At 39.4% G+C, this 288,358-nt stretch overlaps 2 protein-coding genes, 1 long non-coding RNA gene and 1 pseudogene across 15 annotated transcripts; 2 read left to right on the forward strand and 2 right to left on the reverse strand.

Moving 5' to 3' along the window:
* Positions 1-11,977: 11,977 nt before the first annotated feature.
* On the reverse strand, positions 11,978-103,570 carry Als2 (alsin Rho guanine nucleotide exchange factor ALS2). 11 transcript variants are annotated; one of them, XM_074071423.1, is made up of 35 exons: positions 103,470-103,570; positions 88,567-88,640; positions 88,226-88,305; positions 86,068-86,222; positions 82,561-83,495; positions 77,253-77,610; positions 75,931-76,099; positions 74,721-74,817; positions 72,389-72,466; positions 69,239-69,421; positions 64,600-64,771; positions 61,666-61,846; positions 59,471-59,536; positions 44,560-44,722; positions 41,460-41,591; positions 40,833-40,961; positions 39,932-40,002; positions 38,636-38,702; positions 38,096-38,298; positions 37,927-37,992; positions 36,873-36,971; positions 36,396-36,560; positions 34,757-34,868; positions 34,471-34,548; positions 28,684-28,817; positions 26,340-26,504; positions 22,270-22,387; positions 20,793-20,950; positions 18,714-18,836; positions 17,780-17,956; positions 16,517-16,562; positions 16,097-16,158; positions 15,406-15,555; positions 15,087-15,183; positions 11,978-13,309 (listed from the first exon to the last, which is right to left on the reverse strand). In XM_074071423.1, exons 3-35 carry the CDS (start codon positions 88,243-88,245, stop codon positions 13,271-13,273), a joined length of 4,968 nt encoding a protein of 1,655 aa, XP_073927524.1. In that variant the 5' UTR covers positions 88,246-88,305; positions 88,567-88,640; positions 103,470-103,570; the 3' UTR covers positions 11,978-13,270. The 11 variants fall into 11 exon arrangements, 6 of the variants coding, with proteins under 6 accessions (XP_073927524.1, XP_073927523.1, XP_073927525.1 ...); XM_074071422.1 differs by having other exon boundaries at positions 26,340-26,507; XM_074071424.1 differs by lacking the exon at positions 69,239-69,421 and having other exon boundaries at positions 26,340-26,507.
* Positions 103,571-129,592: 26,022 nt separating this feature from the next.
* On the forward strand, positions 129,593-232,707 carry Cdk15 (cyclin dependent kinase 15). Of its 2 annotated transcripts, XM_020159725.2 has the most exons (14): positions 129,593-129,858; positions 130,522-130,671; positions 130,862-130,956; positions 138,063-138,142; positions 147,355-147,449; positions 148,723-148,785; positions 163,363-163,486; positions 165,157-165,277; positions 188,251-188,344; positions 194,466-194,529; positions 210,198-210,246; positions 215,070-215,209; positions 226,832-226,982; positions 229,316-229,449. In XM_020159725.2, exons 1-13 carry the CDS (start codon positions 129,736-129,738, stop codon positions 226,939-226,941), a joined length of 1,308 nt encoding a protein of 435 aa, XP_020015314.2. In that variant the 5' UTR covers positions 129,593-129,735; the 3' UTR covers positions 226,942-226,982; positions 229,316-229,449. The 2 variants fall into 2 exon arrangements, with proteins under 2 accessions (XP_020015314.2, XP_073927528.1); XM_074071427.1 differs by lacking the exons at positions 129,593-129,858; positions 226,832-226,982 and having other exon boundaries at positions 130,538-130,671; positions 229,316-232,707.
* On the reverse strand, positions 132,788-132,882 carry LOC141422763 (U2 spliceosomal RNA; annotated as a pseudogene).
* A 39,246-nt stretch (positions 232,708-271,953) lies between the features above and the next one.
* Positions 271,954-280,146, forward strand: LOC141422389 (uncharacterized). 2 transcript variants are annotated; one of them, XR_012446931.1, is made up of 3 exons: positions 271,954-272,064; positions 274,198-274,424; positions 278,343-280,146. It is a non-coding gene; the product is annotated as an uncharacterized lncRNA (long non-coding RNA). The 2 variants fall into 2 exon arrangements; XR_012446932.1 differs by having other exon boundaries at positions 274,198-274,347.
* Positions 280,147-288,358: the final 8,212 nt, after the last annotated feature.

A 288,358-nucleotide genomic window follows, 5' to 3' on the forward strand; every position in this document is an offset into this window, starting at 1 on the left:
CATCTCCAGGATTGGAGGCTGAGGGACTAACACCAAAATTATTAAGACTGAAACTTTATTGCATTTGAACTTGGAGATTTTTTTAAATCATTTTTTTTTCATTTATTTATCTTTTTTCAATCCTCTCCTGTCTCATGCCTGTTCACCTTACTGTCAATTAGTGCACTATCTCTCCCTGTTTATATCTTTGAACTTTTGTTTGTTCTTTGTTTTGTTTTTTCCTACTTGTTTGTTTTTCCCTATTTCTTTAACTTCTTTGCTTTCCATCTCCTCTCACCCTTCGATTTTAAATATTACCATTGTTATTATTACAAGCTAGAAAATACTTAACTGCACACAGTACAGGGACAGTAACAACACGAAGGGCAATGACGGGAAGACAGAAAAAACATGGAAACCAGTTTCCCCACAGCAAAAAATAAGTATAGCAACCAGAGGGGAATGAAGAAAACAGATACTCAGATCCAGACTCCAACAAAATGAAGTTAAACTATACCAAAGAACCCAATGAAGCCCACAAGAATAATCTAAAAGAAGAAATTCTACAGGTAATCAATGAGAATTTTATAGAGATGATACTGGATATGGTCTACCAATCCAGGAGACACTCAAGAAATTCCAAGACAACAAAAATAGAGAATTTGAAAAAGCACAAGAAGAAATAAAAGAAACCATAGAAGCATAAACACCAAAGCAAAACAAAGAACATGATTAATAAAGAGATAAACAAACTCAGGGCAAAAATAGACAACATTAAAGAGGAAGGGACTCAGGATATGGAAAACCTCAGAAAAAAGAATGAAACAGAATTGTAAAACAAAATGGAAGGCCAATCAAGCAGAATAGAACAAACAGAAGACAGAATCTCAGAACTTGAAGATGAAATGGTAATTTAAGGAAAAACCAAAGAACTATTAGTTAAACAACTCAAGACCTGTGAAAAGAAAATGCAAGAACTCACTGACTCCATCAAAAGACCAAACCTGAGAATCATGGGCATTGAAGAAGGAGAAGAGGTGCAAGCAAAGGGAATGCGCAGTATATTCAACAAAATAATGACAGAAAATTTCCCAAATCTAGAGAAATCCATTCCCATACAGATGCAAGAAGCCTCCAGAACACCAAACAGACCAGATCAAAACAGATCTACCCCACAGAATATTATTATTAAAACAACAAATACAGAGACCAGAGAAAGAATACTGAATGCTGTAAGAGAGAAAAAACAAATAACATACAAAGGCAAACCCATCAAAATCACAGCGACATCTCAACAGAAACATTAAAAGCAAGAAGAGCTTGGGGAAAGATCTTCTGGCACTGAATGAAAATAACTTCAACCCCAGGATACTCTACCCAGCAAAACTATCATTCAAAATAGATGGAGCAATAAAAGTCTTCCATGATAAGCAGAAACTAAAACAATACGTGACCACAAAGCCACCACTACAAAAGATTCTTCAAGGGATTCTGCACATAGAAAGTGAAACCCAACATAACTATGAAAAGACAGGCAGCACCAAACTACAGGAAAAGAAAAAGCAAGAAAGTAGAGAGTAACCTCATCTTAGGTACACACAATCAAACGTTCAAACAACTAAGACAACTAAATGACAGGAATCACCACATACCTGTCAGTACTAACACTTAATATTAATGGACTTAATTCCCCCAAAAAGGCACCGTTTGACGAATAGGATTAAAAAGGAAGATCCAACAATTTGTTGCTTACAGGAGACCCATCTCACTGACAGAAATAAGCACAGGCTTAGGATGAAAGGCTGGAAGAAGATGTACCAAGCCAATGGCCCCTGAAAATAGGCAGAAGTAGCAATACTTATCTCTGACAAAGTAGACTTCAAACCTACATTGATCAAACGAGATAAAGAAGGACATTCCATACTAATAAAAGGGGAAACAGACCAAAAGGAAATAACAATTATTAACCTATATGCACCCAATGTCAACGCACCCAATTTCATCAAACATACCCTGAAGGACCTAAAAGCATATATCAACTCCAACACAGTGGTTGTGGGAGACTTTAACACCCCATTATCATCAATAGATAGGTCATCCAAACAAAAAATCAATAAAGAAATCCAAGATCTAAAATATACCATAGATCAAATGGACCTAGTTGATGTCTACAGAACATTTCATCCAACCTCTACACAATATACATTCTTCTCAGCAGCCCATGGAACCTTCTCCAAAATAGATCATATCCTAGGGCACAAAGCAAGTCTCAGCAAATATAAGAAAATAGAAATTATACCGTGCATACTATCTGATCACAATGCAGTAAAAGTAGAACTCAACAACAAAAGTAAAGACAAAAAACATGCAAACAACTGGAAACTGAATAACTCATTACTCAATGAACAATGGGTCATTGATGAAATAAAAGAGGAAATTAAAAAGTTCCTGGAAGTCAATGAAAATGAAAACACAACCTACAGGAACCTATGGGACACACAAAGGCAATCCTGAGAAGAAAGTTTATAGCCATGACTGCATGTATGAAAAAGACTGAAAGATCCCAAATCAATGACCTAATGATACATCTCAAACTCCTAGAAAAACAAGAACAAGAAAATCCCAAAACAAATAGAAGGAGAGAAATAATAAAAATAAAAGCTGAAATCAATGAAATAGAAACCAAAAAAACCATACAAAGAATCAATAAAGCAAAAAGTTGGTTCTTTGAAAAAATAAACAAGATCGACAGACCCCTGGCAAACCTGACTAAAATGAGGAGAGAAAAAACCCAAATTAGTAGAATCAGGAATGCAAAAGGGGAGATAACAACAAACACCATGGAAGTCCAGGAAATCATCAGAGACTACCTTGAGAACCTATATTCAAATAACTTCAAAAATCTTAAAGAAATAGACAGATCTCTAGATACATATGATCATCCAAATCTGAACCAAGAGAATATTAATGAACTAAATAGATCTATAACACAAAATGAAATTGAAGCAGCAATCAAGAGTCTCCCCAAAAAGAAAAGTCAAGGACCTGATGGATTCTCTGCTGAATTCTTTCAGACCTTTAAAGAAGAACTGATACCAACCCTCCTTAAACTGTTCCACAAAATAGAAAGGGAAGGAAAACTGCCTAACATATTTTATGAAGCCAGTATTACACTTATCCCAGCCAGGCAAAGTCACCTCTGAAAGGAGAACCATAGACCAATCTCCTTAATGAACACTGATGTAAAAATCCTCAATAAAATAATGGCAAACCAAATTCAACAACACATCAAAAAGATTATTCACCACGACCAAGTAGGCTTCATCCCAGGGATGCAGGGGTGGTTCAACATACGAAAATCAGTAAACGTAATAAACCACATTAACAGAAGAAAATACAAAAATCACATGATCATCTCAATAGATGCAGAAAAAGCTTTTGATAAGATCCAACACCATTTCATGATAAAAGCTCTAAGAAAACTAGGAACAGAAGGAAAGTACCTCAACATTATAAAAGCTATATATGACAAACCTACAGCCAGCATTATACTTAATGGAGAAAAACTGAAACCATTCCCACTAAAATCAGGAATTAGACAAGGATGCCCACTATCTCCACTCCTATTCAACATAGTACTGGAATTCCTAGCCAGAGCAATTAGGCAAGAAGAAGGAATAACAGGGATACAAATAGGTAAAGAAACTGTCAAAATAGCCCTATTTGCAGATGACATGATTCTATACCTTAAAGATCCAAAAAACTCTACTCAAAAGCTCCTAGACATCATCAATAGCTATAGTAAGGTAGCAGGATATAAAATCAACATAGAAAAATCATTAGCATTTCTATACAGTAATAATGAACAAACTGAGAAAGAATATAGGAAAACAATTCCATTCACAAAAGCCTCAAAAAAAATCAAATACCTAGGTGTAAACCTAACAAAGGATGTGAAAGACCTCTACAAGGAAAACTATACACTTCTGAAGAAAGAGATTGAGGAAGACTATAGAAAGTGGAGAGATCTCCCATGCTCATGGATTGGTAGAATCAACATAGTAAAAATGTCTATACTCCCCAAAGTAATCTACATGTTTAATGCAATTCCCATCAAAATTCCAATGACATTCATTAAGGAGATTGAAAAATCTACCGTTATATTTACATGGAAACACAAGAGGCCACAAAGCCAAGGCAATACTCAGTCAAAAGAACAATGCTGGAGGTATCACGATACCTGACTTCAAACTATATTACAAAGGAATAACAATAAAAACAGCATGGTACTGGCACAAAAACAGACATGAAGACCAGTGGAACAGAATAGAGGACCCAGATATGAAGCCACAGAACTATAACCAACTTGTCTTTGACAAAGGAGCTAAAAATATACGATGGAGAAAAGACAACCTCTTCAACAAAAACTGCTGGGAAAACTGGTTAGCAGTCTGCAAAAAAACTGAAACTAGATCCATGTATATCACCCTATACCAATATTAACTCAAAATGGATCAAGGATCATAATATCAGACCACAAACTCTAAAGTTGGTACAGGAAAGAGTAGGAAATACTCTGGAGTTAGTAGGTATAGGCAAGAACTTTCTCAATGGAACCCCAGCAGCACAGCAACTAAGAGATAGCATAGATAAGTGGGACTTCATAAAACTAAAAAGCTTCTGCTCAACAAAAGAAATGGTCTCCAAACTGAAGAGAACACACACAGAGTAGGAGAAAATATTTGCCAGCTACACATCAGACAAAGGACTGATAACCAGAATATATAGGGAACTTAAAAAACTAAATTCTCCCAAAACTAATGAACCAATAAAGAAATGGGCAAGTGAACTAAACAGAACTTTCTCAAAAGAAGAAATTCAAATGGCCAAAAAACACATGAAAAAATGCTCACCATCTCTAGCAATAAAGGAAATGAAAATTAAAACCACACTAAGATTCCACCTCACCCATTAGAATAGCCATCATTAGCAACACCACTAACAACAGGTGCTGGCGAGGATGAGGGGAAAAAGGAACCCTCTTACACTGTTGGTGGGAATGTGAACTAGTACAACCACTCTGGAAAGAAATCTGCAGGCTACTTAAAAAGCTGAACATTGATCTACCATATGATCCAGCAACACCACTCTTGGGGATATACCCAAAAGACTGTGACACAGGTTACTCCAGAGGCACCTGCACACCACAAAACCTGCAGCACTATTCACAATAGCCAAGTTATGGAAACAGCCAAGATGCCCCACTACTGACGAATGGATTAAGAAAATGTGGTATTAATACACAATGGAATTTTACGCAGCCATGAAGCAGAACGAAATGTTATCATTTGCTGGTAAATGGATGGAATTGGAGAACATCATTCTGAGTGAGGTTAGCCTGGCCCAAAAGACCAAAAATCGTATGTTCTCCCTTAAATGCGGACATTAGATCAAGGGCAAACACAACAAGGGGTTGGACTTTGATACATGATAAAGTGAGAGCACACAAGGGAGGGATGAGAATAGGTAAGACACCTAAAAAACTAGATAGCATTTGTTGTCCTCAACATAGAGAGACTAAAGCAGATACTTTAAAGCACCTGAGGCCAATAGGAGAAGTGGACCAGTAACTAGAGAAAAGGTTAGATCAAGATGAGTTAACTTAGAAGGTAACACACATGTACAGGAAATCAATGCATGTCAACTCCCTGAATAGCTACCCTTATCTCAACCAGCAAAAACCCTTGGTCCTTCCTATTATTGCTTATACTCTCTCTTCAACAAAATTAGAGATAAGGGCAATATAGTTTGCTGGGTAGCAAGGGGATGGGGAGGAGAGGATGGGGTCGGGGCAGGGGGATGGGTTTAGGGAGGGGGTGTGGGAAGGGGGGAGAAATGACCCAAACATTGTATACACATATAAATAAAAAAAACTAAAACTTAAAAAAAAAGAGAAAAAACTATTTCATAAAACACTTCCCCATCCCCCTTTTTTCTTTTGAACAAGTGACAGATAATTTTATATTTATCTACCTTCCACTTATTGTCTGTTTGATTTTGCCTACCTTCCACAGCTCAGATGAGCTTTCTCTAGCCTGACTGCACCCAGGTGCCAGGTTCCCTACACTGTACCTAGTATTTCTTCACAGAAAACTGAACTGATCACAATCGGCACATTCACCATTAGATCTAACTGAACGCATGTGCTATGGATTACTGCTGAGACATAGTTTCAGAACTTAAGAGACAACACAATAATAATAATGTTTTTATTCTACATAGCCTTCTTGGCTCAACCCCACAACCTGTCTATAAAACAGACAGTGGTTCTTAGCTCTATCAGATTCACTATTTAATATCTGATTTGAAAGGCTTATTTTTAGTGTTTATTTTCTATATAACTTTATGTAGGCTTCGTTTCAAGAAATAGAAACCCAAAACAATAATGGCTTAACAAAGTTTATATCTTCTTCTTGTGAAAGCTCAGAGGTAGAGACAGGATTGGTAGAGCATCCTAGCTCCATGAAGGAAGTAGTCTCCTTCCAGCTCACTGCTCTACCACCCTGTGGTACAGTTATTATCTCCCTGCTCCAAGATGGTGACTGGAGTTCCAGCTATCACTATCACTTCTGCCTTTCAGTCATCAAGATAGGGGAAGGGATTAATTCAAAACCAAGGGAAAAGGGAACATGTCCACTGCTCTTCAAGAATGTTTCCCAGAAGTTACTCTAAGCAATTAAGAATCACCTCATGCCCTATAAACCTTTCAAAAGTCTAACTGAACTTTCACATCCATAAATATCTGAACCTAGGACTCAACTTTTCTTTATAAAAGTGAAGTATTTTTGCATCACTTTAATACACGTTTGATTAAATGCTACCATCATAACTGAGGAATGCATTTACTTTGTTTTACAAGAAACTTTACCAAGTTGCCCACCAATTCAGAAAATCATGTCATTAATGGTAACACTGCTTATGTGGTATTGAGGAAATCACTATAACACACACTGTCAAACTGTTTCTGTGCCTGCATTCAAAGATGCTACATACCTTTTGGGTTTTTATATGTTCAAACATGTGTTAGTTCATTATATCTTTTAGTGTAGTGATATCCTATCTTTACATATTGAAACATACAATGTCTTATGGTCAACCATGTTTAACTTGTCTTTATTATTATTGCAAGGGCATTATATGGATTTTGTTTAAAGTGAGTAGGTGTCTTAGTTTGAGTTCCCCCAGAATCAGACACAGACCAAGGATCTCGGCAGGTAACTTATTTGGAAAGTGACCCCAGGAAATACCAGTAGGGGAATAGGGGAGTGAGGTGGGAAAGAGGAATGAGCCATTAAAAGGTGTATTATCAAACAACTAAGCACTATGGGCAGCTGGAGCTTAATCCCACAGGGAGATGACAGACAAGGGAGTGGAGGTATTTAGACACCCTTGTTGCCAGCCACTGGTTGAGGGCTGTTCCCAAACAGCATTACCTCTGGCCTGTCCAGCCTGCTCCATACATATTTTCAGAGAGCAAGTGCAGGTACTGGCAGTTAGCAATTGATGCAGAGTGCACCAAAATGAAAAGGATCAATGACAACATTTGTTATAGGATAAAAAAGAATCAATTAGGATTTTTCTTTAAAATTGGTAAAGACTGGAGTATTGAATCTGATTGGGTTGAGAACCAGAATCTGGAATCTAGACGGATTGTGTCATAAAGGAGATTGAGCAGAAAAAAGATTATTATGTTGTCTATAAACTCTAAGGCAGGGTGAAGAGCAACACAGAAAGCTGTTGTGGAATATTAGACAACTTTCCCATACATGTTCTTTTCCAGTCATACTGAAGAACCCATTGAGCTTCAGCCCCATTGAGACAGGTTAAACCAGGCCCTTTCCTGTTCTGCTTTTTTAGCTTTATTGAGTCATTTAGCCCAACAGTTGTGTATATGACTTTGCTTCTCCCTGGAGGGGAGCACTTCCAGGGTAGAAAAGTGAACAGGAAAATGGAGTAAGTGCCAGATACAGAAGTCAGAGCAGACAGATGGGGTGACACCAGACAACCTCTTAATCTGACACACTAGTGCATCTTCCAAGTCACATGTCCTTGGTGAGGCAGTGCAGATTAAACTATTGTTTGCACATGGTAAGGTGGACCATAGTTCTTCTATACTCAATGCCCAAATGATAATGAGCTGCATGAGTCCTACCCACCCTGCTGGCAGGGCCACTAGAGACTGCAGATTCCTGAGATGAAGTTATGGTGAGGAAGCTTCACAGATAAATTGTATTTTGTAACTAAGTAGTGGTTTCTCTATGTGAATTTTGGTTATTAAAATAGTGTCTAGTAAGGCTACAGCCAACTTCCCAATACCTGAATAACGAATTCATATATTCTAAAAGGCTCATTTTGACTAAAGGTATTTTACCCATACAAGAGTAAATGGCAATTTTCTTCTCTGTAACTGGAATGAATTCTTAAAAAACTGTTCTTGTGTAGTCATCTTCAGATTTCTGTGACAAATTTAGTGTACACTGAATTTTGTCATCCCCACTCCCCCATTCATCAAGTGAAGCCCTACTCAATGTGATTTGGAGACAGGGCCTTTGGGAGATAATTAGGTTCTGATAGCAGACTTTTTAATGACGGTAGAAACGCTCTTACAAGAGAGCTTGTTCTTTCTTCCTTCTATATGAGTTCACAGTGGCAGCCATCTACAAGCAAGGAAGTGAGCCCTCACTGGAACCTGACCATGCTGGCATTCTGATCTTAAAACAAACCTCCAGACTGTGAAAGATATTTCTGCTGTTTAAGCCACCCAGTCTATGGTATTTTGTTATAGCAACCCAAGCTTAAGAAAAATTCATGTAAATTCTAGAAATGGCCTTCTCTCATCTCAATTCTCCTATCCATTAACTTGCTGGTTGTCCATCTCCCATGTGTGTAAGGTCTGTAGAGGGGTTGGGGAGCATTGTCCATGCTGTAGCCTCATCTCCAGCAGTGCTTGGGCCACAGCAAGCACTTGGTATTTTCAGTTGTTGTTGGGAAATGATTAGAAAAATGAGGAAGACAAGATATAGAGGTGGAAGGCTGATCCTTTCCCCTGAAGAGCTAGAGAGCAACTGGGACCTCAATCTGAAGTGGGAGGCAGCCGAATTCCACAGGCCTGCGTCCTCCCTCTTCTCCCTGGTCTGGATATACTGACCTTAACCTCTTTCCCTGCCAGACTTTAAAATCAGGAGCTGATGGGGATCTTAGAGATAATTAAACACAGCACTTACATTTTCCAGATAAGAAATCCCACATTCAGAGGCACTCAGTAGTGTTAATGAGAAGGAAAATCACAAGTTTGCTCGTTTATCCCAAAAGGTACCAGTACCTGACCAAAAAAACCCATGATGTCTCTTTACCTTTTGTCTCATGACTTCTTCACCAACATTGCCAGCTAAGACTTGTTTCTGCTGTCTTGAGGATGTATATTTGTGTTTGAGACTGCAAGTAAGTAAATATCCACCCATATGCAGTTTGGGGCTGATTAAGTAATGCAGGAAGGATGGCCAGTTCTTGTCAATGACTTAGAAGCTGATTAGTATTACTGACTCCTAAGGCATTGGTCCTAAACGTTACTTTAATGTTAGTCACTATTTCCACTAGCTTTTAAAAATGTACTGCTTCAAGAAACTAAAGCAGATACCTTAAAGCAACTGAGGCCAACAGAAGAAGGGAACCAGGAACTAGAGAAAAGTTTAGATCAAGAAGAATTAACCTAGAAGGTAACACATATGCACAGGAAATCAATGTGTGTCAACTCCCTGTATAGCTATCCTTATCTCAACTATCAAAAACTCTTGGTCCTTCCTATTATTGCTTATACTCTCTCTTCAACAAAATTTAGAGATAAGGGCAAAATAGTTTCTGCTTGGTATCGAGGGGGTGGGGGGGGAGAGGAAGGGGGTGGGGGGTAAGAGAGGGGGTGTAGGAAGGAGGGAGAAATGATCCAAACATTGTATGCACATATGAATAAAAAATAAATAAATAAAATAAAAATGTACTGCTTCAATCTCCTACTCTTATGATGCTTGTTTTTCAATGCTTTTAAATAGAAAAACCCTTGAAACAGCACTTGAAAACTTAATGAGAAATGGTCTGTACAAAAATGGCTGCTTTCCTCTGAATTAAACGCTGGTAATTAGGACTAAGATAGTTTTACTCAAACTACTCCATGACAACTCATTATTCTATACTTAAGAAATGTCTTCTCAAAGAGGAACTGCTTTCAAAATTAATACAATCCTCTATATAATTTGAGTTGCTAAGAAACTCAACCATTTTAATTAGTTACCTAGAATTCTATCGTTAGTTATTAAAAACAGAAGCTCTAGACAGTTTTAGGAGGTATCTTCTGGTAACTGAAAATTTTTTGGCAGTCTCTTACCTGTAAGACTGTAGACATGCAATGTTGCTCTTGTCCAGACAAACACTTGAGTAGGAAATACTAACGGGCTATTAGCTGCCAAAGTCACCTTACTGCTCTAGATAAAATCTCTGCACATCCTCTTTGATTTAATCCATGATCTAACCTAGCCCAACTACTAATTACTTATAAGCCTCCTCTGTCACAAATCTTAAGTATTCCTTTGCACTAAAACATCTAGTTTAAATCATTTTCAACCTTCATCTTACATTGTATTCTCTCACACAGTGCCAGCACACTTAGCACTAAAAAACATCAATGATTTTGTTATTTCAGGATAACAGACCTCTTCACGACAGAAGATAGCATTTTTACTTTATTGAAAAGGAAAGCTTACCTGGAGTTCACCAACCTCTGAGCCTTTATTTTTCTCATGCTCTGATGAGAAAACAATGGGGCTCTTCTGCCAAGAATAATTAGGGCCATCCAAAACAACTCATTCTGGTCCATCCCATCAAGATTCTGTTCTGAACTTAATAACCCATTCTCAACCTCAGATTGGAGGTACAGGAGAGAGACCATCAATATCTATGGGAGGATTGGCTCCAGATCTCACAGAAAGAACAGAGAAAGGGTACTACTGACGGCAAGGTAAAGAGATTGACATCTGCCTCCCAGGGCTGCCATGAGCACTCACCTGTGTGTGAAAGATGTTCACAAACTGCTGTGTGAGTGCTAGGTGTTTCTCCTTACAGACAACAGCCTGAAGACTGAGGGTTTCCCCTCAAGAGAACTGAAAATTTAACATCTTAATATGCTATCTGATTAGTATAAATATATTATGAAGAAACTAAAGTTTAATTCAAGATTCCAACAAAAGGTTGAATTGTGACATATTTTTCTTAGGAATGAGATGGCCTTCCATCATTTGAGAATTTCTCTGTGGGTAGATGTGTCTCAAGAGGACAAAGTTTGTCCATTTCCATATATTCTCTTTTTCTCTCTCTTGGGGAGCAAGATGTTCAATAAATTTGTCTTTACTAGTCAAATATGGTTTGTGTTTGTTCAGAAAGTCAAATGATCCCTAACAGAAATGTAGTGTTTAACATAGCTCTTTGAGTTGGTTCCTTTCCTACAAGGGGCAGCCATATTCCAGTTAGAAGGCACCAGCAAGATGAGGCCTCCTTGACAAAACATTACAACTGGGAGATGATTAACTAATGCCTCGTGTTTCTAACCAGAATTTAAATACTCTTTCCTTCTCTGAACCTGTCTAAGAAAGAAAAGCAAAACTCAAAAAACTAGTAACTATCAAAATATGCCTTTTATTGAAAGAAGTAATAGATTTAAGACTCCTGCCTTTGGGTTATTAGAATTAGAAAGTGAACTTGGTTCTTTGCCAGCAAAGATGCTGAAATGATGGGTATTGATTAAGAGAGAGATCTCTAAAACTTCAGAGGACCTTCTGAGGCCAAAAAGGCATAGATCACAATGTGGGCAAAAGAAATACTGAGGCTGGGTTTCCATCAAGTTTTTTTTTAGGGTGCTCTCTGTTATTTCCTCTGTAATCATAAAACAACCTTATAAAGATGAATGTCTTTTATTATGAAAATTGCTGTTGCATTACAGCCAACATTCTGAAACAGTATTTTTAACAAACACTTATCTTGATTATAAAGTAGAGCAGAAACCATGATCCTTTTCCAAAAGTAATTAATATCTGCTGAGTCACTTCACATAAATCAGGACTGTATGTTCACCGTGGTGTGTGAGAGATGAGATGAGGAAGAGCACCTATGTTATCCAAAACAGCTACTAGTGTTACTGGTACAGTGTACACCAACAATCTACAACAGGACATTTTTTAAAAAGCAAACCACTAAAATATTGAGGTGCCACAATACTTTTGAGACAGATGGGAAAAGCCAAAGCTTGTTTCCTTTTTCTTCCATCTGTGAGTTTGATGCAAGGTCTAGGGAAGAACCACAACACGAGGCTGGGGATCACTGCAGTTTTTTCCTTCTTTATTTCTCAATCTTCAGCTCCACACAACAGCCTCCTTGCCGAAGCTCATCAGGCTCTCAGTTGCAGGGATTGAAATACAGTATTTGCACATGAACGAGTAAGGTTCCATAACAGTTCAGAGTCAGTGTTTGAATTCCAGTGTATTAACTCTCTATCCCAGTGAAGAAACCAAAAACAAAATTCCTATGTTCTTTTTAATCAGGTGGCAAATGACTCCTATGTGGAAGCATTCCATGTTTGGGGTTAGGATGTAGAAGTCACTACATAGAACCTCTCCCATCATGAATACCCTGGTGGAAAAGCTTAGAAAAAGTTAAAACTGCAGCTTAAAAATTCCTCTTTCCCCTCCCCCAGCAAAGAAGCATGCTGCACATGACTGGAAGGGGTCTAGGAAGGCATAGTGTGGCTACTAAAGTTTCCAGTACATCTGCTTCTTATCAAGGGATCTGGGGTAACTGCAGATGGATTTAGGCAAACCAGAAACTCAAAAATATTCAACTTCTTTAATGTAAGAAGCTGTACTAGGAATTTTTCTTACAACTTCATTAGCTGATTCACCCTTTACTATAGGACAAATAGCCTTTTTCCAAATGGTAAATGTATGAAATTTTTGGAACTTAACATAGGCCAAGGATTGGGCTGATGTGACTTCTACTTCCATTTTCATCCTCCTTTTAAACTACACAGATTTTTTTCTTCTGGGCTGAGGGCTCTAATTATTAGTAAGGCTCAGAAATAACAACCAAAGTAACACAAAGTCCTTTCCAATTTCAATACCATTCTTTTTCTCCACAACAAAGACTCCAGATGGTGCTCTAATCCTCAGTAGTTTTCAAACTGTTATGCAGCCTAGTTAAGCTTCTCACGCTGGATCTGGTAGTAACATGCCTGAAAAAAAGTTCAAAACAATTCCAAATTTATTTTTAAAGAAATTATGTAAACAGAGCAATGCACTAAAGAAAAAAATCCCTTATTAAAATTGAGGGCCCAACAAATTCAGTTGCATACACTTTTCCCTGTCTCTTTTAAGTCTCTCATTCAATGGCTATTTTTGGTATAGCTGCAATTAACATGCATAAGATTTTACATATTTTCCTTCTAATTCTAAGACAAACAAAAATATGTTCTACACCACAGTGTACACTGGTGACTGCACATACACAGCAAGCTGATCATTTCCTAGGGTATATCTGTACACTAGGACAGGTGTAATCAGAATCACCTGAGACATTTAATAAACACAGAAACTGGGTATCACTGCATACTCAGCCAGTCAGAATTTCCATTTTTAAAGAAGTACCCTCAGTGATTCTGAAAGTGCCTAGGCTTGGGAATTATTCATATTACAAGGAATGCCATGTCCAGGAAATGATGATTTTTACTCTTTAAATCCTTAGGATGAATTCCTAGGAGGATTACTGACCAAACCCCACTATTTTTTTTGCTGTTGTTGATAACTATGTTAATAATTTATAGCAACCATTATTATAATAGCAGAGGGTGATTGCTATTTATCCCATTAACAGTTATGTGGAATAATGATTTCACTCTAGCATGGGGTATAATTTTAAAACAAAATTTACTGTTTAAGAGTGAGTATGAGCATTTTTCTACACATAAATTTACTAATTCAATTTTTTCCTTGCTGCTCTGTTTAAAGATACTCTTCATATAATATAAATAATTTGTGGCCAATATTTTCCCTAGTTTCCTCTCTTTTTCAGTTTAATAGCAATGTTATTGTTGTTTACTTTAAAAAGTTAACTCAAGCCAGAAACTGGAGATTAAGTTCTAGTTTTTTTCTCATTTTAATTTACCTGTCTTTTCCTTTTCTCTACAAATCCCAAAGAATCCTTAAGTTGCTATTCCACATTTTTGGCAAAAATGATAAAACTATCCAACACTTTACCATTTATTAAATAGCTCATCTTTTCCAATTTTGATTTGCATTCTTCATTTTTAATGTTTTCATTTTCATGTGAAGTTTTCATTATAGTACTGTCTATTCCTATGACACTAATAAAGTATTTGATCTTAATTATTATAATTTTATAATATTTTACTAACTGGCTCAGTGGGTCTACTCTCCCTCTTCGTCTCAGGAGGGCCTTTGCCATTTTCTAGCTGTTGTTCTTCCGATAAACTTTAGAGTGATTCTACCAAATTGCAAGGAAAAAAATCAAGGTGGGAAATGAAAATTCCTTCTAACAATCCCTAGAGGGCATCCAAATCAGAGTACCTTACTGTAACCGACTGGTTATAGAAAATACAAGGTGAAGAAAACAGACTGAATTCAAATTCATTATTTGCACACTGCCTTCTGTGTCTTACCTTAGTTCTATTAAGCAGTTCTACGGTTGGATACTTTTTAGGGCATTGAGAATCCTCTGTTTCTTTTATAAATATAAATGTAAGTATTTGCAACAATTTGAATGATCAATTTACAGAGAACATTGGAAAGTGATTAATTTGCTTTAGTATTCTCAAGAATAACTGACTTAACCTACTTTAACACAGTATCATATTTTTAAATATCAACAATCTGTGCTGTAAAGTTATTTAATGTTTGCATTAAGCTTTTCTATAAAGGAGAAAGCCTTTAGTGAAAGATTTATAATATGGCAAATGAAGGACAGCCTTTAAGATAAAAAATACCTACACTCACCTTCAAGGTAGTGAACATTATACCTTGTTCCCCATGCTGAAGGTAAGGATCCATCAGATCCTCAATGAGGTGTACCTCAGAGCCTAAATTCCTAATCCTGCCCCAAAGAGAAAAAGACAACTGTTATTTCAATTTACAGGTCCATCCTCCTTTGAATACCAATTGATGGAAAGAGAAAGAACAGCTCAATAAAAAGGTGATACCATACTGGAATGAGTTAAGACAAATGAAGAGCATGTTCCTGTCATTAGTTCAGACAAGGAACACAGCAGACTTGCTAAAATAATGACTTGCTAATAAAGTAAAGAAAACTGGATACCTGGCCCGTAGCACCACATATAAGAAAACAGGAAACAAGTCATCCATGGACCACAAGAAGTCTTCCTGGAGGGATGCCAGGACACTTTGAGAAATCTCTTCAAAAGTCTGCTGGATGACCTTAAGTTTGTCTGATGGGGTAAAGGTTGTGCTGTGAGAAAAAAAAATTATAAGAAGACAGCATGTGATTTTCTTAATAAAGCCACGTCTTATTAATTTTTTGATAATATCCCCTCCTGAATCTCACATGCCTGAAGACACATCAGGAGTACTGAGTCACTGAAAGGGTTGACCCCCTATGGCGCTTTGAGAAAAGAAGCCTCCAACTGTCAATGGTTCACATGCAATAATTTACTAATCACCTATAATTTCCTTCTACCCATGTGGAATCTTATTCTCCTAATACATGCTCTTTTCTGAATGACAAGTTCAGTTAATTTTCATTTGGATAAAGATGTACCTATATAGAAAAATTTCTGGATAGGCTGTCTACCACTTTTGTAAATGTAAGCATTTCAGAGTAAAAGATAACCCAAATGTCTCAAAAGAGACTTTCTGATCTCCAGGTTGAGTCTGACAACATCTGGAAGTGGAGAGGCACTTAGAGCTTAAGTAAAATAAGATCTTATTAATATCCTAATGGACTAACCACTACTTTGATTTTTGTCTTTTTTTCAGCAAATGAGGTTTACCTGATCTGCTGTAGACATTCCACTGCTGAGGCAAAACAAGCATCTTTTGTGGTTGGCAAAACCTACAAAAAGAAAATTAATGACAGTCAAAGAGGAAAGCTATCTTTTGCAACAATAAAAATAAATGATCCTAGGACTGGGGTGTGTTCAAGTGGTAAAGCATCTGCCTTGTAGGCACAGGCCCTGAGTTTAAACTCAGTATTGCCAATAAATAAATGAATGAATGGATGAACGAATGAATGAATAAGTAAATAAATAATCCTGATGGTAGAAGTGTGGTTCATTGGTAGATAACTGATGCTAATACAAGCCTGAGTATTGTCCTACCAAAGTAAAATGGAATTTTTTCTTTTGCTATTTTAAATACTTCACACCAAAATTAAAGGGCACATTTGTTGAGAAAACTAAAATCTACTGTACCTTTTTACTTTCTCCAAGGATTGACAAGGTCACTGGCCAAAACTTCCTATAATAAAACCCATAAATTATTAGCGTAAGTTGTTACTATGTAGATAAATCCCATAAAAAGAGATGACAGCAATATTGGCTTTCCTGTTTCCATTAAAAATAACTGTTTTACAGATAAATTTTAATAAACATTCCAAAAGTGATTTAAGAGTTTCTATCATCCCTAAGGAATTCGTTATTCTGTATTCCAGTAACTCTACACATTATAAATACTGATAGATTGGGCCAAATCTTTCCTTCTTTTGGTTTTATCTTACTTTTTACTACTCAGTTATTCTACTGACAAAATTTACTTTTCAATTTTGGCTTATTCACTGTTTTTGAGAGCACAAATACATAATTATTGGGTGAGTAAGAGATCAGCTTTATCACTGCACTCTTTTTTTTATTATTGTTTTATTATTCATATGTGCATACAAGGCTTGGGTCATTTCTCCCCCCTGCCCCCACCCCCTCCCTTACCACCCACTTCGCCCCCTCTCTCTCCCCCCCACCCCCTCAATACCGGGCAGAAACTGTTTTGCCCTTATCTCTAATTTTATCACTGCACTCTTTAGAAAAAAAGCATAATCATTAGTATTCACCTGGAACAAGAAGTAATGCCTCATGACAAAAAGAACACTTCTAAAATCAAAATTAAAAATTACAGATGGAGGAAAAAAAAGGAAAGAAGTGTGCCAAAGATTGAATATAACTATTTCTAAGGAATGTGAATATAAAATATTTATTTTGCTTTAAATAACTATAAATTATCAGTCAAAATAAGCCATATTTAAGTTATAAATATGACAACACAAGAATAGCTACTCAGGGGGCAGAGATCAGGAGGATTGTAGCTCAAAGCCAGCCCAGGCAAACAGTTTGCAAGACCATATCTCAAAAATTCCCAACACAAAACAAGGCTGGCAGAATGGCTCAAGTGGTAGAGCACCTGTCTGGCAAGCATGAAGCCCTGAGCTCAAGTCCTAGTACCACAAAAAAAAAAAAAAACAAAAAAAAAACGCGAGAGAAATAAGAAGTTTTCATATTCATCTCCCACTATTCTCAGAAATGATTATTTAATATCACTGTTTTGCTAAATAAAGTGGATATGCAAATAAGTAAATAAACTGTAAGTCACATACATAACTAGATATCAAAAGTACCAAATTCGTGACAACACTGGTGGATCTTAAATTAAAACCTTTTGGGTGTGTTTATACCTACTGCACTTACCTCTGTACTCCAAGAAAGCCCAAGAGAGCAACATCTGCCTGCTTATTTAGTCGCAAAACACATTCCCAGTAAATGTCTTCCTCGCGATCATTATCCAATGCATAAAGCATGAATAGTGGTGGGTAGAGCCGAGGTAGTAACACAGGAAGCAGTAATCCAGAACTCGTTACTACGTAACTATAAAATATTGGAGTGGGAGGACAGGAGCATTCCTATTAAAACTGAATACAGAATCAAAGACATAGCATCCTTTTCTAAAAGTCAAAAGTGCAGACGGGACACTTTAAAGAAGTTATAATGCTACTCTATTATTATCTGTGATAGAGGGGTTTGTACTCAGGGTCTTATCCTTGCTATGCAGGCACTCTACCATTTGTGCTGTGACCCTAACCTTTTTAGTTATTTTTCAGATAGAGTCTTGGGTTTTTGCCCAGGGTCAGTCTCAGACTTCGATCCTTCTACTTCTGCCTCTTGTAATATGGTATGCACTGCCATACCAGCTTGTTTGTTGAGATGGGGTCTTACTAACTTTTTTGCTTGGACTGGCCTGGAACTGTGATCTTCTCAAGTAGTTGGGATTATAGGTATGCTATGGCCTTAGAGTTTTGTCGTGGACCAATTGCAAATTCTACTCAATAACTGAAAAACTAACTAAAAATCTACTTTGCTCCCATTTTAAGGCTGCTTTCTCTGGTATTATTCAAGGTCAAGATACTACTTTGTGAACAATCTTTGTGCCCTGATTATTTGTGCCTGCTCTTTCCTGGGGTATAGCTAATACAACTGGGGACTTTAGAGGAACCCAGAGATCACCTAATCCAACCATACATTGTAGAGGAAATAGATCTAGAGAAGGCAACTTATCCTGGACTCTTCAGATAAGATCATCTAGTCCTCAACCCATTTGTACACCATCTTAGCCAACTCCATTTACCCTGGCTCTGGTGATTCCGATCTGGAATCCGACTTCCCAGTGCAAAATGACTTCCTTTCCATTGGCAGAGGAGCAGAGAGAGGGATTGTGCTGCCCTCTTCAGGAAGTTCAGGAAATAAGAACCTAAGAGATAATTAAAAAAAAAAAAATGTAACTACAGAATTATACTTCCAGAGTGGCTAGTAAATATTTTAGTCCCCCAAGTTTGACTTGATATTTCCTAAAATTAAGAGTGCAGTTACTGAGTATTTCTAAAAGGACTTCAAGTACGGGTTTTGTTTTATCTAGTTACTAAGGAATGAAGAATTCTGACCTACCCAAGATATTATTTCTTACAGGCAAATCTTTTGTGAGGCCAATTAGTATTAACTACAGAGACCATTAGTATCAAATATAAGCAAATACTAGTGAAAACTATGCAAATGTAAAATAAAAGTGGCTACATAAATTATAAAAATCTCAATGTAAATTTTAAAAATGTTTTTAAAGATGATTTGCTAAAATTTAAGTTTTTGAATGATCAAAGGATTCAAGTATTGAGGGTGCTTTTTTTCCCCCTCTAAGCTTGAGTTTTACCCTGTATTTTATCTCTTACTTCTGATATACTGGAGGCTCTACATACGTAAACTTATTGCCTTTTGGGTTTTTTTTTGTTTTTTTTTTTGCAGTACTGGAGTTTGAACTCAGGGCCTCACACTTGCTAGATAGGTACTCTATCACTTGAGCAACTCCACCAGCCCTTTCTTGTGTTGGGTATTTTTGAGATAGGGTCTCGCTTTTGTTGCTTAGGCTGGCCATGAATCCTGATCTTCCTCATCTCTCCCTCTCAAGTAGCTAGGATTATAGGCATGAATCACTGGTGCCCAGCTGTCCTCTTTATTTTCACAGACCTAAATCTTGACCTTTCAAAGGAAGCTTGTACTCTTGTCTATTTTTGTAGATTTATACCTTGACCCTCCCTCTGTCCTAATTTTATAGTTGGGAAAACTAAAAAAAGGTTCTAGGACAAATTTATAAACTTTTTCAAAATTATTCAATGTAGTTTTTACTTGTTGGTTTAAACCAAAAAAAAGGTTTTTGCATATAACAAGCTTAAACTTGCTTGCCACCTGCAACTGTCTACCCCAAGATGCTTAATGGTTCATTTAGTTACCTTCATCAAAGTCTCTGCTCAATTACTACCTTAGAAGTCAAGCTTCCTTGACCTTCTGTAAGATAGCAGCACCTTACCTCTAACCCCACCCTCATTCCCTCCTATTTTTCTCTAAAGTGCTAATCATACTGATATACTATATATTTGTTTCTTTTTACCTCCACTAGAATGTAAACTCCATGAGAACACAGATTTTTGCTGTTGTTCACTGATGGTGACTGACAGATAAAAACACTCAATAGCTACTTGTGAATAAATGAATGAATATAATGCTATTGTGAAGGCACAGGACATAAATACTCAGGGACAAAGCTTTACATTGAACTTTATTCTGCAGTTAAGTTTTAAAGACACAATTTTGCCTAAATATTAAATTTAAATAAGACGACAAGGCGAGGCACCGGTGGCTCATGCCTATAATCCTAGCTATGCAGAAGGCAGAGATCAGAAGGATCATGGTTCAAGGTCAGCCCAGGAAATTAGTTGTGGAGACCCTATCTCGAAAACACCCAACACAAAAACGGGATGGAGGAGTGGCTCAAGGGGTAAGAATGCCTGCCTAGCAAGTGCCTGAGTTCAAACCCTAGTACTGACAAAAAAAAAAAAAAAAAAGTACATTCCACACCAAATTAGAATTGAAAAACCAAACATACATTTTATCTTTCTGTTACACTTTATGAGTAGGAATACATATAAGAAAGTAGCAATGGCTAAGGTTCATCTTTTTTCATTTATAGCATAAACATAAATTAAGCAAATATTTTCATTATTTAATCAATTTAAGGACCTGTGGCATGAAACCACTTTCTTGATGAATAATTTCTGTGATAAGGGCATACATGATTCTTTGCAAAAGAATCTAGCTGTTCTATCTGTTGATGTAAACTACTGCAAAGCTTTCTGATTTCAGTGAAAAGACTGCTTGCCTCACTAGCTGGAAAAGTCGTGTAAGATAGGACTTCATCTCCTTTACAGCCTCTTGCAGTAAGCGCCGATTGGCTCCTACGCCCACATACGTCATTCTGTACACTGCAACCAGTGCCTCCACAAGTCTGCCCAGGGGGTGCAGAGGAGTGTCACAGGCCTGACCAGGAAGAGAATCAAGGAAGTCAGTCAATAGGCAATTAGAAATAACAGCAGAAACCATCAATCAATGAATAATCAGCTTCACGAACAACAAACACTTTTCAAAATGATAGGAGTTAATTTTTAGACCAGGAAAATTCAAATGCCTTAACTTTTATGATTATTGAATCTACCCAAATTATACAAAGATAGAGTTCCTAATTTTTTTTTAATTGACAAGAGAGTAATTGCACATATTTATGGGGAACAGTATGATGTTTTGGTCTACTTATATATTGTGTATTGATCAACACAGGATACTTATCCATCACATCAAATATTTATCTTTCTTTAGATGAGACCATTCAAATCCTTTCTTCTAGTTTTTCTGAATTATTTAATACAATATTGTTAACCATATTACCCTCTGTGTAACAGAACACCATCACTTATTTTTCCACAACAGAAAACTATTCAGTTATTTAAAAAAAGGAGAAAATCTTGTCATTTGCAGCAACATGAATGGACCTGGAGATCACAAGATTAAGAGAAATAAGTCAGGCACAGAAAGACAAATACTACATAATTTCACTCATGTGAAACCTAAAAGAATTAAGCTCATAGAAGTAGAAAGCAAAATAGTGATTACAGGAATTCCGAATCTTCTTAATCAATGACTTTTTTTTAACATCTTCAGAAAATAGCTTTGGAAGTCCTGATATGGAATGCCACTGAGAGAAATATTCTAATGTATCTTAAACCTCACAAAAATTAGCCAAGCATGGTGGCACATCAACACACAGGAGGATGAGGTCAATCAGGGGTACACAATGATACCTTGCCTAAAACTAAGCAACATCAACAACAAAAAGCTTCACAGAAAGTATATAAAATGATGCCTTAGAGAAACCCAAATATGATTTTGCTCTGAAAAACATCATGCTTCAATTCCCTTGATTTCTCATACTCCTTTCTGTACCCCTGTACAAATGCATGTTGTACTTTAAATTCTAGCTGATCTTACAGAGTTAAAAAGAAATAAAGGAGATATTTCAGGGGCTAGGGAAACGTGCTTTATTCATACAATTTCTGTCTTGCTAACTTTAAAAAGCCACTTTAAACTCTGACCTTACACCTCAAGAACCCCCTTGAGCAAATTTTAAACTTAAAAGTCTTATCCTAATAATGGGACAATCTTCATGTAGAAATGTGATCTTAGTCATCAGAGAATTTGTAGAATAAATACTAAGAGAGAAAAACCAGGATGAGATTAACATTTGAATGATCTATAGTAGTAACATCAATTCATGAAACCAATGCAATTTGACTCTAGTTTACCTTTATTAAATACTTCTTGATGTCATCATATTTCTCCACAGAGAAGGCACCAACATGCTGTGGAATGAATTCCAAACTCTCTAGTGTCTGAGTCTGTGAACGGCTTAGTATTTCTGGACTATAAAGAGAAAGGAAAGCCCACTATGTATTTCACATCAAGAAAGGAAGAAAATGGGCTGTAGGTGTGACTCAGGTAGAAAAGTACCTGCAAAACTGTAAATGTGCACACGAAACAGTCACCGACTAAGGATGAAGTACAGCATCCAGCACAGGACTAAATGAGCTCATACATGGTAGATGACCTGTTATTAGGTACTCAGTTTACATAACTTTCATTCAAAACAACATTTAATACTACTTCATGCCAACTACAACAAATTAATGAAAATTGTGCTCCAATCTAAATCATGGTATTGAGAAATTCCCAACATTAGCTTGAAGAGAAAACTGGTGGTAGACCTATTAATGATAAGAGGAAAATGGAACAAAAAGGGGAAAGAGTGAAAGAAAAAGGAAAATAAGTCAAAGGAAGAAATGAAAACGGGCTCAAGTAGCAAGGAGTTACTGAGGGTACTGCAACAAGTGGCAGGGGAAGCACATGCTGGGTAAAGGGAAGTTCTGAATGAAGAGGCTAAGACAAATCTACACACTAGTAATCAAAAGAAATTTTTGACAATGGCATTCTATTATTAGGTTATAATCAATTAGAAAACTGGAAATAATGCACAGTCATTATTATTATATCACTCAAGATTAAAAAAATAAGATCTTTGTGATAGCAGCATGGTTTTATGCAAAAGTCCATTTATTCTCAATTCTTGGAAACATCCAGCCACAGTTAACTAGCGTTAACTTCAAGGCTAAAGTGTCAAGGTCTACCTGACAGCCTTTATCTGTGAAGGATGACCTTATGTTTCATACACAAAGGCCAGATCATGTTTTTTGTTTGTTTTGGTTTTTTTTGCTTTTTGATACAGGGTCTTGATACATAGCCCAGGCTGTCCTCAAACTCTCCATCCTTCTGACTCAGCATCTCAAGTGCTGAGATTGCCATGCCCAGCTAGTTTTGGTCAATTCTAGGATTTTCCATTGGTAGCAACCAGGAACTTCATGAATGAAACACTTTTTGTTAGAGTTTAGTGTGAGACATTTAAACTTCCTGAAATACATTTTGGTCTCTGGAATCTAATTTTTATATAATTATACTGCACTTAGTAACAAAATTATTTAAAAACTGATAAATTAGCCAAAGAATTAGGTAACTTTTAGGAAACAAGAACATTTATATTCTGAAATAAATGGTAAATTTTAATTTTTGAGTACTAGAAAGCAACTAATACATGCAAATGAAAACTGGCATAAAACTAATTTTGTTTTGTTTTGTTTGTCACCCAGGGCCTTTGCCCATGTTTTATTTATTTTTTCTAGTTTATTTTATTATCATATTATTATATTATATAAAACTAATTTTTAAAATCAACTGTATGTAGTTGTACACATAGATCAAAATAAGCTCTTTCATATTTTAATAACAAAGGAGAAGGCTCAAATGACTGCCCAGAATTATACTCAGGATAGTTAATAAAGAAGTTTTGCTGTACAGATTAGTAAATGCTGGGCAATGCTTGTGGGACTTACTGGTCAAGTTAAAAAATCTGAAGAAAGGAAGAAAGGAAGATGGAGAAAAAAAAACGGAGAAAAGGAGAAAAAGTAAGAAAATAAGAAAAAAAAGAGAAAGAAATCTGTAATTTTTCTTTAAGCATTTCAAAAACACTAAACAACTTCTTTCTGGTCTCTAAGGCTTCTAAGGAGACAATACAAGTATTTATTTAAATTGCTGTCTCTTCAGCTACTTTCAAGATCTTTTTCTTTGAATCTGAATATGATGCCTCTACAGGAGCATCTGAGATTTTTCCAGCACAGGGTTTACTCAGCTTATTGAAGGTACAGGTTCATGTCTTTTACCAAACTTGAGAAGTTTCCAATAATTATTTCTTCAAAAAAATTGCCTACCCCCACATTCTTTCTCCTCTTCTAGAATTCTAAGGACACAAATTAAGAACCATAGATCCTCAAGAATCTGTTCACTTTCTTCCCCATGTTTTTACTCGGGTCTGACTGGATAATTCCTACTCATCTATTTTCAAGTTCACTGGCTCTTCCACTGCCATCTCTGCTTTACTACTGAGTCCATCTGGTGAGTTAATTTATTTTGTATTTTTCAACTCTAAACCTTTGATTTGGTACTTTTTGATGTCGCTTTCTTTGTTGATAATTTCATTTTAATATTTGTTTCAAGGATGTCTGAGAATGCTCACTTGAGCATTTTTATAATAGCTGCTTTAAAGTTCTTGTCAGGTAATGCCAGCATCTATGCCAGCTAATCACTGATGCCTGTTGATTGTCTTTCCCCAAATGAGTTGATATTTTTTATGGTTGCTCTGGGTCTTGTTTATATCCTGTGGAGAATATTGACAGGCATAAAAGATAAAGATAGCAGGCCTGAAATATTATCTTTAGAAGGACCTGCTTTTAAGGCTAGCTCTTGGTGGTAGCCTGGGAACTAAGCTTGCTAAAAGTTCCCTACACTGTTATGAAAACTTCCCTAACTGATAAGAGTTCATGCTACCCTCAGACTGTACTAACATTGTGTGATTTATGATAAATATCTTCTTTCCCTGTGGAATTGTGGAATTCTGGAAGTTGCCAGGCAAATGGCACCCATGTTCCCAGACTCCAGTAAGAAGAGCTTTAGGCACTGAGTCTCCAATGTGCTGAGCCAAAATGCTGTGCATAAGTAGCTGCATTTTACTGCTAGGAGGTTCAGGTACTCTCTGTGACCCTCATAGAAGGGAGAGAACATGGGAAGCTTACTTATGGTGTCTCTGGAGAGACTTTTTTGTTTCCTTACAATCTGACTATGTATCATTAATATGTTGTTATAATCTTACTTGTGAGTAAAACTACATTTTGAGTCTTTGAGACCTTCTAGCAAATCATTGGATGTCTAGGTGATCTTGGGAATCCCTAAACAGCTGATCTTTTTGTTTCAGTCTTCTGTGGGCTTTGGTTCCTCCAACATCATTTCATTACTCAAAGTCTTTGCAGTCCTCTTTGGATCTGCACTGTTAATGTAGCACTTAATGGTCAGTCTAGGACCTAAGTACAGGTCTACCTATTAACTCAGTTCTCAAAGTCTTCAGCATACTAATTAGGATCAAATTCATGTTATGTGCAGGTCTCCAGTGAGCATAGGGGTTCATAAACTTTATGGGATTGTTTCCAAGCTCTTCTCTCCATTTCTTGCCTGGTATTTTCAGGTTCTCAGAACTTCCTTTTTTGTTCCTATAGCCAGAAACTGCCCACTTTTGTGAATGTGCTATATCTAGGGCCCAATGGTGGGAGGACAGAGAGCAAGGCCACCAAATCAATGGGGTTTGACCTTGCCTTGTGGACCTAAGGATCCAACAACAGGAGAAAAACTTCTACTCCTTTGGAGTATGGTTCCTATAAGTTTCCTGTTCATAGCTGGTCTAGATGCTGTCATTATCATTCCTGCTCCAGAAGTACCTGGAGGCTAGAGCATGATAGACTGGAGAAAAAGAAGAAAGCTAGGTGAATAACCTCCAGTCAGAGTTTTAGGGGGTCCTTGTCTCTCTTCTTGAGCTGGAACCAGAGGTTTTTTTCTAGATCTCTGGCTGTCTATACCATAGTGCTTACTCTCAAGTTGCCCTGAGTTCACACTGAGGAACACTGAAGCAAAATAATCCGGTAAACTCACCACTGACTTTGTGGGTCTTTGAATTCAGATGTTCTTCCTCAATCACTTGTTGAAATCTACTTTACAGAGTTCTCAAATAGTTGCTCATGTATTCTGTCCAGGTTTAATAGTTGAGTTCAAGAGAAGATAAAGGAGCTGTGCTTTAATCTATCTTACTCAGAAGGAAAAGTACATCATTAACTTTTAAATTATATTCTGTAATTAAATGTAGTGAACCTTGACTACTTACTTGCTCTAAGTTTCATTTCCCTTACATGCTCTGTCATGCACTGGATAGGCATTCACTCACCTGTCTCTGTGCTGGCGCCGATTGGTAGTCAAGGCCACAGCAATATTGTCCCAGGCTTTCCAAACTTCCCCTTGGCCTGGGCTCTCACAGCCCAGCTGGTGCCAACATTCATCAAACACTGCTCTCCACTTCTCATCTGGTGCCACTGCCAGGTTTCCGAGCTTCCTGCTAATAAAGCCACAACAACTTTTCATTAATCACTACTTTTATGCAAAATCATTCCAAAGAATATAAACTTTCTTATGTACAACTGGGAATACTTCCATGACCAAACTGTCTAAATTAGTGGTAATTCAATTTTTAAAACACTGAATGACAATTTGGAAGGGATAGTTTTTAACTAGTGTTTATTAGATACTTGAGAATATAGATTATTAAGCATGAAGCTGATCAGAGTTAATTTCTCTGCTTCCTACATTTCCTCAGAAATGATTCCTGTTAAAACAAGGACTTTCTGTACTTTGCACATTTCATGATAAGAACAGTAAAATGAATTACATACTAGAAACTAAAAAATACTCATAAGAAAAAAATATGGTACAGAAAATCAAGCTCCAATTGGAACAAAGAATCTGAGATGACAGCAAAACATAAAAACAAAGATAAAATTGCAATCAATAAAGAAGAGATGGCCAGTGCGGTGGCTCAATCCTGTAATCCTTGCTACTTGGGAGGCTGAGAGCAGGATTGAGGTTTGACACCAACTATGGCAAAATATTGAGAAGATCCCATTTCAATAATGGCTAGAAGCAGTAGTTCATGCCTGTCATCCTAGCTACACAGGGAAGCATAAATAGAAGGTTTGTGTTCCAAGCCAGTCCATGCATAAAGTGAGACTCTATCTCAAAAATAACTACAAAAAAGGGCTCACAGAGGGGCTCAAATGGTAGAGCACCTGCCAGCAGCTGTTGAGGCCCTGAATTCAATCCCCAGTACTGCCAAAAAAAAAAGAAAAAGAAAAAACATAGCCCTCATCAACATGGTGGCACCCAAATGGGGCAAATTTGTTCACCTTGCATTTTGGACAGGACAGCAGTCTAGGCTATAGGCAGTGAGTGGGGCTGGGGATCCACAGAGGGGAATGGGAAGAAAGACACAGTGTTGATGGCAGGGCCTGTTGACCAGGCATGCGGCACTTTCTTGGTGTCCAATCAGTGGTCTCAGTCCTCAGGACCCTTTCCTCACCTCACCCCTGGGCCCATAGTAACTCGGTGGACTGGAGGGCCAGGGCTTTGGGCATGGAATGGGGGAGATGGGAATCCAAACTGCAAGTGTAAGGCCAGACTATCAAGTTTCATTTCTTGTGCTTTTCTTCTGAGGTATTAATTTGAAAAGGAAAATAATTGCATCTTAGGGCTTCATGTCACTTAACCACTGTGCTAGACACTTTACATTTCTCTTCTCCGAATGTCCCTCTGCACAATCAATGTGAAATTCCTAGGTTCGGGGAAATAATGTATGAGTGGATATGTGTTCATAGGGCATTAAGCTCCACCATTTTAATGGCAGAGATTTTCTTTCCTAGGGAACCTCCTCCCAGCTCTCTAGTTTGGGGACAATGTGCTAAAAATGCTACAAATAAGATTAATTTGACCAATTTAATTCATTTCACTGTCATAATCTAGTAAAAGATATCAAGGGATGTAAGAAGCAGAGATTTTAGTAATTGATGGTCCCAAGACCTGTGTCAACTCTTAGAATCCAAGATTGGCTTTTCCACCTCCACAGTGAATTAGGTTTGATGATTAGTTTTCTTTCTTTTTTTTCATTAGTGTTGTAAAAAAAGAAAGAGAGAGAGGAGAGAGAGAAAGTAGAGGGAGAGGGAGAGGTAAGGAAGGGGAGAGAAAAGGAAAATAGCCAAAAAGTTAGATTTTGCCTTTTTTTCCCTCATATATACAAATTGCACTATCCTACTTGGAGTGTGTGTGTGTCCTTCACTTTTTAAGTTCAAGTTGTATAAATACACTTTCAGGACTGGGAGTGTGGCTCAAGCGGTAGAGGAGCGTTTGCATACAAATTTGAAATCCCCAGTACTGAAATAAAAAAAAAAAAGAAAGAAAGAAAGAAAAAAGAATGTTCTTTTAGTAACAGCAGGATTTCTCTCACACCTTTAACTTTTAAATATCTGTGCACTAAGGCTTATAACTTAAGCCCAGACGATAGATTTGGCTATCTATACCAGTATCAGCTAACAATTCAGGGAAGTTATACATTATTTTTTTTAAAAAAAGAAGATGATAACTTTAGTACTTGATTTTGCCTTTAAAATATTAACCTGTTTTGATGAAAGCAAAACAACTCCAAACATTCAATAATTGATCCAGAATTAATACCAGTTACTCACAAAACTTTGGGTCTGTCTTTATCACTTTCATACAGACTAGGTTTGAAGTAGGTTCCAGTGATTTTTATTCCAGATCCCCATTCTCCACTAAAATAACCTTCTATATAATCTCCATTTGGCATAGTTAGTGTTCCCTGGGTAAAGTTAGAGAAGGAAATGTGGAGTTAGAGGAAGTATTTTCAATTTTAAAAATTAAGAGGGAAAAAAGCACTAAATGGTTAATTTAACATTTTTCCTTTCCAATTTGCTCTTTACCAGTCCCAAATCCTTGATTAAAAGAAAAAGTCTGTACATGAATGTCCAGAAAGAATGTACAAAAATAATCCATACATAAAGGGGAAAAATGTCACAGAAACCATAAAATATTTTTAGTTGTATGAAACAAACACAGAACATATTAGAATTTGTTGTATGGTGCTAACCCAGTGCTTAATAGAAAATTAAGAGCTATTAACTTATCTTTGAAAATAAGTAAGATATCAATCAAATCAATAATATGAATCCCACTTGATAAAACTAGAACCCTGCCAGGTGCCACTGGCACATACCTGTAATCCTAGCTACTTAGGAGACAGAGATCAGAAAAATCACAGTTCGAAGGCAGACTGGTCAAAGAGTTCACGAGACCTTATCTTGAAAGAACCCTTCACAAAAAAGGGCTGGTGGAGTGGCTCAAGGTATAAGCCCTGAGTTCAAACCCCAGTGCTGCAAACAAACAAACAAAAAAACTAGAACCCAGGGAATAAACTAAACCCAAAGCAAGACGGAAGGAAATAGTAAAGATTGGAGAAGAAATCAGTGAAGCAGAAAACAAAAACTAGAGAAAAAATTAATGAAGTCAAAAGTTGCTTCTTTAAAAAGATATGCAAAATAACAAACATTTTATTAGACCGAACAAGAGAAGACATAATGCCGGGCAACGGTGGCTCATGTCTGTAATCCTAGTTACGTGGGAGTCAGAGATCAGGAGGACTGCAGTTGGAAGCCATTCAGGACAAACAGTTCATGGGACCCTATCTCAAAAACACTCAACACAAAAGCGGGCCATCAAAGTGGCTCAGTGGTAGAGTGCCTGCCTAGCAAGTGTGAAGCCTCGAGTTCAAACCGCAGTACTGCTGGAAAAAAATGACATAAATTTAAAGTCAAGGATGAGACACAGGATGTTATTATCATCCTCATGGAAATTAAAAAGGCTAGAACGGGCTATTGTTTCAATGTGTGTCCCCTACAAAATTCATGTTGAAACTGAAATCGCAATGAGATAGAAGTAAGAGGTGGGGCCTTTTGGAGAAATGATTAGGTCATGAAAGCTTTGCCCTCAGTAGATTAGTGCCTTATGAAAGGGCTAGAAAGAACTAGATTACAACCTTTTGTCCTTCTGCTTTCCATCATGTGACTGTTGCCCATTCCACCCTCTAAGTATGCATCAAGAAGACCCACACTGGGCACCAGATGCCAGTGCCTTGGACTTGGTCTTGGACTTCACAGCCTCCAAAACTATGAGGAAATAAATTTTCCAATTACAGTGGCACAAATGGACTAAAACAGAAAGTAATGAGAGCTTTATGATAACAAATTAGATAACTTAGATAAAAAAGAAAAATCCTAGGAAGATGAAGATTCCTAAAACTTAAGAAGAAACAAAAACTGAATAGCCCTACAATAAAAAAATTAAACAGAATTAAAAGCTCAGATGTTTCTCTGGTGAATTCTCCCAAACATTCAAAAAAGAAATAATACCAAAATTTCACAAACTCAGAAAACAGAAGAGGAGTGAAATTTCGTAACTTGTTCTATGAGACCATTATTATCCTGATACGAAAGACAGACAGGCTGGAGGCATGGCTCAAGTGGTAGAACACTAGACTAGCAAGCAAAAGGCCTTCAGTTCAAACCCCAAACCACCCAAATATAAAAATAAAAACAGACAAGAGTTGGAGGTATAGCTCAGTGGTATAGGATGTGCTTTTAGCACACATGAGGCCCTGGGTTTGATCCCCAGCACTCAAAAACAAAACAAAAGATATTACAAGAGAAAACTACAGACCATTATCTCTTATAATTATAGACACAAAAATCCTCAACAAATAAAAGCATTAAATCTAACCACAAGCCAGAAAGAGTGGTGCACACTTGGTAGTCCCAGCACTCAAAAGGCTGAGGCAGAGGATCACCTGAGTCTGGGAGTTCCTGTCTTGTTTGCAGATTTATTATATGTATTTTTGATTAAGCACAGTCAAAAACCAAAAAATCAAAAGATATTTCAACAACAAAAATTTTTAATTCCTGTGAGCACATAGCTTCTAAAGTGAAGAAGTTGCAGGTCAGTCCCATGTTATCAGCAGTTGTGCTGTTTTCTTGCCCTCAATTTTGTAAAAATATGTTTTCCAAAAAGCAAGGTAAAAGTGAATGTGCTTAATTTAAGTAGTAAAGTCAAATTCTTTGATTTGTTGAAAAGTGGTGTGTCTTCACCAGAATGGGAGTATTCTGCTAAAATGAATCAAACGCCTGCAGTACAGTACTGAATTCTATGTACCCTAAGCATTGCGGTTTTTCCTCAATGGAGCTATATACTTGTGGATATCAAGGGTGTACTTTACAACACTGCTGAAAGAAATTAAAGATCTACATTAAACTGTGAGATGTCCTGTATTTATGGATTGTAAGATTCAATATTATTAAGATGTCAATTCTCCCAAAATTGATCTATACATCCAATGGAATAATTATCAAAATCTCAGGAGGATTCATTGCAGAGTTTGATAAGCCAACCCCAAAATTTATATAGAAGCCATATGTGGTTGTGTACACCTGTAATCCTAGGTACTTGGCAGGAGGAGGCAGGAGGAGTTCAAGTTGGAGGTCAGCACCAGCAAAGTGAGTAAGAACTTATCTCAAAAACAAAATACAGTGGTAGAGCACCTGCTTCTCAAGTATGACACCTTGAGTTCAAGCCCTAGTACCACCCAAATAAATAAACAAAATAAGAGGAAAGGAAAGGAAAAACAAAATACAACAAAAGGCTGGGGGCATGGCTTAAGAGGTAGAGAGCATGCCTAGCACACGTGAGGCCTTGGGTTCAACTACCAGTACTAAAATTAAAAAAAAATAAAGTACACAGAAAGTAAAAGGATCCAGAATAGTTAAAAAACAATTTTGAAAAAGAACAAGATTAAAAGACTTATACTTCCTGATTTCACAACTTATCAAAAAACTTTTTTATTTTATTTTATTTTTTGGTTTTGAGACAAGGTCTCGCTATGTAGCGCAGGCTGGCCTTGCACTCACAATCCTCCTGTCTCAGCCTCCCAAGTACTTAGATTACATGCGTGCACCACCACACCAAGGTAAGACAATTTGGTATTAAAGAGAGACACGGTACGCAAAGGAACATAATTGAGGGTCCAGAAAGAAAGACATTTCATGGCTAGTTAATTGCAACAAAGGAGTCATGAAGATTCAATGGGAAAAGATGATGGGACAAGTAAACATCCATATGCAAAAGTTACCTTATAGTAAACCAATGACCTACTATAAAACTTCTATTTATTTTTGCAGTGCTGGGGATTGAACCCAGGGCCTTTCATATGCAAGGCAAGCATTCTACTACCAAAGTAGTACATCTCCAGCCCACTATAAAACTGTTGAAAGAAAGCTCACAGACAGGTATGGTAGTGACCACTTATAATCCCAGTACTCAGAAAAGACTGAGGCAACAGAAAGGTCAGTTCAAGGCCAGCCTGGACTACACAGTGAATTCCAGACCAGCATAGGAATATGTAGTGGGACCCTGTCTCAAAAAACCCAAACTTAGGACTGGCGGAGTGACTCAGATGGTAGAGTGCCTGCCCAACAAGTACAAAGCCCAAGTTTGAACCACAGTACTGCCAAAAAAAAAAAAAAAAAGTCACAAGCTGCAGAAAATATGTGAAAATCATATCTAATAAAGGAATTATATCCAGAATGTATAAAGAACTCTTACAATTCAAAAACAAGACAACAACCAACCAAATTTTAGAAATGCGCAAAAGGTTTGAATAGACATTTCTCAAAGAAGATATATAAATCAGTAATAAGCACATGAAAAATGCTCTACACCATTAGTCATTAGGCAAATGCAAATAAAACCAGGAGACATCACTTCACACCCACTGAGATGGCTGTAAGAAAAATAGAAAATAGGCAATATTAAAGTAACTTTTAAAGGTGAGTTAAGAACCTAAATTACTCTTTTTGTATATCCAAAATATGTGGAGAAATTAAGTCATCACACATTGCTGGTAAGAATGCAAAATGGTATAGCCACTTTGGAGACCACTTTGGCAGTTTCTTTTCTTTTTTTTAAATAAACAATTATTAGCATATATTAGTTGTACAGGAGGTTTCATTGTGACATTTCCATATGTACTTACACTGTGCCTTGGTTAGGTTCATCCCCATCATTCTCCCTCATCCCCCTCTCCCCTACTTAAAATGATTTTGACAGGTTTCAATGTTCAATGTATATAAAGTACACGGACCATATTCACCCTCCTTTACCATCTCCATTCACCCTAACAGGACCTGTTTTACATTTCTGTCCTTCATTGTTTTAAGTGTGTATGCACTGTTCAAAGGGCCCTTGTTATGGTATTTCACTTGTGAATATACTGTACTTTAATCAGTCTAACCTCTCTATGACTCTTCCTATCCTCTCTCCCTACCCCCTATTATTCAACTGCTTTCATTAAATTTTAGCAGTTTCTTAATATGTTGAACATCATTTGCCATATACCCAGCGATTGTACTGCTAGTTATCTGCTCAAAAAAAATGAAAACACATGTCTACACAAGAAGTTGTAGTCAAACATTTACAGCAGCATTATTCCATTAGTCTAGAGTTAGAAATAACCCAGTGTCAGGCCAGTAGTGGTGGGAGACGCTGTAATCCCAGCTACTTGAGTTGTGGATACAGGAAGATGGGAAGTTTAAGGCCAGCCCAGGCAAAAATTAGAGAAACCTCATCTCAAAAACAAGCTGGGTATAGTGGTACAAGCCTGTGGTCCCAGCTATCAAGGAGGTGGAGGAAGGAGGACTATGGTCTGAGGCTGACCCAGCCAAAGCTAGTGACAGACTCTATCTGAAAAACAAACTAAAAAAGCAAAAGGACTAGGAGCATGGCTTGAGTGGTAGAGTACTTGCTGAGGCCGAGTTCAATCCTCAGTACTGAAAAAAAAAAGAAAAAAAGAAAGAGAAAGAAATAACCCACCATTCATTACATTCATTAACTACTGAAGGGATAAATAAAATGTGGTTTGGAATTACTACTCAGGAATAAAAAGGGGAATGAAGAACTATATATGCCACAATATGGGAAAGCTTCAAAAATACCATGGTAGTATAAAAAAGTCACACAGAAGAAGCCCTATGTGTGAGCACATTTATAAAAGGTCCAGAAAAGACAAATCTATTGCAAAATAAAGCCCTTTAGTGTTGCCTAAAATAGGAGTAACTGGGAAGGAAATGTTTTCAAGTGATAGGTCATATTCTAAAACAGGATTGTGGTCATAAAATTCACTGAAATGTGGCTGAGGTTGTGGTTCAAGTGGTAGAGCACCTGCCTAGCAAGCATGAGGCTCTGAGTTCAAACCCCAGTACTGCCAAAAACAGAAGACAAAGAAACAAAATTACTGACATGAACCCTCAGAAGCAGTGACTTTTATGGTGTATAAATTCATATTTTTTAAAGTTAAGAACAATTAGCAAAAGAATGTAGTAGAAAAAGAAAGAAGAAAGTTAGCTTCCAACCTTTCCACTAAGAGTCCAGTCATCAGAAAACTCTCCTTCATAGATAGTATCATCTTCAGAAAGTAAAACTCCATTTCCCTGTGTGAAGAAACAAAACAAAAATCACAAAATGAAATATTCAAAATAACTCAGTACATACAGTCATATACTCAGAGAACTCCCAAAAAAAAAAAAAGACAAGGAAAATAGTACTAAGGTAGAATGTTAATAAAAAGATGATTTAAAAACTTAGGAACATCGGGGTTTCAAAAGGTCAATAATAACTACAGGCAAATATTCTACTCACAGTCATTTTATTAAGGTGGAAGTTGCCTTCATAATATAATCCAAACTGGGTAACTACCACACCATTCCCTTGACATACATCATCTTGCCACATTCCCATGTATTTTTCTCCCCTGAAAAAGAAATAAGAAGAAAAGAAAAATGAAAAGAGAAGCCAATGACAAGAAGGACATAGTGGGGGAAATGGTTATTGCATGGAGATTCCAGTGTCACCCCTAGGCTGGTGTCTGATCCACTTTTGTGGTTAAGTGGTTAACACTGTTTTCTCACAAACAGGATCATATGACAGCAGAAGATATCTTACTGAGAAATGTACTCACAGGAATTTAATACTGTGATCTACCTGACACAGATTTGCATATACTTTATATTCTTTCTCAATAACTTTAAAATACATAATTTGCTGGGCACCCTTGGCTCACGCCTGCAATCCTAACTACTTGGAAGGCTGAGATCGGAAGGACCACAGCCTGAGGCCAGCTTGGGTGAACAGTTTACAAGACCCCATCTACAAAATATCCATAGCAAAATGGATGGGAGGTGTGGCTCAGACAGCAGAGTGCCTACTTTGAGAGTGTGAAGCTTTGAGTTCAAACCCCAGTCCTGCAAACAAAAATAAGTAATAATAATAAAGTATGTAATTTTTAAAAAGAATGCCAAGAAAACAAAATGTAAAGGCATAATCGAACTTTCGAACAAATTTTTCTTACCCAAAAGTTTGATTAGTTTAAAAAAACAAGCAAAAAAACAGAAAGAAACGTGGTTTGTCATAAAAGGTTCAATTTTCATACACTCAAACATTAAGAAATCTTACTAGTCTCCATTAAAAAGATAAAATAAATATAAACTGCTTATTAATCATATTTAATTTATTAATGACAGTAATTTTTAAATCCCACAGACAGAAGCTGTGATATTAAATAACATGGAGGGAGAGAATATATATGAAGTACAAAGCAAATTAGGCCAAATCGAATATAGTGGAAAAGAACTATTCTTCTCCCCAAGGCTTAGTTAACTGAATTTGACTAGGATTGATTTCTGGAATGCAGACATGAATACAAGTCCCTAACCTGACAGGAAGACCTAAATATAAAGGCATTTAGATAACCATTCTATACAAATCCTCAAAGGGAATATCCACTGGTAACCCCCTAGCTTTGTATTCCTATTTTCTACTGACTGCATGAAAGTATTTTTTTTAGTTTAGGTTTCTTCAAGACAGTGAAGAAGCTTTAGGGAAAACAGTACAAATGTAAATTCTGAATGATCCTGATTTTGTAAAGAAGTAATCTATTGGAGCTGAGGATATAGTACAGTTGTGGACAGTTTCCTGAGCATTGCCAAGGATCTGGGTTCAAGTCACAACACCACAAAAAAAGAAGTAATCTATTGTTTGACTCACAAGAACATGATACCTGAAAACTCTGGTGCCTTATGAAAAGTTTTCTTAATGACACACATCTATAATCCCAGCACTAGGGAAGCTAAAATGGGATTGAGAAGTTCAAGGCCAGACTTAGCTATATAGCAAGATGGTATCTCAAAAAAAAAAAAAGCTCAACCTTCATAAAATTATCAAGTATAAGAAGTTTATCTTCTTCACACTGTACTTTGAGATTAGAAGCAGAATACCATACCTAGTGATATCATCAAAGACACCATATCCTGCTTTCTTATCCATTACCCACTGGCCAATAAACATGCTGGGAGAAGAAGAAGTCAATTTTCCACTTCGGAGGAGACCATGACCATGACGCATGTTATCTTGAAAACAGCCTTCAAACACTTCACCAGAGGCATAACTGTGGTTGGAAAGGATGAAGATCATATACACATTACAAAGTCTAGAAAATCCAAAACTATATAAGCTTATACAATATGTATAAGCTATATAGCTTATACAATATGTACAATTTAGATAAGAACCAAATTTAATAGCAATATTTTCATCTTGTGATAGATGAGGGTTGCTCTTTAAAGGAAGACTTTACAGAGTTTCAGTGATGAAAAGAACATAAAAAATTTACTCCTTATAAATTCTGGCTACACAAACCTTAATTTACATGGTTCTTTGGAAAGCAATACCAGTCCAGTGGCCTTTGCGATGTTATTACCTGTAGACTCCTTGGCCACACATTTTTCCTTCTTTCCAGTGGCCAGCATAATGGTCTTCTTTGTTTAGAGCTTTGTTTGGAATTCTGTATTCTCCATACCTGCCAATGACAATAAAAAACCATCAGAAGATGCACTTATGACATAGTCACCTTCTATATGTATCTATCAGTAAACATTTTAACAAAGAGGACAGAGAATAGGAGGAAAGGAGTGAACAGCTTCTTGGTAAGCTGTACCTATTACCTAAGTGTTTGGCAAGTCTCAGAGAAGTTGGACATCAAGCCTATTACACTGAGAGATTGGATATTTTATTCTATGGCCAATGAAAAGCAGATTTATGTCCTATCTCTATCACTAATTAGTGATACCACTTTAGGTAAGTCCAGGAATACAACTTCATTATCTGTATAACAACAAGCATAAAGTAGATTATCTAAAGTCTCTTTTCATTCCAAAAATCTATTTTGAGAGATTAAAGACATCACAAAATTTTACACTATAACACTTGCACATATTCACTGTCATAAATTTATCATGTAAATATATATACAGTGTTAGAAAATATGACAAACTTACACAAAAAATGTTATTTTAGTATCATTAGGATAATATATTACTTGGAAGATTTCTCCTTTAACAAACATGTCAGAGAAACTAAAGATGATATAAAACTACTAAAAGGAAAATTTCTCTATCTCCTTTGTGTAAAAGGAGCCCTGCAGTCTCAACAGTCTATCAATATTATCCAATGTCCTCAGTCTTCATAGCTGAGAAATTGGTAGAAAGATAATCAGTTCCACTTTAATAGATGTAACTGCGGTCATATGGTCACACAGCCATGAAGGTAAATGACTCAGTCTAAGTAAATCCATGGCTAGACCCTTGATTCCTAGCTTTCTTCATACTCACACATATGTGCTATGAGTTCTGTAAATTGTAAGTATGTCTAAAAAGCAAAAGAAAAATCTACTGCTTGTTTGTAAAGCAGCTCTGAACATAAAATAATTTGTGACCAAACTTGAATTCATCCTTGCATTTTAAACAATTTCTTACCCATCTTCCAAGCCATTCCTGAACATGCCAGAATACATCTTTCCATCAGGCCATTTCAAAACCCCTCTGGAAGGTATAAGCAAAAGAATTAATGCATGTTGCAGATAACCAATACTTTTTCTATAACGTGATTATCATCCTCCTCGGGATAAATCTTAAGAATTTTCACCTGCCATGAGGCTTCCCTGAAAGCCAGCGTCCATTGTAAGTGGCATCTTTCAGGCGTGGATCCTTGTAGAAAGTATATTTAGCACTGCGTGAAATGGGTGGTTCCTGCCTCTGAATACTGTTGCCACTTCCATAAGGTGGAAAATCAGATGTTCCCCTCAAAGCCTGATCCACAGCTTGGCTTATAGCCCGTAACCACTTAGTCTAGGAGCAAAAAGTAAATGCTAATAAGCTTAAGACAACAACTTACCAAGCACTACTTTAAATCCTGCTAGCTTTGCTTGATGTGAATAATTTTTCTATCTCCTAATGCTTTTCTCATTAAATGAGGAATACTAATTAATCAGCTCTTAGAATTTATTGCTATATGTTTAAAATTAAGTCATATTTTTAAAAAACCTACAATTTTGGTTTGATGAAGATTTATCTCAATTATGGATCATTAGTGAAGCAAGAACATTTTTTTTATTTCTTCTTTATTACCATAAGAAGCAGAAAGAGCCAGGCTAAAGACTGAAACAAAATAGCATAATGGACTAACCTTTTCCTGAGGTGTTGATGAAATGAGAGTGAACTGCTCTTCAGGTGTAGTTATCTTTAAGCCATTCCTAAAATGTTCACAAGGATAAATACCAGTAGGTATGACAACCTATTATTATAGTATCAATCCTCAAATATGAAAAGGTGCCTACTATTCACAATAGCCAAGTTATGGAAACAGCCAAGATGCCCCAGCACTGACGAATGGATTAAGAAAATGTGGTATCTATACACAATGGAATTTTATGCCACCATGAAGAAGAACGAAATGTTATCATTCGCTGGTAAATGGATGGAATTGGAGAACATCATTCTGAGTGAGGTTAGCCTGGCCCAAAAGACCAAAAATCGTATGTTCTCCCTCATATGTGGACATTAGATCAAGGGCAAACACAACAAGGGGATTGGACTATGAGCACATGATAAAAGCGAGAGCACACAAGGGAGGGGTGAGGATAGGTAAGACACCTAAAAAACTAGCTAGCATTTGTTGCCCTTAATGCAGAGAAACTAAAGTAGATACCTTAAAGCAACTGAGGCCAATAGGAAAAGGGGAACAGGAACTAGAGAAAAGGTTAGATCAAAAAGAATTAACCTAGAAGGTAACACCCACGCACAGGAAATCAATGTGAGTCAATGCCCTGTATAGCTATCCTTATCTCAACCAGCAAAACCCCTTGTTCCTTCCTATTATTGCTTATACTCTCTCTACAACAAAATTAGAGATAAGGGCAAAATAGTTTCTGCTGGGTATTGAGGGGGGGAGCGGGAGGGGGTGGAGTGGGAGGTAAGGGAGGGGGTGGGGGCAGGGGGGAGAAATGAACCAAGCCTTGTATGCACATATGAATAATAAAAGAAAAATGGAAAAAAAATTCAAAACAATATACTTCATACTTTAAGAAGATAAAAAAAAAAAGAAAAGGTGCCTATTTATTTTAGCAGGAGCAGAAGTAAATTATATGCAAATATTCATGCCTAGATTTGGGTCCCACCTTGGGGAAAAGATACAGTTACTCTGATCTGTATTTACAATGGCTATGTAAGCAATGGAGATGCCCTTCTACCATCTATCGTGATTTTTTATGATCTTTACAACAGGACATTTTGTCATCAATGGCCATTTTACTATCTAATGTCTTGGGAGGGGACCTCATTATGCAGAATGGTGAGGCAGCTTCCCAAACCCTCCCTGAGCCTTTTTTTCACATTTAAGGAAACAATCTGAGTAATAGAGAAGGAGATCTAGAGGAGGTGCGGTAGAAAGAGGAGGTGGGGCAGGAAGAGGAGGCAGACTTACACATTACCGGCTTCTTCAGAAAGTGGCTCTGCCCATAGTGTGGCCAAAGGAAATATGTGATGCGTGGAGAACTGAAATAGAGAACATGGAGGCACATTTGTGAAAGCTCATGTTGACCTGGGGTCTTATCCTCTTCACATTATTAGCCACGTGAACCTTGCAGTGTTCTGCTGCACAACCCCCTTGAGATGGTTAAGTTCAGGTGGGTGCCATCATCTCTGCCACATAGTCCCCCAAAAATAGCTAATTCCAGGGGACCTCACCACTTCTGCTGCAAGGATCCCTACACATGACTGGCATTTATACTCAAGCTGGAAAACAGAAAAGCTCTCTGTTGGGGGTGTAGCTTAGTGGCAGAGCATGTGTTTAGTGTGTACAAGGCCCTGGGTTTGATCCCTGGTACCCCTCCAAAAAAAAAAATAATCTGTGAAATTCACCCCATGCCACACATGCAAAGGTGCAAATAATCTCTTTTATTCAACAGATGCAGAGAAATCAAAATAGTCTTTAACACAAATTGACAGCATACAGTCACATATCACATGATACAATTTTGGTCAATGATGGACTGCCTATATGATGGCAGTCCCATAAAATTACAATAAAGTTGAAAAATTCCTCTAAATAGTGATGTCACAGTACAGCACATTATTCATGTGTTTGCAGTGTTACTGGTGTAAACACACCTACTTACATTTTTTAGATAAACAAATACCATTGTGTTGCAACTGCCTACAATACTCAGTACGGTAACCTGGGTGCCTAGGAGCACAGGGTATATTACATGGCCTACCATCCAGGTTTGTAAGTATACTATGTGTTGATGTCCATACAATGAAATCACCTAACACCACATTTTTAGAATATATCCTTTCTTTTCATGTTAGGAATATAGACCTACCTGGGCATGAACCAGGACATCGTTAAAGAGAATGAACCAATTCACAGAAAACCTGCCAGCATGCTGCAGAGAAAGGGCTCTGTTACTACTCTCACACAGCAGCCGACGCTCTGGCTTCCTCAAGGAATCCTAGAATTAAAAACAAATATTACAATGAACAATCAAAATTATTTTAACATGTAAAAGAAAACTAAACATACATATCACATTTAGGAGAATGTGTTGACCATATCTTAGTGTGGTGTTAAACCTAAATTTAGAAGAGATCCAACACTTCAGAAAATTGGAGCCCAAAGGAGATTAAAAAGACAGGAACAAACTACAGAAGGCAAGACTTGAGAGAGGATTCCTAGAAATAAGAAAGATGTTGATATTTAGATCCTTGGTTGGGAGACTGGTGGAGTGGCTGCACCTGCCTAGCAAGTGAGAGGTCCTGAGTTCAAACGCCAAAAAAAAAAATCCTTGCTAGAACTCTGGTTGCCACAGTTCTTAGACATTTTCAGACAGGGTCATTAAAACATTGTTATAAACAAGTGAGGAACAGAAAAAGTGACAGCAATTATTATGGAAATGCTTGCTGTTTTCTGGGGTACCAAAGAACAGTTGGAACAGTTTGGCATGGTTTACCGTCATTTTTCCAGGGAAGGTCTTCCAGAAGCCCAGTGTGTACTCTGCTTCCTTCCTTTTCCTGCCGAGATGGAGAGCAAGAGACTCATAACAAGAACCAGAATCCTGCAGTTTCTGGTATTCTGGAGATGTCTAGAGGCCAATAATTACGGAGGAGAAAAAAAAAAGTAAAACAGCTGCAAAATCTGCAGTCTCAGTGTGATTTTAGATATATGATTCAATTTAGGGAGAAAATTTAGCCTCAAGGAGGAGAAAGGAACAAACAATGACAGTTATCAGGAGGAGAGCAAGAAAGAACTCAAGGCAGGGCAGGGGGGAGTCTCAAATATTTTATTCTCAGAGTCTTTTATTTTGTAAATGTAGGGTATACCTATTGATATTACCATTTAAAATATTTGTTAATTTCTAATAAGATTTTAAACAACAAAAACTGTATTACTCAAAACAAAAAGAAGTTTCAGATCTGGGGATGGTGATTCAAGCCTGTAATCCTATCACTAGGGAGGCTAAAGCAGGAGGATCACAAACTCCAAGCCACCCTTAGCTACACAGTGAGACACCTCAAAAAACAAATCTCAAAAAGAATTTTAGTGAGAAAAGTGGCATTGGCTTATATTTTTTTCAAATCTCTTTATTATCTGCCTTAAAAAACAAGAGCTGGATTTTCCTATCTATTTCTACTTTTAATCTGTTATGATACATTGTTTGGTGGAAACAAAGGAAGAAAATGCGGCTTTATAAAAAACAGATAGTTGGAAAAGGAGGTATTTTAACAGTCACTTCAAATAATTGTGGACATTCACCTTTAATACATGGTAATACTTGTGAAGTGGTAGTTTTCTAAGGAGTTGCTGCAATTTTGAATCAGAAACCCCAGCCATGAACTTTTGTATTATGTTATATTAAAATCCACTGGTCAAGGGCTGGAGGAGTGTGGCTCCAGTGGTAGAGCACTTGCCTAGCAAGTGTGAGGCTCTGAGATCAATCTCTAGTACAGCCAAAAATCAAACAAAAAAACAAAAACAAGAGTAAAATCCACTTGTCTATTTCGCACTAAGATCTTTAACCATGCATGATTTTGTAACATTGTAAACTGTGCATTTAGAAAATATTAACTGAGCTACACAGATCTTCCAGATGTTTACACATTTTTATATACCAAAAACCATTGATATTCTACCTCATTAGAAAAAATCCTAACTACTGGGAAACTGTTAGAATCAAAGTGGCAGATACATGTCTACATCATTCTAATTTTTGCTTTTAAAATTTCAGATTTTAGGGGCCAGGCACAGTAGCTCATGTCTGTAATCCCAGCTACTCCAGACACAGAGATTGGGAGGATCACTGTTTAAGGCCAGTCTGGGCAAAAAGTGAGACCCCTTCTCAACCAACAAGCTGGGAGTGTGGGTGACTGTGATCCCAGATGCATGAGAAGCATAGGTATAAGGGTCTCAATCTAGGCCACCCCAAACAAAAATATGAGAGGGCTTATCCAAAAAATGACTAATGCAAAAAGGGCTGGGGGTGTGACTCAAGTTATACAGCACTTGCCTAGCAAGTGCAAGGCCCTGAGTTCAAACCCTAGTACTACCAAAAAAAAAAAAAAAGCATCAATTCTCTTATCTGTTAAAGGGGAATAGTAGTAATAACCAATTCCACAGGGCTGATATGGAGATTAAATGAATACAGAGTTATGTTTAGAACAGTAACTGGAACATGAAATGTATTAAATAAATGTTAAGTATTATTAGTATTTCATATGGAGAAGTTTAAAAAATACACACACACACATATACAAATACAGACAAATACATGATCCCTTAAACTCACTAAATTTCAACTTACAGTGATGGGTAATAGTACATAAGCGTGTGGTTAGAAAAAAACTTCCACAGACGATGTTGTAACAAGGATGTGGAGGACCACTGATAAACCATAAGAGAACAATGAAGAAATAAAGTGCCAGCAAAGCACAGAGAAAAGAGTAACACATTCTTAAGCAATGGGAAGAGGGAGGAGAAGAATATTGTCTGAGCAGCATAGCTTGACTGGATCAAGGCATTGAAGGTTTCCAAAAAGAAGACAGGGTTAGGGGGTATTTCAGGAAGGTATAAAGCACATGAGAGCTACGTTCAGAGAATGTGAACTAACATGCGGGACATGGGAGAAGATAAAACAAGAAATAAAAAAAAATTAGAAATGAGGAAGCATATTATGTAGGGTTTTGAATGTCAAACTAAACAGACTTGATTTTTATAAAGAATTAGGCTCTTCAGACTGTAAAAAATATAGTATCAGACTTCCTGCACTTTTTTTTTTTTGAGACATGGCCTTATACGTAGCTGACTACTTCAGCCTCTCACGTGCTGAGAGTATAGCCAGGTGCCACCAGGCTGAACTCTCTCTGAAAAATTCTAAGTCAAGTTGGCAGTGAAGATTTTTTATAGAGGCCCTATCAAGGTGAAATCTGTATTTCACTGGACTATCAGCTCAAACATGCACAGCTAAAACTAGATCAGTTTCAGTTAAAATTCAAACCAAACTAAAGACCTACAAGATCACAGGAGAGTTAAGTGGAGAAAGCCCACGTGAGTTCCTGGGTCACTCTACCAAGTGAAATCTGCCTATATCAGGAGATAAGTTGTTATGATTTCTGTGCAGCCCTCCAGAGGAGAAACAAAATGAAATCACACAATTCCAGGCCAGGTGGTAATTCCACTGCCTCACAGGTGTATACTGCTATGCAGAAACGAGGGTTTTAAAGAACTTTATGTACCTCATGCTCAGCATGTATTCTATAAGCTTTGACAACCACAAAATGAATACACTCATATTAAGGTCTCAACTTTAGACAGTTTCATAAAATGAATGCAATCAATCTGGATCAGGTCCTGAATGAAAACTGAAGCCATAGCAAGAAAACTAGATTTACCTAGTCATACTTTCCTCTTTCATTTCCCTGAAGGGAGAGAAATTTAATTAGACACATGTAAATATTAAGTTGGTAGAGTTCTAGATCTTATGGTGTCTTACTCCAAAAAAACTACTAAGATCCTTGTCTTCCCAAGTATCCCAATGGGAATATAGGGGAACTTACCACTTCAAAGCAAGTAGCCAGCTTTAGCAAAACTTTTGCATAATTATGAAGTCGCCTGATTGGCAAGAAAAACAGAGTATTCAGTATTTCCATCAACTGAGTGTTTTCATCATTCACTTCTGATAAATCTTGCAACAGCTCTTGATTTTTATTTAGAAAATCACTGGAGGTAAAGGAAAAAAGTTTCAGTCAATCATTTTGGTATTAATAATATGAGTGATATTGCACAGAAAATTTCACTAGACATTACCTTTATTCAGAATGAGTATTTTTAGGTATTATGAAAACAGTAGAGGATAAATACAATGAAAATATCTAGATGTAGCTAAAAGAATTTCCCTCTCTAAAAAAGGACTTTTTTTTAGTATAAAATGCAATAAATGGTGGTAAAAGTAACTGTAATAGAAATGGTTAATCATAGGCTTGTGCCTTATGTTCTAGGAAATGAATCACGCATCCCACAGTTTCAAAAATAGAGTAAATGATACCACTACCTGTTATTTTCTAAGTCAAAGTCACAGGGATAAATGGGAAGTCTAATTACTTCAATTAGTTGTGTTAAACAACAACCTGAAGGAAAAGCAAAGCTCTTTGCTCCAAGAATTAGCAAGGAAATAAATTCTAAACTTTTCCTTTTCCTTTTAATTGTTGATTACCTAGTAAGTTTATTACAAGAAAAGTAATAAGAAAAAAAAAAACCTGCAGGAACCAGTACTACAATTAACAGGAAACAGTAAAGCAAATTATATGTGAAGATTTCATGCCTGAGATCTCCAAAAGTATTCTTAACTAAAGACAAAATTTAGTTTTCATATTCATTTTTTATAAAATTATTAAATTTTTATTGCAAACTTCAATGCTGATCAGTATGAAATCACTAAGACTATCACTAAACCAAACCACATAAAAGATCTGTAAAGAATAATCATGCCACTCAATTAGCAACAATTCTGTTCCAGGCACTAACCTGGTGCTTTACAAATACTATACTATGACTCTTAGATATAAGGCCTCAAATAAAACACAATGTCACATAAGACTGTAAGACAAAAATGAGTTATCATATATCCTTTAGGAAAACTATGGGGTAAATATACATGTATCACAGAAATATTATCTTGGGTTAAAAATATGTCATAATTTCCAGGAACCCAAAGTTCAGTGGTATGAATCTGCTTATTTTATAATATAATTATGAGTTCTTAGAAAGAGTATTCTGGGGAACATGCCCAGATTTTTATTTATATCTAGCTTGTGTTGATGTTCCCTTCCATTCTACACTGCTGAGATCAGCTGGGACACTCATTTAACCCTACACAATGTTCTGTTTTGACCTACTTCTGAAAGGTGGAGGTAGGACATAGTGAGCACACACTCCCTTGGACCAGGTTTCTCTCAGACGCCCAGGACCCTGTCTGTACTACAGCAGAAACTTTCCAACTTGTAAGCCCCATTACTTTCCAGGACTTCCTCATGCCCTTGCTATAGATTTTTCCAACAAAAGCCCTATTATGCTCTGAAGGAAACCTGAACTAGAGACTCTGCTCAGCTTATTTTCTCTTAGGAGTTTTTGAATCCACTAGTAGTAAAACTGCTCTTTCATTACATGGCTAGGTTTGTATTTTTACACAAATTTTTAAAATAAATATATTAAAGGCAGAAACAAACCAAGTGTCCCTCAGCAGACAAATCAATAAACAAAATGTGGTACATACATACATACAATGAAATATTATTCAGCCATAAAATGGAATGAAACTTTTATATATGCTGCAACATGAATGGACCTTTTAAATATTATACTTAAAGCCAGACACAGAAGAACAAAATGTACTTATGTAAGGTATGCAGAATAGGTTAATTTGCAGACAGGAGGTAGAATAGAGGTTATCAGAATTTGGGGGCAAGATGACTGAGGACTTATTATTTAATGGGCAGAGATTTTGTTGGAGATGGTGACAAAATTTTTAGGTACATGGGCTAAGGGGTGTCTCAAGTGGTACAGCACTTGCCTGCCAAGAGCAAGGTCCTGAATTCAAACCCCCGTACTGGCCAAAAAAAAAATACTTTTAGTATAGACAGTGGTAATGGTTATATAGTGTGAATGAATGTATTCTATGCCATTGATTGTACACTTAGGAATGGCAAAAATGATAAATATTCTATTTTATCAGAATTAAGAAAAGAAAGAATTGGGAGTATAGTTCAATGGTAGAATGCTTGCCTAGCACATGTGAGGCCCTAGGTTCAATCCCTAGCACCACACACACACAAATAATAAAGTCAAACAAGCAAAGCTTACCAGGCATGGGGATGCATGCCTGTAATTCCAGCACTCAGAAGACTGAGGCAAGAAAATCACAAATTCAAGGTGGATCTGGGATACATGGTGAGTTCAAGGCTAGCCTGGGCTACATAGGGAGACCCTGTCTCAAAAAAAAAAAAAGAACTGTAGAATGATTAAATCACCAAGCTAATTTGATGTGATAAAAGCTTAAGCATTATCATCAAAAAATCTACTAATTGTCACATGAGTTCACTAATCATTCTAACAGTTTCCCAAATTCTTTTCTTTTAAAATATTTTAAATAGCCAGGTGCCAGTGGCTCACACCAATAATCTTAGCTAGTTGGGAGGCTGAGATCAGGAGGATTGTGGTTCAAGGACAGCCCAGGCAAATAGTTCATGAGGCCCCAATCTCCAAGATAACCATAGCAAAATAGACTGGAGGTGTGGCAGGCATAAAGCCTTGCATTCACCCCCTGAGTCCCACCAAAAACAGAAACAAAAAAATTAAAATAATTTTGAATACTGACTTTATAAATAGAAACTGAAAAAAGGATGTTATTACTGCCTCTAATTATGTCAAATTTGGGTGGTCATGAACCACCACTTGGGAATGCTGCCCATGTCCAGACTTGACACCTGCTTTCATAGCTCAGAGTCACCCAGTGTCCATTAATTGCTTTCCACAAGCTCTGGACCTGCACTTGGTGCTGTGAAAGAGATGTTCACTTATGTCACCTCATTTAGCTGCTCTAACAAGCAATCAGGTCAATTCTTGAGTACTGTGAACTTCACTCTGAAATACTAGTGGAGGATCAACAACTAAATAAGGCAGGAGAGTCAGCAGATTGTCATGGCCCTTCAAGAAGCACAGCGACCCCTCACTTAAATTACCACAAATTCCCCCATATTTTTGCATCTCTTGCAATTAAATTAAACTGTTAAGCATTACTATTTCCAAAAACTAACTATTTAATGTTCTTTCTACTTCATTTAATTATTGGTTTGGCTACAACCATTTTCTCTGGCCATGATTCCTCATTTTAACATGAAAGTTTGTTGACTCACTATAATAAAAACTTTATAAATAAATGTAAAAACCATAATTCCAACAAACGTAAACTTGTCAGAGCCAGAAGTTCTTAGATTGGGAAAACAAAAAAAATAGTAAGTTTCTCTATTTGCTGCTTATAAGGAATATACAAGAATTCCAAGATGGTGGCTAGAGGGAGGAAGCAGAAAGCATGCTTCCTAAAGTAAAATCTTGGACAGACGCTGGAGATACACCTTACAGGAAAAACCACCCAGAAGAGGCAAAACTTTGACTACTCCACACCCCCAGCCTGCGCAGAGCATCTCCACTTCACGTTAAATGGAGAATCCAGGAGGGCTCCCACGCCTCTGCCAGACACCAGCACCCAAACAGCTTGGGGAGACGCAGACCACAAAATGAGCTAAGTGGTATGTGGTACTCCCACAGACAACCCCGGGCCAGATCAGCACAGCCCCCTGGACAGACTGACCACAACCCAGGGAGAAAAGAAAAACTGAATAATAAGCAATAACAACAAAAAAGACACGTAGCAAAGAGGGCGGGGTGCCCTGAGCATTGAAGGAAGGGGAGGGGAATCCCTCACAAGCTGGCTGGAGAAGGAAGGAGCGGCGGCACTGCCCAGCAACCAGGAGTGGGTAACCTTGTAAAAGTGGTGGTGGGAGGAAAACTCCACAGGAGAGGGGAGAAAGCCCACTTCCCACGTGAACTGTAAATAAACACACAGGCCTGAGAAAGCAGGTGCAATGTCACCTCCCCCAGTGTGCTTGGAAAGGGGAAAGCTTGAGGCAGTGGCTCATGCACAGGAGAACTCTGAGTAAACAAAGCCTGAAGAGCTAGGCGAGTGTTAAGCTCACTCCTAAGATCTGCATAAATAGAGCCTTCAGCAACAGCAGGCTGACAGCAGTAGGCAGGTGAGCCACAGCCGCAGATACCCATTCAAAGAACTGTCTCCAAGACTATTTTTTTCTCTCTCCCTACCTTTGATGAGACAACAACCGACCTACACCTGCATGCTGAAAAACTTACTGAAACTGTATTGCACTTGAACTTGGGACACTATGTGGGGTTTTTTTTGTTTTGTGCTGTTTTGTTTTGTTTTGATTTCTTTAGTTTTTGTTCCCCTTTGATGAGAAAATGATAGAACTACTTCTGAGACACTATCTCCAGGACTGGAGGCTGAGGGACTAACACCAAAATTATTAAGACTGAAACTTTATTGCATTTGAACTTGAAGATTTATATATATATATATATATATATATATATATATATATATACTTTTTATTTATTTATTTTTCATTATTTTTTATTTTCAATCTTCTGTCTCTCTAATGCCTGTTCAGCTTACTTTTGATTAGTACACTGTCTCTCCGTTTATATCTTTGAAACTTTTTTGTTGTTTGTTTTGTTTTTTTTCTACTTGATTATCTGTTTTTCCCTTTTTCTTTAACTTCTTTGCTTTCCATCTCCTCTCACCCTTCCATTCTAAATATCACCATTGTTATTATTACAAGCTAGAAAATACTTAATGCCACACAGTACAGAGACAATAACAACACCAAGGGCAATGACAGGAAGACAGAAAAAACAGGGAAACCAGTTTCCCACAGCAAAAAATTAGTACAGGAACCAGAGGGGAATAAAGAAAACAGATACTCAGATCCAGACTCCAACAAAATGAAGATAAACTATGCCAAAGAACCCAATGAAGCCCACAAGAACAATCTAAAAGAAGAAATACTACAGGTACTCAATGACAATTTTATAGAGATGATACTGGATATGGTCAACCAAAATGTACAGGAGACACTCAAGAAATTCCAAAACAACAAAAACAGAGAATTTGAAAAAGCACAAGAAATAAAAGAAACCATAGAAGCACTGTATAAACACCAAAGTGAAACAAAGAATACGATTAATAAAGAAATAAATAAACTCAGGACAAAAATAGACAACATTAAAGAGGAAACGACTCAGGATATGGAAAACCTCAGAAAAAAGAACAAAACAGAATTGCAAAACAAAATGGAAGGCCAATCCAGCAGAATAGAACAAACAGAAGACAGAATGTCAGAACTCAAAGATAATTAATAATAATTAATAAAGGTAATTAAAGGAAAAACCGAAGAACTATTAGTTAAACAACTCAAGACCTGTGAAAAGAAAATGCAAGAACTCACTGACTCCATCAAAAGATCAAACTTGAGAATCATGGGCATTGAAGAAGGAGAAGAGGTGCAAGCAACGGGAATGTGTAATATATTCAACAAAATAATAACAGAAAATTTCCCAAATCTAGAGAAAGATATTCCCATACAGATGAAAGAGGCCTCCAGAACACCAAACAGACCAGATCAAAATAGAACTACCACATGGCATATCATCATTAAAACAAGTTCAGAAACTGGGGAAAGAATATTGAAGGCTGTAAGAGAGAAAAAACAAGTAACATACAAAGGTAAACCCATCAAAATCACAGCAGACATCTCAACAGAAACATTAAAAGCAAGAAGAGCGTGGGGTGAGATCTTCCAGGCACTGAATGAAAATAACTTCAACCCCAGGATACTCTACCCAGCAAAACTATCATTCAAAATAGATGGAGCAATAAAAGTCTTCCATGATAAGCAGAAACTAAAACAATATGTGACCACAAAGCCACCACTACAAAAGATTCCTCAAGGGATTCTGCACACAGAAAGTGAAATCCAACATAACCACAAAATGACAGGCAGCACCAAACTACAGGAAAAGAAAAAGCAAGAAAGTAGAGAGTAACCTCAACTTAGGTACACATAATCAAACCTTCAAACAACTAAGACAACTAAATGACAGGAATCACCACATACCTATCAGTACTAACACTTAATGTTAACAGACTTAATTTACCCATCAAAAGGCACCGCTTGAAGAAATGGATTAAAAAAGAAGATCCAACAATTTGTTGCTTACAGGAGACCCATCTCACCGACAGAAATAAGCATACGCTTAGGATGAAAGGCTGGAAGAAGATTTACCAAGCCAATGGCCCCCAAAAACAGGCAGGAGTAGCAATACTTATCTCTGACAAAGTAGACTTCAACCTACATTGATCAAATGAGATAAAGAAGGACATTCAATACTAAAAAGGGGGAAAAGACCAAAAGGAAATAACAATTATCAACCTATATGCACCCAATGTCAATGTACCCAATTTCATCAAACATACCCTGAAGGACCTAAAAGCATATATTAACTCCAACACAGTGGTTGTGGGAGGCTTTAACACCCTATTATCATCAATAGATAGGCCATCAAAACAAAAAATCAATAAAGAAATCCTAGACCTAAAATATACCATTAGATCAAATGGACCTAGTTGATGTCTACAGAACATTTCATCCAACTTCTACACAGTATACATTCTTCTCAGCAGCCCACGGAACCTTCTCCAAAATAGATCATATCCTAGGGCACAAAGCAAGCCTCAGCAAATATAAGAAAATAGAAATTATACCACGCATTCTATCTGATCACAATGCAATAAACTAGAACTCAACAACAAAAGTAAAGACAAAAAACATGCAAACAACTGGAAACTGAATAACTCATTACTTAATGAACAATGGGTCATTGATGAAATAAAAGAGGAAATTAAAAAGTTCCTGGAAGTCCATGAAAATGAAAACACAACCTACTGGAACCTATGGGACACAGCAAAGGCAATACTGAGAAGAAAGTTTATAGCCATGAGTGCTATAAACACTTAAAAAGACTGAAAGAACCCAAATCAATGACCTAATGACACATCTCAAACTCCTAGAAAAACAAGAACAAGAAAATCCCAAAACAAATAGAAGGAGAGAAATAATAAAAATAAGAGCTGAAATCAACGAAATAGAAACCAAAAAAACCATACAAAGAATCAATGAAACAAAAAATTGGTTCTTTAAAAAAATAAACATGATCGACAGACCCCTGTGGCAAACCTGACTAAAATGAGGAAAGAAAAAACCCAAATAAGTGGAATCAGGAATGCAAAAGGGGAGATAACAACAAACACCATGGAAGTCCAGGAAATCACCAGAGACTACCTTGAGAACCTATATTCAAATAAATTCAAAAATCTTAAAGAAATGGACAGATTTCTAGATACATATGATCATCCAAAACTGAACCAAGAGGATATTAATCACCTGAATAGATCTAAACACAAAATGAAATTGAAGCAGCAATCAAGAGTCTCCCCAAAAAGAAAAGTCCAGGATCTGATGGATTCCCTGCTGAATTCTATCAGACCTTTAAAGAAGAACTGACACCAACCCTCCTTAAACTGTTCCATGAAATAGAAAGGGAAGGAAAACTGCCTAACACGTTTTATGTAGCCAGTATTACACTTATCCCCAATCCAGGAAAAGACACCTCCAAAAAGGAGAACTATAGGCCAATCTCCTTAATGAACATTGATGCAAAAATCCTCAATAAAATAATGGCAAACCTTAAAGACCCAAAAAACTCTACTCAAAAGCTCCTAGACACCATCAATAGCTATAAAAGGTAGCAGGATATAAAATCCACATAGAAAAAAATCATTAGCATTTCTATATACTAATAATGAACAAACTGAGAAAGAATATAGGAAAACAATGCCATTTACAATAGCCTCAAAAAAAATCAAATACCTAGGTGTAAACCTAACAAAGGATGTGAACGACCTCTACAAGGAAAACTATAAACTTCTGAAGAAAGAGATTGAGGAAGACTATAGAAAGTGGAGAGATCTCCCATGCTCATGGATTGGTAGAATCAACATAGTAAAAATGTCTATACTCCCAAAAGTAATCTACATGTTTAATGCAATTCCCACCAAAATTCCAATGACATTCATTAAAGAGATTGAATAATGTACCATTATATTTATATGGAAACACAAGAGGCCACGAACAGCCAAGGCAATACTCAGTCAAAAGAACAATGCTGGAGGTATCACGATACCCAACTTCAAACTATATTACAAAGCAATAACAATAAAAACAGCATGGTACTGGCACAAAAACAGACATGAAGACCAGTGGAACAGAACAGAGGACCTAGATATGAAGCCACACAACGATAACCAACTTGTTTTGACAAAGGCGCTAAAAATACACGATGGAGAAAAGACATCCTCTTCAACAAAAGCTGCTGGGAAAACTGGTTAGCAGTCTGCAAAAAAACTGAAACTAGATCCATGTATATCACCCTATACCAATATTAACTCAAAATGGATCAAAGATCATAATATCAGACCCCAAACTCTAAAGTTCATACAGGAAAGTTTAGGAAATACTCTGGTATTAGTAGGTATAGCCAAGAACTTTCTCAATGGAACCCCAGCAGCACAGCAACTAAGAGATAGCGTAGATAAATGGGACTTCATAAAACTAAAAAGTTCTGCTCAACAAAGAAATGGTCTCTAAACTGAAGAGAACACCCACAGAGTCGGAGAAAATATTTGCCAGCTACACATTAGACCAAGGACTGATAACCAGAAAATATAGGAAACTTAAAAAACTAAATTCTCCCAAAATTAATGAACCAATAAAGAAATGGGCAAGTGAACTAAACAGAACTTTCTCAAAAGAAGAAATTCAAATGGTCAAAAAACACATGAAAAAATACTCACTATCTCTAGCAATAAAGGAAATGCAAATTAAAACCACACTAAGATTCCATCTCACCCCCATTAGAATAGCCATCATTAGCAACACCACTAACAACAGGTGTTGGCGAGGATGCGGGGGAAAAAGGAACCCTCTTACACTGCTGGTGGGAATGTAAACTAGTACAACCACTCTGGAAAAAATTTGGAGGCTACTTAAAAAGCTAAACATAGATAAAAGCTCTAAGAAAACTAGGAATAGAAGGAAAGTTCCTCAACATTATAAAAGCTATAAATGACAAACCTACAGCCAGCATTATACTTAACGGAGAAAAATTAAAACCATTCCCTCTAAAATCAGGAACCAGACAAGGATGCCCACTATCTCCACTCCTATTCAACATAGTACTGGAATTCCTAGCCAGAGCAATTAGGCAAGAAGAAGGAACAAAAGGAATACAAATAGGTAAAGAAACTGTCAAAATATCCCTATTTGCAGATGACATGATCCTATACCTTAAAGATCCAAAAAACTCTACTCAAAAGCTCCTAGACATCATCAATAGCTATAGCAAGGTAGCAGGATATAAAATCAACATAGAAAAATCACTAGCATTTCTATACACTAACAATGAGCAAACGGAAAAAGAATGTATGAAACAATTCCATTTACAATAGCCTCAAACAAAATCAAATACCTAGGTGTAAACCTAACAAAAGATGTGAAAGACCTCTACAAGGAAAACTATAAACGTCTGAAGAAAGAGACTGAGGAAGACTATAGAAAGTGGAGAGATCTCCCATGCTCATGGATTGGTAGAATCAACATAGTAAAAATGTCGATACTCCCCAAAGTAATCTACATGTTTAATGCAATTCCCATCAAAATTCCAATGACATTCATTAAAGAGATTGAAAAATCTACTGTGAAATTTATATGGAAACACAAGAGGCCACGAATAGCCAAGGCAATACTCAGTCAAAAGAACAATGCAGGAGGTATCACAATACCTGATTTCAAACTATATTACAAAGCAATAACAATAAAAACAGCATGGTACTGGCACAAAAACAGACATGAAGACCAGTGGAACAGAATAGAGGATCCAGATATGAAGCCACACAACTATAACCAACTTGTCTTTGACAAAGGCGCTAAAAATATACGATGGAGAAATAGCAGCCTCTTCAACAAAAACTGCTGGGAAAACTGGTTAGCAGTCTGCAAAAAACTGAAACTAGATCCATGTATATCACCCTATACCAAGATTAACTCAAAATGGATCAAGGATCTGAATATCAGACCCCAAACTCTTAAGTTGATACAAGAAAGAGTAGGAAATACTCTGGAGTTAGTAGGTATAGGTAAGAACTTTCTCAATGAAACCCCAGCAGCACAGCAACTAAGAGATAGCATAGATAAATGGGACCTCATAAAACTAAAAAGCTTCTGTTCATCAAAAGAAATAGTCTCTAAACTGAAGAGAACCCCCACAGAGTGGGAGAAAATATTTGCCAATTATACATCAGACAAAGGACTGATAACCAGAATATACAGGGAACTTAAAAAACTAAATTCTCCCAAAACTAATGAACCAATAAAGAAATGGGCATGTGAACTAAACAGAACTTTCTCAAAAGAAGAAATTCAAATGGCCAGAAAACACATGAAAAAATGCTCACCATCTCTAGCAATAAAGGAAATGCAAATTAAAACCACACTAAGATTCCACCTCACCCCTGTTAGAATAGCCATCAATCATCAGCAACACCACCAACAACAGGTGTTGGCGAGGATGCGGGGAAAAAGGAACCCTCTTACACTGCTGGTGGGAATGTAAACTAGTACAACCACTCTGGAAAAAAATTTGGAGGCTACTTAAAAAGCTGGACATCGATCTACCATTTGATCCAGCAATACTACTCTTGGGGATATACCCAAAAGACTGTTACTCCAGAGGCACCTGCACATCCATGTTTATTGCGGCACTATTCACAATAGCCAAGTTATGGAAACAGCCAAGATGCCCCAGCACTGACGAATGGATTAAGAAAATGTGGTATCTATACACAATGGAATTTTATGCAGCCATGAAGAATGAAATGTTATCATTCGCTGGTAAATGGATGGAATTGGAGAACATCATTCTGAGTGAGGTTAGCCTGGCTCAAAAGACCAAAAATCGTATGTTCTCCCTCATATGTGGACATTAGATCAAGGGCAAACACAACAAGGGGATTGGACTATGAGCACATGATAAAAGCGAGAGCACACAAGGGAGGGGTGAGGATAGGTAAGACACCTAAAAAACTAGCTAGCATTTGTTGCCCTTAATGCAGAGAAACTAAAGCAGATACCTTAAAGCAACTGAGGCCAATAGGAAAAGGGGAACAGGTACTAGAGAAAAGGTTAGATCAAAAAGAATTAACCTAGAAGGTAACACCCAAGCACAGGAAATCAATGTGAGTCAATGCACTGTATAGCTATCCTTATCTCAACCAGCAAAACCCCTTGTTCCTTCCTATTATTGCTTATACTCTCTCTACAACAAAATTAGAGATAAGGGCAAAATAGTTTCTGCTGGGTATTGGGGGGGGAGCGGGAGGGGGTGGAGCGGGTGGTAAGGGAGGGGGTGGGGGCAGGGGGGAGAAATGAACCAAGCCTTGTATGCACATATGAATAATAAAAGAAAAAAAAAAAGCTAAACATTGATCTACCATATGATCCAGGAATACCACTCTTGAGGATATACCCAAAAGAATGTGACATAGGTTACTCCAGAGGCACCTGCACACCCATGTTTTTTGCGGCACTATTCACAATAGCCAAGTTATGGAAACAGCCAAGATGCCCCACTACTGACGAATGGATTAAGACAATGTGGTTATTTATACACAATGGAATTTTATGCAGCCATAAGGAAGAACAAAATGTTATCATTTGCTGGCAAATGGATGGAATTGGAGAACATCATTCTTACTGAGGTTAGCCTGACCCAAAAGACTAAAAATCATATGTTCTCCCTCATATGCGGACACTAGATCAAGGGCAAACACAATAAGGGGATTGGACTTTGAGCATATGATAAAAGCGAGAGCACACAAGGGAGGTATGAGGATAGGTAAGACACCTAAAAAACCAGATAGCATTTGTTGCCCTCAATGCAGAGAAACTGAAGAAGATACTTTAAAGCAACTGAGGCCAATAGGAGAAGAGGACCAGGAACTAGAGAAAAGGTTAGTTCAAGAAGAATTAACCTAGAAGGTAACACACATGCACAGAAAATCAATGTGAGTCAACTCCCTATATAGCTATCCTTATCTCAACTAGCAAAAACCATTGGTCCTTCCTATTATTGCTTATACTCTATCTACAACAAAATTAGAGATAAGGGCAAAATAGTTTCTGCCAGGTATCGAGGGGGTGGGAGGGAGAGGGAGGATGCGGGGTAGGGTAAGGGAGGTGGGGGGGGGAGAAATGACCCAAACACTGTATGCACATATGAATAAAAAATAAATAAAATTTTTTTAAAAAGAAATATACAAAAACATTAGAAAACAATGGAGAAAGGCTGGAAGTGAAAGAATGAAAAAGTGTCATTAATTCTAGACAAAAGAGCAAGATCAAGGATTTTGAAGTTACTGTTTATAGTTAAAGGTAACATGCTTGAACTTGCCATTAAAAATGTGAAAGCCTGGTTGGGATGTGGCTCAAGTGGTAGAGAGGCTGCCTAGTAAACAGGAGGCACTGAGTTCAACCCCCCAGTAGCACAAAAAAAAAAAAAATCCAAAAAATTGTGAAGGCCATCAAGCTGGGCATGGTGGTACATGCCTATAATTCTAGCACTCAGGAGGCTAAACCAGAAGAATTTCGAGTTTATGTTCAGCCTGAATTACATAGCAAGTTCCAAGCTAGCCTGTAAACAGCAAAACTATCTCGGAAACAAACAAACAAACAAACAAACAAAAAAGACTGACCAATGATGGGGGGGATAAATTTTAAAAGTGCATATTGCAAGCACTTTTGTAAATGTCACAATGAACAATAATATAATAATAATAATAATAGAGGAAAAAAAAGACTGATCAAGATTTAAAACAAACAAAAAAAGAAACAAAAGTTAAAGATAATGTTGGTAGAGTGACTTAAGTGGTATAGTGCTTGTCTAGCAAGTATAAGGTCCAGAACCACAAAAAGAATGATTAAAAAGATAAAAGGTCCAAATAAATAATGTTAGCAATGAAAACTAGGGAGAACAATTAAACAGTTAGCTACTAGAAAGATGAAAACATCTAAAGATAATGCAAGAAAATTATGTCAATAAATTTGAAAACAGTTGGGTATGGAGAATAAGGATCATGAGTTCCAGGCCAGTCTGGGCTACACAGTGATACCCTGTATAAAAAAAAAAAAAAAACTGAAAACAAAAACAAACGACTAAAGAGCCATAAGAAATAAAGACCTGAGCAGACCTATTCATTAAAGAAATGAAATTCATAGTTTAAAAACTTCTTATAGGAAATGTCTCCATGAAGGCCATATATTTTTTACAGATAAAGTCTACCAAATCTTCAAAATGTGGACAGTCTCTTTCTCATACAAACTATTGCAGAAAACAGAAAAGAGAGAAAGCTCCTCAACTCACTTTATAATTGCTAGTATAATTCTTCTATCAAAATTGGCTAAGTTCAGACTATAAGGAAAAGCTCATCTTCACATAGCTGAAAAGTCTTAAAATATTATCAAGTTGAATTCACAAATGTATTTAAAAACTAATACGTAATAACCACCGAATTTACCTTGGAAATTCAAAGATATTCAACATTATAAAAATCCACTTGAAGAGGACTTCAACTTTTAGTAGTGTTTTAACTGTGTATACGAGTTATATGAAAAACCCAAGGTAATCATCTTTAATGGTGAAAAATTAAAATATTTCCTTTAAAACTGGAAACAAGATAACAGTGTTAATAGTCTTTCTATTAGAATAAAAGACGGGAATGGCTCAAGTGGTAGAGCACCTGTCTGTAAGCATGAGGCTCTGAGTTCAAACCTTAGTACTGCCAAAGGAAAAAAAAAAAAAAGCATTAACATCTGATAAGATAAATCTTGATTATGAATACATATGTGAAAATGTGAAATATTTTCTATTAAAATATCAATTTTTTTTTTTGGTGGAACTGGGGTTTGAACTCAGGGCTTCATATTTGCAAAGCAGGCACTCTACTTCAGTACACAACTTCAGTACATTTTTATCCTCTGGTTACTTTTGGAGATGGGGGTCTCATGAACTATTTGCTTGGGCTGGTCTCAAACCATGATCCTCTCAATCTCAGCCTTCCAACTAGCTAGGATTATAGGCATGAGTCATGGGTACCTGGCTAAAATACAGGTTTTTTTTTTTTTTTTTTTTTTAAACTTGCCTTTACTGCCAAACCAACACTTACTGAGAAACTATACAGTTCAGGGTTTCTATATTATTTATACAAAAGCTAAATGCAAATGCTTTATATCTGTGCAACACATACTTTGGTGTAACCACTATAGACATTATTCATTCCTCAACAACAGAGGAGAGAACAAATTTTTTTAAGATGGAAAAAAGTTAGGCTTACTGGGGTAAAGAAAGTTATCCAAAGTTTCAGTGATAATAAATGGCATTATTAAAGAAGAACCAAGATCTTGCACCTTTTATTTCAGTGTTTTTTCAATATCCTACTACTTCTAATAACAATCATGGACAAAAAGTACCTGTCCTTTATAAGAGTTAATGAAAATCTACATTTTAATTCACTGGGTAAAATGACCAAGTTGAGGGTTGGGGATGTAGCTCAGTGATACAGTGCTTGCATGGTGTACATAGGGGAAGTCAAAGCTTCCCCTAGACAACTCAAAACACACATGATCTTTGACTGTGAGAAGGATAACTGGAAAGTATGTACTTGCTTACATGGCAGGCTTAGCAAGAAGCTGGAATCCTCCCATAACCAGGAAGTTTGTAATTGATGTACAATATCTAAGTGAAAAAGAAAACACATGTACATTAGTGGTGAAATATAAATTAGTTCTTCAGAGTTTCCAAACAAGTACCTAGAAGGGACACTTCTTAAAATCTCAACAATGAGTTTCAGAACTTTTGTGATGTCAACATTCATGAACTCTAAAGGATGAGAAAAAAACCAGGTTGTAAGACAATAATAATGGGGAGAGAAAGTCAAATGCTAGTTTAGCAAAAATTTTAATAAAAGGATATTTTCAAAGTACCTAAAGCTGTGCAGAAGATGCTAGAATTTATTCAAAAGATAGTTCTTGGTAATTTAATTAACAAACTAGAGAAAATAGAATTAAAATTGTTGGATTTTTAATAAAAATTGTTTTCTACTCTGTTTCACGCTTCCTAATCAAATGTTCAGAAAATGAACAACAGTGAAAGCGATAAGACATGTTAAAAAAGTTTTGAGTGATCAAATATTAGAAAATGTTGATTAAATATTGACATATTGCTAGGGAACAAATGCAGATAAACTCCTGTAAGTCGGGTACATTTCTTTCATGCTATAGGGCTAGCAATCAAAAGACTTTAAGAAGGGAAATTCTTACTAAAAATAGCCCAAGGAATTATCTAGTCTTTTAAAAAAGTGGTTATACTGGTAATTTTAGGTGACATTATTTTACATCAATTAAAATAATTTTTAAAATTCACAGATACAAATCTAGTTTTATTTACACCATCCATATGCATAAAATATGTTTAAGTAGCTCGAAGTACCACAAAGCAACATTTTTAAGCACAGGACCTAAAATATCAGAGAAGAAAAAGAAGTGAAATATAGGTATTATGAGATAAATGGAAGTCAAAAAAGGAAAATCGTATTAGTAAAAGCTGAACCCTTTATACAAACAAAATCTGATTTTTAAAAAGTAAATTAGGGGGATGGAGGCATGGCTCAAGCAATAGAGTGCCTGCCTATGAAGTGCAAAGTCCTGACTTCAAACCTAAGTACCACCAAAGAAAACAAAACAAAACAAAAACTAAATTAGTATCAAGTTATATTATTATTTTTCACATTAGAAAGATAAGAATTAAAAGATTCAAATTAAGGTATGTTTTCTCAAACAACAGTTTCAATCTATTCAACTTGTTTGGAATTTAAATTACTTATATGCACAAAGTCTGAAAGGAAAAACACTAAATTGATTAATAGGAATTACTTCTATTGGTGGGAGTACAGAGCAGTTTTAAACATCCTTTGATTTTCTTTATTTGTACAGTTTTCAATAACATACATTGCTTATGTTATAAACAACCTAAGTAGAATAAAGAACATGAGTTTCCTTAGGGTGGTAGCCTGAACTTGGAGCCCCATGTAGTGCCTGGCTCTGAGGGACACTCAGTGAGTACCTGTTGGATGGATGAGGTATGAATAAAGAAAGAATAAAACCAACACAATTTCAGATCAACAGTACAACCTATTAAAATAACATTTTAACTATGCCTTGAAACATAATATCAAAATATAAATCAAGAAAAAGTGAGAAATATTTTAAGCTAAATTTTCAAATATACTTGGGATGTTTTACTTAGAAAAACATAAAAAAAACCTTGGATAACTAGTCTAGGTTTCATTAAGAAAATGCAGACATCAGAACAGCTCCATATTTACAGTTGGTCTTAAAATAAATTAACTTATTTCATCAAATTTTAGTAAAATTCACTTAAGAAAATAAACAGATTTACTAAAGCACATTTGTTTTCTTTCGGTTTGGATTTTTTGTCTTTTTGTGTGTGTGTGTGTGTTTTTGAGGTAGGATCTCCCTATGTAGCCCAGACTGCCCTCACACTCACAATTCCCCTGCCTTAGCCTCCCAATTGCTGGGACTACAGGGCTGTGCCACCACTTCCAACTTATTAGTACATTTTATGCAAATTAAGTACACTATAATCACTCTGCTAGAATATAGAGGGGAAATATGATAATTTTTTTCCCTTAAATAATACTAAATTTTAGTTTAAGATTAAAATATTGCTTTTCAATTTCTATTACCTTATCACTCTCCCTAATCTAGTCTCTTCTGATTAAGGAGCTGTTCTCCTTGGCAGAATAACACTGTGAGATTGAACATGACACAGGACTGGATACTTGCTCTGTATAACTATCGAAGAAAAGACTTGCATGCTTCAGAATGACCAAACTCCTGGCTTCTTTTATTCCTTGAAGGAAGCTGCTCAGTGAGGCTCCATGCTGACCAATTAGGTAACACAGCTTGCTGAATCGGCTTGCCACCTCCTGTAATAAATGGACTGTAGTCACAGTACCCAAATTTTCTGTAAGAAAAAAACCACAATGATGAAATATAAAGACTAAATACTTTCTTATAGTCAAGATTATGAATTCCTCTTTTTCTTTTTTTTTTGGCAGTACTGGGGTTTGAACTCCGGGCCTCATTCTTGCTAGGCATGCACTCTACCACTTAAAGCCACTCCACCAGCCCTGTGTTTTGTGTTGTGTATTTTTGAGATAGGGTCTTGAGATCTATTTGCCCGAGCTGCTTCAAGCCATGATCCTCTTGATCTCTGCCTCCCAGGCAGCTAGGATTACAGGTGTGAGCCACCAGCACTCGGCTATCAAATCCTCTTGCCTAAGAATACTTAACCTGTTGCCATGTATTCTCACTCAAAATAATTATAGAAACTGTTACAAAGAACAACTTCAGAGCTCATGGAGTCTGGTCACCTGAGAAATATGCTAAAAACACATTCACAGGACCTGTATGCTTCTGACTCAGTAGATCCAATATTAAGATCCCAGAATGAACCATTTAAAAAAAACTCCCCAGTGATTTTTGAAGATCACCCAAATTTGTGACCCACTGAGCTAATACTCCTTAAATTTTAAAATTAAGTAATCTAAGCCAAGTGCAGAGGCTCACACATGTAATCCTAGCTAGGCAGAGATTGGGAGGATTGTGATTTGAGGTCAGCCGAGGCAAAAAGTTAGAGACCCCATCTTAATCAATAAAAAGCTAGGTGTGGGCCCAGTTGCACAGGAAGTGTTAGGAGGATTGAAGTCTAGGCTGGCCTAAGCATAAACACAAGATCCTATCACAAAATAACCAAAAGAGCAAAAAGAGCTAGGGATATAACTCAAGTGGTAGAGCACCTGCCTAGCAAGCAAGAGGCCCTGAGTTCAAATCCCCCCCACCCTGTACTGACCCCAAAAAAGAAATTAAGTAATCTGGGCTGATGAAGAGGCTCAAGCAGTAAGAGTGCCTGCCTACCATAGCAAGCATGAGGCCCTGAGTTCAAACCCCAGTGTTGGGAAAAGAAAAAAAAAAGTTCAAAATAGAAAATTTTAATTTCATATAATTAGTGGGAGTCAGGAATTAAACTCACTCTTAAGTTAACATTTTTAACTTTCTGTACTGACTTTTGCTCTGCTTGTCCTTGGACAAACCCACCTCTTCAGTGCAGAGAGAGCAATCCAAAAATCAGATGCCTAGATCCCCCTGAAAGTTATAGAACTATCAGCAGATTATCTGCCTTTCCCAATCCAAAGTTCCTCATCTCCAGAACTTCCTTCTAAGGAACAAAGCAATGAGTAGACCAGGTAAGACCAAACAGAAATCGGGAAGCCTATCAGGGGAAGGCCAGCTCCTCTTTCCTCCAGAGCAATTCCAGGAAGCTTCCATTTTGGGTGGCTTCCTTTTCTTTGTCTAAGTCCTAGTGGTGGGCCCACCCTAAGGAGGAGAATTTACAGAATAAGGACTATACATCACTTTAAAAAGCAAAAGCAAAATATACTAAAAATAAGCAATGTAGACAGTCCCCAACTTACACAGACATTGTGTTCACAAGGACTGTAAATTACTTGTTTGAAAAGTAGATGTTTTTCCATTACAACAAATGGGCTCATCCTCATAAGCTAATGATGCCTTACATAATGTGGAAAACTGATGTACTAGAGCATTAATTTAGATTCTGGCTCCTAAAAGGGGCTGGGGGCTGGGTGCCAGTGACTCATGTCAGTAATCCTACCTTCCTGGGAGGCTGAGATTGGAAGGACTGAGGTTTGAGCTAGCCTGGGCAAACAATTTGTAAGACTCCATCTCCAAAAAATAACCAGAGCAAAATGGACAGGAAGTGTGGCTCAAGCAGCAAAGTGCCTGCTTTACAAGTGTGGAGCCCTGAATTCTAACTCCAGTCCCATGGAAAAAAAAATATGAATAAAAATAAAAGGGGACCAGGGAGTGAGACAGAAAGAAAAAGAAAACTCCTCTATTTTCTGAGTTCAGGGCCAAACCTAGAAAAATTTTTGAAAATAAGGGGAGAGTTATCTTCAACAATCTCCCCAATTTCTACTTGTCATTCTTTTCTAATGTCCTAGAGACTCCGGGTACCTATATCTGCACAGTGGTATCTCCTAAGTACTTTGGTAACCCATTCCTCTGTAGCACTGCTTTACTTCCCATCCCTCTTTGAAGCTAAGTCAAGAAAAGTACAGATTTCGTCAACTTGTGCCAATGTGGAATAAAACCCTTAAGAGATGACTTGCAAATCCAAATGATTCTCCACTTGGTATAATTCTAAGAGATGTGACAAAGAAAATGAACATTCAGAGGGTATAATGGGAAGATATCTAAGGACTAGTGGGGTAGAAGTGTTGTTTGGAAGTCTAGTTTCTAGGACCAACTTCCTCAAAGTTGTTTCTGCTTCTCTGTCATTAATATTCTAAAAGTTCTAGCTTCTATTTGCACAAATAGAAGCAGCTCTGGGACAGCAGAATAGGGGAGGGACTGCTGGGCTAATCACAAACTGCAAACAGTTTGCTGAGTTGTTGATTTCTATGTATAAAGAGAGAGAGAAAATGGAAAGAAAGGAATAAGCCATAACACAAATGGCTTTCCTAAAGCCAGATGCAGTGACACATACTTGTATTCCCATCTGGAGAGGCTGAGCTAAGAGGATCAGTCTGGGAAATATTAAAAAAAAAAAACTGCTTTATTTATGACACAGGAAGAACAGATAAAACAAGAGACCTGATGGTTTGAGAGTGGGGGGTTGGGGAGGTATCAACTTACCTAAACTGAGAAGAGGCCTGAGTATCTGAGATTTGATATTACTTAGTTTTGAATAGAACCGTCTTTCTGTTGTAGCCAACTCATGGAGACTGGCAATATACCCCATAATGTTTTTGTCCACCAAAGCTAAATAGCTATCTTTTCCTGCTGTTATTCTGCTTATATATCCAAGCTGAAAAAGAGGAAAACAAAAAGATTAAAGACAAAACAATTACGAGCAGCAACTTGGCATGGTACAGCTGGCTCATATCACCTGACAAGAGTCAATGGTCAAATATTCAGGTATTTTATAAGCAGGTTATTAAACCACTGGAAGCCTGAAATTGGCCATAGTGAAAATTTATAAATACTATAGATCAAGGCCTTTTTTCTTTATTTGTTTTATAGCTGGTTTACCACTTACAATGGTAATTTACAGTGGTTTACAACATGTTACATAGGTGTAGCTACAAATTCCTATCTCCAAGATACATTTTATTTCACTTTACTAATGATTAGAACCACAAACACCCTAGATATGTAAAAGTCCAAACCATAAGAGTTACATATCTCAGGACTGTCTTTTGCATGAAATAAGATTAATAAGAATAGAAAGGAGCCCTACGCTGTTTTATAAAAGTATCAAAGGTCTAGGAGTTACCTTGCCTCTTAAAAGTACCATACAGAGATTTTCTTTAAGAAAACATAAGGGAAATGCTTCAGGATACTGGTCTGAGCAAAGGTTTTTTCGGCTGTGATCCCCAAAAGCCATAAGCAATGACAGGAAAAACAGATGGGATTGTATCAAACTAAAGAGCTTCTGCATAGGAAAAGAAACAAACTAAAGAGCTTCTGCATAGGAAGAGAAACAAACAATAAAGCAAAGAGACAACTTATAGAATGTGGGGAAATATCTGCATACTATTTAGACAACATTTGATTAATACCAAGAGTATATAAGGAACTAAAAAACAAAATCCAGTAACAATGCCAACAACAAAAAATAATCCAATTAGAAGGGGACCAGGAACTAGAGAAAAGGTCAGTTTGAGAAGAATCAACTTAGAATGTAACACATATGTACATGAAAGCAATGAAAGTATATTGTTTATGCTCTCTCTTCAACAAAATTAGAGATAAGGGCAAAATAGTTTCTGCCTCCAAGCAAGGGGGTGGGGGGAGAGAGGGAGGGGGCAGGGGGAAACGGAAGGGGCAGGGAATGGGGGGAGAAATTACCCAAACATTGTATGCACATATGAATAAATGAAAAACAAAAAAGAAATGAAAAATAAATTCAAATAAAATAAATAAAAAAATAATCCAATCAAAAAAGTGGAAATCAAGCTAGATGCCAGTGGCTCACACCTATGATCCTAGCTATTTGGGAGGCTGAGATCAGGAGGATCAAAGTTTCAGGCCAGCAAAGGTGTGTGGGGGTGTGTGTAGAAACAATGATACTTCTTGAGACCCCACCTCAACCAATTGCTAGGTGCAGTGGCTCGTGCCTGTCATCCCAACCTAAGTGGGAGGTTGAGATAGGGAGAATCATGGTTCCAGGCCAGTTCAGGCAAAGCAGTTTGTGAGACACCATCCCAACTGAAAAAATGTTGGGTGTGGTGGTGCACACCTGTCATATGAAAAAATGCTCTCAACATCACTATTTATACAAATAAAAACCACAATAAGGGCTGGAGGAGTGGCTCAAGTGGTAGAGAAGTTAACGAATGCAAAGCCTAACAAATGCAAGGCCTTGAGTTCAAACCTCAGTACCACCAAAAAAAGGAAATATCTCATTTCAGAATGGATATTATCCAAATAACAACAACAACAAAAAATGCTGGTGAGGATATAAAGAAAAGGGAAACTCAGATACTGTTAGTGAGACTGTAAATTAGAGCCATTACAGAAAACAGTGTAAAAAATTCCTCAAAAAACATACAATTATCTTATGATCCAGCAATTTCACTCTAAATATATTTCCCAAGTAAAGGAAATCAGTATGTCAAAGAAAAATCTGAACTTACATGTTTTTATGGTGTTATTCACCATAGACAAGATATGAAATTAACCTAGTGTCCAATGACAGATGAATGGATAAAGGAAATATGGTTCATACACATAATGTCTTTTTTTGTTTGTTGGTACTGAGGTTCAAACTCAGGGTTTCATGCTTGCTAGGCAGGCACTCTACCACTTAAGCAACACCTCCAGCTGGTTATTTTAGAGACAGCACACTTTGTTTTCCCAGGCCAGCCTGGACCAGATCCTCTTATTTTTACACCTTTCACCATCACTGGGATGACAGGCGAACTCCACTATGCCCAACATTTTTTCTGTTGAGATGGGTCTTGCTAACTTTTTAGCCTAGGCTGACCTGGAACCATGATCATCCCAAGTAGCAAGGATTATAAGTGTGAGCCACCAATACCCAGTTCACAATGGAATACTATTTAACCATTAAGAAGAATGAAATACTATCATTTGCAGTAATATGGGTGGAACTGGAAGACATTATATTAAATAATAAGCACAGAAAGATATATTTTAAAAAGCATGCTGTCACTTATATGTGGAAACTAAGAAAGATTAGCTCATAAAACCAGAAAATTAGACTAGTGGTTACTAGGTCCTGGGAAGAGTGTGAAGAACGGAAGGAAGGAAAGAGGTGGTTAATAGAAAGAATAACTTCTAATGTTCTGTATATATGGCAGGATAACTATGTTTGACAAGAATTAATTGAAGATCTCAAAATAGCTAGAAGAAAAGGATTTTTAATGTTCTTAACACAAAGAATGATGTCTGATGTGATAATTCACCAGCTACCCTATCTTATCATTACACACTGTATATATATAATGAAATGTCATACTGTACTCCATAAATATGTACAATTAGTCTGCACTAATCAAATAAAATACTTATCAGAAAAAAGAATTTCCATGGCTGGGCCTGCACTTCCAGGCTGAAGGATGGCTTGAATTCAAGGCCAGCCTGGAATACTGAGCAAATTCCAGTCCAGCCTGAGTTGTATAGGGAGACCCTGTCTCCAAAAAAAAAAAAGGAAAGAAAGAAAGAAAGAAAAGAGGGCTGGCAGAGTGGCTCAAGTGGTAGAGCGCCTGCCTAGCAAGCATGAAGCCTTAAGTTCAAGCCCCAGTACTGCCCAAAAAAAGAGAGAGAAAAGAAAAGAAGGGAGGATTTTCTCTAAATGGTACTTTTTTCTAATTTGCCCATGATACCATGAACAAAAACACTCAATGTCTTTATTCACATATTCTTATTAAGCCAGCAGGCAAGGTATAGTAGACTCAATAGACTACTAACATTCCAAGATAACAAGTGATATATGCCAGAACCTCACCCTTTTCATCAGCCTATTTTATCCTTTATCTAAACTGTAGAATTATTCACAGGGAATGTGGAGCCAGGGACAACAACCACAAAGAACCAGTCAGCATGCCTAAAACAACAAGATATATACAGGTCAAGAGCCAAATCTTGGCCACTGTTGCTTTTAACAATAAAGGCCTTATTCTAATACATTCATAACTTACTAGCCAGAAAAACAAAGACAAAAAACCAAAACAAAACAGCCCCTAAGATATATTTTTTTCAATAAGAATAAGAAGAAATCCAGAATGTACTATCACAGTGGGTTAAATTCTCACATCTCCTTTAGGATGTTGAGTTATTTAAATGTGAGGGATAAGAAACAGAAACAAACCCATGGTTTAAGTTTATTAAAAATAAACAGAAAGTAGAAAAGGAGACCAAAATTCAGATCTTCAAAAGAAAAGAAAGGAAATAAACAGTAGGAAATAAAATGAGAAACTAGAGAACAAGGGAAGCGATAAAAAAAAAAAAACCCAGAGCCTTGGTGGTGTGTTGGGTTTTCATGGTCTGCCATGAGCTGATCTCAGATCACTGTAATTTTTACTCCCACTTTAGAAATCTATCTACCCTGCTTCTATTCTGAGAGATCCATGAAACAGTCAGGAAACTTCACTGTGAAAAGTGCTTTTCAATATTCCTACATGAGAAAAAGAATAAATAAATAAATAAATAAATAAAATATTTCTGCATGAGGGTATTTAACTGAACAAATATTTACAAAGTATATACTATGCTGTGCTTGGTGATACGTGCCTGTAACTCAGTACTTTGGAGGCAAAAGAATTGAGAGTTCGAGGCCAGCCTTAACTACATAGCAAGCCTGGGCTAGCCTGGGCTACGATGAAAGACACTGTCTCAAATAAACAAAAAAGATATATGCTATAAATGAGAGAACAGGCTAGGTAGTTAGCTGAAATCAGGCTGGTGTAGTTAGAACCCAGGGCCCCCAGGAAACTTTCATTATAATCTGAGCTGTAAATTAAATGGTAATGGGCACTATGAAGAGAATAGGCAAGAAAAGGAGATGAGAACTGGAGTGTGGCTCAAGCTTTAGAGAACCTGCTGAATTCAAACCGTGAGTTCAAACCTCAAACCCCAGTCTCATGAGAAAAAAAAAAAGGAGATAAGGAGTGAAGGAATGGGAATGGGTTTGCAATTTTAAGTAAAGAGTCAGAGTACTTAACAGTCAGGCATTCATACAAGTAACAACAAAATCAAAGACTTCTCATGTGTTACAGATTGTGGGCCTTAGGATCCAATTCCTGTTCACCTTACTACAGGAGAGAAGTACTGGAGTCTTAGAACCACTGGGATTCTCCGGAAGACTGTCACCTTCTGCTGGGTCCTGTCGGCCGCTGTAATACAACCCAGGCTGGAAGTCTTCTGTATCCACTAAAAACAGGGAATAATCCTGGCCCGCAGCTATATTCCAGATTCCATTTTCACTGCTTACCTGTAACGACAGAAAAGATACTGTCTGTCAAAGATGAAGGCAATCAGGGAGAACTTCAGATCCACAGGAACTGAAATGCTGTGTTACTTAAGTAGGCGTGGTGGTCAGTCATATCTCAAGAGAGGAAACACACCCAGTAATGTACCCAGTGTAAGAGTAAAAAGAAATCCCATGTTCAACTTTTTAATTTGGAACTGGATTATTTTTATAAAAATGGAGTTTAAAAAGGAAAAACCATACATCTAAATTTTTATGTTATTTTTGGAACTCCCCACAAACAGCCTATATTACAATCAAGAAGCCCAGAAATGTCTACAGCTCTACTCTTAAAATGACAACTAGGATGTACCTTTGTCCATCCACATTTCAGCTGTGTGCACAAAAATGAAGGAAAAACCAAAAAGAACTAATAAGGCTAAATTTCATTCTCGCCAACTAAACCCTTGGGTGCTAAAATTGAGTTTCCCACTTGTAACTCACTACCTCTCTGATGTGACTTCACTGTGCCAACTCCCAGGATGTTGAAACAGGCAGGACCCCTGAGAAGCCCATCTACGTGGACCTAGACCAGTGGTTCTCAAAGAGTGGTCTTTGCAGCAGCAGCAGCAGCCATCACCTGGAAACATGTTAGAAATGCAAACTCTCAGGCCCCAGAGTTACCAAAGGGTAGGATCTAGCGCTCTGTTTTAACAAGCCCTCCAGGTGATTCTGATATATGCAAAATCTTGAGAACCACTGCTTTAAACCAATGATTTTCAAACCTTAGGGATCCACATAGTGATTCAGGAGATATCACAGAAAGGCAGGTACCAGGGCTCCAGATACCTTCCAATTCTTCAACTACAGCAGGTCCACATTAATCTGTTCATACATAAGATTCCTCACAAGATTTCATTTGAAGAAAGTGTACTGCTGCAAAACTACTACCCCAACCTCCAGACCTAGCTTCAGCCTTGACTCCTATGCTGATAAGCAAAAAGCCCTCATCAAGTTAGCTCCTTGGTGTCTAGATAAGCTCCAAATAATAGGTGATTGTGTGTGCACACATCTCCACTACTTTACAGCTATCTTCTGGCATGATGATCTCTTCTCAAATTGAAGCCATCCAAATAACTGACTTCTGAATGAATTAAAATTTTCAAAGGAAAAGAGTGACTTCTTTGTCCCTTCCCTCTTTCCCTTCCCCTCTCTCTCCCTCCCCATCCCCTTTTCTCCTTCCCTTTCCCCCTCTGTTTTTTGAGCTAGAGTCTCCCTATCTCACTATGTAGCTCAGGATGGACTCAAATACACAATCCTCCTGCCTCTTCTTTCCAAGTGCTAGGATTAAAGGCATGTACCACCACTCCCAGCAAGAGTCATCTTCCAAATCTCTTATCAAAGCTAATTCAAATCTGTTTTCTGACTTTTAATTTTCACAGGTTAATTAGAATGACTTCAAAAAGTACTTATACCAGAGCTAGAGATATAAATCTGTGGTTAGAGCATTTACATAGCATACACAAGGCCCTAGTTTCAATCCACAGCACCACACACACACACACACACACACACACACACACACGACAAAATAATTTGTGACCTTCCCCAAATTAAAAAACAAAATCTTGATGCTATAAGTTTTTGTATGGACAATTAAAGAGTTATGAAACTAACCTTATAATAAATTATATTCTCTCTTCTCTAAAGCTTTAAATAAATGCTTGATTTCCAGGTCTCCAATGCTATACTACAAATCTTTCTTTAGTATGAGTAAGTGTACTTTTTACTTTATTTAAACAAATAAATAATAAATAAAATTTAAATAAATAAAAATTTTTTAATTCCCTTAAAAATGGAATAATGATTTGCTTTGTGATAAAGTAACAGAAGCTGGATGGCATACTATTGAAATGCTTCATGCTGAAACTAATATTGAAGCCAGAATTACCTCATGGTTGGTTAAGTTTTTTCTTCCCAGTAAAATTAAGTTCACTGAAATGAAAGGCAGCAGGTAACAGTCTTAGATAGTGGTGAATATATGGTGCACATATGATATATCAATGACTGGAATACTGCTGACTACACTTGAATTGTGTTCCTAAAATTGAAGTAACCAATCTTTTTCGGTCTCTATTATTCTCATAGAGGGGTCTGTTTTGGGATGAGGGAGGCATCAGAATCAAACTGTGTAAGCACAAGCTCCATATCCCATTTTGTTATGCTCCACGTACACACTACCCTGCCCTTAAAACTCTTCGAAAAGGAACCAATGTAATTTACTATTGTTTCCTCAGGGTGCAAATAAAAACGGTTAAAAAACACTGCTCCAGAATTACATAAACAGATTAGAAATTACCAGTCTCTCAACAGTATTACATAAACTAAAACCAATTCAGACAACAGTAAAAAAGCCACCCATACTTTCAGCTTCACTATAGACAATGAAAAGGCTCACAGGAAGGTTTACTGTTGTGCATAAAATATGTAAACGACACCATAAAATAATAGTTTATAACAGTCAAGTTTAATTTAGAAGTCAGACTAGACATTGTTTGATGGTATACAGTTCAAAAATATCACATTCCTAAAAACATTTGTTTTACAAGAAATACTTTATTTTTTTGCTTAAAAAAAGACAAGGGTACTATAAATATTCAGTCAATAGTTAAGGCTAAGAAATAAAAACTAACACATTTTTACAAAGTATATTTAGCTTGAAAAGAAATAGCTTCATATTTAAAAAAAAAAATTTAAGGGGCTGGAAGTGTGGCTCAAGTGGTACAGCACCTACCTAGCAAGTGTGAGGCTCTGAGTTTAAACCCCAGTACCTCCAAAAAATAAAATTAAAAAAAATTTTTTAAGAACATCAAAATAAATTTATGTTACAAACATACATACAATTACCCTAATATTTTTAAGTAAGATGTGAACTATAAAGTGTTATAGCTTAGAATTTAAAAATAAACTGCTACTAAATTACAAAAGTACCTTTGCAAGTCGAGGAACTGTTGTTGGAAAATCAGAATGACCAAGTTGACCAAAGGTATTGCTACCCCATGAGTAAACCTAACAGAAAACCACAGGAAAGTAGGTTAAGAGATATGAATTTGATCTTGGCATGTCAACTCTAAAACTGTATAATAACATATATACCACTAGTTACACATAGATTATTCATGTTAGACTTTCACTCTTTAACAGGTTATTAAGCCAGGTATGGTGATGCATGCCTATAACCCCAGCAATTGGGAGGCTCAGACAAGGACTGAGAGTTGGAAGCCAGCCTGGGCTACACAGTGAGATCCCATCTGAAAAAAAAAAAAACTACTGGAGGCATGGCTCAAGTGTTAGAGTACCTGCCTAGCAAGTGGGAGGCCCTGACTTCAAACCCCAGTACTGCAAAAAGAAAAAGTCTCATAAAACCAAATAGCAGATATTAAAATTTTTCTTTTCTTATTTTTTGAGATAAGGTCTCACTACATAGCCCACATTGGTCTGGAACTCACAATCCTCTTGCCTCTACTTCCCAAGTACTGCGATTATAGGCATGTGACTGTAATCATTATTAAGCAAGACTGACAACATAGGACAGACAGAGCACACAGAGCCAGAAGACACAGAATCCAGAGGTTAACAATAACTAACGTTTTTCAGGTGTTAACTGGCTGCCAAGCACTGTTTGTCCCACCTTGTGTGTACTGTTTAATTCCTTCAATAATACCTTTTAAAAAAAAAATAAGGACACTGGTCCATAGGTTAATTAATTTACCTCAGTTCACAAATTTAGAAGTGGTGGAGCCACAATTTAATCCCAAGACTTATCCTATACTGCCTCTAAAAGAAAGTGATGAAAAAATAAAGCTGAGTACTAAAAAGAAAAGGTAATCATGATTCTTTGCACAGTAGGCAAGCACTCTACCACTACACTTCACCTTCAGTCCCTATAATACATTTTATAAGGATAAATCTGATTCTTCCTATTCTTTGCCAGAATTCACCTGGTTTACCTATGTTCATTTTCCCAGGAGAATTTTGGGATCACTTTATCAAGTTGTAAACATTATAATATTCTGTAATACTAATACTTGTCATCCAAAAGTAAAATCTTCTTTTATTCCTGTATTCTTTCTTTCTTTTCTTTTGATGGCACTGGGGTTTAAACTCAGGGCCTCAATTTGCTAAGCAGGTGCTCTACTGTTCGAACCACTCTATCAGCCAATTCCTGATTTCTTTTATGACCTTTTAAAAGAGTTCTAGAATTTATGTCATATAGGCTCTATGAACTTCCTATTAGGTTATTCCTATTAAAATGTTTGTTATAATTGTCAACAGCTCTTTTTCCTCAAGTATAGTTTCTGTATGTATATTAAAAAGCCAGCAATTTTTGTACATTTTGTAGATGACTATTTCCTAACTCCAAATGACTCCTAAGTCATTTGAATGAATCATATTACCAACAATAAATTCTCTTTTTTTCCCTAAAATTAATATTTATGTTAGATTTTCTTGGCTAGCCTGACGTGTGAAGCTTAAAATGAAATGAAATATTTAAAGGACTTAGAAAATCTTATTGGCTAATTTCAAAGCTAAAGGAAGAGACTGGCATGGTGGTACATACCTGTGATCCCAGCATTAGGAAGGAGGATCAAGAGTTTGAGGTCAGCTTGGGCTACACAGGGAGATACTATCTCACATAAATAAAAGCTAAAAGAACTAGTGAAAAATCATTGTGTGAATGTATTTATGAATAACTTAGAGGCTGGCAGAGTGGCTCAACTGGTAGAGTATCTGCCTAGCAAGCATGAGACTCTAAGTTCAAACCTCATACCACCAAAAAAAAAAGTAACTTAAAACAGTTTCTTGTTGTGTGCTGGTGGCTCACACCTGTAATCCAAGCTACTCAGAAGGTAGAGGTCAGGAGGATCTTGTTTCAAGGCCAGCCCATGCAAAAATACCCAACACAAAAAAAGAGCTGCTGAAGTGGCTCAAGTGGTAGAGTGCCTGCCTACCAAGCGCAAGGTCCTGAGTTCAAACCCAATACAGGGAAAAAAAACCCATAAAAATTAATTAATACCCTTAAAACTCTGGATTCTGTTTTTAGATGAGAGGAAATATAGAAAGCTTCTTAGGCAGATTAGTGTTATATCCAAGCTCTACTATCAGACATGTGACTTCAGACAATTTACATGTTTTTCCTAGCCCACTTTCTTCATCTGTAAAATGGAAATAGCACTATATAAAGCACTTAAAAGCTCAAATGACACAGCAGAGACTTAGCAAATGCTGGTGCAGTTTCAGCATTTTAAACTTTGCCTCTTACCTGTGATTTTGCAGTAAGTGCAAGAGAATGGTAACTGCCTGCCTCCAGATGGATTACTTCTTTGCCATCGAGACACTTGACACATAATGGTTGGAGCCTTAAAGAAAGACAAGCCCATACACAAAATATTCTCAGCACGAATCATGGACTTTCTCAAATTATAGTCACTGCTTTCAAGTTAAAAACAAAACATTAAAATAAAATAATGGATGAATGTTCAAACTACTCCTAAATATTATAAATAATTTTTGGAAGATTTTTAATTCAATGTTTGTCTATCAATCACTAATTAACCCCCATAATTCAGAATTTGCTGAGGATCATAAAACTAAAAATTATTCATTATAGCAAAAGTATATTGATGACACAATAAAATGTAACAATAGAGGAGAGTAAGGTAAATTTTTTTAAGTTGTCTTCACTCTGCTAAGAACAGATTTACATTAATCCCTTCTTTACATAACTGCTCCATTTAAATAAGTTTACTTCAAGTTTCACAAATATCTAATTTGTAATAGTAAACAAAATGAATTTTTTCTCCAATGTACATAGACAGAGTTTAATGTTTTGGTTACAGTTATTTTGGGGCTGGAGATGTGGATCAAGTGGTAGAGTGCCTGCCTTACAAGTGCAAAGTTCTGAGTTCAAACTCAAACTCCAGTAACCGACACCTTCCCCACCCAAAAAAAAAGGTTATAGTTACATTATTTTGACAGTGGCACAGACACATATTGGGGTTAAAAAAAAAGAAGGAAGGAAGGGAGGGAGGGAAGAAAAAATCCCTATTGACTCTTTTTTTCTTTCTCTTTTTGGTTTTGTGACACCAAGTCTTGCTATGTACCCCTGGCTGACCTCAAACTCACTGTCCTCTGCCTCTGCCTTAAGTGAGATTATATATGCTGCCATGCCTGGCATAAATTAAAATTTTAACCATTCAAACATTTCAATGAATACCATCATATCCCCAACAGTATTTGTTTTTCAAGATGAAAATACACCAAACAAAACATGGAAAAGCACAGCCTAGACACTTAAGTCCTTTACTGATAGGAACAAATTGAAGAATGAAATGTTAGCTTTTTATCGAAGTTAAAGGTGCATAATAATCTGGAGCCAGATTTTTTCTACAGGGAAATGGACATGTAGAGAGCTGCACAGGAAAGATTATTTGTTTCCACCAATTCCTGGCAGTAATCCTGGGTGCACTTACCTAGGCAGCACATCGCCATGTCCCAGCTGCCCCTCCTTCCCTTTGCCCCAGGTCCACACCTCTGTTCTTAGAGATGGCAGGAGCGCATCTGCTTCTCCACTGTATGTGGGGGTCAGAACCACTGTTCTCGTTTTCACCCGTGCAGCCTTTCTTAAAAGCCTTGGGGAAACTGAAAACAAACCAGGGATGGAGAGACAAGAGTAGAGAGTGGAGGAGAAGATACAATTTTATATCTGAAGATTTTTAAAGAAATTCACTAACATGGTATTTCTGAAGCACATTCTATAGGTTCTCTGAAAAAGAGGGGATATAACAGTCAAATGAGCTTAGTAAATATAATCGTCAAAATATACCACATCTTTTTCTTCCACTCTCTCCCCTGCAGAGACTCATACACATTGCCATATAGAAAATGCTGACAAGTCCTGCAATAAAAGGCCCTGTTTAAATTTAACTCAGCTGCACTGCCAAGCACTTAGCCACAGAATCCTTCTCTGTATAACATCTAGTGATATCCTGCAGAACTTATATTCTAAAGAATATACTGAACAAAGTACTACACTAAGGCTGACAAATATTTTTCCCACTTCAAAGCAAAGTTAAAAACTGAGCCTTTCCCTCAAGTGGTAGAGTACCTGCTTAGCAAACATGAGGCCCTGAGTTCAAATCCCAGTACCACCAAAATAAATAAATAAATAAATAAATAAATAAATTGAAGCCTTTCCAAGCCAAGGTCTAAGTTCAAATATATAATGAATAGTTGTAATAAAGGATTCATTTTAAGATACAAAACTTTAAATTTCTATGATGGAAAAAAAGCTTATGCAAGGGAAGTATTTAAAAGCTTTTGTATTTTGTCTGCACATTTGGAATTATTACAGAGAAGTTAAATAATCTTTTGAAAGAATGCTGCCATATTTTATAATGTTCATTTATATACAACTGTGTAAATCTTGTGTACCAATTTAGTGGCAGGATAAATTTTAAAGAAAGATGTTGCATAGTTATTTTAAAGCAAAGAAATAAGTGGCTTTCTTCTAAAACCACCTTTATAATAAACCACCATTGAATAAATTTTGACATTTGCATATGTCAACTTCAATAATTAGGAATACTAATTCCTTATTAATTAATACTAATTTATTAAATAATACTATTAACTAATTAATACTAATAAAAATAATTTAAAATTTATATAAATGAATTAACATTGGTTTGCTGATTCTATGAGTATTAATATTAAACTCCTAATTTATTATAATATAGTATGTGATATTGAGAGCATCTAAGGTTCATCAGAAGTCAACTCACCAAAGCCTTACCTTGTGACAACAATCCAGGGAGGGAAAGTCTTCGACTGCCTCCCTCTGATTCTTCCTCTCTGATATCCACAAGACTTGAACTTTTCTTTCCTTGCATCGACTCCTGTTTAACCTGTTCTTCTCTGCTATCTTTCAGACCTTCTGGGCCTCCAGAACTACTGCCTGCCTGAACTCCAGTTTCACAAGGGGGCATACTATAAAAGTTCATAACTTTTTTAAGAGATAAGGCCCCAGCTTCATATGTAGCAGCCACTCTCACACCAACAGCAGATGCACAGGAGACCACCAAGCTGTTGAGAGCTGATGTGCTTGTGGTTGGTGGGCTGTGAAGATTAGGAGCTGCTTCTTCTACAAGAGGCTAAAACAGACACACATAAAAGTATGTGAAGACATAATCCCTTATAATATAAGTAGTCAATAAAAAGAAAGTTTAACATTCACCACTATTTGCACATAAGAATTTAATACAGAGCAGGCATGGTGGTGGCACACTCCTATAACCCAGCATTCAGAAGGCTGAGGAAGGAGTATCACAAGTTCCAGCCAGCCTGGAATGAGACCCTGTCTCAAAAAAGAAATCTGAAACAGAAGTCTTCTTCTCTAACCTAATGGCATCCCCTCTTGTTCAGAGTTAACAGATTATATGGAAATGGTACTCAAAATACGGTTCCTTACCAAAAGTACTTCCTCTTGTTTGGGGGGTCATGCTTTTCAATGATATTTAACCATAAGCTGTAGATGTGGCTCAGTGATAAGAATGTTTATCTAGCATGCATGAGGCCCTGGGTTCATCCCCAAGGCCCTGGGTTCATCCCCAACACAGAAAAATTAAAAAACAAACAAACAAACAACAAAAAAAATCACTTGTATCTGATTTTAGAAAATTAAGCAAAAGAAAAGGGGCTGGGGGGGGGAGGGGAAATGAAAAACACTTGTTTCAAAACAAGGTGCACTGAAACAGTCTGAGTAAAAGGATGGAAGAATCCAAGCTTGATTACTGATCACTTTTAGGAAAACTTTTGCAGATTGCTACTAATAAATAGCAGGAAAAAAAAAAAACAGATTTTAAGAAGAAAAGGCATTTCCTAAAATGTTTAATAAATACAAATTTTGATATAAGACATATAGGCAAAAAAAATAAGTTATATTTCTGACCTATCATTTCCCAAATTATATTCTCAAGTTCAAGTCTTTTTGCTGTTTCATCAATGAATTGTTTTCCAAGAACCACAAGCTAGACAAACTGAAGGATTACCTTTGCTCTGGTAACCATAGAGGGTAAATGTGACAGGTTAATAATTAAACATCTGAAACTAATGTTTTTAGTGTATTCAACAGGTATATAAGAAAGTTAAACTAAAGTTTTCTATTATCTAGTGAAAAACAGGTTGAAATTTAAGCTATGAAACACTACTATTTAGTAAAAGGGAAAGTCACTAAATATACCCAACACACACAAAAATGCTTTTGGCATATAACAATAGTTACAATGAAAACTTTGCTTCTTATTCTACCCAAAGATACCAAGGATATACACACATTCCTTAATTTGTCCTGAGTTAAAAAACAAACCAATTTTTTTTTAACATTGGCTCTGACTTTCTTAAAGGAAATAATTTCTGGTCCTTAGAATAGAGTCTGACCCATAGTAGGTATACAATATATTTTGTTGAATTAAATATTAAATTCAGAAGAGCTATTTCTGTGCCAATGAATAGTCTTAAAGATAAATACAAAGGTTCTCTGGTGATTCAGTTCTCATAACTTGTTCAGAATTAAGATGGTGATTTCCACCCTTTGTTTATGAAGGTTCATAACAGAAGTGATGATGGTATCTGAAAAGACTCCTTTAAAGGGTTCTTATCATTAGGTAGAGGAAAGCCACAAAATTCGACCTTATGTAAACCTTATGTAAATCTCAATGTACTTAACTACACTGAATGAATATGGTAATAAAACAAAAACAAAACAGAAAAATATACATGACCAGCAATTTTGATAAAAGAGAATTTTAGGAGTCCCAGTCAACCAATAATATTATGGTTTATTTCTCAAAAGTGAGACACTTTCAGTACATCTGGCCAAAAGAAAAATAATTGTCCTAAACCATATAAATTCCTTATGAGCTGGCTGTATGACTGAAATGTTATTTACAAAGAATAAATTAAATTTAACAGGAACACATACTGGCAAAGCTAACATAAGAAATCAGCACTTTAACTACACCAAAATAAGTTCAAAGGAAAATGCAATTTGAATAGTAATAGCCAAATGAGCTATATACAAAAAAACTTTTAAATTCATTAAGCTGGAGGAATGAGAGCTGGGGATATAGCTCAGTGGTAGAATATCTGCCTATCATTCTCAGGGCCCTGGTTTAATTCCAGCATGAAGGGCAGGAGCGGAACCAAGTTGGAGGAATGACTTTTAAAAAGTCATGCTTTTTTTGAGAAAGTTGTTTAGTTCACTTGCCCATTTCTTTATTGGTTCATTAGTTTTGGGAGAATTTAGTTTTTTAAGTTCCCTATATTTTCTGGTTATCAGTCCTTTGTCTGATGTGTAGCTGGCAAATATTTTCTTCCACTCTGTGGGTGTTCTGTTCAGTTTAGAGACCATTTCTTTTGATGAGCAGAAGCTTTTTAGTTTTATGAAGTCCCATTTATCTATGCTATCTCTTAGTTGCTGTGCTGCTGGGGTTTCGTTGAGAAAGTTCTTACCTATACCTACTAACTCCAGAGTATTTCCTACTCTTTCCTGTATCAACTTTAGAGTTTGTGGTCTGATATTAAGATCCTTGATCCATTTTGAGTTAATATTGGTATAGGGTGACAAATGGCCAAAAAACACATGAAAAAATGCTCACCATCCCTAGCAATAAAGGAAATGCAAATTAAAACCACACTAAGATTCCACCTCACCCCTGTTAGAATAGCCATCATTAGCAACACCACTAACAACAGCTGTTGGCAAGGATGCGGGGGGGGGGGGGGTGCGGGCGGGGGGGGGGTGCGGGGGAAGGAACCCTCTTACAGTGCTGGGTTGTAAACTAGTACAACCACTCTGGAAAAAAGTTTAGAGGCTACTTAAAAAGCTAAACATTGATCTACCATTTGATCCAGCAATACCACTCTTGGGGATATATCCAAAAGAATGTGATACAGGTTACTCCAGAGGCACCTGCACACCCATGTTTATTGCAGCAGTATTCACAATAGCCAAGTTAAGGAAACAGCCAAGATGCTCCACTACTGATGAATGGATTAAGAAAATGTGGTATTTATACACAACGGAATTTTATGCAGCCATGAAGAAGAATGAAATCTTATCATTCACAAGTAAATGGATGGAACTGGAGAACATCATTCTGAGTGAGGTTAGCCTGGCCCAAAAGATCAAAAATTGTATGTTCTCCCTCATATGCGGACATTAGATCAAGGGCAAACACAACAAGGGGATTGGACTTTGATCACATGATAAAGTGAGAGCACACAAGGAAGGTATGCAGATAGGTAAGACACCCAAAAAACTAGATAGCATTTGTTGCCCTCAACACAGAGAAACTAAAGCAGATACTTTAAAGCAACTGAGGCCAATAGGTGAAGGGGACCAGGAACTAGAGAAAAGGTTAGTTTGAGGAGAATTAACTTAGAAGGTAACACACATGTACAGGAAAGCAATCTGAGTCAACTCCCTGTGTAGCTATCCTTATCTCAACTAGCAAAAACCCTTGGTCCTTCCTATTATGGCTTGTATTCTCTCTTCAACAAAACTAGAGATAAGGGCAAAATAGTTTCTGCCTGGTAGCGAGGGGTTGGGGGGGTAAGGAAGGGAGCGGGGGGAAGGGGGGAAGAAATGACCCAAACATTGAATGCACATATGAATATAATAAAAACAGAAAAAAAAAGTCATGCTTTTTGTTTGGTTGGGTTTTGTTAGTTTCTGTGACAGGGTCTTGCTATGTAGCTCAGGATGGCCTCAAACTCATGACCTTCCAACCTCAGCCTCCTGCGTGCTTGAGAGTACAGGCATGTGCCACTACATTTGATTTCTGTTATGAAAATCAAACTTTTCTATAACATGTACAGTCACAAAAATTTTCCACATACATACTCATTAAATTATTACTTTGCTTTAGCTTTGTACTATTTTTCTCCAAACAGCTTATTCCTAATTTTTAAAAAATGAAATTATCAGCAAGGTTCAGTGATTAGATTATAATATAAAAGACTATTTCTAAAAATATCTCCATCTTCTCATTCTGACAGACTAAACAGTAAGAATCAAGAGACTACGGTTTTAAAAGCCTGAAAAAACTCCACTGACAGTTTTTTATGACTAGATGCTTTTGTTGTTTTGTTTTCTTAATCTTAGAATTTTCATAAAAACAAAATGAAAAGGCAACACTACATAAATATCAGGAATTATCCTTTTAGAACAATTTGTTTTAAGCAAGGAGACTCGAACTTTATTGCATGCCACCAAGTAAACATCAGTTTTTGTCCATGTTACCACAAGTTTTCAAAATGAGAAGTTTAAATAAGATAAAGAAAATATTAGCCACTCCCATTACTTTAAATAAAGCCCAGTAAGGATCACAGTTAACAACTAAAAACAACCTCAAGTACCACATAAAGCCCATAAAGTTTCTTTCTTTTTTGCAGTACTGGGACTTGAACTCAGGGCCTTTACCTTGAGCCACTCCACCAGCCCTTTTTTTGTGAAGGGTTTTTCAAGATAAGGTCTTGCAGAACTATTTGCCCGGACTGGCTTCAAACCATGATCTTCCTGATCTCTGCCTCCTGAGTAGCTGGTAATCCTAGCTACTCAGCCACCGGAGACTGGCTCTGTAGAGTTTCTTTGCACCTGCCTACAACTGAAGGAATCTTCCCTGTTAAAGAAGCAAAGGGCTTTTTTCCTTGGAACTTGGAAGAGTGGCATAAATGCAGTTTGGAAAAATTTCATGAATGTGTACTTATATTAGAATAAACTATTCAGGGGCCCACCAAATTCAGTACCTTAGCCATGGAAGAAAAACACTAGCCAAGAAAAAAACAAACAGGATTTGGCTATGCCTAAAACAAACCTAGCATGACATCTTTCTAAATCATAAAGGGCCAGAACTTGAACCAGAGTGATTCTGAATCAGTTCAGGTTCTTCCCTTACCTAGGCTTGTCTAATAAAACAGAATTGCAGTCAAACTCACAAAATAAAAAATGCCACCAATCCTTAGCATTTTGAAGTTTCTAAAGGAAAGTGCATATAGTTCAATTCCAGAAATATCTTAATGTTATAAAATTTAGCAGGTACCTGAGATGACATTGGCTTCTCACCATTCTCTGAGTCCTCCCTTATTGAATGATCTGACAGTTTCTGCAAGTATTCATTTACTGCCTGGGTGTCAGGGTGTGATGATATGTTTCTGACAGAAGAAATTTCAGTTGTTCCTGTGATGTTTTGTTGGGAGGAAATGGCATCGCCACTTGTGCTCTGAACACTTCCCACGTTCAGTTCAGTGGCAACAGGCAGACCAGTTTCTACAAGAGTGCTTTCAAAAACTTCTCCCTGACTGTCAAGGGTCTCAATGGAGGGGCTGATGATAGTGGTGACATTTTCTGCCTGGGATTCTGACAGGGTCACACCTAAAGGGCAACAATGACTATCTGATATGATCACATGGTCTTCTTTGTCAGTCATAGTAATTAGGAGCTGGCTACACTGGTTGCATCTTTCGGGGACTGGCTTCAGATCCTGGGAAGGGAGGCACTGCACAAGGGCTAGGCTGTGGAAAGCACCACAGGCAACTTGTAGCACCACTCGCCCAGCAAGGTGTTCTATCTTTTGTGGCTTGGTCACTGGGAAGGTACTGGTAATGAGACCCAACTGACAACCGGTACCCCATGCCCAAATCTCTCTGCTTATTGACAATGCCAGTGTGTGCTCCTCGCCACATGCCAACTGCAAAATCCTGACTGCTAACAAAGGACTGGTCTCAGAGTCAGAAATGCTGATGGGATTCGGTTCTGGCACATACTGCTGGTTTGCTACTGCACACTGGCCTGCAGAATTCTCCCCCCACATGTACACTATGCCAGCGTCTGTCACTGCTCCATTGTGGAAGCTCCCTGTTGCCACAGTAACAACATGATGCCCAACGAGGGCATTTTCTAGAATGGGGCTACTTGGACAAACTTCTGCTGGTTCATTTCTCCAGGGAAGGGTCCCAAAGCTGTAGACCTCACCATCTAAAGGTTTAAAAAAAGAGAGAGGGTTAGTGAATTGACTACAAATTTTCTCAATAAATGTCTAGTCTCCTCTAATTTAACAAAACAGGATTTCTTTTTATAACTTCAAAAGCTCAGTTGTAGACATTTGGTTCAAGCATCCATTATTTCACATTTATTCATCTTTTAACAAATAACATTTTTTTCCCCAAAACTGGAGATGAAATTCAGGACCTTATGCTCTACCACTTGAACCATATACCCAGTTTGCTTTAGTTTACTTTTCAGATAAGATCTCCTGGTTTTTGCCTATGGCCCACTTCCAATCTCAAACCTCTGATCTCTGCCTCCAGAGAAGCTGGTATTACAGGCATGTACCATCACACTCTGCACAAATAACATCTTTTAACATTCTATACTATAGTAAGAATTTACAAGTTGCGGGAGGTTACCTTCAAATGAAGGGTACTACTCTTTCCTTCAGCTTCATCCTAAAAACTGCTAGCTTGGAACTACTACTTACAGCTAGCATCACAGGCTGCTACAAGAGTAGCTTCCAAGCACTCAAAGACAGACTCATAACTATGTTAAGATAAAATAAGCAGATGATAAGAGACACATTCACTAATGTCTACAACATTCACTACTATTCCACAAGTCAAAACAGCAGAAAACATGCAATAAAAACATGAGATTCATTTTTGCCAAAACTATGAAGCTTGTTTTATGTCTAAAGGTTGTATAGAAAGCACCAATGTTTAATAAGACACAAACAGATTGGGTGCTGGTGGCTCACATCTGTAATCCTAGCTACTCAGGAGGCAGAGATCAGGAGGATTGCATTTTGAAGCCAGCCTAGGCAAATAGACCGCGAGACCCTATCGGGAAAATACTTAACACAAAAAGGGCTGGCAGAGTGGTTCAAGGTGAAGGTCCTGAGTTCAAGCCCCAGTGTGCAAAAAAAAAAAAAACACCAAACCACAAATATTATATTACATGTGATTTTAAAATGGTATATATATATATATATATATATATATACACATATATGTAGTATATACTAAATAGCTTCCTGAAATGAAATTTGTTTAAAAAGCAAGTCATTACAACAGTATAAACAAAGCAAAAAAAAAAAAAAAGAAGAAGAAGAAGAAAGACACTAACAAATGACTGACAAGCTTTAGAATTAAAATGAAAGGTACCAGTGAGATGGGAACACATTAATGACAATAACTTGTTTGTGTCCAGGTATACTATATATTTTGAAACCTATAGTGCAGGTATTGAATGTAGCTCATATTTTTTAAATAGTGCTTTTCTCAAGGTCTTGAATAATACAATATTAGGTATTATTATAATAAAAGTGATAATAGGTTAGAAGGAAATCCATGCTTACCCCCAAAAAAGCCTCTAAAGCCAGATTTAAGCTTTGTTTCCTACAGTTTTTCTTCCTTAGACAGGAAAAAGCAAAGCATTATTGTACTTAAGATATGCTTATTGAGAAGAAATTCACAAATTAGTGAAGTCAATGGCAATCCTGGCCCAAATTGCCATGACAGAGTTGATAACACTATCAAGATTAAAGGCCACTCTCCATATAAACTACATGATATGTTTCCAGTTTAGACACATAGGTTTAATTGCATATGCTCTTGTGAGCTGCTAATTATGCCTGAGAAAAACTACACTGAGATAGTATTGGCTAAGTGGCTTAAAAAGCAGACTTTGAGGCTTGAGAATGCAGCTCAATAGGAGACAGCTTACATAGCATGCATGAGGCCCTGGATTTGATTCCCAGTAATGAAAACAAAACAAAACAAAACAAAAAACAAAAAAGGAGGCTTTGAAATCAAACTGAATTCCAATCCTGACTCTGACACTTTTAATAACTGTGTGTGCTAGGGACAATTATTTAACTTCCCTGACCCTCAGTTTCCTTACCTGTGAATAATAACAATAGCTACATATATAAGGGAAGGATTCAATGAGCTACCTGGGAGAAATGCTTAGTGTTAGTCCTGGCACACAACTGTGTGTAATAATTAGCTATTATTAACATCATTTTTCTGATATACTTAATGAATAAAAGCTATAGCAAAAGAATCTCTAAATAGGAAATCTTTTTACAAAATTAATTTTCTATGTATTTAATACTATACAATTTAAAAACTGTATTTCTCCCTTTTATTCTAGTTAATGGAGTATCCTAAATTTAAGAAATAGTGTGATTTCCGATCAAGGGACTAAGGATATATTCTGAAAACAAAGGGTTCAGTAAGAACTCCCAGGCCAGATGCCAATGGCTCATGCCTATAATCCTAGCTACTTGACAGGCTGAGTACAGGAGAAATGAAGTTCGAGGCCAGCCTGGGCAAACAGTTTGAGAGATTCCATCTCCAAAATAACCAGCACAAAATGGACTGGAGACTCAAGAAGTGGAGTGCAAGCATAAAGCCATGAGTTCAAAACCCAGTCCCTTCACCAAAAAAAAAAAGAAGCACCCTTGGTATCCAATAACTCTTTTACCTAATCTTGCACACTAGGACATTTATTAGCATTGTAGTTAGCATTTGTTACGTCATTCTTTTTATACCTTCAGTCAGAAGAACTCCATGTTTCACTCCAAGGGCTGCTTGAAGAACAGTCTTTCCTCCCCAGCCTGGCAACCTATCTGGTGCTAGGGAAAAGGATCCTGCCTGCCAGACATGGACCAGGCCTCTTTCTTTGGATCCTTCTGCCTCTGATGAGCTATAAACAAATTTTTTTTTAAAGTTTAATTGTTCCTACAATTCAAACTTGCATCTTTTGTTTTTAATACCTTTCATCAGATTGTACCTTGTACCAGCATGTAGATAACTAGGTCACATAACTTAACGAGCACTTACTTTATGCTTTGGTTATGCCACAAGAATCAAGATAAAATAACTATAAAAAAGGCTGGAGGATAATCTAAACCCACAAATTATTTATCTCTAAGCAGTAAATAAAACCTGGGCTGTTTTTAGAAGTTCTATGATTTGCAAGCATAAAATTCAAGAGTCAACTTCTTAATACATTATCATCTTGTTTAAATATTAAAGTTATATCATAACCCAAATTGAAGTCCTATTTTAAAATCTGTTTAACTAGTAAAAGGTATTTGATGAGAAAGATATGAAATCAGAAATCTGTAATTTCACCTATGCTACTTTAAATCTATAACTACTTAAATATTTTATTTATAATTGACACATAATTGTACATATTCATGGGTTACAATGTGATATTTCAATACATGTATACAATGTGTAATGATCAGATGATCAGATCAGGGTAACTTACATATTCATCACCTCAAACATTTATCATTTCAAAATATCATATTCAATATTCTCTCTACTAGTTATTTTGAAATATAGATTTGTTGTCATTCATAATTATCCTACTGTGCAACAGAATACTCTAAGTTATTTCTATCTGATTGCACCCCTGTACTTGTTAACCATCCTCTTTCCCTCCCTCTCTTTCCCCTCACCCTTCCCGACCTCTGTTAACCACTTTTCTATTCTCTACTTTTACAAATCAGTTTTTTAGTTCCCACGTATAAGTGAGAACATGTGGTATTTGTTTTTATGGGCCTGACTTATTTCACTTAACAAAATGTCCAACCATGTTGCTGCAAATAACAAGACTGCATTCTTTTTATGGCTGAATGTGGTCCACTGTGTATATATGCCACTTTTCTTTATCCATTCATATATCAATAGACACTTAAGTTGATTCTGTGTCTTGGTTATTGTGAAGAGAACTGCAATAGCCATATGAACACAGAAGTCTCTTCAATATGCTGATTTTATTTCTTTTGTATATACACTCTATAGTGGGACTAGTGGATCATATAAAAGTTCTATTTCTAGTTTTTTGAGAATCCTCTATACCATTTTTCATTATTTTGATTTTTTTAAACTTTTTTTTCAGTATTAAGAGTTGAACTGAGGGCCTCATGCTTCTTGGCAGGCACTGTCATACTTAAGCCACACCTCCAAGCCTATTTTGATTTTTTTTTTTAAGAATCAAACTTCTAACAGATAAACAGTAAAATCCTTCGTCCTTTACTGAATTCTATCCAACTGATAACTTGAGGTCATCAGAATAGAAAACACACAACTGCATGATTATGACCATAACCTGTCTCCCCTTCTATGAAAAGGGCACATTAAGACATTCTAGGTTGCCTTTACAAAGTTGTACTATATGTCACACATGGAGGGGTTGTTTTTGGTTTTTCTTTTTTTTTTCTAGAACAAAGATGCTAAAATTTTAGTGGGGCACCAGAAATGTTTTCTAATTTTTCTACTTTTTCTGAACCATATTTTCTTAAATTATATATAACTGGGCATAACCATAGTTCTATGGAAGTGAAGTCACGAGTTTAACCTTACGTTTAAATATCTTCTCTTTCTAAGGATAGACTATTATAGTAAGTAAAGAGCAAGGCTACCTCTGAAACCTGAAATTATTTGTGAGAAAAAAATTGCTACAAGAGCTTTAAGATAATGAGATGAAGACATTTAGTGTCTTTATAAGCGTAAGAAACTAACAACAAAGCTTATCATTGTTCTGCTTTATTTAAATAATTTTTTTCTTTACTAATCAACAACAAATATTACTATGTATTCTCACTTAACCACCACCAAAAAGAAATTTAAACTGAAGAACAGTTAGACCCATGTGGAGTTGTCTACTGTTTTCCAAGAAGGAAATGATTTTACCTTTTCTTCTTTGAGTCCATCGGTCAGTGGGAACACTCCATCACCAAACCACTCTCTCTTTGCAAAAGGTATATTAAGACCTAAATGGGAAAACACAAAGTAAGCACAAAGATCAGTGAAAGAATGCATTCCTATTTTATCCCCCAGATTAAGAAAAGAAAGAAAGAAAAAGGCAGGCCTCTAACAAATGTATATTCATCGGACTACAAATACACAGAGAAAGTATTTAAAGTATTTCACATTCTACCCACCAAAGCCAAATATCTAGACTGAGCCTGCCCACTGAGCTTATAAAAATGCCAGTTGACCATCAAGGGTAATGTCAAAGAAGAAAAAGCTACCTTTCAATTTAGCTGTACTGTTCCAGGCAATGGATTTTTTTGCTTCTTTTTAATTATAAAGAAGGTGGCTCAATCTGCAAAGCACAAAAATTACATACATAGTAAGGTTACTTTTAACATGCTTTTAAAGTACATGAAGACTTTTATATCAATTAAGAAAAACTTTCTAAAATCTCAGTAATGGACCAGATTCAAGTAATTTCGATTTACATTTTTTAGTAATGCACAAAAGTTACATCATTAAAATAGAAAGTTTTCCACTTATTAGAACTTCTTAGTAGTATCTTCCCTCAAATCAACTTCAATTCAAAGCTAATATGCTTTATAATCCAAAGGGTTAAAGTCTGAATCTTAAATTAGCTGTTTTAAAATCTACCATTCAAAAGCCAGACATGGAGAGAACAGAGTAAGGTGAAACATGTGTAATCTCAGCACTCCGGAGGCAGAGGTAGGAGGATTGAGATATCAAGGCTGGCCTGAGCTATACCCTGCCTCAAAAAAGGGGTGGGTGGGGGGCTAGAGGAGTGGCTCAAGTGGGAGAGTGCATGCTTAGCAAGCATGAAGCCCTGAGTTCAAACTCCACTACTGCCAAAAAAAACCCACCATTCAATGGAATATCATGATTTACCATTTAGAAACTCATTCTTAATAAAAAAAAATCTTAAAAAGAAGTGCTAAATTCAGTTTAAGTCAGAAATTTGTAGCTTTAAGGGCACCAAAACTCATAAAAATATGGACCATAAAAATACTGGGGCCAAATTTGTGATTTTTCACAAATGACATGGTCAGTGTGCTCTAAAAACAGCCCATCCCAGCAGGAGTGATCTAGGATCCACCTGGTTACTCCAGGTTGCCTGTGAATTCCTTCTGCTTCCCATCTGTATATCTGGAGGAAATTACTTTCTACCTAATGCTTATTTTAGAGAGATTTGGAATCATTCAGGGTTGAATGAAGAATACCAGGCAAACAAAAGATAAATCTGAATAAATTTAATGCTATTTAATAAACAGCATCACTGAGTGCTACTATGCTTTATGCATGATAGTAATTAGCTCTAAAAAATGTGCATTTTGTGGTGTACAGTGAAAATCTGAAGTCAGATCTATTCTGTGCTTATCTGTCAGTGATCAAGGAGTTGTTGTAACCTTGATGGAATTTCAACAATATCCAGCGGAAGCCAGAGAATTCCTTTGGGAGGACACGGAAGTACAACCTTATTTCTCACAATGGGTTTACCATAAGTAAACTGAATTTTGCCCTCCTGCCTGACAATCAAAAATGTTCAAAGCCAAGCATGGTGGTGGTGCACAGCCAGCCCTCCTGAGGCTAAGGCGAGGAATTGAGAGTTCAAGGCCAGCCTTGGGCTACTATCACCAATTGAGAGAGAGAGAGAGAGAGAGAGAGAGAGAGAGAGAGAGAGAGAGATTCTTTTGGTAAAGTAAATAAAGCCATTAATATTCTTTTAGTGTCAGATTTTTGAAGAGTTTTATTAAAGTTGATTATAACTTACTCTATATTTATCACTACACTCACTTTTTTAAAACCCAAATCAAATTAAAAGTTTATAAACTACTTTGCACTTTTCTTGTTTTTACTTGTCATATACAGTAGGCAGAAACATGGTGCCCATAGATGTCCAGGTCCTAACTGTGAATGTTAGGTTACATGGTATAAATCAGCTGACCTGAAGAAAGGGAAGATGACTCTGGTTGTCCAGGTGGACCCAAGGTACTCACAAGAGTTCATCAAAGTGGAAGAGGGTGGCAGAAAGAGATAGTGAAAGAGATATGATAAGGGAAGTTGGGTCAAAAAGATGCTATACTGCTATCTTTCGAAGTGGAGGAAGGCAGCCATAAGACAACAAATGTGGGTGGCATCTAGAAACTAGAAAAAAAAATAAGGAAAAGAATTCTCTCCCGAAGACTAAAGAAAAATACAGTCATGCTGATAACCTTGATTTTAGCCTAGAATGACCTGAATCAGATTTTTAACTTACAGAATTCTAAAATAATAAATCTGTATTATTTTTAGGCCAAAACGTTTGTAGCAATGTTACAGCAGCAATAGAAAACTAACGTACTATTTCATAGACATTTTTCTTTATCAATGTATTTATAGATTTGCTTTATTTTGTTTTGAAACAGGGTCTCCCAATACAGGGCCTGGAACTGGTGCTTCTCCTGCCTCAGCCTCCTAAATTTGGGATTAAAGGTGCATACTACCACGCTAAGCTTCATTTTGTTTTAGTGATGTTTAATATGTTTGACTTCTTCCAAGAAGACATGTCTGCCAAAAACTCAAATAGATCAATGAGAAAAAGAGAAATGACTGTTAAGAAAACATCACTAAAAAGGAATATTGCAGTTCAATGTGAGAAGTTTATGTTGTAAAGTTTTACTCTCAGCTATGTAAATAAGGGTGATAGTTACCAACTCCATTTAATCTAACATTCTTGAATTATGTATTCATACAGAAAAAGGAAAAAAATTCTAATATCCTTAAGGTTGCCACTCCATAAAATCTGTAATTCTTGTCTCAACCATTCAAATAGCATTTAAACTTTCTTACATTCTTTCATTACTTTATATTTTAAATTTGTATCAAATTGCCTAATCATGGGGTTCTCTCTGAGGATATTTCTCTACAGTGGAACTTGAAGGTCTTTGCTCTACTCCTTTGAGGGCAGGATTCCTGCACTCTGTTGCTTTTCTTCTGTTAATAGAACTTTTTCCACAGTCCTGTATTATATTAATTACCTCTGATAAAGAAGCTGTGTGATGTATAAACACCATTTACCTTGGAGTTAGAAAATGGGGAGAAGAGGAGGTCCTCTTGCCTTCGTGACCTTTCTACAGATCACTGGAATCTCCATAATATGAGCAAAATAAGACTCTTAGTGTTCCTTCCAGTTATTAATTTCTATAAGCTAAAGAAGAAACCTAGATTCACTTTAAAGTATACCATTCTACATTTTAAATTATCTCCTTCATAGTGAAATGTAATTAAACTCTCAGATGACCCTTTAAAACTAAAAGCAAACCTTTGTGGCATCAGTTTTAGATTCCACTTGATACATACCCTCTTGCTACATTTAACATAGAAATGAGCTGTCTTGTATATGTTGAAGATATCACTTTTAACACCATGATCTGCGAGTGCCCTAAAAAGAATCTGGACTAGATGTACTACTTATTACTAGAAAGAAGAGGTACAAACTATCAACAGTTTTACAATACCTTAACCAGAAATCCAAACTCCAAAAAGCTTTGAAAACTAAGTTATATCATAACACTTTTTTTTTTTTTTGGCAGAACTAGGGATTGAACTTGGGCTTTCCACTTGCTAGTCAAGTACTCTACCATTAGAGCCACACACCCCAGTCCTCATAATTTTTTGATGGCAAAATCCAATTTGACCTAGTGCAGATATTCACGTATCTTGTTACAGAAAAATTAATACGCTTATGGGGTGGTACTACATATCCCACAGGAGGTATTATATAACACATGGTTTATTCACCTTGTTCTAATGAGAAAAAAATCTAAATTCCAAAACAAAGCTTCTCCCAAGGATATTAAATAAGGGACTCAGAACTTGTATTCTAAAACAAAAACAACTACTACCATTTTTAGCACAAGTTTCCCAACTTTTAACTATTTTTATATTTCATTCAGTTTCTTTTATGTTGTTTTTTGAAGGCAGAGTATATGGGGTTTCACTATGTTGCCCAGGCTATCCTTAAACTCCTGGACTCATCCTTGAACCCAGGGCTCTGCCTCCTGAGTAACTGAGACTACAGGTGCGTATTACCCAGGCTCTTTACATTTTTTAACAGACTTCATGTTGAACCATACACCAGGAAGTTGCATTGCTTACATGACACTCTACAGATGTTTTATTTATTTTAATGGCAATGATTTACATTTTCTTCCAAAATTTTAAGCCAATTTTATAATGAACATACTTGCATATAACACTGCATTTATTTTGCAAGAAATATCCTGTCTGCGAATACTTGGCTCATCATTTCAATGGAGGAAGGAGGCCTGGGCTCTTTCATTTCACACAAGGCTGCCAATTTGGTGGAGAAGAAAGAGAGAATAAGTGACAGAAGTGCTTTAGGGACACTGCAACTAGGACTTGGTGACAAGACATGGTTGGGGATAAAGGAAGAGGTATCAAGAATGGGTTCAAATTTATTCACAATAGCCAAGTTACAGAAACAGCCAAGATACCCCACTACTGACGAATGGATTAAGAAAATGTGGTATTTATACACAATGGAATTTTACACAGCCATGAAGAAGAATGAAGTCTTATCATTCGCAAGTAAATGGATGGAACTGGAGAACATCATCCTGAGCGAGGTTAGCCAGGCCCAGAAGACCAAAAATAGTATGTTCTCCCTCATATGCGGACTTTAGATCAAGGGCAAACACAACAATGGAATAGGACTTTGATCACATGATAAGGCAAGTGCACATAAGGGAGGTATGAGGATAGGTAGGTAACCCAAAAAAACAAGATAGCGTTTGATGTCCTCAATGTAAAGGAACTAATGCAGAAACTTTAAAGAAACAGAGGCCAATAGGAGAAGGGGACTAGGAACTAGAGAAAAGGTTAGTTCAAGAAGATTCAATTTAGAATTTAACACATATATACATGGAAGCAATGCTAGGAATCTCCCTGTACAGCTATCCTCACCTCAATAAGCAAAAACCCTTGGTCCTCCTTATTAATGTTTATACTCTCTGTTCAACAAAATTAGAGATAAGGGCAAAACAGTTTCTGCTTGGAAGCAAGGGGGTGGGAGGGGAAAGGAAGAGGTGATGGGGAGAGGGAGGGGGGCAGGGGTAAGGGGGGAGTAATGACCAAAATATTATATGCACATATGAATAAAATAAATTTAAAAAAAGAAGAAGAATGGGCTCAAGCAGGACATGGTGGCGCATACCTGTAAACCTAGCACTTAGGAGACTGAGTTCAAAGCAACTCTGGGCTACCAAAAGTATATATCAAATGAGTAACTGAATAAACAAACATAGAATTCAAAAGAAAGGGCTCAGCTATTTATTGAAACTTGGAAAGGCATATGATAGGTAGGATTGGGGAGGGGGCTCAAGTGATAGAGTGCTTGCCTGCCAAGTATGAAGTCCTGAGTTCAAACCCCAGTACCCTCTCCCAAAAAAGACAAAATGGACACTATTTTAAATCAGTACAATGGGCAATGCCATCAGAGTGTGTGTGAAGAGAAAGGAAAGGCACAGGATCAAGCCAAAAGCAGCTCCTACACATAGCAGCTAGATAGGATGAGGGCCAAGCAAAGATGACTGAGGTGAGAAGTGGCCTGAGAGGAAAAAGAAAATGATATGTTATGGGAACATGAAAGCAAAGCAGAAAGCATTTTAAGGAGGAGGCCAATTAGGTCAACACAGAAGAGGTCTTGTAAAATGAGAACTAAAGAGCATCCACTTTGCCAACATGGGTATCACTGCTGTGCTTGGCCAGTTTCAGTGGTTTGTTTGCAGAAGGAAAATCAGATTGAAGCAAACTGAACATAAATAGGAAGTGAGGATATCAAAATAAACTAGAGATGATTCTTTTGAAAAAATGTATTGAAATGGCAAAGAAACTGAGCAGTACCTGGAGAGGACCATGAAAATCAAGGGTCTTGTTTCCTGTTGTTTAAGGTTGGGAAGATGAGACAGCTGAACATGTTTGCATGCCAACAACCATGATCCTAAATGCAAGGAAAATGAGGACAGAGAACAGAACCAAAGTACCAGACAAAATGAAAGAAGACGGCATCCAGAACATATGTGGAAGTATTCATCTTTCACAAGAGGAAGGGTCTATATTTTTTAAAAGAATGGAGGGACTAGGGATGTAAGTCAGTGGCAGAGTCCTTCTCTAGAGTCATGAGATATACTCGTTTTGGAAGCACAAATACTAAAATTAGTCATGAGGCCATGGGCTCTATCCCCAGCACTGGAAATAAATAAATAAAAGAAGAAGTAGACAACAAGTACAGATACAGGCAGGATTACAACTTTTGTGGTGGGAATGTAAGAGCCCAAATGATGGTACCTGGAAATGACTAGGACTTCACAAAATGCATATTGTGTATCATACTCTAACCTCACTCCTGGCTCCATTCTTTCTGTTTCTTTATTTTACCTTCCCATATTTATACATTTTTGTAAGCTGACTTAAATTCTTTTGGGAACAAGGAAGGATAAAAATTTTTAAAGTAGTATAGAAATGAAAATTATTTCAAATGCAAAAAGAAAATTAAATCATAAATGATCCTATGTATTCACTCTAGTATAAAGTGCTATTTTCTTAATAATTTGGTGACAATTAAATTTGTGATCTTAGGTATAATTTTCAAATGTTAAAATTTCAACAACTAAACTGCATGTATTTTTTTCATCTATTATGGTCCATGTATTATACTAGCCTAAAATTTCCATGGAAGCAGGGTGACAAATATTTTATTCTCTTAAAATATCCCAGCTGCTTAGCATAGTCCTGATATATAACAGACACTCTCAATAAATATCTGTACATAGACTAAGCATATGTATAAACAATTGAGTATTTGCACTCAAGGAGTTTCCAAACCCAGAGAATTAGCTCAGGATTACAATCCCAGCTACTTGGGAGGTGGATATGGGAAAGATTGTGGTTCAAGTCCAGCCCAGGTAAAAAGTTAGTAAGACCCCATCTCAACAAATAAACCAGGTGTGGTGGTATGTGCCTGTGCTCTCTGCTAGGAGGGAAGCTAGGTAGAAGGATCTCCTCTGAGGCTTGGACTCAAGGCAAAAATGTGAGACCCTATCCATAAAAATAACTAAAGGCAAAAAGGGCTGGGGGCATGGCTCAACTGGAAGAGAACCTGCCTAGCAAGCGTGAAGCCCTGAGTTCAAACCCCAATATCACCACAAAAACAAAAGTTTCTATACAACAACAACCCCCCTTATCCATAGGGCATAAGTTCCAGGGCTCTCAGTAGATACCTGTAATGGTACTGAACCCTATATCATGTTATGACTTTTCCTTTACGTCTGCAGCATTACCAAGTCATACCAGAGTTAATCTGTCCTTCCATGTTTTATGTCCTGGTGCCTCCTTTGCATCACCACGCTTGCACTCTGGGGCCAAAATTAAGTAAAATTAGGACAACGTGAACACAACCGCTGAGACCTCTTGACAATCAATCTGATAACCAAAACATAACCTAACAAAGATGGCAACTTAAGCCACTAATGTACAGCATGGATACATGGACAAAAGGATGGTTCATCTCTCTAGCAGGATGCAATGGGATGTTGTGAAATTTCAGCATGCTACTCATAAGAGTGCAATTTTAAAACATGTAAATGGTTTATTTCTGGAATTTTCCTCTTAATGTTTCTGCATTGTGGTTGATCTTGGGTAACTAAAACTGCAGAAAGCAAAACTGTATATAAGGGACCATTTTAGTATGTTGTGTATGATGGCTCTCTACAAAGTACCCTCAAGGCATAAGAAAGTTAACTCACACTGAAGTCTTTTACTTTTTTGGGGGGTTGAGGGGGGCACTGGGGTTGGAACTCAGGGCTTCATGCTTGCTAGGCAGGTACTCTTACCACTTTAGCCACTCCTATGTCCTTTTCTTGTGATGGGTTTTTTTCAAGTTAGGGTCTTGAGATGGGAAACTATTTGCCCTTGCCTGGGGCTGGCTTCAAACCTTGATCCTCCTGATCTCTGCCTCCTGAATAGCTAGGCATGAGTCACCAGGGCTCAGCTGAACTCTCTTATTCTCATTCTCTTACCTCACTTATTGGTTTAAAATAGGTATTTTGAGCCGGGCACTGGTGGCTCATGCCTATAATCCTAGCTACTCATGAAGCAGAGATCAGAAGGATTGTGGTTCAAAGCAAGCCCCAGAAAACAGTTGGTGAGACCCTATCTTGACAAAAAATGGGCTGGTGGAATGGGACAAGGTGTAGGCCCTGAGTTCAAGCCCCAGTACAACACACACACACACACACACACACACACACACGCACACACAATTAAAATAGGTATTTTGGACTGGAGACATGGCTCAGTGGTAGAGTATTTGCCTTGCATGTGCAAGCCAGCATTATTAAAAAAAAGGGAGGGGGAATATTTTGACTAAAATAGTAAATTAATAGACATTAAGATAGGAAGGCAATAAAATAGGGGAGCAAATTGTATCATATGCCTTGAAAAAATGTGGACATAGAATAATGACTTGAACATAAAATTGCCAGATTTCATGTAACCATTAGCATTTTCTTTTTAAAGTTTGAATTGGTTATATTTTATTACAATGTAACTGAGAAATTATACTCTGAATTCTGTAAATAACAATTTAAGAGAATCTGACATTTTACACAGGGTAAAAGCTTAATAAATATTTGCCTCTAGAAGACTGGTCAATATGTTTATACATAGATTAAGGCAAGCTTAGTCTGGAACACCTGATTTACAAATAACCTATATAACAACAGCCACTACTTCCTAGGTATCTTGCCACTGATACTTCACCAAGCACTACAGAAGGCTGGGAAAACTCACCTTGCAAGGGAGCCTTGACAAATCAATCACCAAGGTCAAGGCTCTTCAAATTCCAGTCTCTCATACTTAATTGTTGCACAGAAAGCATTGCCAGATACTACTATGGGAGTTGACCAGCCTTTAAATCTTGACCCTGACCAGGGGAAGTCAGTAAGTAACTGAATAAATTTAGTAGCCTGACCTAGAAAACTACTTATTATTTATAATGTCACTAACAGGATAATGTACTTACTAAGTCTTTGATTCATTAAAAACCCTGGAGGTCAGACACTATGACTTATTTCCTGGTACATTCTTGTACTAGAACTAACTCACTCCACACAAGCTGTCTACATTTAAGTGACTACTTGAATGGAAGACATAATCTTTGATTGTATGTTCTAAATTGTAGACTTTCAAATGCTATAAAATATTTCTAGTGCCTGTAATAAAAGTCAATATCAGATAGAATAGGAAAATGTCTTCTCATGATAGAATATTTTTAATTATTACTACTACAAGGAGATTTCATTGTGGTAATTCCATAGATGCGTACAGTGTACTCTGAACAAGTTCACTCCCTCTATTATATTCCCTTATCTCTCCCCCCCTTCTCAAATAGCACTTGGTGGGCTTCATTATGCTATCTTTATATATGTAACATAGTTCAATTTTCTTTACCCCAAGTATCCTCTCCTTCCCCCCTCCCAGACAGTCCCCCTTTAAACTCATATCCCGTTATTATGATTATGATTGTTATTTTAGGTCTAGATTCCACATATGAGCAAAAAACCCCTAATATTTGACTTTTTGAGCTTGGCTTATCTCATTTCACATGATGATCTGCAGTTCCATCCTCTTTTCTAAAAACAACATAATTTGATTATACACTACATTTTCTTTATCCTCTCGTTTGTTGATGGGCACCTAGGCTGATTCCACAGTCATAACAGAAACCCTTGTACATAATCTGCTAAAAGTGTTTCCTAACCATTATCTATGTCACTTCCTAAGTATTACACAACCTAAGGAAGAATAATCCCTTCCTTTTTCCTTAGTACAGAGACAGTTTTTGGTACAACCAGGTACATGAAGGCTTTCACTCTCTCTCAACTGAACCCAGGGGTCAAGCATGCTAGACAAGCAGTTTACCACACAGCTACATCCCCAACTCACCTCCCCTGCCTTTTTTGATACAGGGTCTTGCTCAGGCTGGCTTTAAGCTCGAGATCCTCTTGCCTCATCCTCTGAGTGCTGGGATTACAAACTCAGTTTCCAGCTCTTTTATTTTGAGACAGGGTCTCACTAAATTGCCCAGTCTGGCCTCCAACTTGCAAGCCTCCAGCCTCAGCTGCCTGAGTAGCTGGGATTACAAGTGTATGCCACCACATGCAGATTATAGTCCCTCTTTTTTTTGATGGCTTGATAATTTCAAGCTGAAACCTACTAAAACTATACTCTTCTGATTGTGGGAAGCCTCTAAAAGGGAAGAGTATGTAAACATGGTATAATAAATGCTCAAAAATACACATTTAGTTCATTTTTGTATCTACTACATATTTTATAATGCATTTTCCAAGATTACTAAAATTCTCATAAAGCATTCTGTAATACTGCCATGTAATAAGAGGCACAATTGTTGCAGTCCCTGGGAAGTTGAAGTCCAATTGCTAAAATTGTAACAGCCATCAGAGTAATATATTTAATAACTAATGTAAACAATCCAAACTTTAAAAACAAGTGTAATGACCACATGAAATCTATGGTAATTCTGTATCTGAGTCAGTCTATATTATGATTCAACTTGCTTCCCTAACTTGCATTCATGATCAGTGTATGCCTGCATTTCCTAAGAATCTCTTTCATTTTAATTCCCCTGCTGCTATTCAAGGAGATCATTCTTTACTTTCTTAAAGAAAGCATTTTTCCAGGAGGACCAAATCAAACTGCAAAGTAAAACTGACCAAAGAACTGATCTGTCTCCTCTCTGCAGAACAGCTTTACACAGTGTTACTACTCTGGCACATTCCTTTTTTATTGCAGAGAGAGAAAAGTTATTATGCCAGACTCTATTACTTTGAGGCTACAAAGTAAAAGAAAGAAAGCATATTGGAAAGAATCTTCATTACAAATTAAAAATTTTAAATGCTAGGTACACAAACCATCTTAGTTATACATAAAACTACAAAAATCACAAATCCATGTACTCATTACCCAGTTTTAAACAGATATTAACATATTTTCTTATTTGCTTCCGCTCTTTAAAAGAGAAAAAGTTATAGATAGGGTTGAAGGAGCTCCATTCTGTTATCCACTTTACTAAAAATATATCTCAGTAAAACTATAAGTAGGTTCTTATACTTTTATGTACTTTCATTAGATATGTATCAATAAACAATGTATGCTATTATATTGTTTTAAAACTGTACATAAACATATCTTATCGTATATATTCTTTGACAACTTGCTTTTTTCAAATATGTACTTGCAACGTATCCATGTTGATACCTATAGATGTAATTCATTCCTTTTTAGTAACAGGTAAGTAGTCAATTGCATGAATAAACCAGTTTATCCATTTTCCTACTAATGTACAGTTGGATTGATCTACTTTATTGCTATTTCAAGAGCTGCTATAACCACCCTTGTTACATGTTTGTTTGGAAAACTGCCTCAAGTTTAGATAAGAAATTGGCCCCACAAAAACTTAGGCCGTGTAAGAAAAGAACCCTGGAGTGAATGTTAGCCCCCCCAGAGGCCATCATTAGGTCTAGGTCTACACTACCATCTTCCTCATATAGAGACAAATGAACTGAAGACCTGTATAATGACTCAGAAGAAAAATATTTAAATAACATGATAATTAAGGAAGACATGAGTTGGTCAATTTGTGGGCTTAATGAGGCTAAAGCTAATCTCTCCGGGTATAATTCGCTGGCAGCAAAATGAACTTCTACCAAAAGGCCCCAGTCTTTTTCTCATAAGAGTTAAGAGAACTGGATATTTTCTTCAAATCTGAAAAAACTGTACGATAGCCAAAAAAAAAAAAAAAAGTATGCAATACCTCACTGACTTAAATATAACATCTACCCATGTGGATCAATAGTACATCTATATGCAGGCAAACATCGACTCATAAGCTACAGACAACACCATCATATATCCTGAGCAACAGGGGATACAGATAGGAAAATGGGTGCAATACTAAAAAGAACCAAGTCATAGTTTGTTGCTATTTTATTTATAGGTACCAAATACTTTCTCAAGGATTGACACCTTACAAAATCTATTACTTTGTTATTAAGGGTTAAAAGAAAAATAATTTGTTAAAAAAAAACCCTATCAAGAAAATCAACATCTCTTAATATAGATGGTATATGGTAGACTTAACTATGCAAAATTATAAAAAGAGATTTAGAAATCACTGAAAACCTCACAGCATTCCTCACAGTGACTGCATCAAAGCAGGCCTTCTTATACGATCTCAAAAATCACCACTCTACCTTCCTTCATAGTGTTTCAACTCTTATCTAGTCTCACATGAATACAAAATTATAGAAGTTTGTTGCAAGCCAGTGTTATTCTTTAAAAGGGACCCACAGTTACTGCTTTAAACACATGCTTTTCATAAAAAGGCAGATTAATGTACTCTTTCCACCTAATCACACAATAACTAAAATCAGGACTCTGGAGTTCTTAACACACCCTTTGCTTCTTAAACACTCAAATGTCCAAAATGTGACCAGTCATGGTGGTACATGCACTCTGAGTCCCAAGTATAATCAGCACTAAGGAGCTGAGGCAGGATAATCAAGACTAAGTCAGATGAAGATGCACCTCAGTGATAGATAGAGCGCTTGCCTAGCATTCACAAGGCCCTAGGTTTGTTTGATCCCCAGCACCACAAAAACAAAACAAAAGGAATCTTAACAACAACAACAATAAAAAATCCAGGCACCAGTAGCTCACGCCTATAATCTTAACTACTCAGCAGCCAGAGATCAGGAGGATCCTGGTTCTAAGCCAGCCTGGGCAATTAGTTCAAAAGACCCTAACTCAAAAATGTCCAACACAGAAGATAGTGGAGTTCCTCATATGGGAGAGAGCCCGCCCAGCAAGCATGAGGCCCCTGAGTTCAAACCCCAGTACCGCCAAGGAAAAAACAAAAGACAGAGAGAGAGAATATCAGCCCAGCCTGGGCTACATAGTGAGAGTGTCAAAAAAAAAAAAAAGCCCAAAGTGTTCTAAATGGCAGTCTAAATTCTGAAACCGAAATACTGCCTAAATTAATTTTCTGGATCATTATCACTTAAATTTGTAGCATTGTGAAACAGCCTTAATTTTTCTTTTTTTTTTTTGTGGTATTGGGGTTTGAACTCAGGACCTCATGCTTGCTATGCAGGCACCCTCCCACTTGAGCCACTCTGCCAGTCCTTTTTTGTGTTGGGTATTTTCGGGATATGGTCTCTCGGAACTATTTGCCTGGGCTGGCCTCAAACTGCAATCCTCCTGATCTCTGCCTTCAGAGTACCTGGTGAGCCATCAGTGCCTGATCAGCTTTGAATTTTTCTTGCTACAACTGTGAACCTTGAATCTGCCAATAGTAGTCATACTTTTTTTTTTTTAACACATCAAAATGCCCTTATGGAATACCAAAGTTTTTACAGACCAACCTGAAATCGTATTTTCTCTAAATATAAGTATCATAAAATTATCTGGAAAACTTTCCTTGATTTAAAAAAGTGAACTATAGTTATTCCACTAAAACATAAGTTAACTTTTCTATCATTTAGGGGAAAATTAGTTTAGCTCATTATGCAGTGGAAGAACAACCTACTATTATAAAAAGAGTTAACATGTACTGAGCCCAGCATGGTGGTACACACCTATGATCTCAGCACTCCAGAAAGCTGAGACAGGAGGATTGTGAGTTGTAAGCCAGCCTAGGCTACATAATGAGATTCAGGCCAGCTTGGGCTATATATAGTGACATCTTGTCTCAATAAATAAATTAATTAAATAAAAGTTAAAGAAAGTTAATATGCACTGAATATTTACCAGGATCCAGGCATTGTAATAAATATGATATGTGAACCATTACAACATGTAAAGGTACTAATATGAGGAAAGTATTCTATCCCCAATTTACAGATCAAGAAACTGAGGCAAAGAGGTTCATTAATTCGCACAAAGATGGAAGTGGATGTAACTCTGGGTATGTCCAGACCCAAAACCTAGAATCTTAACCACTATGCTTTTATTATTAAAGTTAAAATATTGCAATTTATTGCAAAAGCAAATTTTTCACTGCTATAAACTAAGTATTCATTAACTCAAAAATCAAGTGGTGATCCCAACTCATAAGCATATAATAGAAAAAAATTACTTTTGCTTAAGTTTTTATGCTCAGAATAAACATACATCAGGCACTCTCATTCCTTATAGTTGTTCAAAGAACACTGACAGCCGCCCACAAAAAAAAAAGAGCAACAGATCTACCTTTGGGGACAGGAGTTACTTTCTTCTCCAACCTAAATCAGAAAGAAAATGCTGCTCTTGGATACGCCACTTCACCCGGTGTGATTGTCCTCTTCTCTCATCACAGAGTCCTAAGCAGCTGGCTTCCATAGCCTGCGATTGCTGGTCCCCAAAGGAGCCCTACTAGCCAGCCAAACGGGACCAACGCCGGCGGGAGGACCACTTTTTCACCATGGCCCCTACGTTCCTGTCCTGTCTTCAAGACGCCTCTCAGCTTATCCTCGATGGATCAATCACTGGACACACTAAAGGACTTGGCTAAAGTACTAATTACTAACATCAAAGTCACTTTCTGTTTCCTCAATCGTCTTCTCAAGCCACCAAAACTCTGTCCACGCTTCACCGCGATGTGCACCCTGGCCAAACCCGCCTCGGACACTCACCCAGGATCCTGGTCGCGGACCCCGCTTTATTTGCCTGGCACCCGGTAAATTCTCGTGAATGAATTGTGGAAAGCGGCGTGGGTGGAGGCGGGAAGAGGGGGGCAGGTAGCATTTCAAGCTGCGACCCCTGCAGGGACGCCAGGACTGAGGAGGGTGGCACCGAGGCGAGTGGGAGAACTGGGGCCCGGGCCGGAGTCAGGGGATCGCGTCCGGGGCTCCACCACAGGCAGCGCTGTCGGCGGGACACGGGGCTGGGAAGACACGGCGCTGTCCCCGCAGGCCACCGCAACGCGCTCCCGGGCCTCGGCCTGAGCCTCCGCCTCGCCCCCGGACCCCAACCTCCCGCGCTCACGAGGTCCCGGCCGGTCACCCCTCAGAAGCCCAGGGCGGCCAGGGGACCCGCGCTAACTCACCTGACGCCCCGCGGACAGCACGGCGCTCAGCCTCCTGCGCGAGCCCGACAGCCTCTCGGATTCGCGAGATCAGCTGATTCGCGGGGGGCGGGGCCTCCGGCGGGGGCGGGGCGAAGGGGCGGGGGGAGATTGCACCGAAGTAGGCGGGATTAGAGTGGGAGACTATTGACGGCGTCCGGTAGGGATCAAAATTACTCGGACTGCGTTAGGCACTGAAGGCGGCATTCTCATCTTAAGGGCATTGCTCCTCGCTGAGCCTAGGCGCGACCACTAGTCCTAGGACGCGCTTTAGTGGTGACGTGAGTCCTCCAGCCTACGGATCCGTAGGTTTCCATAGCGACGGGCGGCCGTGACGGTGTGGGGTGATCCTGTAGTCATTTTATTACCACTTCAAATTGGAAGAGATGGAAGTATAAAAGTAAAAACCCTGAAATACCTTCAAACTACCTTTTTAGATGGTACTGTAACCGTGATCGCTTCCGCCCTCCTTTCGAATGACGTCATCGCCTCGCGGCGCTCCTGTGTCCCGGTGCCTTCACTTGTTGGTCTAGATTTAAATCATTCGGAGGTTGTTTTCTGCTCCGAGGTCACCCCAACCAAAATTATCGAGTAAGATAGGAAGAAATAAATTATCCTCCCGTATGATACCCGCAGGGCTCCCCAGGATACAGTCTGAGTAAAATTCGTTTGCTTACCCCACACAAGTCTCAGCCTCAGCCCCATCCCCACCCCGCCTGCACCCCCAAGTCCTCCCTTCTTGGCACACAGTGAGTACGAACTCTGCTTCTAGGCAGTGTGCATGGCTGGACCTGCAAGCCTATATTTAAACGTGGATGACAGATGTGTGGTCAGGGTCTATCTCCTTCACGGCCTCAACTCAGCTGCCTTCCCAGTGCTCCGCCCAGCTAGAAAACTGTTATTCTGCGACAACCAACCTCATTCACTCCTGCACTAGTGCAGAAAATCGCACAACCCTGAGAATGGCCCCACTCGGGACGTCCACGCAGCCAGCCAATATTGCCGAGCCCAAAACAGTCATCTGTACACATGCTACTCAGACTACCGCCTGCCGGCCTCCCTGCTATTCCCAGCCCTCCACTCTCCCAACTTCATTATTTCTATCCTCCTACCCACTTGGGAAAAAATGAGAAACTTCGTCTCCTACATCTCCAAGTGACGTGAGAGTTGAATTTCCTTAATTTCTAGCAACCACTAATACAATCTACCTGCAACCCGAGCCCTCTCCATCTCCTAAGAAGCAGTTTTGCTGTGCAACCTAATTTTCTACTTCCACTTTTTTTTTTTTTCAGTACTGGGGTTTGAGCTCAGGGCCTCAGGCTTGCTAGGCAGGCACTCTACCACTTGAGCCACTCCACCAGTTCTGTTTTGTGTTGAATATTTTCCAGATAGGGTCTTGAGAACTATTTGCCCAGACTGGCTTTAAACCATGATCTTTCTAATCTCTGCCTCCTGAGTGGCTAGGATTGCAGATGTGAACCACCAATGCCAACACTACTTCCACTTTCTGACCTCTGTCTTCCTCACCCCAATCTGCAATTCTCTACTTTTTCACGTCTACTGAAAGCAATAGTCATCTCCTAATTTTGGAATCTAATGATATGGTCCTACAATGGAACTATTCTGTCCGATTAAAGAAAGAGGATTACAGGCATGTTGGAGCATCCCTGTAATCCTAGATACTCAGGAGACAGAGGTAGGAAGATCACAGTTGGGGCCAGCCCAGGCAAAGTTAGGGAGACCCCACTGAGGCAGGCTAGAAGTAGGAAAAGTTTGGGGCTCATGTAGGTTGCCCAGGGACGACCCAGACCACACTCACTTGGCTGGGAACTGCCATGCCCCTCCCCATATTCATTATTGGGTGGGAACCTCCTGGGTCTGCTGTCCCCTTGGGTTAGTGGAGGTTTTAAAAGCATCTGGAAAAAAAAAACATACTCTGTCAGCAGACTCCACGTGTACTCCACCTGTACCCCACCATGCTCCCTCTGTATTTCCCTTACCCTAACTTTTAATAAACCCCATTAACACCCACAGAACGCAAGGACCAAGGTCTTCTGAAAACACTGTTTTTTTGCTGTGAACGTTTGGTGAGCCAGCCAGGAGACTAATGGTGAGCTCCCAGACCCTACACTTTATTTTTATTTATTTATTTATTTATTTTATTTTTATTATTCATATGTGCATACAATGCTTGGGTCATTTCTCCCCCCTGCCCCCACCCCCTCCCTTACCACCCACTCCGCCCCCTCCCTCTCCTTCCAACCCCCCCAGTACCCAGCAGAAACTACTTTGCCCTTATCTGTAATTTTGTTGGAGAGAGTATAAGCAATAATAGGAAGGAACAGGGTTTTTGCTGGTTGAGATAAGGATAGCTATACAGGGAGTTGACTCACATTAATTTCCTGTGCGTGTGTGTTACCTTCTAGGTTAATTCTTTTTCATCTAACCTTTTCTCTAGTTCCTGGTCCCCTTCTCCTATTGGCCTCAGTTGCTTTTCAGGTATCTGCTTTAGTTTCTCTGTGTTGAGGACAACAAATGCTAGCTAATTTTTTAGGTGTCTTATCTATCCTCACACCTCCCTTGTGTGCTCTCGCTTTTATCATGTGCTCAAAGTCCAATCCCCTTGTTGTGTTTGCCCTTGATCTAATGTCCACATATGAGGGAGAACATAGTATTTTTGGTCTTTTGGGCCAGGCTAACCTCACTCTGAATGATGTTCTCCAATTCCATCCATTTACCAGCGAATGATAACATTTCGTTCTTCTTCATGGCTGCATAAAATTCCATTGTGTATAAATACCACATTTTCTTAATCCATTCATCAGTAGCGGGGCATCTTGGCTGTTTCCATAACTTGGCTATTGTGAATAGTGCTGCAATAAACATGGGTGTGCAGGTGCCTCTGGAGTAACCTGTGTCACAGTCTTTTGGGTATATCCCCAAGAGTGGTATTGCTGGATCAAATGGTAGATCAATGTTTAGCTTTTTAAGTAGCCTCCAATTTTTTTCTAGAGTGGTTGTACTAGTTTACATTCCCACCAGCAGTGTAAGAGGGTTCCTTTTTCCCCTCATCCTCGCCAACACCTGTTGGTGGTGGTGTTGCTAATGATGGCTATTCTAACAGGGGTGAGGTGGAATCTCAGTGTGGTTTTAATTTGCATTTCCTTTATTGCTAGAGATGGTGAGCATTTTTTCATGTGTTTTTTGGCCATTTGAATTTGTTCTTTTGAGAAAGTTCTGTTTAATTCACTTGCCCATTTCTTTATTGGTTCATTAATTTTGGGAGTATTTAGTTTTTTAAGTTCCCTATATATTCTGGTTATCAGTCCTTTGTCTGATGTGTAGCTGGCAAATATTTTCTTCCACTCTGTGGGTGTTCTCTTCAGTTTAGAGACCATTTCTTTTGTTGAGCAGAAGCTTTTTAGTTTTTGCAGTCCCATTTATCTATGCTATCTCTTAGTTGCTGTGCTGCTGGGGTTCCATTGAGAAAGTTCTTGCCTATACCTATTAATTCCAGAGTATTTCCTACTCTTTCCTGTACCAACTTTAGAGTTTGTCAGACCCTACACTTTGAAGGGTCACTGTCATTGTTTTCACTATTTTCCCTCTGCACTGCCAAGGGAATATGGCTAAGTTCTGTCCTCAGGGAAAGTAGCTGGGAAATTCTGGGTTGCAACACGAAAGGACTGAGAGTGTGGCTCTTAAGGCACTTGCCTTGCAAGCTCAAGGCCCAGCGTCCATCCTCAGTGCTGCAAAGGACAATGAAGCTGAAAGAAAGAGGGTGATCCGTGTGTACCGACCTGGAAGTTATGCTGTTAAGAGCGGGAAAGCTTCATATTGAGCTGTGTGGGGGACTCTCAATTACCTATGCGTGTTACCTATGTGGCTTTACAGGAGAGAGGTAGGTAGTTTAGAGACACATGGCATATATTCTCATCCTTGTATCTGCATATATTAGCTCTGAAAGGATACATTTAAGAATGGCTGCCACTGGGGAGGAGAATTAGGAATGAGAGTGAGGAAAACTTTTTCTTCTGTGTCATTTTGTGCTCTTTGATTTAATCCTGATTTTTAAAGACTTACTTCTAAAACTTTTAAACATGAGGGGTGGGGGCAGGGGGAGAAATGACCCAAGCATGGTATGCACATATGAATAATAAAACAATAAAAAAAATTTTTTAAATAAATAAAAATAAATAAAACTTTTAAACATGAAAAATAAAACTTTTAAACATGAAAACGGATATAATGGCTGGGGATGCAGCTCAGTGGTAGGATGCTTGCCTGTCATACGCAAGGCCCTGGTTTCAAACCCCAGCACCAGAAAACAAAAGAAAAGAGAAGCCAGGCATGGTGGTGCACACCTATAATCCCCAGAACTCTGAGGGCTGAGAGAAGAGTATCAAAAATTCAAGGCTTGCTATTCTGGTCTACATAACAAGACGAGAGAGAGAGAGAGAACAAAACAAATACACTACCTGACTTCAAAATATACAATAAAGCTATAGCAATCAAAGCAGCGTGGTAGTGCTTCAAACTAGACACATAGACAATTGGAGCAGAATAAAGAGCCTGGCAATAAACCCAAGCATCTATAACCAACTGATTTTGATTTGATTCGGTTGGGTGGGAGTGTGATTGTTTTGTTTTTTGAGGCAAGGTGTCACTAAGTAGCCCATGTTGGCCTGGAGCCTTGAACTCCTGAGTGCCTAGCATAAACCAACTGACTTTTGACAGAAGTGCTAAGAACATGCACTGGGAAAAGGATAATCTCTTTAATAAATGGTGCTGGTAAAATTGGATAGCTACATGCAGAATGAAATCAGACTTCTACTTCTCACAATGTCTGAAAACCAACTCAAAATGGATGAAAGATTTAAGTGTAAGACCCAAAACCATGAAATTACTAGAAGAAAACAGGAGAAACACTTCCTGATGTTCAAATGAGCAAAGATATTTTGGATAAGACATCAAAAGCAAAAATTTAGATCTAAGTTACATCAAACTAAAAATTTTTTGCACAACAAAGAAAACCAATGGTGGGGGTCCTGTGGGGGAGAAATGATGGGGGAGATGTAAATAATGTACAACATAAGACTAATCGGAATTGTTACTACAAATCCGCCCCCTCCCCCCCATAATGAATATATCCTAATAAAAAATTTATTTAAAAAAAGCAATCAACAGAGTGGAGAATAATCTATAGCATGGGAAAAAACATTTGCAAAGTATCATCTGACAAAGGGTTGAGATCCAGAGTATATTAGGAACTCAAAAAACTCAATAACAAAAACACAAATAATCCAGTTTTAAAATGGATAATAGGGGGCTGGTGGAGTGACTCAAGTGGTAAAGCATCTGCCTAGCAAGCATGAGGCCCTGACCTGAGTTCAAGATCCAGTACTGCCAAAAAAAGAAAGTACAATAGGGCAGAGGGCATGGTTCAAATGGTTTGAAAACAAAAAATCCTGAACTCCAGTACTGTCACCCCCTTCCCCCCAAAAATAGGCCAACAGACCTAAGTAGATATACAAAGAGCCAACAGGTATGTAAAAAGAATACTCAACATCACTAATCATCAGGGAAATGCAAATCAGAACCACAATGAGATGTCATGGGGGTTGGGGAGCCACTGGTTAGTAAAAGAATTTATAGAGACAGAAAACAGGAAAAAGCAAAGTTTTTGGGTTTTTTTTTTTTGGTGGTACTGAGGTTTGACTTCAAGGCCTCACGCTTACTAGGCAGGTACTCTACCATTTGATCCACCAGCCCTGAAAAAGATTTATTAGAATGCCATTAAAGGAGGAGATGATGGTGAATCACTGCACAAAGGGGCATAGGGCACTGAGGCAGGGTTTAGAGTAAATTTTATACGTCAGGCTAGGCCACTTTTGATTGGCGATCTCCAATTTTGCAGATCATGCTGATTGGTTGTCTCTTCCTGGGTTTATGGTTTGAATTTCTTGTGCAGGGATCTGGATCTCTATTTCATTTGAACCGCCTAGGAGGCTGGATCCACCCCCCCCACCCCCACCCCACACCCCCCAACCCCCACCCCACACCCCCACCCCCACACCCCACCCCACCCCCACCATCTGTTTCTTGGTATTCCTTTATCTCCCATATTTCCTTAAGATGGAGGCCTCCTCCACATCAGATACCAGCTCATCTTATTTAGAATGACCATTATTGGACTGGTGGAGTGGCTCAAGTGGTAGAATGCCTGCCTAACAAGCAGTAAGCTAAGTTCAAACTCCAGAATGGCACACACACAAAAAAAAAAGTACCATGACTTATGCTTTGTAGTGTGGAGTATGTCTCCAGAGGTAACATCCATCAGTCCCTCTCCATGCATACAAATGCCATTCTTAACATCAAGAAAGAGAGACTTATCCTTCTCTCTCTGAATATGGGTTACCCTCATGATTTTTTTTTTTAACTGATAGATTATGACAGAAATTAAGTTCTGGAACTTGTGAATCAAGACTTTAATTGCCGATGGAAATATAAAATGTTACACTTTGGAAGATGGTATGTCAATTTCTTATATAGTTAAGTATATGCTTTTAAACCAGGTATCAGTGGCTCACGCCTGTAATCCTAGCAACTCAGGAAGCAGAGATCATGAGGATCGTGGTTCAAAGCCAGCCTGGGCAAATAGTGCAAGAGACCCTATCTCAAAAAAACCCATGACAGAAAAGGGTTGGTGGAGTAGCTCAAGGTGCAGGCCTTGAGTTCAAAACCCAGTACCAAAAAATTTTAAAAAGACTTGAGGCAATATGGTAGCTTCCATATCCCTCTCTTAGAAACCAGCTGCTATGTCCTAAAGAATCTTCAGCTATACTCCAGATTGATAAGGAACAATGTGAACAGGCCACCTGGAGGAGCCCTGAGGTGCCAGACATGTGAGTGCAGCTTTCTGAGACCTTCCAGGCCAACCTAGTCACCAGTCAAATGCAGTTGAGTGACATCAGCCAATGCAAAATGGGGCAGAAAAACAGCCTCAACAAGTCCAGTCTGAATTCCTGACCCAGTTTCTGAGACATAATAAGTTGTCGCTTTAAGCGACAAGTTTGGTATGGTTGACTACACAGTAATGACTGAAACAAGCTGGAAGAATGTGAGATAATAAATAAAGTAGGCTATGGGCTGGGTGCCGGTGATTCACACCTGTAATCCTAGCTACTCAGGAGGCAGAGATCAGGAGGATCACAGTTCAAAGCCAGCCTGGGCAAATAGTTCACGAGACCCTATCTTGAAAAACCCTTCACGGAAAAGGGCTGGTGAAGTGGCTCAAGGTGAAGGTCCTGAGTTCAAGCCCCAGTACCTCAAAAATAAATAACTAAATAATAAAGTAGGCATGACCAGGGCTATAAAAGAGGCAAAGTGGGGGAGTAACTGAAATCGCATGCTGGAGCCAGAGAACCTACAGTCAAATTTCAGCTCCAGCACTTGGCTTCATGACCTTGATGCAAATTATTTAAACTCTGTATGCTTTGGTTTCCTCATCCTTAAAACAGAGATAGTCACATGACCTACTTGAGAGATGACGTGAGGACTAACTGATGTGATATATGTGAAGCACTTAGAATGATACCTGGCACACAGCAAATGCTATATGTGGCCAGGTGTACAGTGCACACCTGTAATTCCAGTGCACCCTCTCTGTATATATATTGTTAGGTTCAGGAGTGGCAAGAAAAGAAATGGAGAGAGGTAGGTCAACAAATAACAACATAGGTTTTTTCAGGAACCTACTGAGGGGGACACCAGTCAAAGGCAGAGCTCACGGACTGAGATGTTTATAGGTTGAGGCAGTGCCTACGTGCTACTCTGGGTGGGGGGAAATTCTTGTGATTAGCTGTTGCTAGGATAGCAGCTGTTCGATTAAGTCACATTCCTGTCAAACAGGATATTTGTGCTGCTAGGGGTCCTCAGCCTGGGCTTGCAATATCTAAGTCATTTGAAATGGCTGGTATTAAGCTAACTTTCCTGTCTCTTGCTATTTTTTTTTTTTTAAAGATGGGCAAGCAAGGATGATGGTAGGATCTGAAGCATCCTCTTATTCTTTGGCTGCTTCTTGCTGAGGTGGGGTGTTTTGTTTTTTGGTTTTTTGTGGTTTTTTTTTGTGGGGGGGTTTTCTGTTTTGCTTTTGGTGGTACTGGGGTTTGAGCTCAGGGCCTCATGCTTGCTAGGCAGGTGCTGTACAGCTTGAGCCACTCCACCAAGCCCAGAGTTGGGGTGTTGATGTTTCTTAGTCTTTGGTATCTGACCTGTCGAGGCATGAGTATGTTGTCGATGTGGTTTTGAGTGATGACCTGTATAAAGAAATTTAGCCTTTGTGCAGTTAAATACACATGGGCCAATGGTCATCAGTATGAGAAGGAAAATCAAGGAATCTTCGGGGATACAGACATGGGCTACAGGTTTAAGTAGACAAAGGAACTAGAGGAGGGGACAAAGGTATGCATAGTTAAACATTCCTGGTCACAGGTTTTTCTGCTTGACCATTATCTCAGTCTGAGAGTTCTGAGAGGAGTTCCAGAGAAGATGTCATCGCTGTCATCACTTGAGGAGCAATCTGGTTCCCATGAGATGATTACTCGAGCTCCAGGGTGCAGCCCCATCACTGTAGGTAACTGTCCTCATTTGGAGGGGCAGTCGGTCCTGTATGCCTCCTCTATTCTCTGTAGGAAGTTTCAGAGGTCCTCCTGATCTCTTCCTCCTGAGTAGTTAGGATTACAGGTGTGGGCCATCCGTGCCCGGCCAAAATTATATCATTTTAAAATAAATATTAAAAGAACCCCACACAGACATTGCACCAAGGAAGTAAAAACTGAAAAGGTTTTGAAACCTCAGTCCTGAAAAGGACTGGAGGTGTGGCTCAAACAGTGGAGTGCCTGCTTTGCAAGCATGAAATCCTGAGTTCAAACCCGTTTCACTCCCCCACCCCCCCACCCCCCAAAAAAGAGCCATCTTTTGGAGTCTTTACTCCCATTTCCTGTGTGGGGAACTGGAAATGTTTCTCCCTTTTTTTTACTACAATTCTCTCTACTTTCATTCTGTCTTACTAAAATAAATCTTTGCTAAAACTTCCTTCTTGTGAGACTCCCTGTTGTGAGACACCTTGAAATTCTTTTCATGTTTGTGGATTTCAAGTACCTGTGATTTTAAGTGAAAACTGGGAAGTTGAAGGAACCCCCAATCTGGTAACAAAAACAAACTATCACTTTCTATGTCAAAGGACAAAATAATAACTTGGTTTAAAACCTTTCCGTTCCACTTTTTGGGGTATGCCATTCCTAGAGGTACTACAATACCAGGTTGATGGTGAAAGGGATGGAGCAAACTCCTATTTCATCTCCCTGCCTCAAAAATCCACTTTATAGGGCTGGGTGTGGCTCAACCAGGAGAGCACCTGCTTAGCAGGCTCAAGGCCCTGGGTTCAAAACCCCAGTATGGCTAAATAATAAAATAAACAGAAACAAAATAATTGAAAATGGATTGGGCATTTCAGAGTCAACTTCCTTGTAAGGTGGGGACAGGATGACTGAACAATAAGAAAATAACCAATTAGCTAACATCAGATTATAACCCTTTATACCCCTCCCTCCTTACCTCCCCCACCCCCACCATACTGGGGCTAAAACCAGGGCCTTGGCTCATACTAGGCAAATGCTCTATCACAGAGCTATGCCTCCATCATCTAGATTACTTCTTTTGTATAAAGATTAACTTACTTGGGGAATTTATCTGTTATCTCTCTAATCCTGATTTCTCCAAAGGTCAGATAAACAGCTTAGTTTCAGTCATTTTAGCTTCACTGATTCTTGATTTTTGTAGCCTTGTCAGTGGGAGCCCAGTGCAGAAGCCTGATTCAAATAGTTCTTCCCATAATTTTCATTTAACACTGAGATGGGAAAGATAGGAAAAGAGTAGTTTGAGGATGTAAGGAGGAAGTATTAAGTTTTCACGTTAGACATGTTATATATTTTATATGGCTATTATACATCCGAATGGATGTGTCAAACAGGCAGTTGAAGATAGGGTCTTGTGTTGAGGAGGAAGGTCAGTACTGGAGATAAAGTTTTGGAAGTTGTTAAAAGAAAAGTAGCCAAGGCCTGATAGAGACATCCCTCTATTTAGAGATGGACAGATGAGAAGGATCCTGCTGAGTTCTCTTAAGGGCAGAAAGAACTTGAGTTTGAGAAACAGAAAGAAGACACAAATAGCTGACAGTGTTTATAAGAGGTAAGAGCAATATAAAAGACTTTGCAGTGATCATGGAAGGTTTGGTAGGCCAGGGTGTGAAGTTGTATTTTATTCTAAATATATGAGAAAGTTGTAAAGGGGAGAATGACCTGATCTGGCTTAAATTTTTGAAAGTTCATTCTGGCTCATGATTTAAATCTATTTCCCATTTCATTACACACAATGTTTAAAAAAGCTGTTTGCTCAAGGGGTAAGCTCTAATTAGATGAACTTTTGTATAAGTTCATTAGGACTCAGTAGATTATGGGAGCGTTAGGATGAAAGCAGGGAAACCAGGAAGAAAACACTGCATTGAACTGCATGAGAGGTAATGGCATCTTGGATTAGGGAGTCAGCAGTGAGTACAGAATTAGATAGACACACTGCGGCTGTTCTCAGGAGGTAGAATTGACACGATTGAGGGATTTGCACATAAGGCTTCGTTTGTCTGCTGCCTTTTCAAGCAACTGATGGGTGGGGATTCCATTTTCTGAACTGGAGTATCCTAGGAGAAGTATATTGGTTCTCTACATATTAAACACGGGACACCTTTTAGTCAAGTGGAGATGTCAAATTGGCAGTTGGTGTTCTATGGAGAAGTTGGGAGTGGGGATAGAGATTTGAGAGTTGTATATAGGTGCTATTCAAAGCCAAGGGGTTGAATTGATGACATTACCTAGGAGGAACGTGCAGATAAGAAAGAGTTGATGTCCTTGGAGGTCCTGCTTTCAGAAGGGAAAGCTGGTTTCCTGGAGAAGTTCTTGCTGGAGAAAATTGTTAAAAGAAAAGCCTTAGCGTGGCCCCGAATCACTCTCTCTGACTTCTTGTGTGGTAATGTGATCTCTCCCACTCCTTGCACTGCTACCATGTGACATGAGATCCTCACCAGAGTTGAGCAATGCTGGTGCCATGCCCTTGAATCTCCAGAACTGAGAGTTAAATACATCTCTTTCCTTCTTTCCTCCCTCCTTTCCCCCTTTCCCTTCCTTCCTTCCTTTCTTTTCTTTCTATTGCAAAGGAGTCCCCCAAAAGGTAGGAGAAAAACCAAGAAAGTGCCCTCTCAGAGATCAAAGAGACTTTCAAGAAGGGCGAAGCGATAAATGTTATTGATCTGCACCAAAGAGTAAAGTGAGATAAAATCCAAGAAGTAACCTTTGGATTTTGATACATGGACTCTGCTGACTTGACAGAGGTAGGTTCTATAGACACAGAAGCTTTATTGCAATGAGGTGGTCTTTTTGTTTTGTTTTTTTTGTGGTACTCAGGGCCTTCACCTTGAGCCACTCTGCCAGCCCTATTTTTGTGAAGGGTTTTTTGAGATAGTTCCCACGATCCTCCTGATCTCTGCCTCCTAAGTAGCTAGGATTAATAGGCGTGAGCCACCGAAACCTGGCTATTGCAATGAGTTAAAGAGAGAATAGGAGGTGAAGAAATAAAGACATAACCTTTAAGAAGTTTTTCTGTGTCAAGTAATCAAAAACTGGGGCAGTAGGTGGGAGGGTGTGAGGTCAAGGTATAAAATAGATACTCAGGGCTGGAGTGTAGCTCAGTGATAGAGTGCCTGCCTAGCAGGCATGACGCCCTTGGTTGGATCCCCAGCACTAAAGGAATAAAAAGGTACCCCAAACCCAAGCACATAAAAAAAGAAACAGATGGTATGATAGCAAACCTAGCATTCCTAGAAATTCCTATTAGAAAGAATCTGACCTAGAAATGAAAAAAAAAAAAAAGATATTTTAAAGTCAGTCTGTAGCCAGGTACCAGTGGCTCACACCTGTAAGCCTAGCTACTTGGATGGCTGAGATCTGGAGAATCACAGTTCCAGGGCAGCCCAGGCAAATAGTTTGTGAGACTCCCATCTCCAAAAAAATAACCAGAGCAAAATGGACTGGAGAGGTGGCTCAAATGGTAGAGCACCTACTTTGCAAACGTGAAGTCCTGAGTTCAAACCACATTCCCACCAAAAAAATAATAAATAAATGTCAGTCTATATGGTGCCATAGACTCAGCCTTATTAGTACATTCTTTGGGTTGAATTTATGAGGTCTTTTAACATGACAGGCATTACAGTAACTTACAAAGCTATCTGCCTCTCTTAACAGAGTTTATTCATTTTTTAATTCTCTAAAGATTAGTAAAATACCTTGCCCTTTACTGACCATTTAATAAACTAGTTTATTGAGATTTAGCAATTTGGCGAACTATAGCAAATTGAAGTAGGTGTACGTACTTGCCTCTTCTGCCAGCTCCCCTGGCTGCCATGCGTTTTAGTTCATATCGTCTGCCTGCAATGGGAGGAACTGAGGATTTCTTCTACTTTTCAGTGTTTAAAGGCACAGAGGACAATGGCTTTCATGTTTCAAAGGACAAAAGGAGAAAAGGCAACGGCCTAGTAGCTCAGCACCTGTCCATGAATGGGTAGGTGTAGGGTTGGAGGTGTAATGCAGCAGTTGGGAGGAAATTATTTAGGGACTAATTTTAATAATAATATAATAAAATATATTTCATAATGTATTATTTGCAATATGCTTCATATGTGTATTTTATTCTCAAAAAAAAAAAATCTCATTGTAGGTATAATTATTCCTAAAACACAGATGAAGAGACCAAGTGACTTGTCAAATCAACCCTACTATTCTAAGTGGCATAGAGACAAAAATCTAGGTCTCCAAACTCCTTATCCTGGACTTGGGGCATGGCTCAAAGGGTAGAGCATTTGCTCAAGCAGGCAGCTCTGTGTTCAAGTAGCACCAAAAAAAGTGTGAACACTATCCTTTGTTTTCTCACTACTTCCAAACCCTACTGAATTAAGGTGTTGAAGAGTTCAGAAATAAGATTTTTAAAAATAATACAAATAAAAAGTCAGTCTCAAGAAAGAGATAATAGAGAATGACAGAAAAGAAATACCAGTGAAGGCCAGTGAGAGTAAGACTCACAGGAGGGCGGTAACAGGACTGTATATGCCTCAGAGAGGGGTCAGAATGAAGAACGAGGAAACTTGGGGCTCCCATCTTACATAGGGTGTGCATTCACATTCATGTAAATACTAGTTTTTAATTTGAAAGTCATTTTTTAAGAATTTAAAAGGAGTATTAAGATTATAGTTCCTACCCTGAATGAGCATACTGATCAATTTGTCAGAAAAACACTAAAAACAGTGAATAGAATACAGAGAGGAGATAACAAATAAATGCCGGAAGGGCTGAGCCTTGGGGAGGGAGATCAGTGTAAGGGACAGAGGACAAAGAAGCAAGAAAAGGTTCAGAGCAGAGATGGAAACTTAGCCAGCACTTGAAGGACAGATAGGTACAGAGGAGGGAGGAGTTTGTCAGACGAGAAACATGAAAGTTTTAGGCAGAAGAGCATGGAAGGTTTGGTGTAGGTCCAATGAAGAGTTGGGGTGATGGAGGAGTGATAGCAAGATAGTAGGCAGTTTGGTGGAAGTCAGGCTGAAGAACTTACACTTGATTCCCTAGGTAAGTAGGTTGTGTGCATGTGTATATGTGTGCCACCATGCCTGGCTAAGTAAGGCATTGTTGAGGATGCTGAATCAGAATTGATCACAGAAGCATTTAAACAAGAAAAAACAAAAACAAAAACAAACACTAAAAACTAAAACTAAAAATTAACCATAGACTTTCAAAGTTGATTGTACTCTATGTATCTTATTCTACTTACCCATTATAATTGAGTCTGTGTGTATGTTATATTTTTGTTCTTACTGAATTAGATTACATTTTCTTTCTTTGTTTTTTTTTCCTTCAGTACTGGGAATTGAACTCAGGGCCTGGCTCTACTACTTGAGCCATGCCTTCAGTCCACATTTTCTTGAGTTAAAAAGGGTGGTTAAGAACAACTTAGATTTGTGTTTTTTTAAAACATGGATGATGCTATTCTAAGAAACTAAGATTTTATGCAGAGGGGACCCACCCATTCCTCAGTGATATCTGGGAGCACTTTGCTGTGTGGCCGAACTTCATGCAAGAAGATAATGACCAAAGCAAGGAGCAAAGACCTCCTGATGACATGCAGTAACTTGGGAGCGATGATTTAAATAGAGATGCTTCTACTGATCTCATACCAAAAAATAATTAGTGGATTGAATGACTAATCACCAGATGTAGGTAGACAGATGCTAACTCGTTATTTTTAGAATGGAAGCACATGCTATATGAAATAATTGAGACATATTCATAAGATCTGTATTGTGACATGTAAGCAATTAGATATCAGAGCAAGTATTTTAATAAAATTTAAGTATCTGTGTTTAAATAAAATGTTCTTCTATATCTGAGTTTTTAAATGAAATATGTGCCTAATACTATGACTTCTCTCTCTCGTTCTTTCCTTGTCTCAATTTTGTTGGTGAGACCTATTCTATTGACCTGTTGTAGCATTCTGATCTGGAACTTGGCTTTCTAAGTTGCTTTTTTTTTAACCTTAAAATTAAGAACAGTAGTTTGAGGTTAAAGGACTTTTTTTTAAATGTGTTATAATGTATGGAGTAAATTTTTTTAGAAATATTTGATTAAAAGCAGCAGGCCCCAATCTAAGAAAAATTGAGTATCAAAGATTTATTGGCAAGTGAATTGTTTGAAATTTAGAATGTTTTCCCATAAAAACAGTGAGGTAAAAAAGGTTTAGTCTCTGGGTTAACTTACAAATGTTATTTGATTTATGATGTTGTTTTAAGCTGAAAGCAATATTTTTGCAATACTTTGTAGTTAAAAAAACAAGAAAAAATCTTCGGTATTGAGTGAGTCATTTTTTTTCACAAATACTGGTACTTAAAGAAAAGCAGGTCTTCAGTCCCTTAAGTATTCCATGGAAGTTGTGGCATTGTGGGTACCCTGTGCAGCCATTTTGGAGCTTGAGGCTAAAGGAAAAATGTGCTTTTATACAAACCTGAGTCACAATGTCCTCCCATATTTTTACATCAAGTAGAAAAAGTCATATAAGCCCTGCAATTTGGGAAAATATCTATACATAAAGTCTTACGTTATCAACGTGTTCTCACACTGTCAACCCTCATAAACCTGCCCTTTGATGGGGAACAGATGAAAGAGGGACCAGTGGGGAGACAACAAGCAGGCAAGTCATGTGACAACTGCAGGTTGATGATTGGAAAGAACTGTTCTCTTTGCACAACAACACTGGGTTTTAAAATAAATTAGTCACTTGTCTTTATTTAAAATTCAGATACTGCCAGTGCCGGTGGTTCACGTCTATAATCCTAGCTACTCAGGAGGCAGAGATCAGGAGGATCATGGTTTAAGGCCAGCCTAGGCAAATAGTTCAAGAGACCCTATCTTGAAAAAACCCATCACAAAAATATGGATGTTGGAGTGGCTCAAGGTGTAGGCCCTGAGTTCAAATCCCAGTACTGAAAAAAAAAATTCAGATACTAAATCTCACTTGGTGGAGTACTTCTGTAATCCCAGCACCCAGCAGGCTGAGGCAGGAAGATCCTGAGTTTGAGTCCAGCCTGGGCTACATAACTAGACTCTGTCTCAAAAAACAAAACAAAGTGGGGAGGAGAGGGAGGTGAAAATATAAGGGAAAGGGTGAACAGGTTCAAGATACACTGTGAACATGTGTAGAATCATCACAAAGAAATTCCTTCTCATTATTAATGTACACTAATTCAAAAATAAAATTAAAAACCAAAAATTGAATACTGTATTTTGTTCACCAGGGATTTTTAAATTAATTTTTAAATGTTTAATTCTTAGAAATACTGCATCACAAGATTATTTTTATTCATCTTAATAACTGAGTGTTTTTTCCTTCCTTCTTTTTTTTTTTTTTTTTGATGTACCCTCAGGCCTCGTCTCAATCCCAGAGTGGGTGGTTGGAAACAGTGAGGAAGGAAGCTGCACATGTTTCCCCGCCCCTGCCCCCAGCCCCCAGAAGACATTCCTCCCTTCCCTCTCCCCAACCCTTTTTTTCTTAGTGGTATTAGGGTTTGAACTCAGGGCCTTGTGCTTGCTAGACAGATAGTCTACAACTTGAGCCACTACACTAACCCACCCTCTTTCTTGCTCTGTCTTTCTTCCTATTTCTTTTCCTTCTTTTCTTGTCTCTCTTCCTACAGTTTAATCTTTTCTTATTTTGGATCTTCACCTATTTCCCTGGCTATTACAGAGGACTGCCTATGGGCAGGAGCCAATTGGCTTCTGGGGGGATACAAGCTGAAAGGGGGACAGTGTTTCTGAAGTGGAGGTAGACTAAGCAATTTGAAATACTTAATCTTTAAAATTATGGTTATCCCCTCTACATTTCAAATTGTTAGGGCCAAGTCTAGCTTGCTTGGCCCTAGTAACTGCCAGGCTTATATATGTGATAAAGGTAGTTGAAGGAGAAAGGAAAATTTATGAAGCTACTGGATAAGAAGAAAAACAATTTTTTAAAAAAAGTTTTTTAAAAAAAACTAGGTGGGAGTGGAGGGCAGAGGGGAGAGATAGCCCAAACAATGTATACACATATGAATAGATGAATAAACAATTTAAAAATTATATATGTAAATGTAAAAAAAAAAAGATTGCCTGAGGTGGAATCAAATTGGTTTTGAATAGGAAAGTCTGAGGAGGCCTAGGGTGGTGCAGAGACTTGGGGTTTTGGAAGGGTATTGTCTGAGGAAAAGAAAGTTGGGAGGGAAGACAAACTGACTTGGCCAGTTCTTCATCTTGGCCACCAAGTGGTGCTGTAGGTACAAGGTTGTCCTCTTTCTGGAACCAGGATCAGAAGGGGCTTGGCACCCTGAGATTGACACAGGGAGGGAGATTTCAGAGAGTCTCACACAGTTCCTGGGTATCAGAATTTACAAGTCTGGGATTTGTAGCTTTCATTTTTTTTGTACTTATGCATCCACAATACAAGCATACTTTAACAATAACTTTCAGCAGATGCGCTCAAACAGTCCTGAAATTAGGCTGTATTTAAGACTACAGAGTGAATTAAACTTCAACATGAAAAAGGGTGAGTTCTCCAGGCTAGACCACCTTACCCTGACAGAGAGAGAAGCTTTAGAACGATGTTAAAAAAAAGTAATGGTAGCCGGGCGCAGGTGGCTCACACCTATAATCCTAGCTACTCAGGAGGCAGAGGTCAGGAAGATTGAGGTTTGAAGCCAGACCAGGCAAATAGTTCTCGAGACCCTATCTTGAAAAACCCTTCACAAAAATAGGGCTGGTGGAATGGCTCAAGTGATAGAGTGCTTACCTAGCAAGTGTGAGTCCCTGAGTTCAAGTCCCAGTACCACCAAAAAATAAGGTAATGGGTGCATTTTAGTGCATCTCACAGAAACTGACCATGACAAGTTGTCCAAAGGTATCATTGTCCTTATTCCTAGGTTGAGCACATTTGTACTGGACTAATTGCTCCTGTGATGGGACTGCTGGAAAAGGACATGGGGAATTAAGACAGCAGATACAACCTTTATTTAGAAATACATCCCTTGAGAGAGGGAATCATTTGACACGGCAGGGAATACCTTTTTGAGGACTAAGGAGCAAAATTCCCTTCTTCATTTAACTGCACTAAGTTAACAGACTCTGTGTAGGGGAAAGGGTGCTTGCTCACAGCACCTGGGTGCTTACTGTGCAGAGACATAGTTAAGAGGATAGACTCAATGGTTAATACTGGTGGGTTCAAATTCTAATTCTGACATTTAGAAAGCCTTGGACAATCCTGTTTTCTCATTTAAATACTCAAATCACAGATTAAATGAAATGGTTCGTGAAATACTCGTTAAAACAGTTTTTAAAATGGTAGCCATGTTTGGTGACAATGCCTAATGAAGGAAGGACCAAGCAAAAGCATGAACAGATTTTTTATTTGACTGTTTATCTTATTCTTAAATTGTATCAAGAAGGAAAAATGGTCAAGCAGGTAAAGTACATATATGAAAGTATGTACTTTAGGCAGGGCACTGTGGTATGTACCTGTAATCCCAGTGCTAGGGAGGCTAAGGCAGAAGAATATTGAGTTCCAGGCCAGACTGAGCTACAGAGGGAGACTTGGTCCAAAAAACAAGGAAAGGTATGAACTCTGAAGGTGTTGCTCCTGGTTCAAATACGGGTGCCATTACTTCCTGCTTGGTTGTCATTGGGCAAATTATTTATTATTTTTGACCACAGAATTGTCCTTTTCGTTTTGGCTTTAAAGTATTTTATTGGAATATCTTTAATAAAACCAGATACTTGTATAAGATGAAGTAAGTTTGAATGAGAGCTCTCTACTTGATACATAAGGCTTTCAAAATTTCTGGCCAGGCTTTTGCCTGATAGTGGCTCACACAGGTTCATACAGGAAAGATGGAAGTTTCTAGAATCTGCCCAACACCAGAGGACAATCTTTGTGTCAGCAAAATCCATACTAACAGACAGAAAAGGCTTGGTGTATAATTGTCATGGCCTCATGCTGAAGAAGGAACCCTCACTTAGGCATCTCAGCCCTTCCAACAGCCTCCAAGGGGCAGGCTCCAAACCTTAGGTCATCATGTTAGTGCAGGACCTCTGTGACCACAAAATTGTCACAAATAAACTGTATTTGCCTTCTTTTTTTTTCTTATTTATTTATTTATTTGTGGTGCTAGAGTTTGAACTCGGGGCCTATACCTTGAGCCACTCCACCAGCCCTTTTTATGATGGTTTTTGTTTTTGAGATAACGTCTTGTGAAACTATTTGCCTGGGCTGGCTTCGAAACTCGATCCATCTGATCTCTGCCTCCTGAGTAGCTAGGATTACAGGCATGAGCCACAAGCACCTGACTTCTTTTCTCTCTTTCTTTTTTTTTTTTTTTAAACAGGGTTTTAGTATGTAGCCATGGGCTGGACTTGAATCATTATCCTCCTGCTCAGCTTCTAGAGTGCTAGGATTATAGATGTACACTATTGTGCCTTGGTATTGCTTTATTATTGTCACTTTTCTTCTCTATCTTTAGCCAAAAATCTTGAACTAAACATTTGACAAGTTACCTCACTAGGGGAACTGATTTTGCTATATTTATAAATCTGTTTTTGTCAATAAACAAAAACTTTGAATTGATCCTTTAAAAAAAGCATGCTGTTATATTGAAAGGCAAAATTTAAATATAAAATTTGTATTCCCCATTTCAGTACAGACAAAATCACCAATTCATTTCTGAATTTTTTTGCTTAGTTCATTCCAACTCAAGAAATTAAAACAATCAAGCAATCATACACATTCAAAGAACAACAGAAAAAATATCTGGTCTATAGAAACACAGTTTTCTTTTTTGCTTAGATGGAAAGAGGAGTGCTCCACTTTCCCTACATTTGTACCCATCCTAAGGATTTCTGCAGTTGTAGACAGTCGGTCCTTGCTTAGGACTAGGATTCAGTATAATTGCTTTGGTTCACAAGCTAGACCATCTGTCACAGGAACACCTTGCAATAGATTTCCTTACCTGCCCGTGAAATGTTTTTTCTTTTTCAACCTGTCATTTCTTTACACTGTTTTAGAATGTAGATCTACATATATGAAGTAGCCTGGAATTCTTGAGAATTCCATTCATAGTTAAGAGGTTTTGTTTTTGTTTCTGCAGTACTGGGGCTTGAACTCAGAGTCTACACCCTGAGCCACTCCACTGGCCCTTTTTAGTGATGGGTTTTTTTTTTGTTTTGTTTTGTTTTGTTTTTTGAAATAGGGTCTCGAAAGGTATTTGCCTGGACTGGCTTCAAATTGTGCTCCTTCTGCTCTCTGCCTCCTGAGTGGCTAGGATTATAGGCATGAGCCCCTGGCACCCAGCTAAGAGTTTTGATCCACAAAAGGTAAACTATTTTTCAGAGGTAAAGGCCATGATGTGTGGAGAACAAGAAGGAGGAATCTAATTTTAGGGCAAAGAACATGGATTATTATTTACTTATTTTCCTGTGCAAGGGATTGAATGCAGAGCATTACACACACTAGACAAGTGCTCTACCTCGAGTCGCACCCCCAGCCCCTGGTAACATGGGATTTAAAACTAGAAAACTAAGCATGGTAATTGGACATTTGGCATTTCTGCACAGAAAGTTCCAGGGCTTGGTGAAATTAGAAATTTGGGAATATGGTCATCTTGGCCCATATTATTTTTCAATGACTCACCAGTTCTGAATCTTACTTTCTTAATGACAGTGGAAATATAAGGTAACACAGGAATTTATTACCTCAACTTCAAAGTGGAAATTAAGCACAAATATGCAAACAGAACACTAATATGCCATAATGATACGATATAAAGACCGACCCTATAAGCACATAAAGGTACTAAGGAGATGGAGATCCCATGTGGTTGCATTTCTGCTTGTTGTCAGCCAACAGCATTCTCATGGAACAGTTGCAAGCTTAAGGTGCTCCAGGAAGAAGAAAGAAGTGTGATTTAAGAATTGCATGCTATAGTTTTTATTTCTTACCAAAATGTACACCTTTCACCAAAGATGATGTCACTTAATCCTGATTAATGAGCTAGACTCATTTGCCTATTCCTGGCTCATTCTGAATATAATGACATTTAAATTTAGTCCTCCTAATTCATGAGGACTGTGACAAAACTGAGAGATTCCATTGCACTTTGTATAAATACAATTTATTAGTGCATCCTCATTAAACACAATTCATAAAATTTAGTACATAGTCTTTGTGGAACTTTGTAAATATTTTCTACTACATGCTAGCTTGGTTACTTTGTGAAAGCTACTTTGACTGTAAGACTCAGTTTCCCTAATGGGTAAGTGGGGATAATGACGGCACCTACCTCATTGTCATGGTGTGGTAAGGATCAGTCTCTGTTATCATGGAGGTCGGCACAGAGCAAGCACCAACACGGCAGCTATTGCGATGCTGCTGATGACAACGTGGCTGACAAAGATGTCAAGAAGACAATGACAGGGACGATGACAATGGTAGCAATTGCTGGAGTTGCACTGAAAGCCTTACCTCCCTTGTTGGAAGCAGGCAGAAATATAAATAAATAATCAAAATATATGGATTTTGTGTGAATGCATTTTTAAGCTATTGTTATTTTTCTATTTTTTTTAAATTCAGAAAACTCTTGAAAACACAAGCATGAACCTTCATGTAGCCATTGACCTGCATAAACAATTATTAATATTTTAATCAATGTTGTATTTTAAAGCAAGTCTGGAAATTACACTGCTCCTTTTGTGAGTACTTTAGAATGCATCTCTCACTGCAATTAATCACCATGCCAATTAAATCTAAATTCTTAGACTATTCCAATGTCATACTTGTCTCAGAAGTGTCATTTTATGATTGATGTATTCAAATCAGATTCCAAACAACATCTAACACATTACATTTCTTTTTGTGTCTTTTATTGCTTTTTAATTCTTTTCGTTTTCAATGCTGTTGATGGAGAAATGTGTTAGAGTTTTCTGTCCTTTCTGATTTGAGTGTTTGATTCCTGTGGTGTTCTTTAACTTCCTTGTCCTTTGTATTTCTTGTAATTTGGTTTTAGATATAGAAATTTGATTAGTTCAGGCTTAATTATATTTCCTGGGATGTATTCTTTAAAAATACGTCCCAGGACTGACAATGTAGCTCAGTGGTAAGTATTGGCTTAGCAGGCACAAGGCCCTGGGTTCAAACCCCAGCACCACAAAACAAAGAACCCCAGGCACTTCCTATAACATCAAATGAGAAGGTGCAAAATAATGCATGTCCCAAATCTAGTGAGGCTAAGATTAATTAGATTGATTGCTGGCCTCCAGTGGTACTCATTGCAATGCTCCTGGTCAATCTGTGAAGTAGTGACTTCAGCACCCATTGGTGATTGTGTTTGCTTAGGTCTATCATTGCATCAGGATTGCATGAGAGTGATTTTTCTCTTTTTTTTCTTTCTTCTGCATTTATTACCTTGAATTCATTCATGAGGGAGAACTTTCCCCTCATTGACTATTTGATAACCCTAGAGAAACAATTTGTGTTAAAAAGATCTTTAAAATACTTGATTTTCTCTTATTTATCAATATTCAGAGTAAAATGTTTGGACAGTAGAAGACCCAAGTGACCATCTTTGTTTAGAATTATTTTACAATTACAGACACATGTTTTAATCTATTGCAGTCATTATGCTTTTTGATATCAAAATGCCCTCTGAAGGCATTGGGGGTCCTTTTCAGGTTGGTTTCTATGGCCTTTTGATGGAACTCCTATTGGCTTGTAAGCCTGAGACATCTTCCTTGATGACTTTGCTTTCTGGCAAGAAAGATATCTCTGTCTTACTTTGCTGAGTTTATACTCCAAACTCAGAATCCACATTTCTTCATGGATGCTTAATCCTTTTTAGTGAAGAATAGTATTTTGAGACCACAAATTAAGCATTAGAGTTCTCATTACTATTATATTGTTATATTTCTAGGTCTTTTTGGCTGATAGAGTTTTTGTTTTTGTTTTTCATGCTGGAGAGTGAACCCAAGACCTCGTGCCTACTAAGCATGCGCTCTAATATTGAGCCATATCCCCAACTCCTAGAGTTTTTTGTTGTTGTTCATTAAAGAAGAAAACAAGTTTACATTTTCAAAATTTATGCTCACATAATTTTTACTTGATTGATTTGATATTCATGTGTATTGAAAAGTTCTATTTGTTTGTTTTTCAAGGTACTAGGGTTTGAACTTAGGGCTTACACTTGCTAGGCAAGTGCTCTACCACTTGAGCCACACCCCAGCCCTTTTTGCTTTTAGTTATTTTTTCAGATAGGGTCTCTTGCTTTTTGCCTGGGCCAATTTTGGATGATGATCTTCCTACCTCCTATGTAACTGGGATTACAGGCATGAGCTACCATGCCCACCTGTTTTAAATGAAATTAGCATAATTATTTATTTGTTTTAGCCTAAGATACACATATAATAGTGATGGGGGTTCAGTTTGTATTACTCCAAAAGATGGCACCTTGGCATTTGAGAAAATAGCAAAAGCAGGACAGTCACTCTTACCTTGCTTTCTCCCTTCTTCTCTGAAACAGACTAAGCTGACCTTCCTCTAAAGGAAATTATAATATCTTAACTCTAAAGGTGCCCTCCTTATACGCAGAGGATAGCAATGCCTCTATTTTCAAAGCTACAGAGATGCCAAGAAGAATTTGAACAAAAAGGCTTTGCTAAGACTCCCAATTTATTATCACTAGAATGGTAATCTACTCATCTTCCTCCCCACTATCCACATCTTCATCAAGTGTCAAGTGTATCTTACACACACACAGATTTTCCTGTTTCTTTGGATTTTCATTTCTGAAGGCTCCCAAGTCATAGAAATTTACATTAAATACATTTGTGTGCTTTTCTCATCTACAATAGATTCTAAATAATAATAGTAACATTACTACTCTTGGTAGGGCTATGATTACTTTTTTTTTTTTTTTTATAAAATGGCACACTATGTAGCTCAGGCTGGCCTTGAATTTACAGTCTTCCCGCCTGAACCTCTTGGGTAGCTGGGATTACAGATGTGGGCCACCATACCTGACCTGACTATTCTTTATTTCCCCTCATTACTTTGCCACAAAAGGTAACATGCTATAGACATTGTTCTGTCTTTTGCTTTTTTCATTTAACAGTGCATTTTGGTGGTAATTATATAAGGATCTCATTATTTTTGACAGATAAATATTTACTCCATTCTGTGAATGTTATGAATTATTTTTAATGTATCACATTTTAATGTGACACAAATTTCACATTATTTTTCATGTTATTGTCTGTTGAATGTCTGTGGTAAGCTACATGTTCTAGAAAAGTTATAATTAGACCTTAATTCCAAATAATTTGACTGAATTTAAAAAAGACAGAATGCAAACACTGGGAAAAAAGTGAAAACTCTCAAATAACCACAATAGTTTACATTGGTAACATTTGAGAAAGGAAAAATTACCTCCAAAAAATATGGTAGGTAGAGAAGCTAACTTTAAATTACCAATAACCTAGCCAGGTGCTAGTGGCTCACATCTGTAATCCTAGTTCTTTGGGAGGCTGAGATTGGGAGGATCCTAGTTCAAGGTCAGCTTGGCAAACAGTTCATGAGACCCCCATCTCCAAAAATAACCAGAGCAAAATAGGTATATCACTTGAGGTATAGCTCAAGTGATAGAATACCTGAAGCCCTGAGTTCAAACCCCAGTCCCACAAATAAGTAAATAATCAATAGCCTGTCATTTTTCCTGCCAGTTAAAAATGGTAATTATTGGTCATAACACAGATTACCTGGAAACAGAGCTGGATGAGGCATGGTATATGCAATCCCAGGGATGTGAAGTGAGAGGAAAGGAGAATTCTCTAAGTGGAGCTGGCCTAACTTCCACAACTTCTGCTGGTTTCATGATGGCGGAAGTGTACTCCATGGCACTTCCTGCACTTATGGATTGTGCCACCTGACTCTTGCAGGATGTCCCTGAGACCCAGAGCCACTGTTAGTTCTTTTAGGCTTGTGTGCAGGCACAGGGTTTCTCCTTACCAGTCAGCCTAACAAGTGGGGGTCTTGTTCTACAAGGGCGGGAGGTAGGGGAGTGGCAATAGTGAGCATGTCGATCAAGGGCAGGAGCCCAGCAGGTGCAGAAAATAGGTCTGGTCAAGTCGCTCCAGAGTGGCACACATCTCAGTCTGATGCACAATTCGAAAAGAAATCATCTGTCAGAAATCTTTGGTAACAGAACATCTTAAGAATTCATCTGACATTTTTCCTTGACATTCAGCAAGATCATCAAAATGTAACAATTTGGAGTGAATTTTCACAATTCCCTCTCAGTAGCCCATTCTGGTATCTAAACAACAATTTAAACCTTAAAAAACTCAGGCTATTTTATTGCAGCATACTTGTGAGTTGGGCGCATCATTCCCTTGGCTAATACAAATGCCAGCCATTTAGAAATTCTAAAACTTGATAATGGAATGGTAAAAAGAAAATCATTCTGAATCTGGTTTAGGACAGACTTTTTTTTTTTTTTTTGGTGGTACTGTGGTTTGCACTCAGGGCTTCATACTTACTAGTCAGGCAAGCCACTTGAGCCACTCTTCCAGCCCTTTTTTGTGTTGGATATTTTTGAGATAGGGTCTCGCTTTCACTTTGCACTGGCTGGCCTCGAACTGTGATCTTCCTGATCTCTGCCTCCTGAGTAATTAGGATTACAGGCATGAGCCATTGATGTCAGCTTTTGTTTTGTTTTGTTTTTGAGACAGGGTCTTGCTATGTTGTCCCAGGCTGGCCTCGGACTCCCACCCTCCTGCCTTTCCCTCCCAAGTGTCAGGATCGCAGGCATGCACCACAATGCCCAGCACAAACCCCTCCCTCCCCACCAATGGCCCACATGTTATCCATATAGCAAGAACAACATAGGTGTTCACTGCTTAGAATTTGAACAAAGGGGTGAAAGGCTGCATGTGTAGGACTGTGAGATACACTGTTGCTTGGAGACAGGCAGAGGGATGGAGTAGATACTTTCATCTTCTTTCCTGTTGTATGATTCTGTGGTTTCTTTGACTATTAAAAATTGGCTAGGTTGCAAATTTGTTTTCAAGTTGGAAAACCAAAATGCTTTCAGATGAAAGGCGGGAAGAAAATACTCCTCAGCGTGTCCACTTTCACACCAGGAAAACAAAATAAACATCAACATCACTCTCAATGATATCATGTAACTATCCTCACATAGATGAGCAATGCAAATTCATTAAAAAGTATGTATACCAACAGCACTAACTTATGGCTGGGTAAGAACCTTCACTGTGCTCAACTGCATTCTCTCCAGTGTTAGCTGCCTTGTTTTCGTTGTGCACACGAATGCAAGCACCCGTTCTGATGTGCAGTTCCTTGCATTGATAAGAAGAAACTGCTGAAGTCAGGAGGCTGCTCCAGGCAGAGCCCTCATGCGAGTCATATGAAGGAAAGCGCCACACTGAAAGAAAGCCTGACCTCTGGCAGGAAGGCATTGAAAGGGACAGGACAGACAGAGGGCAGGTTTTCTTCTTGAACCTAGAAGATTATGGGTCAAGAGCTGTGTGCAAAGAGGCTGCAGCCTGGATGCGGCTGCTATCACCGTTCAGAGGGAGGCGAGGCACCCAGCTGTTGGAGGAGTCGGCCTGTGACCACGGAGGCTGCATTGGAGGTATTTGTAGCCCAGGAACAGCATCTTTCTTTGTTGATAAGCCACGGAGTTCAGGCAGACCTTCCCTTCCTGCATCATGGGTTGATTCTTCTGCGGTAGGTCTAAACCCATAAAGAGAAAATTCTATTAAAGTCATAGAGAATTTATGGCTGTAGCTATCAAGTTTGGGGATGTGCTTGTAAACCCAAAGGTAAAATAATCCTTGGCTTTGCTCTGCGTGAAACTCCCTTGAGTTGGAGTGGAGAAACTGGTTCTTCTTCTGAAATCTCTGAGGTACTCAATTGCAAGGCTGAATAGTAAAAAAGGGAAGCTGCAGAATCGGAAGGTGTGCTGTGGATTCAAAAGATGCTGAGATATTGAAAGAGAGAGGGGGGAGGAGATTTAAACAGAAAAATTGGAAAAGCATCCATCAAGTAGATTTAGGTTAACCTAACAGTTAAAGACATATGTTCAGGAGAAGACAGAATGTAGTATTTCAGCAACTGATGCTGTTATGGTCTTTTTTAGGGCTTGACTTTCAAGAAAGGTGCCTTTGGGGAGTGGGGTATAGGAAGCTTAGAAAACATGAAGAATGCGAATCAGGCAAATGAAGAAAAAACATTTCTGCCAGCCACTGAATCTTGACTTTGGGCGCGTTTTATTCCTGCGCTTTTTTTCCTCTAGCTAACAGACCTAAAAGAAGCATCACGTTCCATGACTTCATTTCACCCCAGGGGACTTCGGGCTGCCGGTGCTGGGAAGTTGGAGAGTACAAGGCCACGGAGTAACAGCGATTCTTTTCAGGAGGAGGATGTGCGGCAGGGTTCCCCGTGGGTGAGTGGGGATGACCGACTCCAGAAGGGTGGCGAGGGGTGCGGCCCGGGAAGCTGGCTGTCACCTTCAGGGGGGCGCACTCCCGCAGCGCCCCGCAGTTCTGTCTGATTCACCTGCGGGAAAGTCAACACCAATAAATTTGCCCTTTCTGTCTTCCCACCCCTCACCCCTCCCCATTCCCTTTAAGCAGAGGAAGAGCCTCCCTTTTGGGGCACCCTCGTCTTACTTGAACTTGGAAAAGCTGGGTGAAGGTTCTTATGCTACTGTTTACAAGGGAATTAGCAGGTGAGTGACTCACAACTGGGAGGGACTTTGGAGATGAGGGGTTCCGTCCCCACCTCCCCCCATCCCCAGTTTTACATTATAAAGTCACATGACACATCACAGAACTTCACAGCAGTTGGGACCTGAGCAAGATACTTGGGGCCAAGCGGGAGAGACCAGATGATTTAAACAGCTGTGAAAGAAAACCAAACCTGCTCTGCTCCAGTTAAAACCAGCCCACTAAAGTGTTTATCAACCTTCCTTCTCTTTTATCCCATTCAAAGAAAGTAAACTTTCTCTGCTATTGACCCAAAGAACAATCACTGCCTGGCAGGAGACCGGGTTGGGAAGATGTCTCGGGAGAGCTTTTCTTAACCCTCCTTCTATCACAATGACAAAGGTTTGCAGTTCAACCTATGGGGTTTGCTGCTTTATTCTTTCACTTGGCCTTCATAGAAGAAATTTAACTTGGTTTCTGTAAAGTATGGGATATGAAAAAAAAAAAAAAACCTCAATTTTCTACACTTGCAAAATGTGCAAAATGGTGGGAGAATAAAAACACTGCATATCCAAAGGCCAAGTTTGGGAAACTGAATTCTATGCCTTTTAGTTAGGGTGGGAAAGTTGGAAGGTCCTATCCTTTTCATTTATGTTACTCTAGTGAAGAAAAATAATGGCTTAGTAGTAGTCAAATGTCAATTAAAAATATAAGCCAGGCATAGTGGTGCATGCCTGTAATCCTAGCACTCAGGAGGCAAAGGCAGGAGGATCAAGAGTTTGAGGCCAGCCTGAACTATACAGTGAGACTTTGTCTCAAGAACAAAGCAGAACAAATGCATATGTATGTGTATATCTATACACATATATGAATATACTACAAACTAAATATTTATTATTTATCTTAGAGTTTGTATATTTATTCCTTACTATTTTTACTTGTTAAGACTATAAGGGAAATACAATTTTAAATATATTGTTTAGAATCAGGAATTAACTTCTATCTGTAGATTATTTTAGGAATTGAGAATATGAAAGATTTCATTCAAAGAACTCAGTCTAGTAATAGGATGAAAAGTACATTAGAAATACTCGCTCAAGCTAGGTGCCAGTGGCTCACACCTTTAATCTTAGCTATTCAGAAGGCTGAGATCAGGAGGATCTTGGCTTGAGGCCAGATGGGGCAAATAGTTCTTGAGACCTAGCTCCAAAAATAACCAGAGCAAAATGTACTGAAGGTGTGGCTTAAGCAGTAGAGCACCTGCTTTGCAAGCGTGAAGCTCTGAGTTCTAACTTCAGTGTCCCCACGCCCCTGAAAAAAAAAAGAAAAGAAATACTTGTTCAAGTGCACAGAGACATAAGTAGAGCTGTGTTGCTTGCAGCAAGATTTATAATAGAGTAAATAAAAACCTGGACACAATATTCATTAATGCAGGACCAGGTAAAATAGGTGAAATTGTGTGTAGCCATCTAAACTATGAAATAAATGTACTTATATGAAAAGATGCCCAGTATTTTAAGAGAAAAAAGCAATAAAAACAATATGTGTCCTATGATCTCTTTTAGGAAAAAAACCACTCAGATATACTATCCATATTTAGATTCGTATGTACACAGAAGCATCTGGAGATACACAAGAGATTGGTTACCTTAGTGGTTAAAACTGGGACTGAGAAACACAGATCAATTGTAAATTTATCACTTTATTCCCTATCCCCAAAAGCATTAGATTTATAATGTAAAAACACATTTAAAAGCACCATAAAGAGAGATGTCAAAAGGCATTTGATAAATTCAACATTGGTTTCTAGTTTTTAAAACTCTAAACAAAATACAAATAGAATGATAACTCATTATAGTGTAGAATATTTCTTTTTTTTAATGTATCAGATATTAAACTGATAAGAACAGATACTACACTTCATCTTAGCCAAAAGGCTGAGAAGCAATAGTGTAGAATATTTCAAATGGATAAGTCACATTTTTTTAATTTATTAACTACTAGAGACATTACTGCTCAGTTTGAACTTGGAGTGTGACTGAAGTGGTAGAATGCCCTCAGTTCAATCCCCAATACTGCCAGAAAAAAAAAATGAAGAAAATAAAATATGAACAAAAAAGTTTTGCTGGAGATGTGGCTTAAGTGTTACAGCACCTGCCTAGCAGGTGTGAGGCCATGAGTTCAAACTCCAGAACCACCCAAACAAAAACAAAAACAAAAATTATGTAACTGTTAAGTTTGAAATGGCAAGAATAGTTATTGATTTTAAAAAATATCTTAAATGCAAAGGGAAAAGACTGAACATCATTTTTGGGGATTAGAGCATTGTCTCCCTAAAAACCCTGATTGAATCATCTAAGATTCTGTACAGTAACACAGAAAAACAAAGTGATCAGTTACTGTATCAAAAGTTGCCTTAAGCTGGGCTCTGGTGGTTCACACCATAATCCTAGCTACTTGGAAACTGAGGTTGGGAGGATCACAATTTGAGGCCAGCCAGGGCAAATAGTCTGAGAGACCCCATCTTTAAAATAACCATAAACTTGAATTAATTTTAGGGAAAGCCCCTATGTGAATTCAGAAGTCACTACAAGCAGCATTGAAACTGAAGTTGGAATAAACTTGATGTCATTCTGTGTATCTAGAATGTAAAAGGAGCAGTCAGTGTTAACTGCCATATCTGTTAATATACACAACTTAATTAGCATTGTAATGGCCAAATGCATTCCCCCATGCTTTTCTCTCTTCCAAAAAATTGAAAACAAATCAACTCTTATCCCCTAACCACTCCTAACTTTAGGAGTGGCCCCCACACCTGGTGTGGGTGCATGGGGCGTGGTGTGGATGTCTGTGTGGGTGAGTCTTGGGTGTATGTGAGAGGCCATGGAAGGGACTCTTTCTGCAGATACTGTAAATACAAGTACCGTTTTAATAAAGCATGTACAATAAACCAAAAAAAAAAAAAAGTTGCCTTAAGCTGGGCTCTGGTGGTTCACACCATAATCCTAGCTACTTGGAAACTGAGGTTGGGAGGATCACAGTTTGAGGCCAGCCAGGGCAAATAGTCTGAGAGACCCCATCTTTAAAATAACCATAACAAAATGGACTGGATGTGTGGTTCAAGTTGTAGAGCACTTGCTTTGAAAGCATGAAGCCCTGAGTTCAAACACCAGTATCCCCCCCCCAAAAAAAAAGGCTTAAATTGAGCAAGGTGGTGGTGCACACCTGTAAACTAAGCACTTGGGAGACTAAGATAGGAAGATTGCAAGTTAGCCTGGGTTATATAGTAAGATCCTGCCTCAAAAAATCTTTTTAAGAAAGCATAAGTTGTCTTATGTATTAAAAACAACCATTTGGAAAATTACTCTTGCAATAGCCACAAAAATATGATTATTAAGCTGGGCATGGTGGCTGAGGCAGGAGGATGGAGAATTTGAGGCCAGCTTGGATTATATAGCAAGACCCTATCTCAAAAAGCAACAAACCAGTGGCTCATGCCTATAATCTTAGCTACAAGAACCAGGATGACCATGGTTCTAGATCAAGCAGGGCAAAAAGTTCATGAGACCCCATCCCATATAATAGCTGGGCACAGTAGCACATTCCTGTCATCTTAAACTATATGGGAGTCTGAGATTGGGAGGACTGTAGCTCCAGGACAGCCCTGGGAAAAAGCCTCAGTGGAAAAAAGCTGGGTGTGGTAGTATATACCTATCATGCCAGTGATGACGGAAATCACAAAATAGGAGACTCACAGTCCAGGCTGGCCTGGGCAAAAAACGAGACCCTATCTCCAAAATAACCAGAGCAAAAAAGGTGGAGGTGTGGCTTAAGTGGTAGGGCACCTGCCTAGTGAGCATGTAAGCTCTGAGTTCAAACCCCAGTACCACCAAAAAAAAAAAGAAAAAAAGTTCATTAGCATTAAAAAATGGGCAGAGACATACATAAAGATTTACTAGGAGACATAAAAGACTTAAAGTGTCAGATAGGCATTCATTCCTTCTACTGAAATTTATTAACTTCCTGTGCTGTGATATTTACTATGTGTCATGCACATTTTTAGCCAATAAGAATACTTTGGAGAATAAGAGGCAAATATCCCTGCTCCTGTAGAATATGGTAGGAGTGGGATAAATAATAAACAAATTGGTAAAATTCTGAGTTTGTCAAAGGGTAAAAAGTGCTACAGGAAAGAAGGAAATAGGGAAGAAGGGTTGGGAAAGCAGAGTGGGGTGGTGCCTCACAGTTTTCAGTAAGGTGATGAGAGGAGGCCTTACTGAGAAGGAAGCATTTGGACAGAGAATCTGATGGAGGTGAGGATTGAGCCGTGTTTGCAGACAGTGGAAGACAGTACCAGACAGGGGAAAAACAACTAAGAAAATCCTTGAGTCAGATCAGTCCTGGCATTGAGAGGCTGGAAGGAGATGAGGGGTGGGAGGAACTGGGAGTATGTGTGCCAGGGGATTGCATAGGTCTTATATGATGACTATCCCAGGGACTGTGGTAAGTATAAGATGTCTGCATTAGAAAATTCAATAGTATAGAGATACAGCGAATCTCTAACTTTGAGGTTTTGATGTATTTCAAATAGAGTGGTCCCTTGAAATCCTTGAGGGATTGGTTCTAGACACCAAAATCTGTGGAAGCTCAAGTCCCTTGTATAAAATGGCATAGTATTTGTATATAACCAAATACAACATAAAGGCTGTGTGAATCATTGTCATTGCTTGAGGAATGACAAGAAAAAAAGCCAGTACATGGTCAGCACAGATATATTTTTTCCCCTGGACATTTTCAATTTGTGGTTGGTTAAACACACAGGTGCAGAACCCACAGTTACAAAGGGCAGACTGTATATTCTAACCTACAATAATTAAAATTATGTAGCACAAGTATAAGAAAAGACAGATCAAAGAAAAGTTACAAATCCAAGTATTTGTAAACTCTAATACATAATCATGGTGGCATTGCAGGACAGCAGGGAAAAGAAGACAGTCAATAAATGGAGTTCAGACAATTGTTAGCCATGTGGAAAAAGTGAATATATAACATGAATCCAGTGGATTAAGGTTAAATGAAAAAAGAAAACATACAACAGAAGGAAAAAAAGTGAATTCTGTGTAACTGTTTGGCTGGAAAGTCTTGTTTCTATGCATACCACTCAAGTCAGAACCCATAAAGAAAGATGGCAAGTATCTGTGGTGCCCTGTCTCTCCAAACATGTTCCGGAGAGCCCCACTTCTAAGACACCTTAATAGATGCTTCATGAAAATAGTTATGGTCAAATCAGTATGGGCAACACTTGAACAAAATCAGATTCTATCCTCTATTATATACTTTCAGCTTTTCAAGAATGTCATTGTACAGTGTGGCTATCTAAGATTAATTAAGAAGATGAAGAAAGTATAAAGCATGTCTAAGCATATTTAACCAAAAAACCTTTCTTTAATGGGGGGTAGGGAGTGAAGTAGAATTTTTATAGAACCATGTTTTAAGTAAAACACTTTGAGAAATACTGAACATCATAAAAATTTAGAGTTCATGGTTTCAAAGACATGAGAAGGCAAATGAAAGCAACTGGTGAAAAGTATTTGCAAAATATTCCAATAAAAAGGTGGGAAAATAGGCAAAGCACAAAAAAATAGAAAAGAGCAATAGTACACTTATGAAAAGTTAGTTCTATAAGTAAAGAAACTGAAATTAAAATGTGGTAATTATTTTTACCCATAAAACAGGCCAAAAAGTGAAGATAAAAACAAAAATCAAACCCACAATGATGAGGGTTTGGCAAAGCAACATGAGAGCCAAATGAAAGAGCTTCCAAAGGACGAAACTGTCAAAATTTGAGAAATAAGTAGAATTAAATTATAACCCAAAGAATATTAAAATATCTATGGGTCCATACTGACATAAATAAATAGTTCAATAAATTAATAAATAGGAGAAAATAAATAAATCTTTCATGCAGAAAAACTCCAAATGGTTTATGTAGAGAATCTACCCACGAGGGGATGATTCTTCACTCAATCCTTAAGTGCAGGCAACGCATAGTGACATTGGTCCTGAAAAACAGAAGAGAAACCTGACAAGTGCTACCTTAGAAAGGGGGCTAAGGTCAACACTAAAAGTCATAAGCCAAGATGTGATGAAGGTGACTCTTCACCTTCCCCATCCTAGTCTTGTTTTTTGCAGTACTGGGGTTTGAACTCAGGGCCTCATTCTTGCTAGGCAGGTGCTCTACCACTTAAGCTATGCTCCCAGCCCTTTATCATAGTCATTCTAGTAACAGTCAAAAACTAGGAATAAATTATAAGCATGTGGAACTGGATAAACACATTGCAGAATAGTTGTAGGATGAAATATTAAATCATTATAAAATACCACATTTTACAAGAGTGAATGATAAGAGAAAATGTTAAAGAGAGAAAGAACATACTATAAATCCTACTATATTAAAACAACATGCTTGCCAGGCACCAGTGGCTCACGCCTATAGTCCTAGCTACTCGGGAGGCAGTGATCAGGAATATCATGGTTCAAAGCTAGCCAAGGCTTTTTTTTTTGAGACCCTATCTTGAAAAATTCCATTACAAAAAAGGGGTGGTGGAGTGGCTCAAGGTGAAGGCCCTGAGTTCAAACCCCAGTACTACAAAAAGGATGCCCCTGACACCCAGTTGTAAGCAGACACAGGAGTATAAGTGTTCAAGCTGGGAGACTGTTAGGGGGCCACTAGAAGAAGTCAGGTGAAAAATAAGGTTGTCTTAAATAGTGCACAAACAGGGACAAAAAGTGATGTACATCAAAATGTTCCAAGGGAGATGTTTTCTCTGTCTTTTCTGTGCTTCTTCAAATTTTCTATAAAGAACACACATACTTTAGTAAAGAGAAAAATATTTTGAAATATATATAAGACACATGTATGTATTATATATATATATATATATATATATATATATATATATATATATGTATACAATGTATATTGAACCTTTTGTTTTAAGAAAACTGTGAATCCATATAGTGGAACACATTTCTTAGGAAAACTCTTTTTGTTAAGCCATCTTTAGTATAAATTGTTATTTTGAGCCATCTCAATAAGTGTGTGCTATACCTCCTACCTTTTTTCTAGGATCAATGGACAATTAGTGGCTTTAAAAGTCATCAGCATGAATGCAGAGGAAGGAGTCCCATTCACAGCTATCAGGGAAGGTAAGACCAAGAGAATGGATCCAACAGATGTTTTGATTCCTTGATTTGGTTAAAAAAAATTCGTCCAGTCTGTTCAGTATCTGGTTTCTGGTATTTCTAGAAGTAACATTATTTTTACTATTTTATTTTATCTTATCTATTTTATTTCATTTATTGAGCTGGGTCTTGCCATATAGCCCAAGCTGGCCTTGAACTCATGATCTTCCTGCCTTACCCTTCCAAGTGCTAGGATTACAGGCACTTGCCACCATGGCTGGCAGATTTTATTCTTTTTTTTTTTAATTTATTTAATTTTTTTGGTGGGACTGGGGTTTGAACTCTTTTTGCAAAGCAGTTGTTCTACCACTTGAGCCACACCTCCAGCCCCCACAAATTTATTCTTGATACCAGTTTTCCAAGAGTATTACTCTATTATTTATTCTTAAAGACATCAAAATTATGTATCACTTGTTCAAAAGTATGAACTCAATGAGTATTTACAAAATACTTTCCAACATTTGGCTTCATACTGGGTGCTAAAACTATATCTATACAACCCAAAAAAATTCATATTAAAGGGAGAAAATTATAAATATTATGCTAATTATTAGTGGGGAATTTGCCTGGATATAGCATGGAGGGTTTTTTTGTTTTGGTTTGGTTTGGTTTGGATTGGCTTGGTTCTTTTGAGACAGGTCTCACTGTGTAGCCCAGGCTGACCAGGAACTCACAATCCTCCTGCCTCAGTTTCCCGAGTGCTGGGATTACAGGATGTACCACCACACCTGGCAGCATGTTTTTCTGATAGTACTCATAAAACTCTTCAGGAAAGCATGGGCTTTTCACGTTGTGCCTTTTTTTGTTTGTTACTGGGACAGTATAGCCAAGTAGGTTTGGATGGATTTGGGTTTGCCTTGTAGGTCTATCAATTACTAATGGTGTGATGTGAGCTAGATCACTTATTTAAGTCCATATTTCATAAAGGGGATAAAATAGCACATATTTCATGGAGTTATAAGAAATAAATGAGAATATGTATACAAGGCACTTACCAGAATCTGTTTTCAGATTTTAACAAATGTCAATTCTTATTACATTCTTGTTTATTTCCCTTAGTGATATCTTACTGACTATAGAGAGAACCAATAATTTATATTATAAAATTGAAAATGGAACATAGTGAAATCATTAAAAATGCAATTTGTCAACTTTTTTCATGAGCTACTTGAAATGATGACGAGATTACTATCCATTTCAGCAAAACAAACAAACCAAAAAACCTTCCCACAGAAATTACATTCCCTGGCCTACTTTCTTCCCCTTTAACCTTTTAATCTCCCCACTTTCCTGAGTTCATACTATAAACAAAGCATATTGCTAAGTGTTGTGAAGAATAAGAAGAGAAAGCCCCTATCTTTCTTTTGTTGTTTTCAGTGTTAACAGGGCAATAAGGAATAAGTGTAGAAAAGGCATTGCAAACTAAGAAGGGACTGAGATCCAGTATGGCTAATGGAGTTAGATTTTAAACTGAGCTTGGAAGGATGGGTTCTGTAAAGAAACATGGAAAAAGCAATTCAGAAAATGAGTTTATAACTGAATTTGATGCCATTTTCAAAAGTCAGTGCCCCTGGGGAATATATCATTTTAAACTAAAGTAGAAGGGCCAAATGACTATCAGTTTAGCTGGGGACTCATTCTGGTAGGATCAGGTGCATTCTGGGGGAACACATGGTTTTAAGTGTTCAATATAATGGAAACTGCATTTACTGATGTGCTTATGATTTACTGATGGCCCCAGGAAAGGATGATCACATTTGGACAGAGATGTGTAGGTAGATTCTTTAGGACTGCTGAACACAGTAGAAATGCCCAGGTCACCCACCTAAAAGGAGGGTATCTGGGCTCAGCTCGCCTCATTTCCTAGGTGGTGAATATGCCAATTGCTTAAGGCTGGCTTTGCTCAGCTTTTTCCCATAGCCAAGTGTTTCAGGCCCACATTTGATGGTAACAGTGAAATCTTTTTGCAGATTTGGCTAACATATGGTTCTCAGCATGCATCAGAAAGTCTGGCTCTGTATTGTTCTGCATGCTAAATGTTTCTGTCATTGCATATTTACCAAGGAGCTGCCTCTCCAGCACAGGTGTTTACAATTAGCATTTAACTGTGGACTTTCTTGGTTTGTTTTATGGACTTCCCTTACTGAAAGCTTTGCTTGTATAATATTAAAAACCACAAAAGGATTTTTGACACATGGGAGGTTGTTAGGCTTCCAGTTTCCAACAATGAATGTTTCTTTTTCCATCAGTGTAAAAGCTTGGAGCCTTGTTAGAGAGGCCCTCTCTGCTCTAGAAGATGGGAGGCCTCATTGCGAACTTTGGCACCGTCCCATTTTTCCTGCAAGAACTCTAAGGATGTGAGATCAGGGATACAGGAGGTTAAATTAGAAGGGCTGGAAGCAAAATAAGAACAGCTGGAGTTCATTAGTTAAAATCCAGGGTCACTAGCTAAAAAGGCAACTGAAAGCCACGTGCAGAAAAACCGATCGAGTAATGCAGCCTTCTTCAGAAAGCCTTGAAGCAGGAATTACTTTTCCTGAGCAGTTTGGCTGTTTTGATGGCTTGGCAGCCTGAGATTTAGTGAGTAGGATCTTGTTTCATGTACTGCCTCTCAATAGGTAGATTACATGTAGTTGTTGATGAGTGTAGTCATTTGGAGTACTAACTGTTTTCATTTGATCTTAATATATAATATGATGAAATTAGCAAAAATATGAGCAGCAGTAAGGGAGATGCAGTATTGGGGTTTGAACTTAGGGCCTCATGCTTGCTAAGCAGGTCCTCTACCACTCAAGCCACATCTCAATATGTTAATATCTTAATACATGTGCTAAGTCCTTTTTATACCTCTTTCAATTCTCTTAACAACTGTTAGAGATAGATATTTGTATTCTACTATATAGGAATCTTTTAAACCAACTCTCTCTGGTTTAAATATCCGTAATTTTGTATGCATTCATGCTACAAATATTTACTGAATATCTATCATAACCAGGTACTCTTCTAACTGCTGGATACACAGCAGTGCACAAAGCTGGCATATTTCCTTCTCCCTCATTCTTTTGCTAATTAAAAGGATCAGAGGCCTTCATGGCAACCCAGAAAATCTTTCACAATTGGCTCAGAATTATATTTCAAATGTTTATTTTTATAGCTAGAAGAAAATACTTTCATGTGAATATGTTATTTTTTATGGTTTTATATAAGAATGTTTCTTAGTTTTTATTATCCTCTATATCAATATCTTAATGTGCCTTATTTTAAATATCTATCTAAAAACAGTCAACTTTTGGATTAAATGAAGGATCTTTAGCCAAGTATTTTCTTAGGATGCAGTCATAATAACTAACCTTTTTTTGAGACTCAGGCATATGACATACCCTCTCTTACTATCTTTTTTTAATCCCATACTCTGACTCTCAGGAATAAAATGTGTTATTTTTGTTGTAGAAATGAAGGAATCTGAGACTCAGAGAGGTTAGGTACTTTGAGGCCATAGAGCTAGAAATCAAAGCTCTATTTAAAAATTTAAAAAAAAAATTTTTTTTTGGTGGGGCTGGGGTTTGAACTCAGGGCTTCAGGCTTGCAAAGCAGGCACTCTATTGCTTGAGCCACACCTCCAGTCTGTAATCAAAGTTTTTAAGTATTAGAATCTGTATCACTTCTATTAAAATTCTTTCTACTTTAGTATATAATTTGTACGTGCTTAATTTAAGCTTTTCCGTTTTAGCAAGAGTAAAAATAGAAATCTGTTTTTATGATGCATTCTGGATAAACATTAAGAAAAATGCAGAAGACACATTTTAAAGAAAATAATATATAATATTGTATGTTCAGCAATTCTATCATTGATTCTATCCCACCAGTAGCTGCAGTATTTAAATTAGGAATAATTTCAGCTGAGAATCTTCTAAGATCATTCACTAGTAGAAAACATTGCAAAGCAATTGTTTCCAATCCATATATGAGAAAATTGAGCTAAAAATAGACTAAGGAAACTTGCTTAGGTCATTAGAGACCAAGGAAGAATCTGATTAGAATCTGAGTCACCTGTTACCACAAATAGACTAAGGCAGTCCTGGATGACAAGAAGTCTGCCATTGAATGCAATCAAGTCACATCAAGGACAGAATATTCCCTTGAATCTCTATAAAAACAATGTCAGGATGATCACACACCATGGGGATTACAATTCCAAAAATTATCGTAACCACTTACTCAGCATTTGTCTTAGTATTTATTGAATATTTATCTAGATTATATCTTTCCTTGGGATGCATAACCTGACTCATTGACTTGACTTATGGCTCCCAAGTTAGAGAAAACATAGCATCAGGAACTGTAAACTCTTTTTTGCTCAGTGGATAATGGGGTTGGGGTGGGCTGCATTATTGACTCCTGCAGAAGCTCATTACAAGTGGGCGGTTTTCATTGATTCACAAGCTTTTTTTTTTTTTTTTTTGGTGGGACTTAGAGCATTGCACTTGCAAAGCAGATGCTCTACTGCTTGAGACAGTCCATCTTGCTCTACACCATTTATTTTGGAGATGGGGGTCTCTTAAACTGTTTGGGCTGGCCTCAAACTGTGATCTTCCCCATCTCAGCCTCCCAAGTAGGTAGGATTACAGGTGTGAGCCACCGTCACCTGGCTTCACAAGCATTTTTTAAGCACCACATGCTAGGCCTGTGCTAGTACTAGAAATGCAAAGAGAGGGACAGGTTCGAGAGAACTTTGATTACCAGGCAGCCACTACGTACAGATATGCCCGAGGACTTGAGAGACAGCCCTGTTCTTCCTTGTCGTCATCATCTTTTACAGTTTCTCCTGAACTAAAGGAGAACAAGGTAGAGAAACATCAAGACGCCATGAGCCATTGCAGTAGTAAACCATCAACTTTCCTAAAACTTCACTCAACCACAAATCCCACTGAAATGAAGAAAATCAAGAAATTAAATATTCTTATATCCTGTGAGATGAAAAATTTTCCCTAAATTATTAAATACCTCACATATGATATTATTACATCTAAAGTATTAGAGAACTGATGAACTGAATAAAGACCAGTCATGGATCATTTTTCCTGATCTTTTGGATTATGTTGTTTTCTTCATGTTTCGTCTGACTTTCTGGTGTTTTTATGATCGTAACAAGTTAATGTATTTGAAATTTTTACAACAATGCCTGGTATTTCTTAAGTACTCAGTGAGTATTTGCTCTGATCATCATTACTATAAAATTTTTTTAGAAGCAGGGTTTAGATCAGTGGCAGAGCAGGTGCTTTGCATGTGCAAGACCATGGGATGAATGCCCCCCCAATTTACCTTTGCATCTTTTCTTTGAAGAAAACAAAAATAAGTATACTTGACATATGTGAATTATGAAAACAATAATTTTACCATAATCAGAATGCTAATTTCAGGATCTCTTTCCTCTTCTCAGTTGACTTTTGCATCCCTAACCTGTTTAGTCTACAAAACAAACACCATATCCTACTGTAAAGATTATGAGATGTCCTGGAAATTAAAAGAAAGACTTTTCCATCCTGGATTTAAGAGCCACACATATGAGGCTAAGGGTATTTTAGAGCCCCTGGTGGATGGACCAAACCATCACCAATACTGCCATGATATATAAGGGCTTTAAAAATCATCCCTTTCATGAGAATTCCCTATTAATTACTTAGTAAAATTCAGTTTCCATACAGCTATTTTAGTAGTCCTGGAGCAATAGAAAAGCAGTAATAAACGTGGTCATAAAACAGAACATTTATAATCTAATTGAAGGAAGTGACTAAAAGAAACAAGGAATACAAATATCTTCAACAGAAGCACCATCTGCCAACCAACCCTCAGTATATAAATGAAACAACATAAGTAGTCACCATAAATTCAACAGTAAGTATTTATTGAGTGTTCATAATATATCAGACACTGTTCTAGGCATTGAGGATAGAGCAATAAGCAAAAAAGACAAAAGTGTTCACTCTTAGTGCAATTTTTATTCTTAGGGGAAGGCAGACAATAAGCACATATATATATATATATATATACGTATACATATATATATACATACATATATATATATATATATATGTATGTATTTTATGTCAGGTGGTGATATGTACTATGGGAAAGAATAAAAGCAGGGTCTATAGAGGCCCACTGGGGAGGGATGGGGGTGGAGGGCTGCTGTTTCATTGGGAGTAGACAAGGAAACTAGACCTTATAGGTAGCATTTGAGCAGTCCTGAAGGAAGTGAGGGAGAGGCAGGCAAAGAGCCCAGAAAAGCGGGTTACAGGCAGAGCAATGGCAAATATAAGACTGCAGAGAGAAATTGAGTTTGCGAGTGTCCAAGGAACTGCCAGGAGGCCAATATGGCTAGAGCCCAGAGAGCAAGGGTGGGAATAGGAGATGTCAGGTAATGATGGGGCACAGCTTAATGGGGCAGGGCCTGAGAAGGTTGGATTTTGCTGAGTGAGATGAGAGGTCACTGCAGGATTTTTGGAACCAGGAGGGACCTACCCTGACCTTGACTGGAGAAGGAGGCAGTGGCTGGTGTTGTGTGGAGAAGAGACTGCAGGAAGGAAGGAAGAAGAGGGGAGACTAGCTGGGGACATGTGCAGCAATTCAGTCCAAGATAGGACTGTGGCTTGGCCCAGCATGGTGGCTAAGGATATGGGCAGAAGTGAGGGTTCTAGACATGCTTTGAAGGTATTGCTAAGAGATAAGCAGGTGGATTGGGTGAGGAGTTGACATTTCCTACAGTGCTGAGCCTGCATAAAATGGATGAATGCTTAAACCTATTTCTGTGAACTGAGGACTGGACTAATAATATAAGTGTAAGCGAACAATGGAGAAGTGGCAAAATGGGCACTTTTCCTACAAAACTGAAATTATCAAGAGAAATATAAGAAGTAAAGATTTATACAAACTGTTGTTAGCAGTAAACCTCATCCAAGTAGATAATGTTCCTTAAGTTTTTTAGCAAATGATATTCCAGAGGCATCATGGTTAATAAAACATGTTATGATATTTTAAATAAACATAAGGAGTTTTTAGTAATATATTTAAGTAAGACTAAAATTGTATTTAAAATATCTTAATATTCTTACCAATTTGTCTTGCCATATTCTTTTAAAACGTGTGTGTGTGTGTGTGTGGTGCTGGGAATCAAGTCAAGGCCTTGAACATGATAGGCAAGTACTCTACTCTCAAGCTATGTCCCCCAGCCCCCAAAATCTAACTTTGATATATGCTTTGTAGTATGAGCATGTGTGTGGGGGTGGGTGAGGGATAACAGGTAAACAGAGAAAGAGAAATCAAGAAGTAATTTATATATAAAAATACACATAAAATATAAACATTCTCAACTCGTGGTCAGAAGTCATTATTGTACCTATGGAAAGTGTTGAAAACTCCCAGAGAAACATACTGTAAACAAGACTTTAAGACGGGGAGTGGGGGCTTAATGGTTCAGGTAAAAGGAGGAGCAAGAAGTTGATGTGAGGATAGTAATTCAAATTTACATCTGTTACGTGATTTCCCTTTACTGAAGGTTCTATGAATGGTGTCCGATTCCATCCTCACATTGGCATTATGAAGTAAAGTCAGGAAAGATGGTATTGCTTTGCAAAAGGAATGAATTGGGACCTGGATTGAAAAATTCTCTAGAGTTTTCTCAGATAGAAAGTGACAGGGCCAGGATTCATGTTTAGGGCTCCTGACTCCACAGACAGTTCTTTCGTAAGACACTCAATAAATAGGCTTAATAAATTATATGCTTACTCTTGGCTGATCGTGGCACAAGGTTGGAATTCTACACTGAGATAGAGTTGGTGCAAGAGATCCACAAAATATAGAAATGAAGGCATAGTCTACAGAACACTGATTTGACTGATTTGAGTTTGGTTTTTTTTTTTTTTTGGCAGTACTGGGGTTTGAACTCAAGGGTTCAAGCCTGCTAGGCAAGTGCTCTAGCACTTAAGCCATGCTGCTAGCCATTTGTGTGTGTGTGTGTGTGTGTGTGTGTGTGTGTGTGTGTGTGTTGGGTGTTTTTGAGATGGGGGTCTTGTGAACTATTTGCCTGAGGCTGGCCTTGAACCTCCATCCTCTTGATCTTTGCCTCCTGAGTAGCTAGGATTACAGGCATGAGCCACCAGTGCCTGGCCTGATTTGAGTTTTTATACTTAGCTTTTCCTTTCTTTTAAGTCTTAAAGATACCCTTCATGCTGTCCTTATCATTCCTTTTTTTGGTTTCCTTATGAAACCAGGAGTCTTTCTACCTGTGGACCCCCTAAGGACAGTCTTTCAAACCTTTTCCCACTCCTATCCTTTGGTGACTTTTCTACTTTTAAGGACTGTATTTAGGACCTGCCAGTGCTGGCAAAGCTCTTACCTAGCCTGCATGAGGTGAGGCCCTGGGCTTGGTCTCCAGCACTGTGAAACAAATAAACAAACAAATGGCTGCCTTTAACCTAATAATAACTTGTTATTGATAGGCAAGAGACAGTGTCAGCACTTTCGCTCTCTGGGATCCCTCAGGTTTGGCCTTCTCCTCTTTTCAGCTTTGCATTTTCTGCTGCCTGTGGAGGTCTGCAACATTCCTGTAAGAACCTCTCCATTCTCAATTAGGTTTCTACAGTTTTTTACCCCACGCTTTTATCCCTACCTCCAACCAATCACATCCACCAGCTCTGTTGACCCCTGGTGGGACTTTGCCTTTGGTTTGGTTTTGTTATTTTGCAGCCTGGCCACGTGTTGCAGAGTACTGCTCTAGAAGGCAGAACACTGTTTCCTGCACCTCTGATGGCCTTTTTGTCTCCAGGGCCCCCTCTCCTATAGCTACGAAGCTAGGATGGTGAGATTCTCAGGAGAGGACATTCACAAATGCTCTGGTGCTTTGATTAAATTGATTAGATAAATTGAACCTTTTTTTTTTTTTTGCTACCACTCTAGCCTGTAAGAACAATAAGTTGTATAAATTCAATGATTCACTATTTTTTAAATAATGAAGTTCCTTTGCCATTATTAAACATTCTTTCCAGAGAGATTTATTTTAGCTGTAAAACACCAGAATGGTTGATTTGAAATGTTTAAAAATGAAGTACTACTTAATAGCTTTAAAGAGTCACTTTCATTATCAGTGATTGATTTAACATTTCATTTAATCTTTCCAGCTTCTCTCCTGAAGGGTTTGAAGCACGCCAACATTGTCCTCCTGCATGACATAGTTCACACCAAAGAGACATTGACATTTGTTTTTGAATACATGGTGAGTTCTCAGGCATTTTACAAACCTGGTGCTTGTATGATAATCCCTTAGTATCTTATGGCATGATAAAACTTTCATTAGCAGAAGGTATCATTGAAATTTTCATCATTGTGATTAGTATAGCCTTACTCTTCTTATATCCACCTCTGGTCCACCTTATTTTATTTACTTTTTTATTTTTTCATGGGACTGGGTTTTGACCTCAGGGCTTTGCACTTGCAAAGCAGGCACTGGTAAATCATGTACTTTACCACTTCAGCCTCACCTCTAGTCCATTTTGCTCTGGTTATTTTGGAGATGGGGATCTTTCAAGCTATTTGCCTGGGCTGGCCTCAAAACATGATCCTCCTGATCTCATCCTCCCAAGTAGCTAGGATTACAGGTGCGAGCCATCACACCTGGCTTTACCCACTATTTTGTGTGTGTGTGTGGGGGGGTGCTGGAGTTTGAACTCAGGGCCTACAACCTTGAGCCACTCCATCAGCCCTTTTTTTGTGATGGATTTTTTCGAGATAGGGTCTCAAGAACTATTTGCCTGGGCTGGCTTTGAACCTCCTGATGCCTGCCTCCTGAGTAGCTAGGATTATAATCGTGAGCCATTGGCACCCAGCATTACCCACTATTTTTCTGGCAATTTCCCCATTGCCATCAATAATAATCTAGAATTTTTTTTTTTTTTTTTGGATTGAACTCAGGGCCTCATGCTTGCTAGGCAGGCATTCTACCACTTGAGCCACTCTGCCAGATCAGTAAACTAGGATTTTGAATTTGCTTCCTACACAAAATGTTTGTACTTTTTAAAGCCTATTTTTAGCCAAATCTAAGCAGAATCCCAATTTTGTTTTCATTGACAATGAAGATATGTCACAAGATATTTAAAAATTGTGTGCAAGCTTACTAAAGAATAACTCATTTTATATTTTTAAAAGGAAAAAAGATTCAATTAGGCAGAAAGAGATCATAAGGTATGTGCACTTGATTTGCCTCCAAGGACACTTGGAGAGTAAACACTTCCTGTGTTGTATTCCGTGCCAGTTGTTAAAATGAGCCTCTCTATTTGTGCCAAGCAACAGGCTTCCTTCTATTAGCAGCCAGTAAGAAAGACACTCTGTATTTGACCTTGACAGTGGGGGCTCAGAAAGCCTGGTGATGCTCTTTTACACCTTAGTCTAAAAAAGCCTCAGCCGTGTTGTAGCCCCGCAGTCAGGTCTGCGGTCCACTTGAGGACACCACTGACTTTGCCTCTGTCCTCTCTTTCTTTGCTTCCATTTAGCACTCAGACCTGGCTCAGTACATACATCAGCATCCGGGAGGGCTTCATCCTCACAACGTCAGGGTGAGTATTTAAGGACCAGGCTCTCTGTTGCCCTGCATACAGCGGGAGAATTTTCAAATGGACTGCCATGATAAGGCAAAATTCCATGACACGAAACAAGAGGATGGGCATCACTGGCACTTTTAGAGAGAAATTAGGAAAAAGAGTTCCTCTCAAGTTAGGGAACAACGTCTAGCTGTCTTCTGGGCAGCCTGAATCTGTCCGTCATTGCCATCAGGCAAATGTGTCTTTAGATATATAAACCAATTAAAAAGAATTATATTAAATTGAAAGAAAGGAAGCAAGGCCCTTGTAAAATAAATACCTTCTTCATGGCAGACTACTGTGAGCTATAGTAAAGTTTGCTTTGCTTATCCTAGCAGATCCTATTAATACGTTTGGGATTAAATTCCATTTTCCCTGTCATTAGAATAGAAATAATAATAAACTCTCAACTAGCTGTAGTACTACATCTGTTATAAATTTTAGAAACCATTTATTTTTCATGCTTTTCATTCCCTAAGGTTTTATTGGCATTAATCGATTGACTCTTAAAATAACCACATGAGATTTGTGTGTGCTGTAGTTATTCATTTAACAAATATTTATATATTCATTTATTCACTCATTCAAGAACTATTGAGAACTTAGTGCTACATTGAGTTTTGGGGTTTCAATAATGAAGTCATGTTTCTTATTTTCCTTGAGTTTATTGGGCAGTGAGCAGCAAAGTAAGACCATGGTAAGTAAGAATACTGTGGGACTGCATAGAAAGGAATCTAACCCAATCTTGGATGCAAGGGCTTGGAAAGGAAAGTGTGAAGGCAAGGAGTTGTGGGGAGAAAGGGAGAGGGAAAGGGAAAGATAAAGAGCTGTGTGAGGGCTGGGGCTATAGCTAATTGGTAGAGCACTTGCCTTGCAATCTCAAGGCTCAGGGGTCAGTCTCTAGCATCACACACACACACAAAAATAGCTGTGTGGAGAATAGAAGAGAACTAACTAGGAAAACCAGAAGGAATGTTCTGGAGCATGTTAAAAACATACTTTGTTAAGAATGAAAAACATATTATCTGTATGACCATAAATTTTTTTTTTTTTTTTTTTTTTGGTGAGACTGGTGTTTGAATTCAGGGCTTCATGCTTTGCTCAAGCCACACCTCTAGTCCATTTTGCTTGGTTATTTTGGAGATGGTATCTTACAAACTCTGTCTGGTCTGTCTTCGAACCATCATCCTCCTGATCAGCCTCCCAAGTAGCTAGGATAACAGATGTGAGCCACCGGCTCCCAGCAGTGCTTAACAATTTGAATAGTTAATTAGAAAGTAGACATTTGGATTGGTTCAGAGGTGGAGTTTTGCTAGACATGTGGGAAGAAAAGACAGTTGAACAAGAGAGGAGATTGTTAGGAGAGGTTAAGTGATGGTTTGTGGCTTCTGACTACGTCTAACCTTCGGATAGGAAGTGAAGACAAGGAGGCTGCTAAGGAGAGTCTGGAAGAGTCAAGGAACTAGAGATGCTGATTAAATAAAAGGACAGTGGCAGAAAGAATAACTGTGAGAAAGACAGATTATCTGGATTGAGTGACTCACAGACAAACACAGTGAAATGCAAAGAAGTATGAAAAGACATAGAAGTCATGATTTCTGCTATCAAGTAACTTAATGTAAAAACAAGGGCTAAAAATATATATATATCAATGTTACTTAGGACATTTGTGTCACTATGTAGCCCACACTGGCCTTGAACTCGCTATGTTCCTACCTCAGCCTCCTGAGTGCTGAGGCCTGTACCACCACACCCAGTGTGTACTTCTTACTATGGATCGTAGTCCATGTAGCTTTAAAAGTAGGACTTGTCTAGCTTTCTTATTTTGCAGAAAAGAAATCCAAGATTTGAGAGGACAAACATTTTATGGAAGGTCATGGTACCAGATTTTGCTATTACTAAAACAGCCACCTGAGCTAGGCATGGTGGTGTATGCCTGTAATCCCAGCATTCAAGAGGTTGAGGCAGGAGTGTGGTGAGTTCCAGGCCAGCCTGGACTACATATTGAAAAGCTGTCTCAAAAAAAAATGACTAGCGCTACACTACGTTTCTGGTTCTGTTGACCCAAAGTGGAGGGCATATTAGTGAAGTAGGGAACACAAGACCAAAGAAATAGATTGGGTAGGCAGCTGAGAGCCTCCCATTGTTAGAAGTATGGAACTTATTCCTTGGACAGTGTAGGAGTTTGAGATGAGATGAATGACATGATCAGAAGGCAACAGATATGACTGTGGTCTGCAGAATGGCTAGAGTCAGGGATTCTGGGTAGGACTTTCTTTTTTTTATTTTTTTATTTTTTTTATTTTTATTTTTTCATTTTTCTTTTATTATTCATATGTGCATACAAGGATTGGTTCATTTCTCCCCACTGCCCCCACCCCCTCCCTTACCACCCACTCCACCCCCTCCCTCTCCCCCCCCCTCAATACTCAGCAGAAACTATTTTGCCCTTATTTCTAATTTTGTTGTAGAGAGAGTATAAGCAATAATAGGAAGGAACAAGGGGTTTTGCTGGTTGAGATAAGGATAGCTATACAGGGCATTGACTCACATTGATTTCCTGTACATGGGTGTTACCTTCTAGGTTAATTCTTTTTGATCTAACTTTTTTCTCTAGTACCTGTTCCCCTTTTCCTATTGGCCTCAGTTGCTTTAAGGTATCTGCTTTAGTTTCTCTGCGTTAGGAGCAACAAATGCTAGCTAGTTTTTTAGGTGTCTTACCTATCCTCATCCCTCCCTTGTGTGCTCTCGCTTTTATCATGTGCTCATAGTCCAATCCCCTTGTTGTGTTTGCCCTTGATCTAATGTCCACATATGAGGGAGAACATACGATTTTTGGTTTTTTGAGCCAGGCTAACCTCACTCAGAATGATGTTCTCCAATTCCATCCATTTACCAGCGAATGATAACATTTCGTTCTTCTTCATGGCTGCATAAAATTCCATTGTGTATAGATACCACATTTTCTTAATCCATTCGTCAGTGCTGGGGCATCTTGGCTGTTTCCATAACTTGGCTATTGTGAATAGTGCCGCAATAAACATGGATGTGCAGGTGCCTCTGGAGTAACAGTCTTTTGGGCATATCCCCAAGAGTGGTATTGCTGGATCAAATGGTAGATCGATGTCCAGCTTTTTAAGTAGCCTCCAAATTTTTTTCCAGAGTGGTTGTACTAGTCTACATTCCCACCAACAGTGTAAGAGGGTTCCTTTTTCCCCGCATCCTCGCCAACACCTGTTGTTGGTGGTGTTGCTGATGATGGCTATTCTAACAGGGGTGAGGTGGAATCTTAGCATGGTTTTAATTTGCATTTCCTTTATTGCTAGAGATGGTGAGCATTTTTTCATGTGTTTTCTGGCCATTTGAATTTCTTCTTTTGAGAAAGTTCTATTTAGTTCACATGCCCATTTCTTCATTGGTTCATTAGTTTTGGGAGAATTTAGTTTTTTAAGTTCCCTGTATATTCTGGTTATCAGTCCTTTGTCTGATGTATAGTTGGCAAATATTTTCTCCCACTCTGTGGGTGTTCTCTTCAGTTTAGAGACCATTTCTTTTGATGAACAGAAGCTTTTTAGTTTTATGAGGTCCCATTTATCTATGCTATCTCTTAGTTGCTGTGCTGCTGGGGTTTCATTGAGAAAGTTCTTACCTATACCTACTAACTCCAGAGTATTTCCTACTCTTTCTTGTATCAACTTAAGAGTTTGGGGTCTGATATTAAGATTCTTGATCCATTTTGAGTTAATCTTGGTATAGGGTGATATACATGGATCTAGTTTCAGTTTTTTGCAGATGGCTAACCAGTTTTCCCAGCAGTTTTTGTTGAAGAGGCTGCTATTTCTCCATCGTATATTTTTAGCTCCTTTGTCAAAGATAAGTTGCTTATAGTTGTGTGGCTTCATATCTGAATCTTCTATTCTGTTCCACTGGTCTTCATGTCTGTTTTTGTGCCAGTACCATGCTGTTTTTATTGTTATTGCTTTGTAATATAGTTTGAAGTCAGGTATTGTGATACCTCCTGCATTGTTCTTTTGACTGAGTATTGCCTTGGCTATTCGTGGCCTCTTGTGTTTCCATATAAATTTAACAGTAGATTTTTCAATGTCTTTAATGAATGTCATTGGAATTTTGATGGGAATTGCATTAAACATGTAGATTACTTTGGGGAGTATTGATATTTTTACTATGTTGATTCTACCAATCCATGAGCATGGGAGATCTCTCCACTTTCTATAGTCTTCCTCAATCTCTTTCTTCAGAAGTGTATAGTTTTCCTTGTAGAGGTCTTTCACATCTTTTGTTAGGTTTACACCTAGGTATTTGATTTTTTTTGAGGCTATTGTAAATGGAATTGTTTTCATATATTCTTTTTCAGTTTGTTCATTATTAGTGTATAGAAATGCTAATGATTTTTCTATGTTGATTTTATATCCTGCTACCTTGCTATAGCTATTGATGATGTCTAGAAGCTTCTGAGTAGAGTTTTTTGGGTCTTTAAGGTATAGGATCATGTCGTCTGCAGATAGGGATATTTTGACAGTTTCTTTACCTATTTGTATTCCTTTTATTCCTTCTTCTTGCCTAATTGCTCTGGCTAGGAATTCCAGTACTATGTTGAATAGGAGTGGAGATAGTGGGCATCCTTGTCTGGTTCCTGATTTTAGAGGGAATGGTTTTAATTTTTCTCCGTTAAGTATAATGCTGGCTGTAGGTCTGTCATATATAGCTTTTATAATGTTGAGGAACTTTCCTTCTATTCCTAGTTTTCTTAGAGCTTTTATCATGAAATGGTGTTGGATCTTATCAAAGGCTTTTTCTGCATCTATTGAGATGATCAAGTGGTTTTTGTCTTTGCTTCTGTTAATGTGGTTTATTACGTTTATTGATTTTCGTATGTTGAACCACCCCTGCATCCCTGGGATGAAGCCTACTTGGTTGTGGTGAATAATCTTTTTGATGAGTTGCTGAATTCGGTTTGCCATTATTTTATTGAGGATTTTTGCATCAATGTTCATTAAGGAGATTGCCTATAGTTCTCCTTTTTGGAGGTGTCTTTGCCTGGTTTTGGGATAAGTGTAATACTGGCTTCATAAAATGTGTTTGGCAGTTTTCCTTCCCTTTCTATTTCATGGAACAGTTTAAGGAGGGTTGGTATCAGTTCTTCTTTAAAGGTCTGATAGAATTCAGCAGAGAATCCATCAGGTCCTGGACTTTTCTTTTTGGGGAGATTCTTGATTGCTGCTTCAATTTCATTTTGTGTTATAGATCTATTCAGGTGATTAATTTCCTCTTGGTTCAGTTTTGGATGATCATATGTATCTAGAAATCTGTCCATTTCTTTAAGATTTTCAAATTTATTTGAATATAGGTTCTCAAAGTAGTCTCTGATGATTTCCTGGACTTCCATGGTGTTTGTTGTTATCTCCCCTTTTGCATTCCTAATTCTACTAATTTGGGTTTTTTCTCTCCTCATTTTAGTCAGGTTTGCCAGGGGTCTATCGATCTTGTTTATTTTTTCAAAGAACCAACTTTTTGTTTCATTAATTCTTTGTATGGTTTTTTTGGTTTCTATTTCGTTGATTTCAGCTCTTATTTTTATTATTTCTCTCCTTCTATTTGTTTTGGGATTTGCTTGTTCTTGTTTTTCTAGGAGTTTGAGATGTATCATTAGGTCATTGATTTGGGATCTTTCAATCTTTTTAATATATGCACTCATGGCTATAAACTTTCCTCTCAACACTGCCTTAGCTGTGTCCCATAGGTTCCGGTAGGTTGTGTTTTCATTTTCATTGACTTCCAGGAACTTTTTAATTTCCTCTTTTATTGCATCGATGATCCATTCTTCATTAAGTAATGAGTTATTTAGTTTCCAGCTGTTTGCATGTTTTTTGTGTTTACTTTTGTTGTTGAGTTCTACTTTTACTGCATTGTGGTCAGATAGTATGCACGGTATTATTTCTATTTTCTTATATTTGCTGAGGCTTGCTTTGTGCCCTAGGATATGATCTATTTTGGAGAAGGTTCCATGGGCTGCTGAGAAGAATGTATATTGTGTAGAGGTTGGATGAAATGTTCTGTAGACATCTACTAGGTCCACTTGATCTATTGCATATTTTAGATCTTGGATTTCTTTATTGAGTTTTTGTTTGGATGACCTATCTATTGATGATAATGGAGTATTAAAGTCTCCCACAACCCCTGTGTTGGCGTTTATATATGCTTTTAGGTCTTTCAGGGTTTGTTTGATGAAATTGGGTGCGTTGACATTGGGTGTGTACAGATTGATGATTATTATTTCCTTTTGGTCTATTTCCCCTTTTATTAGTATAGAATGTCCTTCTTTATCTCGTTTGATCAATGTAGGTTTGAAGTCTACTTTGTCAGAGATAAGTATTGCTACTCCTGCCTGTTTTTGGGGGCCATTGGCTTGGTAAATCTTCTTCCAGCCTTTCATCCTAAGCATATGCTTATTTCTGTCGGTGAGATGAGTCTCCTGTAAGCAACAAATTGTTGGATCTTCCTTTTTAATCCAGTTAATCAAACAGTGCCTTTTGATGGGGGAATTAAGTCAATTAACATTAAGTGTTAGTACTGATAGGTATGTGGTGATTCCTGTCATTTAGTTGTTTTAGTTGTTTGAAGGTTTGATTGTGTGTACCTAAGATGAGGTTACTCTCTACTTTCTTGCTTTTTCTTTTCCTGTGGTTTGGTGCTGCCTGTCTTTTCATGGTTAAGTTGGGTTTCACTTTCTATGTGCAGAATCCCTTGCAGAATCTTTTGTAATGGTGGCTTTGTGGTCACATATTGTTTTAGTTTCTGCTTATCATGGAAGACTTTTATTGCTCCATCTATTTTGAATGATAGCTTTGCTGGGTAGAGTATCCTGGGGTTGAAGTTATTTTCATTCAGTGCCCGGAAGATCTCACCCCACGCTCTTCTTGCTTTTAATGTTTCTGTTGAGAAGTCTGCTGTGATTTTGATGGGTTTACCTTTGTATGTTACTTGTTTTTCCTCTCTTACAGCCTTCAATATTCTTTCCTTAGTTTCTGAACTTGTTGTTTTAATGATGATATGTCGTGGGGTAGTTCTATCTTGATCTGGTCTGTTTGGTGTCCTGGAGGCCTCTTGCATCTGTATAGGAATATCTTTCTCTAGATTTGGAAATTTTCCATTATTATTTTGTTGAATATATTACGCATTCCCTTTGCTTGCACCTCTTCTCCTTCTTCGATGCCCATGATTCTCAAGTTTGGTCTTTTGATGGAGTCAGTGAGTTCTTGCATTTTCTTTTCACAGGTCTTGAGTTGTTTAATTAATAGTTCTTCTGTTTTTCCTTTAATTACCATTTCATCTTCAAGTTCTGAGATTCTGTCTTCTGTTTGTTGTATTCTGCTGGATTGGCCTTCCATTTTGTTTTACAGTTCTGTTTCGTTCTTTTTTCCGAGGTTTTCCATATCCTGGCAGTTTTCTTCTTTATTGTTGTCTATTTTTGTCCTGAGTTCATTTATCTGTTTATTCATCGTGTTCTCTGTTTCACTTTGGTGTTTATACAGTGCTTCTATGGTTTCCTTTATTTCTTCTTTTGCTTTTTCAAATTCTCTATTTTTGTTGTCTTGGGATTTCTTGAGCGTCTCCTGTACATTTTGGTTGACCCTATCCAGTATCATCTCTATAAAATTCTCATTGAATACTTATAGTATGTCTTCTTTTAAATTATTCTTGTGGGCTTCATTGGGTCCTTTGGCATAGTTTATCTTCATTTTGTTGGAGTCTGGATCTGAGTTTCTGTTCTCTTCATTCCCCTCTGGTTCCTGTACTAATTTTTTGCTGTGGAGAAACTGGTTTTCCTGTTTTTTCTGTCTTCCCGTCATTGTCTTTGGTGTTGTTACTGTCCCTGTACTGTGTGCAATTAAGTATTTTCTAGCTTGTAATAATAACAATGGTAATATTTAGAATGGAAGAGTGAGCTGAGATGGAAAGCAAGAAGTTAAAGAAAAGGGGAAAACAAATATACAGACAAGAGGGAGAAAGCAGAACAAGGTATCAGACAAGAGAGTTTCAAAGGTATAAGCAGGGAGTGTTAGTGTACTAATCGACAGTAAGCTGAACAGACATTAGAGAGACAGAGAGAGGATTGAAAATCAAAGATAAAAAAAATAAAAAATAAGTAAATGAAGGTAATATCTATATATAAAAATGAATTAAAATAAAATGGAAAATAGAAAATTAAAAAAAAAAAAAAACCAAAAAACTTCCAAGTTTATATGCAATGCAGTTTCAGTCTTAATAATTTGGGTGTCTGTCTCATCTCCAGTCCTGGAGTTGGTGCCTCAGATGTTGTTCTGTAGTTGTCTCATCAAAGGGTATGCATAAAGTAGAACAAAACTACACACTCACACACACACTCACACACACACACACACACACACACACACACACACACACACAAAAAGCCCCACCAAGTGTCCCCAGTTCAAATGCAATACAGTTTCAGTAAGTTTTTCGGCTTGCAGGTGTAATTCGGTTGTTCTCTCATCAAAGGTAGGGAGAAAAAGAAAAAAAAGCGTCTGGAGGCAGTTCTGAGGGTGGTATCTGCAACTGTGGCTCGCCTGCCTGCTGCTCTCAGCCTGTAGCTGGCGGCGTTATTTATGCAGATCTCTGGGGTGAGCTTAGCACTCACCTGGTCCCACAGGCTTTGTTTGCTCAGAGTTCTCCTGTGCAGGAGCCTCTGCTACAGGCTTTCCCCTTTCCAAGCACTGGGAAAGGTGACACTGCCCCGCATTGTCAGGCCTGCGTGTTTATTTACAGTTCATGTGGGAGGTGGGTCTTCCCCCCTCTCCTGTGAAGTTTTCCTCCCACTGCCACTTTCAGCAGCTTTCCTGCTCCTGCTTACTGGGCGGTGCTGCTGCTCCTGCTGGCCGCCATGTTTGTTTACAGTTCACATGGGAAGTGGGTCTTCCCTCCTCTCCTGTGGAGTTTTCCTTCCTCCATCACTCTCACAAGCTTCCCCGCTTCTGGTTGCTTGGCGCGCGCCCCACTCCCGCCAGAGCCTCTCCGGCCCGCCCGGCTTGTTTATTTACAGTCCCGGGAAGGATTCCCTTCCCCCAATCTTCAGCGCTCAGGGCGCCCCACCCTCTTTCCAGCGTGTCTTAACTGTTCTTATTGCTTATTACTCAGTTTCTCTTTTTTTCCGGGTGGAGGTCAGTCTGTCCAGGGGGCTATGCTGCTGTGGCCCAGGCTTGTCTGTGGGGCTACCGCGGTACAGCGAAGCTCACCTGGTCCGTGTCTTCCCACGCCGTATGGGCGCCGGCCACTGGCGGCCCTGGGGGCCCTCCTCATTTCTCCGTTTAACGTGAAGTGGAGATTCTCTGCGCCGGCTGGAGATGTGGAGGGGTCAAAGTTATGCCTTTTCTCAGTGATTATGCCTGCAAAGTGTGTCTCCAGCGTCTCTCCAAGATTTCACTATAGGAGGGTCGCTTTCTGCTTCCTACCTCTAGCCGCCATCTTGGAATCTGGGGGTAGGACTTTCTTGACATGATCTAGCCTATGAATGGCCAGGGGATCTGATCCAGAAAGCCTAGGGTTCAGCAAGTCTGAGTTTCTGTATTTCTTCCATGATCCATGCTGTAGACTCTACTGCTGGAGGAACAAACTTTGAGTAACAGAGAACAACTTCTAGATTGAAGTCATAAAGTCCTAAATTATGGTAAGAGTGGAAAGGAAAGTGAAAAACAATTATAAAGAAGAGTGCCTTCAGGGCTTAATGGCTAACTGGGCCTGAGGAAGCAAAGAATGGGGCCAAGTATGACTGATCTTGCACCTTATTGACCAGAAGAATTATAACCGTATCAACAGAATTTGGAGAGGTTGTTTGAGAGAAAGATGAGTCCTCTTTTAGAAATGTCCAAGGCCTAGTTGGGATGGCATCTCCACAGGGAAAGGAGCAGCAGACAACTGAGGAGGAGACCGGCACTCAGGAGTTTTGGCATTTGAAGTAAAAGATAAGAGAGTAGAAAGCCAGAAGAGCACAAAGAGAAGAGGATAGATGGTAAAGCTCACTTTAGGGAATAAGAATAGGACAACAAGGGACAAAGACAAGCAGCTTAAAGGAATGTAAAACATCCAGAGAAATACTTGAAAAATCAAGAGAAGAGAGAATTTGAAGAAGGGCATGGCTGAGCATAACAAACACCAGGAATACAGTTAAAACTCATATTGTTGCTAGGTGCTGGTGGCTTACACCTGTAATCCTAGCTACTCAGTAGGCAGATGTCAGAAAGATTGCAGTTTGAAGCCAGCCTAGGCAAATAGTTTTTGAGAACCTATCTCAAAAAAACCCAGCACAAAAATAGGATTGGTGGAATGGCTCGAGGTATAGACTTGAGTTCAAACCCCAGTACTGCAAAAGAAAAAAAAAAAAAAAACCCTCATATTGTTGACTGCAAGGACTTTGTAGATTTGAGCAGGATATACTAGTAAGTAGAGGAATTCACTGGGAGTTATGTGGAGAAAAAAGGAAAAAGTTATCCAGGGTGGAGGTTAGTGAAAGTACTAAAATGCCAAAGAAGAGGCATGGTATATTCTAAAAACTGAAACTAATTCAATATGATTAGAGTTTAGAATTAGCATAGTTAAAGCCAGTTGTGATGGGACATGCCTGTAAACCCAACACTCAGGAGGATTATGAGTTCAAGGCCCAGTCTGGGTTATATAGTGAGATCCTGTCTCAAAAATAAATAAATAAACGTTAAAAATTAAAAAAGAATTAGCAGTGCTAAGGATGGTTAGAGAAGAGACTCAAGAGATAGGTAGGAGCCAGAACTTGAAGTACCCATTATGTCGTACTGTTTATTCTATATCGGATACATCAAATGCCTTTAAACGAAGATGGAATAAACTCAGATTTTCTTTTGGTAAGGCTCACTTCAAACACAGTGTGGTAAATAGATTGGAATAAGGAAAATGCTTTTTTTAAATATTATATTCTCCTGACCTGACTTTTACCTTGTTTTTTTCCTGCCTAACTCCATCTTCCAGCTCCCACTCTCACAGTAAACTTTTCTCCCACTGCTTATTCCCTAAATGCTGGGTTCCAGCCTTGACACCAAGGCTAACCAGAACAACAATGGTACAGATGTGACATGATGGAAGAAGAAAGTGGGTAGATTTGTGATCAATTAACCAGAATTGACAGGCAAAGGAAGAGTCAGCAAGAATTTTTCTGGCTTTGAGTTTTAAGATGGATAGTGGTGCATTCACTGAGATAGAGGGACAGAGAAAAATGGATTTTGGAAGGATATAGGGAATTATGTTTGGATATGCTGAGTAAGATGATTGTGAGATGTTCAGGTGGTAACCTTCAGGCTATGTGAGTGTAAAGGTCAGAAAAGAGATCTGAGTAGAGTGAAAGATTTTGAAATAATCAGAATGCAGTTATTCACTGAAGGGGGTAAGATGGTTGAGGGAGAGTTGTAGAGTGATAAAAGAAGGTCAAGGAAAGAGCCAGAAGGCATATCAATATATTAGACATCAGTAAAAGGTGGAATCTATAGAAAGAAAAGCCAGAGAGGTAGGAGAAAAATTAGGATATTATGGAACCAAGGAGAGAGAGAGGAAGGACAGCATAGTCAACAGTGCCAAATGCTGTAAAGATATGGAGTGGATTTCTTAGCAAAAGGCATTGGTGACCATGGTAAAAACACTGTGAATAAAGTGACTGTTGCAGAAGATTTTACAAGAGGATGGATTTTGCACTTCGTTGCAGAAGCAGACCACGGGAGCTAAAGCTGAACTTAGTTTCATGGGCCCCGATGTCATGAGGAACTGTGATCCAGGTGCCCACGCCCATGTCTTCAGTGAGTGACAGTGACAAGCAGTTCAACAGATGACTGGCAAAAGAGGAAGATGGAGTGGATGGCATGAGAATCTAAGGGACGCACAAATTCAGGTGTCCCTTTTGAAGCATTACTGGAGAAGCAAGGGCAGCTCATCCCACCTTTCAGTAACTGAAGCTGTGCAGACGATGAAGAAAAATCAGCATCAACTCTAGGATGCTCTAGGGAAACGGTGAACTTATATCTCATTTGAGAGAGTCAGAGAGAATTGCGTCATGGCTTAGCTTTTGGGGATTTTTAAACCACGACTGAGTGGTGGAGAAAGAAGAGCAAAAAAAGGTTTGGAAAGAAAAGAGCAACAGATACTGAGTTCAGCAACAAGAAGCACACCGCAGTGTGGAGGTGGGTCTGTGAGAGAAAAAGCCATCGCAAGAGGCTTATATGTGGAAAGGTGACCAGGAAGACAGGGTGGGAATCTTAGTGCCATCAACTTATTTCTGATTTTTAACTGATCCCTGGTGGGTGGAAGGACTGGAGCTTCCCTGCACAGAATTGGCTGGCTAATTCGGTTGTGGGGTTTCTTTTATTGTTTTTTTGGTGGTACTGGGATTTGAACTCAGGGCTTCATACTTGCTAGGCAGGTACTATACCACTTAAGCCACTCTGCTGCCCTCAGTTGTGTTTTTGAGAGACTTTTAGCCCAGATAGCACTAGCCCAGTGGAATTATTTTGTTCCCCCCCCTAATCTGACTATGTTGGAAACAGGTCTAACCCTTGGGGTGTGGGAAAACTCTCTGGAAAGAGTTACCCACAGTCTGGCTTGACACTGATGGAGATTTGGTTGTATTGCAATAGTCATTGTTGAAGGAAGAACCCAGGTTAGGATGGATGAACGTGTGACTGGAAGGAGAGGTTAGTCAATACAGGCTAGTTTTAGGACTGTGGCTGTGAAGTGCCATACCTTAACACCACAGGGCTTTGCCATTTACAATACTGTGGGAGATGCAGGAGAAGACAGGAGAGCAGCAAGAACATGGGAGGCAGTGTTGCTAATTAGTGAGACCTGTCGGCACTTGGGACATGAAAGGCATTTCAAGCTGACCCACTAAGAAGCTCTGTCTCTGACTCAGCCAGCTGGCTCTTCCCTTCCTGTCAGGCTGTCATTTTTAAGCATATATGATGATATCTTTTGCTTAGAGTTCAATTTGGTTCTTCATATTGTCTTTTTCTTTTTTTAATACTGGTGTTTGAATTCAGGGCCTTGTGCTTGCTAGGAAGGCACTCAACCATTTGAGTCACACCCCCAGCCCTATGTTGTCTTTTCTACGAACATTTAAATTTATAATCAACTAGAAGGTTTAAATGTTGATAAGAATTTTGTGCTCTGGTAGCTTAGTGGTTTGGTGAATGGCCAAGTGAATAGTGAGTGTGTGTGTGTGTGTGTGTGTGTGTGTGTGTGTGCGCGCGCGCTAGAAGCACAAAGAAGAAAAAGTGTTGGAAAGACTCATAGGACCAATAAACATTTGAAGGAGGACTCCTAAGAAATTTCTCACATTCTTAAATAGCTTGTGAACCTGATGTGTTTGTTACTGGGAACTTACATAGCCACCTACAAGGGTGCTGTAGTAGGTAAGGTCCCCAGGTTCTTGCTTTGGTTGGACCATGCTGCTCCTAAACTTGGCTCCGATGTCCCCATGTCATTGTTAGGTCAGTTCCAGTCCTAGCAACTCTGAGGTTCTTAGTTTTCAAGATGCCATGGTAAAAATGGATTTATCCACACAGCTCTGCATCTGCCATTTTGTCTGTGTCCCCAGGAAAGCTGGCCTGGTCCTTTCTTCTCTAAACTGTCAGAACATGTTCTCAGTTGGCATAGGTCTTTGTAAACATTGATGCTGGTGTTTGAAGTCTCCATTGCCAGTGGCATTGGAAAATAGCAAGAGATACTTAGAATGCTAAGCATTCTTGCTTTCCCTTAAACTTCTGTATCATGGGAACCAAGTAATGTTTTCGGCTTCTGTGCTTCATATCCACAGGAAAGATGTTTAAATAGGGGCCCAGAATATATGTTTTCTTTTCCCCACCACTACCACCACTTTCTTTTCCTTACTATTTATTCTTCATTGATTTTTTTTTGAATAGGATTAATTCTTTTGGTCTCTCTCCATTCTTAATCTATATTGTATATTTCCTTTGTTTTCAACTTTGAATTTAAGGCTTTAAAAAATAGATTTATTAAGATAATAATTCCCTTATTTCCTAATACCATCTAAGAATCTATTTCCCAGTTGGGTCTCCTTGTGTTGTGTTTTAAAAAGGGTTTCATATCAGAGAGTCTGGAAAAACTAAAGGAGTTGTAAACTTTAGAATATCATTTCCAGGTCAACTTTGATCTTATATGCCAAGTTCATCAGTGGGGAAAAATTATATCTTTCACATCTAAATCAAGAACTAGTGTTCCAAAGGAAACTTCAAAGTTCTACTTAAGATTTTTAAGGAAGGGTAATTCCTTCAATATCAAAGAAACAAGATGTCAGGAAAAGCCAGACTTCTTTTGTTTAGGATGTAGTCCAGTTACTTAATTTTCCTTGCCCCCTCTCCTCCCTTTTGTCTCTCAAGAGACACTTCCACTGTATTCTTTTAGATAACTGTTTTTGATTTAGAGGAGAAATCAGCACAGAGTGGCTCAGATGTCCTTAAGTATGATGTCCATTTCTTCCAGCTTTTCATGTTTCAACTTTTGCGGGGCCTGGCATACATCCACCACCAACACGTTCTTCACAGGGATCTGAAACCTCAGAACTTGCTCATCAGTCACCTGGGAGAGCTCAAACTGGCTGATTTTGGTAAGCCGCCCCTCAGGTCTCCTTTTGGCCTGTGAACAACGATGCTTTGTGTGTAGTTGTTTAAAGCATTGACCAAGGCTAGCCTTTGAAAACTGGGAGCCCGGGAACACGATGCTTTGTGAAGATATCAAACTACCATACAGGAAATGTGAGGCAAGAAAGAAAGAAAGCTTGGTAACTTCTTAGGATTCCACAACCCCCAGTCTAGCCTGATGCCCAAAACTTAGGCATCCTTATTTTCCCATGGCCACTTTAATATAGACACACTTGTAGAGTGGGTGGTACTTAGTAGGTTTTCCTGCATCTGAGTGGATATTACAACTTCTGCCAGAATAGATCAAGATTATCTCGTGATAGCAAGATGAAGAAGTTAACGCCAGAGTGTAGCATGGACTCCTGTAAGAATGTACACTTGTTCCTACTCACCTAAGTATTTGTATAAGTGTGATTGTATTCCCAGCAAAGTGATACAGATTTCTTCTCTCATTGTATCTTTCCATTTTAGCACGTACCACCATTTATAATTATATTCACCAAAGTACACATTCACATACACACATATATGTATATGTACCTCTATACACCCATGTACACACAAATATATACATATATTCACATACACACACATACTACATGTACATGATTGTTTCTCCTCTGCTAGACTGTTGCATTATGAGGGTAACTAGAGTCTGGTTTAGCATTGTCTACCTAGTGCCTGGTACCATAGTAGGTCCTCAATAAATGTTTCTTGACAAACTGGTTCTGTGTGAACTGAGGAATCACTCTTCTCTGTGTGGCAAGTGTCAAATGGTCAGCTATGGCTAAAGGACTTTATTCTGAGGAGTAGCTTTCATCCTTTCATGGGCACTTAGCAAACATTCATTTACCAATTCTCAACAACAGTGAAATCCTGTTAAGATTTTTTTCCCACTATTGATCCTGCAGTTCTATGAGATAAGCAGCTGAGTGATCACAGAGTCAGAGTAGCAACTGAGAGAAAATCATGTCAGGTCCTATCATGCTGACTAATTTGGATCATCAGTCCCCACCCTTTATCTACTGACCCGGGGATTAGGAGCTGTGGGACTGCAAGAATGAAGAGTGGACCTATTAGTCCTGAACTCAGTTAGTTTAGCTGTTGTTACAGAACCCCAAATTATAGGGGCAGAGTACCCTAGAAACCAAATCTTCTCTCACCTAAGCAATCAGAACTTGTATGATGGCCCTATGGTACCTTATCCGCAGCTTCATCTGCCACCATCCCTAGGATATTTTCCCTAGTTGCATATTTCAAGATAGTTATCATCTCCTGTTCATCACAGCTCTGAGGAAGGAGAAAGTAGAAGCAGAACACTTAGCCCCTCCATTGTGGGCATGACCTGGAAGTTTACACATCACCTCTGTTTATACCATATTGACAAGAACTTAGTCACCTGACTATACTTGGCTATCACATCTAGCCACAAAGCAGGTCAAAATTTGAGAAATTGTCTTGATGAAGTGATATACAAGGGTCAAGATAATTGAGTGTTCTAATAAAAGCATTCAAAGTTTATGTATTATATTTAAATGTTGTTTACTCTGCATTTATACTTTCCCTGGTACAGTGCATCACTGTTCTCCCCAGGAAGGCCCAGAACAATGAGATCTATGCTTTCCCCCTTGGACAGGTCTTGCTCGGGCAAAGTCCATTCCTAGCCAGACATACTCTTCAGAAGTTGTGACCCTCTGGTACCGGCCTCCTGATGCTTTGCTGGGAGCCACTGAATATTCCTCTGAGCTGGACATATGGTAAGAGCTAGTGCCAAGAAAATGAAGAAAATGTGAGTCATCCTCCCTGTGAGGGTTTCTTTATTGTCTGTGTTACATTTTTAATAGTAATTCTAATAAGAAAAATTATTTCTATATAGAAACATAAGGTGATTTGAAATACACATCTCATTTGATTTTTACAATTATTCTATAAGTTTTACAACTGAAGAAACTGAAATCCAGACAGGTCTTTCCCAAGGCATCTTCTGTATCCAATGCTCTTTCTACCACACCCTCCTCCTAGCTCTTCCCTTTAGTAATTGTCTTTTCTCCTCGTTCTCTGAGAATGCAACATACTGCCTACCACAGACAGACAGACAGACACACTCACACAGCTGCACCAACACACTCACATATGCCTAAACACAGTTCAGAGCCGGTGAAAAAGGCACAGTGATCAAGATCCAGCAGACCTGATGATGCCTGACTACGATGCCAATTCTTTTTCTAATCACTTACTCTGAATTCTCTTATCTTGAAAAAGTCCTATCTCCTCCTTGTGACTGTATGAAGGTAATAAACTCTCTCCATCAGGGGTTAAATGGGACTGTAGTACAAATATGAGAATCAGATAGCTGCTATCAGGTAGAACCACACAATTGAGGAGGCTGTCATGTTAATGGGGTCCATTAGTGAGCGTGTGATCTTGGGTACTTGTCACTCTAGAGTAGCACTGTTACATTATCTGGATCTTCTTCCTGCAGCTATCCCAGTCACTTGGGGGCCACAGTTAGATGTGTGACGACTTTACTAGACAACTCCTCAAAGGTAATAAGATATATGGACCTCTTTCAAGGTCTTAGAAGAGAGGGTTTTATAGAAATGCAAGTTCTGTTCTTAAAAATCAGTAAGAGATTTTTCTTTAAAAAATTAAATAGTGCTCTACAAAAGTAACCTAAGCTTTTGGATTTTGCAAAGAATTGAGAAAGGTTACAGAAATTTTCCTCCAGTGTATCTAGAGTCATGGGTTTTTGATACCCAGTACCATTTCTAGAAATATCACCTGCTAGTCAACCCCTGCAGCTGTCAGCTCATACTGCTCTGCACTCTCACGTCAAAGGCCTTCAGCAGACTCAGGCACGTTTGGCTCTTAATGATGTCTTTCTGGTTGTGTTTCACAGACAAAGTGAAACTTCTACCGTTGATTTAAAATTTTTATTATAGAATATTTTAAACATTCAAATACACACACACACACACACACACACACACACACACACACACACACACAATTTGTAGGTAGATCAGTTCTTTTTCAACCAGGGGCAGTTTTGCTCCCAAAGGAACATTTGGCAATGTCTAGAGACATTTTTTTTGTCACAGCTGTGGGGGTGGGGTGTGCCAATGGCATCTGGTGACACAGAGACCAGGGAGGCCGCTAAGCACCCTGTAATGCAAAAGGACAGCCTTCAAGCAACAAGTTACCAGCATAAAATGTCAGTTGTGTCAAGATTAGAAAAGCTGCTGTAGACGAAGCATAATACAGTGAACCCCACAACCCTGCTTCCCTGTGTAACTGCTAGAACACAGTCAGTACTGTCACACCTTCCTACCAACCTGTCTTCCACTGGAAATGCTTCTACCTAAATTTTATTTTATTTTTCAGTCCTTGTTCTTTTACCCCTTTTAAAAATAGTAGTTTCACATTTTATTTATATTTTTAAATTTAATTTTGTTTTACCTGCTTTTGAGCTTTTTGTAAAAAGAGTATTTGTAGAGTAGTCTCTGTGACTTGCTTTTTCATGCAATATGTTTATAAGAGTCATCCATGTTGATCTGTGTCGCTACACCTTATTTCCTGTTGATGAACTTTTTCATTATTTACTTTGTTTCTCCATTTTGTTTCTGCAATTTTGGACAGAATTGTTTATAGTTAAGGAGTTCTCTAGGTAGTTATCTAGGGATAAATGTACCATATCCCAGGGTATATAAATGTTCACCCTCATAAAATAGTGCCAGATTGTCTTCCAAAGTGGTTCTAACAGTTGATATCCCCTTAGGCATACCTACACCAAGTTCGTAAGGTCAGAATTCTTAATTTTTGTCAATCAAATGTGTAGAATGGTATCACATTGTGATCTAAATTTGCATTCCCCTAATTACTAGTGAGGTTGGACATCTTTTCATGGATTATTTGCCATTTATGTCTGCTTTTCTTCTTTTCAGATTTTTATTAGTGCATATTAGTTGTACAAACAGGTTTCATTGCAATAGTTTCATACATGCATATGATGTACTTTGATCAAAATCACCTGCCCTCTTACTCTCTCTAATCCTCCCTCCTCCCTTTATGAACAATTTTTAATGGATTTAATTATTTTTTTCATATATCCATATGAAATACTTTGACAATATTCCCCCTCATTTCACTCTCTCTTTTTGCCCTCCCCTCCCACTGGTCCCCACCTCCAAATGGTCCCCCTGTTTTTTTTTTTTTTTAGATCTAGGTTGAATGTATGAGATGAAACATGCAATATTCCTCTTTCTCAGTCTGTCTTCTTTCTCTCAATATGATGATTTCCAGTTCTACCATTTTCCTATAAATGACATGTCATTCTTTATGGGTGAATAATACTCCAATGTGTATATATTCCACATTTCCTTTATCTATTCATCAACTGATGGATACCTAGGCTGATTCCACAGTTTGGCTATTGCAAATAGTGCTGCTATAAACATGGGTGTGCAGGTATCTCTATTGTACGCTGACTTACATTCCTTGCTAGGCAGGCATTCTACCACTTGAGCCACACCCCCCAACTGTTCTTTATTTTGTTTATGTACTGTATTATGTTTATTGATTTGTGTATGTTGAGCCATCCTTGCATCCCTGGATTTAAGCCAACTTGATCAGGTATATGATCTTTTTAATGTGTCATTAAATTCAATTTGCAAATATTTTGTTGAAGACTTCTTTCTTTCTTTTGCAAGGAAATTGATGAACATAGATGGCATTTTCTTATGTGTATGTGTGTGTCTTTATCCAGTTTTGGTAACAGAGTACTACTGGCTTTATGAATTTGGTAGCATTTTTTTTCTTTCTATTTTATGAAAAAGTTTGGAGCATTGGTGTTAGTTATTCTTTAAAGTTCTGGTAGAATTTAACAGTATATGTATCTGGTCCTGGTCTTTTCTTTGTTGGGAGACTCTATTACAGGTTCAATTTTATTGCTTGTTATGGATCTGTTCAGGTGGTTTATATCCTCTTGATTCAATTTTGGTAGGCCATATGCATTTAGAAATTTATCCATTTTTTTAGAATATAAATTTCTGGGTTGGAGGCTTGGCTCAAGTGATAGGGAGCCTGCCTAGTAAGTACAAAGCCCTGAGTTCAAACCCCAGTGCTGCCAAAAAATTATATTTATATTATACATAAATATATATAATGTATAATAATAAATAGATATAAATATATATGTTCCATATATACAAAATGTTTTTGAAGTATTCCCTAATGGTTCTCTGAATTTAATTTGTGTTTGTTGTGCTATCCCCTTTTTAATCTCTTATTTTATTAATTTGAGTTTTATTCCTCTTTCTTTTGGTTAGTTAGGGTAAGCGTTTGTCAATATTGCTTAACTTTTTGAAGAACTTTTTCTTCATTGATTATTTGTGTTGTTCTTTTAGTCTTCATTTCACTAATTTCTTCTCCAATTTTTTTATTTCTTTCCATCTACTGATTTTGGGTTTGGCTTATTCTTATTTTTCTAAGAGTTTGAGGTACATTGCTGAGTTATTATTTGGGATTTCTCTAATTTTTTAAATGAAGGCTCTCATAGTTATAAACTTTCCTCTTAGCACTGCCTTTGGTGTATCCCAAAAGTTCTGGTAAATTGTGTTTTCAGTTTAATTCCCAAAATGTTTTTATTTCCTCCTTTATTTCTTGGGTGACCCACAGACTGATCATTCAAAAGTGAATTGTTTAGTTTTCAGGTATTTAAATATTTTCCGAAGTTTCTCTTGTTATTGATTTCTAGCTTTATTTCATTGTGGTCTAATTAAATATAGGAAATTTTTTTCAATTTTCTCATATTTGTTAAGACTTGCTTTATGTCTAAGATATGATTCAATTTGGAGAAAGTTTCATGAGCTTCTGAGAAGAAAATATATTCTGCAGCTTTTGGATAGAATACTTAATACATGTCTGTTAAGTCCTTTTGATCTATAGTGTTGTTTAATTCTGAAGTTTCCTTATTGATTTTTTTTGTCTGAATGTCCTATTTATTGGTGAGAATGGGATATAAAATTAACACTATCATTATATTGTGGTTTATTTGTGCTTTTATGTCCAGTTGTGTTTGTTTTATGAAATTTGGTGCACTGACATTCATGTGTATATGTTTACAATTGTAACAATCTTCCTGATTGATTATTCCATTTATCTATATGAAGTGATCTTCTTTTCTCTTCTAATTTTAGTTTGAAGTCTGCTTTGTCTGATATGAGTAAAGCTATTCTTTCTTGACTTTGTGCTCCATTTGCTTGGAAAGTCTTTTTCAATCTTTCGACTGTAAGCATGTTTATCTTTGCCAGTGAGGTGCATTTCTCATAGGCAACAAATAGTCAGGTCTTGTTTTTAATCCCATCTGTCAGTTTGTGTCTTTCAATTGAGAATTGAGAACATTAATATTCAGAGTTACCATTGAAAGGTATACAGTAATTCATGTTATTGTGTTGTTTTATAATGTTTGATTCATTTCTTTTTGTGATACTAGCACTTACCTCAGGGCCTACACCTTGAGCCATTCCACCAGCCCTTTTTCATGAAGGTTTTTTTCTTTTTTTCTTTAATTTTTATTGTTTTATTATTCATATGTGCATAAAATGCTTGGGTCATTTCTCCCCCCTGCCCCCACCCCCTCCCTTACTTCCAGCCTTTCATCCTAAGCCTATGCTTATTTCTGTCGGTAAGATGGGTCTCCTGTAAGCAACAAATTGTTGGATCTTCCTTTTTAATCCAGTTCATCAAACAGTGCCTTTTGATGGGGGAATTAAGTCAATTAACATTAAGTGTTAGTACTGATAGGTATGTGGTGATTCCTGTCATTTAGTTGTTTTAGTTGTTTGAAGGTTTGATTGTGTGTACCTAAGATGAGGTTACTCTCTACTTTCTTGCTTTTTCTTTTCCTGTGGTTTGGTGCTGCCTGTCTTTTCATGGTTAAGTTGGGTTTCACTTTCTATGTGCAGAATCCCTTGCAGAATCTTTTGTAATGGTGGCTTTGTGGTCACATATTGTTTTAGTTTCTGCTTATCATGGAAGACTTTTATTGCTCCATCTATTTTGAATGATAGCTTTGCTGGGTAGAGTATCCTGGGGTTGAGGTTATTTTCATTCCGTGCCCGGAAGATCTCACCCCACGCTCTTCTTGCTTTTAATGTTTCTGTTGAGAAGTCTGCTGTGATTTTGATGGGTTTACCTTTGTATGTTACTTGTTTTTTCTCTCTTACAGCCTTCAATATTCTTTCCTTAGTTTCTGAACTTGTTGTTTTAATGATGATATGTCGTGGGGTAGTTCTATTTTGATCTGGTCTGTTTGGTGTCCTGGAGGCCTCTTGCATCTATATGGGAATATCTTTCTCTAGATTTGGAAATTTTCCATTATTATTTTGTTGAATACATTATGCATTCCCTTCGCTTGCACCTCTTCTTCTTCGATCCCCATGATTCTCAAGTTTGGTCTTTTGATGGAGTGGGTGAGTTCTTGCATTTTCTTTTCACAGGTCTTGAGTTGTTTAATTCATAGTTCTTCGGTTTTTCCTTTAATTACCATTTCATCTTCAAGTTCTGAGATTCTGTCTTCTGTTTGTTCTATTCTGCTGGATTGGCCTTCCATTTTGTTTTGCAGTTCTGTTTCGTTCTTTTTTCTGAGGTTTTCCATATCCTGGCTGTTTTCCTCTTTAATGTTGTCTATTCTTTGTCCTGAGTTCATTTATCTGTTTATTCATCGTGTTCTCTGTTTCACTTTGGTGTTTATACAGTGCTTCTATGGTTTCCTTTATTTCTTCTTTTGCTTTTTCAAATTCTCTATTTTTGTTGTCTTGGAATTTCTTGAGTGTCTCCTGTGTATTATGGTTGACCCTATCCAGTATCATCTCTATAAAATTCTCATTGAATACTTATAGTATGTCTTCTTTTAAATTATTCTTGTGGGCTTCATTGGGTCCTTTGGCATAGTTTATCTTCATTTTGTTGGAGTCTGGATCTGAGTTTCTGTTTTCTTCATTCCCCTCTGGTTCCTGTACTAATTTTTTGCTGTGGAGAAACTGGTTTTCCTGTTTTTTCTGTCTTCCCGTCATTGTCTTTGGTGTTGTTACTGTCCCTGTACTGTGTGTAATTAAGTATTTTCTAGCTTGTAATAATAACAATGGTAATATTTAGAATGGAAGGGTGAGCTGAGATGGAAAGCAAAAGGTTAAAGAGAAGGGGAAAATAAATACACAGACAAGAGGCAGAAAGCAGAACAAGGTTTCAGATAAGAGAGTTTCAAAGGTATAAACAGGGAGTGTTAGTGTACTAATTTACAGTAAACTGAACAGACATTAGAGGGACAGAGATAGGATTGAAAATAAAAAATAAAAAAAAATTAAGATAGGAATAAAAATAAAAAATAAGTAAATGAAAGAAATATCTATAAATTAAAAATGAATTAAAATAAAATGGAAAATTTTAAATTAAAAAAAAAAACCAAAAAACCCTCCAAGTTCAAATGCAATGAAGTTTCCGTCTTAATAATTTGGGTGTCTGTCTCAGTCTCCAATCCTGGAGATGGTGCCTCAGATGTTGTTCTGTAGTTGTTTCATCAAAGAGAACGCATAAAGTAGAACAAAACTACACACACACACACACACACACACACACACAAAAACCTCACCAAGTGTCCCAAGTTCAAATGCAATGCAGTTTCAGTACATTTTTCTGCTTGCAGGTGTAATTCGGTTGTTCTCTCATCAAAGGTAGGGAGAAAAAGAAAAAAAAAAGTCTGGAGACAGTTCTGAGAATGGTATCTGCAGCTGTGGCTTGCCTGCCCACTGCTGTCAGCCTGTGTTGCTGGAGGTGTTATTTATGCAGATCTCTGGGGTGAGCTTAGCACTCGCCTGGCCCCGCAGGCTTTGTTTGTTCAGATTTCTCCTGTGCAGGAGCCTCTGCTACCGGCTTTCCCCTTTCCAAGCACTGGGAAAGGTGACACTGCATCTGCATTGTCAGGTGTGTGTGTTTATTTACAGTTCATGTGGGAGGTGGGTCTTCCCCCCTCTCCTGTGAAGTTTTCCTCCCACTGCCACTTTCACAAGTTTTCCTGCTCCTGCTTACTAGACGGTGCTGCTGCTCCTGTCAGCTGCCATGTTTGTTTACAGTTCACGTGGGAAGTGGATCTTCCCTCCTCTCCTGTGGAGTTTTCCTCCCTCTGCCACTCTCACAAGCTTCCCCGCTCCTGGTTGCTGGGTGGACGCCCCCACTCCCGCCAGAGCCTCTGCGGCCCTCCCGGCTTGTTTATTTACAGTCCCGGGAAGGATTCCCTTCCCCAATCTTCTGCACTCAGGGCGCCCCACCCTCTTTCCAGCATGTCTTTATTGCTCTTATTGCTTATTACTCAGTTTCTCTTTTCTCCCCAGGTGGAGGTCATTCTGTCCAGGGAGCTATGCTGCTGTGGCCCAGGCTTGTCTGTGGGGCTACCGCGGTACCGCAAAGCTCACCTGGTCTGCGTCTTCCCATGCTGTCTGGGCGCCGGCAACTGGCGGCCCAGGGGCCCTCCTTGTTTTTCCGTTTAACATGAAGTGGAGATTCTCTGCGCTGGCTGGAGGTGTGGAGGGGTCAAAGTTATGCCTTTTCTCAGTGATTATGCCTGCAAAGTGTGTCTCCAGCATCTCTCCAAGATTTCACTATAGGAGGCTCGCTTTCTGCTTCCTCCCTCTAGCCGCCATGTTGGAATCCCCCTTTAGGTTAATTTTAGTAATGTGTTTTATTAAATCCAATGTTTCCCAAATATCATTTCGAAGTTTAATCAATATAAAAATTATTAATATTTTGCATTCTTTTAAATAGTAAATCTCAGAAATCTGGCATATATTTATACTTATAGTATTATCTTAGTTTGAACCAACTACATTTCAAGTAATTCAACAGGCAATAGTGACCAGTGACTACTATTTTGTACAGAGGAAGTATAAATCTTGATGGAAGAATTTCTCCCAAAAATATGGCATAATGGCAGTGGATGGCTTAAAAACTGTACTCATAGAGCCCTTTTATAAATTTAGCCCAAATTTCCCATGGTTTCATCATCTTGGGGATACATATGCTCTTTTGTTAATAGTAATTACTAAAATTTGATGAGGTTGTTCTTTCCTTTTGTATTTCATGGGATAATAACATGTTGCAAAATTCCCACTCACCACATTTTTTTTTTTCAAAATCTCCAGGAATATCTTGCCTATGTTTACCACCAATCCTTTCATCAGCCTTAGCTGAGAAACCACTTAAAGGGATGCATCATCACTGACAGAAGCTGTATCTCCCAGTATATCCCAAATCTACAGCTTACAGATCAAAAACTGTATCACTGTACCATACAAAGGGAAGACAACCTTTACTTAGTTGTCAGTTGAAGCTGAAGTAACTATCCATGATAGAACAGCAAGAAAGATAAGGCATTTTTATACATAGACTTCCCTTATCTTACTCTTCCTGAGGCAATACATTTAAATTCATGATGCCTACAACTGGACTCTTCATCTTCTTTCCAAAATCTATCCTGCCTACACACATGCCAACCTAATAAATTGCTAAGTCCTGGTGATTCTTTTGCTAACATATTTGCTACATCTATCTCCTCCTTCATATTCTCAACACCAAATCTCTAATCATGTCTTTTTTTTTTAATTTTTATTTTTTTATTATTCATATGTGCATACAATGCTTGGGTCATTTCTCCCCCCCTGCTCCTACCCTCTCCCTTACCACCCACTCTGCCCCTCTTCCTCTCCCCCCCACTCCCTCTATACCTGGCAGAAACTATTTTGCCCTTAACTCTAATTTTGTTGAAGAGAGAGTATAAGCATTAATAGGAAGGAACAAGGGTTTTTGCTAGTTGAGATAAGCGTAGTTATACAGGGAATTGACTCACATTAATTTCCTGTGCATGTGTGTTACCTTCTAGGTTAATTCTTTTTGATCTAACCTTTTCTCTAGTTCCTGGTCCCCTTCTCCTATTGGCCTCAGTTGCTGTTAAGGTATCTGCTTTAGTTTCTCTGTGTTGAGGGCAACAAATACTAGCTAATTTTTTAGGTGTCTTACCTATCCTCATATCTCCCTTGTGTGCACTTGCTTTTATCTTGTGATCAAAGTTCAATCCCCTTGTTGTGTTTGCCCTTGATCTAATGTCTGCATATGAGGGAGAACATACGATTTTTGGTCTTTTGGGCCAGGCTAACCTCATTCATAATGATGTTCTCCGATTCCATCCATTTACCAGTGAATGATAACATTTTGTTCTTCTTCATGGCTGCATAAAATTCCATTATGTATAAATACCACATTTTCTTGATCCATTTGTCAGTAGTGGGGCATCTTGGCTGTTTCCATAACTTGGCTATTGTGAATAGTGCCACAATAAACATGGGTGTGCAGGTGCCTCTGGAGTAACCTGTGTCACAGTCTTTTGGGTATATCCCCAAGAGTGGTATTGCTGGATCAAATGGTAGATCAATGTCTAGCTTTTTAAGTAGCCTCCAAATTTTTTTCCAGAGTGGTTGTACTAGTTTACATTCCCACCAGCAGTGTAAGAGGGTTCCTTTTTCCCGCATCCACGCCAACACCTGTTGTTGGTGGTGTTGCTAATGATGGCTATTCTAACAGGGGTGAGGTGGAATCTTAGTTCTAATCATGTCTTCTTTTTGCCTTTCACAGACATCAACGATAGCTTCATATGAAGAGACAGAATCTTTGCCGTATGATCCACTTAAAGTACATTATGAAACTCCTTTGCTGATAAATTATTTTTATTAACACACAACTCTGATCATGTAAAATCTTGTGTTCAGAAACCTCTACTGATTCCCCATTGTAGACTGAATAATCTGAATCCACTGAACTCTAGTTTCAATTCTCAGTTAGTCATTGGTCACCTCTATATGACTCATGTCCTCCTGAACATGGTTGCTATACTACATTGTGTGACTCTGCCTGCTCATCCCAATCTCCTGACTTAGCATACACTCTACACTCATCCAGAAACCTCTTGCCTGACTCACCCTGCTACCTGTCTTTCCAGAACTGTCCACCTTTTCTACAAAGTTTCCCTGGAACATCCATGGTGGCTTTGTTTGTTTAAAGATACCACTATGATTTCCAACAACCTTTTTCCTGCCTATGATGAAATGCAGGTTTTGTTTATCATGGTAGGTTTTTATTTTTCCTTCAATTATGAAGGATAGCTTTGTTGGGTACAGTAACCTAGATTGGTAGTTATTTTCATTTAGGGCTTAAAAAACATCATTCCATGCCTTCCTTGCTTTTAAAGTTTCTGTTGAGAAATCTACTGTTACTCTGGTGGGTTTGCCTTTATATGTGACATGGAGCTTCTTTCTTGAAACTTTCCTTGTTCTTATTCTTGTTTTAACTATAATAAGTCTTGGAGAGGTTCTTTTCTGCCCTTGTCTGGTTGGAGTCCTAAAAACTTCTCTACTTGAATAGTCATCTCTTTCATAAGACTTGGAAGTTTTCTGCTGTTATATTATTGAGTATGTTTTCTATGCCTTTAGCTTGCACCTCTTCTTATTCTATGTCCATGGTTCATAGGTTTGGCCTTTTAATGGTGTCTCAGAGGTGTTGCATGTTCTGTTGGTACTTCTTTAATTTTTTTTTCTCTTTATCTTCATCTGCATGTTCTGATACATATTCCTTGTCTTCAAGCCCTGGTATTGTGTCTTCAACTTGATCCAGTCTATAGGAGAGACTTTCTACTGAATTTTTTATTTGACTTATTGAGCTTTTCATTTTGAGAATTTCAATTTGATTTTTTTTTTTTTGGATTTCAATATCTTTATCAAATTCCTCTTTCATGCTCTGCATGTTCTTCTTTATTTCATTCAGCTCTTTTTTAGAATTATTTCAGGCATTTAGTCATGTCCTCTTTGAAACATTGATAATTCTTGTAATAATTTTTTTTTAAAATTATTTACCTGAAATTTCATCCACTTCACTGTTGTTTGTCACTGTGGAGTTGCTTAGTTTTGGAGGAATCATGTTACCTTACTTTCTCATGTTTCTTATATTTCTGCATTGGGATTTGCTCATTGGAGGCCAAGTCATTGGTTACAAGTTTTAATCACTTATAGTCTTTCATTTGAAATATTGTTCAAGCAGGACAGTGTAGTTGCCAGGCTCAGGTGCTATCTCTTGCCACTGAACTGGGGGTATGACTCAGGAGCCAAACATTTGCCCATGTACTCAGGGCACTGGGCCTGATCCCCAGCACTACTCTGATTGAGGAAAAGTAGTTAGAATCTCTTGTCAGTTGTCCTCTTCTGGTCTGCTTTCACTATAGAAATTTCCTTTCTATGTATACTGGGAGTGTAGCTTTACAGCCAGTGGGCTGGGTGGATTCCATATACTCCACAAGCCCCTCAGTTTGTATCCCCAGGGGCAGCAGTCTAAGAGACACATAGACTGTGTCCCCAGGGGCAGTGACTAAGAGAGTGGTGAGAGCAAACAGAGCACTGAGTTGTGCTCTGGCTGGGGAAGAACCAAGGGACTACACACTCTGCTTGCTGTTCTCAGTGCTTTCAGAGCCTGCCTGGCAGTTCACCTCATTGTAGGGAGGAGGAAGCGGTGGGAATCATGTGATTTGAATGGCCTGAGTTCAGGATCCTCAGACCCAACTGGCAGCAAACACACAGTGGGATGCAGTCTCCAGAGATGAATCTAGGTGCTTTCAGACCCTACCTATCAGTTTGCTTACCTGTGGAGGAGAGGAGGCTGTAGAAATGACATGATTTGGAAGACCTAGGTTCTGGGCCCTCAGACCTGCCTGGCAGCAAACACACACTGAGATGTAGTTCCTGGAGGTAGGCCTTAGTGCTCTTAGTCCTTACCCAGCCATTTGTCTCCGTGTGTGTGTGTGTGAAAGAGAGAGAGAGAGAGAGAGAGAGAGAGAGAGAGAGAGAGAGAGAGAGAGGCTATGGATATCATATGATTTGGAGGGTCTGAGCTTCAGGGATTCAGACCCACATAGAAGCTCACACACAGGCAGGAGGCAGGTTCTGGAGACTGAATACCATGCCAACCATAGGCTTTGTGTTTTGTAGACAATGGGGTTTGTTCCTTGCCAGGGAGGACATGGTCTTGACCACTGTGCCCTTCACTGCTAGAACTCTCCACTGCTTGAACTTCTCTGCAGGACCATAACATATCCTCTTCCTCTCCACAACTACCTTTGTGGCCATCTTCCACCCAGACACTGTGGCTGGTGTCCTAAGACTCCCTTAGCCATGATTGTTCCTTGTTTTCAAGCTCCTAAAGTATCTCAATCTCAAACTATAGGCCCTCTCTCAAGATTACATTTTCCTAAAGCTCTTAGAGATGAGGGGAGCAGCAGAGTGTCTTTCTTTGTTGAGGCTAGCCTTCCACACTGGAGCAGTCACTGTCTCACCAAATCCCACAGTGGGTTTAAGACTTGTGCAAAGTATGGACTTACCTGTAGCTAGAATTGACAGTCTGTCATTAGGCTGTCTGTTTTATCTCACGGTGGCATCTACAACTTCCCCTCTCTCTCCCAGGGAACTGGGGATGGGGCTTGTAACTGTAGGTTTTCTGTGTTGCCTTTGTTTCTCCATGCTTTTCTGCTGTTTTGCTACCTCTTTTGTGATTCCTGATGTTCTTTCTCCCTTTCTCTCTTCAGAGCATAGTCTCTCCTGTGTTACCTGACTCTTCTCATTCATGGAATCCAATGTGGTTACTTCTAATTTGCCATTTTGCCCTGCGTCCTTATGTTTTCTTTTCTATGATCTACTTATTTATATATTTTGTTCACTCCCTGTTTGTCTTTGTATCTCTCTTCTTTATTGTTTAATAGTTCTTCATATATTTTGGATATGTATCCTTTTTTTTTAATCAGCTATGTGTATTTTAAGTAGCCTGTCTCAATCAGAACTTATGTTTTCATATCTTGATGTTGTGCTTTTGAGCAAACTTCTTAATTTTAAAACTTATGACCTTATTAATTTTTCTTTTATGGTTAGCTCTTTTTGTTTCTTGTTTAAAAGGTTCTTCTTGAGCTGCCAGAATAGCTCAAGGGGTAAAGTGCCTACCTAGCAAGGATGAGGCCCTGAGTTCAAACCCTAGTACCACCAAAAGAAAAAAATATATATCTAAATCTAGTTGGGGAAATGGCAGGCCTTTTTGAAATAAAAAAGATATAAAGCAATATTGTTTTAAAAAATAAAAGGTTCTTCTTTCCCTGAGGTCAGAATGATATTGTCAAATACATTCTTTTAGAGTTTTTTTTTCTTTTCACTTTAAATCTTGATACATTGATAATAACTTTTATATATGCTAACCTGTTGTTTCACCCTAATTTCTTCAGTGATGTACTATGCCAAATCTCTCATATATCAAGTGTCCATAAATGCATAGGCCTATTTCTGAGCTCTCTGTTCTGTTACAGTGGGATCAACTTATCTGTCTCTGAATGCCATATTGTATTAGTTTCCATAGCTTTATAATAATAATAAATTTCCATAACTTCAAAATAAGAATTGATAGTTTATAGGACAAATCTCCCTGCCCACTTTATTCCCTCTTCAAAAGTGTCTTGACTATTTTTCCTTTTTGAGATATATATATATAGAGAGAGAGAGAGAGAGAAAGAGAGAGAGAGAGAGAAATATATATAGAATATATATATACTGAAATATATATGTATATATGTACATATATTTTTGTTTTGTTTTGTTTTTTGGGGTTTTTTTTTGGTGGTCCTAGAGTTTGAACTCAGGGTTTCATGCTTACTAAGCAAGTGCTCTTACCTTGAGCTTGAGCCACTCCACCAGCTGCTTTTTTGGGAGTTTTTTGTTGTTGTTGTTGTTGACAATTGGTTCTGAATTATTTAATGAAAACAAAACAAAATATGATGTTAAAGATATGGAGCATCAGGAACTTTCATTCAGTGCTGGTGGGAATGTGCAATGTTATAACAACCACTTTCAAAGACAGTTGTTCAATTTTGTACAAAGTTCAATATACATTTATTATATAACCCAGCAATTCTATTCCTGGGTATACCCAAATGAATTGAATTTTATGTTCACATGAAAAAACCTGCACATGAATGGTTGTTGAAATTGTCCAAAACTAGAAGTGACCAAGATACCCTTCAATGGTGGTGATACACAAACTGAGGGACATTCATCTGTTTGGTGGAATAGTTACTACTCAGCAATAAAAAATGGGTATTTGATTCATGCAGCTACATCATGAATCTTAAATTCAACTTGCTAAATGAAAGGAACCAGGTTCTGAAAACTACATATTGTTTGATTATTTTCACTATTACATTGAAATAGCAGAAGAGGTTGACTACAAAACAGACCAGCCTCCCAGGGGTTTAATATCATTAGGTTTGATTAACTGTTATGATTGAAACTTCCTTGATTTATACATAACTTTGTGCATTTGTCAAAACTTACAGAAATATACATCAAAAAGTGTAAACTTTATTATATGAAATTAAAGAATATTATTTAAAATATTATGTGAAAATTGAAAGATAAATGAGGCAATACAAGCATAATATAGTTTTGAAAGATATAATGAAGATAAAGATAAATGATTCCAACAGTCTTAAAAATACAAAGCATACCTATAAGTAAGCTGATCTAAATGATTTTGGAATATGGTGCTCTGATTAGATACAGTAAGGCTAACGACAAAAAGAAGTATATAATCACTATACTCTCATTCAGGAGCTAGTAAGCTTTTGCTGTAAAGAGCCACATAAGAGATATTTTTAGTCCTTAGAGACCCTGTCTGAATTACTCAACTCTGCTATTGTATAATATGTTATACAAATGTTGAAACAATACATAAGCAAATGAGCATGTCTGTATTCCAGTCAAAATCCATATGCACTAAAATGTGAATTTTATGTAACATTCACATGAATTTTGTAAAGTTTTTTTTTCTACCAGTCACTTAAAAATTATAGCCAGGCACCAGTGGTTCATGCCTGTAATCTTAGCTACTCAGGAGGCACAGAACAAGTAGGATTATGGTTCAAAGCCAGCCCGGACAAGTAATTCACAAGATCCTATCTCAAAAATACTCAATATACACAAAAACAAACAAACAAACAAAAAGAAAAAAAACAGGACTGGTGGAGGGGCTCAAGTGGTAGAGCAACTGCCTAGCAAGTGGTGAGGTCCTGATTTCACCCCCCAGTACCACCGAAAAAATGTAAATTCTACTTTTACCTCATTTAATAGAGAATAAAAATGAAAAATAGTAACTGATCACTGTTAAAGAATGTCTCCCAAAATTAATATGACCAGTGATAATTCATGTTTATAATCAGGTACCCCTTGATATGTGATGTGAAGTGTTCTTTATGATATTGTTCCTCAAAAGCCACAACCTTAGTCTAAATGTGAGAAAACATCAGAAAAAAACAAATTTAAGCACTTTCTATAAAATTCTTGAGCAGGACTCTTCAAAATTATCTAGGTCAAAAAAAAAAAAAAAGGTTTCAGTTTGGAGTGAAGAAGTTAGGGCAAGATGTTGGATGGATTAGAAGCATATCCTCCATTTTGACTCCATGACCAAGAAGAACCAGGTAAAAGGAGAGATGACATTCTGAGGTGGAAAAAGAGAGGGAGAGCATTGGGAATGAGAAAAAAGGTGGCTAAAAAGCACAAAGAAGCACAAAGGCAACAGAGAAAAGCAGCAAATTCTCAAGATAAGGTCTCATGAACTATTTGGCCAGGCTGGCTTCAAACCGTGATCTTCCTGAACTCTGCCTCCTGAGGATCTAGGATTACAGACATGAGCCACCAGTGCCCAGCCTCACCAGCAACTTTTTGATTTTTCTCATAAATTTTAGATTCAGTGTTTCAAGTTACATAAAAATTCCTAATGAGATTTTCATTGGAATTACATATAATATATAGAATACTATGAGAACAATTAAAATCTTTATTATCTTCCAATTTTTGAACACAATATATCTCTCCATATGTTTAAGCCTTCTTCAGTGACTTTTGGTAAATTTTTATAATTTTTGTGTCTAAACTCTTATACATCTAAAGCATTTTACTCCTTGTTTCTTTTGGTTCTTCTTTCCATGTATGTTTAGTTTTTGACAGTGATATGTTAATTTTCTGTGAAATTTTATTTGTGGGACTTCCTTGAGACCTAAATAAGGTGAACTCCCTCAGAAAGGATTTGTATTTGAAGACACTGAGCATATTTTTTAAAAGAAATTTAGCATATTTTACCTCAGTGTTGGTCTACCACCAGGTCTTGATTTTTTAATAACACTGTCTTTTTAGTAAAAGTGGTTGATTGTAAGCCTGCGGCAAGGAAAGTACAAGAGGAGCCTGGAGCATCTTGTTGGACCAGAAAATTTTCTTACAAAGTGATCCAAAAATGAGGGAGAGATGTCAGAAGGACATGGGAAGCAGTTTGAAGAAGCTTCTACTAGCAAATCTGGAACAATTTGAGCATCAAAGTAAATAATGAGAGAAGTGGATTATAACCTATTGAATAAATTAAGAGTGCATTAAGTCCATACAAAAGATAGCTAGATAGATAGATAAGAAGGGAAGCTCCTCCAACAAACAGTAGGAAAATCATTATTTTACAACCAATATAGTAGTAACTGGTTGAAACATAAATCATCAGTAGGCCTGGTGGCCTGCCTGTATAATCCCAGCACTGGAAAGGCCGAAGCAGGAGGACTTCAAATTCCTAGCCAGCCTGGCGTACCTAGTGAGTTTGAGGCCATCCTAGGAAACTCAAAGCACAAAACCAAAAAGAAAACACCTTTTACCCTAAATAAATAAAAACAAATCACCTGTGCTAAACTTAAAGAAGAACCTTTGAGGGAGAATAAAACTTTTACATAGTCTCAAAGTGCTTCTTCACAAATTACTCATTCATTACAAAGCAGAAAATGGTAACTTTGTAGTAGAAAAACCTGGCAGTTGACATTTTACCAAAGTAATTAATGTTAATAGAATGAATAATGGACTGACTGATATCATATGCCTCCTAATAGGAAGCACTCAGAAGGACACAATATCATTTATGTGTTATTCTTGAAAAACAACATAAAAAGTATAACCTAAATCTAACCATGAGGAAACATCAGATAAACCCAGTTTAAGGGACATTCTACAAAAGTAACCAGCCTGTACTCTTTAGAACAAGTCCCCCCATCCCTGCTTTTTCCTTTGGCAGTGCTATAAACTAAACCCAGGGTCTCTCACCTGCTAGGCAAGTACTTTACCACTGTGCTATACATCCAGGCCCTGGGTATAGGTTTTTAAAAGCATAGAAGGACTGAGGAACCCATTTCAGATTTAAGAAGACTAAAAGACATTCAACTAAATGCAATGCATGGTTCTAGATTGGATCCGGGGGGAAGCTGTGAAGAATACTACTAGGGCAATAGGTGAAATTCAAATGGTGGGTTAGATAGTGGGATTGGATCAATGTTATGTTTTCTGATTTTGACAACTGTCCTGTTGTTATATAGGAAAATGCTTTTGTTTTTAGAAAATACCCCCGTAAGTATTTAGGAGTTAGAATCATAATATCTGCAAGCTCCTTTCTAATCTTCAGAATAGCAGAAAGAAAGAAAGGAAGGAAAGAAAGAAAAGGAGGTGGTAAAACATTGGCAATGGATTCATCTCTTTGAAGGATATCAGAGTTTTTTTGCTTGTCCTACTTTTCTGTAAGTTTGAAATTGTTCCAGGACTAGGGATGTAGCTCAGTGGTAGAGCACTTGCTTAGTATGCGTGAGGCTCTGTGTTTGATTCCCAGCACTGAAAAAAAAATTCAAAATGTGATTTGTGGGCTAGGGGTGTAGCACAGTGGTAGATTGCTTACCTAGCATACACAAGGCCACAGTTTCACAGGGCTCCAGCACCACACACACACACACACACACACACACACACACACACACACACGGTTTGCTTTACTTCCTTTGAAGCTATAAATAAATTTAAAACTGTTCATTGTTCTTTGTGTACTTTAGATCTTACTTTTGGAGTAATTTTCCTTTCTCCTAGAGTCAATATTTTAGAATGTTCTTTAAGGTAGGCCTGTTGGTAGTAAATTCTGTTTTTGTTTTCTAAAATCATTGTTGAAAGGTAGTTTTTCTGCAGTTACAATTCTAGATCAACAGTTGTTTCCTCTCAGAACTCTGAAGGTATAAATTCTTCTGCTTTGTCTTCCATTGTTGCTGTTGAAAACTTTGCTTAAAGCTGTCTAGTCTTCCTTTTGCAGGCAAGCTCTCATTTTCTCTGCATGTTTTTAAGAATTCTTTCTTTGCCTTTGTTATTGTGCAGCTTTCACTATTGTCTAGAGTGGATTTCTGCTTAGTGTATGTAAATGCTTCTTCTATTTATGAATTCATGCCTTTCATCAGCCACTGTTTAAAAGTTTTTGCCTCTATTCCACTCTCTTTTTCTCTGTTTTTATAGCTCCAAAGAAAAATTTGGGGCTATATTCTATTAGTCACATCTCTTATTCTCCCCTTCATATTTTTCATCTCCTGAACATTTTGTGCTGCATTCTGAGTGATTTCTTCATCTCCTCAACCAGTTTTTAAAATCTCCCTTAAACTATGTAACTTTACTTCATGTATAAAGATGCATATTATTCCAATGTGTTTCCTGAATTTAGCCATGAATAATGATGACACTTCTAAAATAAAAATTCCATTAGCAATTTTATTGCCATTACTCCTATTCATCCCACTACTATTGTTGTTTGCCTGCTAAAACTAAAAAAGTAATGTGGAAATAGAACAATAGGCATCTTCATCTGAGCTTACTGCATTTGTTCATGCTCAAAGTAATCGCTAGAAATTGGATGTTTATATTGAGATCCCTTCCCCCCATTTTTAATTCTTCTTTTCAGAATGAAAAGAGAGGCAGTGAGTAGAGAGAAGATTTTCAATTGACGAAGGAAGAAAATGTGGAAAAAAAATCTATTCCTATTCTGTTAGGCGATGCAACCCTACAGGGTCCAAACTGAATGCCTTTGTAAGAGATAGAGGAGAGCAAGGAAGCATTAGCTAAGCATTAGTGCCTTTGTCTTAAAGACAGCAATTACAGCATGCAGTGCAACAGCCTCTCTCAGACAATGAGGCCTAGTGGCAGCAGTGTCAGAGGGGGCCAGAGCAAAGGGACAGGGCCCTGGTTAATTATGGGAAAAGGAGAAGTAGGACATAGTGATTGTCTGCAATGCTTATAACCAACGTTCTCTCATCTCCCAACATTTCCTCTTGCCTGCTCTTTTCTCTCCTTGTGCTTTTCAGACATTAAAAGAGTCCATTAGGGAACTGGAGGAGATGTGAATCAAGTGGTAGAACACCTGCCTAACAAGTTTGGAGCCCTGAGTTCAAACCCCAGTACTGCCAATAAAAGTTTTTAAATATCCACTAGGAGCTTCAGTGAGAAAAAACTTCACACTTTAGGATTATTATACTGGTGGTAGTGTTTTACTTTTTTGTTTTATATTAAAAGATAATGTATAAACTTACCACATTTAGCCATTTTCAAGTATACGGTGGCATTTAGTACATTCGCATTGCTGTGTGCCTTTATCACTGTCCATCTCCAGAAACTTCCATCATCCCAGACTGAAGCTCCATATTTACTAAAAAAAATTACCCTCTTACCTTCAGCCTCCAGTAGCCACAGCCACTCTATATTCTAATTCCTCTCTCTCTCTCTCTCTCTCTCTCTCTCTCTCTCTCTCTGTGGCTGTTCTAGGTACCCCATATAAATGGAAATGCACAATACTTGGCCTTCCAGGTCTGGCTTATTTCACTTACCATAATGTTTTCAAGGTTTATCCCAGCCTAAGAGGATTTATTTTGGAGCACAAGGTCCTCTGTTCAGTACCAGTTTCAGGCAACTGCTGGTTTTAGGACTATGGAGTGGCTCAAGTGGTAGACTGCCTGCCTAGCATTTGTGAGACCCTGAGTTCAAACCCCAGTACTGCCAAAAAAAAAAAAGAAGAAAATTGTCCCTGACTGGTTCTTTACTCTCAGGCTTTGGCTGTAGTCTTTCGAATGTAAAACGTGGCCCAGGGAAAGCAAATGGAAATGTCCTGTCGCTACCATATATTATGCTACTCTGAATTAACTTCAACAGTGAAAAATGAAATACTTTTCTTCTCCCAACAATATTTTTATATGCTCTTTGTACCTCTGAAAAGTTAAAACTGCTGAGATGCAACCCCAGCGCCACTCCCAGGGAATGTCTAAGGAATTTGAGGAATCTTTTTCTCTCTTATGGAAGAATTAGTTCATGTTTAGAATAGAGAAAAAGTTAGGAAGATAGCCAGAAAAAGCAAAAAACATGTAAGCTGTTTCCTCTAACTTGACCAAAGAACCACATTTGCAGCAATAAAATGACCCAGCACAACTATTCCTTCTGGAAGGATTCACTGTTTGGTGCCACTTGGTGGTGTATCTCATGTTCCCTGCCCGCCCCCCAGTGTGTGAATTTCTCCTTCAATCTACATGGGCTGCCCCAAGGGTGTCTCCAAAGACCAGAAATCCACAGAGAAGTGGAGAAAGATCTGTGGGATTAGAAGAGCCACGGGAATGAAGATTTAAGAACAAAGCAGAAGAATGAAAGGAAATAGAAGCTGATTCTCTATCTGGACCTGAATGTTCAGAATATTTTAAATGTTTGCTTAAAGCTAGTCTGGGGTGGGCAAAATAGCCACACAACTTGTGCTTTGAAGTTTAAGAAGCATATAAAAAAAAAAAAAGATAGAAAACAAATTTTAAAATAGGAAAACAAATTGTATAGTTTTTAAAAAAAAACAACAGTTACATCTAGAAAGCACCTTTCATCTTGAAAACATGCTACTCAGGCTTATTTTGCTATCAGTACACTGATATTTATGGTACTTAAGGATTTTCTAGCAATAGAAATTTTTCAGTCTTTTAAGCATTCTAAAATCACACTCAGAGACCATAGATGATGTGTGTGTGTGTATGCATGTGTGTGCGTGTGTATGTAATCCTGGAGTCTAGATTTGTTAGACAAAGGAAGTTTCAAGTTGGGGCAAGTGATAGAGCACCTGCCTAGCAAGTGCAAGGCCCTGAGTTCAAACCCCAGCACCTCAAAAAAAAAAAAAAAAGAAAGAAACGAAAAACAATCTGCTTTCTCCTACACAATCAATGAAAAGTAAAAGAAACAATGTGTCTACAGTCAGATGGAAAAAATTGAAATTTATCATATGTAACAAACATATATGAATAATATTAAAGATCATATTCTAAATGAACTTTATAATAAATCCTTAGTAGTATGGTCATCTATAATAAAATGTTTCACTAAATACCCTTCTTGAATTTGGAAAGTTATGTGTGAAAGAGGTTTGGGGTTTAATAAAATTGAGAAGGACTGAAGCATGGGGACAATTTCTGTCATCACTCACCCAATGCATTTGTTAAGTGCATAAAAATAAACATATACATGCATTTTTAGCAAAATAAATCTTTGCCCTTCTTGTCCCTCAGGAATTATCCTCTAGTTTGATTAGGTGACAAAGAAAATATATACTTCATCCCATTTAGCCTATTTTAGGCGCACACTTTCTGTGAAGTTGGGATTGCGTCTTGCAGTCAGCAACCTCTCAGACTAGGAGTGGTCAGCCAGGCTGTGGTTGTGACTGGAGCTCAGTTGCATAAGTTGTAAATGACAACACTTGCAGAGTGGGTGTCAGTGATTTGGAAGGAAACCCTGCAAATGAGCGAGGTGGTGTTTGTTTGTCTTTTGGGTGGGTTTTTTGGTTTTGTTTTGTTTTTTTTTTTTAACCTTTTAAACCCCTAGGACCAAATGGTTGTGGAGGAGTGAGTCAGCCATGTTTAGCAACATTCTTTAAGCAAGAGTCAAAGTAAGCTAACTGTGTCATTGCAAAGTCACTTTAGGAGCCCAGCACCAGTACTTTTATGGATTATTTTAAGTAATGCCGCATCAGCCTCTTAATGTAGATGATGATACTATGGCAAACACAGACAGCAGAGAGTCTGAATCAAATGTTGAATGCGAAAAAAATTTTAAGGAACACCTAAACCAACTAATTTTGTTTAATGTTCCTTTAATTTTGTAGGTACAAGTATGACATATGATAAAATAATCTATAAAACAGCTCTTTCACTGAATATTCTGTGTCATAATTTAACTTGTGGGGTGTGGGGTGTGTGTGTGGTGGGTGTGAAGGGGTTGCAAACCTTTTTTAAGATAGGGTATCACTATGTAGCCCAGGCTGCCTTGAACTGTGGCCCTCCTGCCTGAACCTCTTGAGTGCTACAGATGTGCTCTACCATTCCCAGCCAATTTTTTTTTTTTTGACACTACATACAGCGATGCCTCTTACAATGATAGCAACTACACTCAGTAAAAAGGGGCATGCAAATTGGGAGTTCAGTGTTTTTCCCTCTTCTTGTACAATTGATAGCAAATAAGCCTGACTGGCCAGAAATGTTTGATAAATAAATGTGCTCCTAGCTGATTCTGGTTTTGTTCTATTTTAACAAAAAGATGTAAGCTGTTCTTACCCGTATTTGACATAAGAATTTTCTCCCAAGACTTTTAAAAGCATATATCCCTTATGTTACAGTCCCCCAAATATTTCTTGGACAGAGACATTCTAGTATTTCAGTTTTGCATGTATGGCTATCTTGAAAATGTCTTATTTCCTTTACTAGGGGTGCAGGCTGCATCTTTATTGAAATGTTCCAGGGTCAACCTTTGTTTCCTGGGGTTTCCAACATCCTTGAACAGCTGGAAAAGATCTGGGAGGTAAGAGAAAAAGTCCTCTTAAGAAAAAAGAAATACCTACATTTCAAACTTTGAACCAAATTTGTCATAGAAACAAATGAAGCAGTCTATTTGCTTCAAGGTATTGAGCCATATATTAAGGTTGTAGAAACTGGTATTTGCCATAGGAATAAGCACCTTAGTACTTACGGAAGTACCTGAGTGGTTAGGAAAACTCTTGCTGTCCCAGAGCAGTCCATTAAGTCACCTCACTGATAACATTCTATCTCCTGCTGCTGCTTTTTATTGTCTCAACTTCCTGGGGTAATTTCTGCCAGTACTACCTAGGCACATCTCTGCCTTATCATCCTCAACTCTAATTCTATCATGCATCTGGCTTTTGATCTTTGTCAGTTGAAGATAAGACACCACCTTTTCATAGAACCCTGATAAAACCTATGTTAGTGAAGAGAAGAATTTTATTTATCTTGGTCATCCACATGTGCACGATACCTAAAGGGTCAAGGTGCCCTGCGTATGTGAGTATGTGGTCCCATTTCTTTATTATCCAGCTCCACATCATTTGTACTGTGATGTGCTTTTGCTTTCATGTCTTATGTAGCAGTGTTACAGTCACACTATGGTCATCTCTATATTTCCTTTTGTTTTCTTTTAGTGATTTTTCTTATTATGGCAAAATAGATATAAAATTTTGTGGGGTTGGTCAGTGGGTATCAAAGTTATAGACAGATAAGATAACTAAATTCTGGTGTTCTATTTGCACAATAGATTGACTATATATAATCATAGTTATATATAGTTCTGGATATGCTAAAAAAGCTAGAAGAAAGAATTTTCAAACTTTTCATCACAAAGAAATGACAAATGTTTGAGGACATAGATATGCTTACCCTAATTATTGATATTACACGATGGATCCTGCATTAAAATGTCACATGGTACCCTATAAATATGCAGTTTTGATATGTCCATTAAAATAAAGTGAGATGAAAAAAATCAACCATTTTTAAGAGTACAGTTCATCTCATTAAGTACACTCACATTGTCATGCTGCCATCTTGCCATCATTTCCAGCACCTTTGTGTCATCCCAAACAGAAACTCTGCAACCACTGAACACTGACCCCCTTCCACCCCTAGCAACCTCTCATCTACTTGTATCCTCTATGAACTTGCCTATTCTAGGTACTTCCCACTGGTGGAACCATAGATCATTTGTCTTTCTGTAGCTGGCTTAGTTCACTTCGCATAATATTTCAAAGTTCGTTCATGTTGTAGATGTGTCAAGGTGCTTTACACTGAGGGTTTTATCACTTGCTGTTCTGAATTCTGCTACTTGTCTTCTAAGATAAAGAATACCTTGGAAAATGAAGATAGTATATAAAATTTAGTCATTGACATTAAATTTTCTTTGGGAGGATATTGTGAGGAAACATGGGCTGAACTGGGGAACAGTCATTAACTAAAAAAACATTTTTCATGCCAAAAGCCTTTTCTTAGCAAGACAGATAAATACTAACTTCAAGTCACATCATTGAATATTGTAACATCATCTAAGCCCAAGGCAGCTGCTGCCATTAGAACATCAGGCCTTGGAGTTCAAAGACCTGGGTTTGAGAATTCTAGTCATTTTCTAGCTATGAAAGTAGGCAAGTTATGTAACTTCTCTGGGCTTTAATTTTTTTGTCTAAAAAATAGGGATAATGATACAAATTTTCAACCTTGCTGTTTGAAATCCATAAGATCAAATGCATAACAAACTCAGTGTGCTATAGATGCTCAATAAATAATTGTTTTCCTCCTGCTTTGTTTACTGTTATAAAGATGATTCAACAATGCAATTGCTAACAAGTACTAGCTGGTGTTTAGGCATATTTCTCTTTCACGATATTAGTGGCAGAGAAAGGACAATTAGCACTGCCTAGTCCTTACCAGCAATGAGCATTTACATATGTGAAGAGTTTTTCTCAGTTATTTAATACTTACTAGACATTCACCATATGGGAATACTCTTCAAGGGCTTAAAGAAGTAGCAAGTCATTGGAAACAAGAATAAGAAAAATGCAGGATCTGTGCTTACAAGTGTTTTTCTGTCTAGGTGAAGTCTAAGTAAATATATGTGAGCAAACATAAACTATGTATATATGTAGAAGGGTGTATGTATAAATAGTTAATAAATTGTAATGCTGAAATAAAATGTGTTACTTGGATGTTTGGAAAGCAGTATATTTGAAAAGAATGTAAGTATATCCTTAGGTGATATTAGTTCTTGAAAAGTTGTAAATAAACTGACTTTTTAAATACTGTATACTATTTAAATGACCCCATACTTCAAAAGCAATCATTTTACAGTTCTTTGCATTTAGCTAGCACTTAGAAATCATAGAACAACAATCATAGACTAGATGTTTCCTGGGACCTGATAACTCTCTAGTTATCAATTCAAGTTTGTGGGACTGGCCTTGGTGACTGACACTGGCCACCTGAAGGATATGTGTTCATTTAGTAAGTGAAATGTGTTAGACTTGAATCTGGATATAAGGTTCCCCAAAAATAAGATATTCAGCAAAAACAAACCTGTCTTAACAAATCAGTTCAACAGGTCCTGTCCAAGAAACCACATTCATGTCTAGTATTATTTTTATCACACTTCAGTAAATCAAAGAGATTTTATTTTGACATTCATGACAACTCAGTGCAGATTTAACATGAGAAAACATTTTAGCAATAACACTGGCCTGAAGTCAGAGCTCATTAAGTTTTGGACACAGCTCTAAGTTCAGGTAGGAGGTAGAGCAAGTCTGTATGCAACCTCCCTGACTCTGTAAAGTTGTGACTTCTGTAAACAAAATGCAAAGAGAACATAGTAGCTCCTATCATTTTGTTCTTGTTTGTTTGGTTTTTGGTGGTATTAGGGTTTGAACGCAGGGTCTCACACTTGCTAACCAGGTACTCTACCACTTAAGCCATGCCTCCAACCCTTTTTGTGTTGGTTATTTTTGAACTTATTTGTCATATATAACTGAAATTTTGTATCCTTCAGCCAGCGTCTCCCAGCTTCCTTTTCCCCTAGTCCCAGGCAACCATCATTCCACTTCTATGAGTTCAACTTCTTTAGATTCCACATATAAGTGAGATCATGAGGGATTTGTGCCTGGCTTATCTTACCCAGCGTAATGTCTTACAGGTTTATCCATGCTATGCAAATGATAGGATTTCTTTGTATTTAAGGCTGACTAGTATTCTGTTGTATCTATGTGTCACATTTTCTTTATCCATTCATTTGTTGATAGACACTTAAGTTAGTTCATTGTCTTGGCTATTCTGAATAATGCTGCAATAAACATAAGATTGCAGATATCTCCTCTACATACTCACTTCGTTTCCTTTGGATACATACTCGGTATTGGAAGTGCTGGATCATGTGGTAGTTCCACTTTAAATTTTTTGAGGAACCTCTGTGGACTTCCATAATGGCTATCTTAATTTACATTCCTACCAACAGAATACAAGGGCTACCGTTTCTCCACATCCTTACCAACACTCATCTTTCGTCTTTTCGGTAAAAGCCATTTCAATAGGCATGAGGTGATATTTTTGAGGTCCTAACCATAACTGTGGTCCTAACCTGCTTTTCTCTGGTAATTAGTGATGTTGAACATTTTTTCATATGTCTTTTGGCCATTTATATCTTCTTTTGAGAAATGCCATTGAGGTCCTTTGTCCATATTTTAAATCAGGTCACTTGTTTTCTTGCTATTGAGTTCTTTATATTTTTTAATGTTAACCCCTTATCAGATTTATGGTCTGCAAATATTTTCTCCCATTCCCATAAGTTGTCACTACACTCTATTGTTTCCTTTTCTGTATAGAAACTTTTTTACTTTTATGAAATCTTATTTGTCTATTTTCACTTTTGTAGCCTATGTAACAAGCTAGAATATTAAGGAGATTACAAATTGTTCCTAAATTTGCATTTTACTAAATGTAGTCTACACATATAAAAATAGGAAATCTATTTAAGGTTCCATGATATTTGATATAGGAATTGCTTCTTTGAAAACAATGGGTCTACTCTAAATTTTCCAACCTCTAATCACAATTTTCCTTTACAATTATCCCAAGATCTCACTCTTACAAATTATTCCTGAATCTTTCCTTTACCATCTTTCTGGTCTGTAGGTGTGTTGTGTGTAACATGTGTTTATGTCTAAATACTAGATGTAAGTACTTTCTGGACAGAAAATTCTAATTCTTTTGATAAGTGCCTTTAGCAAATAATCCTAGATTCAATTCTAAAATCAGAGTAAACCATGCAGACTTTAAATCTATTAGTCAAAATGCCTATAGATTCCATTCCAACAAAGGCAGAAAACAACTTTTGTAGCCACTGTGGTCTGAAGCACAGAACTTACCAGCTGCCTTGTAAGAACTCTCGGGAGAGTAAGTCAACAACTTTGGTCTTCAGTTTCCTAGAAAGTGAGGGAAGGTTTCGTAATTGTCTGAAATATAAAAGAATTCTATAGCTTGTGAATAGAAACTGCATTAAATTTCCAAATAAAGTATGTTGAACTCTTATCTAAACTTCTAAAATCTCAAGCTTAAAGTTTTTAACATAAGATTTTCCAAAAAAATTGGTATCCATTTTGTTGGCATTAGTCAAACATAATACAAAGTATGTGTGTTTTTATACAACCTTAGAAAATATGGATGTGGTTGCTTTTTTATTTTCTGTATTGTTTTCTCATCATCTTGGCATTCTTTCCATTGTGTTTTGCCAGCCAACAAAAGATGAATGGGTACCAATGAAACACACCCACTTGTTTACACATGCATCTGTGCAAATACATAAGAAGAGAGGTAGAGGAAGAAGAATTAGCTGCCCATTCTCTGACCCTCTCCTACAAAAGAAGAATTAGTCCAGTTGGTTTTTCAAAATGGATTCCAGGATTCTCAGTGTTCCCTCAGGCTCATGGTGGCTGATAGGAAAAACCTATAATCCTCTCAATGCCTTTTCAGTTTGTTTAGAGACTGGATCAAAGCAGGAAGATTTTACTGGGTGGCATGATCTTTTTTTATATTACATGAGGAAAAATAGCACTTCATTGTTTTTTTCTTTGAGGACAAGCTTAACGGGCCTGCAAAAGTATACCTCTCAGCCAGAACTGATGGATTTAAGAGTCCGTATTCCACGTTGGTTATATTCAGTCATTATTATGCAATTAACTTCCTGCTAGCATCTATATTCAGGGTTGTACAGAAGGGCTATGCTGTAGTGGTGTGATGAAAGCTCCTAGTGCTTAACTAGTATTTCACAAAAGCAATGCTATTCAAACAGACCCTCGGTTCTAACTAGCTATGAGCTTTTATGATGATCTTAAAAGAATGGTAAGCTGATACCCACAGGGAAGCTCACAGTGACAACTTCATCCAAACTCTGTTTTGGCTTTGTACTCCAAAGGGCTTATTTTCATACAACATCTTAATTAAAAACTAGAGTTTGTATTTGTTTATCTAAAGCATGCTACCATTACCATCCACCACTAGAAAACCAAATACCATATTCCAAGCTGGTGGACACAGAGAAAACAGGAGAAAAATATTTGGTAGAAAAGACTAGAGTTAGGTTTGGGGTCACTTTTAGCCAACATTCCACAGCGTAAAGGTCAGTAATCTGAATCCTTTTTAATTTGAGCACGTTGGGGAACAGCTGAAGGCCCATGCAGAGGCATAATTTAAGCTGTCAAGTTATCCTGTCGATAGAGTAATGTGATATAAGGCAAAGGGACAATCACTCTTGCTTCTTTATTCCTAGCTGCCAACACATCCTCATGCAGGTGATCATGCAATACAGATTTGTAGATTAGAAAGAATTTAAGCAAGGCTAGGTGATCTGCCTCAGGAAAAGAAGCGGGTTAGTAAAGACATTGGCTCAGGATTATAGAAATAAGCTACAGTTGGCCCAACAAACTTAAAAATATTGAAAACACCAAAATTTCTTTCTCAGATGTATCAGCTGGTATAATGTGACAAAACTGAATTCTTCCCCATTCCTCCCTAATCTGTTCTTTAGGTTTCTGTTCCTGTTCTATCCATCCAGTTTTCTCTCTCACCTTTCTTTGTCTTTCTCTGGTATTATATAGGTGTTGGGAGTTCCTACAGAGGATACCTGGCCTGGAGTCTCCAAGCTGCCAAACTACAATCCAGGTAATATTGATCCAAGCTTCTGAATTTGCTAAGGATTAGCACTGTCAGGAGAGCATTGACCACACAAACAGTGTCCACCTTCTATTGTGAACTTAACAGCAAAGATAGATTTTTACATTTATCTATTTCCTGATAATCCTTACAGAAGAAAGTGATTAAAATAGTAGGTAAGCCTAGATCAATTCCCAACTCTATAAAACACAAGTAGTAAACTGAAAAATCATTTGAAATGACTATTACTGTGAATTTTACTATCCATTTCCAAATACCTAGTGACTCAAAGGAACAACATGCTTTTGAGCCCCATGAGTGAGGAAGTGGTCTTGCTTTTGAGTCCTTTGAGCAGCATTGGGTTGATTTGTTAGATTAAAAAAAAGAGAAGAAAAGAAAAGAAAGCTAAAGCAACAGAGGGGAGGGAGGGGCTTGCCAGGCCAAGGACAGGCCAGGTAAAATATCTCTAGGAATTTATCCATCACTTCTAGACCTGACATTGGTTATTTTGTTCTTCAAAACTGAATGCTTGGGGCATATTTGGGAATGTTAAAAGTGTTGTCCGTGGAATTTCTTTGAGAAGTGGTCCCAAAGTCATGCTGAATGATTTAGATTACCAGAAATCACCTCAAGGATGTTAAAACAGAAGGAAGGAGATAAGCAATGAGCCAGAGGGTGAAGGACCCTATCAGAAGGTTCAGAAATAAGTAAGGGCCATCCCAAAGTAGCATCTCATTGGCAGGATTACAGGGAAGGTAGATGTGTATTGATAAGTATAAAATTAGGATGAATATGCTACAAACCAGATTTTTCTAGTTTATATTCTTTATATGGTCCCATTATTAAATTCCAAATTGTTGTTATTACAAACTTTGGTGTGAGATTATCATGGTTTCATGAGTGCAAGAAATCGAAGGGAGGGAGTGGCTCAAGTGGTAGAGTACCTGCCTAGCAAGAATGGGCCCTGAGTTCAAACCCCAGTACCCCACACACACACACACACAACTGTAGGGACAGTAAAAAAGGTGATTAAAGAAGACAACAAAAAAGCTGGGTGTGGGGATGCATACTTCCTGTGCTGAGACAGGAAGATCTCAAGTTCAAGGCCAGCCTGAGACCCTGTCAGACAAAGAGGAAGGAGAAAACAAAAAACATTCCTGAACTGACCAGGGTTACAAAAACCCTACAGAAAGCTAAAGGCAACTGCTTTATGAATGATCACATCCATTGATCATTTACAAGCAGTTTGCCATTTCTAACTATTTTGCTAGTTTTACACCAGAGGGCTTAGAATAGTGCCTTTTCTCTTTGTTGTGAAATAGGGAAAAAAAGAAAAGGTTTTTGTAAAGACTATGGTCTAATCTGCAGTAGCTCTCATCTCCAGTTACCATGGTTTCCAGGAGAGCCTGGTTCTTGTCTTTTTCCACCCTGCCTGCGCTTCTCCCTGTCCAGTCTCTAGCCAGGTAAAAATGGGCCTCTTTATTTTCCTCACCTTCCTAACACAGATGTAAGCAGAAGTTTAGGGTCACAGAAAACCTTCTGAATGATGTAAATTCAATGCCACCATGTGAGCACATGCTGTTCCCCCAGATTTCAAACATTTGGGTGAAAATTTCAGTTTGGTTCAAGCAATAAATAAATACCTTCAATACAGAAAGTCTTAATGGAAAAACAACAGTGCTAGTAACTTGGCCTAACTGCTTCCCTGCGAGATTCTATGCTGAATAGAATAGAATTTTATTCTATGCTGAATAAAATAGAAATTTGTTATCTTTTTCATTTTGCTATCATGTCAAAGTAATGCGCAATTTTTTTTTTTTCAGTACTGGGGGTTGAACTCAAGGCCTACACCTAAAGCCACTCCACCAGCCTTTTTTTTTGTGATAGGTTTCTTTGAGATAGGGTCTCATGAACTAGTTGCCCAGGCTGGCTTCAAACTGAGATCCTCCTGATCTCTGCCTCCTGAGTAGCTAGGATTATAAGCGTGAGACACTGGTACCCAGTCTGCAATTTTTATCTACAAGGAAAATTCTTCAGGCCCAACCCCAGTAGGGCTCACATTTTGCATTATTTTTCTAGTCAGTAAGGGTTAGGTTTAATTTGGATAAGTCCAAAAATCTTGAGACCTTACTATCTGCTGGGTGCTGTGTAAGGGCTATGCTGCATGGATGGATGTGGTGGATTCTTGGATCTGTAGAGCATAGATTTGGATTCATTCATCCACACTCTTTCACCAGTTCTCCTTGTTACTAAGGCACATGACATTTTCATTCCAAGAAGTAGTAGTAAAGCTCCAACCTTTTTCATTAGTAAAGACTGCTTGGGAAGCCTGTGGCTGTAGGCCAGGCCAGGCTGAGCTTATGGAAGGAAGGGAATTATAACCTTAGCCACAGTCAAGATGGCTGTCCCTGCCTTTATAAATCTAAGAGCTTGGGGTGAGTGCTATACTAAAAGCTCAGTCATCAGGACTATGTCTTAAAAGGGTCAACAAGATCTGTGTTCCACAGGTTGAGGGTGTAGCTTAAGTGGTAGAGGCCCTGAGTTCAAAAGAAAGATCTGTCTTCCAGGAACATCCCCTGTATGACTCAGTAAGTTTCTTTTGAGCCACCCCCTCCTACCCCCGTGCCTGAGTTACTGCTGCTTCCGTGTACTTAAACTGAATAATTTAAGGGGAAGCGAAGAGGAGATAGGAGCCAGAAAAATGTCGCAGAGGAGAACTGTGCTAACACTATCCTGGACAAGATTTCCATACTGGTCCTTTTCATTTCAAGAAGTAGTAATAAAGCCCCCAAACTTTGAATTCAGCCAGTACAATTTTTTAAAATATATTTTTATCTTTAATTAACACATAATAGTTGTGCTTATTTAGGGGAAACAAGGGACATTTCAGTACATGTACTCAATGTGTAATGATCAAGTCAGACAACTGGCATGCCATTTGTGCTAAGAACATTGAAAACCCTCTCCATTAGCTATCTTGTTGCTTTTGTGGTGCTGGGGATTGAACCCTGGGTCTCATGCATACAAGACAAGTGCTCTTCCACTGAGCTACATCCCAGCACTCTCGTAGTTATTTTGAAATATTTAATTAATTGCTCAACTGGAGTTACCCTACTGTGCTATAGAACATTAGAGATTATTCCTCCCATTTAACTGCTCTCCTGTACCTGTTAACCATCTTCTACCTCCTAACCTCTGCTCTGTTGTCCACTTCTATAAGATCCATTCTTTCTGTTATCTCTCTTAAAGTTTATTTCATGTGACTTTTATCAGCATGGAGAGTACTTTCTTGGGGGAAAAAATGTCCTTGCTGCCCTGGTTTACATTGTAAATTAATTTACAACTATAGAATCATGTTAGAAACAGTATTTATAAAGATTCATATTACTTTTTCATACAAAAATATCCATAGAAACAGTATTTTTGGTATACAAAATATGGGGGTAGGTAATCTATTTGGTTCTCTTTCTGCATAATGTTAAAAAAATACTAGTGATAGAATTTGTACCTTAATAAGCCACTTTAAAAAATAATGTTCTGTATGTATGTTTCAAAATTTAAAAACCTAAAGTAATGCTGTGAGAGTCTAAAAGTAAAACCATACACAGAATCAGATCAACTTTGTGTGCATGTATATGTGTGGTACCGGGGTTTGAACCTGGGCTTCGCACTTGTTAGGCAGGCACTGTACCACTTGAGCCACGCCTCCAGCCCCACATCAATCTTTTAGCTTCCACGTATCAGTGAGAACATATGATATTTGTCTTTCTGTTTCTGACTTACTTTACTTAACATAATGTCCTCCAGTTCTATCCACATTGCTACAGGTGACAGAATTTCATTTCTTATAGCTTTCACTCTGTGTGAGTATTCTAATACATATTTTATATACCACATTTGCTCTATCTATTCTTCTGTCAATGGATACCTGGGTTGATTCCAGGTCTTAGTTACTGTGGATAAACATGCAAGGGCATGGGTCTACATGATATGCTTATTTCATTTCCTTTCTCTCCATACCCAGGTGTGGGATTGTGGCTTCATAGGATAATTCTATTTCTAGTTTTCTAAAGAACTTCCATACTGTTTTCCATAATGGCCATGTAATTTACATTTCCACTAATAGTATATCAGATTTCCTCTTTCTTCTCATCTTTGCCAGCATTTGGTATTTTTTGTCTTTTTTTACAATAGCCATCTACCTGGAGTTAGGTGATGGTTCATGGTTTTGATCTGCATTTCTCTGAAGACTGGTGAGGAGTGCTTTTTAGGCACTTGTTGACCATTTGTATGTCTTTAGAGAAATGTCTATCCTGCTTGTTAGTCTATTTTCTAGTTGAATTATTTATTTCGTGCAGTTGAGTTTAGTTCTTTACATATTCTTCAGCCAGTACAATTTTGAAGGAGCGCCATGGCTCTGAAAGGGGAGAACCATCCATAGTCCACCACATCTGCTCTGCCTTATCTGGATTCTGTCTTGGAGGACTCACGGTTCCTGTTTGCACAGGTTTTAAAAAATCCCTTGGTGCTGACTCAGCTGTAAGGTTTCTGTGCTGAGTTACCAGTTTTCTTGGGGCTCTGATGAGCAGGGCTGTAGGCTTTCTACCATCAATGCAGACTTTGTGCATGATTAAATCTGGGACAGTATCATTTTAGAGACTGTCTCCTTCCGTCTTCCTTCCTTCCTTTCTTTCCTTTTCCCTTGCTCCCCACTTTAAGCAAGCTGTCTGAAAACTCTGTGTCCTCCACTTCAAAGGGCCAGTTGTCTTATTTTGATGTGGGCAGATTGAGAAGTAGCTTTGAAAACTAGGCTTTTTTTTTTTGTTGTTGTTTAATCTTTTCTCCTGGGATAGCTTTCAGAGCAGTATATCCAAGTGTCAGTGAGGGGGTTCTGACGAGCCCACATTCCCAGACTCTCAGCAGGATCATTCTCTAACAGAAATATAAAAGTGAAATATTAAAAACCCTGGAACGTGAACTCCATCTGCAGAGTAGCCGGTGTGTTGCTTGCTTGCACCATGGGAAAAAAACGATCTTGAAAAAAGAGGGAGGAGGAAAAAAGTGCTTTGAGTATGAGGTTTACAGGTTTAGTAGAGCATAGTAACATCCCCTCAAAGAAGTGGGTGTTGCTCTCTGACCCCCCAAAACACTCCTCCTTTGACTTAGCCGCCAGAACACTCACCCCCCCAACCCGCCGCCCCCCCCCCCCCGCAACACACCCCCTTTTCACATGCTAACTGAGGTGCCTGTGATTGGCTGAACAATAAACTGGTCACACTTGCTAAAGGGCTGCCATCTTTCACACAATTAGCCAAGACGCATTAATCAAATTGGCGGGGAACTGGGGCTGGGCTAGCCTGCTGTAGTGGGGGAGGGGAGAAATTTTGGTGAGCCATCATCAGAGTCCCTAGGAGTGATAAGAAAGACCACTTGCTGGAGGGGATTCTACTATCAGAAAGACTGAAAAGATTAAAGCCACAATTGGTGGCCTATCTGGAGTGTTCTGGGTTTGTGGCACAAAAGCTTAGAGCAAGTCAGATGTTCATCTTGGCTACAATCTGCTAATACAGACAGCAGTGTGAATTTAAACACCAGCTCCCAGTGGACATTTTTACAAAGTTCCTTCAGCCTTCCTTAGCTCCCCCTCCTACTCCCAAGAAAATGCACTCAGGGACTTTGGGGCAGACTAGACAGAGGACATGCCCAACCAGACAGTGTGGGTTTCATCTTTGGAAAAGAAGGAAATAAAGTTTGTTATAAGAAGTAGAGAACCAGCTAGATTCAAGATAAGAACCAACTCCCAAAGACAATAAAACATAGAACAATTTTAAACTTTTGTACTTTTGTTTACAATGTTTTCTGATTTTTCTTTTCTATAATTTCCTTTAAATAAATTTTTTCCAAGGGCAATAGAGAGCCGATAAGATCACACCGTCGAGACCTGTTTGCTACAGAATCGTGTAGGGCCTTTCAGAGAATCAACTAAATATTTAGACATGTCTCAGCTAAAGTAAACGGAGGCCTATTCCTCTGGATGTTGTCCAGTCACCATCTCATTAATGCAAAGATCCTGTGATAAAGAGAAACTTTTTTTTTTCCTGCCCACATGATTGCAGCCCAGTTGTGGTTTTTAATGTGTCAATGACTGTTTTATCCAACTCCTTTTGCTTCCCTGAAAGGGTCTGTCGTAGCTCTGTTTGCTTCCTTAAACACGGTTTTTGAAAGCGCTCATGCTGCGTGAGCTCAAATCCTAGCATTAATGTACTGCTGAGTTCATTTCACCACACTCAAAAGCACTGAGTTTAAATCCCTCTCAATTCCATTTGAGGCACCAGAAGACTTTATCCTTCTCCACTAATGGTTCCAAGTTTACATGGAGATACTGGGGGTCAAGGACAGGCAAGGATTTAGAAATAACAGTGCATGACATTAGTCAATGCATTGCCAATTGGCAATTAGTTCCTGACGTGCGTGCAAAGCATTTTTGTCCTGGCTCTTTGATGTCTGTTCCCATAGGAAGAGAGCAGAGTCCACAGAGGCCTTCGAAGTTTAAAGCGGTATCTGCTGAAAATCATGCCTGATTTGTGGCATGAGCTCAGCCGCAGGGAAGCACCTGGATTGTCCTGGTCCTTTCAGTCCTGGGAAAGAACACCTTAAAGGAAGTTTTTCCACTGGAGAACTCAGTGGAAATCAAAAGGCTAGAAAGCTGTACAAAAAGTCTCTCCTAGGACCAGAGGGCCTATGGATCCTATCCATGCTTAGTTGGTTTTCATATGCTTGCTTTTTCAACTTTTGGCCACCAGGTGGTAGCAAGAAATAGCAGGGAATGGAACACTGACGTCAGTGGCAATCTATTTATTCACAGTGGAGCCTCACTCTAGTGATGTCTCACTGACTTTAAATCCAGTGTGAGAGCTTTGCTGCATCTGATACCACGATGAGACAATGAAGATTAAAATCTAAAATAAGCCATGTTTCCACTGGGATGCTAAAGAGCTTTGGGCTCAGAGAGTTCTGAGCAAGTCTCTCTATTTGCTGTGACACAGCCTAAAATTGTGTCTGCTTTGGCATCCACTGGGTCACATGAGCTGTTAACGGAGGAAGTTATTTCGTAGATTAACTCAGAGGAAAGATATTGGTAAGAGAGTCATCAACTAGGGGCATGAACTCTTGTATAGAATGGCAAGTCCCTTTTACTGTCTGGGGAACCTGAGGAACTTTCTTATTTCCAGTTCTCTAATCTACAAAATGGGAGACATCCTCTCATTTAAAAGTGCTCCAGACCCAGCTTGGTGGTGCATACCTGTAATTCCAATTACTCAAAGTGCAGAGGTGGAAGAACCACAAGTACAAGGCCAGTCTGGGCAAAGTTAATGACCTATCTCAAAATACAAAGGTACAAAATAAAAGGGTTAGTGCCTGGCTCAAGTAGTACAGAACTTGCTATGAGGCCCTGGGTTCAATCCCCAGTACCACAAAAAAAAAGAAAGAAAGAAAGAAAAAGAAGTGTTTCCTATGTAACAGGCAATATACCTAATTGTATGTATACATAACAATATGCATACATACTGTACAAGATAGCAATATGCATATGTATATTGCTAATGTACATAACTGCTAAACTACTACTGCCCACCAAGGTCAATGCTGGAAGAAATAGCACGATTGTATGATGAGGAAACAGAAGCTTCTTAACCCTGGTCCCTTTCCATTAATCATGTTTGTCCCTGTCTCAATGAAATTATTGAAAAATCAATGAAATTACCGAACTGCATGTGCCATGGTACCTAGCTTTTAGTAGGTGGTCCGTGAACCCCCATTTTGTTACAGTGCGAAGTTCAGCTGCTCAGTGACAGGTGTGTAAAAATGATGCTGCCTCTGTTTCTTTAGATTTATCTCCTTAGAAACCTTCAGCTCTTTCTAGATGTCAGGCACACCTTGTGGCACCAGAATTGACTTTTGGGTTTTGTTTACTTGCTTGGGCCTAAAATTTGCCTGGATTCCTACACTGTAAGAGTTTACTCTCAGTTTTCAAACACTCACCTAAGTCACAGTGTCTGTTAAGACTGTCCCTGTCTGAGAGGGGCCCTTCTTCTCCCCATGCCTACATTGCTGTGAGATGCCTGCCCACTCTACGCCCCAGTGCCCTTTCCTGCAAGAACCCTCGTTCTATCTGCACATAATGCATTTCCAGTAAGAGCGACTAACTCACAGCCACATTAATGCCATCGTTGTTCATTTCACCCAAATGTGGTAGAGTGGAAAGAGTGCTAGAATTTTCCATAAACCAGACCTGACCACTTCTAGTACTTCTGGTATCTTGCACTTGATGCTACCTGGCATGTAATAGGTGGTCAGGAGATATTTGTGAAGTGAAATCAATGACTAGGAGTTAGAGAACCTGGGTTCAAGTTCCAGTGTACCCTCTAGGACTCTAATAATTCTTGTTCTGTTTGCTTTGCTAAGAAAGAACATATGTTATTATTCACCTTATTACTGGGTAATATTACTATTCATTGAGCACTAACTCTAAAAGGTACTTTACATACAACATTTTACTTTGATTCACAACCATCTTTTCAAATAGGAGCAAGGTTAGCATCCATGCTTTTCAAATGATAGATGAGGCTTTGAGAGGTCTGTCTTGCTGAGGATCATCCATCCAGTAAGGAAGTGACCCAGACTATCCAGACATTGGACCCCAAGGAACTGCCCATAACTCCCCATCACCTTAACTATCAAATGACAAATGTAACGATTTGATCATTGAAATAATGCCCTGTGCTGGCGATCAACTAATGACACTTTTCCAAGCCCATTTCTGAATGATTATGTCTTTCCACCCAGACTTTATTTTTAAGTATGTAATGTGGAATGTAACACGTGTGCAGTCCCTACCCTGGAACTGCAGCAGCCCTCCCTTGCTATAGCTAATGAAGTCACCAGTGATCACGGAATCTATGAACCACGATTGGGCTCATTACTGTGTCACTTCTGGAGCTCTGCCGAAAGCTCCTGGGGAGTTCTTATTAACATCTTTATTAACCCATCCCCTGCATCAGTCAGTGAAATTAATTTAGATACACAGCCCACTTTGATCTTCATTAACAGTTTCTTCTAGTTTCCACACTTATTTTTAGTTTTCTCATCTTTAATTTATTTGGTGGCAATTATTAGTTTTTATGGAGGGGGAGTAGATGATCTTAGAGTAATTAAGATTAGAAAAAAGTGCTAGTGAAAGCAGATAAAGCCAGGCGCTGGTGGCTCACGCCTGGAATCCTAGCTTCTCAGGAGGATCGTGGTTCAAAGCCAGCCTGGGCAAATAGTTTGTGAGAACTTATCTCAAAAATAACCCTGCACCAATAACAGGGTGGTGGCCCTGAGTTCAAGCCCCAGTACCAAAAAAAAAAAAAAAAAAGCAGGTACAATAGTTCCTTTTAATATGAAACCCTGCCTATATATTTTTTTTATTTATCAATTAAAATTAAATGTTAAAAATAAAAATAAAGTAAAATCCTGTGATGGTCTTTTCCAATTCCAGGAGGAAAGGGTCTTAAAAAAACTTTTTTAAAAACGCCAAAGGTCATGAAATAGCTCAAAACCGAGGCTCTTGCCCACCTTTCAGCGCTAGTACCCTACCATCATCTCTACAAGACTAGATGCACAAGTGGACTCTCTTGAGTTACTTTTATATTTTAAGAGTACAATATAGTAAATTTTATCTCATTTTTATTTTTTATCTAAGCATCAACTTCTCTCATGCATTTAGCAAATATTTACTAATGTTAGGTACTAGGGCTGGAAGAACAAAAAAGAAATATATTTCAACCAACATAGTCTAGATAGAGGGAGAAATAAATCAATCACACAATATGGAAAGTAAGTATATCACAGCAGTACTGTGGGGTCCTGTGGGGGTTTTTTGGGTTTTTTTGTTTGTTTGTTTGTTTGTACCACAGAGCAAAGCCTTGCACTTGCTAGACAGGCACTTTACCATTTGAGCCACTTCACCAGCCCCTGTGGTGAACATGGAACATGGTAGGAAGGCTCTCTTAGTTTAGGGAACTTGGGACCAGTTTTGAGAAAAAGAGACAATGAGCCCCCCACAATGTCCAGAGAAAGGGAACTGGAAAAAGGCAACTTGGCTTTTGTTGGAAGGATGTCCCAAAGAGACTAGATACAGAAGAAGAGGAAAGCAGGTATATTTAATAGTAAACCAATCAGGCCATTGCATAGGGCAGTTAGAATGTTGGCTTGATGCAGGGTCATCTCTGGAGATGAAACTGGGAGATTGGGAAGTACCTGGTAATCATCCCAAGAGTTTGGATGTTGACCTACAAGCAAAGAGAGAAGGCATCAGATGAGGTTTATCAGGGAAGTAATATGGCAGGATTTAACTTTTAGAAAAAAAATTGCGGGGGGAGAAATAAACCAAGCCTTGTATGCACATATGAATAATAAAAGAAAAATGGAAAAAAAAAAAAAAAAAGAAAAAAAATTGCTTGAAAGATTATATGAAGAATTGTATTGGTGGTAGGTGAGACCAGAAGCCATGTGGCAGTAGTCTGAGTATAAAAGATAAATAAGATGTCTCCACTAGGGCAGTGGAGCCCTGTCTGTGAGAACACTGGCTTTCAGAGTCCTGAAACGGTGATTCCTGGACCAAAGACTAAGGAAGCTCCCAGCCAACTCCAGCTTATGAGGGAGAGTGAAGCCAGCAGCTGTGAGGACAGGAGGGGAGGCTGGGATGGGGGTGAGGCACAGGTAGGAGGAAAAGAGCTACAGAGTTTTGCAGTGTGCTTTTAAAGTTACTGCTTTAGATAGCAAAATAAGGCTAGCAACATTATCAACTATATAAATATAGGGTATCTCAAGAATGCGTTGTGTTCAGGAAGTTCCAGAGGTGAACTTCAGTAGACCACGTTATAAGATAACCTTAGGGCAGTTGCGGCAAGACCATAGTAACTAGAAAATGTTTTGCCCTGAGCTGAGACTCAGAAGGACCAGGTGATGTTTTATCAATCAATCAACCAACAAATCTCTATTGACTAAGATTCCCATATTTGAGGTTTCTTAAATGTTCATGAAAAATGGACTATCTTTTACTGTGGCAGCAAGAGTTCTGCCCTCATTTTAACTTTACTCCATTTAGTCTGGAAATTTAAATGTGTTGCTTTTTTAGTTTCTTTCTTCTGCTCGCTTTGCTTTTCCTGCACAAATGAGAACTCTTTTAAAGAGAACAGCAGAGGGAGGAGATGGAGGAAAATCTGGCCTAATGATTTACTATCATCTTTGGAAGGAGAAGGGAAACAAGCTACCTCCAGACCCATTATTTTTGGGGGCTATTGAAGCTAGAGAAACAGACTCCCCCTTGAAACAGTGCTGTGTAAAATGCCTGTCTGTGGATCACTCTGTCATTGATTGCTCGCAGCCTAACTACTGGGAAAAATCAATGGACGAGAGGCAAGGTCATTCAGCGGCTGGTTGTCTGCACGAGACTGGGAGGGTGGGCCGCAAATTCAGCTTTGGGTTTTGGCTCAGCTTCCTAACAGCACCCGACTGGCCCTGGTCACATCAATAGCTCTGTCTGAGCAAATGTAGCTGAGATGCCTGGACCTCCCGTTAAAAATGTCACTCCTGGGGTTCTGGGGTTCTACCCAATCTTTTTGGATAGTATTTATGAGAGCTGATTTCTCCCTTGTCTCCTTTTTCACATCCTAGAGCAACATACTGAGTGTGATTCAGACACTCTGTTCTGCAATTTATAGATATATATGTATTTATGAATGGAATTCTTACAATAGCCTCACTTGAGTTGTCACAAAGGAAGCAGGTCGAGTTGCTGTTGAGTGCTAGACCCTGCCCTCTTGGCTAGCCAAGCAGTCCTCTGTCTTAGCCATCTGGAGGCCATTAATAATGTAACAACAGCCCTCCCAGACCAGTTAAATCAGACTCTCTGGGGGGTGGAGCCAGGGCAACCTTCTTTTTAAAACTCTGCAGGTGAGCTCATGGGCAGCTCTGCTTGGGAACCATGCTACCTCTCCAAAACAGGGGGTAAGAGCAAACGGAAGAGAAGATAAGGGAACGGGACTAGTATTTTGGAGCCCCTACAACATGCCAAGTGTTTAATCTTATCTGATCCTTCCAGCAACTGGAAAATGACTCCCATTTTCAAGATTTGGAAACTTTTTCAGTTACTTAATAAGAGAGGTTAAGCAATTTTCCCCAAAGTCCCAGAGCTCCTAAATAACAAAAAGATTTGAGCCTGGCTTTGTGCTCATGAGCCTAACCCATCTGTGACTCACACTGAGGACTCAAAAGAAATCAAGCCAAGCCTATTAGAACTGGAATTTAGAACAAGTTAGAATTATGGTAGAAGGAAACAATTATAGAAAGTTTCCAAGGAGAACAATAAAGCAGAAATACCTGAGAGGAGCGAGAGGAGCAAGAGAAGCAAGGCACATCAGACAAGAGAACGAAGCAGAAAAAAGAAAGTGGGCAATGTCTCCCGTTGCACTTGCTGCCCATTTCTCATGACCCTGTGCAGTAGATGCTGTAACTATCCCCTTTCTGCAGATGGTAAAACTGAGGCCCAAGGAGGTTAACCCATAGCTTCAGTCACATACTGGTAGGTGGCTTAGCCAATCTGGATCCAAGGTGCAAGTGCTTGCCACATATTGTTTACCCACCACTTTTCAAAGAAAGAGACTGAGGAGGGAAAGGCAAATGGGATTTGTTTTGTCTAGTGCTCCAAAGCAGGCACTGTACAGACATCATCTCACTGAATTGCTTCAGTGTCCGTGCAAGGCGAATATGACCTGCAGCTTGGTTAAGGAAATGCAGGGTCGTCATGGCTAAAGTATCTTGCTTAACATCTTAGCAAAACTGAAACAGCAGGCATATTCAGCCTAATTCAGCATACTCCCAACACGAACACTAAAGCTAGAAATAGGGTAGCAGTGCTGAGTCCAAAACAGAGCTCTAAGAAGGGAAAACAGACAATGGAAGCCATTTGGAGGAGATTGGAATGGATTTCATGATGTTGGTTGGGGATGGGGTTGGGGCTGAATGAAGAAATACTTTTATTTGTTTGGCCAAGGAAGAACTGTAAATAGGCAACAGAAAGTGGCTTGTAGGTAAACACACTAAACAAATGCCAGATGCTCTTCTTGTCTTCTTCCCTCAGTGCCCACCTGGGATCGTAAACTGCCAGCAAAGTGACCACATTGGATTGCATCTGACCTTGGAATTCAGCTCAAACCACTTCCTTTGATCATTCCTCTCACCTTTCAGTTCTTAGTACTAGGAATTCAAAGTTATAACTGAATTTTGTAAAAAACATGTTTTATTGCTGTACATAGTAAAGGGTTTCGTCCTAACATTTCCATATGGGCATACAATAGTGTACTTTGCCATTCTGAATTACTTTGAAATTACAAAATCACAGTGTCATCTCTCAGCATCCACAGGAAATTGGTTCTAAGACCCCTCAGATACCGAAATCTGCAGATGTTCAAGCACCTTGTATAAAAGGGGGTCATGTGTGACACGACCTCTGCACACACACCCCTTATACTTTCAGTGATCTCTATGTGACTTTCAGTACCTAATACAAAATGAATACTGTGTGAATAGTTATAGTACTTTGTTTAGACAACGACAAGGGAAAAAGTCTGTAAGTGTTTACAACAATTGCCCCAGTAATTAAAAAAAATTTTTTTCAATTCATGATTGGTTGAATTCTTGGGTGGAGAACGTGGATAAGAGAACCTGCAGATACAGAAGGCCAACTGTATATGCTTTTTATTAAAAGCTGCTTTTGAGCTGGGGGCATTGCTTAAGAGGTAGAGGGATTGCCTAGCATTGGGAAGTCCAGGGTTCAATCCCCATTACTGCCAAAAAAAAAGTTGTTTTGAGAAAACGGGCATAGAAGTACAAAAGTTAAGCCCCTCTAATCACAGCTACTATCTAGCAAATACTCTTCTAGATCTTTCTGTGCACAAACCAGCATGAATATGGCAGTATTATCAAAATGATTTTTTGCCTAACTATGATTAAATTCTTAGTTTACTCCATTCTTTTAGAACCTGGAAGAAGTGATTTTTAGAGCAAAAACAATTACATTCAGGCTTAAGAAAAATCAAATGTCAGAAATGTCATTTTAAATAAGAGTTGAGATATTCTTTCTTTCATTTGTATGAGAAATGCAGTGAATTTAAGCTGGGCCTCATGATACACTCCTGTAATCCCAGCACTTGAGAGACTAAGGCAGCAGGAGAGTTTGAATCCAGACTAGGGTACATAGTAAGGCCCTGTCTCAGAGAGAGAAAGAGAGAGAGAGAGAGAGAGAGCACGAGCGAGCTTGCTAAGCAGCATCAGCTGTTGTCCTCCACAGCTTCTCTTATGGCCCTTACACAGACATTCAGTTACTATTTCTTTTTTTCCTGGGGAGGAGAGGCATTGTTTTTGTTTGTTTTTCTGAGACAGGATCTTGCTATGAAGTTCAGGTTAGCCTAGAACTGAAGATTTCTGCCTCAGCCTCCTGAATGCTGGGATTAAAGGCACGTATCACCATACCTGACAGTCAGTGACTATTTCTTGAATGAAAAAATTTCCTTTCAACATGATTTTAGTTTGAGTTGACACTGTCAATACCAAAAATAGTGTAAACACATATGTCCAAATATAAATGTTACAGAATACTCCAAATAAAATTAGTTTTTATGATAGTACATTTTGGATTATTCAAGCTGGTATCCACTTCTGTTTACCATAAGTGGCACATAAAATTAGCCCACTTTGCTTTTTACCTTTTTTTTGTGTGTGGCACTAGAGTTTGAACTCAGGGCCCTACGTTTGCTAGGCAGATGCTTGAGCCACATCACCAACCACTTTGGAGTCCTGGAGATGTTGCCCCATCATCCGTTACACAACTTTTCATGTGTGTGTACTTTGTTCTCCCAAATGAATCGCAAGCTCTGCAAAGTGAGAAGGTTTCTTTTGATTTTTTTGCCAGGACTCTCTCATGGCTTATAGATGGCTGTCTTTTCCCTGTGTCTCTCTCTTCACTTTGTCTTCTCTGACACATGTCTATCTCTGGATCCAAATATTTCCTTGTTAGGAGGATGGAGTTGAATTGTACTAGAGTCCACCCTAATAACTTCATCTTAACTAGTTATATGTACCCTGACCTTGTTTCTAAAGAAGATCAAATTCTTAGGGACTTATTGTTAGGATGTCAACATATGATTTTTGGGGAACACACAATTCAGCTCATAATAGTGACCCTCCACTGAATCATAAAAATTTAGAATGAGAAAAGACCTTCAGAATCACTAGTAATCCAGGAGCCAGTGGCTCATGCCTTTAATACTAGCTACTCAAGAGGCAGAGATCATGAGGATCGAGGTTCGATGTCAGCCTGGGCAAATAGTTCAAGACACCCTAATTTGAAAAAACCCTTCACAAAAAAAAGGCTGGTAGAGTGGCTCGAGGTGAAGGCCCTAAGTTCAAACCCCAATACCACAAAAATAAAAAAAAATCATTAGTAAAACTAACCAAAAGTGGTATCCTCTTTTATATCCCAAGCCAAGAGGAGCATTAAGACTTTTAATAATATTTTTGGCAACAGATTGGAGGGTCATTTTGTTTTTTATGTTTCTCTGCATGCTTTCCAGAATGGTTCCTGCTGCCTAAGCCTGCAAGTCTTCAGATTGTCTGGAACAGGTGAGCACCACATTGGGCTGGAGAAGAGACATTTTCCCCAGGCCTCAATCTACTGAGCCACAGCCCCCCAGGGCCTCCAGATGGAGGAAGATGTCTACTGAGCCCGAGGAAGATGCCTCTGAGAGAGCCAGCCCCCAGGAGTGTTAGTTTTTCTCTATGAACCATTTTACTTTCAGTGAGTTTGGTCATTAAAGTTGTTTTGTGCCCCTCAGCCATACCCCGGGCCCTGAGAACTCTGGGAGTATTGGCCTGCAAGAAAACCTAGTGGGTTTATTATTCTCTGACACAGAGAAACCAAATAACATCATTGAGTGGCCATTGGAGGGGAACTTGATTCATGGAGGTCATGCTTTCCCAGGCCCTCTCAAGGCAGTCTCGGCTCAGACCAGGACAGACTTTTATTACCAGCTTTCAACAAATCCCTAGTTTCTTTTGCAAAGTAAAACAGATAATAGAGACATTCCGGGAATAGTTAGCTAACTAAGCTGTGCCAGGCAACCTCGGGCCTAAGAAGAACTCAGTGTTTTCGGACAATGACCGATTACAATAACCAGTATTATTTGATCTGAGAGTAATTAGCTGAGGCTCTGTTCTTTTTGCTTCAGTGAGGAGGCAAAAAGGGCAGTGAGGAAAACATCAGAGACAGAAGAAACAGGCTCAAATGTCAAAGAAAAACACCCTCTCACAGGTAGGGAGAAGAGGAAGAGTCTCACCCAGCCAAGATCCTGAGTGAACATTTGAACATTGTTCTTCCCTAAAAATGTGTAATTGTTTAATCTGACCAAATGTTGCTTGATTGCTCAATACTGTTCACAGAGTGAATATCAGGGGTACAAAGAGTGAAGTAGGTTGGAACATAGAGCCACGGACTGCCAAAGGATCTTGAGTTTGCTGATGTCCACATGTTCAAAAGTACTATATAACCTGAAACTTAGAGAAGCTGCCCAACAATTTGCCAATCAGTCTGCAAAGTGAGTGTGTACTTAAGACCATGTTAAAGAGGTTACCAAGAAACCCCAAGCAAGGCCCTGGGCTCATTTCCACTTCCCCTCTGTTATCATTTCATTCAAGATGTGCCAACTCTCTTGTGCCAGCATAGTCAGGGTCCATAACCTCTAGCTAGAGCTATTTGAGTTTTCTTTCTTTAGGTTCACTATTGTCTTTGAAAAATAAATGGTAACTCCAAACCCGCAAAGCACCTTAATACTTATGCTGCTGCAACTGCCCACTGTCACAGTAGTGCTACCAGCTTCCAGCAGCCACTCCCTCTGGTCCCCCAGCCCTACCTTCTGGGGCTCAGCAAAACTGGAGTTCTCTTAATATCACTCTAGCTTATTTCTGACTGCCCAGCACATACCACTTTTGCCCATTCTCTTGCTCCTGGCAGTATCTATTTGCCTTTGCTCAGCCTTCTGACTTCTCTCTGTTCAGATCCTCATCTAAGGCATATTGTCTGGGTATGTGCTAACATAGTAGCCACTAGCCACATGGAGATATTTCAATTATTCTAACTTAAAGTTCAGTTATTCAGTTGTACTAGCCACCTAACTAAGACTGAATAGTCAGTTACTGACCACAGCTACCATATTGGGCAGAGCATCAGGGAACGTTCTATTGGACAGGGATGACCTAGATTGTTGCGTGAGAAAATCCTTGGCTCTATGGCTCTCTGAAGGGTTCTGCAAAGAGGAGATGCATTATGTGCCTAGTTGGGTGCTGCAGTTATTATTATATTCAGTCCTTATAAATGGAATTCCCATGTCAAGGAGGAGGAAACTGAGGCTCAGAGAAACTAAGTAACATGGCCAGGGTCATCCAGCTAAGTAAGGGGTGTAGCCAGAATACAGCTGGATACATCTGGTACAGGTCTATATGGATTGTCAGTGGAATGAGGTTTACAGATGTGATAAGGCAAGAGCAGCAGAGGTATCTGCAGCCTTTTCAATGATTCCTATAGAGGTACAATGGAACTGTGCCCAGGCCTATGGATGGATTCTGGGCGTTGCTTGGGATTTTGATGATGACTCTTTAACATGGTCCTAAGCATACTTTTCAGACTGATTGGCAAACTGTAGGCTAGCTTCGCCAAAGTTGTTTCTTCCTAATGCTGGGTAATTCTTACTGTGGGAATCTTCCTTAAACTGAGAGCATTTTAAAAAGTTTCCACACTACCCCTGCCCTTTTCCCTTTCTGTGAGGGGGACAAAAAGCAAAGAAGTCAGTTGAGCTCGTGGTGATCAGCCTCATCCTGCACTGTGAAGGCCAATGGCAGCAGTGGGAGTGGGAGATTTTTAGACTGAGAGCCAGGGAGTGCTAATCAATTAAAGCTGTTCTCTCAGTGGTGTTTCATGCCTGTAATCCTAGCTACTCAGGAGGCAGAGATCAGGAGGATCAAGGTTTGATGCCAGCCCAGGAAAATAGTTTGCAATACACTATCTTGAAAATACCCAATACAATAAAGGGTTGATGGAGTAACTCAAGCGGTAGAGGGCCTGCCTTTCAAGCATGAGACTGAGCTCAAGCCCCAGTACTGCGAAAAAACCGAACAACAATAAAAAACCCATTGTCTAAGTCCTCTAAGAACAACCATATTTTATGTGTGTTCAGTGATGGGTTGGTAGATAATCTATGTAATGATAAAGCCTGGCCAGGGCACCCTGGATGGAGACCCTGCCAGCCCTCCTTCAAGCCACAGCTAATGAACAGGTCCCTGCCTCCATGTTTCTTTCCATCCTAACTGGCCTGGAAGTTTGCAAGGAATGGGGATTTCCAAATTTCTTCTCCATTTTGTACATGAAGCAATTACTCACGAATTGGGAAGTAGTAACCTAATTGCAGAAACAGTTTTATGTCATGGGAATTGGATACCTGAATGTTTCTTATGCAAATCTTATGCAAAAAATTAGACAAACTACAATTTTTGTATCTGCTCCTTCTTACATGAATTTGACATTAAGCAAGCCCTGTCTATTTCTTCCTTCTTTCTTTCTTTCTTTCTTTCTCTTCCTTCCTTCCTTCCTTTCTTTCTTATTTTTTGGCAGCAGTGGGATTTGAACTCAGGGCCTCATGCTTGCTGGGTAGGTGCTCTTACTGCTTCAACCATTTCACTAGCCCAAACCCTTCTGTTTTTTGCTTGATTAGTTCATGGCCATGCAACATAATTCTGAATGTTAGGCAATAGTCCTGTGTTTCATTGTCTTTCAGAATCTGCAGTTTTCCCCTCTTGTGGCTTTCTACTTGCAAACTTATTTGTAGGTTGTAAAGATGGGTGTACTTAAATAATTGGCATTAAATTGGCAAAGACTTTCAAGATTGTAATTAAAAGGTTAACATGAAGACACATGAGGCTGGTAGGATTGGCCCCTACCATTCTCCCTGGCTTCATAGCAGGTCCCTCTCCTGTCTTTGGGGCCAAACCAATCATAGGCTTTGATATTCTCTCTCTCTCCCTTTCTTCCCTCCTCCTCCTCCCCTCCCCCTCCCTTTTCCCCTCCCCCTTTTCTTCTTCTTTTTTTGGTGTTAGGGATTGAAGCCAGGGCCTCACACATGCTAAGCACACACTCTACCTCTAAGCTACATCCGAAGCCCCTGGACTCCTTAAACCCACTCCCTCCTACTCCAGAGCCTGTATGAGCACCACAGTTTTCTGCTAGCAGTGGCTATTCCTTGCCTGCCCCCAGTTCTTTACCTCTTAGCTCAAATGTCACCACCTTAAGAAAGCCTTCCTTGATCACCAACTCCCATTCTAGGTCAGATATCAGAGCTATCTTGGTCAGGCCACTATAACAAAATACTTTAAACTAGATCATTTAGAATCCACAGAAATTTGCTCACAGTTCTGGAGGCTGGGAAGTCTAAGATCACAGGCACCAGCAGATTTGCATATGTGCCTTCATGGTTCTCACTTGTGGAAGGGGTCAAAGGGCTCCCTCCAGCCCCTTTTATGAAGGTACTAATCTCCTTCATGATGAAAGGCTCCTTCCTCATTACCTAGTTACCTCCCAAAGGCCCATCTTCAAATACCATCTCCTTGGAGATAAGCATATGAATTTTAGAAAGACACGTACATTCAGACCAAATGGGAGCCTTTTCTTCACAGTTCTATCTGTGATAATTTGATGACTGTCGACTCCTCTGCTAGACTAAGCTGCCAGAAGACAACCAACGACTAGCACACAATAGTTGCTCAATACATGTGCTCATCTCCAAATGTATAATCGAATGTAAGGTCAACTTGAGGACTAGCCCTTCTTGGGATTTGGGTGCTCTATTATCTCTCTCGCTCCCCTCCATCTCAGGGGGAAAACAAAAGAGCTTCTTAGCTAATAACCTGGGAGCATTTCTACCTGTGCTTCACTCACCTTCCCGAATCACCTCTCTCCCTCCCACTCTTCTCTCTAGGACTCCATGCTTGCTGTTTTTGGAATTCAGAACCTAGAACATACTGTCACTCAGGCTTTTTTGTTTGGTTGAAGCTTCTGTGTCCCTTTAAAGAGAATCCTTAATTATATATTTCTGCTTCTATAATTACAATTCTCTGTCCTTTATGTGCACATGGCACCCAGAGACATAGTGAAGGGTAGGGAATTGAATGAAAGAATGATGAGATTTTTCTCCCTTCATCTTAGTAACAGACACGTAAGAGTTTCAGCATGGGGGCTATTTTTCTACTTGCCATCAGTTTTAGTCATCTCAGGAAAATTCCACTGGAAATATTATTCTAAGCCTAGCCACCTCTTTTTCTTTAGTGTGTAGTTTTCCCTCATTATTTTTCAGAATGGAAGCCTCTGAGGAAACTCTTATTTTTCTCTCCTACTTTTCCAGGCTGGGCGGGGTTCCTGAAGCTGAAGACCTGGCCTCCCAAATGCTGAAAGGTTTCCCTAGGGACCGTGTCTCTGCCCAGGAAGCACTGGTTCATGGTTATTTCAGTGCCCTGCCTTCCCAACTGTACCACCTTCCTGACGGTCAGTGAGCAAGTATCTGTGAGTGTGTGTGTGGGTGTACTTGTGTGTGTGCATGTACATATATGTTAAGTCTCAGTGTCTCAAATGTTTTCTCTCAACACTGGAGAATCATAGAATTTGCACCTAGAAATAAAGTCAGAGATTAATTTGCCCAAGAGAAGCAAGATGGACACAATCTTGCCTGAGTTTTGCATGAAAGTCTCTGAAAGTGTAAGGCACTGGTGAGGATGGATGGCAAGGACCTCACTGTGATGATCTATCTATACATTTCATATACATACGCTTACACTTAGGAATTGGCTGAGATGAAAGTTGCCTCTGAGCTGTTTGCTTTAGCTAGCATCTGCCAGGAGAAGCAAAACCAAAGTTTCTAACAAGCCCCTTCTCTCTTTCCATGAGAGTAAGCTGATCGGTGACATGGATCTGTCAGGGAGCAGAGCTGGGCCTTTCTTGATTGGTAATGCGATGCTGCAGGAGGAAGTGCTGAGGTGGGGCACTGGGAGAAGGAAGCATCTTGCAGGCTGGCTGCCCACTGGAAACGCGTTACCCTGAAATCATCCTTTGCTGCTGGGCCTGAAGTCATCCTTCAAAGCTGGAATAGACTGTGGGGTCATGTGGCTGGAGATCTCCTGGTGACCAGGAAGGGCTGTGGGGAGGACGTGGGCAGGACAGTCAAGGCCTGGGCTGTTTCGGGGAGACTCTGCTTACGTGGGGTTTCTTTGAAAATGTCCACCATTCAACTGAAAACAGTTTTTTAGAAGGCCTAAGCCAGAGAAAAGAAAGTTAAGCAGTGAGGGGTTTAGGGGTTCAGGCTGGGAAGAGGGGACTGGGATGGGAGTGAGGGAGAAATGAGGGCAGGGTGCACTGGGACGCCATGGAGTGAAAGGCATAAACACAGCCTGGCCAAGTTACTAGGGTGTGCAAACGCAGCTCCACCATATATATCTAGGACATTGTCCTGCTATAGCCCAAAACTCTTAGTTTGGGACTTGCTGAGGAATTTTATTATTTAAAGTGAGTAATTTAAGATCTCCAAAAATAACCACAATCATACAGCTGAGGTTAATATCTTACTTAACTCTGTAAAAAGAATCAGTCATTAGAATTTATTAAGTTGCCATTAAGTGTCAAGAACATATGAAGTGCTATAAAAAGTTGAGGAAAACAAGAGACTTGTACTTGGCCTCAAAGATCTTAAGGAGTGGGAGGAAAAGAGGGTGAAGAAGAGGAAACAGGGCGCCCTCGTACACATATTAGCACAAATCATATCTAAACAGCTAAGATCTGTGTGTAATCAACTGCAGATGTTCAGAGGCTGCATTGCTAAAGGCAATTCTTTGGAGAAACAAGAGTAATTCAAGTGAGGTGGATTAGACTGGAGGTGAATCTGCAGCGAAATGTGGAAGGAGGGGAGGGATGGGTGGAATGAAAGACTTTTCTTCAGCAGACCTACAATTCTCACTCTTCTTGGCACTTCTGCCCTTCTTCAGCCCCACCCCCTCCTTCTCTTCCATCCCAGTCCCCTCTTCCCAATCTGAGCCCCTAGATCCTTCCTTCTCAGCTTTCTTCTTTGAGATTTGGGATTTCTAACTCTACCACAGCAGGAAAGTACACATGCTTGGGAGTACACACACATACACACACACACACACACACACACACACACACACACACACACTACCCCAATGGCCCCCCTCCAGGGTCTATTATCCCATACGCTGAGAACTGCCGAGGATCTTCAAAGTTTTCTGAGCACCAGCTTTTGCCTGATGAAGGGCAATTAGGATGAAACAATCACTGTCCAAACTGATGTGTTATTAGGAACTTGGGATTTGATTCTTTCTGGATGACCTGAAGTAAAGCCACCAATAAAGGGACTCTGGTTCATGTACATCTAGAGGGGTCTGTGTGTGTGTGTATGCCTATGCCTGTGTGTGTGCCTATGCCTGTGTCTGTATGTGTGTGTGTGCCTACACCTGTGTGTGTGTGTGCATGTGCGCCTATGCCTGTGTGTGTGTGTGCATGTGTGTCTATGCCTGTGTCTGTGCGTGTGTGTGTGCCTACACCTGTGTGTGTATGTGCGCCTATGGCTGTGTGTGTGTGTGCATGTGTGCCTATGCCTGTGTCTGTGCGTGTGTGTGTGCCTACACCTGTGTGTGTGTGTGCATGTGTGTGTGTGTGTGTGCCTATGGCTGTGTGTGTGTGTGCCTATGCCTGTGTGTGCCTATACCTGTATGTGTGTGTGCCTACACCTGTGTGTGTGTGTGCGTGTGCGCCTATGGCTGTGTGTGTGCACATGTGCATGTGTGCGCATGCGTGTGGGTACCCATGCCTCTGTGTGTGTATATCTGTATGCACATGTGTGAGAGAGACAGAACAATCTGTATTCCTTCTCTGTTCACCCCGCCACAGAGCCCAAATCTACTTTGACACTTTTAGAAAAATGAAAAGATGGAATCTTGCAGGAGCCTGCCTGCACTTGGGGGAGATGAGGAGTGCTCACAGCAGGAGGGAAGTTGACTTTTCTTTATACATATAGGGGTTTTTCCATGCAGAGTTTAAATTATGCCTGATAAAAGGAGTTTCATGGATGTTTCAGTTCTTTCAAATTCTCCTGGCTTCCTCCCAATTAAATGAGGTTTGTCAAAGCCACAGGGCTCTGCTGCTGCTGCCTCTGCGGACAAGCACTTCCTGCAGGGACATCTCGAATCCCTGAGGGAGAAGATGAAAGGGCCAGCGCCAAGAGACAGAGGAAGGGGAGTGAGCCTGCTTGTGTATGTGTGTGTGGTGAGTGTGTGAACGCATGTGCTTGTGTTTGTGCATGCATGCTTGGGGAGGGTATAGAAATACACATAGAGACAGGTCGACATTAAGACATGGAACAAGCAGACAGGAAAAGCAAAGCTACCAGGAAAACTGGAAAGAAAAATAGAGGAAGAGAGAAAAGCTGTTGGGTCCTTCTATGCACCTTCACTACAGTGGCCCTTGCCAAGGGCACATTACCTGCTGAGGACTGCTTTCCCTCAGCCTGGCACTGCCAGCTTGCTTTTTCATTGCCCCTGGCAAAGAGCCTTTGTTAAGAGCCTCCTTTGCAGACAGAGAACACCAGTGGGTAAACCCAGCTCCCAACCTGCAGGGACATCAAATCCCATCCCTGAGGGTAGGCTGCCCCAGGCTTGAGAATTGTGCAAAAATAAGACATGCTCTTGTGAGTGATGTGTAAGGAGAGTTTCCCTGCCATAATTAGGCAAGAAATTTTGCTGTCTGGTAGCATTTTAGCATGGAATCGTTTAGGAGCTTATATCAGCTTATTATTCTGGTTTTATTCTGGTAGCAGAATAACAGAGTTGTCACTTTAAAATATATTCTGTTTCCCCTTTGATCTGGAAGATGCTAGCTCTTATTGTCTGCCCTCTGAAGAAGACAATTAAAGCATGAAACCTGTGAGAAGGAAGTAAATGGAGAGCAAAGGACAGCCTAAATCCCAGTGGAAGCATGGTGCAGAAATTCCCCACAAAATGAAAGAATTGCTCCTGTCCATCTATGTCAATTTCCATCAAGCTAAGTCCTGAACAACATTTTCTCTGAGTTGTAACAGTAAGCTTGGAGCCAAAGGAAATTTATCAGGGGGTTATTTGCCATGAAAAACCAGGAATTCCAGCATTAGTTCATTTTTGGAGATCACTCTTAAGTGGAAAGCGTGAATGTGAGAATGGCAAGCACATGGGAATGTCGGCCAAGCTCTCACATTTTCCCTCCTTGACTCTTGAACACCTGAAGAAACATTTGTTGAAGGAGAAATTATTGGTAGTCCCTCTCCAAACACACCCAGCAGCAAGCTAATTGCTTTTGCAGATGGCCAGGGAACCGCTCTCCCCACTGCGCCACCAGCTCAGAGCCACACTTGTGGTCTTCATGGCCAAGCCGGCAGTGCAGGATGTCAGCTGGGGCAGTGAGGACCTAAAATTAGGCCCTTGGCAACTCTCTAATCTTAGCCACAGATTCAGTGTCTTGGCTTAATTTTCTTTGCCCTCAGTATGAACTTGGACTCTGGGAAAGGAGCACTATTTAATGATTTGGGGGTAGAAGAATAGAAAATCATTAAGCTGCCCCTTCTAGAAACTGGCTCTGCTCTGTTCTTGCAGGAAACTTTCCAAATGTTGCCCTTGGAAAGTTAAGACTGATTTTGGAACCTAGCCATTTTGAAGTACACACACTGATCCAGAAAAGTGTTTTTTATCTGGGGCAGTAAATGCCACGTGATTTAAGAGTCTGGTCCTTAAGCCATGGTCCTTGATCGTCAAGACATCAAAGGCTGACTCTGTCTCTCTCTGGGTTGGTCCTATTTTCTATCCAAATCCCAGGCTGGAGTCTTTACCATTCCTTCCTGGCCTAAATCCCCCCATCCTCTTTAAAACAGGTTTTAGCATCTTTGAAAAAAAAAAATCTTAAAACTTAAAAGCCAGCGGTTGTTTCATAAGTAATTTTGCAAAAACTGTGTGCTACAGGCAGTATTGTCACAATATATACACATAAGGATGGGAGAAGCTGTGGCATTTTCCTCTGCCTTTTGTCACATTATCCTAATATTTCTACTCTGAAAGTCCTTCAGCAGGCCCCGTTCTTATTACCCCTTTAAAATCTGAGCCATGTTTTGTTTTACTCCAATAAAAGAACTTCAGGTCTTCTTTTAACATTATCTTTTAAATATATTTGAAGATCCCTATGACATTAATTTCCAAAGGTCACTTCTCTACACTGAATTTCTTTAACCTTTTTCTTTGTTGTTGTTTCTATATAAAGATTCTGTTTCTCCCACTTTTGTTCTTCTCTTGGGGAAGGGAGGAGTAACTAGGATTTGAACTCAGAACCCCACGCTTGCTAAGCAGGTACTCTACTACTTCAGCTACTCTGCCAGTCCTTTTTTGTGTTGGGTATTTTCGAGATAGTCTCTCAAACTATTTGCCTGGACTCGTCTCAAACCAAGATCCTCCTGCTCTCTGCTAGGATTATAGGCATGAACCACAGGTGCCTGACTTTTTTAGTCATTTTGTTTCATTGCTGTATTCTAAGTCTGTTCCTATCATTTTATTTATCTCTAAGACTCTGGATCCAGTGTAGACTCAGGTTCCTAACATAGTGGGAGAATTGTGTGGCAGTTCAAAGATTAACTGAAGGTCTACTAGGTGTGATGTTGATGGATACAAAAAATGAATGGGTCATGGACTCTATCCTCAAAGAGCTTACCATTGTTAAGGAAGTGTGACAGGGTATGTAAACAGTTCTAGATTGGGCAATGTATGTAAAGAGTTCTGAGTATGCAGGGGAGGCAAAATTAACCCCAACTGTGGGTGCAGCGGAACTTTGGGAGTAGATCTTGGAAGATGAAAGGCATTGAGGCAATGGTGGGGTGAAAGACATTCAGGGAGAGGAATAATACCATTCAATATCATTCTAAAGTTTTCTTCTTTTTATAATAGTGCTACAGTCTTAACTCATATGCCATCACAGTCTTTACTCCCTTTTATAGTATATGATCTTGCAACAGTTTAAACACTTTTAGCATGTACTAATGAAGCTTACTTTAGATCTTTATATGCTTCCACATGGTTTCAAACTTTATTTTTTTTGTTGTCTGGTTTACTCAAAATTTAACCAGAATATTTTTAATGCCAGGCTTCAGGGGATTGGAATGGTGGGAGGAGGGGGAAGAGAGATTCTGAGCCAGGTCCCTGACTCTCTGCTGTTTCTAGAAGTTTGTAACATGACTTAGACCATTCTCTCTACCTTTTAAATTGTCCATTAATCAGGTTTTTTTTTTTTTAACACAGTACATTAAGAAGCAAATTAGGAAGTATTTGCCATAACACAGTTATTCACTTTCTATACTCAAAGTTGTGATCAACTCATTCCCATACATTAGAGGAGACTTGGGGTTGAGACAAGTCTTATGGTGTTGTGTAGATTGGTGTTGCTATGAGGTATCTGGGTTAACAAAGTCCCTCAACACTGCCAAGTCCTTAAGAATTAAATATGTTAGTACCATGGGCCAAAAGAGTCTCCAGATAGAGATAAAACATTCAGGAAAGAATTAGAGAGCTGGTGGAGTGGCTCAAGTGGGAGGGAAGAGTCAGAGACCCTTAGAGTGGAAAGGATTCTAGACACTACTATTTAGTATATAGCTGTGCACGGACACCAGAGAAGAACCATAGTTATTGCTTTTCTTGGGCATCCATTTGCTTTACATAACTTTTCATTCAATCTATATAGAATTGATGAGGCTGCAATTATTATCTTCATATTACAGTTTAGAAAATTGGGACTGCCCAGGCATGGTGGTACCTGCCTATAATCCAAACACTCAGGAGGCCTATAATTCAAATACTCAGGAGGACATGAGCTCAGGGTCAGCCTGGGCTGCATAGCTAAGCCCTGTCAAAAAGAAAAAGAAAAGGAAGAAGGGAAGGAGGAAAGGAAGGGAGAGGGAGGGAGAAAGGGAGAGAAGGGAGAAAAAAAGAAAAAGAAAAGAAATTTGGGACTGAGTGAGGCCAATTGCTTGAAGTCACATAGCTAATAATTGGTAGAGCAAAGACTTGACATCACATCAGACTCCAAACCCACTCACTTCCCACTACGCATTGCTCTTATAAAGACTTCATGGGAACTTCAGAGCAAAACCATGGTTACAGCCAAGCTCTTTCTTCCCTGTCTGTGCCCATTCTGCTGCTCTGTTTTTTGTTTGTTTGGTTGGTTGGTTTGATTTGGTGGGACTGGGGTTTGAACTCAGGGCTTTGGACTTACAAAGCAGGCACTCTACTGCTGAGCCACACCTCCAGTCCATTTTGCTCTGGTTATTTTGGAGATGGGGTTTCTCAAACTAATTATCCAAACTGCGATCCTCCCAATCTCAGCCTCCCAAGAAGTTAGAATTACAGGCAAAAACCACCGGTGAGCCCAACTCACTGCTTTATTTATTGTGAAGCCTTCCTGGGAAAGATTCCACATGTCTCCAGGTAACATAGTTAATATCTTACAATTGAGGACTCAGTTTTATATTTAATTGAGGTTCACAACTGAGTACCATGCCCTCTTCTTCAATGGCATATAATTTCAATTTCTGCTCTTTTTCTTTTCTTTTTACAACATACACAGCCACCCTTGGGTTTTAAGATTTCTTACTCAATGGTGGATATTGTTTTCATTTCACTCTACAACTCATTCAGTTTCATAAGAAAAACATCAATAATCAAATGGAAAATGGGGTAAAGGCATAAAATAGCACTTACACAAGAGGAAATAAAGAGCATACTCTTTATTTATCACACATGGAAAAAATAGCTTTACTAGAGGCTAAGCAAATACAAATAATTGTTAATTAGTTATTTCTGCCATTAGCCTAATGACTCCCAGTGCTGGTGAGGTGTGGTAAGATGACTCTTTATTGATGGGAGTATTAATTGGGGCAACCTTTCACAGCATTATGACGTTCATGTCAGGAGGCATACAAATAAATGTTCGCACACTTCAGCACTGTACTTTGATTCCTGGAAATTATCCAAAGAATGGGAAAAAGCAATAAAACAAAGCCTAGACTAAGGAGAATGTTGATTTCAGTGATATCTTAAAAATTATTAATAAGCCAGAAGGCAGTGGCTCACGCCTGTAATCCTAGCTACTAAGGAGGCAGAGATCAGGAGGATTGAAGATCAAAGCCAACCCAGGCAAATAGGTCATGAGACCTACCTCAAAAAAAAAAAAAAAAAAATCACAAGAAAGGGCTGGTGGACTCAAAGTTCTGGTTCGAAACCCAGTACCACCAAAAAAAATTATTAAATAAAATTTAAGAACAATTTAAATATTAAACACGAGAGAACCAATTGGACACGTCTGCCCACTGACTCAGCATACAGTACTGTGTGATCATTTAAAGTCATTAACCTGAATGTAGGCTATTATGGAAGTGTTTCTGTCAGAACATGAGCTACAAGAAACTAGAATACCAAATTGCATATTATAATGTAATTGTGAAAATTAATCTGCATAAGAACAAAACTGAAATATAGCATACAAAAATAAAAGTGTTCTAGTCTAGAGAGACTATAGAGCATTTTCCCCTTTTTAAGGTTTCTTTAGTGTTCACACACACAAATCTGAGTTCTGAGTGTGTCTTTTTTTTTTTTTTTTTGGCAGCACTGAGGTTTGAGCTCAGGGCCTCCCGCTTGCTAGGCAGACTCTCTACCATTTGAGCCACTCTGCCAGCCCCAAGGTTTTCTTTAATATTGGTGTTGTATTATTTTTATTGTTTAAAGGAATGAAATAAAAGAAAAGGGCAAAGGGAGTCTGAGCTCTGGATTGAGAATTAAAGAACTGTTTTCTTCTTTAAGATGTCTTATAAACCTTAGTTTCTCCATCTGTACAGTGGGTTAACTCTAGTGTCCTTTACCTAACTTCGAACAGAATGTTTATCTTAGAAAGCTTTTAAGTCACTGAATCAAGGGCTCATGAAAGGGTGGTCCTAGGAGAATGAGAGGCAGAAGGGAGAGAAAAAGAGAAATGGGCACTAATGAATTTTAAAAGGCAAGTCATCTGCTTTAATGGGAAATGCAGATGTACTGTGCTCCTAGTCAGAGTCATAAGTGCACTCCGTGTTAGTCAGCAACTCCACCATAATGTACTATGTGATCCTTTGGGCTTTGAAGATAGGAAGCCCCCATCCACACACATGAGCTAAAATTACTACCTCATCACGAGGATGTGTGCATTCGGAATAATCACACACACTAAGTGACTCCGGCTGATGGATTGATGATGTGTAAGAGCAGTGCCCAAACCACGTGATAAGGGATATGGCAAGACATTTTGAAAGGATAGTTTGATTTCCAAGCTCTCTGTAACGTGTGCTTTCTCTTTAGCCATTACAGACAAGTAAAGAAGATTTGATTATCTTGTTTCCTGTGAAAGGTTATTTAGCCTCCCAATCCCATTAAGTCACTTTCTGCACTCCAGTGCACCAGCCTTCCCCAGGTTATCAGCCCAGGGAGAGTAAATGGAGACACCAGGATCAGATTTCTAAAGGGAGCACAGTTAAAACAAAGTTTGAAAGGGGTGACAGCCAACAGCCAGGAGCTTAGGAACTCAATTACACTGAAAGACAACTATCTCATTATCTCCTTCCAAAATGATCTAAATACATAAGAATCTACAAGTTTTAAATAAACTTGTCCTACTGACTGTCTAGATGACTGAATTTCCCTTCTCAAAAAAATTTTTAAACACCCACTTTCGTATTTATTTATTCTAAGCGCAAAGCAGCACGATAATTATGCTGTCAGATTCAGTAAGCTAATGAGGAGTCACAGAGTGGAAGGGTTCCTATTCCTGAGACTGCTGGAGAGCAGCTCTGCAGCTTTTTCCTTCCTTCTCTCTTTTCTTTTCCTTCCCTCCTTTTTCCTTTTCTTTTTCTATGAGTTGGGAAGGAGAGACTGACAGTCTACAGCCAAATTGCAATCCTTTTGATTAACACTCACTCTCTCTCTCTTCTCCACTCCCCTGTCTCTTCTCTTCCCTACTGCTTTTGAGAGCTGCTACTTTTGAGAGGCAGGGCAGTCTCAAGGAAGTCCCAGCTTTCCATGTCACTGTCCCCAAGGCAAGAGGAGACTTGTCTCTAAGAGAAGCTCCAAAGACAGTTTGAATTTGATTTGATTTGAGAGTCGTCTGTAAAGTGTACACATTTTTTATTTCAGCTGTTTAACTATTTGTTGTGACATGAACTAAAAAAAAAGTAGGATATAGAAGTGCATATTATAACATTCCTGTGAAAGTGTCTTATGCATATCAACAAAACTTGATGCTGCCCCTTTCCCACTTAGCAAATATTCCAAAGCAAAGAACTCACAGCATCTAAGCAGAGGCCCAGGCCAGGAGAGGCAGGCCCAACATCCCATGTTTATTTCTTCCTTTGAGTGTGAGCATCATCCAGCACCAGTGTCATTAAGGCATTTTATGCTTATTTCTATGTCAAACATAGAAGCTTCTCTCTTTGTTCAGTTGTGAGATATTTTGAGCAAATCAGGTTCATGCAGATTGTGAACGCTGGAAAAGAAATGCCCAAGCCAGAGGATGCCCTGAGCAAATTTTGTGCATGTGCTTTGGTGACTGTGTGGTCCCTGCTTCTTGCTGTTCTTCCCAGATGACACCTATGCTGATGCTTGTAGCAATGGCTACTCTTTGTTAAAAGCATATTACATGCCAGGAACTACACAAGGTGTTTTGCATATGTTCACTTTTTAAACTTACAGCATTCTGCCAGAAAAATTTATTTTCCCCTCATACTGACAAGCCCCTTAACATACTAACTTCTGAAGAACTTGGTCCGTAGCTGTAGCTTAGTGGGCACTTAGAAACAACAGACCCTTAAAAAACACAGGCATTTACAGAAATGCAAACTGCCAGGGTGCATAGACATAGACCGTCCCCAGTTGACAATGGTTCAATTTAAGATTTTTTCACCTTCTGATAGTGTGAAAGTCATACACACTGAGCAGAAACCAGAGTGAACCCTCCATGCCCAGAGGTTCTGTGTCCTTAGGTTCTATCAATTTCAGCTTCAACCAACCACACACATTCATAAAAAAAATTTTTTTGTCTGTACTGAACATGTGTGGACTTTTTCTTGTCATTATTTCCTAAGCAATGCAGTGTAACAATGATTTGCCTAGCATGTGCAGTGTACTGGGTAGTATAAGTAATCTAGAGATGGTTTCCGGTTTAAGGAAATGTGCATAGGTTTTATGCAAATACTAGGCTGTTTCATATAAAGGACTTGGAGCATCTTTGGTTTTTGGTCTCCACAGCGGTCCTGGAAGCAGGGACCAAGGGATGACTGTACTTCAGATTTTGACTTTTGATCTTTTCAGTAGCTAGTGACAGTCTCTCTCCATTCTGGGCTGGTGTAGAGAGCCACAGCTCCCAATCACACAATCATGTACTGTGTGGCTAAGTTATGATGTTCCGTAGATTAGGTGTATTAAATGCATTTTTAATATATGATACCTTTTTGTTTGTTTGTTTGGTATTGGGATCAAACTCAGAGACTTAGGATAATGGGTTTATCAGGATATAACCCCACAGTAAGCTGAGAATCTGAACATGTGTAAGGATGAAGGTAGAATATATATATTTCAAATAGTTTTTTTTTAATTTATAAAAGTTGCATTTTAGAGTATATTTAAATAGATTGCTTAATCTTTCTAACAGGATTTAACACTTTCCAAAATCTATCTAACCCAGCTTGATACTCTTTGCCTCTTTTAGGGGACTATAGTCCAGATTCACTGGCATAGCATTCATCCCTTCACCATCAGTTCTATCCTCTTCCCAACTTTATCCTTTAGTGTTCATTTGGTAAATAGGCATTGTACTGAACTAAACAGAAAGCACTTGACAACTATTAGTAGAGTAGGTAAAATGAGTCATCTCTCAGCCAGAATAAATTATTTATAAATAAGTTTGCCTGTTTTGATGTCCCTTCAGGTATAAATGTTGAAACAAGTATTTTTAAAAATATACTGGGAAAGATCCAGGAAATAATATGTTGATGCTTTTCTCTTTCCCTCTCTACAGAGGAGTCTTTGTTTACAGTTTCAGGAGTGAGGCTAAAGCCAGAAATGTGTGACCTTTTGGCCACCTACAGGAAGGGTCACCACCCAACCCGGTTTAGCAAATGCTGGTAAAAAAAAAAAAAAAGGGGGTGAGGTCGCCAAGATCTTTCCAGGTAAGTGATCCCAACAGAGAGGCTCCTTATAGACAGAAATGAAAGGCAATCACTGACAGTTGGACAGAATATTGCTTACCAATTCAGAGCACTCCTGTTCTGGGTCAAGGTTTTTATCCCCAACTCTAGGAACAGGTGGTCAAGCCTCTTCAGACCTCTGCTCCCTAAATTGGGAAAAAGGCTAACAGTGTGCATCACTGTCTCCTGCTCCGGGAGTGGTGGTAGAATCTAAGTCAGAACTTCCAGATCACTGTGATACCTTGACTGACATAGGTAAAATAAGCAGGACAACTGACATTGCTTTCTCTCTCTCTCTGTCTCTCTCTTTCTTTCTTTTTTCCTTTTTTGTGGTACGGGGGAATTAACTCAGGGTCTACACCTTGAGCTATTCCACCAGCCCTTTTTCGTGATGGGTTTTTTTGAGATAGGGTCTCTCAAACTATTTGCCCTGGTTGGTTTCAAACCAAGATCCTCCTGATCTCTGCCTCCTGAGTAGTTAGGATTACAAGCATGAACCACTGGTGCCTGGCTGCTTTCTCTTAACTATAGATTTCTCTGTCAGCTGACAAGAGAAAATCAGAAGAAAGGGTGACCATCAGTCTCAGTTGCCTAAGAGTGAGAGATTTTCTGAGGACTGGGACATTCAGTGCTGAAATTTGCACAATCCCAGGAAACCTAGATATTTGGTCACCTTAGTGGAGTAAATTATCCTCCAGGTAATCATGAAGAGGAAGGGGGCACTGTGGAGGGTTTCTCCAGATCTACCATACCCTAAAAGAAGTTCTGCTAGTGAGGACAGGAAGCCAGTTAGGACAATTCCAAAAGGCACCATAGTTCAGAGATCCCTAGGTGTCTCTAGAGCATCTCTCATACTGAGCCTTCTGTGGTGGGTGGAAGGGAGAGTATTCTAAATAGAAGAATCAAGGTGGAGCCCATGTGCAGGTCAGATGCACATGGTTCACTTTAGGTGACCCTGACCATATCCCAAACCACAGGCATTATATTGTGACTTGCCTACCCATTTGTAACCATAGATTGGCCATGCTTCCTAATAGAATTTGAAGGGCCTTGATGGTAGCCACTGGCACACTCCCTATATGTGCACCCAATGTCACTCACAGGATTCAGCTCTTTGCCGCTTTCTCTTGTATCCCTATCTTTGACTGTCACTATTTAAAAGCATATACACATCAAGGATGTCTGCCTTCTGGCTCTTCAACAATGATCTTGTCTTCAAAGAACAGGGAAGTTTAGACTTATAGCTCTTCCCCAGAGCATTTGATGAAATACATTAAGTTTGCATTTAACAATATACAATTGGAATTACAATTGGCAAAACAATTATATGGTATTCCCTAAGCAAAATTTTATGGTATTCCCTAAGCAGAATTTTTGCTGTTTGATTATGCTATTTCAAACCAACTAGTTATGAGAACAGGATGAACTTTAACTACAGTCTCTAAAGTAAAATGTTTGACCTTTATAAAATTATAAGCATTCCTATTATTTCTGATGTTGTTATATATTTTGTTTCAGGTAAAGCAGTCAGAAGGGAGGGAGATAATGCTGTCTTTCCGATCCACAGTGACCTTTCACAAAGAACTGTTACTTGTAGACATAAATTGGTCACAATAGAAAATCAATAAAATACAGTGAGTCAAGCTTGGTGCCCGAGCCAGCAACTGAAGGGAGGAGGCAGATAGAGCCTGTATTGGAGTAATCTCGTTATGTCCCTAGGCCTCAGTACTAAAGCAAAGAGATAAAACCAGTAGGAGATAAACCTCGAGAGGGGAAAGCTAGAGCAATTAAACTGTTTAATAAATGGCTTGGGATCTGTACAATCTGAGCGTGCCGGAGTTAAAGAGACTAAAAGCTGTAATCACACAGACACTGGGGGCCTGTAAATTTTTTCCACGGAATTGAATTGATGTTAAAATATTCACTTTTTAGGAGAGTCAGAATGTAAATTGGGGTGTTAGGACTTGGTAACTGGCAGTAATTCCTCAAAATTAAGACTCTTGATAGATCCTCAAAATGTCAGTTTTAGGCATGAAAAAAAATGTATACTGATGTGTACAACAGAGAAATGGAGAGGAACTGAAAAGCATGATGTGTTTTGAGCAGTGGTACACCCAGAGATATATTTTGATCATATTTAAAGTTTTCTCAGTTTGTATTACCAGGGGTTAGATGCCACTTCTCTTATACTTTGCCACTTTTTCATATATATAATTCCAGCAGTAACTTTGCAATAATGTTTAACAGGTTTTCCTTACTTGTCTGTACTCCATTACTCATTATTTGGATTTTGTTTATTCTTCATTCCCTTCCAGGGCTACATTCATGCTGCTTCAGTTTCCTTTGCTTCAGCTCACTAGGAAACTTCAAATCTAATTCCATACTGGACCAGAGGTTTTATATCATCCCCTGCAACCTGGAATATTTTAAACTTGATGCTCAAGGCAATGGTACATTATCATTGAAGATAAAGCAATGGAAGGTTATTGCTATTATCATCATCTAGAACTTAACAGTAATTGACTCAAAAATTGGACCTAGGCTAAGATAGTCTGAGAAGAGGACTTTTGAACAATTTCAGCCATACTGATGGATCCCCAGGCCAGATGGCCAGTTTCCCAACAAGACAGACAGGAGACTGACAACTGTAAGAATTGGAACCCAGTGCGGGTACTTACCTAGGCCTGTCACTCTTGTATTTACTTATAGTTTTCCCCAACAAAAAGCCTCTGTGGCAAGGAGAGGATTAGTCTAAGGTTTAGAAAAGTCTCCAGGAAAGATAGTCTCTTGGATAAAGTTGTCAACAAAAGGACTTGCCGAAGACTATTAGTTATGATTTCCTCTGGGGGTGCTTCTTCCTTCACTCACTGGATTATCAGAATGCATTACCACCCCACCTCCCTCAGATTTTAGGAGTTTGGACTGACTTGCTGGTTAGAATTAAATTTCAGGCTACTTCCTTCTACTGAATCCTTATTGTCTATGGTAATGTCAAAAGTGACAAGTAATCTAAATTCGCATTTGATGATGATGATATGGAGTTCCAAAAATGTGATTCAAGCCCTATTATACCAGCAGACATGCATGTGTGCACACATACCCTTCAAGTAAATGGAGATGTGTCTTGGCCAATACAAGGACCATTTTCTACAATGACTCCTTCTAAAAGAAGCCAGGAAACTCAAATTACTTCATCTAGGGATTGTCTCAGGAAATTCAGTAGCCTCGAAACCAGAGACTCTACCTCTTAGAACAAGGAGGACCAATTAAGTGAAAATTAAAAAATGGTAACTGTCCACCCAGTGTCTGAGATGGAAGAAGAAAGATGCATACAGATAGTGTAAAGAAATCTATCTTAGTGAGTATTAGTAAGGCATCAGATAGAGCCTGTCCAGATGTACCTGAAAGGTGAAAAAGTATGGGATAGACCATGGGGCAGGCAGGTGGTGTGCTCAAAGAACAATGAGAGAGAGGTGATAGTGGTGTGGTACAGGGTTCAGACTTGAGTCTTGGTTGGGCCAAATACCTTTATTATTAATTGAATTAAATCAGAGAAGGTACACAACTTTTTCATACAACTCACTGAAATAAATACTATTTTTATTATTACTTTTATTTTACAAAAGAAGAAACTGAGGCTCAGAGAAGTTAAATATCTCCTCTGTGGTAGTATGCTAGAGATCAGATGCAAATCTCAGGCCTGGATGTCTCTAGTGTCTGTGATCTTTCCAATAACCACGTACAGCTCAGATTTGTAGGACATACAACTCTTGAAGAGGCAGCTGATCGTACCATTGGATGATTCAGAGGATTAAAAGATAATGAGTAACAAGCCAGAGCAATATTCATTCCTATCAAATTTTATCTGATTTAAATTCTTACATGTTGGGCTTTAAATGTCTACAACTTAAGTACGGTTGTGACAGTGGAAATTGGCACTTTAAGCACAATGTGAATTAATACTGTCATCTGGCTGTCCTCAAAAGATAATGCTAATACTGTTAGGTTACATAAATGACTAAGATGTTGTCCTAGGGAAAGGAAATAGCTAGCACTATACTAACCAGATCATATTTAAATTATTGTGCGCAACTCCACACTTCACATTTTAAAAGAACGATCACATTGAAATAAGCATTTATTGTGTACATATTGGTTTGCAGATATAATCCTGGGTAATCCTCTTAACAGTACTAAGACTTTAGTGCGGTGAGTTGCCATTTTACAGAGAACGTTAAGAATCAAATCTAAGTAGCTAGGGCTGATCCACAAACTTTGTTCCCAAAGTCTGTGCTTTCCCCAGTCCACCATCAACTCTGCTGCATGCTCCAAGGAGGGCTACCAGAGAAAGAGGCAGGTGGGCCAAGCCACAGGGAGTAGCTCCAAAAAGAGAAAGCCCAGGGAAACCTCCTTCCAGGGGATTGAGGTCTGTCTTGAAGCAAGGTGGCTTTCCCTGCCATAGGTGGCTGCAAAACTAGGACAGATTAAAAGGTCAAAGACATCACTTATAATGGTGCAGCATGAAATTCTCAAGCAGCTTTGCCTATCCATGAATAGACTGAGTTCCCACAAAAGTGGTGGATTTCTTCTGCTACCCCCAAAGATAGGAGACCTATGGAAGGGATTCCCATGTTGGAGGTTAGAACTGTTGACCACTACTGACCATCTAATCCCAAGGTTCTCTGATAAAGACCTTTGAACAGCTGTGGACAGACTATACTTGGAATACTTGGAATTCTGGTAAGATTCTGTCATTGCAAGAATAGGCAGACACATTTTATTTTCTAAGAAAGGATTTTTGAGCCTAAATTGACAAGACTATCCTATTTCATTATAATGGAAGATACACTATGCTTATGTTTCATTCTTTTTTCCTTTTTAATTAATGGATTTGCCTATTCAAAAACTTAATAAAATTATACATGAGGCTCTAAAACATCATTCAAATCATCCTTCATCCCTTGATTTTGTAAAATAAGTATTCCTGGTTGTACATCTTTTTCCTACTGTGTTTTCCTGATTCCCTCCATAGAAATGCTTTTCACTTTTAAAAACATAATTTATTTTCATTCAATTTGATTAGTGATGCTTACTTAGTCATTAGCACTACTCATCTAATACTTGTGTCTCCCAGGCATCCATAATCGGATGGCACTTCTCAGATCCTCAGTGGGTGAAGAGTGCAATGTGATTCATCCTGGGCAATGAATTGAGCAGGGAGTTATGTGTGTCACTTCTAGGCCAAGCGTTCCTTGGACGGCCGGTGCAAGGCCCTGCAAACCTTTATTTACTTCTCCCCTGTAACAGTGAGCAGCAGCATTCCAGATGATCCCAGGACAAGAAGATACAGAATAGGGTTCCCAGATGACATATGACAATGTGTAGTGGGAAGGAGAAATGAAACTTTATACTGTTTTAAGCTACTAATATTTGGGGGGGGAGGGCTGCTTGTTACTGCAGTATAACTTCGCCTATCCTGACAGTACTAGGGCACGTAAAACATAGACCTGCCCTGTCCAACAGGCAATGCTACATGCGGCTATATTTATATTTCCATTTGAATTAATTATTAAATTAACTTCAAAAAATCAGCTTCTCAATCACACTGGCCACATGTGTGCTCAATAGCCACACTTGGCTAGTGGCAACCATGTACAAGGCGGACAAAGGACAGTTCCATCCCTGCAGGACGTTCTGCTGGACGGGACTGGGGTGTGGCTCAGATGGTAGAGTGTGCTTGCCCAACATGTGCATGGCTCTGGATTCAGTCCATGACACCACGGAAAAGAAACAAGTATCTATTGGACAGGGCTGACATAGAGCGCTGGAATTTTTGTAAGTTAGTGATGACACCTTCTAACATGTCTTGATGTTTTAAGTGTGTGCAGCTAATGCCACCTTGGAGTTAGTCTTGTTATAAAGTTTCACCTTTGAAAAATGAAATCTGAGAGAATCCAGTGGAAGTTATCTTCTAGAAGAATACAAATCATTTTGAGCAGTTACATTTCTTACAACCAAAGAGCTTAAAAGGTCTCTTCCTGAAGGTTACATGGACAGAGAAGATTAACAGCTGTTACTCTTTTTTTTGGCGGTACTGGGATTTGAATTCAGGGTCTCACGTTTGCTAGGCAGGCACTCTACTGCTTGAGCCATTCCACCAGCCCTATTTGTTGCTCTTGATACCTTTCATAAGTGAATTCCCAGAGTAATGTTATCTTAGTCCATCTTCTTAGAGCTTCTGAGCTTCAAATTTTGTACTGATACAAGATCTGATGCACTCAGCAATAAATTCACCCAAGTTTAGTATCACCATTGTAAACACTATCATTGGATCCTACGAGAAAATACTGTGGGAGCCCAAAGTGAATCAAAATACAAAATAATTCTTCTAATTCATTCATTAATTCATTCCACAAACATCTAGGTACTGGTAATACAAAAATTTTCATTTCCCTCAAGGATGTTACATGCAAGTAAATACAAGATCCAATGGCAACATATCCATCCACCCTACCATAGAAAGATGATGATAACCTTTGTCTTCAAGTGGGAGTTTGCCAGGTAGGCAACTGAAGGAGTAAGAAGATACAGCTCCATGCAATGGAAATACAGAAGGAAGAAGATTTGGGGGGCTCTAAGGAACGGAAAACCCAATCTGACAGCTTAATCCATAAGAAGTCCAGAAGTAGAAGGCTCCAGGGTCCCAGGTTCTTTCCTTCTCCACTGCATCTTCAGTGTCCTTCATTGCCTTAGTCCTCAGCCTGTTTCCTGTCATTACCACCACATTTCTAGGCGTCACATGCAGCTACATTACTGTCCATGGGAAGAAAAGGTTATCTCTTTCTTTGTGCTGCTTTTAAAAAGAAAGCACAGTTCTCGGGCTGGAGGCATGGTTCAAGTGGTAGAGAGCCTGCCTAAGCAAGTGCAAGGCCCTGAGTTCAAACCCCAGTAGCACAGTTCTCTTTACATATTACTGATCAGACTGCCACATGTCCACTCCTCAAATGCAAAGGAGAAAATGAAATGACTGCTTTAGAACTTTCAGGGTTTCCTCCCCTTTCCTTAGGGGTAAATTCCTGAATGACCATGACCACGCACCAGTCTGCCCTATCACAGAGATGACTCTTAACTCAGGAAGAAGTGGGGAATGGCTCTGGGCAAACAACCAATAGAATTTCCTACAGCTACTAGTTGACTGTGGAGTCTAGTGGGGGTGGGGGGGAGGCAGTGGGCTGTAAAGAATGGTTGGAAGGTTTCCAGTCTGGGGGCTGGAATGGCTTATTACACCATTCATAGTTAAGTAATTTGTTTGGGAGAGATTGTGAGCTCATTTCTAGACACCTTGAATTTGAGGTACTGTGTACAGCAGACAGAACTGCTGGCCTAATTGCATGAAATGGAGACTGGCTATAGTTGTGCATCACCTAGTACTGACAGTCCTGGTCCTTGAAGTCACCAGGATGTGATTGCCAAAGAGAACACGTACAAAGAGAAGAAGCCCATATTTAGGGACTGGGAGAAAGAACTGGCAAAGAAGACTGCTTTAGTTTCATAAACTAAGAGGTTCATGTGCTAAAGGCTTGATCCCCAGTGTACTCATGCTTTGATGGTGGAATCTTTGGGGGGGAGGGGAGTTGTGCATGGTCATTGGGTCATAGGGAACATTGCCCTTAGAAGGTATTAATGCTGGTCTCTCAGAGTGAGTTAAATCTTTTGAGAATGGGTTGTTAGGATGTGGGCCACCCTACATGCTTGTCCCTTCTGCATGGAGCTGGTTCCCTTTCCATTTCTCTGTCATATTTTAACACAGCTAGGGTGTTCTTACCAGGATGCTGGTACCATGCTGTTTGAATCCTCCAGCTACCAGAATTATGAGCCAAATAAACTTCTTTCTTCATACTATACCCAGCCTCAGATATTTTGTTATAGCCACAGAAAATAGACTCACATAGACTTGAAGCATTAGCAGCAAGAAATTGTTGGAGAGACGTGTCAGGAAAAAGGAGAAGAAAACTAAGTTGTTCTGTATGACCGAAGTTAAGAAGAGCACGCTGGGACTGAGTAGCTTACAGAGAGAAGTGTTCGGAGGGTGTCATCTAAGAAAGTCCATGGTTTGGTTGGCAGCCTACAGAAGAACAGTAGGATGACTTAAAGCGAGTCGGTGGTAAGAAAGTAAAAGCAGAGAACACCTTTCAGAAACTCTTTCATAAAATGATGGAAAAGACAGAACACTAGCTAGAGTGGAAGCACTGTGAGGTTTCTTGTTTTATTTAAAAAAGGTGAGATTATGCATTTTTATGGGCTGAAGAAAAAAGAAAGGAGGATGAAGTATCGGTAGATGATCTAAAATCACCAGGCCCGCTCTCTTCTCGGGCTTTTGTCTGACTCTTCCCCCAGTCTAGTCCCCTTTCTCCCAAATATCTGTACAGGCACCCTGGCCTACACCAAACCTTTGCTTACATCTGCAGTGAAGCCCCCTGCAGTCACCTTACATAACAGGTAAGCCTCTTGCACACCAACCCCTTTAACCTGCTCTGCTCTACTTATCTAGCACAAATTATCTCTTGATTTCATGCTCAATAATTTATGATTTACTATTTTTATGATGTTTATCATTTCTCTCTCCCCATTCAAATGCAAGCTCCGTAAGAATAGGAATCTTTGATGTATCTCTAGCTCTTTGAACACTGGCTTGCACACAGTAGGCCCTCAATACATGTTTTGAGTGAATTTCTCTATCATGTTTTGTTTTTAACAAAAACCCAGCATTCTCTTTCTCCCCTGCTATGTTCTATTTGTTCTTGCTCTTTTTTCATATAGAATATACCTATTTTTTAAAATGTTTATTATCTATTTTCTGTCTTTCCTTTTAAAAAGTAAGCCCCCACAAGAGCAAGGAATTTTTTTTTTTTTTTGCAGTATTGGGGATTGAACTCAGGGCCTTGTGCTTGCTAGGATTACAGGCTTGAGTCACTGCTCCAGGCAACAGCAAGGACTTTGATATGTTCTGCTCACCAATGTGTGTCAAGCACCTGAAATTGTGCAGGACGCATAGTCATATTTCCAAAATATTTGTGCAATAAATAAATGAATGACTCAGAGAAGGTTCAGAGATTGAAGAAAGCAAGTTTAGGAGCTTATGTTTGCCTGGGAAGGGTGTGTCCTCTGAGATGAGAAAGTTCAAAGATAAAAATACTAAAATGCTGCAGAATTTAAAAAGCAGAAGCCAGACTGCTTTTGTTCTGGCTTTGGTTCTGCCACTTACTAACTGGATCACCTTGAGCAAAGTGCTTCATTTCTCTGTGCTTTCACTCTTCCCCCTTTGTAAGAACAGAAATAATAGAATCTATCTCAGAGAGTTAGTTGTGAGGATTAAGTGACTTAACATATTTAAAGTATTTTAACTAGTGCCAGGCACATAGTAAGCACTATAAAATCTATTATGACCAGTAGCAGCAGCGGTGGTGGTAGTAAAAGTGGTGGTCATAGAAGTGGTGGTAGTACAGGTGGTGGAGAGCATGGTAAAGTGAAAAGAAAAAGGGGAATTAAATAAGCCAAAGACCACGGGGTCCTTCTGGCAAAGGAAGGCAGGACAACAGTAAGAAAGCAAGTCAGGTTCCAGAGTCATATTGGACTTGGGGGTGGCATGTGGTGGCAGGGTTGGCGACACCTGATTCCACTTCTGTTGTGACTGCAGCTCACCTGGTAAGCCTGGCTAGTTACTGTTGCAGCAGGTCTGTAATGAAGTGTTCTTGGGTTTCATTGACCTCCTGCTCTAATGGGCAGATTCAAAATTGAGAGTCAGTGTTGTAAAATAAAGACATTGTTCTCAGCAGACGAGTTCCAATCTCTGGAAACTTACATGAAAGGTAATGATGGTACTGATTTTTTTCCTCCCAGAGATCTTTTGCATTTTTGTTTTAGTTTTGTAATTTGTTATGTTTAGACAACATGTGGAAAAAGATCTAGGGAATCTAGGAGACACAAAAGGCCAAGCTACCAGCACTAACAGAACACATGACAATGGCTGAAATGGCCGCATGTCTCTGAAATAGACAATTCCCCAAAAGGGTGGCTGGGAAAAGCAGATAAAAGACCAAAGTTAGATCATGTGACAGGTGTCACTTGAGTAAGATACTGGGGCCAGAGATAAAAGCCCACTCCTCTGGTCACATGATGCAGCTTCATTACGCTCCCAGCGGGGGTTAGAGAATCTGGATGCCATTTTTACTTATTTATTTATTTGTGTTTTCTCCCCTTATTCTGTGATAATGAGAAAATGTTTAAACTCCCATCTCTGTGTTTAACCATTTCTTCCTGCTGACAGCAGTGGGATACCCCTTGATCAACTGTCAGATTGGAAAGTGCAGTTTTTCTGGAAAGTAAACAGCATGTTGCTGGATGGAAATAGTTTTCTGTTTATTGGTAGCTGTTAGCCTAGGAGTGATGGAGCCCTGTGACAGCACTTGTCAAGTGAAGGATAAGAAACAAGTTTGGAAATACTCACAAGATATAGCTCTGACAATAGGGCCTTACTGATTTTTGATAGAAATGTACTCTAAAAAAGTTAAATTAAAATGAAAAAAAAAAAACCCACAAAAAAATACCCTTCCCAGTGCTATCAGCTTCTGGAGGTCCTGACACAAAGGCAAATGCTTGGAATGCTGGCGTCAGAAGGTCCTTGGCAGTCACTAATTCCAACTCCCTTGTTTTACCATGGGGAAACTGAGGCTCAGACAAATGCCTTAGGCTCTTCTGACAAGTAATAAAAAAATACAACTGTCACTATAGCAAAGGAAGAAAGGGTTTATTTTCGTTAAAAATTTGTGTGTGAAGGTAAATGGAAAAAAACTGGTGCAGGCACCTTACACATTTTGACCTAAGTATATTAAACAATGTTTAGTGGTATATGTATATATATTTATCAGTGGCAAAGACATCATCATAGCATTTATTGACCATGGTAATTAGAAAAAATGTTTCTGATGGAAGTAATACATATTCCCAAACTATATACAGTCGTCAGTCCATGCCTGTCTTGAATTAGGTAAACCTGATTGGGTAAGTGAATGAACAGAAAACATATCAACACCTCTTGTTGCCTTCATTGAAATCAAATCATGGTACAATTTTGCTTTTCTTTCCAGAATCAGTGAAACTCAGTATATACAAGTATACTTTAGGAAACAAGCATAGTAGGAGCCAACCAGATTTAGGTTCTGTCACCTGCTGGCCTTGTTTTCTAACCTTTAAAAAGGGTCAATGATACCTATTTTGTAGACAAATGTGAAGATTTATTGTACATCAGCAGTGTGCCTGACATAGACAAGGCACTAAATAAATTAAAATTTATATTATGATAATAAATAAAATTAAGTGAAAAGAAAGTTAAACTGAACAATACTTCTGTTTACACATCTGTCCTCCCCTTCAGAGTATAAACTCAAAGGCAGGAATTGTCTTACTTATCTGTGTGTTCCCTGGGCTGGGAAAGCAGTAGGCACTTGTTAATTAATGCAGTCACTCATTGAACAAACACTTATTAAGTTTATGAATGAAATGAATAACATTTGGGTTAGAATGGTGGCTCACTATCTGAGGCACAGAGAGACCCACTCACATACCCACCTTACAAAAACAGAGAATCACACCCTTGGCTGCTATGAGTTTTAGAGATCATCTTTAAAAATGGAGATTACATTGGGGATTTACCCAAAAGACTGTGACACAGGTTACTCCAGAGGCACCTGCACACCCATGTTTATTGAGGCACTATTCACAATAACCAAGTTATGGAAACAGCCAAGATGCCCCACTACTGACGAATGGATTAAGAAAATGTGGTGTCTATACACAATGGAATTTTATGCAGCCATGAAGAAGAACGAAATGTTATCATTCGCTGGTAAATGGATGGAATTGGAGAACATCATTCTGAGTGAGGTTAGCCTGGCCCAAAAGACCAAAAATCATATGTTCTCCCTCATATGCAGACATTAGATCAAGGGCAAACACAATGGGATTGGACTTCGAGCACATGATAAAACGAGAGCACACAAGGGAGGGGTGAGGATAGGTAAGACACCTAAAAAATTAGCTAGCATTTGTTGTCCTCAACTCAGAGAAACTAAAGCAGATACTTTAAAGCAACTGAGGCCAATAGAAGAAGGGGACCAGGAACTAGAGAAAAGGTTAGATCAAGAAGAATTAACCTAGAAGGTAACACACATGCACAGGAAATCAATGCGAGTCAACTCCCTGTATAGCTATCCTTATCTCAACTAGCAAAAACACTTGTTCCTTCCTATTATTGCTTATACTCTGTCTTCAATAAAATTAGAGATAAGGGCAAAATAGTTTCTGCCGGGTAGTGAGGGGTAAGGGGGGGTAAGGGAGGGAGCGGGGTGGGGGGGTGGGCAAGGGAGGGGGCGGGGGGAAGGGGGGAGAAATGACCCAAACATTGCATGCACATATGAATAAAATAAAAATTAAAAAAAAAAGAAAGAATGAACAAAAAGCCTTTTTTCCTGGTATTTGTAGAATATGTACAATTCTCCTTTTACAATATTCAGTTTGGCAATATGTAATATGAGTAGGAAAAAAAGGCTGCAAAAGTTGGAAGATACAGAAAAACACTTATAAAATTGAGAACCTTGTTATGTTTGTTTCAAATATTTTGTAAGCATGATATGGTAATAAAGCCTTTTCTTCAATAAATTATTTTTGAAGGTGAAAAATAAATAAATAAAAATGGAGATTACAGGTGAGGAAATGACCAGTTAGGAAGCCATTTTAATTTCAACACTTAGTAAAGAATTTCTGAGCTGGGCATAATGGTGCATACCTATAATCTTGACTTTCAGGAGGCAGTGGCAGGAAGATGGTGAATTCAAGGCCAGCCTGACAGTCTCCTGATAAGGAGACTCTTATCTCCAAAAGTACATAAATAAATAAATTAAATATACAGAATTTCTTTATTACAGATTGATATTAACCACGTAGGAAAGCAAGTCTGCATCTTGGCCCTCAAAATGACATGTTGGGGGTGTGATAGGAAGTGCCTGGTTTGTCATATTTCGAAAAACTAAGAGATTAAGAAGAATTTTAGGGAAAATCTCAGACGGCACCTTTGAGGTCGTGTCAATTCCGGATCCTGTGGTTCCTGTCATGGGAAATAAGGAACCTTCTACCCAATGTTCATTTCAATTTACACAAATCTGTCCCTTCACAAGGCAGGCAGAAGGCACAGCATGGGTCACTTAACAGCTCTATTTCAACAACACTAGGAACAGAGAAAAGCAGGTAGCAGATGCAACCCTGTAAATAAGTCTCTTTTACAAAATCAATGTCCTCTTTTGAGACAATGTCCTGAGATCTTTCAGCCCTCTTAGGAGGTCTTTGGGACAGCCTTACATGGAGTCACCCTGGGACAGAAGTAGAGCAATAAATGTGCAGGAGAAAAAAATGAATGAATGAATGTGCAGACCAGCCAGAGACCATGCATAAACACCATTAGATTTTCTTCTGACCATTCACACATACTGTGACAGTGTAAGAAAGCACTATGGAGAGGGGGAGGGAGTCCCAGGCCACCAGAGGGGTCAACAGGCAGCCCCTACCTCCAGCCCCAGATAGCAGGGCGCTCTTCAGGAACGTGTGTTAGGAAAAGTGTATGACCAGAGTGTCAACTTGTGGGCCAAAGAGGACACTAAGTGCCTTTGTCTGTTGCCTCCTGCACCCCCACTGGAATTCGGTCATAATCTGATAGAAACACTTTGCCTGCTTTCAGGAGAATTCTCCATATCAGCAAGGCTGGTTTTCATACTTAGGTTATCATCAAAAGCTTTCAGAACAGTGCAGTGGGTGTGTGTGCCTCAGGGATAGGCAAGAGGTAACCAAAGCCATGCGCCATCTTGGGTTACTTGAGGCTTTCATTCCTATTTACTTATAGCCCATTTCCTGACAAGCACTGTGCTAGACGATGCTCCCACCAGTCCTCTTCCTCAGCCCCCTGGGACACATGATAGGTAAGCAATGACTTACACTCAAATCCAGACCGTGTATTTCCACTGCCCACATTGGACACCCTACTCTTGCTGATGAGAACTGACAGGGGTTGGGGCACAGATGTGTGGAAAGAGGTAAGGCACCTTTCCACTTGGAAGTCAAAGTGCTGGGTTCAAATCCCAACACCACAGCTTCTTAACTGAATGCCTTTGGACAGGTCACTTAACCTCATAAGACCTCAATTTCTTCATCTGTAAAAATGTAACCAGTAAGAGTACCTCTAAGAGGGTTATAGTAGGTCTGACCCACCAGGAGTGGTCAATAAATGATAGTAGCTCACAAATACAGTCAACAATATTATGGGTTTGCTCCACCCACATATGAACAGGCATGTGTGTTTGTGGGTACATTATATGACAGTGAAGGAAAACAATAGCCACTATGTTTTGTGCACCTACATGTCATGTAGTAGGCTCAGGACTTTACATACATGATCTTGGGCTTTCCATCTGTGAACTAATTTATCCCTCAGAGCCATGCTGTGAGGCAGTTAGTATTATAACCCTTCTTTTCAGATGAAATCATGAGGCTCAGACAGCTACAGCTGGTAAATGGTGAAGCTGAATTCTCCGATTCCAGGACTGACTCCGGGGCCCATGCTTCTGCAGGCTATGATACAGTGCCTCTCCCTCTGAAGTAACGGACTTTAAAAAGAAATATATTCCAAACGTTGCTACCCTCAACTATATGTTGTCTTTTAAAGAAATCATTTTAGTAACTGTGACGTGGCTCTCAATGCAGCCATTGTTCTCACTCTTTGGTCCTCAGAAACCTCCTGAGAAAACTGGTCTCCTGCATTTTTATCATTCTCATCTTTTATTCTAAAATGGCACTACTTAACTCGATTCTGTACCTCAGTCTCCATACTTTGACCTGAATGAATTTTGGCTGGTGTTAAAATGAAATCCACCTTGAAAGGATAAATATTTGCCCTCATCAAGATATTCCAAAGAATTCACTGTAGTGTCTAAAAAGAAATGACAGAGGGTTTTAACAGCATCTTTGGGTGAAGTGATTCGTCTTCCAAGAAGACTACTTTGAAGGGGAGACTCACGTGGGATGCATACACCCTAGTATGTTTATTTAAAGCATACCTTAACTGTTCTTACTGGGATTCACAAGAAACGTCCCAGGATGCCGACACTCCACTCCACTGAGGCAGGGGAAATTGACAGGTCACCACATCCTCTGAAATTGTGCCTTGCCTGCACTTTTAAACTTTTATTTAATGGATTATAAACATGAGCAAAAGGCTTCACTGAGGAAAGGGACCCCACCTAAACAGAGACACTGCCCCCTTCCCCCCCCACCCCACCCCGCCGTGCGCCACGCAGTTGCTCATCTCTGTTCCGAAATGCTCAGCCCTAAACTGGAAGTTGAAGTTGGTAGTTAGAGAGTTTGGGACTCTGAAGAGACAAATGAAAAAAATATATATAAAATAAAAAGAAAGCTGGGTGCTGGTGGTTCATGCCTGTAATCCTAGCTACTCAGGCGGCAGAGATCAGCAGAATGGTGGTTCAAAGGCAGCCCTGGGCAAATAGTTCGCAAGACCCTATCTTGCAAAACCCATCATGAGAAAGGGCTGGTGGAATGGCTCAAGGTGTAGGCACTGAGTTCAAAGCACAGTACCAAAAAAATAAACAAATAAATAAAAATTAAAAGAATATTGAGGGCAGCCTTTTTCATAGGGAGTAACTTACGTGACTTCCATGTGTTTTTCACATGGTTTGATATTTGATTATCAATTTAATGCCAGACAGATGGCCACCATTCTACAGCCTTTCTCAGCCCCTGACACTTGATGAGTCAGCCAGGAACATGTCCAAACACATGTCTTCACTGGGCTTGGCCACCACATCTGACCCTACTTACGTCCCTCCTTGTTAATTTACTCAAAGCGCCCTGCAGGGATTTTAGGACAGTGGTTCTCAAGCTTGTACATCTCAGGACACATTGACACATTTAAAATTTACTGAGAACCTCTACACACTTTTGTTTATTGGGGTTATATCTATCAATGTTCACCAATGTTCATCAAAAATGAAAGCTGAGAAATTTAAAAATATTGTTTATTAGTTTTTAAAGTGTCTTGTAACACTAATAGTAAACTTGTTACATGCTTAATAAACATATTACATGTTAACATAAATAAAATATTTTATGAAAAAAAATTTACTCAAAGAAATTCAAAGGTAGCTTTTCAGTAACAAACTTTATTTAAGCTCTTGTCACTTGGTTTTGCTTACAAGATGCCCACTTCCTCCCAAAACATCTCCCTTACCACACTCTATACTTCCTAGGTATTCCCAACCCTAAAATATCCCATATGACAAAACACACACATGTTGCAATTGTCCAGATAAGTCCATCTCTACTTACTTTAGTCTGTTCCCATTTGTCTTACTGATGAAATAGTAAAACTTGGATTAGTGTGATAGACAGGATAAGGGTCCCCCCAAAATGCCCATGTCCTAGCCCCACACCTGTGGCTATGTTACATTACATGGCAAGGGGAAATTGAGGTTGCAGGCAATTATGATTGCCAATCAGCTGTCTTTAAAATTGGGAGGGTAGCCTGGATTACCCAAGTGGGTCCAGTGTAATCATAGAGTCCTTAAGAGTGTCAGAGGGAGGCAGAGAAGAAAGCAGAGTACTGTGATGGAAAACTGGACCTGCTACGGCTGGCTGTGAAGATGAAGGAAGAAGGCCATGAGCCAAGGAATGTGGGCAGCCTCTAGGACCCGGAAAGGCTGAGGAAACAGAATGAAGGCTATGATTTTAGTCTGGTGAGACCATTTTAGATTTATGAATTTCAGAATTATAAGACAATAAATGTGTTTTGTGTTAAGCCACTAAATTTATGGGAATTTGGTATAGCAGAAAATGGAAATAGTTAAAACCTAAACAACCAGAAAACATAATTCCTGACTTTTTTCTTACATATCATTTATTACAGAAATATTCAAATGACAAGAAAAATTTAAATCAGCAACTTAATTGTAAGTAAAATCTTAGATTGGGTTCTCCTAAAGAGGACTCTGACACAGAACACTGGATATTCTAGGATACGTTGTAAGATCAATATGCTGTATATTCCATCTTGTCTTGACAGGACAGGTAAGAAGAATATTTTCAGTTTAGTGCTTCTTATGTAGCAGACAGTATGCTAAAGACTTGGCACTCATCTCTAGTCCTAGCAAACTATTATTAGCTCCATTTTACAGATGAGGACATGAAGGCTCAGAAGCCCTGACTGCTGAAGCAATTTGTTCCAGGCCACCCAGCTAGCAAAGTGGCAGAGCCAGGTTTGGACATCAAAGCCAGCCCACTTAATCCGAGAGCTAACATCCACAAACATCAATCTGACACCGAGAGATTCTTGGTCCTCAAAGAGAGATAAGATTATATTTGGTAAACTCAGCTTCCTAAATAGGAAAGGGGACCAGTTGATAAGATATTAAACAAGGGTTGAAATGAAAAAGAACTTCTGTTGGCCCAGGAGGGTTGAGTAGATCAAGGTTTGTACTGCACACTGTAAATCAAAGTTAATTACATTTTTACTCCTTATTGCACTGGAGAATTAGGTCATAATTTTTACTTATGCCCCAGTGTTCTCTTTGCAAATGAAAGTTCCTAGGGGAAAGTGTCAAGACATTCTAACTTTCCTCGTATGGCTAGCACTGCATCGACCCAGGATGGCACATAATAAATACCACTCGATGATTTCTTCCCTCGAATTCATGGCCTTCGACCCTGTCTTAACAGCCTCGGTGCAACGTCGTTCACTGCAGCACTCTCCCTGCGGGCTAGATCCAGAAAGTATGGTGCTCTGGAAAATGCTGTAAAAGCTCTCTTCTTTAATAAGGATCCTGGTGTCCCGTGATGGATGCTATAAAATCTCGGACTGGCTGGTGTGTTCATAGCCATGTGGGCCCATTAACAGCGTCTGGTCCTGGGGTACATACTTCATATCCAAAGTGCAAAAGCAAAAGCATTTATTATAAATAACACTAGGTGACCCTGGAGTAAACACAGCTGTGCCTTCCTGGTGTCTTGTCAGTGATGCTCCCTCAGTAGATTAAAGAAATTCATGTTTTATGGGGCCATCACTTATTTTGTATATACACAGAAGGCTGGTTTGCTCTCAACCCGAAGCTCACTGCGTGTAAGGTTTCAGACCCAGGAATTGTGTAAAACAGCTATGCTCCACTGAAACACTTACTCTTACATGTTCCAATATTTTCAAAAGGGCATGAGGATCGGTTTCTATTTGTTCCTAAATGACACACATTTCAAGTCGGGCTATGCCCAACTTGTAGCTGCCCTCTGTTTCCCACAGACTCCTCCATGTGCCCTGCAGTGCCTTCCCCTGCAACTGGGGCTGATGGAATGGCCATGAGACTTTATCTGGGAAAGTTTGACTCTGTCACCCACTACCTGTGGGGCTTGGAACTATTCATTTAACTCAATGAGTCTTATTTTTCTCATCTTTACATAGGAATTTGTACTGACTTAGATGAGTAGTCCCCAAACTAGGGGGAAAGAGAAATGGTAGTACCAAGTAAGACCCGTCAAGGAGTCATGGTGCATGCCTGTAATCCTGGCGCTCAGGAGGCTAAAGCAGGAGGATCAAGAGTTGGATCATGAGTTGGAGGCCAGCCAGGGCTAGAGAGCAAGAACTTATCTCATACTTGCTGGCGGAGTGGCTCAAGTGGTAAAGCGCCTGCCTAATAAGCATGAGGCCCTGGGTTCAAACTCCAGTACTATGCACACATACACACACACACAAAGAATCGTTAAACTGCTTGAAAAAAAAAAACCTAGAGTATATATATGAATATTATTATATTTACTTGATATACATTAATAGATTAAAAATTGTTTAATATGTAAGTGTAAAATCATGCAAAGGCTGTGTTATATACATATGTAGATTGTGTGCATACAGTCAGCCCTCCGTGTCTGCAGTTTCCATATCTGTAGATTCAATCAATCTCAGACTGAAAATATTTTTTTAAAAATAACATCTCTACTGAACAAGTATAGACTTTTTTGTGTATGTCCTTATTCCCTCAATAATATAATACAACAATGATTTCCATAGCATTAGCATTGTGTTAGGTATTATAAATATCTAGAAATGATTTAATGTCTGCAGAAGGACAAGCTCAGGTTACATGCAAATACTATGCCATTTCATATAAGCACATCCAAGCACCTGCAGATTTTAGAACCTGCAGGGGTCCTGGAACCAATCCCCTGAGAATCCCAAGGGACAATTGTCTATGTAAAACCCTTGCATGCTTTTAACTGTATGTAATTTATGCAGCAGCACACACATCGTTTATAAGTAAAGAACACACACATATTGGGATGAACGTTGAGCACTAACTAAGAGCATAGCTCCAGAACTTCATCTGCTATCTGTGGTGGGGATCGATGGTGGTTTTCTCCCAGACTCCATCATTTTTCCAACTGCTTTGTCCTCAGTGGTCAGAACTAGACCCAGAGATGCTGAATCTTTGGGTGTTCTCTACCTTCTACAAAGTGGGATGCTCAGGAACTTTCAGCAGAGAAGAGGGTGATCCTGAGTCAGACAGAGGATACTTTCTTAGTTAGATAGCTGACATGTCTTCATTCCACAGGACAATTGGGCTTTTGTAGGAAAAGCTGCCCCTGGACTCACACTAAGCTCTTGAGGGTTCTGCCTATACATAGACTGAATCACCTCTCCTCCATCCCAAAAAGGGAAAAAGAATTAAAAAAAAATATATATATATATATATATCCTACTAAAATAATGCAGTTTTCTGGTCAGGGACATTGAATGTTTCACTTGTGTTTTGAGGGCCCACTATGTGGCAGGCACAGTGGTAGGCCCTGGGAATTCCTGAGTCTCTATGGTATCATCACTGCCCTTGAGGTGCTCACAGTGAAAGGAGCGAGACAGGCAAGTCAACAGAGAATCTTGGGATGTGTGCCAGGCAGTGAAATGTGAGTATAACCATGGGACAAGGGCACTGCTTGAGGTCCAGAGAAGGCTTCTCAGAGGCTCTAGCTTCCTAAGGAGGAAGGTGAATTTTGCCACAGGAGGAGCAGTAGGGTAGATGGAAGCATAGGAGACAAGAGGGACCCTGTCGGTGGAGTCCTGGAGATGTGAACGAGTGTGGGGTGATAGCAGTGTGACAGCGAAGTCAGAGGGGACCTAGTAAGTTAAGTAGGTACAGCTTATCTAGAGTCATATATGGCCTGGCGCGACGGTACACATCTATAATCTCAGTACTTAGAAGACTAAGGCAGGAGGATCATGAATTTGAGGCCAGCCTGGGCTACCTATTTCAAAAAAGGGGGAAGGGACAGTTGGAGATGTGACTAAAGTGGTAAAGTACCTGCCTAGGAAGTACAAAGTTCTGAGTTCAAACCTTGGTACCACCAAAAAATTGCATAGGTTATACTTTATCTCATAATCAATTTTAGAACATTTTCATCACTGCCCCCCAAAAATCTCACAGCCCTTACCTGTCACCCATTAGTCCCCATCTCTTTTAGTCTTACACAAACATTAATCTACTTCTGTCTTTACACATTTGCTTAGTCTGGACATTTCATATAAATGAAATATTATAGTTTGTGATTTTTTTGTGTCTGGATTCTTTCATTTAGCATGCTTTCATGGGTCATCCATGTTATAAAATGTATCAATCCTTTGTTTCCTTTTGTGGTTGGATATCACTCCATTGTATGAATGCACTGTTTTTATTTTATTTTATTGGTAAAACAGGATCTCTCTTGTGTAGCCCAGGCTAGACTCAAACTCTCAATCCTGGTGCTGGGGGTGTGGCTCAAGTGTAGAACACTTGCCTAGCAAGCACAAAGCCCTGAGTTCAATCCCCAGTACTCACAAAAAAAGAAAACAACTCTCAATCCTCCTGCCTCAGCCTCCCAAGTACTGGAATTATAGACGTGAACAACCACACCTGACTACCATTTTTATTTATCCATTCATCAGTTGATAAACAGTTGGGTTGTTTCTACCTTGGGGCTATCATGAATAATACTACCATGAACGTTGTACAAGTTTTTGTGTGGATTATGCTTTTTATTTCTCTTAGGTATAATATACCTTGGAGTGGACAAGCTAGATCATATGATATACCTACATTTATTTTGGGGAACTAAAAGACTGTTTTTTAAGCAGTGATTCCACTTTACATTTCCACTAGCAGTGTCTGAGGAACCTATTCATTTTAATCCCAAATTTGCATTAACTCCTACAGGAATCCCCCTTGGGATAGGAGGATTCGCTCTTGGCCCTCACTCCTGAGGGAAGAACTGAGAGGTGGTTAAGGTGACAGCTTCTAGTCCTGCTTGGAGCTTGTTTTAAAGTACGAGACCACCCCCTTTGTTTCAGGCAGACTTGACCTTGGGACATTGGAATGTAATGCTTATTTTCCTATTTCATAGGAGTGTTTTGAGGAAAGAAATTCTTTGGGATCCTTGGAATGGAAGAGCACAGTTTTATGAGGTCTGTTGGTGGTGGTTGCCATAATAAAATGAATAGCTGTAATACTTAAAATTATTGAGTGTTAGCCTGGAAGGAATAGTAAAGACCATCTAGGCTGGGCATGGGAACTGAGCAGCAGCTCTCAACGACATCTGCTCAGTTGTGGGTACTCGTGATGACGGAGCTCCATCCAGGCTCAAGAAAAGGACTGTGATGGATTAGCAATGTCTGCTGTGGTGATGGTGAGAGGGCATCAGGGTGGCACATCTGCTACCTATTTGCACTCTTTGATTGAAGCCAATCATAGGACTGCTGAAAAAACAGGTGAGGAAGCACCCGAGGTCACACAGCTGGCTAATGGCAGAGTTGGAACAAGAATCCATTCAGTGCTTCTGCCTCTGCATCATACTGCCCAAGTTCTGAGAAGCAGCTTAGAAAGGGACCCATTTGGGATGGAATAGGGTTCCCTGGTCAGAAGGTCATTTTATGTCCTGCTATGTTCAGATGATTCTCATGGATGCCTGTGGGACTTCTTGCACCAGGGTAACTAGTTAATGATTCTAAGGGCTTAGTAAATGCTGACTAGTATCTCCAGCACTCATTGGGACTCCCTCTAACATCCACAAATTTGATGCATTTGTACACAGTGAGGCTCCAGCCAGCTAGGTTTGGACCAGAGAAAAGTTTCTCCCTTCTGCTCTGAAAGGAGAAGACTTTGTGTGTGTTCTCCACTTGGACAGAGAGAAAGGGAACTCTCTCTATTCAGACCTTAGATCAATCAAATCCCATTTCTAAATAGTAAGAACCAAACTCATTCAGGGGAAGAAAAATGAATTTCTAGAAAGGAAAAATGAATATTGACTATAAAAGACAGCCATTTTTGGATGGTTGCCAATATTGTGAATATATTTAATTCCACTGAACTGTACAGTGAAAGTGGTTTAAATGGTAAAAATTCTGTTATGTGTATTTTGCCACAGCAGATAGCTTTTTTGAGATGGGGATTTTGCTGTGTGGCTCAAACTTGTGGTCTCCTGCCCAAGCCTCCCGATGCCCCAGCCACCCAAGTGTTGGGACCATAGATGCATGCTACCATGCTCAATAACTATTTTTTAAATTCTTAAATCTATTTGAATTTCATTAGCATGTATAACATGCTTGAGTTTTTCCTTTTCTACTTTATTAATAAATGAAACTATGTCAACAAAAAAGAATTAAGACCTCTTGTAATGAACTCCTTATCTTTTCAAATATTATGTATAAGAATAAAAAATTATACCAAAAAAAAACCCTTTTTTCCCCTGTCCCCCCATGTCTTCTTTTTCTTTTATTACTTCCTGTCATCACTTGAACACTTACTATGTGTCCTACATTGTGCTAATATTCGAGTGAGTGACCATTGCCCTTGTCTCTGAGAACCTCAACAGTCCAGTCTGGCATGCGCTGTTTCCTACCCAGGGGACAGCCACAAGCTATTCCAGAAGAGGTGACAGACCAACTACCTCTGGAGAAAGGTAAGACCATGGAAGACTCTTCTAGAAGACAAACAGGTGGTCAGTGGGCAGAGAAGAAGGAAAAGCATTCCATGGTTAGAATGCACATAGGCATGGAAGGTTCCAGAACTGCAAAGAGCTGAAGATCTGAAGCATAAGGTAGATGGGGGGGGGGGTATTGAATGAGCAACAAGAGGTCAAATGGAGAAGGGATTTTTTTTTCCCAAGTGCCTGTGGTGAGCCTGCCTCCAGTTCCCTTCTGTGAATGTAGGCAGAATATATGTGTGAAAGAGAGAAAGGGAGGGAGGAAGAGAGGGGGAGAGAGAGAAAGAGAGACAGAGAGAGAGAGAGAGAGAGACAGAAGTTCGTGATGAATAAATTTGTTAAAAATTGGAATTCTCGTCTGACTGTTTCTTTAGATCTCCCGTTACATAAGATATCATTTGTTTAATTTGACAAGCTCATGGCATCAACCTCAAAGGTGAGGACTGCCTCTGTCAGCCAGAGATTTGTTTAAGCCTTTCGTGAACATCATCGTTATATTTTCAGAATGCACCATCTCTTGGATAGATGACAAGGCCTATGTAAGTTTCCCACCAACTATGTCCCACCACTGTGCCTGCTGCTTGTCCAAATCCACTTCCTTCTCAGGCCAGTAAGTGTCCCCTGGCTCTGTGGGGACAAGCCTGAGCAAGGTAACAGGAAAGAAATAGCCTTGGGATCACTGAGCATTGAATCTTTACCATGGCTGTGTTTTGTTATCCAACTCCTTTCCTGTGGGTTTTTTTTTTTTTTTTTTTGAGATACAGTTCATGTACCATAACATTCACCCATTTAAGAGTATATGATCCAGTGATTTTCAGTGTGTGCACAGAGTTGTTTATTTTTGAACATTTTCATCACCCAAAAAGATATTGTATATCTATTAGCAGTAACTCCCCACTCTCTCCCAAACTCCCTTACCCTCCCCGCCAGGCAGCCACTAATAAACTTTCTGGACATCTCTTATGAACGCAATTGTATACTATGTGGTCGTTCATGTAACATTTTTCAATGTTCATGTATGTTGTAGCATCTTCTAGTTCTTCATTTCTTTTCATAACTAAGCAATAGTCCATTCTGTGGCTATAGTACACTCTGTCCATTCATCCTTTGACACATTTGGGTTGTTTTCATTTTTTGACTATCATAAATAACGTTACTATGAACACTTATATACAAGTTTTTGTGAGGCCCTATACTTTCATCTCTTGGTATAGACATAAAAGTGGAAATGCTAAAAAATAATTTAAAAAAGAAACAAAAATAGAAAAAAAAAGTGAAATTGCTGACTCTTGTGATAGCTCCATGTTTGTGATTTTCAAGAACTACCAACCTGTTTTTTTCATATACATACACCTTGCCTAGCAAGCAAGCATGCTTGAGTGTCCAGTACTGCCAAATATATGTATCTTCCCTCTTACAGTTGTGTGCAACAATCTGTGCTCTTCCACAGTTACGGGTTATTATATAAACAGGGCATCTTAACATTATCTCTGCAGCTCAGGGCTGGAGCATGCTGGGACTCTGGCTGCCTAAGCCTTCCTCCTGGGAGAATACATGTCAGTTATCTCAGGCTCCTGGAGGACTAGTTAACTCCTTCTAGCTTAAAGTCTCTTCTTGCTGTTGGCTTTAATCAGTGTTCTCATCCCTAAGGGCCTGTCCCTCTTCCCAATACACAATGTCTACAGGACAATTAGGTTAAGGCCCTGGGGTCCTGAATTCCTGCACCAACATGGGGAATAAAAGACCAAGTGAGACACTCATGATGACTGAAGGATCTAGGCAGGCCTTCCTTTTACTGCTTGGGTCCCAGTAACCCAGACTGGGGAAGGCAGTGGGATGAAGGAGAGCATTATCAGGCCAGGAAGCAAGCTCATGGTGAAGGGGAGCCTGACCTACAGAGCTGACCACCCACCTACTATGTCCCAGTCGCTCTGTGTCCAGCTTCTTATTCATCCCCATCTATGTGGAGGAAGAAACCAAGAGCTCAGAGCTGGAAACATGTGCCAGTACCCCCAGGACAGCAGAAGGCAAAACTAAGCAGAAGACAGATGAGGGCTGAGTCCCCAAGTGGCTTCAGAACCAGGCCACCATTCTTATGTTCTGGAGCCCATCCCCTGGCACAAGAGTGAGGGAGGGCCTGGCTCCATTTGCCTGGGGAATCCATTCCACATCATTGTGTGGCCTTCAAACCCCAGCACCTGGCCTTTCCTAGCAGAGAGGCTGTTACTGCTATTTTGGAGGCAATCATATATTTTTAATGACCTGCAAAATCTCCCTGTGAGAAGGGAGGGAGAGTCGGAATTACAGCCAAGCAATTTGCATTGCGGATCAAGTTAGCCTCCCTCCTGCCCTCCAAGAATATGCAGAAATAAATGCCTCCTAATGAACCCTGGGGGGCTGAAGCTTTGATATGAATTCTGCTGGAGGGGAAAGAGTTCTAGCCAGACTGAGACCCAGCATGAAGTTGGAGCAGGAGGGCCAGGGCAGTCCCCCTTCCCACAATGGAGAAAGGAAATTGGATTATCTTGCTAGCCTTTAGTGTTTTTCTACTATTTAGAACCAAAGGATGAGAGCTCCTCTCCCTTCAGATGGAGAGATTAGGTTTAGCCCTATTTAAGCAGATAGCTCCTCACCCTGCTCAGTAAACCTGCAGCCCTAGCCAGACTCCCCAGGCCTATAGAGACCAGCGGCCCCAAAGCCTTTGTCTTTTCTAGGACTTAAGAGACCTATTAAGAATGGATAGATAGTTAAGGATGGATGGAAGGTAGGTAAGTAGGTAGATAGATAGATAGACAGACAGAAATTGAGCCTTTCTACCTGAAGTCAGGTAGCTTTTCCTTCTGCCTGCCGCCAGGAAAAACACCATTCCCTCCAATCCCCACAACCTCCAGGTCTGTGTTTATTCAGCCCCAGAAAGTGTATGTGTGTGTGTGTGTGTGTGTGTGTGTGTGTGTGTGTATACACGCATGCCTCCTCAAGTCTGTGCTTGTAGAAGTGAGCCCTGTAGAGGATGGCCTGTAGGCTAAGCAGCAGGGTTGAGTGCATAGTGTGACTCTGAGGGGATGTGAATATGGTATTTGTGTGGGCTGAAAGTGTGTGGTAATAATGATTTGTGTGGACTATGCGCAAGAAAGGGGCAAGCTCTATTCACTGCCTCCCTCGGGGAGGGGTACAGGCCCAGCATGGACAAAAAACTTCACCAAAGAGCCCCAGCTTCCCATTGGCCATGCCTCTCAGTTGCCTCTGATGCCCCAATCTTTCCCCAAACCTGCAGATGCCACCTTCTGTCAAGATTTCTCCTCTTTCCCACTGGCCCTGCTTGAGAGGAGTCTGAAGGCCCCACCAAGCCCTGGGCAAGAAGTGACATCTTGAGTGGTGAGGCAGGGTTCCTCTGAGCATAAGCATGTTGGTGCATCCATCAGACAACCTGATTCCAAAGGCCACCTCCACTCATGAGGGTGGGTAGAACAGACTCTTCCATCCCTCATTTCCTGGTCTGTAAGATAAGCATTCTACAGGGCAGATCCTAGTGGGTTGGTAAACACTGATTCTGTGCTAATAAATGTGAGCTATAGAATGAATGGGTTGGAAAGGCTCAGCGCTCTAGCATCCCATTGTTGTAAGAAATATTGGGATAAGATGAGTTAGTCCTCTTATGGCATCCTGAGGGACGGAAGGCCTGTGGCTTAGGGCCATCCCCATTGGAACAACAAATCCACTCCATGATGTCAGGAAGGTCTCTGCTCATAAAGTGCTTTCAGGAAGTCTTTGCCCCTGAGGGTACAGTGAACACATCTTTTGAGAACCTATCTACATCAATATGTCCTGGGGCAGTGGGTTTGGTGGGGGGGGCAGTTAAAGAAAAGGGAAATTACAGATTGTTAAAATAACAAAACACAAAAATCACTACATTAACTAAATGTGATTGGGAGCTGATTGAGTCTTGATTTAAATGACTCAAATATAAAAAGATATTTATGGGAAGCCAAGCATGGTGGTGCATATCTGTAATCCCGGGTACTAGAGAGATAGAGGCAGGAGGATCATGAATTAAAGGCCAGCCTGGGTAAAGTTAGTGAGACCCTACCTTAAAAACAAAATATAAACAAAAGGACTGGAATTGTAACTTAAGCATAAGGCCCTAGGTTTAAGAAAAGAGAAAAAAAGAGCTTTATGGGACAATTATGAAAATTTGAATACTGAGTGGATATCAGACAGTATTAAGAATTATTGTTAATATTTTTAGATGTGAGAATGGAATTATAGTTATAGTTAAAGCTCAGATGGTCACCTGATGTTGTGGCAATAGCTGTAATTCCAGCACTTGGGAGGCAGAGGCAGGAGGATTGTGAGTTAGAGGCCAGCCTGGGATACATACCGGGAACCTGTTGGAAGGAAGGAAGGAAGAAAGGAAGGAAGGAAAGATAGTCTTTAGCTCTTAGAAAACATACTCATGGATGAAATGATGTAATGTTTTGGATTTAATTTTAAATAGTCTAAGAAAGGGGGAAGTTTGGATAGCAGGGAGCAGCAGATCATATAAGATTGGCAGGTGATGGCTCAAAGGGTTCTATTATACCATTTGATCTAATTTCATGTGTTTGGGTATTTCTGTAATTAAAATATTAAAAAGAAAAACGACATCTCTTCTGGAGCTGCCCCTTGACGTTTTGTGTTCTGCCATCATGTCACCAAAACAGGATGATTCACTCAGGCCCTTGGACCAAGGAGGAGGACCACAGCTGAGAAACACTCTCTAAGCCCTATAAATCAACAAGTACAGCTGTAGCCATTTAGTAGGAAGCCTGTTAATCAGAAAAATCTGGTTTAAATGGGTCATTTTATTGGAGAGAGGGAGCGGAAGATGAACAGTCCCCTGGCAAGGAGGAGGTTTACAACTAATGCCAAGCTCTTTCTCACAGGCCAGAGTTGGATTGTGTTAACTCCATCTCCATCTCAAACCTTTTCCAGGAGGACAGGAACCCAAGGTGGGAGCAATGGAGGTGGGCCCAGAAGGCACTGGGAGGTTACACTTTCAGGGTTGGGTTATCCACCCTCCCTAAATGTGCAGGTTCATCCAGGGTGAGCTGGGAGTTTTGAATTGTAGGGAGGCCACATGTGGGATGGAGCATGAACAACTAGGGGCAGAAGAGTGAAGGGAAACCAGAGCCAAAAAGAGAAGGATGGCCTGATGGACAGGTGGGACTTTGAAAGAAAAACTTAGTGGGAAAAGACCCAAGAGGGACCCTAAGAAGTAAATAACATAGTCAGACCAAGGTGAGGACAATTGTAGCTAAAATGCACTAGAAAGTGTTTTCTGATAATAGGTGCTTTAAAGGGTCATGCGACTTAGCTTCCTCTCTCTAATGGCTAAGCACCTGAGTTCAGGACTTGGTTAATGACGCCAAGGCAAGGAGCCCTCAAAGAACTAATTTAATTTGCCAGTAACTGAGGACCACCGGGTAACTGACTGCAATGGGTTCTCACCTTGGTGAGTGCAAAACCAATGCAAGCATGGCCAAGAAATAAGAGTGGAGAAAGATTACCTGCAACAACCAAGGAGAGCAATGGACTTATTTCTCAACAAAGTGTGGGGATTTTATTCAGGAGGCTGATTCATATAGGAAAACACTTAAGGGTAGGCACATTCCTGAGCATGCTCAGTTTAAGGTCATAGTTCAAGAAGGAAACATGGCAACATTTTTGGGTATGCTTAGCTCAAGGTCATGGAGCACATGTTCAAAAGGTTAAAATGACAGACAGGCACACTTTTGAGCATGCTCAGACTTGTGTCTTGAAGATGGTGAACAGGAATTCTAAGCATGTTGGATTTCTCCGTAAAGTTTTAGCTGGAAAAAAGGAAAAGACACATGAAGGTGCATTAACACAGTAACCCCTGCCTGGCTTAGTGGCTAACAGATGCAGGGGCTTGTGGAAAAAGCACTGAATTTGGAGTTAAGAGCCCCCTAGTTTCTGTTCTACTTTGCCATTTCCTAATGGTAAGATCAGGGCAATCAATCCCTTCTCTCAGCTTCTTTCAGCTTCCCCTCTAGCTAACAGGATGCACATGTTTATTCTACCAGGTTGCTGTAGGGTGGTGTTTGTGAAGAAAAATGTGCATATAATTTGGTGACTCCAGCACAATGTGACTTACAGCCACTCAGTCAACATCTCTGAGTCTTTAGTTCCTCATCTGAAAAATGGGAGAGGAACAGCAGGCTAACACGAAGAAACAAAGAGAAAATATAAGTAATCACTTTAGCCCAATGCCTGGCATATGGTATATTCAATGAATGTTAATACAAGAACATAATGAAATTAGGACTGGAGGTGTGGCTCAACTGATAGAGCATCTGCTTTGCAAGTGCAGAGATGCTCTGAGTTCAAACCCCAGTCCCTCCAGAAAGGAAGAAAAAGAGCATAAATAAAGTTAAACCTAGGAGGTCACTAAGGATAGAATGGAGAACACACTGTGAAGTCAAAGACAGAAACTCAGATCTTCCCAGACTTCTGGTAAAGTGGCTCGTCCCTCATCCCAGCATTTACCTTTCATACTTTTTCTCTTTTCACTTTGGGGACAGGGACTGCTTCGTTTTAATGCAGATACCTTTTGCTTTGACATGCAATATGGAGTGTCTATTAGATCAATGAAGACCGTGGATTGAGGACTTTCTCCATGGGACAAACGTACAGAAACTACAACCTGGGCATAATCCAAAGTTTATAAGAAAAGGGATAATGTAGAAATTTGGAAGAAAAAGGCAAAATGCTGTTACTGTTTTTAATCTTGCATTTCACTGAGTAGCTTCAGAAAAAAAATTTCAACATGAACCACAATTTATAGAACAGGAGTTTTTGCACTGAAGAAAAAAGAAAAAGGAAAGAAAAGAAGTCCTGTTTGTATTATCAATGCTCATGGGTGGATACGGGTTTTAAATAAGGGTACACAGACAGTTACCTTGCCCAGAGTTTGTACCTTGTGGTTGCTGAAGAGACAGTCATGACACAATCCTTGCTAAATTAGACCTCGTCCACTTCACCCACATTTGTTCTTGGCTCCTGCCACACACTAACACTCCTCCCTTCCTCAGCTCTGGCTTCCACGATGGCTGGTCCCCAACCCTCCCAAAGAGCAGGAGGCAACTCCATATGATGACGGGATGTTTTCCTTCCAGTCTGCCTCTTTGGTCCCCTTATGGTAGACACCCAGGGCGTGAAACTACACACCTACAAAGGTGGCCTTCTGGTTCAGGAGGCCTCAAGAGGAAATCAAGAGTCCCTAACTTCCTGTGGATGAAGGGATGATGTGACAGACAAATCACCCCTCATTCCTCTTCTCAAGTCACACCTGCCCGTGGCTGAGAGCTAAATGAGCATGTCACAGCAAACCAAGGCTGGGCTGACACACAGGGGTTTAAAACCAGGTGTTTAGGCCTCCAGAGTGCTTGTCTGTCTCTTTCCAGTCCTATCTCCAACTCTCTTCTTGTTCATTCCTACCTTGTGTGTGGAGGTGGTGGGCCGGAAACGGTCCCTGTGCAGAAGGGGTTAATCCCCACTGGGTTCGATCCTGCCACCCCTCTGGGCTTGCATTCCCATTACTTTTCTTCCACCCTTCTTCCTTTCAGGCTGACTAAAAGCTCTTTGAACTTGAAGGGTTTTGTGTCACAATAGTTCTGCCTGCCAGCTGGGTGCCAGGGTCTAGTAACCACCATACTGAAACAGAAGGAACAAGCCAGGGTGCCTGGAAGGACCAGAGGCCTTTTTACATGGAGATGAGCTGCCACTTGGCTCCTTCTGCAACTCATCACCACTGTTGTTGAAAGATTACTACTTCTGTTACAACCACTAATGCCCCAAATGAGGAACAGGCGCTTTGGGGTAGCATCAAGTACAGGACAATCAGTCACTGCTCATCTGGGAAGTACGCACCCTCCAAGTAAAGAGTCAGGGATCTCCAGTTTGCTTACTGCCTCTGCAAGCGGAGTTGGAGCACTGCTGGGATCTGTTTAAACCAGGGCATCCGTGGTGAGCATTTGGGGTACAGAACCTGAAAACAGATTTATAGGAGAGTGGATACTGAGAACTTGAGTCCTGGAGTTACCCATCCTGAGTTTGAGTCTTAGCTCCAACCTCTACTACTGTGTGATCTTACACTATTCCTTGTTCTTTCTGAACATCTTTCCTCATCAAAAACAAGGGGCATACTAAAATCACTATTATCAGGTTGTTAGGAGGACTCAAGCTAAGACAAGTCATGAGCACAGTGCCAGACCCAGCAGGGGCTCTAGAATGAAAACTACAGTATCTTTACGAACTGCCCCCTCCACACACTCCACACACAGCACCCTGTGTCCTGAGCTGATGATTTATTTATTCCTCTCTCCATTGACCCCAGGTCCTGGGAAACATGGCAGAGATCAAAGTAATGGCAATGACCGACATTGACATGTCCCTTCCTGGTTCATAAAGCACTGACACCCTGCCATTTAATCCTCAGATCCACCTAGCCCTATCCTTAGGCCTTTTTCCACCCCCAGAAGAGAAAACTAAGCACCAGAAGCGGTAGGTAAGGTATCCAAAGCCAAAGCATTCACAAATGGTGAAGCTAGGACTGAAGTTTGACGTTCTTCCTCCCACTCCAAAGTTCCTGTTGCGTAGCACCCTGAGCATACACAGAGGCTAACAACCCCATTCTCCCACGACAGCACTTAACCATCCCCCCAGAGTTCAGCTATCTGCTAGGGAATTGCCTAATTTGTCTGTGATAATGTAAAAACAGCTGTCAAAGGGTTACCCACCCCAGGTAAAATATTTATATTTTGTCTTCTGTTGGCTAGGCCTTCATCCAAAGAGCTCACTGTAATCAGTATTATCAAAGGACTAACATATAATAATTTAAAGATTCTAATTAGCTTTGTTTTTTATTCTGGAATTGGGCAACACTTTATTTCATAAAATAGAATAAGTGTTTCCATGAGTCTAGCAGAGGTGACTGGTTTTATAGATAGAAAAGGACAGAAACTAAAAACAGCAAGCAGATTGGTCATTGCAGTTACTTTCCCTGCAAGGCAGGGCAGGGAGACAGAACAACCGGAAAACAACTGCTTGGTTAACATCCGTTACCTCTTTTGTGTCAGGATTAAGGCCAAGGGAACCTCAATGTGCCAGTTGAAACTGGCCCCATTTGGCTGTTATCTCTTTAATCCTGGTTTCTCAGAAGATAAAATAAACGGCTTAGTTTCAGTTTGGTGACATGGAACCTTAGCTTGAGTGATTCTATTTTGAGTTTAGCCTGGTCTTCTGCCTAGCACAGGAGTTTAGTCCAAAACAGTGATATCCTGTAATTTTTAGTTAGTAAGTAGTATTTCAGGTCTTGTTCAGTGAGTTGTATTACCTAGTTGGAAATCATCTTTTCCTTCCATGTATAAAGTTTGTCACATGCATTGAGGCTATGGCCTATGAAGTAAAGGGAAGACATCACAAAATTGTTAAGCAATCAGCAACCTTTAACTCAATAGGGTGTAGCCCAAAAACTGGGCCACCATATCCTAGACTTAATCCCATCTTCTTCCCCAGCCACTGGGCTCAGTTTAACCTTACTGGGCTGAGCTGAGGATCAAACCCAGGGCCTTACACATACCATGTGAGCACTTCACCACTGAGCTAACCCTACCCCTGGCCCTGCATCTTGTCTGATCACTCTGTGAGGTTGTGTGAGGTAGGTGCCATTTTCCCTTTCTCAGAGGACCTGAGGGGATCAGAAGGCTCCACTGAGGTGCCCAAGATCCACGTGCACCTTTTCTTCCTGTAGATAGTGAATGAAAAACCCTTAAGTCTCTCCTCCAGAAGGCCAGGTACCGGCCAACCTTTGGTCTACAGGCAGAATGTGAATCATGGCAGCTGGGGGAGCTCACAAAGACACATTGCATTGCATTCTGGGTCCAGGTGTGGCCCTGGAAGTCTACTGTGATGTGGGTTTGGAGACATCCTAGGGGCAACTCCCTCCCCAGATGGACACTATGTGACAAAGCCTTAGCTACCTTTGTGGGGAGGGAAAGAAAGAGCTTAGGGGTTGACTTAATTATCCTAAGCATGTGAAGAAGGATTAACTGTGGCTGCTATTTTCCCTAGGACAAGGCAAAAGATGATCGATTAAAAACCACAGCAGGAAGATTCAGAATAGACACTAAAAGGAACTTTCTGACCATGGAGGCCATGAAAACTGAGGTAGATTCTTATGAGAGGAGAGCAAGCTACATCTTTGGAGATTTGTAGAAAAAAGATTTGCTGCTGAGTAGGAAAACATAGCCCACCATGGAGATGAGATTGACATCTAAGATTACTAGATTTCCCTCTGAGCCTCACACTAAAAGCTGCTAGAAGACACCATATAAACACGAAGTATAACCACACTTATTTTTAATTGAATAATCATTACTTCCAATTTGGGATGATTTCAACAATGCTTCTTGTATTTCTATTTTGGCTCTCTAAGGGGAAATTTGAAGTTCCTGGTAATTTATAATGTTAACCACAGTTTTCCTGAGGCAGTAAGTTTATATGGGAAAACAGTTCACTCCAAATCTTAATTTTTCCCCCTATGGTATAATTTGCCATCACACTAAACACACATGTCATTATCTCATAAGCTCATAATTGCTGACTCCTCTAACCCTGACATCTCCAGAACAGGTAGTTCTCGGCAAGGAACATATCATTGCAATCCCAGCACAAAATTCAGGAGGCTCTGCACGACAGGTAGAGAAGTTTAACAAAGACTTGACACAAGTTCAGGTTCTATGACTCTGAACCTTGATGCTTTTGGTTGGGTTGGTTTTTTTATTTTTATTTTTGTTGTTGTTTTGAAACAGGATCTCGCTGTGTTATCTGTGTTGCCCTGGCTGACCTTAAATTCACAATTCTCCTGCCTCAGCCTCCCAGTTTGCTAGGACTACAGGCCTGTGTCACCATGCCTGACCCTCTACATTGGACTGGATGGTGCTCTCCTTCATATGCACAGGCTGTTGACTTGTTTCAAAGGGCCTGTGCAGGACAGCCTTTCTTGTAGGTTGTGGGTTTATGTGGATCTGGACACACTTGTGCCTTCTCTCCCATCTGTGTATGGTATAGGAGGAGTGGCGTCTGGAAGTTAAATCACCAGCCTGCAGGGCTAACCCTGCAGCTAGTTTATTCTAAGCTGGCCAGGTGGTAAAAACAGTGTAGAAACCATGTGGCTGGGAATGCCTATCAGGTAGCAGGAAAAGAAGAAGGAGAATTGACTTGGGAAACAGAAATTCACTTCCCAGTTCCTATTCCTCCACCCTTGTGTGGCCTGCTGGGTAAGTCACCTCCCCACTCTGGACCTCAAGCTCTTTGTGGGTGGAGAGGGGGCAGTTGACCAGGTGACTGCAGAGATCTTTCTGCTCTGATGTACTGTGACTGTTCTGTGGTACAAAAGTATAGGCATGGGCTGTGTGTGTGTGTGTGTGTGTGTGTGTGTGTGTGTGTGTGTGTGTGTGTGTGTGTTAACTGTAAATGAACCTCCAACACTGAGGTCCAGGACAATTAACACAAAACAAGTTAGTGTTTTCTGTGAATCAAAATACTCCAACATGTTCCCACCTGCAGTAAGAACATACCTTCAATTTGCCAATCTTGCCTTCCCAATAGCTGAGTTCTAAATTAGAGCCTTTACTACCTCAAGAATAAATCCATAAATATGTCTCCTAGGTAACATCTTGTTAGCTTCATTACTCAAAGCTCTTGAAAATGATAAAGCCACATTTCTTTTTAATAAATACTAATTCAGACATCTCACTTAGGCCTCCCACCTAATTAGTTTGAATTGCTAAAGTGTGTTCATTTAGGCTCACATAGGGCATTGCATATACATGCAGACTTACATTTAAAATGCCATTTCCTACCATCTGGGTTACACTTTCCTAGCTTTATTTTATTTAGAGGTAGTTCTAACATGAACATTCTTATTGCTACTAAAAATTAATATATTAACCCACATAGTCACTCAAAAATAATAGCCAGAGCAACATCTCAATTTAATTCCTATCCCCATAAGAACATCTCCCACCTTCATGATTTGAGGAGAACATTTCCTGCCTTTCCTTCTCCCCCAATGTATTAAAGCCATCACCCACATCTCCCGGAAACCAGCTGTACTGCTCATGCAGAGTCACACAAGACTGTCCTGGCACAGCAAGAAGGAGCCAGGGCAGAGCCGTGTAGCCTGTAGGATTTGGCACAGCAAAACCCCATCAAGCAGGACTCTGTGGTTTTGCTGTACTCATTGACATAATGCCCATCCTCTGTGAAGCCTGGAGTTGGGATACCTACCACAGGCTCACATAACTGCCGGCCACACCCATACCAGGAGAGCAAGGTTTTTGAGGACTTGGAAAGTGCTCCCCCTGCCTCCTGGGAATGGATGGAGCCAAGCCAGGCCCAAGAACTGGACATCATCCCAGGCTTCATGTATGGGGCTGAGGAGGACGCCAGGGCAAGCAGTCATTTGTGAACCTATGTCTTAGAGGGGAAATGGGAGGGCAAGATGAATATGGCCAGGATTTTTATTGCCTGCTGCCTTTGACGAATGACAGTGGATAACAGAATGAGCTCACCAGCAAAGAAAACACAAGTCACAGTGTAGTCATGGAGTCCTTTTTGCCATCACCAAGGCAAAAAGAAACAGGCCCTGAGTGTGGCCTGGATCAACCAGTCTTCTCCATGACGTGGTTGCTGTGCTAGGCTATATCATGAAACCCTAGATATTCAAGGTCCTAATCCCTGGAACCTGGAATGCTTCCTCAGATGGCAAAAGGGACTTGGCAGACATAATTATGTTAAGAATCTTAAGATGGGGAGATTGTTCCTGTATTTCTGTAGGTGTGCCCTACATATAAGCACAAGTGTTCTTATAAGAGGAAAACAGAGGGAGATTTAATTATAGAAGAGATGGTAATAAAAAGCCTAAAGCAGACCTTGGAATGATGTGCTTTGAAAATGGAGGAAGCAGCCATAAGCTAAGGAATACAGGCAGCCGCTGGAATCTGAAAAGGCAAGGAAACAGATCCTCCTCTACAGCCCCCAGAAGAAACCTTGCTCTGCTGACACCTTGACCTTAGCCCAGGGAAACTGATTTCACACCTCTAATCTCCAGAACTATGAGCATATAAATTTGTGTTTTATAAATCATTAGGTTTGTGGTCATTTGTTATAGGAATTGCATGTGTTAGCCCAAGGACAGGAGATGATCCAGTTACGGGCCCTCCCTTTATGGCAAAAACACTCCTGAGAGACAAAAGGAGCATCGCTGCACTTCCACAGACATTCCCCCAGATTGTGCATAGTTGGCCAATGCTGGAAGTGGTCAGGGCAAGGAAATAGCCATTTATTAAGCACCTTCTATGTGCTTCACTGTTCACATATTCTAATTTAACCCTCACAATAACCTTTAGCAAGGCAGATGTGAGTATTCCATTTTCTCGTGAACATTGAGCTCAGAGACTTCCACCACCTCCCTAAGGTCCCACAGATGGTCCACAGCAGTTCCTCTGGGGAACATTGCCCTGAGGCAATCCTTCCTCAGGGATCCTCCATGTAGGAGATTGGGTGAGGCAGTTACTATGACTGCAGTTCCCAAGAGTTCATTCATTCATCCATCCACTCATTCACTGTACATTTAACCAGCCTCTCCCAAAAGTTAGGTCCTGTGCTATAAGAAAAGGTCCCATCCTGTCTCAAGTCACTTATAATCCAGAACAGACTTTTACAAGACAAATCATGTTGGCATTTTCCTTTATAAGTCCACAGCCCACTTCAGGAAAGGACATTGGCACAGAGAGTCATGATGGGCCTCAGTAACAATTACTTTATTTTACCAAGTGGGAGCTGAAGTTTGGCTTGAGTGGCAACTTGGAAGAGGCATCCTTCATGCAAACAGCAGCATCCCTGGTTTTCCTGGAGATGTACATAAGTTTGCTTTGGGACCTCACAGTCTTTTACTCTACTCCCTGCATGCCAGGGTGGGTGCTGGTTACTGCTTGTGGGCTTAGGCTATAGCCTGTGGAACAGTCCTGCTAACCTTGTCCAAGGTATAGCATAAACTTTGTTTCCATCATGTCAGGCTCGGTAGAGGCAAGAACAGGACCCAGGGCTGCCAGTACGTGGGCTGCTCTGCCTGGGGTGTATCAGGCCACATTGCTGAGTATTCACTAGGCAGCCCTCTCTGTAAGTCCTCTCTCCACAAAGAATGCGGACTTTGAGTCCCATTTGGTCTCTGTTGTTAGTTTTTTTGGATAGGATTCTTTCAGTTGCAAGTAATGGAAAATTAAATGTAAATCAGCTCAAGATATTCTATCAAGGTGTTTTCTAAAAATCAAAGTATTTTATCAGCTTTGTTTAAACTAAGTCTAGACATAGGGCCAGCTTGTAGGAAGGACTGTTCTAGTGGCCCAACCAGTGTACCCAAACTGTTTTGTCTGTTTGTTTTCTCTCCATTTCTCAGCTTCATCTTGTCAGGTGTCACCCACAGCAGGCTCTTTTCTAATGCCTCCAAAATGGCTGTGAGCAGGAGTCAAAATGGATGGCCCTGATGGTGTGACCAGGGTGATGGTCTCAACTAGAAGCCAATCAAGAAAGCCAAGAGAGCCAGTCACCAGTGGTTCACACCTTTAATCTTAGCTACTCAGGAAGCAATGATCAGGAGGATTGCAGTTAGAAGTCAGCCCCAGCAAACAGTTGGTGAGACACCCATCACAAAAAAAACCATCACAAAACAAGGCTGGTGGAGTGGCTCAAGTAGCAGAACCCCTACCTGGCAAGCCTAACAAGTAACAAACCTATCAAGAGTGAGGGCCCTGAGTTTAAACCCCAGTACCACCAAAAAGAAAAAAGAAAAACAAAAAACACCAGAAGACCAAGAGAAATGTAAGCACTGATTGGTTTAGGGCAGATCACATGCTCCCTCCCTAGTGTTGCATGTGGAGTCACCCAGACACACAGGATTGAGAATGGGAGAAAGGATGGGAATGTTGATAAGAAGAGGAAGGGAAGAGTAGGTATGGATTAATATTGGGGAACCAACCAATAAGTGAAATGTCTACAAAACTGCCACGGTTGTTGACATTGTTGTTCTGATCTTTTTTTTTTTTTTTTTTAAATGTTACTAGGGATTGAACCCAGGGTCTTGCACTTGCTAAGCAAGTGCTCTATCACTTGAGCCTCACCCCCAGCACTTTTTTTGGGGAGAGGGGGTTTACCAATTTTATTGAACCAATAAAATTCTTACTAATAACAATGAAATAAATTTCTGCCCTCAGCCCTTTTTGATAGGGTCTCAATAATTTTGTCCAGGCTGTCCTTGAACTCTTGATCTCCCTGCCTCTTGCCTCCTGAGTAGCTGCTGCTGCTGCTGGGATTTCTATGTTATGTGTGCCAGCCATTACACCCACTACTCACAGCTTTTTCTTTTTCTTTTTCTTTTTTTTTTTTTTTTTGAGACAGGATCTTGCTGTGTAGCTCAAGAGGGCCTCAAACTCATAATCCTCTTGCCTCTGCCTCTCAATTGCTGGGATTATAGGTATGTACTGCTATGCCTGCCTTGCTGTTTTGATCTTGAACAAATTTCCTGCCCTATTTAATACTTCCTGGGAGTGAATAATCTTGCAAGGGCTTTCTTAATTGGGTACTTATGATATCACACGCTCCTCAGCATTCCATGAACAGAGCTCTTCATTAGGGCTCCAGGAGTTTGAGATTCCTGCTCTTCCCTGTGTTCCCTCTCCGTTTCTTTGAAAGAAGGAGAGCTACACTATTGGCCTCGGTTAATCATAGGCCAATTGTCTAGATGTGGATTATCACTCCTCCTTTTTCTCCCCACTTCTGCCTGCCCTTCGCTATCCCCCTGCTCTAAAATCCTGCCAGAAAGAACTAGGTAGAAAAAGAAAGAGAAAAGGAATAGAACTCCAAATTAGCCGGTTCAGCTTCTTAACCAACCCCAGGGTAATCTTTGGAAAGGAAGGTGGAGGGGAATGCTTGTATGTGGAATCTCGTTATCTGTGAAAACTTTATTGACTCCTCTAGGCCTCTTCCACCCTGACCCCGTCCTTCTTAGAGATACCGAAACAGCTGAATCCAGAAAAGGATGACTTAGAATTCTAAGAAATCCAGAAAGATTCCTTAGACACTAGATGTTTCAGCTGGCTCCATTCTTGTTCTCTTTCCCCTATATTTCAAATTCACTTTTTTTTTTTTTAAAGACTGGGGTCTCACTATAGCTCAGACTGACCTTGAACTCACAATCCTGCTTAAGTGTTGGGATTATAGATGTACACTACCACACCTGGTTTCAAATCTTTTTTTTTTTTTGGCAGCACTGGGGTTTGAACATCGAGCCTCACACTTGCTAGACAGGCATTCTACCACTTGAGCCACTCCACCAGCCCTCAAATAACTTTTCAAAATAAACATTTTTAAAAATCAAGACAATCATTTTGAGATCTGAAAGGCTAACTGGACTTGAGCTCCAGGTTGAGAACTCAGATCCCCCCTCTCAGTTCCCTGGTGAATGGAGGGAGGTAAGCATAATAGTCATTGCTGAATTGGTAAATGAAGTGAAGGATAAGCTGGAGGATGGGCGGACAGAAGTCCGGAAGTCACTCCTAGTAAGCTGAAGTGCTTATGTCATCTTCACTGAGTACTTGATCACCATTTCCACCCACATTGAAGGGGTTTCATCAACTCTGGCATAGAATTGGTGATGACCTTTTAGGCTTTTCTCATTCACAAAGTTCAAGCAAAAAGGAAAAGGATATCTTCTTATTTTGTTTTTTGTGTTGGTGGGACTGGGGTTTGAACTCAGGGCTTCACATTTGCAAAGCAGGCACTCTACCACTTGAGCCACACCTCCAGTCCATTTTGCTCTGGTTATTTTGGAGATAGGGTCTTGTGAATATTTGCTGAGGCTAGCCTCAAACCATGATCCTCCCAATCTCAACCTCCCAAGTAACTAGGATTACAAGTGTGAACCACCGATGCCCAGCTTTTCTATGTTTTAAAGAACAAACTTTTCCCATCTAAAAATAAAGAAGCCATTTCCCTTTGGGATTTTATTTTCTCCCGAAAATACCTGGTGGAATGGAGACACCCCCCCCCACACTCCCCCACTCCTATATGGGAGTAGGGAAAGGGGTTATTGGAGAGATCCAGAGACTTTAAATTCAGTAATTAAACAAATGGAAACATTTCCAGATCCAAGCCCCACATTCAGTCTAAAAGTCTTGGTACAAAGTAGGAGGTTGGGACACAGCATTTCCTTTTGTCAGCAATGTGAGTTGGCCCACGTGACCTGCGTATTATGGGTAGAGTTTTAAACACCGGCAACCCCACCCAACAATGTTTAGAAAGGTCATAAGCAACATGTCCCCTTGGCATTGTCGGTGATAACTGTTCTCGTGACAGCATGATGCAGTGCTGGACTCAGCAGTGGAAAAACTGGGGTCTGGATCTAACTTGGTGCCCAGTTCTAGGACAACCAAGGCAAGGGACCACCTCTCCCAGCCTCAGTTTCCTCATCTGGAAATGTGAACCTCAACAAACGGTACAAAGTTGTTCTGAGGACTAACTGCACTGATGTATGTGGGTGTGTGCAAACTGCACCCCAAATTTAAATAATGATAATAATTATAATGGTGATGATGATTCTTGAACACATGCTTTGTTAAACAGACTTCCACTGCTGTAACAGTGTCTCTGGTAATCAATTTATAAAGAGAAAAGGGTTATTTTGCCTCACAGCGTTAGAGGTTTTGATTCATGATTGGTTGGTCCGTGATTGATTGGCCCAGTTGCTTTTTGGCTTGTAGCAAGGCAATGCAAGCATATGGTGTAACAAAACCACTCACCTCATGGTCAGGAAGCAAAAGAGAAGAAGATGGATCTGGGGCTCCACTATCCCCTTTGAAGTTATGCCCCCAATGACCTAAAGACCTCTCACTAGGCTCCCACTTCTTAAAGTTTCCAACACCTCCCAATAGCTTCAAGCTGGGGACCAACCTTGGGGCCATTGGTAGGGCCTTTGGAGGACCTTCCAGATTCAAAGTACAGCACATGCCTCCTTTCTCAGAGCTACAAATGGTTGGTGAATTAGCTTGGGAGAGGCATATCCCACCCTGGATACCCAAGAGGCCTTCCCTCATAAGAATAGTTGGCTCCACAAAAATCTAAGTTTCAATTTTGCTTATGCTTGGTTGACTTCACAGCTGTCTTCCATCCCTGCAGAGGGACATGCCATCTCTCCACTGTCATTTACAGATCCTTCTGCCAATCTGAGATTGAAAACATCTGCTTTGGGCTGTGTGCTTCCATTTGCTTCTCCAGTCTCATTATGTCCTAATAATAGACACCAGGCACCCGGCTGTGCACTCTACAGATCCAACATTATGTAATCCTTATTTGAGGTGATAATAGAATAATAGTTATTTTGTTGTTATCCCATTTTTACATGGAGGAAACTGGAGCCCAGAAAAGATTTGTACGTGTAACTTTCCCAAGGTCACATGGCTAATAAGGGACAGAGCCATGTTTCAAAACAGCCAGGAACTTCCTGACTCTGCATTTCCTAACCATTAAGCTTTAGTGCCTCTCCACTACCTTTGCTCAGAAGACCCCAGAAGAACAACTGGGCTGCCTTTTCTAGGCCCTGTGTGAAGACTAAAGCTTCCTTCCCAGAGCCCAGGAGTCTCCTCCTCCAGACAGTGTGTTCTCAGAGTCCCACAAGTTTCGCCCAGGATATCTAGATAAGAATCTACTGCCCAACAGGTTCACAGATAAGGGAGGGGAGTGGATCTTTGCAACAGCCAGTCCTCAGAACCTGAGGACTAATTGTCTGGGAGCAGCTTGTTAGAGGCTGTGTTGGCAGATGAGACGGGCAGCAATAGAATCAGCCAATTAAGCAGCCAATGGTGCTGAACTAACTGTGACCTCGTACTTAATTGTGGATGTTGTTTTTCTCACCAGTCTGGATTTGGGGGAAAGAAAGGGAAGGGTGAGGGGAGGGTGAGTGGCAGGGGAGGGTCCTGAGTGGTCCACATCTTTCTTGCTTTCTTAAGGAGACAGTAACGGCAAGGATTCCCAACCCAGGAAAGCTGGGGAGAAGTGATCTATGTCTCTGTTACAGCAGGCAAGTGGAGACCAGAGGCTTAGATGACAAAGGGAAAAGGCCATGTCAGTTAAACGAGACTCAGCCTCATGGTCACATCTGTAACAGAGAGGAAAAAATGCTAGAGGCAGGAGCCTGGGCTATACTTTACAGAGCACTCACACACAATTTGGAATCTTCTCTTTCCTGTCTACTCATGCCACTAGGTGGGTGACTGGAGAGCCCCTTGATCCCCTCCACACTTTGCCAGTAAAGGGCCTGAAGCACTGTGTTCAGAAACTTGTGAGCCTCGAGAATGGTGGGGTTAGGGCCTCACACGGAAAGGAAGCCAAGACAGTCTCCATATCTGGGTGGAGGGGGGACGACCAACCAATCTGCACTGCCAGGGGTGGGGGGTACTGCTTGGACCACTCCTGGAGAAACAGCAGACCATTCAGCTGCAAGAGGTGCAGTGAACTGACAGCCTCGAGCCGTTAGACACACCCAGCAACAAGGCCAGCTCCTCCTGGGGAACCCCAGCCATGGCTGAGCATGGCAGAATCCAGGGGCCTGATCACCCTCCTTGATCTTGTCTATACACTGCAAAGTAGTGTGTGGCCCTGGGGCTCTGACAACCAGTACCTTCAAAGTGTCCTCTCCAGTCCTAAAGTCTCAGAAAATCAATTAGGTTGCCAACACAGGCTGCTTAAGTCAACAAGAGTGAAAATGTCACAGGCCAGAGACAGTGTTCTTAATTCTCACAGGTGAGACTGAGTTTTTAGTCCTGAGAAAGACAGACACTGCCTTCCTGAGGGCCTCCACAGGTAAGCACAGTGGATCCTGCCCTCCACTGGGGGCAGGGTTAGGTGGTACAGACACATGTAGGGCATGAAGCACCAGAGATATCACAATGGACAAGGGAACCCAAAGAAGTGAGAAATTAACTCAGCTTGGGAGAATCCCAGAAGGATTTTGTGGGTAGCACATTTGGGTTGGGCTTTAAATGACAGGAATGGTGGGGTTCATAGAGAGAAGGAGGCTGAGAGTCAGGGTCAGGAGAGTGCAGGGGGACTCAGGACACATAGACTAGCCCGGTGTACATGGAATATAGGGTGCTTTGAAGAGAGTTAGAATGATGGGTACATCAAAGTAATGGAGGATCCTGAATGACTAGAGTGTTTGAGTTGTATTCTCTTGGTATTGAGAAACCATGAAAGATGCTCCCAGAAGAGTGATGTGATCTGATCAGTGTTTTAGAAGTACAGGTTTTTGGCAGGATAAGAAGGTAGAAAATAGTGATGGCAGGACAGTTAAAAGCTGGCCATTGGCAAAAGGAAAAGTGAGGGCAAAACTAGGTCAGAGGTAGCCATGGTAAAGAGGGAGAAGATTGGAGATGTATTGCAGAGGAAAACAACCAATGAGTCCAGATGGGGGCAAGTGGATGAAGAGAAGATGCTGGGTCATGACTCTGAATGATCTTGAAAACAGGTTCAAGGTCAGGCTGAATAGGTTGAGACACTCTGAGGCCAAGATGTAAGTGACTGTACATGGAGTACAATTCTAGGAGTCATTCCCACTGTCATCTTCACACTTCTGGCTCAGGTGCTGTGAAGAAAAGAGACAAAGACAAAAAAGAAGACTCTGAGACCAAATATTGGGAGAGCTTTCACTTACTGGAGCATGAGCCCAGAAATGATTGAGATTATACCACCGGAGTGCAGTGGGGCAGAAGTCCTGGAAAGAGTTCCAAGTAGAAGAGGCTGGTCAACAATGTCAGGTGCTACATACAGAAAGTCACAAAATGTGTGGACCATTGACAAGCTGCTGAGTGGAGGGCACTGGGTAGGGTGGCCTTAGAAAGAGTGAAAATACTGGGTAAAGCCTTGTAGCAGGTGCTGTTTCCTTTATGGGGACCAATCCTCATGGCCTCATCTGATCCTAATTAGCTCCCAAATCCTATTGAGATGTGAGTTTGGGGACCTTTTCCAACATATGAACTTCCAGGGAGCATATTCACACCACAGCAATAGTCCCTTGCAGTTACCCATCTCAGAACACAAAAGGGTGAAGAAAGAGGGCTTCTTAACTGTTTCCTTTCCTTTTTTTTTTTTTGGCAGTACTGGGGTTTGAACCAGGCAGGAGGTCTACCACTTGAGCCATGCCTCCACTCCCACTGTTGCTGTTTTTTAGGAACATAGGACTTGGGAGGAGTTCAATGTTGTCACAGGACATATTTCCATGACACACAAACATATAACCAGAGGGTACCTAAAACAACAAAACAAACATTTAAAATATTTCCCAAGTATTTTTACTTGAAATTGTGGGGGCACAATCATTATTATATAAAATACTTAAAGAATGAAAATATTTATAATTTTAAAGATAAAATTTTAGGAGCCTTGAATTAAATTTCTAGCACCCCACAATCATTTGAGGTAATAATTGTCAGGAGTATGTTTAATTTGTATTATGCATATTGAACATACATAAAAATATAATACACCGTAAAACCTATATGAAAATAATATTGTGTGCACTTGAAAGCCCTCTGATGTAAACAAATACCATATGGTGCCCGATATGCAGATCAGCCAACCCTAAGCTGGCTCCGATAAACTGCTCCTTTACAAATACTTAAACTCCACTCACCACAAGACTATCGCCACTTCCCTCCAGATGGGCAACACGCAGGTGGAGAGCAGACCTGGACCAGGTGGATTCCCTGGGCGTCCTGGAGGCTTATGGAGACTGAGAACTAGCCAGGACCGGTTTGGAGTTGGACTAAGATCAGATCGCAAGGTGAGCACAGCTTGGGGAAGGCTGAGGCGCTATCGGTGAGGTTGTAACCCCCTGCAACAAAGTGTGTGTATGAGCAACTTAGTTCCTGCCTAAGTTAATTTAGTTAGCGCCTGAGTGACGGTCAACTTAAACCGTCGCCTGCTCACGACAATCAAATACCCCTGGAAGTTTGAGAAGCATAGTTCTCTTGTTACTGAATTCTGACACTCACCCTTTGACATACTATACATATGGTTTTTAATCAAAAGTTCATTGATACCATGTCATGTTTTTTGTCTTTTATGTCATGTTTTGTTCCTTTATGTGCTTCCATAACTTTCTCTAACTTCAGAATTTTCTTAGTAACAAGCTTTTTCTTTTGGAATATTATAGAAATGTTTTAAAGCTAGTACAGTTTCTGAATACCCTCTTCATATCTGTACTCTATTCCCACTAACGATAAATGTCTCACACAACCCCAGAACACTTGTCAAAACTGATAGAATTAATTGGTTATTGCTATCGGCAAAACTCAGATGTACGTTTCACCAGTTTTTCCACCAATGTCCTTTGACTGCTCCAGGTCCAGTCTAAGATTTCACCTTGCACTTGACATAATGCCTTTTGCTTGACTAAAAGAACCTTTCATGAGACCATGCATTGTCCTATGTCTTGGGTGAGCCAATGACACCAACGGTCCTGGATCTGTGAGCATACAGCAGAATACATGGGGTGTGTGTGTTGGGACCAGGTGCTTTGTCTCCTTTGTGCTATGAGGATGTGATAGTCTATCATCAAGATCTGTGTCCTAGGGTTGGAAATCATTGCCAACAAGTGGGCCAGCTCTGTCATTGACTGAGAGAACTCAGCGCAGGTGGCAGTTGGGTTTCCCAAACACTGCTTCCCAACTTCTTCAGGTCTGAGCCTAGAACAGGACCCCCATTAGTCTCAGTGCTGGGCTGCCCCTCAGAAGCTGCACTAAAAGGTTAGCACCTTTGAAGTCAGATAAAGGGCATCAAGTCAACAGCTGTGTTTGTATTATAAATTAAAGGGAAAATCATTAAAATAATTATTTTCCTGAAAATAAAGAGATTTAAACAGGTCTCCCTTTTCCCCTGCTGCCTCCCCTCCTCTTTTTCTAATTTGTCTCCAAAGCACTCCAGCTTCATGTTAAATAACAAAGAATTATCTCTGTTTCCATCTTGGGGCCTGAGCTGGTTCCCTAACAGTTATAATCTCTTATCTAAGCTGCCCTGGAGGCAAGTAGCCACTGAGGCTGAATTCTTTCTATTAAGTGCCATTCAAATGGATAGAGGAACATAACTGAGCCTGTTCGTTTAATGTGGGGGGCCCTTTAGGTGGTTCTCAAACTTCTTTAGGTACTTTCTCTAGGCCCTGTTGTGCAGAAGAAAGGCTAGGTAAATGTTGGGCAGGAAGCCTTTGCAAAATAAGAATGTGAAAAGTGCTTACAAAAGCACCTGGCACTCAGCAGATACTAGAGCTTTAGTTTTCATTATCACATTGAAGAAGCCTATAAGAAATGTTTGTACTTAATTTGAGAGGCAATGGGGAGCCGGAAGTGGAGTGATGCACAAGTAAGACAGCAAGGGTGACTAGCAAGTCTCTAATAATTATGTACAGCCACTTTCCCTGTGCAATTTCACTTCATTTCCACATCAAACCTACCCCATAGCCATCATTTGATTCCCCATTTACACAGAAACAGAGTAAGAAAGATGTCTGTGGCTATCCAGCCAGCAAGAGCCCAGGTGGTTTTGACCAGGTGAAATACCATTCTTGGTGTCAGTCTCCCCACAGTAATCTGGTGTAATTTGGAGGCAGAGTCCAGATTGTCTCTGTGCCTGGAGTGGCACAGAACCTGATGTGAGTGGATGCTCAAGAAAACATTAAGGGGAGAGAAAGCCAGGTGTCCCTGCCCAAGCACTCCTGTATCCTTGGTCTATTGACTGATCTCATGTTCCCTTTCCACTTTTCTGGGACAAAAGGGTGAACCTGTGATCTGTTATACCAAAACATCATGGAAAATTAGCAGTGGAAACTTCACAGCTGAGAGAATGTGGAAGTGCAGCCAATATGATTGCATTAGTCCTAACTTCTGTAGTGAAAAAAAAATCTTTAATTTTTCTTTTTCAGTAGGAAAATAAAAAGCTTTCTCCTTCAAACCATGGAGATTGTACTCCATGAAAAAGTGCTGTGGAGCCCAGGAGATAAAGGATGAGGACAGACTTTAGGACTAGAGGTGTCCCTGGACAATCTACAAAGACAGACGCTTTCAGATTTGAAGTAAGCCTCATCGCCTGCCATCCACACACCACCACCAAAAAAGGGGGTGGAAGTAACACTTAACACTTAAAAACAAGGTGGGTATGGTGGCTCATGACTATATTCCCAGCATTCAGGAGACTGAGGCAGGATAACAAGGTCATGACCAGTCTGCACTACATGGCTAACCTGTATTAAATAGGAAGACCCTGTCTCAGAAGGAAAGGAGAGAAGGGGAGGGAGGGGGAAGAGAACAAGGAAACAGAAAGAGAGAGAGAAAGAAAGAAAGAAAGAAAGAAAGAAAGAAAGAAAGAAAGAAAGAAAGAAAGAAAGAAAGAAAGAAAGAAAGAAAGAAAGAAAGAAAGAAAGAAAGAAAGAAAGAAAGAAAGAAAGAAAGAAAAGAAAGGAAAGAGAGAGAGAGAGAGAGAGAGAGAGAGAGAGAGAAAGAAACCTTGCAGCATAGGCAAGGAACAAAAGAAAATGAACTGTCCCAATCAAGACTAAAAAAAGATGAACTCTCCATCAGCATCAGAAATGTGGAGGGCCAGCATTGAGCGTGCAGGCCTCAAAAAAGACCCTAAGCAGAAATTATAGAATGAGGAAAGTGACTAGTGCCATTTTGTATGGCTAAAAAGCAGCAAAGCTCTGCATTTGTTAAAGCTAAATAAACTCAAAGTGAACAACTAAGTTTTCCTTACAAGAGTCCAAAAGGAAGCTGAGGCTGAGCTAGGGAGGAGGCAGCCAGTGCAGGGAGAACTTTCCTTCCTTCCTGCTGACATTCGACCCCTTCCCTGGGGCCTATATTATTTAATGGTGTAGAACTGCCCTTTCCCCTAAAGTTGAGATGGAGCTAGGCGGTCCATTTCTGGTTCCCACAGGTGTGAGCTGGTTTGAGCCACTCTGTCTGCTGAGAAGGCTTCAGGTGAGGATTCAGAAGGCTGGATGGGGGTGCTCCTCTCTGGGAATAGGAGACTGGGTCTACCCTGCTGTACCCCAGGACACAGCCTCCCCCTCCTTAGCTTACCTTAAGGTAGTAAACTGCACAAAATAAGGTTTTAGCTGGGTATTTAGCATTCATTTGCTGTTCATGCTTTTTTATTCTATTTTTATTTTTTGATGATATTGGGGTTTGAACTCAGGGCTTCACGGTTGCTAGGCAGGTGCTCTACACTTGAGCACATTCCCAGCCCTTTTTTCTTGGGTATTTTCTAGATAGGGTCTCATGAACTATTTGCCTGCACTGGCTTCAAACTGTGGTACTCCTGATCTCTGCCTCCTGAGTAGCTAGGCATGAGCCTGTAACAAAAAAATAGAGGAAATAATCCAATGAACCCCACATACACCTTCCCCAGATTCAACAATTATCAGGACTTTCCCACATTTGCTCTATTCTCTCTTCCTTTTTCTATCTTTACTAAAATGTGCTATTTAAAGCAAGTCCAAGAAATGTAAATTCAACCCCATATATTGCAATATGTATCTCCAAAAGAATGGACCTTTTCTTACCGCCTTAGTACTACTGTAATTCCTAACAGTAAACAGTAATTGGTATCCTCTAATGCTAGTGTCTTCCTTTGACTATGAGAAACCATGCCTCAAGGTTAAAATCTGGGCCCAGGAAAAGCCTCCCCTAGTGCTGGGTGGGGTTGAATAAACACTAGCCACTAACCCGTTGCCAAGCTTCAGTCCAGAACCTTGGCCTTGGTTTTGCAAGGTGGCCTACTTCTTTCTGTGTCTTACACAGACACAGGTAGTTGATCTCACAACACCAAGGCAGCCTCTAACAAAAGAGTTTGGGTGGTTCAGCTACAAGAGGGTTTTCAAACTACAGATTTGTGGGCTCCACCACCAGAGTTCCAATTCAGCAGCTCTGGGGCAGGTCTAAGAATTTGCATTTCTAACAAGTTCATAGATGATAAGAATCCTGCAAGTCCAGAGGCCATACTCGGTGTGCCACTAAGCTGCCATAAGCCACACAGATGAGTCTTTTTGGACATACATACAGCATGGGCTGCTGAGACCAGTGAATGGCTGGCTACCTGTGGTTTCAGCAGCCCTCAGGCTGGGGGCCACTGTGTGTCAGCAAGGGCAGGGATCCTGTTATAGCCCTACAGTTATTCTTGACACTGGTGCACTTGGGCCTTTGTGTATTAATTTCCACTAAGCAGGTTTCTGTTGCTTGTTGCCCAGTACCCAAGATTCAGCTTTGCTTCTCCTTGATCAGGCTCATTGGCTAGGATCCCATTCCCTAAGAGATCAGAGTTCTTATCATCCAATCTCAGTATCCTGTCAAGTGAGTGGCCTCACACCAGAACCTTGACTTGTCCTGGGCCCAGGTTTACTTTCTCCTGTCCCAATCAGGGCATTGCCAACAATTATGAGGAGACATCCTTTCTTCTTCTCTGCCCAGAGGATTTTGTAACTCACACAAGGGTGCTGGCTGGGCCAAGCCCTTGTCTGGTTCTCTCTCAATTACTTCTTCCACCCAATTTCTGGATTGAAAAACAAGTCCCATCCTGCTCCCATTCCTAACCCTCCTCACCACCCCAACTCCAACCCTTGCTTGAGCCTTCAATGCACATGCTTTCTAGCTGGTCCCTTCCCACCCCAGGTCAAGGCTCTGACCTGAAGCAGCTGAGCTTCCTGAAAAATCACAGCCCCAACCACCACCCAGCTATGCCTTAGGGTGAGACCAGCAGAGACTGAAAAGAGCTAAACCAACCTAAATGGCCCTGAATTGCTAGTACCTTCCAGATCTGGATCCCAGAGATTACTGAAATGGAAACTAACACATGAAGGGTCAGGAACCAAGCAGCCTCCTAGGCAGATCTGATCGCTCTCCCTACACGAGAAACTTGCCCCAGGACACAGCCTCACCCTGGGAGCAGCACCAGGATTGTTTCTCAGAGTAGCTTTGTCTAGCTCTAATGTGGTGCTGGTTTTCCTCATTTCCCAAGGGGTCACCCTTGGGGCTTTCTATGCCAAAATTGGCCAGCCAGTTAACCAAATTCACTAACCTTATTAGGGCTTAGCGGAGGCCCTACAGACAAAGATTTAAAAAGCTGTATCAGGACCCCACCTTGGGAGAATGGTTGGGTGGGCACATTCATCTATCCATCCATTATCCAATAAGTTCTGAGAGCCAGGGAGGGCCAGGACAGTGGGGGCAGTGTTGAGATTGGAGTCCTGGTTGGGAGGGCTGGGCACTTTGAACCAAATGAATAAAATCCTTGTTCTCCTGAAGATTATATTCCAACAGAGAAAATAGGCAATAATTAAATAAGTGAAAATACATAGAAAATAAGACTAATACGACACCTACAATAGTAGGGAACAAAAGACACAGTACTGTAAAATGTGGGCTCTTGTGAGTTCATAAAATGTTGGGCTGAACCTGCTGCAGAAGACAGGGGCCAATCACCAAATGTTCTCTTTGCCCAAGTTATTTTGGGGTGTGCTATTAAAAGGCTTTACTGTATATTAAATAATGTAGGAGGAAAATGGTAAGAGAAAAAAAATAAAGCAAGGCATTAGAGTTCATAATGTCAAGGGTGGAAGTGGATTAAATTTTTAAATGGCTTGATGTAGATAATAAGTAGAATACCTCACTAAGAAAGTAACCTGGGCCAGGCACCAGTGGCTCACACCTGTAATCCTAGCTACCCATGAGGCAGAGATCAAAAAGATCACAGTTCGAAGCCAGCCAGGCAAATAGTTTGAGAGATCCTATCTAGAAAAAACACCCATCACAAAAAAGAGCTGCTGGAGTGGCTCAAGGTATAGGCCCTGAATTCAAATCCCAGTACCACAAAAAAGAAAAGAAAAGAAAGTAACCTGGGTAGGGCACAATTCCCCCTACTGGCAGTACAGTAGTGACAGACTCAGAGGCCCTGAAAAGCACAAAATACAAAGGCCAGGAGAGGAAGTCTCTAGAGAGACTGAGGCAAAGGGAGTCAAGAGAAGGGACCAGAAACATCCTCTAGCAACTGACAATGTCTTTTCTGCCACCCCTTCAGAGACAAAAGGAAGAAGACATTCTGGGCAGGTGGAATGAGACAGGAGATGACTCAGCGGTGAGAGAAAGTAAAGAGTTCTCCCAGGATACTTTCTTTTGACTGGATCTTGAGTTATGTTGACCCAAAGGAAAAGGACTATGGAATAAGAAAATGTGAAAATCGGAGACCAGGAAGATGGATTTTATCTTGGGCCTTTCAAGGCCCTCCAGAGCCATCAGGAGTTTGGAGGTGTGGGTGGGAGCCCTGGCAAGTAGCCAGAAGCCTGGCCAGAGCTGGCAGTGGACATGGAAAGGCTGCCAAGACAGCAGCCAGGAACTGTGCACGCTGTCCTGCCCCCTTTTTTCTCTTGAAAGATGTGTGGAAGCCACAGAGGACCAGAGGTTTGCTTAACTCCTGAGCAGCGCCTCTGTGCTTGTTTACTCTTCTTCTTTTAATGACATGATGAGCTCATGTCCTCAGAGGTTCCAGGAATGAATTAGACAGTCAGCTGGCTTCAGTTTTAGCAGGAGCCTGGTGTCCTGTAGCAGGGAGGTCTCAGCCTTGTGTCTGGGAAGGGTGGGAGGACAGTGCTACACGCATGTGGAGGTGGACCCGAGCTCTGGGGCCAGCGACTTCCCCTGCAATGCTGATGGCCAAGCAAACCACACTGGGCGGTAGGGGCTGGGCAGCAACTCAGACCACCAGGGAACAAGACGTGCCACTCCTCTTTGCAGAATACTCAAATAGGTTCATTTCCTCTTCTTTTGAACTCCTCCTGCTTGCTATGGCAGAGCCGCAGGCTCTCCAGGGGCAGATTCTTTTACCATGGCTTCCTTTTCTAGATCTCAGCTCCTCATCCACAGCTGCACATGTGTGAGCCCCTCCCCCACCCACATAGCCTCATCCCACCCAGCTGGGCTTAAAATCCCACTCTCACTTTCTTAGGGGGCCTCTTGACTCCCCACCTTTCCACAGTCCTCAGTGGAGGCTCACTCCATTGTCCTCAACCCAACCCTGCCTGTCACTGCTCTTCACACCCCCCCCACAGAAGACACCTTCTACAGGGTCCTTCACGCAAAGAGAAGAAGAGGTTGTCAAGTCAGTGCCATTTGGTCATGCCAGTCAAGTCCTCACTATGTGGTCATCCCACCTCCTCCTCATCCTTGCTGGTTCCTGGTTCACAATTTTTTCCCTTCCTTCCCTTATTATCATCATTGGTGATCTCAATATTCATGTCAATGACCTAACCAGTCCCCTGACTGCCCCCTTCTGTGCCCTCTCCACACTGGTGACCTTTGGTCCACTGTATAGCAACCACAGCTGGACCACATTACACGGTTCTGCTTCCCCTCCAAGACCTGGAGCCTGGGGCTGACTCTTCAGCCTCAGCCTCCTGACCTGCCCACATCCCCATCCTGGCTCCCTCAGTCTCCTGAGCCAGTTCTTTGTCCTCACTGGGTCTTCTCATTTTTGACCCTTTTATAATTCACACAGTCTGATACTTCTCTTTGGCCTACATTTTGCACACACACACACACACACACACACACACATACACACTCACATATACACAGCCTTCTCTGGGCTCCACCATTCCTTCTCCCTGGGTCTCCCTCCACAGCTGAGATGAAGGGAGTTAATACTTAAAAATGACCCTCTCTTCCAAGATTACTATATTATTGTGCACTTACTGTAGGCTAGTTACTTGTAAGAACTTGGTGTGGATTGCATCCCTTAATTCTCATAATGCTAGCATTCTTAAGGACCTGGGTTCAATTCCCAGTACTGGAAAAAAAAAATCCTCACAATAACCGAGGAGGTAGGTACAATTATTACTTCCATTTTGCATATGAGAACACAGAGAAAAGGAATGTCACCTGCCCAGGGTTATGCAGTTAGAGGCAGAATTCAAACCCAGAATCCACTGTGCTTTACTGTCTCCAGCCAACTCTCACCTCAGGTTACATAGAACTGATGTTGGTTTGCTAAGACTTTAAAGAAGTTATCCTATATCTAGAAAGTTCTGTGATTCATTCTAACCTGGGTGGTTAGTGCTTCATATATGGAGGGACTCAATAAAGATATGCTGAAAGTATTTAGGTTACAAAATTCTGATTTCTGCATAAAATTTAAGACCTCAAGTTCATGGAGTGAGTTCCACATGTAAGAAGCTGATATATAAAAGGCACAAGCATGCATATTTGAAAAAAAAATTTGTTCAGCTTGAATCATAAAACTTTAAAATGTTAACACTACAATCTATGCTCACTTAGATGTACATTTCCAACTGCTGATGTATTTATCTCCATTAAAAATATCAACATTTGGAATAAGTAGATGGGATTTTCTTTTGTGTATTTTTCTCTCTCTCTCTTTTTCCTTTTTCTCCTATGGTTTGTTTTTTTTTCCTTTCAGATTGAACCCAGGGCCTCATGCATGGGTTCAATCTTGCATGCTAGGCAAGAGCTTTACCTCTTGAGTTATGTCCCTAGTGGAATAGGTAGTCTTGAAAATGTTATCAGAAATATTATCAATATTACATCAATCATGTTAATATAGTGTATTAAATATAATTATTAATAATTAAATATTAAAGACCCAACTCAGGTTCTTTTTTAAATGTTCTGTGTGAATTTCTGTTTTGTGGGGTGTTTTGTTGGAGGCTTTTTGACAGTACTGGGGTTTGAACTCAGGACTTTGTGCTGGCACTCTACCACTTGAGTCACATCTCTGGCCATTTTTGCTCTGGTATTTTTGAGATAGGGTCTTGCTTTCTGCTGGGGACAGCTTGGATCTTGATACTCCTGCTTATGCTTCCTGTAGTAGCTGGGTTGATGAGTGAGTGTCACCACACCCAGCTATTGATTGTGAAGTGGTCTTGTGAACTTTCCCCCCCTGGGCTGGCTTGGAGCCTCAATCCTTCCAATCTCTGTGCCTGTAGCTGGGATTACAGGCATGAGACACTGGCACCTGGTGAGGTAAAACTTTTTTAAAAAAATTTTTTTTGGAAGCAGAGTCTCTCATATAATCCAGCCTGTCCTCAAACTCGAGATCCTCCTCCCTCAGCTTCCTGAGTGCTAGGATTATAGGCATGTGTCACCAGGTGCTACCATTCCTGGCACTAAAATCTATTTTTAATAAACAAGCAATAATTGTATGTACTTATGGGATACAACATGATATTGTGATCTATATGTATACTGTAGCAAAATTAAATCAAGATAATTAACAATCCATAACCTCACCAAGTTATTTCTTTGTGTGTGTATGGTAAGAATGTTTAAAAAATCTATTCTTTTAGCAATTTTGAAATATACAGTACATTTTAAAACTATTGACACCATGAAGTACAATAATTCTCTAAAACCAACCAGATTCTTAATGGGATCTGAGAAAAATGGGATGTTTCTATATCTTAGAATGGATCCCCGAAATTAAATAGCCATTGACAAAGAAACCCTCTGTTAACATCAGCATTCAAGTACAGGCTTTCCTGCAGAGGCCAGAATTATCTGAGAGTTGTTGGGACCTTGAAAGGCCCGTGGCTTGCCAGGCAGTCATCATTCTCAGTCACCATGTAGGATAATGGTATAATGGCATGTGGAAACTGTGTCGTCACTCTGCAAAAGCCCCTCAACCACTGCCTACAAAATAAGTAGGCAAACTTTGAGTTGGCAAAGACTTCGGTCTTCTCCCTCAAGCTAATTCCTCAACATAGAGGAAATAACTAGTAAACAGCAGCTGCTCCAGGTGACAGGTGTCCAGTGAAGCTCATTCTTGGCACATCCCTCTGAATTGGTCAAAGGCAAAACACAAAAGGAAGGAAGGAAGGAAGAAGGAACGGAGGGAGGAGGGAGAGAGGAAAGTTTCCAAGATATTCTAAGAAGAAACTCAAGAAATATACAGAATGCTACAAGAAGTGGCTTAACACCATTTATACATAGCATAAGAAAAGGCATGTCGCACTGTACACATCAATAAAATGAAGAAAGAACCACCTGAGCAGCAGATCATGAATCAAAATTCACCTTCCAGATACTGTGGCAGTTGCATGTTTGGCAAAACTTGACAATCTCAAGGAGCTTCATTTGTCAATTAAGAACAGATGTCTTTTAGGAGTCAAGAATCTGAAGGCAATGAACGCATTGGGTCACTTTAAGCATGTCTGCTTAATAATCAGCAAATGTTTCCTAAAAGAGTGGTAGCAGAGGACAATGGAAACCAAGCTGGAAGCCAGAGAGGATGTGGGGAGACTGGCTTTCCCACCCATTGCTGGGGAGAGTAGATGCCACAACATTTTTGGCAAGAGTCAGGCAGAAGAATGAAACAGATCCCTACCTGTCACCACATACAAAAACTGACTCGAAATGGATCAAAGACCCAAGTGTAGGACCCAAAACTATGAAATTACTGGAAGAAAACATAGGGGAAATGTTTCAGGAAATTGGTATAGGAAAATATTTTTTGGGTAAATCTCCCAAACACAGGCAACCAAAGTAAAAATAGACAAAGGAGACTATATTGAACAAAGAAGCTTCTGCACAGCAAAGGAAATAATCATCAGAGTGAAGAGAACCAGTAAAGTGGGAGAAAGTCTTGCAAGCTGTACATCTAACATGGAATTAACAGCCAGCATATATTAGGAACAACCCAAGTAATCCAATTAAAAAGTGGGTAGATAATCTGAATAGACTTCTCAAATAAGACATACAAATGACCAAAAAGTATATTAAAATATTCAGTATCACTAATCACCAGGGAGATGCAAATCAAAAACCACAATGAGATATTGTCTCATCTTAATTAGAATAGGCTATTATCAAAAAGCTAAATAAAATCATAAATGCTGGCATGATGTGGAAGAAGAACTCTTACGTACTGTTGACAGGAATGTATGTTCCCTATGACCACTATGGAAAACAGTATGAAGATTCCTTTTAAAAGCTTAAAACAGGGCTGGCAGAGTGGCTCAAGCAGTAGAGTGCCTGCCTAGCAAGCATGAGACCCTGAGTTCAAGCCCCAATATCACCAAAAAACCCAAAAAGCTTAAAATAGAACTACCATATGATCCAGTAATCCCATTAATGGGTATTTATCCAAAGGAAATGAAATCGTTACGCCAAAGAGACACCTGTGCTCTCATGTTTACTGCAGTACTGTTCACCACTGTTCACAATAGCCAAGATACGATATCATCTAAGGCGATGTGAATGAATGAATGAAGAAAATGTGGCATATATACACAGGGAATATTATTCAGTCATAAAAAGAATGAAATTTGCATCAAAGTGGATAGAACTAAAGGATATCATGTTAATCAAGCCAGGCACAGAAAGACAAATACCATATGTCTCATTCACTTGTGGAGACTAAAATATCAACCCTATAGAAGAAACTGGAATAGTTTCTGGAGGCTTGTGACTGGAAGGGTAGGGAGGCATAGAGGTGAGAAAGAGCTGGATAGGAGGAATTAACACAGTAGGGTAATTATAGTCTACATCTGTCTATGATATATTTCAAAATAACTACAAGAGCACAAAGTTTCCCAACACACAGAAGCAATTTCTTGAGGACAGAAATCCTTATTTTATCATGATTTGATCATCACACATCGTGCTCCATAAATAGGTATAAATATTATATCTCAAATAAAACAGAATAAGAAAATACATGTTAAAACTTAGGAGCCACATGTCAACAGTCTCACTCTGAGAAATCTATCCTACAGAAACAAGAACACCCAAGCACAATAATATAATAATATGTTATTTCAGCATTAGAAGCTCAGTTTTGTTTAGGTATTTGCTATGGCTTCAATGTGTCCCTCAAATTTCATACATTGGAAACTTGGTCCCCAATGCAGCAGTGTTGATAGATGGGACCTTCTGGAAGTAGCAGGGTCATCTACCCATGGATTAATGGACTCATGGTTTGTCATGAAGTGGCCTTGTTATAAAAAGGAAGCTGTCTGGCATGCTTGCTCTGACTCACCATGCCTTCCTCCATGTTGTGATGCAACAAAAAGGCCCTTACTAGAAACCAAGCAGATGCCAGTACCATGCTGTGGATGTGACTGTGAGCTAAATAAACTTCTATTCTTTCTTTTTAACTTTATTTTGGTGGTACTGGAGTTTGAACTCAGGACTTCATGCTTGCTAGACAGGTGCTCTACCATTTGAACAATGTCTCCAGCCCCAACTTCTATTCTTTAAAAGTTACTCTGTGTGTGTTACTCAGTTACAGCAACAGAAAACAGACTAAGACAGAACCCATTCTCCAGGAAAGGAGACCAGCTCCAGGAGCAAAGATAAACCTGCATGAGTTTCAAGTGAAGTGGACTTGAAACACCCCTTTCACCCCCACAGACACAAACACATTCAATTTCTACAACCTTTCACCCCATGTGACTGGGCCCCAGTTTTCTCATCACAAAATGCTTGTTCCCACACTTGGCCTGCCTGCATGGTAGGTTTTTATGATGTGAAGGCATTTTGCAAACTTCTAAGCATCCTACTAATTTAAGTAACTTGGTTTTGGAAGTCAGCTTCTGTGTGTGTACTAACCTGTTACCCGAATTCACTCTAGGTCCACATTCTCACCTTTGCCTCCCCAGCTCCGAGGCATCCTACACACAACTGTTAGCAGCCACCCATCCCAAGCTATGCAGACTACCCCTGCTTTTCCACATGGGGCTCCAGCTAGCACTTCGATTAGCTTCTAACTGAAAACTGATGATGGCTATGGGATGCAGCTGCTCTTGCCTTGGATGGGATTTCGCTCAGGTTTTCTGGCTTATGACTCATTACTGAGATATTCCATCCAAATCCATCACATTTCCACAGAAAAAGTGTAAGAATTCCTCTCCAGGTCTGGTCTTCATATTTATGATCCCACATGCTCAATTAATCTGAGAAGCCTGGAACATTTGCCAGCCTTTTTCCATGTAGCCTCACCCTTCTACCAGTAGCCCCCTCCCCACACCTCTATGATGCTCTCCTTTTCCTGACACTAATTCTCTTGCCCACACTTCCCTGTGTTCACTTTGTTTGCTTTGCACATTCAGGTTTCTGAAAATACAATTTCCCTTTCTCTGGGCATAGGAAGATTCTTGGCTCTTCTCCAATGGTAGGAATCAGGAAAACTTGTTTCCAAACCCACTGTTTCATTATTTTTTTTCCAAATATAGAGATGAATTTTGTTTCGTGTGTGTTTTGTGTACACATATGTGTTTGTAAAAACCCAGAGATCAGTCACTAGAATAGTAAGTTTGCTGAACCAAACCTAACCCATTTGGTTGTAACAAAAAGTTGTTTTCTCCTGGGAGTGGCTTAGAGGCTTGGACAGAGAAACAGCACATGTGGGACCAAGTAGAGGTGACAGAGAACCCCAAGGAGACCTGCAAGGCATGCTGCGGATGGCCCAGGGTTAAAAGGAAGTTGGGTCGTGTAGCAGGGTACTCCCAGGTTGCCATCTGGCATCTGTGTCTGGGACCTCAGGACTCCTCTCCTCAGGTGCCCTGACCCCACCTGGCTTCACAGTCCCTCCGCATCTGAGGCAGAGGACCTACAAAGAAATGTCCAGATAGCACCTGGGTTATCAGCACCCCTGGCTTTGAATTTTGACACTGCTCCTTCCTAGCAGTGTGATCTCAGGTAAGTCACCTGCCTGGGCCTCAGTGGCCTCATCTGTGAAGAGGGAATGATAACGCCCACAAGGGTCAATAAGAGCAAACGCATATGGAAGCCCCACTTGAATGTGGGCCTCTGCTGCAAGGACCTGCCAAGAAAGGGCTTGCAATGGAATAAGAGACACTTATCCTGTCCCCAGGGAGAAAATTAGTGTCATTAAGGGGGAAAGAAAGATGCCCTGCATTAATAGGTTTTAACTATAGCCCTAGATACAATAAGGATTAGCTGGGTGACACAATCCTGTCCTCTAGCAAATTTGCTTCAATTTTGGTAAATTTCAGGCTAACACTCTGAGGCTCGATCTCTTTCTTTCTTTATTGAGAGTCATTTGTCACTTGGTGTGCATATAGCTGAACCATTTGTCTCTGACCATATTATAAGTAAGGCCTAGGTTGATGCAGTGTCCTCAACAACGGCCCTTATGTTACTAAGGAGTTACATGACACCTGGAAAGGAGGCCATGGCCCTAATCCAGGTTCTAACACACTTTGTGTGACCACAGACTGGCCAGTGCCTCCTCTTAGGAAGTAAGATACAAAGTGAGAGGTGGGCATCAGAAACTGTCTATGGCTTCTTCCATCTCAGTAGCCCAGTGAATCTGGCCCTAAGTGGGAGGCCTGGGCCCTGTCTCTCAGTGCTGATCTCCTCTCCAGGCCTGAGCCTTCCTAAGGAGTCTGAGAATTAACTGCTCTGAGTTCTGAAGAGAGTACCAAGGACCATCACCACAAGAGGAAGCCACTACAAGTTGGGCTAACTTTCTGGGAACTCTGTTGCTGGACAGCAAAGCAAGTTCTGGAAGTGGTGGAGGGTGGTGATTGTCCACTCCCTACCCAAATCTTGCCCAGTGGTCTCCTCATCTATAGATGGCCCCCAACTCACAATGGTTGGTCTTAGGATTTTTCAACTTTATAATGGTGCAAAAGCTATATGTGTGCAGTAGAAACCATACTTTGAATTTGGACCTTTTCCTGGGCTAGCGAAATGCAATAAGTCCCCTCTCATGATGCTGGGTACATATCAAGCTGCAACTTTCATTCAGCCACACATGGCCATGAGGGGAACAACTGATACTCTCCAAGTGCTACGTTACTGAGCTATACCGTTCAGTACATTGGTATGCTCAGTGCTTTTCAACTTACAATATTTTCAAGTTACAATGGGTTTCTAGGGATATGACTCCATCATTAGTCAAGGAACATCTGTGCTCCACAAGAGGAATGAATCTTGGTGGCTCTAGGTGGACAAAACTTCTCCCTACACACTACAGTTCCTCATTGTCAAAAGCTGACTTTTGTGGATATGCCCCAAGGGCAAGGTGATCATGTATTCTTGAGAGAAAGAAATACTTCGACCCTGCTTTCCAGAGGGATAAGTTGGCCAGGACTATTGTTGTGCTCCTGCTGGCTCCATTATCACCAGGGACAATGAGGTCAAGTTACAAGGGGGTCCATATGTTGCGCTGAAATTAGCCACAAGCCTTACTGCAGCCCATTCCCAGGAGAAAGAAATGGTCAGAGCCCATGGTGAGCATGCGACATCAGCCAGGTTGGGAGCAGGAGCAAGTGGGAGACAGACATGCATCCCCCTCCCTTTTAGAACCACAAAACCACTCCAGCAAAGCTGATAGCAGTTGTGACAAGAAAATGAGCAGAACACAGCGTGTTCATGCAGCACAAGGCGAGAGGGAGAAGACACTTTGACTCCGTTGTGTGCTGACAGCTAAACTACCCTGTCCCACCACTCCACAGCTGGTCCCACGACCTGGGTCTCTGTCCATGGCCCCTTCCCTTCAATAGTCTGCATTGTTCTTGGAATCTCTTCCTTTTGTTTTTCCGTCCATTTATACCTCGGCTCATTTGTTTTCCATTCTTGGGAGCAGTTCATCTGCTCTTGGGCCTCACAGTGTCTTTCTCCCCTTGATTCCTAAACAAGATGCTTGGACAGATCCATTGTCTTAACAGTGGCCAACTCACAGTATTTAGTAAAAGTTGTGTTTAAAAAAAATCCCCAATGGGGATTCCAGTTTTTAGCCATGGTAACTTCTGAGAAGTTTGGTAGTACTGCTGCTGCTGCATGGCTTATCCTTTGTCCTCTTGTCTTCGTTCTGATTTCAAGGTAAAGGAATTCAAGTACCACAGAGAAATCTGAGGAAATTCCCATGATGCCAAATAAGGAGCTCCCTCTGCCATCCTGGGACATTGTAAAATTATTGATATTGTAAAAATATTGATAGCATGAAGGAGAAATGGTATGGGTCCTCCTTTCCACTCTTCTATGGAAGAGAAATGGATCAAAGGGACGAGAGAAAAAGCCAATGAGGTCAGGGCAGTTTGGGCCCAGGCAGGCCCA

Source organism: Castor canadensis, chromosome 4, assembly GCF_047511655.1.
Source record: "Castor canadensis chromosome 4, mCasCan1.hap1v2, whole genome shotgun sequence".
In the NCBI taxonomy this organism is placed as follows: Eukaryota; Metazoa; Chordata; class Mammalia; order Rodentia; family Castoridae; genus Castor; species Castor canadensis.

What these genes read in the sequence shown, in the direction of transcription:
- Als2 (XM_074071422.1), bottom strand. Translation starts at nt 88,245, where the DNA reads ATGGACTCAAAGAAGAAAAG. An exon ending in ACTGGACTCTTAGTGGAAAG is followed by an intron (nt 28,818 to 34,470) that starts GTTGGAAGCTAA and finishes AACTTTACCCAG; the next exon opens with GGAACACTAACTATGCCAAA. An exon ending in TAATGTTCACTACCTTGAAG is followed by an intron (nt 13,310 to 15,086) that starts GTGAGTGTAGGT and finishes ACTTTTTTTCAG; the next exon opens with GCATGTTACTACCAGATCCA.
- Cdk15 (XM_020159725.2), top strand. Translation starts at nt 129,736, where the DNA reads ATGGGTCAAGAGCTGTGTGCAAAGAGGCTGCAGCCTGGATGCGGCTGC. An exon ending in GTTTACAAGGGAATTAGCAG is followed by an intron (nt 130,957 to 138,062) that starts GTGAGTGACTCA and finishes CCTTTTTTCTAG; the next exon opens with GATCAATGGACAATTAGTGG. An exon ending in AGCTGGAAAAGATCTGGGAG is followed by an intron (nt 188,345 to 194,465) that starts GTAAGAGAAAAA and finishes GGTATTATATAG; the next exon opens with GTGTTGGGAGTTCCTACAGA.